Below are 286,232 nucleotides of genomic sequence, written 5' to 3'. Positions count from 1 at the left end.
GGCACATGGTTTTGGGGAAATGTAAGACTGAGAGTGTGTTGAGGTCATCTTGATGGCTGTAACCATGGCTGGTGGGAGCCAGAATGGGGCTGTAGACAGGCTGCTGGGATCAGAACTGCTGAACTGCTGAACAACAAAAATGATTAGGGGGCTGGAGCACAGGACTTATGAGGAGAGGCTGAGGGAACTGGGCTTGTTTAGTCTGCAAAAGAGAAGAATGAGGGGGGATTTGATAGTGGCCTTTAACTACCTGAAAGGGGGTTCCAGGGAGGATGGGGCTAGGCTGTTCTCGGTGGTGGCAGATGACAGAACAAGGAGCAACGGTCTCAAGTTGCAGGGCGGGAGGTCTAGGTTGGACATTAGGAAAAAGTTTTTTACTAGGAGGGTGGTGAAGCACTGGAATGGGTTACCTAGGGAGGTGGTGGAATCTCCATCCTTAGAGGTTTTTAAGCTGAGGCTTGACAAAGCCCTGGCTGGGATGGTATAGCTGAGGTTAGTCCTGCTTTGAGCAGGGGGTTGGACTAGATGACCTCCTGAGGTCCCTTCCAACTCTAATATTCTATGATTCTATAACTAGGGCTGCCTAGCACACATACCTTCAGGGTGTGGCCTGCATGGTGGTAGGGTGGTTGTGAGCAGCCCAGGCTGGGAGCTACATCAGCAAAGCATTGTGAGGCACCCAGGGTTAGAGAGCAGCCTCTCCCTGGTCTGAACTGCACCCCAGAACATGATATCCTTATACAAAATATATGACAAAAAATATGAAAAATCCTCTTAACAATCCAAAGAATGTAAATGACCTTCTAAGATAAATGACATAAATAACATATTGCTCTCAGAATCATAAAGTTAGTTGATGAGAACAACTAAAATGTCAACCTTAAATCTGAACTGCAAGACAGTATTTTTCAGCATCTAAATTACAACATATCTGATTATGTAAAATATATAATTGGCAATTCATATGCTGAAAGAGTTCATAAGTATTTTTCATGGTTCAGAGTTGAGGGACGAATATTGGCATTTGTAAAAGAAATTTTCACACATCAGTATTGTTCCTAATCAAATGTAAAAACTCTTAAGTCATTTGAAAATTTATGATAATTACGTGAATTACAGTTTCCATTTGTTTAAGGCTCATTTTTAAATGTACTGTTCTTGTCACATATTTTGTATAAGGGTTCTCATTTCTCATTGTGCTTAGTCTAGTTTTAGACTGCAAGTTATTCAGCCATAGGGCTATTCCTGTTACACATTCTGTGTGGTGCATAGCACAGTTTTGGATGAGACACAAATCAATTATTTTTATTTACTGTAGCCACATTAAATTTAATTTAGAAGTTTTTGGGGGGAGGGGACGATTAATGATAAGATCATTGTTTACCATAGCATACACTGTAATAATATAACTAGTAATTGTAAATTTTACCTAAGTACAATGTGGGAAGTTAGTGTTACTCAAAAAACTGAAATTTCTCAGTTACTGATTTTTTTGTATATTTAAACTGGCAGCTTCAATACTGCAGTAATAGGGTTTGGCATTTAATCTTGTTTATTGTTTTAAAGAAATTAAAATCAACCGAAGTTATGCTGAGGCACTATCGGATTCTGTAGCTCTGTTTTGTACAACTTCATAGCATTTAATTATATATAGCCAGAGTGCTCCAGCTCAGCCTTACACCCCAAACTCATCATCTGATCATAACATTTTAGTTATCAACTCCATTCAGACTAGTCAAATACATATCTGCATTCAGGACCTCTGTGGGAAAGGGAAAGTGTCTTTATTTGTTTCTGTGAATCATTATTCATTATTGTTCTGCAGTAGAACCTAGAGTGCCCAGTCAAGGATCAAAACTCCACTGTGTTGGGTGCTGTAATCATGAAATAAAAGCCAGTCCCTGGACCAAGACCAAAACACAATAGATGGACAAAATAAACAAAGAGTTTTTCATTACAAAACAGTACTCAGACTTGTCCTTTAATCAGTCATTAACAACTGGCAGCTTTTTGTACACATCATGGCAAATATGAGTCTTAAAGGGGGATTTGAAGGAAGATAAGGTGGTGGCTGTATGGTAAAGCACCGATCATGCTCTCAGGTGCTCAGAAACAGCAAATAAAATACTTTACTTTTTTTTTTTTTTTTTTTAGTAAAGCTACATGGATCAGAATGGATCAAAAATATTTGTTGGACGCTTTGTGAACTACAACCACTTCTCTTGACTCATAGACTTTAAGGTCAGAAAGGACCATCGTGATCATTTAGTCTGACCACCTGCACATTGCAGGCCACAGAACCTCACCCAACCAATCCTGATATAGACCCTAACCCCTGGCTGAATTACTGAAATCCTCAAATCATGGTATAAAAACATCAAGTTACAGAGAATTCACCTCCCTCCCCTTCATAAACTTATTAAGTTTACACAAATGCAAGAATGCATTACACGAATGCAAGAAGCCTGGGAAACAAGCAGGAGGAATTGTAAGTCCTGGCACAGTCAAGGAACTATGATGTAACTGGAATAACCGAGACTTGGTGGGGTAACTCACACAACTGGTGCATTGTCATGGATGGGTATAAATTGCTCAGGAAGGACAGGCAGGGGAGAAAAGGTGGAGGAGTTGCACTGTATGTAAGAGAGCACTATGATTGCTCAGAGCTCCAGTATGAAACTGGAGAAAAGTCTGTTGAGGGTCTCTGGGTTAAGTGTAGAGGCGAGAGCAACAAGGGTGATGTCATGGTGGGCGTCTGTTATAGACCACCAGACCAGGAGAATGAGGTAGACAAGGCTTTCTTCAGACAACTAATGAAAGTTTCCAGATCATAGGACCTGGTTCTCATGGGGGGACTTCAATCACCCTGACATCTATACAGCAGAGCACAAACAATCCAGGAAGTTTTTGGAGAGTGTTGTGGACAACTTCCATGGGGCTGGATGCAATGCATCCGAGGGTGCTTGGGGAGTTGGCTAATGTGATTGCAGAGCCATTGGCCAGTATCTTTGAAAGCTCATGGCAATTGGGGGAGATCCCAGATGATTGGAAAAAGGCAAATATAGTGCCCATCTTCAAAAAAAGGGAAGGAGGATCCAAGAAACTGCAGACTGGTCAGCCTCACCTCAGTCCCTGAAAAATCATGGAGTAGGTTTTCAAGAAATCCATTTGGAGACACTTGGAAGAGAGGAAGGTGATCAGGAACAGTCAGCATGCATTCACCAAGGGCAAGTCATGTCGAACCAACATGAGTGCCTTCTATGATGAGATGACTGGCTCTGTGGATGTGGAAAAAGTAGTGGACATGATATACCTTGACTTTAGCAAAGCTTTTGATACAGTCTCCCACAGTATTCTTATCAGTAAGTTACAGAAGTATGGGTTGGATGACTGGACTATATAAGATGGATAGAAAGCTGGCTAGATCATCGGGCTCAACAGGTAGTGAGCAACGGCTCGATGTGTAGTTGGCAGCTGGTAACAATCGGAGTGCCCCAGGAGTTGGTGCTGGGGCTGGTTTTGTTCAATATCTTCATTAATGATCTGGAAGGATGGGGTGGATTGCACCCTCAGCAAGTTTGCACATGCCACTAAGATGGAGGGAGTGGAAGGCACGCTGGAGGGTAGGGCTGGGATACAGAATGACCTAGACAAATTAGAGGATTGGGCCAAAAGAAATCTGATGAGGTTCAACAAGGTCAAGTGCAGAGTCCTGCACTTAGGACGGAAGAATCCCATGCACTGCTACAGATTGGAGATCGACTGGCTGGTCACTTCTGCAGAAAAGGACCTGGTGGTTATGGTGGACAAGAAGCTGGACATGAGTCAACAGTGTGCTCTTATTGTTAGGAAGGCTAACAGCATATTTGGCTGCATTAGTAGGAGCATTGCCAGCAGATCGAGGGAAGTGATTGTTCCCCTCTGTTTGGCACTGGTGAGGCTGCATTTGGAGTACTCTGTCTGGTTTTGCGCCCCCCATTACAGAAGGGATGTGGACAAATTGGACAGAGTCCAGAGGAGGACAACAAAAATGAGTAGGGGGCTGGAGCACATGACTTATGAGGAGAGGCTGAGGGAACTAGGCTTATTTAATCTGCAGAAGAGAAGAATGAGGGGGGATTTGATAGCAGTAACTACCTGAAAGGGGGTTCCAGGGAGGATGGAGCTAGACTGCTCTCAGTGGTGGCAGATGACAGAACTAGGAGCAATGGTCTCAAGTTGCAGTGTGGGAGGTCTAGGTTGGATATTATGAAAAACTATTTCACTAGGAGGATGGCTAAGCACTGGAATGGGTTACTTAGAGAGATGGGGGCATCTCCATCCTTAGAGGTTTTTAAGGCCTGACTTGACAAAGCCCTGGCTGGGATGATTTAGTTGGGGTTGGTTCTGCTTTGAGCAGGGGGTTGGACTAGGTGACCTCCTGAGATCACTTCCAACCCTAATCTTCTATGATTCTATTCAGATCTTCTTGTATTATATTCTGGTCCTCATTCACATTCACTATGCTTTTCAACTTCATGTCATTCGCAAATTTTATTAGCACTCTCACTTTTTGTGCCAATCTCAGTAATAAAAACGTTAAAGAAGATTGGTCCAAAACTGATCCCTGAGGAACTCCACTAGTAACCTCCCTCCAGCCTGACAGTTCACCTTTCAATATGACCTTTTGTTGTCTCCCCTTTAACCACCTTTCTATTATCCACTTTAACCACCTTTCTTCTTTATCCACCTTTCTGTTATCATATTAATCCCCATTTTCTCCAATTTAACTAATAATTTCTTATATGGAACTGTATCAAATGCCTTATTGAAATCCAGGTAGATTAGATCTACTGCATTTCCTTTGTCTATTTTGGGGCAGTTCTCTGGCCTATGTTATACAGGAAGTCAAATCAGATGATCACAACAGTCCCTTCTGGCCCTGGAATCTATGAATTTGAAGCTGCACAGGTCAAGCCCTTGCTCCACTGCCTCCTCTTCCCTCCCAGAACCCTTGCCTACCTTGAGATCCCTGCTCTGGGATCGGAGAAGGTCTTGAATGTATCCTTTGGGATCTTTGGAGAAACTCAGCATGAAATCGCGTTGTATCTTTAGCTGGTTTATAGATTCAATTGTCTCATGAATCTGAAAAGTAGAAGAAATAATATGGATGTTCTTGTATTTATGTGTCCCCAAGCCACAGAGAGTCTGAGTTTATCCCCATCAGCCCATCTGTAATGCATTTGAAACACAGAACTGTCATTTTGACAACTTACAATTACTAAGGATCATAAGACATCTTTCCCCAGAATAAGCATGTTAACTCTGATGTCTTGGCCATGGTCTATTTCCTGAGTTCTCCTGTACTTCAACTAGAGACAGCATTCTTCTTCACATCCAGCCCTAAACTGTTGGATAGTGTGAGGCAATGGCTGTCAACTTTTTCAAACTACAGTACCCCTTTCAGGGATCTGATTTCTCTTGAGTGACCCAAGTTTCACTTCACTTAAAATCTACTTACTTACAAAATTAGACGCAAAAATATAAAAGTGTCACAGCACACTATTAGTGAAAAATTGCTTAATTGCTCATTCTTACCATATATTATAAAATGAATCATTTGGAATATAAATATTGTTCTTACATTTCAGTGTATACAGCAGTATAAACAAGCCATTGTCTGTATGAAATTTTAGTTTGTACCGACTTCGCTAGTGCTTTTTACGTGGATTGTTGTAAAACTAGGCAAATATCTAGATGAGCTGATGTACCCCTTGAAAGACTTCTTCATCCCCCCAAGGGTACATGTACCCCTGGCTGAGAACCACTGGTGTGAAGTTTGCAGTTGTAGTAGAACGTGAGCACCTGAGGCCTAGTATAACAGGGCTAGATGCAAGATCTGAGGCCTGAACCAAAGTCTGGCTTTAGGAAACAGCAACTGCTTGCCTGCTTACACGGTCATTGACTGATACAGGAACTTGGCAGAAACACAGCATTGTTAATGCATGGGCATTCCTAAGGAGCAGTAACAGGATCACAGTATTGTTAAAGCACTAGTAATCCTAATTCCTGGTGATTGAAGACACACAATCCTGGGAGACCGTACTAATGCTCCCTGAACGGAAATACAGTATAGGGAGGCAGTACAGTGGTACACAAACACAATCATGAGAGACAGTACAGAGACTCCCTGACCTTAAGATAAAAGAGATAGGATGATGGATGAAAATGTTGTGCTTGATTTGTGCTTGATTATAGAACAATTGCCGACATCAGAGATGCAGTGTGAAACTTGTTTGTATCAGGGTATATGAAAGGGATCCCAGCAGAAGCATCTTTGTCCAGCCGAGGTGATAACAGAAAGTCCTGCTGTTAACTGAACCGGTCCATTGGGCCGAGCATACATGGCCTAGTGTACCTGTAGCTCCTATGGGGCACTAGCACTGTGCTTCGCTTGCAATAAACCTGGCCAAGTGCCTTCGCCGCTTATCCGAGTCTGTGGTAATTTATGGGTCATGTTTAACGAGGTCTGTCGATTCAGCTAGCTGCAGAAGCTGAAATGGCATCCAGAGGGGAACTCACACCAGCACACATGCCCTAAACTGACTGACAACAGCACCGTCAAAGAACTAACTCATTACACCGGAGGATACAGTGATCCCTTAGTACAGTTAGCCAGTTTGCCACGTCTGTAAGATATTTTGCGATCTTTCTGAATGAATGGTGCTATATAAATATGTAATTAGAATTGGCTCTATTAAAACAAAGCAACAAATATAAGCACTGATGCAGGAAAACACTAAAGCAAATGTTAAATTTGAAGCATGACTTTGAGTGGCACTGACTTCAATGAATCTTAAGAATATGCACAAATGCTTTCCTGGAACAGGTCCGTGGAAAGCAAAAAATTACATAAGCATATATACTGGCCAATCCCTGCCTGCTGTGCTTCTATGAGCATGCCTACTGAAGTCAACAAGACTAATATAAGAAGAGCAGAATAGTGGAATAAGGCGCATTGGGAAGTTTATAAAGAACTCATCATGACTGACAAACTTGATGGTTTGTCTTATCCAATTACAAAATTAGTAAAGGAAGAGAAGACAGTAGCTGTGATACAGCTACATTTCAGGAAGCATGATATATTTATTTGAAGTGGTCTTGGCTGGCCATAGGAAAGTGGCTGAAGGAACATAAATAATAGATAATAAAGGCATTGACTGCTGCTTTCCCTACTCTGGGCTGCCAAATCACTGCCCTCCTCATTTCAATCTCTTCTAAAAATCCACTTCTTCCATGATGCTCACCACTTGCAAGTCAGGAACACTTGCTCTCTTATTTCTTCAGCTTTCCTATTTTTATATGTAAAAAACTAACAGACTCAGCAGACTGTAAATACAAAGCTAAGCTGAAAGATTGTGTGATCATGTCGCTGCAAACCTCATCCTTCCTTACCACTTTCACTTCTTTTTCTTCCTGATATCACAAAAGTAGACTGCAAGTATTTTGGGGTAGGAACAGTGCCTTGCGTGAGTTCACCAGCTCTGCTGTAATTAAGGTTGAGTGTAAAGTGCCGTAAAGTACACAAACTGATACAGGGCACGTCTACACTAAAAACTGAAGTCAACTTATGTTAGGTTGACTTGCAGACACCACAGTAATTACTGCGGTGGTTCATGTCAAAACTGACATTCTTTTGGTGGTGCACAGCCTCACCAGAAGCGCTACCACCTAGTTCCCTTAGCCTGGGTTGGGGGCAGTGTGCAGTGCTGAGACCCTAGACTCTCAACTCCCCGCCAGGAGCCCGGGTGCTGCCCTGAGGCTCCTGGCTTCCCACTCATCACCGGGAGCACGGGTCCGCCCCCTCTCCCCCCAGCTCTTAGCATGGTGTGGGGAGCCAGGAGCCTCAGTGCAGCTGGGCTCCCAGTGGGAAGCAGGGAGACCATGGGGCAGTCGGGCTTTGAGTGGGGAGCCCAGCAGGCACAACCCAACTCAGATTGAGCAGCCTGGGCAGCAACCCGGCAGGGAGTAGGGGTCCCGGGGGAAGCAAGGCTCTAGCTGGAGCCGCCCCCATGCACCCAGCTTTCTTGTCCATTTCACTGCTCTAACAGGGAGCCATGAAATTGACAAAAATGACAGCCATCAATGGATGTAAGTAACCTACAGTGTACACAGGGACGCTGCGTTTTGCTAACTTCATAGACATAAGCCCTACATCTTTTATGGCGGTAGAATTATTATGTCGGTGTAGCATGGCACTTAAATTGGTGGGAGCAAAACTAGTGTGTACACTGACATGAATAGGCAGTGGTGTACAGAGGGTCTGCAGCACCTGGGGGCCAAGCCTAAATTTGCATCCGCCCCAAGCCTCATGCCCCCCCCCCCATGCAGGGGAGGGGGAGTCTGTACCTGCGGGGGGGGGGCAGGGAGGGAGGGGCGCAGGGAGGTAGGGGGGCGCAAATGCAGTCTTGGCTCTGCCACCCTCCCCTCCCTGCACTTATCCGGCACGTGGCGTTTGCCTCTCCCGCTGCAGCCTTGCAGCCCGGTGCCAGCTCAGATGGCGCAACCTCATCCCCTGGCCTGGGGGTGGGCGGCAGGCTGGCCCTTCAGAATGCATGGGGCGCAGGAGCGGAGGCAGGAGCAGCTGCCCCTTAGCCTCCTGCACCCTCCGCCCGTTGTGAAGGGCCAGCCTAGTGCCCTGCACTTACCCGCCGCTCCAGCCCCTCAGCCCAGTGCTGGCTTGTATGGGGCAGTGTCACCCCCCAGCCTGAGTGGGAGGGCACCACGTTGGCCCTTCACAATGGGCAGGGGCCACAGGAGGCTGAGGGGCAGTTGCTCCTGTGCCCTCCCAACCCAGGCTGAGGGAACTAGGCTTGGTTAGCCTGCAGAAAAGAGGAGTGCGGGAGGATTTGATAGCGGCCTTCAACTACCTGAAGGAGGTTCCAAGGAGGATGGAGCTAGGCTGTTCTCAGTGATGGCAGACGACAGAACTAGGAGCAATGGTCTCAAGTTGCAGTGCGGGAGGTGTAGGTTGGAAATTAGGAAAACTTTTTCACTATGAGGGGGTGAAGCACTGGAATGGCTTACCTAGTGAGGTGGTGGAATCTCCATCTTTGGAGGTTTTTAAGTCCTGGCTTGACAAAGCCCTGGCTGGGATGATTTAGTTGGGGTTGGTCCTGCTTTGAGCAGGAGGTTGGGCTAGATACCTCCTGAGGTCCCTTCCAACCCTAATATTCTATGTTTCTATGTTTATACAGTGCTCGGAGTCTGGGTAATAACGAAGAATTGGCAATTTTCACTGATGAAAAGAAATTTAAGATAATTGGCATTACTGAAACCTGATGGGCTGTTTCCTATGATCAGTGTGTTGAAATCATTGGTTATAAGCTGTTTAGGAAGGATAGAGTGGGTAAAGAGATGAGGGGATAGCACAGGGCTTGACAAATTTGCTTTGTAGCTAGGAGCCAGCCCAAAAAGTAAGGAGCCAGACAACATGGGATCAGCAGCAGGGCGCCCTGGCCAGAGCGCAGCAGCCACTCTCCCCTCCCGGCCCCGCCACATGAACGCAGTGGCGCCCTGGCCGGAGCGTGACAGCCACTGTCCCCTTCCGGCCCCACCCCTCTCCCACAATGTGGGCCCAGCAGCGGGACGCCCTGGCTAGAGTGAGGCAGCCACACCGCTCCTGCCACAGCCCTGCCGCCACATGGACGCAGTGGCACCCTGGCCGGAGCATGGCAGCCGGTCCCCCCGGGACCCAGTCTTTCACTGAGAGAAATACTAGGCGCCAGAATTAAATTCCTAGGCACCATGGCGTCCTGGCGCCCGGGAATTGTCGAGCCCAGGGATACACTATACACTAAAAACTCCATCACCTGGTTTAGTTATTGAGAACTCAGAAAAAACATAACATTTCATAACTGTTGTTCTTTGACATGTGTTGCATGTGTCCATTACATTATCGGATGCATGCATCTCATGCACCAGTGCCAGAGAGTTTTCCCTAGCGGTATCCATAGAGGCAGCCCTGCCTAGCTCCTTGTGGAGTGAATGAGGGTACAAAAGGTGGAGACACTTCATTGTAGGTACTGGAACTAGGAGTTCTGGGTGTGCTGCCACATTCCCTGGTTTGAAGTGGTTTCCATCATATACAGGGTTTACAGTTAGTTCAATGGCTCTCAGCATCCCCCATACATAGTGTTCTAGCACCCCTGCACCTCCTCTTTTCTTCAGTTCTGTCAGAGTAGAACCTGATGGCGGACTCTGATGCATCAGGGAAGGAGAATGTGCTGTATAATGGACATGTGAAATATATCTCAAAGAACAACAGTTACAAGCAGATAAGTAATCATCTTTCCTCCTCCTCCTCCAGTCCTTGCATGTATCCATTACACTGTAGGTGTCACCCAAGCTGTTACCCCAAGATGTAGGGCTCTAAGTCGCTTCATAATTTCATTTAAATCACCAGATCCGTATAACTTGCACGCAAGGGTTTTAAAAGAGTTGGCAGAGGAGGATGCTGGATCATTAATGTTAACTTTCAGTTAGTCTTGGAACGCTGAGGAAGTTCCAGAAGACTGGAAGAAAGCTAATGTTGTGCCAATATTTAAAGAGGGTATACAGAATGACCCAGGTGATTATAGGCCTGTTGGTCTGACATCAATCCCAGGCAAGAAAATGGAGTAGCCGATAAAGGACTAGATTAATAAAGAAATAAAGAAGGGTAATATAATTAATGACAATCACTCTGGGTCTATGGAAAACACATCTTGTCAAACTAACTTGATTTTTTTTAATTGAAATTACAAGTTTGGTGATAAAGGTATAAGTGTTGATGTAATATATTTAGATTTATGTAAGGCATTTTACTTGGTATTGCATGACACTTTGATTAAATAACTAAAGCAATATAAAATTAACATAGCACATGTTAACTGGATTAAAAGCTGACTAACTGATAGGTCTCAAAATGTAACTGTAAATGGAGAATGAACTTAAAACTGATATGTTACTAGTGTGGTTCGGCAGGAATCAGTCCTTAGCCCTCTGCTATTTAACATTTTTATTTATGACCTGGAAGAAAACATAAAATCTATCGCTGATAAAGTTTGCAGGTGACACAAAAATTGGGGAAATGATAAATAATGCAGAGGACAGGTCACTGATAGAGAGTAATCTGGATTGCTTGGTAAATTGGGCACATGCAAACAATATGCGCTTTAATATAGAAATGTAAACTTATACATTTAGGAACAAAGAATGTAGGCCATATTTACAGGATGGGAGACTCTATCCAAGGAAGCAGTGACTCTGAAAAAGATTTGGGAGGTCATGTGGATAATCAGCTGAACGTAAGCTCCCAGTGTGAAGTTGTGGCCGACAGTGTAAATGCTATCCTTGGATACATAAATAGGGATATCACGAGTAGGAGTAGAGAGGCTATTTTAGCTTTGTATTTAACACTGGTGCAACCACTGCTGGAATACTGTGTTCAGTTCTGGTGCCCACAATTCAAGAAGAAGATTGATAAATTGGAGAGTGTTGAGAGAAGCACCACAGGAATGATTAAGTGATTAGAAAACTTGATTTACAGTGACAGACTCAAGAAGCTCAATCTATTTAGCTTAGCAAACAGAAAGTTAAGGGGTGAGTTGATTACAGTTTGTAAGTATCCACATGGGGAACAAATATTTAATAATAGGCTCTTCATTCTAACAGAGAAAGTTATAATATGATTCAATGGCTAGAAGTTGAAGCTAGACAAATTCAGACTGGAAATAAGGTATACATTTTTAACAGTGTAAGTAGTTAACCATTGGAACAACTTGTGAAGAGTCATGGTGGCTTCTCCATCATGGACAATTTTTAAATCAAGATTGGATGTTTTGCTGAAAGATCTGCTCTAGGAATTATTTTGGGGAAGTTCTATGGCCTGCGCTAGGCAGGAGGTCAGACCAGATTATCATAATGGTCCTTGCTGGCCTTGCAATCTATGAATTTATGAATCTATGAAAGAGAAACTGCAGGACCACCTTGCCTAGAGTTGTATACCTTGAAGTGGCAGACAGAGCATGATGTTGGGTGAAAATATGGATCGAGGGTCACCTTGCCATTCTTCAGCTATCTACAATCAGGACATGCGTCAGAAACTCAGGAATTTTAGTAATGCCACTTTGGTCTCAGGTCCCATGAAGGGAAAAATCCCAAATGTAACCTTCACGTGGTAGAAGGTGATAAAACTCTCTGAGTGGCAAATACGCCTCTGGGGACTAAATATTCGCTAATATAAGCGATCAACCTGAAAAAATGCCAATGGTTAACTGGATGGAGGCACATTTAGGGTAGGATGGTTTTTGCCCCGAGATTAGAAAATGGATCTCAAATTTGGGTGGATTGGGCTTGGAAGCTTTGGATGGCAGCTGATCTAGGAGACAGTAACAGATGCCAGAGTCAGTAGAGGGCAGTTAGAAGCAGCTGAGGCCAATTAAGGCCCAGCCAGGTGCCTGATAAAAGCCCTCTGCTCCAGGGAAACAGTACACAAGCTGGAGGAGTAGGTGTGCTGTGCTGTGCTAGGAGGAGCTGAGGAGCAGACAGGAGTACAGTGGAAGAGCGGAAGAGTTCCAAGAGAGGTACTGAGCCTGGTTTGGGCAGCAAGGAAACAGGGCCAAGAGGCCAGGAGGACTGAGGGGGGAAAAGTAGCCCAGGGGAAAAAGACTGCAGCTGCAAATACAGTGCCAGCAGCTCATAGCTGCTACTCATAGGGCTCCTGGGCTGGGACCCGGAGAAGCGGGCAGGCCCAGGTCCCTACCCGCCTCCCGGGGGGAGACGGGGTGATGGGCGATTCCCTGGCCCACTACGAGAGGTGAAGCGCGAGACCCACTAGAGGGAAGCCGGCCGACTGCCACAGTACCTTTATGGCAAGACAATAGCAGGTAGTAAAAGGCTCTTTAGTCTAGTGGAGAAAGCAGAACAAGAACAAATGGCTGGAAGTAAAGGCCAAACATAATCAAATTAGAAATAAGGCACACATTTTTCATAAGGAAGGTGATTAACTATTGGAACAAACCAACAAGGGAAGTGGTGGCTTCTCTATCTCTTGATGTCTTTAAATCAAGATTGGATGCCTTTCTAGAATATATTCTTCAGTCAAACACACATTATTAGGCTCAATATAGAGCTAACTAGGTGAAATTCTATGGCCCATATTAAGTAGGAGGACAGACTAGATAATCTAATGGTTCCTTCGGGCCTTAAAAATGTATGAACATCACACTCCCATAACACATTTCCTGTGATAACATACCCAGCTCATACTGCACTCCCATAGAGTGTAGTGTGTGACTCCATATTCCACATACTGCATTCATATATACCATACTCCATGATACTTTAAATCCTTTCTTGTGCCAGTACCTTGTTGTCCAGTGCTGTGATCTCCTGCTGGTTGGCCGTTGAGAGGAGAAAGCTACTCATTTGTCCTTTCAAGGGATCTTCAACTTCCACATCTATGTCATAACAAGCCGTCTTCTTCTGGTCATTGGGGTCAACACTATGGAGAAGACAACAACAGAACCTTGAATTCTAAGTTGTTTTTAGCAGAATCTGCTGAGACTTCTTCCAGACCTAAATACAAAGGAATTGGCATAACAGAGCTTCTTCTGTAGCACTCACAGATGCTACAGTCCCAACATCTCCCAACATAGGAGGCACTGTAGGGAGCAGGTCAGGATTGGAGCTTCCAGGTACTCCAGTTTCTTCCCAGGAGTGCTGGCTTTGGGGAAAGCTCAGTATTCCAGCAGGATGTGTTGTAGGGGATGATGCAAAGTACCTTTTCAGAGAGAACAGATGGTCCAGTGTTTAGGGTGCTAGCCTAGGACTAGCGAGACCCAGATTCAACTCCCTGCTCCACTACTCACATCTTCTTTGACTTTGGCAAAACATTTAGTTTTTCTGTACCTCAGCTTCCCATCTGTAACATGGGGATAACAACACTTCCTCAGGGGGTGAGGGGGGATGAGGATAATACATTAGAAGTTCATGAGGCACCCAGATATTAGAATAATGGGAGCTATGGAAGCATCATAGATAAAAATAATCTATCATGGTCTTGACTTGACAGGAAATGGAGGACTGGCTGGCCACACCTGTGGGGCAAAGAGGGAAATGGCTCACGTTCCCCTTGTGGTGGGAGACCCAGGCAGTGCTGGGCTGGCTGGCACACTTACCTGATGATGTGGTTTATAACTATGGGGTCTGGAGGCAGCAGCAGGTTAGTGAGTCTCTGAGGAATTTCGGAAAACTTTAGCCGTGGACAGTCAAAGATCTAAACAACGTGAAAGATTTGTTAATATCCCTGGCAACAAGGAAGGTGCGAAATCAAGGGCTCAACTGTCAAGTAACAGTGAAAGCTTATCTCTGACTCTGCCCCTTTGTGCACTCTTTGAAGTTCATGAGGAAAGCAGTATTAATATAAAGTCACTTTCCAGTCTGGACAGGCTGGATGCTGACGGAGTGGGCAGCATCCCCGCTTTAGTCTAGGATGGTGGTTCCCAACCTGTGGCCCGGGGACCAAAAGTGGCCTGCAAGGGCTTTCAGAGTGGCCTGCCACTCCCCTCCCACTGGCTGCAGAAAGAAGCTGCTGCCTAAGGACCCAGGCAGAGCACATTTCCACCGGGCTAAAAGACCAGTGCAGGCTCCTTGCTGCAGCCAAGGGGATGGGAGATCAGCATCCCTTCCCCCGGCTGTAGCAGGGAGCACGGCAAAGCGTTCCGCCTAGGTCCATAGGCGCTGGGTCCCTGCTGGAGCCAGAGGGAGGGGAGATCAGCACTCCTCTCCCCCAGCTCCAGCAGAGAGCAAAGCACTCTGCCTGGGTCCCTAAGTGCTGGGGTCCCTGCTGGAGCCAAAGGAAGAGGAACACTGCTCTTCCATCTCCCTGGCTGCAGAAGGAAGCCACTGCCTAGGAACACAAGTGGAGTGCACGGGGCTACAGGACATGGGTGGTTTCCCTGCTGCAGCCAGGGAGATGGGAGATCAGCGAGGAGGTAGCCTCCTTGCTGAACTCCTTCCGTCTTGCTGTAGTGAGGGGGGGTGCTACTGGCAGAGAGTGGCAACCCTTCAGGGTTGTAAAAATGATATCTCTGGCCTTCAAGCCAAAAAGGTTGGGAACCACTGGTCTATGAGCTGGAGGGAACAGCTCATTATAATGTTAGAAGGTTAAGGTGATCACAGTCTATAATTACCTACATATGGAACAAATATTTGATAATGGGCTGATTGATCAAGCAGACATAGGTGTAACAGGATTCAATGGCTGGAATTTGAAACTAGACAAATTCAGACTGGAAATGAAGTGTACATTTTTAAGGTCAGGCTTAATTAATTACTGGAACAATTTACCAAAGGTTGTGGTAGATTCTCCATCACTGGCAATTTTTAAATCAAGATTAGATGTTTTTCTAAAAGACATGCTATAGTTAAAAAATAGAGTTATTAACCTTCCAGAACTGTTGTTCTTGGAGATGTGTTGCTCATGTCCATTCCAAGTAGGTGTGTGCACACTGCATGCACAGTCGCCGGAAGGTTTTTCTCCTACTGGTATCCATAAGGTCAGCTCTGGAGCCTCCTGGAGTTGCGCCTTCATGGCATTGTATATAGGGCCCTGAAGACCCCTTGCCTCTTCAGTTCCTTCTTGCTGGCTGGCTCCAACAGAAGGGTAGGCGTGTGGGTCTTGGAACGGACATGAGCAACACATCTCCAAGAACAACAGTTACGGAAAGTTAGTAACTGTTTTTTTCCTGTTTCGAATCTCGCTCAAGTTGATTCCAAGTAGGTGACTCCCAAGCAGATCCATAGGAGGAGGGGTCGGAATTTAATTGACCTGTGGATTGCAGTACCACTCTACCAAATGCAGTCTCATCTCTGGAGTGTTGCATAATAGCATAATGTGCTACACATATATGAATAGATGACTACATCACGGCTCTACAAACGTCTTGGATCAGGATTTGAGCGAGAAATGCTGCTGAGGATGCCTGTGACCTTGTGGAGTGAGCTGTTAGTACTGGGCTAAGTCCCCTTGCCAAGTCATAACATATCCAGATACAAGATGTGATCCATGAAGAGATTCTTTGTGATGATACTGGAAGGCCTTTCATCGTGTTCACTATTGCTATGAAGAGCTGTCGTTTTTCTAAAGGATTTAGTCCTCTTGATACAAAAAGCCAAAGCTTGTTTAACATCCAGAGAATGCAGTCTCTGCTCTCAACTGTTGGAGTGTGGCTTTGGGTAGAAAACCGGAAGGAATATATCCTGGTTTTTGTGGAATTATGACATTGTCTTCAGAAGGAAAGTTGGGTGAGGGCGCAGCTGATCATTCTCCTTGTAGAAAACCATATAAGGAAGCTTAGACATGAGGGCCCTGAGTTCTAATACTCTCCTGGCCAAAGTTATGACCAGTAGAAAAAGCTATCTTCCAGGATAGACAGAAAAGTAAGCATGTCATTACAGGTTTGAATGGAGGGCCCATCAGTCTTAACAGTATGAGGTTGAAGTCCCATTGTGGAATCAGCTGATGAGTCTAAGGGTATACTCTGTCTAGACCTTTAAGAAAACGCCCTACCATGGGGTTGGTGAAGACTGAACAGCCTGCAACCCAGGGATGAAATGCCAAGATTGTGGCCAGCTGGACCTTGATGGATGACATCGATAGCCCTTACTGCTTGAGATGTAACTGATAGTCTAAGATAAAAGGTATTGAGGATAGTATGGGTGGAGTACCCTTCTGCATGGATCAGATGGAGAATCTCTTCCACTTAGCTATGTAAGTAGCCCTGGTGGAAGGTTTTCTGCTGGCAAGAAGGATCTCTTTAACTGGTTTTGAGCTCTCTAGCTCCAGATGATTCAGCCATGGAGCTTCCATGCTCTGAGGTGGAGAGACTTGAGACTGGGGTGACAAAGGCGGTTGTGGTCCTGAGTGATCAGGTCCAGAACCAGAGGCAGACTGATGAGAGTTTCCACTGAGAGGTTGAGGAGCGTTGTTTACCAGTGTTGGCATGGCCAGGCTGGGGCTACCAGAATTACAGAGGACCTTCATCCTGACCTTCAGCAGAATATCATGAATGGACAGGATAGACGGAAATGTGTAGAACAGATGGCTTGTCCATGAGATGAGGAATGCGTCCACGACTGATCCCAGACTATGATTCTGGTTGGAGCAGAACTGCATGCACTTCCTGTTGTGTTCCTCTTCTGAGAGCCAGGAAAGAAGGACGCCTCCAGGTGTATCAAGTGATCTATGCAAAAGTCCCACAGTCTGAGGGCTTCCTGGAACAGGAGAGATGAGCATGCTCCACCCTGTCTGTTTATATAGAACATCGCTATTGTATTGTCAGTCATGACTGACACATATTTGCCTTTCAGGTGGGCTTGGAAGGTCTGACAAGCCATGCGTACCACCCTCAGTTCTCTTACATTGATGTGAAGTGAAAGCTCTGCTTGGGAGCAGAGGCCCGGGTCCTGAGCCCCCCTAGATGAGCTTTCCAGCCCACTGCTGAGGCATTGGTGACCAGGGACAGTGAGGGGTAGGATGTGAAGAAGAGGACTCCTGCACAGACCGACTGTGGCTTGAGCCAGCATTTCGGCAGAAAAGGACCTGGGGGTACAGTGGACAAGAAGGGAGTTGGACTAGATGACCTTCTGAGGTCCCATCCAGCACTAATCTTCTATGATTTCATTCCTGCATGCTTGGCCCTTATTGCCAAGAAGGCTAACGGCATATTGGGCTGCATTAGTAGGAGCATTGCCAGAAGATCGAGGGAAGTAATTATTCCCCTCTATTCGGCACTGGGGAGGCCTCATTTGGAGTACTGTCTCCAGTTTTGGGCCCCCCTGAAAAGATGTGGACAAATTGCAAAGAATCCAGAGGAGGGCAACAAAAATAATTAGGGGGATGGAGTACATGACTTAGGAGGAGAAGCTGAGGGAACTAGGCTTGTTTAGTCTGCAGAAGAGAAGAATAAGGGGAGATTTGATAGCAGCCTTTAACTACCTGAAAGGGGGTTCCAGGGAAGATGGAGCTAGGCTGTTCTTGATGGTGGTAGATGGCAAAAATAGGAGCATGGTCTCAAGTTGCAGTGGGAGAGGTCTAGGTTGAATATTAGGAAAAAACCTTTTTCACTAGGAGGGTGGTGAAACACTGGAATGGGCTACCTATGGAGGTAGAGGCATCTCCATCCTTAGAAGTTTTTAAGGTGTGGCTTGACAAAGCCCTGGCTGGGATGGTTTAGTTGAGGTTGGTCCTGCTTTGAGCAGGAGTTGTACTAGATGACCTTCCTAGGTCCTGTCCAACACTAATCTTCTATGATTCCATTCCTGCATGCTTGAGCGCTATTTTTATACTACTCCCTAATCATCTGACCGAAGATTTCTCAAAGGCTTGTCTCTTTCACTAAACAGAATTTGTACCAATAAAAGATATCACCTCACCCATTTTGTCCCTAAAACCAACCATTCAGAATTAGATTATATTGTGTGACTGGTATAAAATGGTAATTAGAAAACTTTGATTCATAAGTCAGAGCTGTGCAAAGCAATTCTTACAGAATACAGAAAAGCAAAACAAATTCCTTCCAGCACTGTTATGTAGGAGGAAGAACTATGTGGATATGTGACTCTGGGGGTATGTCTGCACTGCAAAATAAAGGTACGTATTTAATTTGGGTTAAAATAGCAACGAAGACACAGCAGCTTGGCTTTTAACTTGGATTAGCAACTCCAGTTCAACTCTAGGCTCCCCTATAGGTTTTAACTCAAGCTGCTAATCTGAGTTGCCATATTCTTCACTGCTATTTTAACCTAGATTAGCTCACCTGAGTTAAGAACACTTTTTTTTTTTTTTGGCAGAACATCAACACCATGTGTCATAGTGTTCACAACTATCAGCTGAATGTTGGTGACAACAACACAGCTCTCAAGAACTCAGTCCAGGCCACTTAAAAACAAAGTTACAGGGGCCCAGACACAGTATCATAACCTGACCAAGTTCTCCCTCCTGGAAAGGCCACAACTGGGGTAGGAGTGTTGAGCTACAGGAAGTAATGCCTAACAGCTCCAGCATGTGTGAAGAGTATTTGTCCCATTGGTGGTAGTGTCTGCTGACAGCCCCACGGAACTGAAGAAATTTAGAGAATTATAAAAGGAAACTTTTATTCAGTACCTCCTGCCCATCCAAGAAACAGCCAGATGCTACTCCCAAGCATTGCAGAGATCTGCTACTAATAGGGAGTTACCTGCTGGAAGTATTTGTCACAGTTGATGTATTCCTTATCATGGGAGTCTTGCAGTTTGTTTGTTTTGATGTACTGCCAGAGAGCCTGGATAATTGCTGATCGGGTCTGTGTGTGTATTCCCAGCAAACGGGCCAGTCGTGGGTCCAGTTTAAACTGTGGAGGCTGCAACAGACAGAGAGAGAAACAGACAGACAGAAAGATGCATAGGGTTAAGGTGAGTTTTGTTTTTAACTTTTTAGTGAATTTGTTCCTTATAAATGTGCCAGACTCAAGAAATCAAGGCAGCAAAAGTGCAAGCTGCCCATGATGTGTGCCTCAATCCTGCCCTGGAAGAACAATATTTAAGGGTGAAAGGAAAGTTCAGTCCCTATGGAACTCTTGGCCTAACTGTTGAGCCTACCAACAAGTGGACCAACCAGTACCAATTTTGATCATGGTTTTTGTAATGTGAGGACAAGAAACTGGACTAAGAACCGCCAATATTTATTCATATAAGCAGGCCACTAAACAGCCATTAGAGGGTAACAACTTTTCATCACTATTGATCTAGCCCAGATTTAAAACAGTGAATTATGATCTAGAAAGTCCCATTAGCAGTTATATAAGATATGCAGTCTCTCAGCTAAAATTAGTTATAAAAGAGATGGGCAAATAACTGATTTTTTAGTTCAGCTAGCAAACCAAAAAAAGAACAGAATATTTGGCTCATTTTCAAAAATGTTCAGAATTTGTCAGCAAATTGGAAGTGTGTGCCTGTCAACCCCTTATAACATTTAGTCCAGTGTTAGGGCACTTGCACAGGATCTGGGAGACCCATGTTTGGATCTCCACTCTGCATGAGGAACTTGAATTCAGCTCTCCCCGCCTTCCAGGTGAGCATCCTAACAACTAGGCTAGAGACTATTCTGTTCTCAATCATGCCTGCTGAAGCTGATCCACGTTGTATAAATACTTAAATATTCTTTAGAGCAGAGACTTGAACTCAAGTCTTCTCCTCCCAGGTGAGTGCTCCAGCAAACAGGCTACAGGCTATCTGGCTCTCAGCTGCTGCAGTTGATGCTGTTCCACTTTGTATATATACTTAAATATTCATTGGGCCAAAAGGAGAGAGAGAGAAGGACTCTATGACTCGGTAATTAATGCACTTACCTGAGAGGTAGGAGATGTGGATTCAAATTCCTCCTCTGAATCAGGCAGAGAGAAATCTGAATATGCAAAGTGGAACAGCTTCAGCAGGAAAGACTGAGAGCAGCCCTATCCCATAATAGCCTATAGTCTGGTGCTTAGGATGCTTACCTAGAAGTGGGGAGAGCTGAGTTGAAGGACTGACACACTAAAATGACACTAAGCTGGGGGGAGTGGTAGATATGCTGGAAGGTAGGGATAGGATACAGTGTGACCTAGACAAATTGAAGGATTGGGCGAAAAGAAATCTACCTGAAGGGGGAATTCCAAAGAGGATGAAGCTAGCTGTTCTCAGTGGCGGCAGATGACAGAACAAGGAGCAATGGTCTCAAGCTGCAGTGGGGGAGGTCTAGATTGGATATTAGGAAAAACATTTTTACTAGGAGGGTGGTGAAACACTGGAATGTCTTACCTAGGGAGGTTGTGAAATCTCCATTCTTACAGGTTTTAAGGCCTGGCTTGATAAAGTCCTGGCTGGGATGATATAGCTGAGGTTAGTCCTGCTTTGAGCAGGGGGTTGGACTAGATACCTGCTGAGGTCCTTTCCAACTCTAATATTCTATGATTCTATGATGGAGATGCCTCTGTGTGCAGGGCACTGTGCACAAAGGAAGGCATAGCCTCAGGCCCAAAGAGCATGCAACCTAGTGTAAGATAAAATACAAGTCTATGTTCATGTGATAGAAGGACTAAGTCTGGACTCCTGATTCCCAGTTCTGCTGCTCTAACCACTAGACAACAGTACCCCTAGAGCTGGGACTATAACCTAGAAGTACTGATTGCTAGGCTGTATATTCTAAGCGTAAGATTCTATTCCCTCCATACCAGCAGACAGCAAGAAACAGTGAGAGCAGCAGCAGCAGCAAATGTGAGGCCAGTTTTTCATCACGAGAAACGTAAGTCAACCTATATTAGATCAATTTACAGCCACAGCAGTAATTACTGTGGTAGTTCATGTCCTCACTACCCTTCTTGAGTCAGTGGTGTGCGTCCTCACCAGGAGTGCTTCCACTGAGGTAGGAGGGGCAGTGTGGGGAACTGAGAGCCTGGTCTCTCAGCTCCGCTGGCAGATCCCTGCCGGAAGTCCGGCTGCCCCACAGGCTCACAGGCTCCTGCCCCCTGCCTTCTGCTCCCCATTCCCTGCTGGGAGCTGGAGGAAGCCACGCAGAGCTTCACGCCCCCAGGGAGCAGGGTCCTGCTGCCCCAGCTTCTCGGTGCCACCCTTGCCCTTCCCCACCAGGCAGCCTTGTCAATTTCACAACTCACCAAGCCCTGAAATTGACAAAGCTGCCCTGCTCCCAGCAGGGAGCTAGTAGGGCTGCCCCAGCTTCTCGCCCTGGCTCCCAGGTGGGAGGGGGGAAGCCACCTGGGTTTCTCGCCCCAGCTCCCATCCGGGAGCGGGGGGTCCAACTACCCAACTCTCCAGGGGAGCTGGGGGCAGCTAGACTGTAGCTGCCAAGCTGTCTTCTCAATTTCAGGGGTCCTGCTGTGAAATTGACAAGACAGCCACCAGTCAATGTAAAGGAGGCAGTGTCTACACAGAGACTGTGTCACCCTAACTACACTGACATAAACCTTATGCCTCTTGTGCAGGTGGAGTTAGTATGTCGGTGTAGTAGGGCACTTACATCTGCTGGAGGACAGCTATAGTGTAGACACTGACATAATTAGGTCAATGTAAACTGCCTTATATTGACTTGTGTAGTGTAGACCACCCTTTACAGACTGTGATCAAGTCACTATTTAACCTTTTCTTTGATAAGCTAAATGGATTGAGTGCCTTGAATCTTTCACTTTAAGGCATGTTTTCTAACCCTTTAACCATTCTCGTGGCTCTTCTCTGAACCCTCTCCAAATTTCCAACATCTTCCTTGAATTGTGGACACCAGCACACCACTGCCAAATACAGAAGTAAAATAACCTTTTTTCCCTTACTCAATATTCCTCTGTTTATACACCCAAAGATCACATTATCTTTTGGCCACAGCCTTGCACTAGGAGCTCATATTCTTCTAATCATCCACTATGACCCCTAAGTTTTTTTCAGAGTCACTGCTTCACAGAATGGAGTTCCACATCCTATAAGTGAGGCTTAAAGTCTTTGTTCCTAGATGTAGGACTTTACATATGGACATATTGAAATGCATTTTGTTTGCTTGCACCTGGCTTATCAAAGAATCCAGATTGCTCTGTATCAGTGACCTTCACCCTTCAGTATTTGGCACAATCTTTGTATCATCTGCAAACATTATCAATGATGATTTTGTTTTCTTCCAGGACATTGATAAAAATATTAAATAGCATAAGCCCCCCCAAAAAAATCCTTGCAGTACTCCACTAGTAACACATAAGCTCAATGATTCTATGTTTACAATTACATTTTGAGAGCTGTCAGTCACCCAATTTTAATCCAATTAATGTGTGCCATTTTGATTTTGTATCAATTTTTTTAAATCAAAATGTCATGCAGTACCAATTCAAATGCTCTAAAGAGATCTAAAAATATTACATTGACACTATTATCTTTTAACAACCAAAATTGAAATCTCATTAAAAAAATTACGTTAGTTTGACAAGATCAATTTTCCAGAAACCCATGTTGTTGACTAGGATTAATTATATTACTCTCTTTTAATTATTTATTGAGTTCTATATCAGCCATTCCTTTATTTTGTCCGGGACTTATCCTTATAAAAACTGGCACAACATTAGCTTCCTTCCAGTCCTCTGGAATTTCCCCAGTGTTCCAAAACTTTTTGAAAATCAACATTAATGATCTATAGAGTTCCTAATCAAGCGCCTTTTAAATTTCTGGATGCAAGTTATCCAAACCTACTGATTTGAAAGTGTCTAATTTTATTAATTGCTGTTCAACATCCTCCTGAATGGAAAGTATTTCATAATCATTATATGATACGAATACATCAACTCTCTTTTTCCCCACACACAGAACAGAAATATTTATTGAACACTTTTGCCTTTTCTGCATTATTATTTCCAATCCTACCATTTCCATCTAGTAATGGACCCAAACAATTGTTAGGATTCCTTTCCCTCCTAATATATTTTTTTTAAATTCCTTATTTTCCTCAACTCTGTTGTCCATAGCTTTCTTTTGTCCTTTACTTCCCTTATCAATTTTCTACAATTTCTATTTATATTCACTGCTATCAACTTTTCCTTTTTCTGTTTATTTTTTCCTCTCTCTCTCTCTCTTCCCCCACGCCCGCCTCCCTCCCTCCCTCCAATTTTATAGTTGCTTTCACTACCCATCTAAGCCAGGTTGTTTTTTTTAATCAGAATTGCTTTCTTTCTTGATTTTGGGATAGTGGTTTTTGGCAATCTAACAAAATGTTCTTAAACGATTCCCAGTTATCTTTCATATTTTCCTGCTTAAGTTCTTTCTCCCAGTTGATCTGGCTCATGATTGTTTTCAGCTTTGTGAAATTGGCCCTTTTAAAGCACCAGGTATATATATATTACTAGTTTGGACTTTATTCTACTAGCACATAACAAATGTAATGAAGCCATGATTACTTGTACTTAAGAATATGTTTACACTACAGTTGTTACAACAGAACAGCTATGGCACTGCATCTGTGCCACTGTAACATAGATGATTCCCACCTCAAAAGTAGGGATGTGATGGCTCTTGGGGTACCCAGGACTGTGAGTCACTTTGCTAACCCCTGCCTCCAGCGAGAGTCTTTCTTGTCATAGCTGGGTGTCAACTCCCTGACACAACCTGCCCTTCAGCCACTCAAGCACTCTCCTCTGGGATTACACCTTGCAGGTTAACAAGAGGTGCCCCCCAATTGCTTTGAATCATTCCCTATGATACCCAGCCCCTGACACAGACTACTCACAGAATTTCCAGAACCTCTGCACATAAAGGTACAGCATGCCCGTTTACCAATTTTACCTTAAACCACAGCTCCTGTAAACCACTGTAAAAGTGCTTGTAAGCACTTATAATATAACAAAAGAAGGTTTATTTAAGAAAGAATAAAGATGTAACTAGAAACAAGAGTGAGTGGTGGAAAAACAAGGTTACTCACCAGTAACTGTTGTTCTTTGAGATGTGTTGCTCATGTCCATTCCAATATAGGTGAGTGCACGCCACCATGCACGGGTTCCCGGAACTTTTTTCCCCTTAGCAGACCCCGTAGGGTCGGCTCTGGTGCCCCCTGGAGTCCCGCGCACATGCCGCGGTATATGAAGCACCGCCAACCCTACAGCCCCTCTGTCCCTTCTTTCTGCCAACTCCGACAGTGGGGACCGGAGGGTGGGTGTGGAATGGACATGAGCAACATGTCTTGAAGAACAACAGTTACTGGTAAGTAACTTTGTTTTCTACTTCGAGAGATTGCTCATGTCCATTCCAATATAGGTGATTAAAAAGCAATACCTTGGAGGTGGGTAGGAGTTACCGGTGAGCTGCCCTCAGCACGGCTCTGCTGAAACCCGCATCTTCTCTCACCTGCTGAACAATGGCGTAGTGGGACGTGAAGGTGTGTACTGATGACCAGGTGGCGGCTCTGCAGATGTCCTGCAGAGGCACTCTCTTCAGGAAGGCCGCCAAGGAGGCCTGAGCCCTGGTTGAGTGCGCTGTGATGACACCTGGAAGTGGCACATTCGCCTGCTCATAGCAGTACTTGATGCAGGAAGTGATCCACGCGGAGATGTGCTGGGTGGAGACATGTGAGCCTTTCATCCGGTCCGCCACTGCAACGAAGAGCTGCGTCAATTTCCGGAACGGCTTTGTCCTCTCGATGTAGTAGGCCAGGGCTCGTCTCATGTCCAGCGAGCGCCATCTCCACTCCTCCTTCAAACCGTGTGGTTTGGGAAAAAACATGGGGAGAAAAATATCTTGGTTATAATGAAATTGGGAAACCACCTTGGGCAGGAAGGCTGGATGTGGCCTCAACTGTACCTTATCCTTAAAGAATACAGTATAAGGGGGCTCCGAGGCCAAAGTCCTAATCTCGGAGACCCTCCTAGCCAAGGTAATGGCTATCAGAAAGGCTACCATCCATGAAAGGATGAGCAGAGGGCATGTAGCCATGGGTTCAAAGGGGGGCCCTGTGCGTCTCGAGAGGACCAGGTTGAGATCCCAGGGAGGCACCGGGTCACGGACCTGCAGGTACAGCCTCTCCACCCCCTTGAGGAACCTGACCGACATGGGGTGGGACAACAGGGATCTCCCCTCTAGCGGCTGATGGAAGGCTGAGATGGCCGCCAGGTGGACCCTCAGGGAGGCCAGCGCCAGACCCTGGAGCTTTAGCTGGAGCAGGTACTCCAGGATCGCCTGAATAGGAGAGAGGCTTGGCAGAATGCCCCGGGACTCTGCCCAGCAGGTAAACCGCTTCCACTTAGCTCGATACATGACCTGTGTTGAAGGTTCTCTGCTGCCCAATAGAATTTGTTGGACCTGTGCCGAGCAGGCTCTTTCTCCCTCTGTCAGCCACAGAGCCTACAGGCCGTGAGGTGTAGGGAGTCCAGGTCCGGGTGCAGCAGGTGGCCATGGTCCTGGGAGAGCAGGTCGTGCCGTCTCGGGAGCTCCACGGGTGGGGCAATCGACAGGTCCATCAGCATACTGAACCAATGCTGTCTAGGCCATGCCGGGGCAATGAGTATCACGTCCACCCTGTCCCTCTTGATTTTCAAGAGAACTTTGGGCAGGAGCGGAATGGGTGGGAACGCGTACATGAGGGTCCTCGTCCATTCGATGAGGAACGCATCGGATATCAAGCCCGGCTCGCGACCCCAGAGTGAGCAGAACCTTGGACACTTCTTGTTCCAGGATGACGCAAACAAGTCCAGTTGGGGAACACCCCACTTGTGGAAGATCAAAGTCACGACCTCCGGGTGCAACGACCAATCGTGGCAGGATAGAAATGACCTGCTGAGGTGGTCCGCCTCATCATTCCTCACCCCCGGAAGATGAGAGGCAGATAAGTGAAAGTTGTGCCTCACTGCAAAGTCCCACAGACGGATGGCTTCCTGGCAGAGGGCCGAGGAGCACGCCTCCCCGCTGTTTATATAAAGCATGGCTGCAGTGTTGTCCGTAAGCACCTGCACCACCCTGCCCATAAGGAATTTGAGGAATACCTTGCACGCTAGTTGGATGGCCCTGAGCTCTTTCACATTGCCTCTCCTCCCTCATCCAGAGCCCCTGAGTGCCTAGGCTGGCGCTGATGTAGGCTCCCCACCACACATCCGAGGCATCGGAGATCAGGGTGACCGACGGGGCCAGATCTCTGAAAGGGACACCTCTCATCCCTGCCCTGGGAGTCCGCCACCAATTTAGGGAGGCCAGGACTGACAGCGGAACCGTGACCACCCTGTTCAAGGGGTGTCTGCTTGATTTGGTTAAACTGTTGCAAAAGGCTATGTGGACTCTCTCTCTCTCTCATTTGGTTTCAAACCAACTGTATTTTGGTTTAGCTTCTGCCAATTAGGAACAGATTTAAACTAAACCAGAATAAGCTGCTCCCAAAACACAAATAAGAACATCCACAGAGTTATCAGCACCACTAAACAAGAACCTCTTATTCAAGCAGCCTCTGCATGTTCCTACTCTTGATGTAGCAGCTTGAACAGATGCAATGGTCATATGTAAATGTATTCATGTAGAAGCAAAGAATGGAGACCATATTTACATGATAAGGGATTCTATGCTGGAAAGCAGTATCTCTGAAAAAGACTGGGGAGGAGTCATAGTGGATAATCAGCTGAACATGAGCTCCCAATGCAGCACTATGGCCAAAAGGGCTAACCTGATCCTTAGATGCAGAAACAGGGGTATTTCGAGTAGGAGTAGAGAAGTTATTTTACCTCTGTATTTGGAACCATTGCTGGAATAGTGTGTCCAGTTCTGGTGTCCACAATTCAAGAAGAATGCTGATAAACTGATGAGGGTTCAAAGAACCATGATAATTATTAAAGGATTAGAAAACATGCTGAATGGTGACAGATTGAAGGAGCTCCATCTGTTAAACTTAACACAGAGAAGGTTAAGGGATAACTTGATCATAGTCTGTAAGTACCTACATGGAGAACAAATATTTGATGGTAGGCTCTTCAGTCTAGCAAACAAAATTATAATACAATCCAACGGCTGGAAGTTGAGGCTAGACAAATTCAGACTGAAAATAAGGCATACATTTTTAACAGTGAGGGTAATTACCCACTGGAACAATTTACCAAGAATTCTGTGGATTCCGCATCACTGACAATTTTTAAATCAAGATTGGATGTTTTTATAAAAGATAGGCTACAGTTCAAATAGGAATTAATTCAAATAAGTCCTATGGCCTGTTTTATACAGGAGATCAGAACAGATGATCACAGTGGTCCCTCCTGGCCTTGTAATCTATGAATCTAAGAATATATATAGCCCTGGACATTGTACATTCACGACATTTACCTCCTCCACCAATCCAAAAAACAGAGTTTTGTTTGCAAAAGATGCCCTTCATAAAAATTCCATCACTCAGAATCACAGAAATGACAGCTGGAAATGATTTCTTGGTGTGTGTGACAGGGTGCCTCCCTTGTGATGTACTGTATCCTGATGTTTGTGTTCTATTTGAGCAACAATCATGCCAAGTGCAATGCACTGACCTGGTAATCCAACATGAGGAGAAGTGTGCACCGCACACTCACATCACCAGGCCTCTTCACCTGGAAGCCATCAGTCTCCTGGGTAGTGGGAGTTCTGTGCCACTGCCAGAGGAGAAACAAAACAAGAAGAGGTCAGCCTGCCTCTGGCTGACGTGGGATGTTGTGTTCCATGAAAAAATTATCATTAGTTCAACAGTAAGATTCTGAAATCACACCCTCCAAAGTTAGAAAATTCCAACTCTTCCCCTTGCACATTTGCCTTAAAATACAGTCTCTCTCTATATCAGTGTATGTTATTTGTTGGATAACACAATATATATTGCAAACTGGAACTTTTTCTACAACCTGTGACAAAGCTCTTTCTCTACCTCGGTGGGTCTAGTGCTTCCTTCTAGCGCTAGGTCAGATAACTGCTTCACCCCTTAGTGTTCTTCCACCCTCTAGTGGTGGGTGATGGTAATACAGCCTCCCTAAGATGTCTGCTCCCTACTGGCTCCCAGTCCTGTCTCTGGTTCTGGTAGGCCCTTGCCACTTCACTGGTGCTCTTGCCCCTCCAGTGAATGGCCAGTGGGGTGGGGAGTGGCCCAGTCCCACCCTCAACTCCGGGCCCCAACCCAGGGACCCTACAAGTAGCAGCTTTGCGCTGTGGCTTCAGGAAAGCGGCTAGCTTCCCTGGGTTACTTCCCTGTGCCCCCTGACTTAATGTCCATACCCTGCTCAGACAGGGGCCCTTCCTGGCCCTCCTTGCCAGGAGAGGCTCTTGATCTCTGACAGCCCCACTGGGCGTGGGAGTGCCGAACCAAATGTCCAGTTCTATCTTCCCCTTCTGGAAGGGTCTTTTTCCTCAGGCCTCCAAGGCCTGGGAAAGGTCCTTTGCCCTCTTTGGGCAGGGTTTTTTCCCTCCCCCAGTCTATGTACCTGCAGAGTTCTCCCTTGCCAGTGTTCTGCTCCTTCTCTGACATCCTTCTGCCTTCTGACAGTGTCTTGCCTGCTCACACACTCTGGTAGCTCACCTCATTCCCACAACTCCAGTCACACCTCTTCTCTGGAGGGGAGGTTTTTAACAGGTCCTAGGTGGGGCCTTGATTGGCTTCAGGTGTGTTAATTAACCTGGAGTAATCCCTGCTCAGCTATCAAGGGAAAAGGGACTTGCTGAGCCTGGGGCTGATATATTGGCCTTCTGGCACTAACTCTAACCCTGCTGAGGTTCTGGCTGCACTTCTCCCCACACCTGTTCATTTATGCACATCCCATCCGTGGCCCCACGAAGTCACGGGACCTCCTCGTCAACCTCCTCCTAGCCCTGGCCAAACTGGCCATCTACAAGACCAGGGAGAGGAGGTTGGCCGGGGGGGGGAGGGGTGCTCTGCGACTGTGGGGCCTACTCCATTCCCTTGTGTGTTCACGCATCCGGGCAGAGTTCCTCTGGGCAGCGTCTGCTAGTTCCCTTGACGCCTTCCGGGAGCAGTGGGCACTGTCCGGGGTTCTCTGCTCGGTGTCCCCTTCCGGTTCACTTCATTTAAACCTGTGACCCCCATGCCCCTTCCTGTTTTTCCATTTGTTGTCCCAAGCATTCAGTTGCGTTCTGGGTCCAGTGGCTCCTCCCCTTAGGCTGGGGGAGGGGCCTTAGGCAGTGGGCGAGCGTCCAGTTTGCAAATAGTAGCACTCTCTGATAGTCATCTAGTCTGACCCTGTCACAGACCTCACATATCTATTACACAGTTACATTTGTCACTACATGTATGTTTCATTAACAGAGTTTATTTTCAATCGAAATGAAGATAAGTAATAGTCTGATCAGCAAATGAGCTGGTTCTACCTGGGGAGCCAATGTGCAGACACTAAGAAACTCTGGGCTTGCCTTGTGGTATTCTGCAGCAGAGTATTGCTCACCGGGGTGGCCCAGCTCTATTCACAGAGGACTAGCAGACACTCAGCTCAGTGAAACTATGCATATAACCATAAGACCAATCAACCAGGCCTGGCTGCCGGGCTTGTTCAACACTGCCCCTCCTGACATCAGGTGATAAATTACCTTGTGGAATCTAGTCCATAAGGTAAAGATATGCTACATCTACCCCCGTTGAAAATATATTTAATCCACCAAGCCACAGTCTCAGTTCAATTTCCCTAAGAAACCTCAATATCTCCAAGTGGCATACTAGATGGCAAGAACAAGCTTCAAATATAGCCAATGCCTATCTCGTGACAGATCCAATAGTATAGCTACTGGTTTTGACCTTCTGTGCCATCTTGGGCAGAGCTCAATCATTTCAGATGTGAAGTACTCAGATGTGCTGCTAATGACTCTAAATAGGGCCTTTCTGACTCCCCTTTTGTCGCTGTGGCCAAGTAAAAGACATATAGGCCATACATATACTTGTAGACTGCACCCAGCAGCCCGGACTTCCTAATTCCTTCATGGACTTGCATAATGAATGTCATTCCCTCAGCTACTGAATGGTCATGACACTTATAGATTAATTAACAGGCCTGATTTGATCGTCTATGTAGATGCAATTGCAATCTATAAAACAGTTTATATATTCATAACACCAAACACCATAACACGGCCACAAAAATGCTACACAAAATTTTTCACATATATATATATTCTAGGAAGGACTTCACACAGTGCTGAATTTAAAAACAAAACATGACACTTACAATAAAATCATTTTGAAATTGATACTTATTCACAGCTTTTTAAGTACTTATCTTCATTAGCTAGTAGATCATGTAAATTCCTTGATCCAGAACGCACAGGAAAGCTGAAAGACCCACACCAACTGGCTCCTTATAAGCCAGAATCAGCCTCAGCACCAGCAAAATTCCAACACCAAAGTCTTCTTTCTCAAAGCCAATGTGGCTTTGTTGCCTATGATGCCTGAATGAAGATTATTTGAGCACTACAGCTATAAACCATTATGTATGGTAAATCTCTTTCATAGCCCTAAGAAAGAACATATGCCATCCCCCTTACTCATTGTACCCAGTCTGGTAATCTCTCTGAGAAGCCACTTGTGAGGCCACTAACATCCCAGCAGAAAGAGTCAATGAAAGCAAACATTGGAGGAGGGAGAAAGAGCATACATCGTTGTTGAGTTGCAGTAGAAGCAGGATTGTGTGTCAGGCCTGCATGAACCTCCTACCTCCACCAGATGATTGTCAGGTCCATAAAGATCTTTGTCCAACTCAATGACCAAACTTTTAAAGAAGGAGGAAAACTTCCGCTTCTGTTTACTGAGCTGTAAAACCAGAAAACAGAAATGTCAAAGAACACATCCCAGCCTATGCTTCCTGCTAACTTTGTGTGGCCACCTCCTCTGGAACATGAATTCCCAGATTGAATTGGATCCAAGGTCCAGCTAGTCCAGTCTCCTGTCTCTGACAGTGGCCAGTATCAGTTGCTTCAGAGGAAGGTGCAAGAAACCCGATAGTGGTCAATTGTGGAATAATCTGCATATCGGGGAAGATTCCCCCTAACCCTATCAGAAAACTTTGTCTTGTACCCTGGAGCAGGACAGTTTATTCTATCTATTGTAATGATGGATATTCCTTTTTTAGAATACTAAAAAGCACAAGGCCTCAATTATATCCTGTGGCAGTGAGTTCCACAGGTTAATCATGCACAGTGCAAAAAATATTTCCTTTTGTCAGATTTAAATGTTGCCTTTCTATTTCTTTGGTGGTCACCATGACCAAGTCTCACCCAGTCCCTCCCAGAAATATACCATGGTCTGACAGTTGCCGTGCAGCATCTGCTGCTTATTACATTAATCGCGATTGTTTCACCATTACCTTTTCCTCTGCACATTTGCTTGTGTTTCCCACTTGTTGCCTCTCATCACATACTTAGATTATAAGCTCTTTGGGGACAGGAACACCCCTGTATTCACAACCTACACACTATTGTAATAATCTTTGTACAAAATGTGCCTTGTAAGGTATCATTTGAAAACTATTAACATGCTGGTAATATTATGGTGAAATGTATTTAGCAACATTATAAAAGTTATGAAATCCCCCTGAATGATGATAGCAAATGTTCAAAACTACACAGCCTTGACTATGCAAAAGTTGTTAAACAAGTCTAGTCTAAAGAGAGCGATGTGTGTTTATCTCAATTTACATATAAGTAGTAAACAGGGTTCTCAAGACAGCAAAGGGGGGGAAATGGCAGGAAGATGAGGTAAATCTGCATTTCAGCAAACCCAGGTGAGAAGAAAGATCATGAAGCCTCCTTCACCACCAGACTCCATGTCATCTTCTTTACAGTTTGAATAAACTTTGCTTGGAGGGGTAATCTTCAAAAGGATCCAATTCAAAGAGTGACTAGACTATAAAAGTGAGGGGCAAAAACACCTCTCAAACCATCTCTCTCCCACCTCAGAAGAAAAAGCGAACCAGCCCTTTGACTTTGGAGGGAGATCCTGACTTGAGAAATCGTTCAGTCATGTTGCTGGGAACATGTGGTAAGGATTTTACCTTGAAGTAAGTCTATCTTGTTGAGTTTTAGTTACTAGAAAGCATTTTATCTTTATTTCTCTTGAAAACAATTTCTGACTTTAATACCTGATATTTGAATTCACTCAAAATCCTATCTTGTTTTAATAAACTTGTTTTATTTTTTAATCTAAATCAATCCAGTGCTGTGTTTAAACTGAACTGTTTGGTAACCCTAATTAAAGTAGCAAACTGTTGAATATTGATCTTTCATAGGGACAACAGACCTTTAATATTTGGACTGTCCAGGAGAGGGCTGGACAGTGCGGAACACATGTTGTGGGAAAATTCAGGACTGGGAGTGTGTCGGGGTCAGCCCGCAAGTAGTAACCAAGGTTGGTGGAAGCCAGAGTGTGTCTGGAGTGTTGCTGACAGGCTGCTGGGGTCAGAGCTGTTGGACCAGCGCTGCCGTTATACACAGACACTCAGTGTGTGACTTGCATGCTTAAAGGCTGTTTGTGAGCAGACCAAATAGGCTGGAAGCTACAACAGCAAAGCACCGAGAGGCACCCATGATTGCACGGCAGGCAGTGACAAAATCCAGCACCAGTTTGGACTGCACCCCAGAATGTAACAGATTGTCTTTGCTATATATGTGTTCTGTATTTAACAGAAGGGGCCCCAATTCCTGACTGGAACATTTAGGAACTACTGCAATAAAAAAATAATAATCCCCCTCTTCCAACCTGGCGCTGACATATGCCCTCTGACACTTCCTATGAACACAAATCACCCTACATCCTTTTCTTGCCCCACTAGCCTACACCTCACAATGCAGCCCGTACTGCTCATGTGTCACCATCTGGCAACACTGCCTGCCCCAGACATAACCTATCCCACAAAGTATGGCCCAAATCTAGCCTACATCTACAAACGGAATGAATTTCCCCCAATGCAGACCTTTCCCCCATCTTCCCCCTTCTATATTTGGGTCTCTCCCTTTCTTTCCTTCTGTCACTATCATGCCCCTCCCCTCCCTTTTCACCCACATGACACAGAATTATGTCGGCACTGCTGCTTCTGCTGGACATAATGCTTCCTCAGCAGCAGTGGTCCTTTCACGCCTACGTGGAGATATCCTTTCTAACACTGGCATTCTCTGTGACAGTCCAGCATCCTACAGAACACAACAGGAACTTCCAGCCCCTTCTCAACTCTAGTGAAGAGAGCAATGCAGCCAAGTCATACATCATCCAGGAGCTTTCCCTCCACTCGCAGCTCCCAGGATGCAATGCTGCCATCAGAGTCATCAGCGTCAGATTTCGCAGGGTTAAAGGTGTTGGAGATGTAAAGCCTCAGTTTCCGTTTTTGCTGTTAAACAAAACAGAGATAAGAAAATTACACACCCAGCGCACACTCAGGGCCTGGGCAGCCCTGGCATACAGATGTATCTAAGTATTTATATGGGCCACATCACTGAAGCATCTGAGTGCTCAGTGGAGTTGCATCAGCTTACTTCAGGTCTGCATTTATCCCTGGGTATGTAACAAAACTTACAGAAATGTTGCATCTCAAAATTCTACTCAGCAACAATCTAGCAGTGAAGAGAAGCAGACAATGGGCCAGACACCAAGGAAGAAAGAAGGGTACTGTGCACACCCCACAGCCCTGGAAGCTAAGCCCTGCTTTTTTGCAGACCTTTTGAAAAGTATTTCTTGTAAAAAGATCAAATAATACTGATGCTTTAAATTTTAAAACAATCACATTCTTTCCTTCTCAATTCCAGCCAGAGCATTGATGAGGACATTGATGAGCCACAACTGCAAAGCTCTTGCCATATGAATGTCTTTCATGGATGACTCAATCCCGATTTTTATACTTGCACACATTCTTGTAGTATCTGAGCTTGCAAAACCAGATGCACTAGCCAGTTCCACCCCATTCACCACATTTCCCTATCCTGCAGAATTTTACCTGTAACGTTGACCCACACACAGCTCTACCGCCACCCCAGTTACCCCCTAAACCACATGCAATCCAGGGCACCCCAGTAACTATCTACCCCCGCACAATCCTCCACTCCCAGCACAGCTATCCCCCCATCTCTCCACTGCTCTAATCACTCATAATATTCCCCTAGCATCCAGTGTTGTAGGATTCACACCTCTGAGTACACAAGCTGCTTCATTAAACTGTCAGGCCTTATAATGGTGAAAGAGACAAGCTTTCGAGCTACACAGAGCTGAAGAAGAAGGTATGTGGGGCTTGGGCTACAGGGCTATGAAACAGTGTAGAGATTCAGGCTCAGGTTGGAGCCCAGGTTCTGGGTCCCTTCCCTCTCATTTGGCCCCAGAACCTGGGCTCCATCCCAAATCCCAACATCTACACTGCAACTGTATAGCCCTGAAAACCCAAGCCCCACAAGCCCAAGTCAACTGACACAGGCCGGCCACAAGTGTTTTATTGCAGAGTAGACATACCCAAAGGCTGATACTTTGGGCCAGGACAGTCTAGTTGCATGCATTTGTGAGCATATGGTCATTGCCACATAAATAATAACTAATAATAAATGGTGGATTCAAAGGTACCTTGGGAAACCAGCAGAATGTGTAACTCACATCTGCAAGCTGTTCTTCAAATCTGGTGTTCATATAGAGAACACTGCAAATCAGTCAGTCTCAGACAGACCATCACCTCAATAAGGCATTGATCAGAACTCTCCCAACTCCAGTGCAACAAGAAAGACCCATGAATTTGATTAATCTATGCAGACTCATGGACCGTATCAAATTCCAAAACATGCTAAAGGACTGCACCACTCCACCAACAGGACAAGAAGCTAAGGATCTGAGGAATCGTTACCCTCATACTTGAACCTTGATCATCACCATGATGCCTCTCCTGCCCCAAAGGTCCTTCCTCCCTCATTGGCCACACAGATCTTGTTTTTCTGATATGCTGTGCTGAGTGGAGACAGAGGGACAAAAACTCAAGCACTGACAGCACAAAACAAAGGCTGGAAGAGACTGGTTGAAAGACAAAGAGTTCCTCCAAGCTCACAATAAGGCTGTATTACAGGCCAAAATAATCTTCCTATAAGCCTCCACTGAAGCTGTCAAATACCACTCAGGGAACCATGCAAAGTGGTAAACTGTTTCATTTAACCATGATGTCTGCAGCCCACAGCAGAACCCAGCATTGTGAAGAACTATCCTTCTACTTCACTGAAATGATCATGCACATTCAGGAAAGCCTCTTGGGCTTGCTATGATCTGATCCCTCTCTACCAGCCAACCAACAGTCATCTATAGTCCCAGAGTCACAAAACGTACTGGTTGAATCTGACTTCTGCTCTTCCTGGCTAATGCAGGAGAGTCATGAGCAAGTAGTTCCACTCTGACCAAAACAATCAGTGCCTGTTCAGGAAGAAATCTTCCCACCCTCCTTCAAACATACAACAGTCCGACCACCAATGGTTCTAGCCAACTATTCCTGAGCAAACTCAAAGAGAAGCTAACCAGAGGCTGACTAGAACTCATCTAATCAAAGCCAGCAACCTAGACATGACATACTCAGGATTCAGGCCAGGATATGGACAGAAACAGAATTAGTACCACTGATGGATGATCTGGTGCTATCAACAGACAGCCATCCTCTTTCTACTGGATCTCTCTGCAGCTTTCAACACTGTCAGATACTGCCTCAAAGAGATGGCAGGGGTCCAGGAGAATGCACTAAAACGATCTGAGTCATTCCTGATGGATACATTCAGAGGGCAATTATGGAAAACTGCAACGTGACTCCCAATTTATGAAGGCCCACTGGGACCACTTCTATCTCTGATCCTATTCAACATCTGTATGCAGCCAAAAGAAGACCTGGTGAGATGAAGTTAACTCAAATGCTGTAATATGCAGATGAGATACAGCTCTACTTATCCTTCACCCCATACAACCTACACCTTCAAAACCAAGATGGTCTAGTGCTTGGATAAGATCAGCTCTCAAATGAAGAACAGCTCGTTGAATCTAAACCCAAGCAAGACAAAGGTAATGCTGGTTATTAGTGTCCCAGGGTCTCAGCAAATTGAGCGGAGCCACCTCCATTGGCCCAGTGGGGGGCTGGTAAAATCTGTCCTCTTGAGCCAACAATTGTGGTTGGAGTTCTCAGAGGCCCTGGCAGGGCAGAGCAAACACTTAGTCTATAGCCCTTAAGCCTCTTGGGTAGGGCAGATAATGGCAGTGGAGGGCTCTGACCTTCAGGGCAGGGCAGAGCAAACTGCCAAGCCTGTAGCTGCTAGGGCAGGGCAGAGGAAATCATCAGTATACAGCCTACCGAGCCTCCTGGCTCTGGCAAACAATAGCAATGGAAGGCTCTCACCCTTGGGGCAGGGCAGAGCAGAGCAAACTGTCTGTGGCCCCTGGGGCAGGGCAAAGCAGATTCTTGGTCTAAAACAGGGATTCGCAAAGATTTTGTGTTGGGACCACCTTTGAAAATATTTCAGGCTGAGACAACAACCTCCCCACCCCCAACCATGCCATTCCACCCTTACCAGCTGACAGCTCACGATCCCCTTCATAATAACCTCGCAGCCCTGAGGGTCCACAACCCCATTTGAGAACCCCTGGTCTAAAGCATTCCGAGCCTCCTGGCTGGGGCAAACAATAGCAGTTGGGGGGCTCTGACCCTCTGGGCAGGGCAGGGCAGGGCAGGGCAGGGCAAACAAACCGTCTGTGGCCCTTGGGGCAGGGCAGAGCACATGTTCAGTCTATAGCACTGGTTCTCAAACTGGGGGTCCAATGCCCAGATGCGGGGGTTGTGAGCTGCCTGGACCCCAGCCAGGCACTGGGTTGTCAGCAGCCCCAACTCAAGCTGGGCACAGGGCTGTGAGCTGCCCCAGCCGGTGCAGTGCCAAAAACTGTGACCGCCACAGTTTGTGACCAGTGTCAGTTTCTGCAGCTGCAACCTGGCGAGCCATCCCATCCAGTTCAAAGCTGTGAGCAGCTCCAACCCCTGCCATCCATGGGGCTGTGAATGGCCAGGTACTCAGCCAGGTGCAGGGCTGTGAATGAGCGCTGAGCTGGCTAGGCATGGAGTTGTCATCTCCAGTCCCACCCCCAGGGGAGCTGTGAGATCTGACCCTGACCAGGATCGGATTTGTGAGCCCCAACTCCCACCATGCATAAAGCCCAAACCCCTCCAGCCCAGCTCTATCCCCAACTCTATTCCACCTCCAGCTCTGCTCTGCCTTCAAAGAAAGGGCACCATATAGAAGTTTGCCCAGGGCGCCATTTTTCCTATGGCCAGTCCTGAGACTGAGACAAAATGACATTAGAAGGCTTGATTTGACGAAGTACTTTATTATTTAGCCAGCAGAGACACAGGCGCATACTTTCTCCTGAAAATAATGACCACCTCTACTGTTAAAACCGCTAAAAACTGAAAGTATATGGAGTCTTACATAAAACACGGTTTTACCAGCATCGTTACCTCTAGTACTGAAAAACCACAATGCACCATTTGCTGCAAAGTTTTATCTGCTGAATCGATGAAACCATGGAAACTGCAGCAACATCTTGAAACTAGACATCCTGAGCATAAAAATCAAAACGTAGATTTTTTCAAATGCAAAGAAGCAACAAAGAAAGCCAGGCTTGATGCAGATGGAAGTTTCCGACAGCAAATGTCCTCAACTGTGGAGGCCTCTTATGCTGTGTCGCTACAAATCGCCCATATCAAAACACCACATGTGATAGGTGAGGAGCTTATTCTGCCAGCGTGCAAAGATATTGTATCACTTACGCTTGGCAATGATATTGCCAAAAAGCTTAATGTACTTTCCATGTCAAATGATACTGTGAAACGCAGAATATGTGAGATGTCTGAAGATATCAAAAAACAAGTTGTTTTAAAATTAAACATTCTACTTTCAGTATGTTCAGCCTGCAACCTGATGACTAGTGATGTTACTAACTGCGCACAATTGATAGTGTTCGTACAGTATGTTAATGCCGGGAATGTTAAGGATGATTTCTTATTCTGTGAACAACTCGAAACAACCACAACAGCTAGGGCCATTTTCAATAAGGTGAATGCCTTTTTTGAAAGCAGTGGCATAGAGTGGAAAAATCTTTGAGGTATCTATACCAATGGTGCTCCAGCCATGATGGGTGTACGGTCTGGCTTTCAGCAGAAGGTAAAGTGCGTGTCATTTAATGTGATTGTCACTCATTGTGGAATCCATCATCAAGTCCTAGCTGCAAAGACATTGCCAATGTGCCTTAATGCAGTGATGGATGTTGTTATACAAGCAGTGAATTAATTAAAGTATATGCTCTGAATAATCATCTCTTTCAAGAGCTCTGCAACGAAATGGGTGGTGAATACGAAGTTCTGCTTTGCCACACTTGGGTCCGATGGCTTTCTAGGGGACGTGCATAAAAGCATGTTTTTATACTTCATGAAGAGATGGTGGAGTTTTTCCTGCAAAAGGAGAAACAAGAGCTGAACAAAAAGTTCAGTGACAAGAAATGGCTTGTCTACTTGGCATACCTAGCTGATATCTTTGATAGCCTTAATGACCTCAATCTGTCGCTTCAGAGAAAACCTTCAACATTAATAGACCTGACTAATAAAATCAGAGCCTTCCAGATGAAGTTGGATCTGTGGTGCAGGAAGTTGGATACAGACAGATACGGTATGTTTCCAACACTTTCCTCATTCGGCGACGAGGAGGAAGTTGACATTGATAGTGCTCTCAAGTCAGCTATCAGTGAACATCTGAAAGCCCTTCACGGAGAGTTCCCGCACTACTTCCCAGCACTACATTCCTTTGTGAAGAACCCTTTTAGTGTGATGGCAGAGCAATCACCTATTGAGGATATTCATGCAGAGGAACAGTTTATTGACATGATCAATGATGATGAAATGAAAGCAAAATTCACACAGCTGCCTCCAAAGCAGTTCTGGTGCTGTTGCAAGTGAATGCTCACTGATGTCTGAAATGGCCCTGAGAGTCCTTCTGCCATTTCCCACTACCTATAAATGCGAGGGTGGATTCTCCAGACTTCTCACAATAAAGAAGAAATCTAGAAACCAACTTGATGTGAAGGATGACATTAGATGCGTCCTTTCAAAAACACCAAGAATAAAACTGCTTGTGTCAAACAAACAGCATCATCCATCTCACTGACTTTTGGCTGCTTCTGGTGATTAATTACTGTCAAATGTTAAAATAAAATTCTATTTTAAAAAATAACTTTTCCACTTTTAACAATAATTTGATAAAAATGTGTTTTAGTCTAGTCTTAATTTAAAAGTGGTGAGAAAAAGTAAATTCATTTTAAGATACAGGGTTTAAATTTAGTATTTAACATAGTGTTAAATATAAATGATGTGTTTTTAATTTCTAAGGGGGGTCGCACCAAGATACTTATTGTGTGAAAGGGGTCACCAATACAAAAAGTTTGAGAACTACTGGTCTACAGTGTCCCAAGCCTACTGGCTCTGGCAAACAATAGCAGTTAGGAGCTCTGACCTTCTGTGCAGGGCAGAGCAAACAATCATAGAATCATAGGACTGAAAGGGACCTCAAGAGGTCATCTAATCCTGTCCCCTGCACTTACAGCAGGACTAAGTATTATCTAGATCATCCCTGACAGGTGTTTGTCTAACCTGCTCTTAAAAAATCTCCAATAATGGGAGATTCCACAACCTCCCTAGGCAACTTATTCCAGTGCTTAACTACACCAGTTAGGAAGTTTTTCCTAATGTTCAACCTAAACAGCCCTTGCTGCAATTTAAGACCATTGCTTTTTGTCCCATCCTCAGAGGTTAAAGAGAACAATTTTTCTTCCTTCTCCTTGTAACAACATTCTATGTACTTGAAAACTTACATTCCTGCTCAGTCTTCTCTTCTCCAGACTACACAAACCCACTTTTTTCAATCTTCCCTCGTAAGTCATGTTTTCTAGACACCTTTAATCATTTTTGTTGCTCTTCTCTGGACTTTCTCCCATTTGTCTACATCTTTCCTGAAATGTGGTTCCCAGAAATGGACACATAACTCCAGCTGAGGGACAGCATGCAGTAGAGTGGAAGAATTACTTCTCGTGTCTTGCTTACAACACTTCTGTTAATACACTCCAGAATGATGTTTGCTTCTTTTGCAATAGTGTGTCACTGTTGACTCATATTTAGCTTGTGATCCACTATGACCCCCACATCCCTTTCCACGGTATTCCTTCCTAAGCAGTCATTTCCCATTTTGTATGTGTGCAGCTGATTTTTCCTTCCTAAGTGGAGTTCTTTGCATTTGTCCGTACTGAATTTCATCCCATTTACTTCAGACCACTTCTCCAGTTTGTCCAGATAATTTTGAATTTTAATCCTATCCTCCAAAGCACTTGCAACCTCTCCCAGCTTGGTATTATCTGCAAACTTTACAAGTGTACTCTCTATGCCATTATCTAACTTACTGATGAAGATATTGAACAGAATCAGACCCAGAACTGATCCCTATGGGACTCCACTCAATATGCCCCTCCAGCTTGACTAGGAACCACTGATAACTGTTCTCTGAGTATGGTTTTCCAACCAGTTATGCACCCACCTTATAGTAGCTCCATCTAGGTTGTATTTCCCTAGTTTATTTACGAGAAGGTCGCGAGACAGTATCAAAAGCCTTACTAAAGTCAAGATATACCACATCTGTGGTATATTTTCATATTCATATTCCATCAATGGTCCATTTCAATATGTGGCCCCTGAGGCGGAGCAGAGCAAATGCTCAGTCTGTAGAGTTCTAAGCCTCCTGGCTGGAGCAAACAATGGCAGTTGAGGGGCTCCGACCTTCTGGGTGAGGCAGGGCAAATGAATAGAGTGTGCCCTTGGAACAAGGCAGATCAAATGCTCAATCTATAGCTGGGGCCCCCGGTAGCCATGCCCAGTGACAAGTGTGGGGGGTGTAGGTGGGGGTAGGGGAACCCAGACCCACCTTACTCCACCAGGTTCCAACCCAGGGCCCCTGAAGCCAGTAAATTCTCTATTAGGGGTTCAATCATCAGCTTCTAACAGTCCTTAGGTTACTTCCTATCATAAGGCCCATCCCGGGCACCTCTTCAGCTAGCAACAACTCAGCATCCCAGTGAGTCTCCTCAGTCTGCTGGTCGTCTGCAGAATAGTTCGAGTCCACGGTCCCAACAGCCTGGAGAGTTGAAGGTTCCTCTGCAGGAGCCTGCAATACATGTCATTCCTCCTCCTCAGCCAGCCCTGAATGAACTGGGCTGCTTCCTTTTATCTGTATCTTTCACCTGGAGCATGAACAGCAGGGAAGAGGTGGAGTGGTCTCCTGAGCCAACAGTGATTGGGTCAGGCCCCACCGCCCAGTGTGGGGTTGGTACACCCCATCATACGCCTTTCCCCTCAAGTCAGGACCTGATAGCAGTCCTCTCTTGTCTTCCTCCCCCACCACTCAGGAAAAGAAGTTAACATTCATGTAGTCCTGGCCCGGGTGGTGAAGTACCTTGAACTCATAGAGCTGGAGGGAGAGGTACCATCTCTTAATCCTGGCATTAGTGTCCTTCATGGAGTGGATCCATCAAAGGGATACATGAGTTGGAATGGATTCCCCAACATAAGATAATAAGGTAGGGCTTCAACGGCCCATTTCACTGCCAGTGCCTCTTTTTCTATTGTCGAATACCTCGTATCATGGTGAAATTGCTTCCTACACTTAGGTAGTGTATTGGGTGTTCTTCCCCATCCTGTTCCTGGGGAAATCAACCTCTGAGGAGTTGGTCTGAAGTATAAACCACTTCAAAAAGTCTAGGTGGAATAGGACTGGTTCTCGACTTAACTAGTCCTTCAGGGTCTGGAAAGCGTCTTTGCAGTCCCTGGACCATTGTATACTGCTGGGCTGGGAGTTTTTTTGGTCAGGTCTGTAAGGGGTGCTGCTAAGGTGGCAAACTCTGGCACAAAGAGTCAGTAGTAACTGGCCAGCCTGAAAAACTGTCTCACCTGCCACTTGGTCAAGGGGATCAGACAGTCTCTCAGGGCTTGGGTCTTATCCATGAATGGCCATAACCAACCCTGTCCCACCTTGTATCCCAGATACCTCCTTCTGTTCTACTTGGAGGGTTTTGCAGTTAGCCTGGCTTCCCTGAGGGCTTGCACCACCATGGTGAGGTGCCTTAAATGATCCTCCCAACTGGCGTTGTATATCACTGTGTAGTCAGTATAAACTACTGGGAAGTCATTGGAAAGTTGCCACAGCCCGTGTAGTCTGAACAGCATAGCTGTAAACTGGAAAAAGCTGAACGGTATGGCAAAGGCAGTCTTCTCTCAGGAGGTTGGGGTCAGGGGAATTTTCTGGTACCTTTTTGTTAGATCCAGTGTAGCTATAAACTTGGCATTCCCTAATCACTTGAGCAGCTCATCTACCTGGGGCATAGGTAAGCACTGAATCATTAGATCGCACTGAATTTCCAGAAGTGTATTTATAACCTCATGGATCCATCAGGTTTTGAGGACAATGGGGCTTCTCCACCCACTGTGAGATTCTTTACAGGCCTCTAAGGCCAATGTTGCCTCAAGCTGTTCCCAGATAACTTCCCACATCTTGCTGGGCAGCAGTCAGTAATGATCTTGCACCTTCTGCCCTGGGCTGGTGGCTAGGCGGTGAGTCATATTCATCTGTCTGGGGTGAGGCAATAGTATGGCTGAGAAGGACTGGATCAGTACTCACAACTGCTGCTGTTCCTCTTCACTGAGCTCCCAGCCACTGGATACCATCTTTGACTCAGAGGGATTCGACACTATCAGCCCCAAGTCTGGTTCGATGGATTAGGGGCAATCAACAAGACCTTCTGGGCCTTCCAGGCCTTTAAAAGGTTGATGTTGTACACTCGAGTGCGTCATTGTCGCCCAGGTAACCTAACTTCATAGTCCACTGGCCCGATCCTTCAGATCACTTCAACTGGTCCCTGCCACTTGGCCAACAGCTTGGACTCAGATGAGGGGAGCAACAGTAGTACCTGTTTGCTGGGATCCAAGGTACAGAGATGGGTCCCCTGGTTATATCTTTGGTCCTGGGTCTGCTGGATTTTATCAAGTTCTTGAAGGCAAATCCTCCGGGACTCTTGAGGCACTCATGCAGTTATAATATATTCGGAACTGACCCCATGACCCGATACCCCTGCTCCTTCCAGATTTTTTGAAGGAGATCCAGGATCCATCTGGGTTGCCTCCTGTATAACAGTTCAAATGGAGAGAACCCCACGGGTGCTTGGGGAACCTTCCGCAACATGGGTAGCAGTTTGTCCCAGTGACACAGATCATCATCGACAAACTTACGGAGTGTAATGGTTCGAACTCACCACTGGACTAGTGCCTCCTGCTGGTCATCTGGGGATTAGCTTAAGGCCAGTGCCTACATTCACGGTCTGTGCATCGTCACTTTTTCTCTGCAGTTCACCTGTGGCCCTTCTCTCAGCTGTCAGGAACCATAGCATCCTCTTCGTGGGTTGGCTCTCTGGCCATGTCACTGTCTGTGTTCCCCGCTTCCAGGGGAGGTTTGGCTCCTCGGTAGTCCAGTCACATTCCCAGTGGTGACTGCAGTAACTTGTCCTGCCACTTCCTCAGTGGTGAGGGGGGGAGGGGAGGGAAACCCAGGCCTGCTCACTACTCCAGGTCCGAGTCCAGGGACGCTGTGGATCACAGCCTCTTGCTGCACCCCAAATACCTCTCCCAACTGCTGTCTCTCTGGGCCATTTCCCCACGGCCCTAGCACCTTCTTCGCCTGTCCTCAGGACCTGCAACTACCCACTCTCAGCAGCCAGCCAGGAGCTGCTCTTGCTCCTCCAGTCCCTGCCAGCAGTAGCTCTGTCCACAGAGCTGCAGGTCTCTCAGCCTGCAAGAGACACAGCCTATCCTCCTTGAGTTCCAGGCAGTGACATCAGTGCTCTGCTCTGCCCTGCAGCTCCTTCTATATGGGTGTGACAGGTTCTCATGGCAAACAACCTGGGACTGGGGTACAGCTGTACTCCCTTAACTCTCCGGCCTGGGCTGTCCCTCACAATGCTTTGCTAGTGACAAGCAGCAAACCCTTCCAGGTGCTGTTATCACTTAGCCCAACAGCATGTGAAGCCCTACACCCAAGTAGACTGTATAACTGCTCCCAGGGCCCCTTACGAATCTGAGAGAGAAAGGTACCAGACAGTTCACCCCAGCTCCTTTCCTTGCACCCCGAAGTTGCACCGTCCTACCCTGGTCAGAAGCCTGATAAGTATAAATTTATTACCTAGCCACCCCTCTCGCAATTTGGAGAGAACACACACCAACTTTTGTTAACTGAACTGATATTCTCAAAACATTTCAGCCGAAACACACTGTTTTCGTTAAAATATAAAACAGATTTATTAACTACAGAAAGATGGATTTTAAGTGTGTATAAATGGTAGGGATAAGAGATCAGAGATAGGTACTAAAGAAAATAAAGATAAACACACAATCTAAATCTTAAACCTGATAACATGACACAGGCTCTAAATTAAGCAGTTTTTCTCACCCCCACGGGATGTTACAGTTCTCAGACACAAGCTCCTTCCTGAAGCTTGGGGACCAGTCCCCTGTTGAAGTCTTTTTCTCTCAGCGCTTTTTTTGTTTCCAGTATAGATGGGGGAGGAGAAAGGCCAAGGCATGCAGCCCCTGTCCGTTATTTTATATCTTTTGACTATGAGCCTAGTAGACATAGTCCAGGCATGTCCAGGTGGGCTCTGCTGGGTCACAAGGTTGTTCAACACATCCCCACCCCACCCCTGGTGTCATCCTGTGCAAGTGAATCATACAGTTAAGCAATCTCCATTGTATGGTCTTGTGCAACTGCCATTGTATTGTAAATCCTTTGTATACCATTACAGATTCCCTCCTGGATAGTAGTCTGTTAACATGCTCCTGGGTGGAGGTCATTGCCCTTGTAGAAGAGACTCTTAAATTTACAGTTTATTTCTTTTAACAACTATACAGAATCTCATAACTTGATACACTCTAACAATACATGTATTTTGACAGCACAATGGGTTTTAGCAGATTATAACCATTTATTAGCTATCTTACATGGCATGTTTAACATGAATTATTACAATCAGACAGGAATGATGAATATGGGGTTTACAGGGTGCTGCTTCTGAGTACAGTATGTCACAAAGAGCCTGCTGGGCCCTGATGGGCTGGGAGGAAAAGCCCCTCTCCTATCAGCTGCTTCCCACGTAGCCTCCCGAGGGCTCTTTTAACCCCTTCAGTGCCAGTGTGAGGGTAAATACCCCATCACATGGAGCATTGATTTCAGGGTCTCATTAAACCTCTCTACTGGGCCATCAGTTTGGCGGTGGTAGATAGATGTCTTTAGGCCGTGACTGTTCAACAGCCTGAACAATTCTACCATTAATTAGAATTAAAATTCCTCCCCTTTCCCTGGTCCATTAGTATCTCATTTAGTACCCTGACCCAGGCAAATGTTTTCAGAAGTTCCATCGATATGGCAGTCAGGGTCGTGGAACACAACAGGACAGCCTCAGGGCACTGAGTCGTGTGGTCTACCACTAGCAGTGTGTGGTGGAACCTTGACCCACTTTTCTCTAAGGATCCTACCAGGTCCATATCAATCCTTTAATGCACTCCCACCATTAGGAGGGAGATTAAGGGTACCTTGGGTATTCCTTTAGGGCCAGTGCATTGGCATTCCAGACAGGAGACACAAAAATCACTGACTCCATTATGAATGCCAGCCCAGAAAAACCTAAGAGTCATGTGCTGTAAAGTCTTCTCCTGCCCCAGTTGTCCAGTCCAGGGCACCAAGTGAACTAGACCCAACAGACCCCATTGCAACTTCCGGGGTACCAGCAGCTATTGAACTACCTCTTGGGTAGGGTGACCAGATGTCCTGATTTTATAGGGACAATTTATAGGGATTTTATAGTTCAGATTTTATGTCTTGAATTTATAGGTATATTTGGGGCTTTTTCTTATATAAGCGCCTATTGCCCTCCACCTCCATCCCCATTTTTCATATTGTTATTTGGTCACCCAACTCTTGGTTTTGTGGCTCCTTGGTCACCTGGTATAGGCAATTGTGGACCTCAAAGTGGGGCCCTTGAGGAACCCATTAGTTGGCACTCTCCTTCTCCTCAGCATTGGTCACTTGTTCCCATGCACAATTCAATGTTGGGTCTTCTCTCTGCTCCCTCATGAAATCTCTGTTGACCATCAGCCACTCGTGTCCAGTTTCCTCCGATGCTGCCTTCTCTACAGAGTGTGGCCCAGAGAACCTTCAACTGGTCAGGTGGCTCTCACTTCGGACCTTCATCCTCCATTTGCCTTGGGAGCCCCTTCAATCATGGTCTCAGGTTCATTTCCATTGGCACTCGGCTTCCCCACTCCCGCATAACTTCCCCGAACCACCGCCAGTCACATCCCAGGACCATGGGGTATTCCAGCATGTTGGCCAGGCCGACCTAGCACATTTCCTCATGACAGCTAACCATCAGCTTTGTCCTGATGGCGGGGTATGGACGTACATCTCCATGGATACACAGAAGAATATAGGGGCCTCTATCCCGGACTTCACTAGATTGGCCTGTACGAGTATCTGGCTGCACCCCAAGTCAACCAGACCTGTTACTGGGGTGCCATTGACCTGCATAATGATCAGAAGTTTGGGCAGGCTTATCTTCTGGGCCCGCAAGCTTTCCACCAGGCTTGGCAGTAATTACAATCCATAAAAGGGGAAATCGCATCTCAAGTGCCCCTCCTGGCCACACTTGTAACATCTGTCTCTCATTGTCTCTGTTGCGGAGACTCCTGTTTAACACAGACCACAGAACTTCCCCAAAATAATTCCTTGTGCAGATATTTTTAGGTGCAGTACTGGTCACCCTATTTCAGGAAGTGTATTTGAAAATAAGGTGAAATGCAGAGATAGGTGATGAGAATGATTAGGTGCAGAGACTGAAAACACTGGGCTTGTTTCTTTAGACAGGAGAAGAATAAGAAAAGATATAGTGATATAAAACATAAGAACAGATATACTGGATAAGACCAGTGGTCCACCTAGCCCTGTTTCCTATCGTCTGATAGAGGACACTGCCTGAGGCTTCAGAGAGAATGCACATAACAGGGCAATTTCGAGTGATCAATCACCTGTTGTTCAGTCCCACCTTCTGCCAGTTGGAGGTTTAGGGATGCCCAGAGCATGGGGTTGCATTCCTGGCCATCTTGGCTAATAGCTGTTGATGGACCTATCCTCCAGGAACTCACCTAACTCCTTTGAACCCAGTTATATTTTTGGCCTTCACGATATTCCATATCAATGAGTTTCACATGTTGACTGTGAATTGTGCTCTTTTTGTTTGTTTTAAACCTGCTGTTTATTAATTCTGTCTGGTGACCCCTAGTTCCTGTGTTAGGTGAGGGGTAAATAACATTCCCTATTCACTTACCCCATACCATTTGAGATTTTATAGACCTTTGTCATATCCACCCGTCGTCTCTTTTCTAAGATGAACAGTTACAGTCTTTTTAATCTCTCCTGATATGGAAGCTGTTCCATACCCCAATCATGTTTGTTGCCCTTCAGAGCACCTTTTTCAATTTTAATATATCTTTTTTGAGAGGAGACGACCAGAACTGCACACAGTATTCAAGTATGGATTTATATAGTGGCATTCTGATATTTTCTGTCTTATTATATATCCTTTTCCTAATATTCTGTTAGGTTTTTTGACTGCGATTGCACATTCAATGGATGTTTTCAGGGAAATATGCATGACGACTCCAAGAACTCTTTCCTGAGTGATAACAGCTAATTTAGACCCCCATCATTCTGTATGTATAGTTGAGATTATTTGCATTACTTGGCATTTACTAACAATAAATTTCATCTGCCATTTTGGTCACTCAGTTTAGTGAAATCAAGTTGTAATTCTTCGCAGTCGGCTTTGAACTTAACTATCTTGAGTAATTTTGTATCATCTGCAAATTCTGCCACCTCACTGTTTACCCCTTTTTCCAGATAATTTGCTAAGCCTTGGGGGACCCTGCTATTTACCTCTTTCTATTGTGAAAACTGATATATCCCTATCCTTTGTTTCTTATCTTTTAACCAGTTTCTGACCTAGGTGAGGACCTTCCCTCTTATTCCATGACAGCTTATTTTGCTTAAAAGTCAATAGTGAGGGACCTGTCAAAGGCTTTCTGAAGGTCCAAGTACACTATATCCATTCAATATACATTTCTCCAAATGCTTGTTGGCACCCTCAAAGAATTCTAACAGATCGGTAATCCATGATTTCCTTTTACAAAAGTTGTGCTGACTTTTCCCCAACATATTGTGTTCATCTATATGTCTGGTAATTCTAATCGTTACTACAGTTTCAACAGTTTGCCTGGTACTGAAGTTGGGCTGACTGGCCTGCAATTAGCAAAGTCGCCTCTGGAGCCTTTTTTTAAAAAAATCAGCATTACATTAGCTACCCTCTAGTCCTCTGGTACAGAGGCTGATTTAAACAATAGGTTACATACCATAGTTACTAATTCTGCAATTTCATATTTGAGTACCTTCAGAACACTTGGCTGAATACCATCTGGTCCCGGTGATTTATTACTCTTTAATTTATCGATTTGTTCCAAAACCTCCTCAACTGAAACTTCAATCTGGGACAGTTCATCAGATTTGTCACCTAAAATGAATGGCTCAGTTGTGGGGATCTCCCTCCTATCCTCTGCAGTCAAGACCAATGCAGAAAATTCATTTGGTTTCTGTGCAACAGCCTTATCTTCCTTCAGTGTTTGTTTAACACCTCAATTGTCCAGTGGATCCACTGACTGTTCGGCAGGCTTCCTGATTCTGACGTACTTTAAAAAAATTGTTAGTTAGTTAGTTTCTCTTCAAATTCTTTCTTGGCCTGCCTTATTATACTTTTACATTTGACTTGCCAGCGGTTAATCTCCATTCTGTTTTCCTCAGTAGGATTTGACATCCACTTTTTAAAGGATGTCTTTTTGCCTCTAATTGCCTCTTTTACTCTCTTGTTTAGCCTCGGTGTCATTTTTGGTCCTCTTATTGGTGTTCTTTTTTTGAAATATAGATTTACTTTGAGCCTCAAATATGGTGTTTTAAAAGTAGTCTGCATGCAGTTTGCAGGCATTTCAAACATGTGACTGTTCTTTTTAATTTATATTTAACTAGCTTCCTCATTTTTGTGTAGTTCCCTTTTTGAAGTTAAATGCTACCGAGGTGGGTTTCTTTGGTATTTTTCCTCTTACAAAGATATTCAATTTAATTATATTATAGTCACTATTACCAAATGGTTCAGCTATATTCATCTTTTGAACCAAATCCTATGCTCCGATTAGGACTAAATCAGGAATTCCCTCTCTTATTGTGGGTTGCAGGACAAGTTGCTCAAAGAAGCAGTCATTTATGGTATCAAGAAATGTTATCTCTGCATTCCTTCCTGAGGTGACATACACCCAGTTAACATAAGGATAGCTGAAGTCACCCCTTATTATTGATTTTCTGTCTTTATAGGCTCTATAATGTTCCTTTGAATTTCACAATCACTATCACCATCCAAGTCACATGGTGGGTAATATATTCCTACTGCTATAGCCCAGGGGTGGCCAACCAGTCAGAGACGAAGAGCCGCAAAGAGCCACAATTACCTTTTCAGTTTCCCCTCGTCTCTTACCCTCCCACAAAAATTCCTGCTGATCCGTCAATTTCGGCACAGTTTGTCAAGTTCACTTGTCAGTTTACCCTCCTCTCTTGCCCTCAGGGGAAAAGCTTGTCAATTTCAAAGAGGGAAGAGCAGCAAAGAGCTGCATGCAAAGAGCTGCAGCCGCATTTGTATGACCAAAGAGCCGCATGCGGCTCGCGAGCTGCAGGTTGGCGACCCCTGCTATAGCCTTATTGTTCAAGCATGGAATTTCTATCCATATAGATTCTATGGTACGATGATTCATTTAAGATTTTTACTTGGAAACATGCTTTCTTTCACACATAGTGCCACTCCCTACAGGCATGATCTACTCTGTCATTCCTATATATTTTGTTCATTCCTATATATTTTGTACCCTGGTATTATCATGTCCTACTGATTATCCTCATTCCATCAAGTTTCTGCAATTCCTAATATATCAATATCCTCATTTAATGCCAGGCACTCTATTTCACCCATCTTAATATTTAGATTTCTGGCACGATAAAAATATATAATATAATTAATAGTCTACAGAATGGTCTACAAAGACTGTTGACCATATTTACACAATAGAGGACTATCCCAGGAAGAAGTGACTCTGAAAAAGATTTGGGAGTCATGGTGGATAATCGGCTGAACATGAGCTCCCAGTGCAATGCTGTGGCCAAAAGGGCAAATGTGATCCTTGGATGCATAACCAAGAGAATCTCAAGAAGGAGCAGAGAGGTTATTTTACCTCTATTTGGCACTGGTGCAACTGCTGCTGGTATACTGCGTTTAATTCTAGTGTCCACAATTCAAGAAGGAGATTGATAAATTGGAGAGAGTTCAAAGAATAATCACAAGAATGATTAAAGAAATAGAAAACATGCCTTATAGTGATTGACTCAAGAAGCTCCATTGGTTTAGCTTAACAAAGAGTAGGTTAAGGGGTCTTAATTACAGCCTATAAGTAACTACACAGGGAACAAATATTTAATAATTGGCTCTTCAAGCTAGAAGAGAAAGGTCTAATACAAACCAATGGCTGGAAGTTGAAGAAAGACAAATTCAGACTGGAAAAAAGGCATACATTTTAACATTGAGTGGTTAACATTAACCACTGGAATTAATCACTGGAACTATTTACCCAAGCCATGGTGGATTCTCCATCACTGACAATTTAAAAATTTAAAAAGATACATCACTTTTCTAAAAGATCTGCTCTAGAAATTATTTTGAGGAAGTTCTATAGCCTGTATTATACACGAGGTCAGATTAGATGATCACAATGGTCCCTTCTGTTTCTGGAAACTATGACTATAGAAGGTAGAAAGGGAGACCAGAGGCTCCCAGTCTCATAATACAAGAATAAGTAATATTCAATGAACTAAAGACAGCAAATTCAAAAGTGACAGAAAGAAATATTTTTTCAAGTATATTATACAATCTATTGACTTAAAGATTTCAAGTAATAGAAAGTCAACTACATCCCTAGGTAAATTGTTCCAATGGTTAATTTCCCTCACTGTTAAAAATGTGCACATTATTTCCTGTCTGAATTTGTCTAGCTTCAACTTCCAGCCATTGGATCTTGTTATGCATATGTTACTGAGGCCAGGAGTTTAGCCAGATACAAAAAGGGAGAAGACCCTCATATGAATACAGAGAATAGCTAGAGTTATACCCAAAATATTAATATGAATACAAGGAAAACTATAAATATTTTTTTTTTAAATAAGCAAGAGTTTTGGAATGAATATTAACCCTTCTGTTTCAGACCATAAGCCAACTCCGGCTTTTGAAAGTTAGGAAGAAACTACAAGGGTTTCTTGCACCTTCCTAATATACATATAGTATCAGCCACTGTCAGTGACTCAAAACTGGACTAGATGGACCATGGATCTGATCCAGTCCGGTAATTCCTAATAATTACTCAGCAAGTGGCTGAGTGCTTGCATCCCCTCCCCCCGACTCCCAAACCCAAGGCCTCGCCCCTGCTATTTCAGCTACCCCCATAGCTGCCATTTGTTTCAGCACTACAGCTGTACACAAAAGGCCAAAGCATTTTTTAAATGGAGTAAGTGTATCTTCTCCAGTCTCCACTCACTCAAAAATGGTTGAACCATTTTCCCTCAAACTTCTTCAAAATAATTCATCTTCAGACAGAGTCAAGGTTTGAAAAATGTCAGCCTAAGGCGAATATTTCACAGTTCTGAGTGACTTGGAGCAGGCATTTAGGATGGAAATGCTCGGGCATCCTTCACTATAGCTGTCACCAGTGCTCCAGCAATAATAAAAATAAATAAATAAGAACACTCCAAACCAGGCAAAAATTGCCTGATCTCAGTTTGTTTTGACAGATTTTGAATTTCATGACTGCTGCATTTGAGCAATCATTCATGAGTCTGGAGGTAAATTAGCAACAATGTCTGTTTGATTATTCTTTTGAAATGGAATCTAACTGCAACTTCCTGAGCAAATAGGAATTAAGAGAATGTTTGCTGAAACCTCAGAGTTCTACTTTATAATCACTTTCCCATTCCAGATCCTATAAAGTTCTGCTAGAAAGCTTACAGCCTACACTCATGTATTGCTCAGTTCCATGGTTGAGAAATTTGCCACAAAATCCACTTTTTGCATATTTATGAAAGATAACCTATACTTTCAATTTCTTTTAAATGGGGTCATATCCTTGTGTAAAATAACATAGCTTCGTTAATGTCAATGAAGCTATGCTACTTTACACTGACAATTTAGCGCACTATGTGCAAAGAACCTTAAAAACTTACTGTCCATAAACCTGTAAACCAATACAATGTTGCCTTCCTAAATCTGCAAAGAGCCCAAAACAACAACACTGAGAAGTGTTAAACTGTCATCACTGGGCTTCACATTAACTGTCAACAAAGCTAAATATTTCCTTGATGATCTGAGGAAAGGTGGGCTGTTGCTAAGCTGGTAGACTGAGTTTCAGGAGAATTGGATTCAATTCTTGGCTTTGCCACAGATTTCTTGCGTGACTCTGCGTAAGAGTATGTCTTGGCTATGGCATAGCTGTAGTACAGATGCTTCTTACATTGATGGAAGGGTTTTTTCCATCTACATAGGTAATTCACCTCTCTGAGCAATGTAGCTAGGTTGACCTAAGATTTAGGGTTAGACCAGGCCTTAGTCATTTAATCTCTCTGTGTCTCATTTCCCAATTGGAAAAACAGTATTTCCTTTCACCCACCTTTTGTCTGCCTCGTGTATTTAAATTGTATAAAAAAATGGATCACTACTATAACACAGATAAGAATAATGGCTTTACATCATGACAGACATACAGATGCAAGAATCTTCACACTAAGCGATTTGGAATCTGAATGGGGTATGGGCAAACAGCATCTGCAATGGCCAAAATAAATATTCTACGGAGCAGCAAGCAAACAAAGCATTGCAGAATTGTATAATGAACAGAGTGACCTGGCAAACATAGCAAAAAGTAATGCATAACACAAGAGCGGTGCCTGAGGATTTGGAAAAGATCTGGTCTTATCTTTGGGTCTGATCCTGCAAACAATTTTATACATGCTTAACCTTACTCACATGAGAAGTCCAATGTGGGACTAAGTATGTGTTTAAGTTTTTGCAAGATCAGGGCCTTAATGATTATTTATTTTCTGACTAACATTTCTCATTATTTTATTTCCTATTTTCTCCAGTCTTAAACTGAACTCTAACAGTATATTTAATGGGTATCTAGTGTAGCACCTCTACTGTCTTATCTCCTTTTCCTCTTTTTTCCTTAAAAACCTTGAAGAATAATATTTGTAAACGAAAGAGAGGATTATTTCCTATAATAAAGACTATTGGAGATGGCTGAGATCTCCTGAACTGAGTCTTTCAGTCTGTCCTCCTCCAAGGCAGAGTGTTTCCCTGACATATATTCTTAAGTGCCTTGGCCAGCCTACTTTAAAATGTCTCTATCAATGGAGCTTCCACTAGTTCTCCAGTGAGATGGCTCCACAGTTCAGTACATCACATTAAGGATGCTTTTCCTGATTCAGCCAATAGAATCATTTCCCATGTCATACCTTCATCGGTCTCTTCAGGGCTTCCTGAATGTCCACCCGCTTCCTCATAATGGTCTGGTCCAGTTTGCGCTCAAAGGCTAACAGGTCCATGTATGCCTGGGACTCAGGAACCAACTCCCGGATCTGAGGAGGAAGCAGGGAATATCCAAACACTGGAAACAAGGAATTCATCATATTCCAGCAGCAGTAATACATATATTTGTCCAGCCCTTAGAGAAAGGGTTTGCTTAACAGAAGTGATTGTCTCTAGGCAATACAAAGCCTTTTAGATTTGTCTTAAAATTTGTCTTTAAATTTAGAAACCAAGGGTCTCTCTAAACTAGAAGAAAGGCATTTAAAAAAAACTGTTACCTTACATTTTTTAAATCCTAGTGTACACAGGGCGAGTTGTACATTAATATGTTAGCTGGCTGAGCTGAACCCTGGGCTGCCCCACAGGCTTCAATATGACCAGCTAACAAGTGTTAACATACAACTTGTCTTGCCTACACTAGGGGTAGCTATACAGCTAACACATTTTTTTAAAAACATCTCTTTTTCTAGTCTAGAAAAGCTCTAAAAGGAACTGGCAAAAAGTGGGGCAGGAAGAGAGGGGGACAGAAAAGAGAGGAGCTGGGGGAGAGGGACACAGAAAAAGACAAAGAGAAAAGCAAGAAGGGGGTTTGAACAATGAGTTGGAGGCTTGGCAGGGATCCTCCCCTTAGGCTGCACAGCCAAGGGCTCGATTTCACATGTCCTTCAGTTTGATCTGTGTAGCAGTCCCCCACGTCCTGCCTGCTCATGGCCCCCATTCCATGCTGCTGCACAGGGGACTCCATGGAGCTGATGGAGTATGCAATACCCCATGCTCAGACTTCTCCACTTGACAAGAACCTGGTTCCACAAACACATGATTTGCCTCCTTGGATATGACTACACTGGGAAAATGCATCAGCAGAAAACGTGTAAGCTAATATGCTGTTAAACATTACTTAACACATGGTGTAGACAAGGATGAGCTGTGTTTTAAAATGTGTGCACTGGACCTAATGGTTAACCATGACCAGCTAAATATGTTTTTAAACTTGATTGGCCCTTTCTGTACTAGATGTTAAGTCATGTTTAACATCACATTAGTTAGCACATTTTCTAATATGATGATGTATTTTCCCAGTGTAGAAATACTCTTAGAGCTTGGAGATTGGTTACAAGCTACCCACTTCTGGCAAAACCCCATTTGTGGCTAATTCCAGCTAGCGTTTTAAGACTTGTCTAAATCTGGAGTTGTTCCTGATTAACTGTGCCTGACCACTTCGGTTAAGCCAAATAGGAACACGGCACTCTTATTCTTGAATAAATGTGTCCAGACATGGAGTTAATTAGGAACAATTATTCAGTAACAACTCCTTGTTTAGACGAGGCCAAAGAGGAAATGGGTTACAAACAATTCCTAGCCTAGTCTCTCCTAAAGTCTGCTTGTCCATTTCTAATAAACTCACTCCAGCTCTCACCTAAGCAACTAAAATATTTCTGTACTACAGCAGTAAAGACAACTTGGCAAATATTGCTGCTTGTTATTGTTAATAAACTGAGTCTACAATTTGGATTTAGTACATTGCACAAATAGATGGGAAAGAGACAGAATGGGCCTAGAGGGCTTTACAACCAGGCCAACTTCCGCAGGCACGTGTACAGATACTGCCCTTTCTGACAGGTGTTTCTGCATACAGCATATCTGGTACAAACAGGTTCACTTCACAGGAAGTAGCGCCTGCCTTTGCCTGGGTAAGGACTCCCATCAGTTGCAGTTACAGAAATACCATAGCAAAGACTGGACTAGGCCACCCTGCCCAAATCTTCATTTCTGCCATTCCTCTAGTTCCAGGCTAGCTCACCATTCAAGGTCTTGCAAGGCAGGAGAACTTTCGTTAATTCAGCCATGCAAGTTATACATTCCACAAACCCTGGCATCCCCTCACCCATCCCATGCCCACGGTTTGTTTGGAGCTGAGCCCTGAGTCCCCCAACTCATTCCCCTGCACTGTATATGATATGGGGCTGAGCTCAGGGACTTGTTAATAAGGTTATTATGTTGGACTTTGTTATAAGGTAACAATGTTGGACTTTGCAGGATTTTACCTTGTCTACACACCTGTTCACAATTCTGTACAAGGGGAGCAGATAGTAACCACTGTCTTTAGGTTGCCTAACGCTTTCCACTATAAATGATTCTTGCAAACTTTTTCTGAGACGCTCAAACACTTCCATTATTTGAAGGAGCAAGGCCTGGAGCCAGAAAAGTACCTTGTCTTTGTCCCATGAGATACCATTAATGTTTAGCTTTGATATAAGCTACTTAAAATGGCTGTTTTTCTTCTCTCACATTCTTCAGGAAAATGTTGGCAGCACCTAAATAATAGCTGAACATGAACGTTCTGAAGAGCCAAACCCACTTGACCACAGCAGCAGCACACATTGCACTGGGTACACCCAGAGCAGTTACAGCAACTCGTATTAGGGAGAGAGCTGGAATCCTGGGCCAGGCTCCCCACACTGAACACAAACCCCTGGACATGGCCCCAGTGTCACACCCCTCACTCTACTGGCACTACAGGGAGCAGAAGCACTCCCAGATCCTGGAGGGGTAGGGAAGAAATAAAAAAAAAAACAGGTTGGCTCCACCAAGAACCATATTCCAGACACAGCACATGGACCCAGCAGTCCATCTCCTACTTTTGGGGGGACCATACACAGCAGAAGCTCCTCACCTCTCAGAAACAGAAGGAGAGAGAGAGCTGGGCTGGCTGAGTTCCCCCAGACCATCTCCCAACAACTCCCGCTGACCTTCGGGTGCAGCTCACAATTCCCCAATTTTATGCTTTTCTAGCAAGGGCTGGAAGGTGTGGGATGTTTGGATTGCAATTAGGAACAAGGGTGCATGGACTCTTTCTCTTTGTTTTGTGGATGAGAATTAGTTCAGGAAAGACAGGTCACTTTACACTGGAATCAGTTGCCTACATGTTAACATTTCCTCTAGTACCTAAAGTTCTACATAAATCAAAATAAATTGAATAAATGTCTGATATGGGAGACAGTCCATGGGAGCTTCTAATTCACCCCACTACTTGGTCTCTGCAATGGGGGGAGGTGTTGATACAGAAGCCTGACTTCATACCATATGGGCTTAAATCAAGACTGGATGTTTTTCTAAAATATATGTTCTAGTTCAAAGAGGAATTATTTTGTGGAACTTCTATGGCCTATGTTATGCAGGAGGCCAGATTAGATGATCACAGTGGTTCCTTCTGGCTTTAAAATCTATGACTTTAAGATTGGGACTGACCCTCTATTTCAGCCCTTCAATATTATATCCAATATCAGAGAAGGACTAGGGCCTGGGACATCCTGAGTCAATCCTCCACCTCTGAGTCTGATAGTGCAGGCACTGCGTGGTACCTCTGGCACTGTGTCTACCATGAGGATTGAACCCTAGTGTTCCAATCCATCTACCCATATGATGAAGCTGTAGCGCAATATGGCCAAAAAGAAAAAAATTGCAAATGTGATTCTGGGCTGCAGAAACCTCATGTTCCAGGACAAGAAGGGGACAGTTCCTCTCTATATGTCCCTGATGCAACTTCACCTGGACTACTGTTTTTATTCTGGGCACCTTATTGCCAAACACATATTCACAAAGTGGAGGGAGTTTGGTGAAGAATAGGAAAAAATATTTTATGTGCCTGGAGTGCTGGAGTTATTGGATGAGATTCAAGGAGCTAACTGTATATTTTGGCTAGGATTACTTAAGTCAGAGAGTTGTAAGAGTTGTAACAGTAAGATTTTTTAAAAAACAGGTGTTGGAAGGAATCTAAACCCTGCTGCTTCAGGGCATAAGCCAACCTCTAACTAGTGAGGGTTAGGAGAAAACTCTCTCTGGAGGCAAGTTATCCAACAGCTTCATACTGCAGGGTTTCTTGTACGTTCATCTGAAGCAATTGGTGCTGACCCTATCAGACACCAAATGCTGGACTAGAATGGACCATTCATCTGAACCAGTATAACAACATCTCCTCTGCTAAGATAAGAGTAATACTGAATAGAATAACTGCATGAACAGAATTCCATGTAGCAGCAGCTTTATACAGCTCTGTGAAAGAATTCTCTCTCAGATATTCTATACAAGCCCTGTTAGACCTGCTGTACCCATCTAAGCTATTTCTATAATGCCTCTTATCTTGGTATGCATGGTAGAATATGTTCTAAGACCGTCAGCCACTGAAACACCCACTAGATCATAACAAGTCTGAATACAAAGTAATCCATTTTAACAATCTGAGTGGAAGCTTTTTCTTTCCTGGGTTTATTACGATAAGGGAGACTTATAAATTTTATTCTCTCTAGATGGTAACTGAGAACCCTTTTGACATCTAGTTTATGTTATATGTAGAACATTTAGCTTCTCCGGTAAAATATAGGGTTTTGAAAAAGAATTCAGAGAAGTTAATAGATTTTAATGGAAGTCTTGAGCAGGAATTTAGGATGTGGATGCAATACCATGCTCACCCTTTAAAACATTGTATAAGGAGTATCTGTCATCAGGATTTGTAATTCAGTCTCTGCCATATGCTTTACAGGGAGGTGGACCAGGAGTATGCTCAAGGATCTCCAAAAACTCATTCCATAAGTTTTGTGGGCATACAACTGGAACTCAAAGATGATGGAAGCTTCCAAAGAGATGAAAATACATGCGAGATTTCTTCAAAAACCTTTATACCACTGGGTATGCAAAAACTGAAGATCTTGGAATAGAAGATGATGAACTGATATAACACAGCTGTCAGATTAACTTTACCAGTACAGTACCATGAAATCTCCTCTTAAAACTCTCCTTTGCTAGTATGACTACAAAACTGCTTGACAACTGTTAGGCAGCTGTGCTGCTGAGACCACAGCCTACCAAGCTGATCAATTTGGCCTTCCTGGGATTCCATAGATGTTGAATACTGAGTTGGTTGTAGTTTGCTCCTCAACCCATGTCTGAAGTATGTGCCACAGTAACTTTCAGTGGGGAGGGAACAGTGAGGAGCACCACTTTGCACCCATTTTGTCAGATTACCCACTACTAGACAGCTTTGTATCTCAATGATAAACTACTGAATAGAAGTTGGAGCTTGTAGAAGTGTTACCCAAGGTCTAGCAAAGGGAATGACCTGGGTACACAATCCCATGAACTTTAGAAATTTGAAGTAATATCTCATGGTTGGATGAGACAAAGCTCTAACCAGATTGATTTTGAATTTCTTGAAATCCGTCTGCATTTGCAGATTGAGCCAAGAATAGCCTTTAGGAAAGACACAGTCTGAATGGGGTAAAAATAAACTTGTTCCAGCAGATCATAGGACTCCACAACTAGAACACAGAGCAAATTTACTGAACATCAAGTCACACATTCTGAGCACTGAACCCTTATGAACTAATGATTAAGAAATGGTTACACATATATTCCTGGCTGCTACAGCTGGCATTTGGGGAAGACTCCTGAACATAAGAACGGCCATACTGGATCAAACCACTAGCCCCTCTAGCCCAGTATCCTGTCTTTCAACAGTGGCCAGTGCCAGATGTTTCAGAGGGGATGAACAGAACAGGTCAATTTAGCTTCTGGCAGTTGGAGGTTTAGGGACACCTGGAGCATGGGATTGAGTCCCTGACCACGTTGGCTACTAGCCATTGATGAACTTATTCTCCATGAACTTATCTAATTCTTTTCTGAACCCAGTTATATTGTTGGCCTTCACAGGATTCCTTGTCAATGAATTCTATAGACTGACTTCGTATTGTGTGAAGAAGTGCTTCCTTATGTCTATTTTAAATCTCCTGCCTATTAATTTCATTGGGTGACCCCCCCCCTGGTTTTTGTGTTATGTGAAAGGGTAAATAACACTTCCTTATTCATTTCTCCACACCATTCATGATTTTATAGACCTCTATAATATCTCCCTGTAGTTGTCTCTTTTCCAAGCTGAACAGTCCCAGTCTTTTTAATCTCTCCTTGTATGGAAGCTGTTTCATGCCCCTAATCATTTTTGTTGCACTTCTCTGTACTTTTTCCATTCCTAATAGATCTTTTTTGAGATGAGGTGACCAGAACTACATGCAGGATTCAAGGCACGGACATACCCTGTATTTATATAGTGTCATTATGATATTTCATGTCTTAGCTATGGTTCCTAACATGGTTAGCTTTTTTGACTGCTGCTGCACATTGAGTGGATGTTTTCAGAGAATTATCCACGATGCCAAGATCTCTTCCTTGAGTGGTAAAAGCTAATTAAAACCATATCATTTTGTATGTATCGTTGGGATTATGTTTTTTAATGTGTATTACCTGGCACTTAGCAGCACTGAATTTCATCTGCCATTTTGTTGCCCCATTTTGTGAGATCCCTTTTTAACTTTTTGCAGTAAGCTTTGCACTTAGCTATCTTGAGTAATTTTGTATTGTCTGCAAACTTACAGCAATTCTGGGCCCCAGGGTAGAACAGTCAATAGCCTAGAAAGGGAGGGCTGAGGTTTACAACCATGGGAGGTGGGTGAAGTTTCCCCTTGGGGAGGCTAGCTCCCCGCCCCGCCTCTTCCAACCACACTCCCGCCCCACTCTGTCCTAGGCCCTGCCTCTGCTCCATCACAGGCCCCGACCCCTCCCGCACTTGGCCCGTTCACTGCCACTCCACCTCCCCACCACTCTCAGTCCCCCTCCTCTCTTACACACCCTCCTTCCTCCAGATGGCAAGCAACAGTGGGGGGGCTGAGTAGGGAGAGGGGAAGGAGAGACACAGCGGCGGAAAGGCCGAGCAGGGAAGTGTATGTGTGGAAGAGAGGAGGGGAGCCAAAATGGGGGGAGGGATGTGGCAGCAAACAGGCCAAATGGAGGAGAAGCAGGGTCACAGGTGGAAAAGGTGGGACTGGAAGCTGGCTTCTCCAAGGAAAAGCTTCACCCACCACCCATAGTCTACCCATTTAAAATTGCCAGGCTCCTGGTCAACTGCTCCCTTTGCCCCACCCCAGCAGCGGGTCTGCCACTTGATCACTCTTATCCACATGTTTGATGACATCTTCAAAGAATTCTAATAGATTGGTGAGGCATGATTTCCCTTTACAAAAGCTGTGTTGACACTTCCCCAACAAATCATGTTCTTCTATGTGTCTGATCATTCTGTTCTTTACTATAGCTTCAACCAATTTGCCTGGTACTGAAGTTAGGCTTACTGGCATGTAATTGGCAGGATTGTCTCTGGAGCCTTTTTTAAAAACAACATCACATTAGCTATCTACCAGTCATCTGGCACAGAGTCTGATTTAAGCAATAGGTTACATACCACAGATAGTAGTTCTACTGTTTTAGATCTGAGTTCCATCAGAACTCCTGAGTGAATTCCACGTGGTCCTTGTAACTGTTACTGTTTAATTTATCTCTATTGACATCTGAACCTTGGACAATTCCTGAGATTTGTCACCTAAGAGGTGTGGAAATCTCCCTCAAATCCTCTGCAGTGAAGATCGATGCAAAGAAATAATGTAGTTTCTCTGTAATGGCCTTATCTTCCTTGAGTGCTCCTTTAACACCTTGATCATCCAGTGGCCCCATGGATTGTTTGGCAGGTCTCCTGATTCTGATGTACTTTAAAATTTTTTTGCTGTTTTTGAGGCTCCTGGTAGTTGCTCTTCAAATTCTTTTTTGCCCTGCCTAATTATACTTTTATACTTGACTTGCCAGAATGTATGCTCCTTTCTATTTTTCTCAGTAGGATCTGGACTTTCACTCTTTAAAGGATGACTTTTTGCCTCCGACTGCCTCTTTTACTCTCTTGTTTAGCCATCGTGGCATTTTTTTGGTCCTCTTATTGTTTTGGGTTTTTTTTTTTAATTTGGGGTATATACTTAATTTGAGCCTCTATTATGGTGTTTTAAAATAGCTTCCATGCTGCTGGCAGGCATTTCACTCTTCACTGTTCCTTTTAATTTGCATTGAACTAGCTTCCTCATTTTTGTGTAGTTCCCCTTTTTGAAGTTAAATGCTACTGTGTTGAGTTTCTTTGGAATTTCCCTCCCCCCCACAAGGATGTTACATTTAATTAATTTAATTACATTATTGTCGGTATTATAGAGCGGTTCAGCTGAAGATATAAGAAGGACAAATGAAAGAACTCAGTTGTGAAAATTATCTGTATACACATAATCAGAACTGCTTCTTGTGCATCAGACAGATATGAGGAATGATGGACCCTTTAAGTCAAGACAGCTGGACATGTCCTGTGGCAACAAACAGGAATTATAGAGGCTATCTAGATCTTTATTCCACACCCATCGCCATGCTAGCTGAAGTAAAGGTCACTATACAGAATGTGAATCTTGGGATGTATTTGTTCAGTTTTCTTAAATCCTGTATGGAATGCAAGACACCTTTACTTTTTGGAAGTAGGAACTATTGGGAATAAAACTCTTTTCCAAGGTATTACTGAGGCACCACTTAAATTCTTCTAATTTAGAGAAGGGAGACCACTTCATCTCTCAGTACTCTCTTATGAGGGAGATTTGGGCTATGTCTACACTGACGGCGGCAAAGTCGCCACCATCAGATCAATTTATCTGGATCGACTGAGCGGTCAGTGAATACCCACTCAGTCGATCCAGAAGTCGACATTATTAATCCACCCCCGGAAGCATTCCCGTTGGCGCAGTGCAGTGAAGACGGCGCGCAGAAGAGAAGCACAGCAGTCGACGGGAGTTATGCAAGTTCTTTGTGTACTTTGTGTAACTCCCGTTAACTGCCGCCGAATCACGGAGGTAAGTGTAGACCAAGCCTTGGAAAGTAGCATAGAGTATAATTGGATGGTGTGTCTTTTCTGTGTGACTAAAGTAACTCCCCTTCATACCAGAAAATAAGATAAAAGATGGTCTTGATATGTGGCCTGGGATACGGAAGTTAAAAGGTTTGCCACTAATACCACTATAAGTCTCAAGCATCTTGTAAAAACAAACTATTGCTTCAGTGTTGAAGCAGTAGCACCACAATTAGGGGGCGGAAGGACCCGGCCTCTATTTCTGATATTTTCTTCAACTCTTTGAGAAAAATTTCTCTGACGTGATCTCTGGAAGCATCATTACTGAGGTTCTGTATTATTTTGACCTGACTTCCTTCAATAACACTCTGAAGATGATCTCTGCTGGTTGAGAGAAACCCAAAAACTTTGAGCTTTTTCAAAGTATTATCAATTTTGTAACTGGAAAAATTCAATCCTTCAACTGGAAGATTTTTTACATTAGCCTGGACATTAAGTAGCAGACTGGAGCCAGATATTCTCTCTCAAAGTGAGCACAACCAGTTGTGAATATGAAGTCATATCCACCATTCAGAGTGAGTGGTTTAACTCTTGCTTATTCTCAAATAGCCTTGGCTTCCTTCATGAACAGCTCTGGAAGGTGTTCAAGCAAAGTTGCTACCATGTTCAAGGGGCAGAACCCAGGCAAGACACCAGATAACTAATTATCTTTATCTGAATGGTAGTCGAAGAGTATGTCTTGCAGCCAAGGATTTCCCTCTTCCTAATATCTTGTCTGGAGTACCTATTTTGAAGCTCTACAAGGCTCTTTCTGACTGCAGATACCACAATACTTCTGGAATTGTGATGGTACTTGGTAAATCTTAGCAACATCTACACACCTTAACCCTGGAGCGAGTTTTGAAGCTGTCATTCTCAAGAGCCTCTGTAATTCTGCAGATCAGGACCGAGGCTCCCAGACTACTGCACTTGGCAGCACAGAATTGGGAGGAGGTGAGCAGCCCTCAGTGCTGAAATAACAGGTTCAAGACTATTTAGAAAGGCTGGACATACACAAGTCCATAGGGCCGGGTGTAATGCATCTGAGGGTGCTGAGGGAGTTGGCTGATGTGATTGCAGAGCCATATCTTTGAAAACTCATGGCAACTGGGGGAGGTCCCAGATTATTGGAAAAAGGCCAATATAGTGCCCATCTTCAAAAAAGGGAAGAAGGAGGAACTGGGGAATTACAGACCGGTCAGCCTCACTTCAGTCCCCAGAAAAATCATGGAGCCTGTCCTTAAGGAATCCATTTTGAGGCACTTGGAAGAGAGGAAGGTGATCAGGAATAGACAGCATGGATTCACCCAGGGCAAATCATGCCTGACCAATCTGATTGCCTTTATAATGAGATGACTGGCTCTGTGGATGTAGGGAAAGTGGTGGACGTGATATATCTTGACTTTAGCAAAGCTTTCGAGATGGTCTCCCACAGTATTTTTATCAGCAAGTTAAAGTAGTTTGGGTTGGATGAATGCACTATAAGGATAAAAAGCTGGCTAAATCATCGGGCTCAACGGGTAGTGATCAATGGCTCGATGTCTAGTTGGCAGACGGTAACAAGCGGAGTGCCCCGGGGTCAGTGCTGGGGCTGGTTTTGTTCAATATCTTCATTAATGAACTGGACGATGGGGTGGACTGCACCCTCAGCAAGTCTGCAGATGACATTAAGCTGTGGGGAGAGGTAGATACCCTGGAGGGTAGAGATAGGCTGCAGAGTGACCTAGACAAATTGGAGGATTGGGCCAAAAGAAATCTGATGAGATTTAACAAGGACAAGTGCAGAGTTCTGCATTTAGGATGGAAGAATCCCATGAACTGCTACAGATTGGGGACCGACTGGCTAAGCAGCAGTTCTGCAGAAAAGGATCTGGGGATGACAGTGGACGAAAAGCTAGATATGAGTCAACAGTGTGCCCTTACTGCCAAGAAGGCTAATGGCATATTGGACTGCATTATAAGAGCATTGCTCGGAGGAGATCAAGGGAAGTAATTATACCCCTCTGTTCGGCACTGGTGAGGCCACATTTGGAGTACTGTGTCCAGTTTTGGGCCCCCCACTACAGAAAGGATGTGAACAAATTGGAGAGTCCAGAGGAGGGCAACAAAAATGATTAGGGGGCTGGAGCACAATGACTTAGGAGGAGAGGCTGAGGGAAGTAGGCTTGTTTAGTCTGCAGAAGAGAAGAATGAGGGGGGATTTGATAGCAGCCTTTAACTACCTGAAAGGGGGTTCTAGGGAGGATGGGGCTAGGCTGTTTCAAGGTGATAGTAGATGACAGAATTAGGAGCAATGGTCTCAAGTTGCAGTGGGGGATGTCTAGGTTGGATATTAGGAAAAGCTTTTTCACTAGGAGAGTGGTGAAGCACTGGAATGGGTTATCTAGGGAGGTGGTGGAATCTCCATCCTTAGAGGTTTTTAAGGCCCAACTTGACAAAGCCCTGGCTGGGATGATTTAGTTGGGGTTGGTCCTGTTTTGAGCAGTGGGTGAGGTCCCTTCCAACCCTAATCTTCTATGATTCTAGAAGATCCTAAAATGGTCAAGAAGCAGAGATGCTGTGGATGCCACCATGTCATCATCTTTATTTGACCCATTAGATTCCTATGAATCCAGTGATTCTTCATTTGAAGATGGCAAAGATGAAGACTATGAAGGCTTCTTCTCAGAGGGCACATGGGTTGGTATTACAGAGGAGAGGCCCAAGAGGCTGATGCATCTTAGGTGTCTTCTTTCTTTGTGGCTCTGTGATGGTAAGGTCAGCATGACCATGGTGTACAAGCAGCTGAAGCACAGTGAGGTATTCAGCCATCCAGTGGGGCTGGAGAAAACTGCTGCCTGAAAGCCAGATGCTCATGGATTGTTCCAGATCAGAGACCCCCTCAGAGTGAGCCTCAAACTGCAGCTGATATCATGGTGCAGATGCTATGCTAATGTGAACTATGTAAGTACCTAGACATATACCTGGTGGCAGTGGGGTCGACACTGGGAGATCACCAATCTGGGAGTTTGTATCCTAGCTTAACTTCCTTGGTGCAGAAGGCTCAGGAGGAATACATAAATAAATATATAAAAGCCTGTTTAGCACAGCAGAGAAAGGAAAGGAAAAATGGAGGAAAGTTAGATTTTCCCTGGCAAGAGACCTGACTCACCTAATGCTTCCACAAGATCTGGTGCTGTAGCACATCCAGCAGGCTCACCACAGGCTCCAGAACCACATCCATTCAGTCTAAAGGATTTAGTGCCGAATAAAACTTCCTGGCCATCAAAATTCCTCATATCTAGGGAGGCTCTTGGCATCAACTCACTACAAGATTTGTGATGCCAGTCTACCTCAGAGTGAGAGAAAAGAAAGTAATTGAAATCATGGATCCCTTCCCCTCTGCTTCTCCAGAGATGCCTGAGGACTTGAACTCAATGGGTCAGCTGACCTCAAACTTCTGAAAGTAATTCAGAACCAAACAAATATTGGTTCCATCCTTTGATTTCCTTTTGGGCTTCTGCACTGTGGACATTGAGGATCCACCGGACAGAGATTCAGCCTGTCCTCAGAATAAGACCAGATGATTTTTAATATCTCTTCAAAAAGGAATAAACAAAGCCAAGATTCCCAATTCTAACAAGCCTGAGCACAAAGTTGGTGCACACCTGTGGGCAAATGAACCTGTCTTAGACATTTCAGACAGTGCACATATTGCTCAAAAGGCCAACATTTTTGCATTACAAGAGGCACAGCACTTGAAGTCCGACTTTTAGCAGCCATTGAACTAATTGAAACCAGCAGTCCTGAATGGCAAACTGTAACCTTGAGCATAATGAACAATATCTCAATACTCAATGCTACATTAAAGTGATCAAATGGAATGGAAAGGTAGTTGGGTTTGATGCTCCTTAGATATCCTTTATTCATATATTCTAATAAGCAAGGGAGTAGGCATGTGTCCCTAATGAACACTAGTTCAAAGATGGCTCTGTGATTGACACATCCCAGAAGTGTCCCATATAGAGAGTCTCATAACATGGTAAATGCAATTCACGATGGGCACTTATGATCACTGACCAATACCATTCAGACAAGCCTTGACCCTGTGAAAGACAATTTAATATTGCATGCAGTAGTTATGCAAGTGTTCACCACTCAGGTCAGAGTAACCAACCAGCCATGAGTAGTTCGTCCTAACTTGGGCATATCTATCCTGCTTATGATTACCTGCTTAACTAAATAAAAGCAGGCTCTAGATCATAAGTCTATAAAGCAGGACTACAGGAAGAGTACTAGGTTGTCAATCATCAGTAGTGCTTGACCGAAGGACTAATGAGGTTGATCCTGCAGCTTCTTTTCAATGAAGCACATTTCTTCACTGACAGCATAGCACCAATGAACCAAGCCATCTCTGTGGTACATATCCATGATTCATCTGGGAGTCCAGGGCTGTTATCAACCACAGAATTAGCAGAATAATACTTGTTTAAGTGAAAGTCAGCTCCAAGGAAAGTTGCAATTTTTTCTCCCCTCTTTGAATTATTTCTCAGTACACTTGTCTTTGAGAGGCAATGTGCTCAGTACAGGGAGTCAAGATTCCTTGCCTGACCTGGGCACTGATGCACTGTGAGGCCTCTGCCTCACATGCCTGACTCATTTTGGAGAGAAACAGGGTTTGAGAATGTCAGCACCAGCTGTAGACCATGCAGTAAGTAAAGGGTCAGGGAAATGTGCTAAAGCAGTAGGAGCAACACAGTTCATTGAGCCACCACAAAACCAACAACAGAAGTGAGAAACAGTTGTGACACTAGCAACCATGGGACTACATTGAAATCCAACAGAAGTGATAAATCTGGCACGATATGAGTAAGTGCCATAGCTGCAACACTTCCAGAGGCTGAACAGAGATCAGTTTTTCACACCCACTGGACAAGGGAATAGAAATGAGATGCAACTGCTTGCTAATGAACACTGATTAAGAATGGCCATATTGGGTCAGACCAGTGATCCATCTAGCCCAGTATCCTGTCTTCTGACAGTGGCCAATGCTAACTGCTTCAGAGGGAATGAACAGAAGAGGTAATCATCAAGTGATCCTTCCTGTCACCTTTTCCCAGCTTCTGGCAAACAGACAGAGACTAGGGACACTTCAGAGCATAGTTTTGCATCTCTGCCCATTCGGGCTAATAGCCATTGGACCTATCATCCATGAACTTATCTTGTTCTTTTTTGAACCCTGTTATACTCTTGACCTCTCAACATCCTCTAGCAAAGAGTTTCACCGGTTGACTATGTGTTGTGTGAAGAAATACTTCCTTTTGTTAATTTTAAAACTGTTGCCTATTAATTTCATTTGGGGACCCTTAGTTATTGTGTTATGAGAAGGAGTAAATAACACTTCTTTATTTACTTTCACCACAGCAGTCATGGTTTTATAGATTTCTATCATATCCCCCCTTAGTAGTCTCTTTCCCAAGCTGCAAAGACCCAATCTTATTTATCTCTCCTCATATGGAGGCTGTTCCATACCCCTCATCATTTTTGTTGCCCTTTCCTGTACATTTTCTAATTCCAATATATCTTTTTTGAGATGGAGCAACTAGATCTGCATGCAGTATTCAAGATGTGGGTGCACCATGGATTTATAAAGAGGCAATATGATATTTTCTGTCTTATTATGTATCCCTTTCCTAACGATTCCCAACATTCTGTTAGCTTTTTTCACTGCCATTGCACATTGAGTGGATGTTTTCAGATAACTATCCACAGTGATTCCAAGATCTCTTTCTAGAGTGGTAACAGCTTTTTAGACCCCATCGTTTGATTATCGACATACTTGTCTGAACTCATCTGGCCTTATTCAATGGCTCCTCTGGCTTACTGGGCTCAAATGTTTGATCAGACTGGTGGCTTTAGCATAGCTAGTAAGTAAAATAAGTCTCTTGTGCTGCCACTATTGTTCCCACATAACTGCATTTAATTAATTGTTATTATTTATTATTATTACTGACATAACATTTATAATGCAGTACTGCCTAGAAACTAGGTGGGGTTTCTAGAAACATATAATAAATGACAGTCCCTGCCCCAAACAGTTTATAATCTAAAAGACAAGGCTTAATAAGATAAACAAATGATAAGTGAGTTGGGGGAATGGGGGTAACAAATATGATAGGATGAGCACAATTCTTAGCCAATCAAAAGCAGTGATCACAGCTTACCCCCCCCCCCCAATCCAGCCATTATCAGGTTACAGTTGCTACAGACATTACAGGAGAGGTGAGTTTTGGTGGTGTAGTTGAAGGAGATGGTAGTTAAAGTCATGCTTATGGACAAGCTCACACAAAAAGATGTACAGAGAGAAAAAGAGAGGGCCAGGATAGAGCCCTAAAGGAACCCCATCAAAAGAGGGAGAGATGAGGAGGAGGAACTACTCAACAAGACACTGAAGGAGTGATCCGAAAGACAGGAGGAGAACCATGAAAGAATAGTCATGAAAGCCAACGGATTACAGGATTTTGTGAAGAAGAGCATCGACTGTAGTGTCAAAGTAGCTGATTGGTCAAGAAGGACGAGTATGAAATTTGATCAGGAGGAAGTCAGAGACCTTAGCGAGATCAATACATATCTGTACTGTGAGGAGAGGAACTAGAAGGAAGTGGGAGATGAGGGCAGGATGAGAAAAGTCAAGAGATGGGAGGGGATGGGGGTTACTGTGGCAGGTGGAGGGGTTAGAGGAGGATAGCAGGAAAATAATCTCAAAGTGTGTGACATGCAAGAGGGGGAAGAAGAGAGCGTGATGGGGATGGGAGAGGTCACATCAGGATTCACAGATTCAGAAGGGCCTATAGGAACCATTATGATCATCTTGCCTGATCTCCTGCATAACACAGGCCTGATAATTTCATCCAGTGATTCCTTCATCCAGCCCATCACTTCCCGCTGAGCTAGAGTGCATCTGTTAGAAAGAGATGCCCAGGTCTGATTTACAGACTCCAAATAACTAAGGATCCACCTTTCCTTAGCTCAGTTGCTCCAATGGCAGGTCTCTTCACTGATAAAAAAAATGTGTATCTTATTTCTAGTCTGAATCTGTCTAGCTTCAGCTTCCAACCAGTGGTTCTCATTTTGTGTTTGTCCGTTGGATCAGAGAGCACTCTACTATCAGAAATCTTCTCCTCATAGAAGTATCTTTAGACTGTGATCAAATCAATTCAATTCTGCATGGGCAAGGAAAAGAAGTGCTTTAAGAGGATTGAGAGTATGACAGTCCATCAGTGTGGAGAAGGAGAGTTTGACTAGGAAGACAGAAGACTGGAAGGAGAAGAGAACAATTTTGTAGCAGAGAAAGTCAGCATGATCCATAGGACTTTCATCAGAGAAACTCTGCAATATGGCAGCAGGAGCAATGGAAGTAGATGCTGAGGGAGAGCCAGGTACAGGGGTTGCCAGGACAAACCCTGTGGTGTATGAGTGAGGCAAAAAAGTCGGGTGGTGGCAAGTGCAGATTGGAGGAAATCAAGGATTGGAGTCAGGAGAGCAGAGGAAAGGAGAAAAGTCATTGACACTGATGGATTGGAAGTCTCAGAAGAAGTACGTAGTGGATTGAGGGGAAGGAGGAGATGTTGATATTGAAAGAGATGAGCCAGTGGTTGTAGAGAGCTAACTCTGTGATAAAGAAATCAGAGAGTTGCGCTTGGTGAAGAGCAAGTCAAGTGAGCGGCGGTTATGGTGAGCAAGTCAAGGTATGTCAATGAGAGGAGACAGGTGTCTCTGGGTTGTCAATATAGATTATGAAGTCAACATGGATGGAGGTGGGAAACTGTGATGACAGGAAAATAGAAAGACAGGAATGAGAGTCAGAGAAGAAAGTAGATGACAGAGGGGGGGAGGACAGAAGAGTCAGGTGAGTGCTGCTCAGGAGAGAAGGAGTGAAAGACTGGAGGCAAAGGAAGGGAACATGACACCCCATCAAGTTCCTTTTGGGACAATTCAGGGCAGGAAGTTTGAGAGAAGTAAAAGAGAGAGAGGCTACAGAGGCTGTTGTCAGATGGTGGATCCAGGTCTTGAGAGCCATGAGACAAAAGGGAACAGAGGATGAAGAGGTCATGGATGGCTGTTATCTTTTTTGAGATGGAACTGGGATTCAGAGAGAACAGGAAAAGGCAAGGAGGACATGAGAGCAGGTGGGAATGGTTATAAGGTTTAGAATCATAGAATATTAGAGTTGGAAGGGACCTCAGGAGGTCATCTAGTCCAACCCCCTGCTCAAAGCAGGACTAACCTCAGCTATATCATCCCAACCAGGGCTTTGTCAAGCCTCAGCTTAAAAACCTCTAAGGATGGAGATTCCACCACCTCCCTAGGTAACCTATTCCAGTGCTTCACCACCCTCCTAGTAAAAAACTTTTTCCTAATGTCCAACCTAGACATTTGAAAGGGAAAGACCATGAGGTGGAGGTGATGTGGGGGAGAGGGTCGGGATAGAGGAAGGAACAGATCTGAAGTTAATGTTGCTGAATATGACCCACTAATCTCTCAGCTTTCTAATGTTGCAATACATCTGCCTGTGTGTCACACCAGGCTGGGCTGGCTGTGTGCAATTAAATATATGCAAAATCAAGAACAGCTCAGGCAGCTAACAATGGTAGCAGCTGTGCTGGCTCTCGGCAAAGAGAAGCACCAAGCTCCAGCACTGACTGGCTGCAGTGCAGGCTTAATCAGAGCATCTGTGTGTCCAGGTGGGTGTGATCTGTTTTCCCTTTCTCCGGTCTCTCTGCCAAAGCCACTGTTGCAATCAGCAGCCTACACTGAGGAAACCACTCATTCTCAGTACTTCTCCCCGCTCCTTATTTTTAAGGGTGAGTACAATTTATTTTGAGATTTCCCTCAACCTCCAGGAAGCACTAGCTGCTAGTGACTAGCAGAAAGGCAGCAAAATGGCGAAGGAATAACTGAAAAGTATTTGTCACATACTATAGGTCACACAGTTGGTGGGGCAGTCCATATCCAGCCACTGATTGGCTAGAAAGTTCTCATGAGATTTGGAAGCATGAACTGTGCATGCTTCCAATAGCCACAGCTGGAGATTTTCCATTTGATGGAAGAGATTGCATTTATGCTATTCACCAACCCCAGGAGGGAGAGAGAAGGGAAGAGGAGAGAGGAAGTCTAGGAAAAATGAAATTACACAGTTAGCCTGAGATTACACCCCATTGGTGCTATCACCAGTTCAGATGCACTGGTGGAAGCCATTTGTAGATGAAACAGGCAGCTTCTGGTGCTTTTATCACACAGTGATAAAAACAGTGAAAACCATACTTTGTCTACACTAAAGCTCCCTTTGGTGCTACCACGAGTGCAGCTTTTTGGCAAAATTTCCTACTGTAGAAAAGGCCTTAAACATCACTGAATTACCAGTAATTTAATAAACAAAGATACAAATCTTTTGTTGCCAGTGGAGTGAGTTCCATCTGGTTCATCTGTAGGAGCTATGTGCTTTTGTTTTGACAGGAGGAAATGCTGCCTTTAACAAACATGGGAATAACTTCTATTCTCACCACACAAGGCAGAAGGGTCGCCCTCAAAGATCTCTGTATTTGGCACTGGACGATTGCTTCTGGAATACTGTGTCTAGTTCTGCGGTCGACAGTACCAGAAGGATGTTCATAAATTGGAGTGGGTTCGGAGAAAAGCCATTAGAATGATTAAAGGATTGGAAAACATGCCTTATAGTGAAAGTCTCAAGGAGTTCAATCTGTTTAGTTTACCAAAAAGAAGGTGAAGGGGTGACTTGATCACAATCTACAAGTACCTTCATGGGAAACAGACATCTGATAATAGAAGGTTCTTCAGTTTAGCAGACAAAAGTACACCAAGAGCCAATGGCTGGAAATTGAAACTACACAAATTCAGACTATAAATAAAAAACAAGTGTTTAACAGTGAGGGTAATTAACCACTGGAACAATTTACTAAGTGTGTGGTGGATTCTCTCTCACTGGACGTTATTTAATCAAGGTTGGATTTTTTTTTTCTAAAAGATATGCTGTAATTCAAATGGGAATTAATTCAGGAAAATCCTATGGCCAGGACTAAATGATCACAGTGGACCCTTCCGTCTTTATAATCTATTAATCTAAAATGGGTGTGGCCCACAGGGGACCAGTGTGCGAAAAAGACATAAAACTGAAAGAATATTGAGTTTGAATTTCCCTTCTGGGACAGGACAAGTCCCCTGCGGAGCAGAGATATGGCTCTAAAATGAAAAATTTGGAGCATGTGAGTATCATGAAGGTCCTGGGTTTAATTGCCGCCCAATTCCTAAAGCAGCAACACCTGCAAACCGCATAAATTCTAAGGACTAGCATATTAGGCCTGGGCTCTTTCAGAGAGGGAGGCTGCAGAGAAAGAGTTCAAAGTTGTGGAATGGGACACCTGGGTCTCATAGGGGCCAAGAGAGGATTAAAGTGTTGGAATGGTTGGGACCATGTATTTAGGGGGGAAAAGGAAAGGCTTGGAAGTTGGAAGGAGCTAGGAACAAATGCTAGCAAAGGGAAGAGAGGCTTATTGAGGAGCTGTGGGAGGGTTTTGAGTGCCATCAAAGGAGCACTGGCATCTGGCATGAGGAGTGGCAGCAGAAGGGAGACTGGTATCAAGTGATTGATACTATGTTGTTTGTCGTGAAAGCTATAGTTTGTCTTTCGGGGCCAGATGGTTGTTTGGGGAAGCATAATCAAGGAGGAAGACTCTGGCCTGAGGTGATATGAAGGTTTTGCTCCAAAGGAAGGTGGGGGCAATTCAGGTCAGGGCACTTGTAATGGGGTTTGCATGATAGCTTAGAAGTAAAAGGATGACAGCAGAGAGGAGGCGTTCAGGGGCTTGCGAAAGGAAGTTGGCAAGTTAAGCAGTGGGAAGGAAGTCAGTCATATCAGGTGCATGTAGAGGGCCACACAAAGACAGCTAAACTAATTCTCAGGGACACAAGAGTTAATTTTCTGGACAATGCAACCCGTTTAGCCCTGTTGTAGACATTGATTAATCCAGTTTACTCCCAAGAGAACAAGGTTGAAAATCAGGAGCTGAATGAACTGGGCCACTGTAATGTAAGAAGCCCATCTCCTGCAGGCAGGTGTTGAACTCTGAACCAGCTTTTGACTACATGCAGAAACATTGATTTAAAACCCCTTAAAAATCCAGAGGGCACAAGTGCCTAATTGTGTCCCTTGCAGCCCACCCCCATGGCCCTCCCTGCATGCAGTCGTGTCAGCACGGCTAACCCTTCACATGAGGACACAGGCCGAGCTCTGCTCCACACTTCCAGCCCCAGCACTGGCCTCACTCTCTACACTTTTGCCCAGCAGGCTACTTACTTCTTAATGAGATATCTTTAAACAAAAAGTGAAAGTATTTGTTAAAATCCACCTGATTAAACAAAGGTACTGAGCTGACTGTGAAGTGAATAGGAAATGAAAGTGACTCACCCTCTGAGGGAGAATTTTGTCAGCCATCTTCCTCCTCTTGGCACTGTACATTTTTTAAAGAAAAAAAACACGTTACCATGGTGACAGATCTAGGAGTAACGAGGCCACCTGCTAAATTATCCTGACATCTCCACATGCTGGTGGCACAGCTGTGGATGTATCCACAAAAGGGTCTCACCCATACCCAGTACCTAGGACCCCCTCTGTCAGCCACTTCAAAAGGTGGGGGTAGCTAAGAAAAAAATCAGGGCTATCTGTCACGCAGCTTGGAAAAATGTCTTCAAGTTCTGTGATCAGAGGGTCTTCTATGGTATAGGGCAGCAGTGTGTGTGTGTGTGAGAGAGACACCTATGAATACATTATGAATGTGAGTCCATGTAAGAGCATTTATGTAGGATTGTGGGTAGCCATATGTACGTATGTACATACATTTGTGTGTATATACATATGTGGATACTTGCTGGTGCGTGTGTCTGTTAACTCATTGTTCAAACAGATATGCTCATGTGCGTCCATGCATGTCCGTGTGTGTGTGGTATGTACACATGTGATTTACACAAGCATGTGTGTATATGTACAACGGTGGGTGTGTGTGTATAAATATGTGCACGAACATATATTATGCACAGATGTGTACACACACACACACACACACACACACACTCGCGTATGCACACCTGTATGCACAGAAGGCACGGTGATGTCATAGGAATCAGGCAAAGGCAGTGTCCCTGAATTTTGACTTTAAAACGCACACTGCTGGTGCCCATTAAGCTATTTTCTTGCAGTCTCAGAAGTTCAGAGAGGAGAAACTTGGCCCCCCTCTGCTCAGGGGAGTGACACTTCCACCCCTGGAGCAGGCGATGAATCAGTTCATCTCTGGGAGGCAAATGGGGAAGAAGGAAATCGCCCTCCCCTGCCAAGCCCTGGGCGGCTCCTGCCCCCCCCCCCCCCCGTTCCCATTTCTCCTAAGAGGCTTCCTTAGTTTCTATTTCCCCAGCACCAACATTTTCACCCGTATCCAGAGGCGGTACACACCCTTCCTACACTCACTAGCCATGTGTCATCTTCCTCCTGAGTGGGGCCTGGGATATAAACTGACCCAACCTCCACTTCCTTATGCCCCGCTCTGGATTTGGCACCCATCTGCTGGCCACATGGGCAAGACACCCTCTTGGGACAGTGGCCCCTTTAGGAAGTGGGGAATGTTGGCATGGACACATTCCATGGCAGTTGATGTGAGAGATGAGGGAAGGGTTGGTGACTCAGGCTTGATCTGGGAGACAAGGTGGGGGGCAAAGGAGGAACTAGTGCCTCTGGCCTGGCCAAGGAGGGAGGAGCTAGTGACTCTGACTCAACCTAGGGAGCAGCTGGAGAAGGAAAAACATCCCAGAAATGACAATTAAGGAGGCGATGCCACAATAATTGCAAGAGAGAAACAGTCACTGAGTGAGCAAAAGCCTAAAGGAAATGGAAATGTAGGGGGCAGCCTTTGAGGCTGCTGCAAGTGCACAACTGGCATCCGTTCCCCCAGAGCCTCATAGAGAACAGGAGATTTATCCCCTCTGCCTACACCAGTCCTCCCATGACAAGGATATTTACCCCCGCACCCCGAGCCTGCCAAAGATGGGAGGGGAGTTAGCACTGGAAAAGCAGAGGAACTTCTGAGAAGGGGACAAGAAAGGGGAAGAAAACTAGGGTAAAGAATACAATAAACTCCATCGAGAGAAGATATGATAGGGAAAACACAGAGAGCATTTTGGTGCCTCCTGCAAGGCTTCAGGTGAGCAGGGCTCTCTCACTACAACAGAAATTATCACAGGGTTTCAAACTGGAAGAAAAGTTGAGGATCAGAGGGTGTTTCCTTCTGCAGTTGGGGCAGCAAACAGACTAATTCCCATATGATGATCCTTGGGAACTGACTAGTGTCTAAGGTTTATCTGGGTCATCAATAGGGGCACATAACAGGAAATTCACCCTCCGTATTGGAAGGGTAGAATCTGGTTTGCATAGTTCATGCCAGATCTCCTGGAGGATGCTATGGAATGAACTCTAGCTAACACTGGACAGGGCCATCTTGACACCCAAGTAAATGCATGCTGAGTCCACAGGCATTCCTATTCCACTTACTTTTAATCCACTAACACCCTTGCTGCTGGGGCCCTTCTTGGGTGCACCCCAGATGTGTGGACATTCCCAGTGCACATTCCTAAAGCTCACTAGCTGCTCCAGTGCATATACCCCAGACTCACAGGACCTGCTAGTACTCTGGACCTAGAGAAGCAGATATTACATGCAACCAGATGTACTGACACCACTAATGCACTGCCTGAGCCTGCAAGTACCCATAATGTTTGACTACAGATGTGCAGATGCTGCGAGTGTGCCACAAGCATTTATCAGCCATAAATCCAATCTGAAGGAATTGGCTCACATTTTGCACATTCAGAATCTGATCAGTTCTAATCATTTCTGCTTTTTAAATAGCAATTATAACTATTATTTAATTGCCAAAAGTGCACTGGGCATTGTACGAAATTAAAGATGGGCAAATTCTGCCAGAAAAGTACATACACCTCGGAAATCCCCCCCCCCCCCCCCCCGTAGTTAGTTACTTTCTGTAAAATTTCATTAGTGAATTTCACTCATGTATGTTTGTCGACAGTGAAAATCTCATGAATACTTGTGCAAATCTATTTTGCACTATGCTCATGGTACAAGTATTCACATGACCAAGTTGAAATCTCTCATTTGCTTGCTCCTGTTTATATAAAATTCAGTTAACTAATCAGGGAGCAGAAACATTATGCAACATGGGTGACCAGTCATACACCAACCCCAAGTCAAAATGAGTAGTTAGCATACGCTCTATAAACTGAATACAACTAGACCCCAAAGCCTGAAACATGCACCAAACATTCTATTAACTTCAAACAACAAGAAAATTAATAAAAATCCAGGTCTGTTCAGAGACAATTCACGAACAGATGAAAAACAATTTATTCAGTACATTTGCATTGTCACAGTCCCTGCTCCAAGCAATGTATAATCTATAAAATCTGCTGATTTGTTGCCTACATGTTTAAGATTGTCACACAGTTGAAAAGGAAGCTAATTCTTCTTCCCCAATTACCCTCCCATTCTTCCCTTTTAGTGCACTCACCTCCGGGTTCGGGTCTGAGTTGCTTGCTGTTGCACCTGCTGTTGCACCTGCTGTTGCTGTACCTGCTGAGGTGCTGTACGCTTTCGTGTTGGTTCCATCACTGTTTGGGGCATTCCAGGGCGCACTGAGGGGCTTCCAACATATGGTGAGCCTGGGGGACCCATTGGAGCCCCCTGATGGGGCATTCGAGCACCTGATGGCATCCCAGGGCGCTAGAGAGGAAGCAAATCAGAAATAAATGCGTTTGGTCACAGTTATTGCAGCAGCAAAGGTGTTGGAATGAAAGTAGAGTAGAGACCAGCAATTTTCCAAGCTTTGGCCATTCTGATAAGCACCAGTTCAACAGGACAAAGTGATGAAGTCTGGCCTGGCACTTTCTGGTCATTAGAGAGAGGAACCTGATAAGACAATAGGCTAGAGCGGAGGGGATAGTAAGGAAAAAGATTGGGGTCAGCAAGACGTTGAGTGGTGAGGTGTGTGATGGTGACAGAACCAGGCCACATTACTGCAGCATTATTTTTTGGGCTGACCATATAGGTCATATAGAAGCAACATGCTGTGGTCTACGTGATAATCAAGACTGATGATGAGACCATATAACACCAGCGACCCTCACTTTACCCTGACTACAGGGCTGCAGTGATCAACAGGGATACAATAACTGGCAGTAAAGGTGAAATATTAAAGGGCTGGAGGCAAGGAGTTCTCTATCAAAAGCCTTCCACTTCAGGATATACTATCACCATGGACCAGAATGAGCCTATAAAGTGAGAGGATGTGGCTACAGGAAAGAGTCATCTCTTTGATCAGGCCTCCTCTAATAACAGAGAAACATGAGGACTTGATAACATTCCCTTAGGAATGCTAAAATTCCCTGACATCTCCATGGACTTCAGTGGCTTTGGATCGGACCGTGAGATCAGTGCTGTACAAAACAGAGAATAAAGTTAGTCCTAGCCCTAAAGATCTTACAGTCCTCCAGGAAAACCATTAAGATTATTGGAACTGGAAAAGGTACAGAAAAGGGCAACAAAAATTATTCGGGGTATGGAACAGCTTCCATATGAGGAGAGATTAATAAGACTGGGACTTTTCAACTTGGAAAAGAGACAATTAAGGGGGTATATGACAGAAGTCTATAAAATCATGACTGGTGTGGAAAAAGTGAATAAGGAAGTGTTATTTACTCTTTTACGTAACATAAGAACTTGGGGGCACCAAATGAAATTAATAGGCAGCAGGTTTAAAATGAACAAAAGGAAATATTTCTTCACACAATACACGGTCAACCTGTGGAACTTAGAATCATAGAATCATAGAATATTAGAGTTGGAAGGGACCTCAGGAGGTCATCTAGTCCAACCCCTGCTCAAAGCAGGGCTAACCTCAGCTATATCATCCCAACCAGGGCTTTGTCAAGCCGCAGCTTAAAAACCTCTAAGGACGGAGATTCCACCACCTCCCTAGGTAACCCATTCCAGTGCTTCACCACCCGCCTAGTAAAAAACTTTTTCCTAATGTCCAACCTAGACCTTCCCCACTGCAACTTGAGACCGTTGCTCCTTGTTCTGTCATCTGCCACCACCGAGAACAGCCTAGCCCCATCCTTCCTGGAACCCCCTTTCAGGTAGTTAAAGGCTGCTATCAAATCCCCCCTCACTCTTCTCTTTTGCAGACTAAACAAGCCCAGTTCCCTCAGCCTCTCCTCATAAGTCCTGTGCTCCAGCCCCCTAATCACTTTGGTTGCCCTCCGCTGCACTCACTCTAACTTGTCCACTTCCTTTTTGTAGTGGGGGGCCCAAAACTGGACACAATATTCTAAATGCGGCCTCACCAATGCCGAATAGAGGGGAATAATCACTTCCCGTGACCTGCTGGCAATGCCCCTCCTAATGCAGCCCAATATGCCATCAGCCTTCTTGACAACCAGGGCACACTGCTGACTCATATCCAGCTTTTTATCCACTGTAACCCCCAGGTCCTTTTCTGCAGAGCTGCTGCCCAGCTCATTGGTCCCCAGTCTATAGCTGTGCATGGGACTCTTCCTTCCTAAGTGGAGGACTCTGCATTTGTCCTTGTTGAACCTCATTAGATTTCTTTTGGTCCAATCCTCCAGTTTGTTTAGGTCACTCTGTATCCTATCCCTACCCTCCAGGGTATCTACCACTCCCCCCAGCTTAGTGTCGTCCGCAAACTTGCCGCAAACTTGCCGCAAACTTCTTTGCCAGAGGATGTTGTGAAGGACAAGACTATAACAGAGTTAAAAAAAGAACTAGATAAGTTCATGGAGGATCGGACAGGTTGGTCAGGGATGCAAAACCACGCTCTGAAGTTTGCCAGAAGCTGGAAATGGCTGACAGGATGGATCACTTGATGATTCCCTGATCTGTTCATTTCCTCTGAAGCAGCTGGCATTGGCCAGTCGGAAGACAGGCTACTGGGCTCAATGGGCCATTGTTCAGAGCAGTATGACCATTCTTATGTTCTTAAGATGAATCTCATTTTAAAACCACAATTTAAAACAGGAGAGCTCAGCTCAAGTCTTGGACACATCCAACTGTTACCTTTATTTCTTATGATAGATAAAGCACCTGCTCCTGCTGCAGGTAGTGGGCAAGTGTATAAAATAACAGTCCAGGTGAACAACAGCAAAGCCAGCAGTTTAGTCCACACCTCCAGACTAACCAGCCAGCATACTATACCAACCTCCCCACCAACACCAAACCTCACCAGGCTCCCTGCTCCTCATAAGCCTTAGAAAATAGCTGTTCCTTAGATTTCAAGGGGCTGGCTGCATTAGAGAGATGGCAGAATGGTAGAGTGAAGGTAGGGGTGGACAGTAACAGAAAATTATAGGAGGGCTTAGAGGCAGGGGCACAGATAACCTTTGCTTGCACTGTTAATGGGAGGGGGACAGAGGAGAGAGCAGCTCAGAAGGCAGAGGGGGCATGGCTAGTACGTGCAAATAGGGCTGGTGTGGGAACTGATTGTGAGAGCTGCAACTGGGTAAAGGAAATGGAAGAGGCAGTAAACTAGAAAAAAAAAAGTGATCTTTGTATAGAGCTGAGAATTTCTTCAGCTGTCCCAGCTTGTACCACTGGCAGAGCCACAAACACAGTTATGACAACCCCTTGGAAACTATGGCTCTCTCTTCCATTAAACACCCCACCCCCCAAACCCAGCAGTCAGCAAAAGCAAATGGCTATAAATACTTCACACTAAATCTTTTATTTAGAGTCTCCTGTTGCCTATCAATCAACAAACTGTGGCTGCCTTCCAGCAAGGAGAAACTGGACTGTGGGCCCTGCTGTTGCCTGTCAATCACCTCATGACAGCTGACTGCCATTCAGAAGAGACCGGACTATGAGCTCTGCTGCCCCGTGCCCAGCTCCCTCTACATATACATAGTCATTTTTCTTGTTCTTTTCAAAACTTCTCATTTTTCGAACTCTACATTATTGAAGAGCCAGGGTTGAGTGCTGTATTCCAGGTGGAGTCCCGCTGGAGCCCTATAGAGAGGGACAATGCCTCCCTGCTCCAGGGGGACTCCACCTAGAATGCAGCACTCAGCCCTGGGTTTTTCAATAATGTAGAGTTTGAAAAATGAGAAGTTTTGAAAAGAACAACACAAATGACCAAATGTACAGAGAGAATGACTTACAAAGAAAGTGTAAAGGAGTAAAATACAGCTTGGCTGGGCAAGAGCATCCAAGGTGGTGGCAGGTCATGATGGCAACCTACTAATAGCTGAAGGATGTGAACACCCACAAGGGAGAAGACGTTGGTAGGGTGATATGTGGTGGTATAACTAGGATTAACATAGCGAAATTAAGAAAGGGTAAATATAGACTGTGTATTAGGGAACACTGCCTTTTGGTAAGATGTACCTGTCAGTGCAAGAGTCTCCCAAGGAAGTGGTGAAAGCCCAACTGATAGCAACATTTAATATTGGACTGGAACAAGTATAGGGAAAAGGGCTGTAAATAATCCTTTATAGCCTCTCCTCTACTTAGAATCATAGAATCGTAGAGTTGGAAGTGACCTCAGGAGGTCATCTAGTCCAACCCCCTGCTCAAAGCAGGACTAACCTCAGTTAAATAATCCCAGCAAGGGTTTTGTCAAGCCACAGCTTAAAAACCTCTAAAACTTCCAGGACAACTATAGATGAAACCTAAGAGACATTGCCTTCTCTAATGCCTATGATAGAGTTACCAAGTAGAAATTTCAGTATTTCAATTCCCACTGCTTAGTATATCTCACTTCGCTGATTTCCAGCAAGCATTCTAATACTTCAGTTCCCTGCACTTATCCCATGCCCTATAATCAGAGACCACGTATTCCAGGATTCCACAGCTGTGGCATTTGCTGCAGACTCCACCCATAGCTGCATATTGTGCAGCACAATCTAAAATCTTTCATGCACAAAACATTGTTTCTAGGATTGTAAGTCATTATCTAGACGATAGGTTTTTTGAGGCAGTGATCATCTTTTTGTGATATGTGTGTACAGAGCCTAACACAATGGGATCCCAAATCTTTGATGGGAGCCTCTAGGTAATACAACCATTCAAATAAACAAATAAATAAATAAATACCTCATATAGTTACAAAGAAAACCAGTACCACACAATGGTAATCAGTTAATATACTGTCTGTCTGCCGACTCAAGAAGACATCAGATGTAAGTGCTCCATGCACCTCACTCTGGCTTAACTACAAAATGAATGATGTCAGTTTAAATTGCAATGTTATTAAACTACTGCATTGCTGAGGATTATGATCAAACTACACACATAGCTCATGTCCCCATAATTGGAGGACCCAGTGCCAACTCTACTTATCAATTTCATTCATACAATTTAAGGCCAGAAAGGACCAACAGATCATCTAGTCTGACCTCCTGTTTGTCACAGGCCATTAAATTTCATCCATTGGATCATGTTATACCTCTCTCTCATAGAATGAAGATCCCATTATCAAATATTTGTTTCCCACATATGACTGCCCTATCCTCCTCATTATTTACCACTCTGCCAATCTTTATGTCAGCCACAAATTTTATCCGCAGTGATTTTATAATTATTTCCGTATCATTGATGAAAATGTTGAATAGCTTTATGTTCAGTACTGATCCCTGCAGAACCCTACTAGAAATACCCCTGTTTGAAGATGATTCCTTATTGATGATTATTTTTTGAGATCTATCGGTTAGCTAGGTCTTAATCTAGTTAATGTGTGCTTTATTGATTTTGTATAATGCTAATTTTTTAATCAGAAAGTCTTAAGGTACTAAGACAAACATCTTACAAAAGTGTATGTCATCCGCATAGTTAACTTTATTAAACAACTTTATAATCTCATCACAAAATGAAACTGGATTTTTTACAAGACTTATTTTCCATAAAATCATGTTGACTGGCATTAATCTTGTTCTTTACTGATAGAATCACATATTTGTTTTCCCATTATTTTCCCACTGATCCTGCCTGCCCTTTTTAAATATTGGCAGAACACTGGAACTCTTTCAGCCTTCTGGAATTTTCTCAGTATTCCAAGATTTATTAAGAACTAACATCAATAGGCCAGAAGTCTCCTCAGCCAGCTCTTTTACAATTCTTGAGTGCAAGTTTGATTATTTAACAATGTTTATTCCTAGCAGATGTTGTCTAATATCCTCCTCAGTTACTGATGGACTGGAAAGTACTTCATTTTCCTCAGATGACAGAAGTACATCATTCTGTTTCTTTCCAGGTGCAGAATATTTTTTTTTAACAATTCTGCCTTTTCTGCATCATTATTTACAAATTTATCCTCTCCATCTAGTAATGGGTGTATACAGTTGCTTGGATTTCTTTTGTCCCTAATACACTTTAAAAACTCCTTATTGTCCCTAACCCTGCCAGCCCTCACTTTCATCCAGTTTCTATACTTCATAATTTCTGATGTTTGCTATCTATTTCTTTTTTATTCCTAATTACTGCCTTCAATTTACCACTGAGCCAGAATGGGCTTTTAGCCAAAGTTGTTCTCTTTCTTGTGGAAACATGGTGTTCTGGCCATCTACTTACCTCTTCTTATAGAGCTCCCAATTTTCATTCACGCTTTTCTGTCTAAATTTTTTCTCCCAATCAGTTTTGCTCATCATTTTTCTCAATTTGCCTAGCACATATTCCAGGTTTCTGTTTTTCTAATAACCCAGCATAGAAATTGCCATAAAGAACCAAGCAGTGATCCATCTATTCCAATACCCTGTCTCTGAGAATGGCCGAGACCTGATGTTTCAGGGAAGGTGCAAGAAACCCTGCATTAGAGATATGGACTAACTTGTCCAAAAGGGAAGTTTCTTCGTAGCATCAGGGAGTCTGAGATTAGCTTATGTCCTGAAGCAGAATGTATATCCCTTGTTTAAAAAAAAAAAAAAAAAAAAAGTACCCTATTGAATATAATTTTATATTCTCATTACCCTTGTAACTGTCTCATCCTTTTTAACCCTATTATGCTCTTGGGCTCAATGACATATTGTGGCAGTGAGTTCCATAGTCTGGTTACATGCTGGGAAAAATTTACTTTTATCAGTTTTGAAAATGTTGCTTTTTAATTTTGTTGAATGTGCCCTTGTATTTATATTATGAGAAAAGGTAAGAAGCATGCCTGATTTACCTTCTCTATACTATGTGTTATCATGCAGGGCACTAGACTAGATGACCTACTGAGGTTCCTTCCAGTCCTACATTTCTATGATTTTGTATCACTGTCTTATCCCCTCCATTTCATTTCCTGAATAAACTGAACAGTTCTCGTGAGGGAATCCGCAGGAGCGGTGCTCTGGGACTATTCAGGGTGAAACCAGGCAGGACTCTAGTGGGGGTGACTCTTCCCCCAGGTCCCCTCATACCAGTGCAGCCGCCTCCTGAATCCAGATTCAGAGCGTTCAGCACCCCTATTCTGCCACAAATCGCCATGGAGGGGACACCTGGGGAGCTCTTACATGCCCCAAAGGGGCCATGCATCCCAACTTAGAGTTAGAAGCGATTCACAGCCAGCATGGAAATCAGAAGGGTTTATTAGTCCTCTGGAACAAAGTGTAGAATATGCTTTGTTAGCACAGGAATCAGAAATGTACAGTAACGACTATCTGGGAAAGTTCCAGAGCCCCATTCTCGGGTTCTCCTCCCTGGGATCCCCCACAGGGAACCTGACCCCTGCTAGTTGCCCAGCACCAGACACACCCTCCTGCCCCTCCTCCTTCTTTGTTCCTTTCCTAGGCAAAGCAGGTCACCTGGTCTTTTGTTCATCAAGATCTCAGGCTGGCCCCCTTTCAGGGGATGAGCTCTGGCCATTGTCTGTGTGCAGGCAGCTAGAGTCAGCCACAACTGCCCTCTAGAGGTCACTACAAAGATCACACACCCTTAACCCAACAGCTAAATACTTGAATAATACATAGGGGAAACTGAGGCACACACAGTATTCATTAAGAACATTCCCATTTTGTCACAACCTCATCTTTTTGTTCTCTGTTCACAGGGACATTCTTTCAGGCCTCTAATAATTATCACCAATCTCTGAGCCTCCTCTTTTTCTGCTCTAACTGTTTTGTACCTAAGGTGACCAAAACCAAACACCATATTACAGGTGAGAATATGCCACCGATTTAGATTAGAATATTTTCCATATTTTTCTCCATCCCATGTCTTACACATGCTATTATTTTGCTTTCTTTCTTGGCTGCTACTGCATATTGGGCAGGCCACTCATGTCCAGGCCAATTTCATGAATGGTTACATCAGTTAATTTAGAACCCAACAATGTATGAGGAGTTTTGTGGCAAAATTTGCAGATTAAAAATCAGAGCTCACCTCCTTTTCCAGATAAGTATATTAAACACCACCACTCCTTGTATGGATCCTTCTGGCACCACACTCCATTGTTAGCCTTTACCCAGGAGAAAAACTGACCACTTATCCCCTTATCATGTATTCATTTATTTATTTATATTGTGGCAGTGCCTAGAGACTCCGGTCTGCATTGTGCTAGCTACTGTACAAATGAATGAAACAAAGAGTACTTGCCGTAGAACACTCAAAGTCTAATTTTATGACCAGATTTAACAGGTTGATAAAAGGACAAATGTGGTGGGGAGGTTGTGCAGAAAGAATAGCAAATATGGCAGGCAACCAGCTTGGCTTAACAGAGAAATCTTCGGTGAGCTTAAACAAAAAAGGAAGCTTACATTGTAGAATCTTGGACTAGGGAGGAGTATAAAAATATTGCTTGAGCATGCAGGAGTGAAATCAGGAAGGCCAAAGCACAACTGGAGTTGCAGCTAGCAAGAGACGTGAAGGGTAACAAGAAGGGTTTCTACAGGTATGTTAGCAACAAGAAGGTGGTCAGGGAAAGTGTGGGCCCCTTACTGAATGGGGGAGAAAACCTAGTAAACAGATGATGTGGAAAAAGCTGAAGTATTCAATGCTTTTTTTGCCTCTCTCTTCATAGACAAGGTCAGCTCCCAGACTACAGCACAGAATGGGGAGGCAGTGAGCAGCCCACAGCGGTGAAAGAACAGGGTCAGGACTATTTAGGAAAGCTGGACATGCACAAGGCCATGGGGCCAGACGCAGTGCATTCGAGGGTGCGGAGGGAGTTGGCTGATGGGATTGCAGAACCACTGGCCATTATCTTTGAAAACTCATGATGATCCGGGGAGGTCCTAGACGATAGGAAAAAGGCAAATATAGTGCCCATTTTTTAAAAAGGGAAGAAGGAGGATTCAGAGAACTACAGACCAGTCAGCCTCACCTCAGTCCCCAGAAAAATTATGCAGCAGGTCCTCAAGGAATCCATTTTGAAGCGCTTGGAGGAGAAGAAAGTGATCAGGAACAGTCAGCATGGATTCACCAAGGGCAAATCATGCCTGACCAACCTGATTGCCTTTTATGATGAGATGACTGGCTCTGTGGATGTGAGGAAAGTGGTGGACGTGATATACCTTGACTTTAGCAAAGCTTTTGATAGTCTCCCACAGTATTCTTGCCAGCAAGTTAAAGAAGTATGGGTTGGATGAGTGGACTATAAGGTGGATAGAAAGCTGGCTAGATCATCGGGCTCAACAGGTAGTGAGCAACGGCTTGATGTCTAGTTGGCAGACGGTATCAAGCAGAGTGCCCAAAGGGTCAGTCCTGGGAATGGTTTTGTTCAATATCTTCTTTAATGATCTGGATGATGGGGTGGATTGTACCCTCAGCAAGTTTGCAGATGACACTAAGCTGGGGGAGTGGTAGGTACGCTGGAGGGTAGGGATAAGATACAGAGTGACCTAGACAAATTCAGAGGATTGAGCCAAAAGAAATCTGATGAGGTAAAACAAAAACAAGTGCAGGGTCCTGCACTTAGGATGGAAGAAATCCATGCACTACTACAGACTGGGGACCAACTGGCTAAGCAGCAGTTCTGCAGAGAAGGACTTGGGGGTTACAATGGACAAAAAGCTGGAGATGAGTCAGCAGTGTGCCCCTGTTGCCAAGAAGGCTAATGGCATATTGGGCTGCATTAGTGGGAGCATTGCCAGCAGATTGAGGGAAGTAATTATTCCCCTGTATTCAGCACTGGTGAAAGGGAAAGGGAGCACAGGGAGAACGGTTATTAGCAGCTCAGTTTGGGCCAAACTGAGCTTAAACTGATGGATGGACATCTTACAAAGAGATGTCGGAAAGATAGGCTGAGAGGCAGTATTGGATAGAGGGAGACAGCTTATCAATTGAAAGGTAAATCAACGCAAAGATGGTAATTAAGCCAAGCTTATGCATAAGAACACCTAGAAATAATGTGTAGAGAGAGAAAAGGAGAGGGACAAGATGAAGCCTTGGGAGATGCCCACGGAGAAGAGAAGAGGAAGACTCACCAAATAAGACACTGAAGAAGATATGGGGGCGAGAGAACCATAAGAGGACAGAAGCCAGAAAGGTTTGTGAAGGACCCAATTTAAGGAAGCAGAGTGTGGTCATCAATGTCAAAGACCACCAAGAAATCAAGGAAGATGAAGATGGAGTACAAACCTTGAGATTTGGCTAAGAGGAAGTAATTAGTGAAAATAATTTGGATGGAGCAGACAGGGTAGAAATCAGATTGGAAGGGGGTCAAGAACAGAGATGAAGGTGGAGAATAAAGCCCAAGGCAAAATGTGTGAAAGACAGGAACAAAGCTTTCTCATCTAAGGGGATGTGACCATGGAGCATATTTTCAGACCAAATCAGATGACTCAAGAATCTGACAGTCTTCAGGACACAATGCAAAACCTAACTCTTCCAAAAAGCCTTTCTACCATAGCAAGAATGACACTTTGAATATTGACACTCCAACATACTCTAATGTCCCCCCCCCCCCCCAACTAACAAAGCAACCAACCAAAATAAACAATAAAATCACCCCAGAAAGAGCTTTTACCCCAGACAGGAGACCTACAGACCTCAACAAATCCATTTGGGGCTTTCTTATTGCCATTGATTTTACATGGATGGGACTCTCAGAGTATGGTGACGATCGATCACTCAGAAAAACAGACAGATCAAGGCAACAGTTGCAAACGGCACCTTCAATTATGTGTGTAGAGGAAGGGAGAGGGGACAGTGGTTGATGAGGCAGGTAGGGTCAAGGATTACTTTGTATGATAGGGAAGACTAAGCTGTGCTTATGTTGCAAAGGGAAGGAGCCTGGGGAAAGTGAGAGATTGAGGAGAAGGGCAAGGGAGGAGGTGAGAGCGGGGGTAAGGGAGATAAGCAAGCAGGAAGCACTGGGGTCACTGGGGCAAGTGTACAGGTTAGAGCAGAAGAACAGGCAAAAAGCCCCAACTTCATTGACGGGGAGGGGATAAAGGGGCGAAGGGAGCTGAGGAGGTCCTGTCAGATCTTGAAACCAGGGTAAAGCTGCACTAATGCAAGTCATGGTGCACCAACGAAACAGTGTCTACACCAGGGGTTTGCACAAGTATAGCTACACAGTCTGAGACTGAAATCCCAGAGCAACAAGGAAATAATTTCCTTATATCCTTCTTTGATAAACTACATCAAAGGCTCTTTGAAAGTCCTAATAAACAATTGAAATCAGCTCCCTGGTAACCACCATTTTGTCAACATCCTCAAAAATTTCAAACATTGAAGTGACCTGAGTCTCCTTTAAAGAAGCCAGTTTTTCTCCATCACTCCACGTCCATCTAGGTGCTTTACAATAACCATTTCAGTCAAACGGGTATCCCTAATCCTCTGACTGCCAGAAGCTGGGACTGGATGACAGTTTGCCCTGTTCTGTTCATTCCTGTTGACGCTTCTGGCACCAGCCACTATCAGAGACAGAATACTGGGCTAGATAAACAGTTAGTCTGGCCCAGTATGGCTCTTCTTATGTTCTTTATCTTCCTGATACCGTAGAAAGGTTAATTAGTCTGCAATTACAAAAAGAAACCTTAGAAACTTTTTAAAAGACACTCCCCATGTCTGTCCACCTGCCTGCCTTCCACCAGACAACCCCTGCATGCTCATTCACCTCCATATGCCCCCACCTTGCCAGGCCGCCTTACAAGCCTGCCGCCCACTACCAGGTCACACCCAGGAGCCCACCCACAAATCCATCTGCTGCCAGGTCAGCCCTGAGTGACACACTGTCAGACCACCCTCAGGCTGCCCTCAGCCATCTGCTTCCAGGCCACACCCCCCCATGATTTCCGGCCTGCTGCTAGGCTGCTCTCACCTGCCAGGCCATCCCTGCATGTCCACCCATCCCATGTATTCCTTCCCATCCACCACCAGGCCACACCTGCATGCCTGCTACACTGCCCCCACATGCCTGCACATCTGCCACCCACCCGTCCCTGCCCATATACCCAGCCACTACCCCCCACCGCTAGGCCACACCTGCATGTCCACCCACACGAGTGGCCAGGCCACCCCACAGGCCAGCCCTAGTTATCAGGTGTATACTCACAAGATAGTCATTAACTAGTTCTGTAGGACACGAATACAATGGTCATTAACACAGTTCCCAAACAAACAGCATGCTACTTAAATGACCCTAGCATGGCAGATCTCCTTGTATCTGATGTTTGTAAGTCAAATGATACTCTAAGCATCTTGGATTGTATGTCCTGAATTATGGGACACTTAGGGAATCTGAAAAGTGAGCGCTTCAGATTCCTATGATCTTGATACAGGAGCCCTCAGCTGGTATCTTGAAAATGTCATAGCAGATCTCAAAAGAGAAAGTACACCTGATCATTAAAATCCATTCAGCCTTTGTACTCCTAGAACTTCCAAGTAATCTGATGTTTGCTAAATTTAAAGTCTCTTTAAGAAATTCCAACGTCATAAACTGTGATTGTTCTCAACCATTGGTTGGAGCGTCTAAGGAACACGCTCTCCAAAGACGGTGGGACAAGGGCTTGCAATTCCCCATAAATGGGGAGCTCATGAATGTCAGGAGGTCTCCAGACACTGTAGTAATCTTATAGAGGTGTAAGGATTCCTTCAGTCACAGCACCCAGAACAATGAGTGCCTATGGACTGCTGGGGACCTGCAGAGCTAATCTCTTACAGCCCCTGAGAGCCACCTGTTAGGAAGCCAGAATACACAGGAGAGCCAAGTCTCAAGACAAGTACCAGGGGCAGCACCATTCACGGCTTCTGGGCTTCCATCAGCGTTTAAAAAACAAACCAAGGAACAAAGTTTGACAGCAGAACCGAGCGTCCTCGGAGCCCCTTTGGGTCAGATCCAGCCCAGACCCTGCCCCGTGACCAGGTTCAAAAGCAAACCCTGCCCCACTGCTGGAGAGTCAGGACACACTCCCCGGACACGCGGCTGGACCCGCAGGGCAGTGACCCGGCCAGTGCACCGTCCGGGGGCTCGGCGGAGCCAGCCCTGCCGCGGTGCAGCCCTGCCGCGGGGCCAGGCGGGCGGCGCTGCTCGGCAGCCCCCCGCAGACACTGGAGGGGCTGCCCGTGCTCAGCCCCAGCCCAGAGCCTCGCTCGCTCGCTCACTAACTTTCCCGACTCACCACCCCATGGACCAGAAACTCAAAAAGTTTGCTTTTCGTGGCTTTGCGCGCCCCTCCTGTAACTTCCTCTGCAGCCATCGGCTCGGGCTCGGCTCGGCTCGGCTCGGCTCTCGCTCTCTCACTCTCTCTTCCTCTTTCTTTCCCTTTTCTGCCTTTTTCTCCAACTCTCCCCTCTGAGTCCTGCTGGGCTCTCACACTTCTAATAGAGCTGAGTAGGGAGGGGGCCCCTTCAGGGCTTTCCTGACGGCCCACTCACGCTAATCCTCAGCTGCTGCATTCCTCAACTGATAAGCCAGAAATAGTTTGTGCTGCCGGGTTCTGTGTGTTTACTCTGCAGGGACAGAAAATCCAGCTTTTAAAACCTCTCTGTCCAAACAACAGAGATAAGCAGGAGGCAAATTGAAAACACGTCTGAGCTTTTTAGTAGCAGTGCTGCAACCTCTCGCCTCAGCATGAGGGGATGGCAGATTCTGAGCAATAGGATGGGAGGGAGGCAGACACGACTTAGGCAATGACATGAAACTCAGTGCCTTCACAGAGAGATTTTTTTCCAGTTAGAAAATGCACCAAGCAAGCAGTGAGAAACAATGACTTTCCCCTGCTCCCACTACTCCTCCAGCACTGCATTTCCAGGCCTTTCCCCCAGAGACCTGGCAACGCAGCACACACAAACATTCACTGGCAGCATTTCCAGCAAATGAGACTGAGAACTCAGCCCTTTGGACAAGAAAGAGAAATAGCAGGAGAGAGAGAGAGCTGGGAAAAAGAGAGTGACAGTGTATCTGTGTGTGTGTGAGAGAGAGAGAGAGAGAGAGAGCTGGGAGGGGAGAAAGTGTGAGAACAGAAAGAGGACACAGAGAAGGGGAGTTTGTGAAAAAAGGAGTTAGTGTAGCATAGAACTAGCTACGGGAACATGCTGCTTGATTTGCTACTCCCCTGCTACAATACCCCCCTAACCTTGCCAGGTTATATAGGACAGTGACAGACACCTCAGAGGTGATTGACAGACACAGACAATAACACAGTGGGGGCCACTAGGAAATATCTAGCCAGGTGTAACAAAAAGCCTAAAGTACACAATAAAGCATGTCTTTCCTAGGAAATAAAATCTGCATCTCTATAGTGAACATGGAGTACACCTGCCACACCCAGTTCAGGGAGAGAGAAAGAAGAGATGGGTAAAGAGACACTGACTATGGATGTTACATACCTATGCAGTGTTGTTGTAGCCATATCAGTCCCAGAATATTAGAGTGACAAGGTGGGTGAGGTAATATGGATTTTATAGCCCACTTCATACTGCAGATGACCTAAGACTTCACCCAGCAAATGAGTTCGATACTGGCAATGCAGTAACTGTAGACAAACATAGCAGCCATTCCGTGCTCAGCAGGGATAGCTCTTCCATAATGGCAGAATGGGCAGTGGTGGCCTGGGGCAGCAATCTGCTGCTTACTGACAGCTTCTTCTGTATCTGAAGCTTGCGAGGGGTTGACATTTCGCTGTTTGCCTACCACAGCAATACAGCAGATGTTGCCAGGCTACAAGAGGGGTTTATCGTATTCTTCTCTTGAGATTCTTGTCTAGAAGCTAGGAATTGTCTGGTCAGACTATGAGCATGGAAATTACCTGATCTCAAATAAATCACTGCCTACATCATTGTACTGAGAACCAAACTCACAGAGAAAATACTGATTAAGCTAGAACTGGAGCAGCAAGTCATGGGCATCTCTGAAGCTATGTATCAATGCCTCAAATCACCCAGCCCCTCACATACAGGGGAAACAGGACCTTCTTAACCCTTCAGCGTGGCTCTTACACAAGCCCTAGTGTCCAGGGAATCCCTACAGGAATCCCAGAAATGTTAGGAAGGTGGAAGCTTCTGTCAACTTGCTCTCTCAGAATGAACCTGCCTAGCAGACCAGCATGTCCTCGTCCAGCAGATCACCCATTCCTGAGATTTTGTCTGTGGCTTGGACAAAACAGACCTGTGATCTGGTTCCAGACTACTGTGTGTCCCCTCCATGTTTGGTGAGGCAGCATCTGGCTTGTATCTCTGCAGTCTCATCTCCCTTTCAGGTTTCAAAAGCATAATGACATGCATCCATCCTTTCTAGCCCTTTGTCCTGCTCTTAGCATAGCAAACAAGGCCAAGTCTTCATCAGAAAACACACCCATTCCTGCTTGCTGCCATATTTGGGGAAAACACCAGTTTACGTGGTAATAGGGTTATTGAAACCTCTCTCTAGAAAGGTGTCCAGGTTTCTAATGTGGATCCCAATCAGTGCCCATTTTATTAGTCACTGTACCAATAATTAACACAGAGACAGTCTCCAAATCCAGACCAGATGCCTTCCTGGAAGGTACTTTAGCCAAACATAAGTGCTTGGGGCTCAATCAGGAGGTCAGACTAGATGATCTAATAGGACCTTTGGGCCTTAAACTCTATGAATCTATGAACAGTTCCTGCCTCAGAGAGTTCACAATATAAAATAGACATAAAAATCTCCTCATTCATTCCACTCTTCTGTATGATTCGACTCTTCTAACATAGTCTCCCCCTTATATAATCACATATACAGACACACTGATAAATAGATTGTTTACACAGACACACACAAACACACATGCAGGTTCACTGGTTCAACACACACACAGAGAATATTAAAACTGCTGTCACTCAGCCTCACAGTGAGACAAGAGGCTGCAAAGTCACTGCTCTCCAGAATCAGCCTCGCTGATGTAAGAAAAGACATTTAGCAGGTAGCTCATCTATTTCAGGTGTTTATAGCGCACCCACACGTTTATGGATACACCTTCACCCCAATTCCAAAGAAAGCAGAGACACGTCCAGATCTATTTATCATAAATCACCCCCTCCCCCCCGCCATCCCTACTCAGCCCCCCTCACTGTAGTGTGTGAGAAATGAATGTGTGGAAGGAGTGGCTTGTGGTATAGGACTACGCCTTGCCTCAGCCTGGATGTGGCTGCTGCAGCAGTCAAAACAGGAATCCCCCTTAATGTCCCCCCATCTCTCCTTCAGTCACTGAAGCACCAACAGCACCAAATGGCAACAGCTCTTCTCCCAGTGCAGGCAGGGAGAGCAGAGAGCAGGAGCTGGTGGTCCCAAGGCTAGGCACAAAGCAGCCTGGGCCCCTGACCTGTGCTGAGCCTGGAGCCGGGCTGTGCTGTGTACATTCCTTCCCAGCAGGACGCTGCCTGTGAGCACAGGGCTCCCTGGAGCAGAGGAGAGGCAGCAGAGAAGTGAGCATGCTCAGTGAGCAGCTCTCTCTGTGAAGGTCAGCCCATGGCCTAGCTGCAGGACTCCAAAGGCAGCAGCTGGAGGGAGGGAAGGAGGGAGAGGAAGATGGACTGGGAAGGTTAACTCCTTCGGTCCCAGGAAAACATGGCTTGTGCACCTATTCTCATTGGACACACACACACACACAACACCCCGAGAATCTCCTGAGCCCCAGTTCCCACAGAGTGGGACCTGAAGGAGGCGGTGGAGGGTCTCAGTGCTCAGGAACAAGGAAACCTTTAAGATAGAGCCTGGAGTGTTCTCCATGGAGGGCACTGAGAGAGACAGAGAGAAACCTGCAGTATTCTGGGGGGGAGGACCTCCCAGCCTTATCTATGGAAGGGGGGGTAGGGAGACCCCCCCCAGCATTCTGTAAGGTGAGGAGGGGGAAGCCCCTACTCCCTAGTGTTCTCTGTGGGATACAGGAACAGATCTGTCTTGCTGGTGGGACACACTGAGACCAAACCAACCTTGCACCACCTTGTTTTACTGTTAGTTTTACAAATTGCTTTTTGGCTCCATATGAAAGCTTTTTAATAGTTTGAAGAGCAGTAACAGAGACATCTCATTCCTTCCCTATCCTCCTTTTCCAGGCTCAGTCTTTCCTAGAGTAAGACGTCCCCAGACCTGGGCCTCTCATCTAAAATATAGTATATTTAGAACGGAACTTGACAAATCCACTCGCGAAGTGTCTGAGCAACACTCACTACAGAATTTAAGCTTTCATAAAAAACAAAACAAAAGTTAGCCCTTATGGTCAGGGCCGTATTATCCATTAGGCACAATAGGCACAGTGCCTAGGCCTACGAAACTTTCAGAGCCTACGAAAAAAAATTTTATATATAATTTTTTATTTAAAAAACTATTTATTAATAGCTTAAAATCAAATTAGTTATTTCAGTCGGGAGGCCTACGAAGGCAAGTGTGCCTAGGGCCTACGAAGGTCTTAAAATGGCCCTGCTTATGGTTGGGAAACAACTTTCTTGCATTGACCACAATGCAATACTGTCCATCTGAGTCTGCACACAGGAACACAGGACAGGCAGAATCAGATCACACTGGGGCACATTTAGTTCAATATTCTATTTCCACCCATAGCCAGTCTCAGAAGCTTCAAAGGAAGTTATCCATTATGGGTTTTGGTTTTTTGCAGTTATGGAATAATCTCCCAAGTTAAAACTTTTTCTTAATCCCATTTGTGGTTGGTTTATGTATTATGCCCTGAAGCAGAAGGGATTATATCTCTATATACATTTTTACCCTATCTAATTTAACTGTGGATATTCTCATTCATTTTAGGAATCACCAAAGAAAAGATAAGTTAAAAGAAAGTCAAATATTCAAAAGTTAGGGAATACCATAAGAAGGACTATACTGGGTCAGACCAATGATCCATCTAGCCCCGTATCCTGTTTTCCAACAGTGGTGAATGGCAGGTGCTTTTGGGGGAATGAACAGATAAGCAATTATTGAGTGATCCATCCCCTGTCATCCACTTCCAGCTTCTGGCACTCAGAAGTTAGAGTCAAGGGGTCACAGCATGGGGTTGCATCCCCGATCATGTTGGCTATTAGCCACTGACGGACCTATTGTCCATGAATATATCTAATTCTTTTTTGAACTCCATTAGAGTTTTGGCCTTCACAACATCCCCTGGAAACAAGTTCCACAGGTTGACTGTGCATTGTGTGAAGAAATACTATTAAACCTGCTGCCTATTAATTTCATTGGGTGACCCCTGGTTCTTGTGTTATGTAAAAGAGCAAATAACACTTCCTTGTTAGTCTTTAAAGTGCTACAGGACTCTCATTGTTTTTGCTGTATACAGACTAACACGGCTACCCCTCTGGAACTTCCTTATTAACTTTCTCCATACCATTCAAGATTTTATAGACCTCTATCATAACCCTCCCCCCTTAGTTGTCCCTTTTCCAAGCTGAAAAGTCCCAGTCTTTTAAATCTTTCCTCATATGGAAACTGTTCCATACCCCTAATCATTTTTGTTGCCCTTCTCTGTACCTTTTCCAATTCTAATACATTTTTTTTGAGATGCGGTGACCAGAATTCCATGCAGTATTCAAGTTGTGGATATTCCAGGGATTTATATAGTGGTATATATATTTTTTCTATCTTCTTATCTATCCCTTTCCTAATGGTTGCTAACATTGTTAGCTTTTTTGACTGCCACTGCACATTAAGCAGATGTTTTCAAAAGAACTAACCACAATGACTCCAAGCTCGCTTTCTTGCTAATTCAGATTCCATCATTTTGTATGTATAACTGGGATTGTGTTTTCCAATGTACATTAGTTTGCATTTATCAACATTGAATTTCATCTGCCATTTTATTGCCGGTCACTCAGTTTAATGAGATCCCTTTATAACTCTTCACAATCTGCTTTGGACTTAACTATCTTGAATAATTTTCTCTGTCTGCATATTTTGCCCCTTCACTGTTTACCCCTTTTTCCAGATCATTTATGAATATGTTGAACAGTACTGGTCCCAGTACAGTTCCCCAGGGGACACCACTATATATCTCTCTCCATTCTGAAAACTGACCATTTATTGATTATCACCTTTGGTTACACCAGGACAAGGCAGCTATCCCAGAATGGGGGATAGGCTGCTGGGTCCAGGGTCACATACTTCATTGTATCTTCTAGCGCCCCCCGCCCCCTTACCTCCCCCTGTAATATAGTGATTGCAGCCAGGTCCCCCTGTAATATCCCCTTCCTCTTCTCGCTCTGTTCATTATTTCACATAGTTTCAACTACCATCTGTACACCAATAAATCATAGAATTACCTCTTTGCACTTGCTCTGTCTCCCTCCTTCCGGTCCTGCACAATGCCCCCATCTCTCTGATGTCTCTTTTTGAGTGTCTCACCATCAGATTAAGTTTAATGTGGCACAAAATGAACTCTGGTCTGTCCTCCTAACCCTCCTCACTATTCCAAATCTCCATTGACAATACCACCATTCTCCCTGTCACTCAGGCCCATAACCTGTAAGTCAGCTTTGACTCTGGCTCTCCCTTGCCCAAACATGCAGGCTACATCCTAATCTTGCCCCTCCTTCCTTCATAACTCCATTTCTCTATTCCCACACTGGACATTCTCATCATCTCCTGTCTTGGCACTTCTTCCTCTCCAACCTCTCTTATACTCACATCATTTCCCAGCAGAGTCAGGCACTCTGACTGTGTCACCTCCCCCACTACCTTTGGATTCATCCACCGCACCAAGTTCAAGCTTCTTGTCTTTCACAGCTCTGCTCATCTCATCTTCCCTCTGTTCTGCCAGCCTTGTCCCTTTCTCCTCCAAATAGCTCTTCGCTTTTTTCCACATTGCCCCTTATTTTTGGAATGCCTCTCCCTCTGCTGATCTGCAAGGCCACTACTCTGGCCACCTTCAAATCTCTGATCAACCTTCTTTTACCACAGGGAATTAGCAAAGTAATTATGACTAGGTAGAACTGGGTAGTTGATACTTTACAATAAACTCTCCCTTCATGATGTGTGCCTTCTTAGACTTCAAGCTCTTCAGGGTAGAGACTTTTTCTCCTTGAACCAAGCAGATTTGGGGTACTGCTGTGAAATACAGACAGTCGCAATACATATTTTCAGTTCCTGTGACCCTCATACAGACACATAACCTCAACCTAACCAAGATTAAAATATTTTACTAAATATACTTGCACTATAAACATGGTTATTACTACCTAAAAATCAAAGGTAATAGTTAAAGTCAGAGCAGCAGAAGTATTCAATAAATATATCTGGTCTGTATTTGGGAAAAAACAGATGTTATAGTCATATCATATGGTGATGATACACTTTCCATTCCAATAGTATCTCAGGAGGATGTTAAACAGCAACTATTAAAATTAGAGATTTTAAAAATCAGCAGGTCCAAATAACTTGCAACCAGGAGTTTCAAAAGAGCTGGCTGAGGAGCTTGTTGCACCATTAATGTTGATTTTCAATAAATCTTGGAACACTGGAGAAGTTCTAGAAGACTGGAAGAAAGCTAATGTTGTGCCAATATTTTTAAAGGGTAAACAGGATGACCCAGGTAATTATAGGTCTGTCACTCGGACATTGATCTCGGGCAACATAATGGAGTGGCTAATATGGCACTCAATCAATACAAAACTAAAGGAGGGTAATATAATCAGTGCCAATCAACATGGATTCATGGGAAAATAGATCCTGTCAAACTAACCTGATATCTTTTTTAATTAGATTACAAGTTTGATAAAGACAAGTGTGTTTCTAGTGAAGTCCTGCATGGATTGATTCTTGGTCCTATGCTTTTTAAGATTTTTATCAATGACCTGAAAGAAAACAAAATCACCACTGATAAAAGTGTGCAGATGACACAAAAATTGGGGGAGTGGTAAATAACGAAGAGGATAGGTCACTGATACAGAGCGATCTGGATCACTTGCTAAGCTGGGTATAAGCAAGCAATATGCATTTTAATACAGCTAAACACAAATATATACGTCTAGGAACAAAGAATGTAGGCCAAACTTACAAGATCATAGAATCACAGGGTTGGAAGGGACCACAAGGATCATCTTGTCTACCCCCCAAGATGCAGGATTTGTTGTGTCTAAAACATCCAAGACAGATGGCTATCCAGCCTCCTGACAACCTCCAGTGAAAGAGCTTCCACAACCTCCCTCAGCAGTCTGTTCCATTGTCCTACTGTTCTTACAGTTAGGAAGTTTTTCCTGAGATTTAATCTAAATCTGCTGTGCTGTTGTTTGAACCCATTGCCTCATGTCCTGCCCTCTGTGGTGAGACAGAACAACTTTTCTCCATCTTTTTTATGTCAGCCTTTCAAGTATTTGAAGACAGCTATCATATTCCCCCTTAATCGCCTCTTTTCCAAATTAAACATATCCAGTTTCTTCTGCCTTTGGTCATATGGCTTGCATTCCATCCCTCTGATCATCTTTGACACATGCCTCTGGATCCTCTCCAGTTTCTCTATATCCTTTCTATACATTGGTGACCAAAACTGGACACACTACTCCAGCTGAGGCCTAACCAGCACTGAGTTCAGTAGTGCTATCATCTCCCGTGACTTGCATGCAATGTCTCTGTTAATGCAACCTAAAATTGCATTTGTTTTTTTGCAACAGCATCATGCTGCTGACTCATGTTGAGGCTGTGATCCACCACAACTCCCAGATCCTTCTCAGCAATGCTGCTGCCAAGCCAGATATCTCCCATTCTGTAATTGTGCATTTAGTTTTTCTTCTCTAAGTGTAGCACCTTTGTAGCATATTTGTCTTTGTTGAACTTCACTTTGTTATTTATAGCCCAGTTCTCCAATGTATCCAGATTCCTCTGAATTTTAGCTCTACCCTCCAAAGTGTTGGCACACCCGCCAAGTTTGTGTCAACAGCCAGCGTACATCCAGGAAATGCAATCTCTGATCCTCATTGATGGCATGAGACTTAGGAAAAAAAACACAGGTAGGTGTACAGTCTGATTCAGGTGGAAGTCTGAGATTACCCTGGGGATGAATTTACAGTGCAGTCTCAATGAGTCATGTAATATATGCCATCCTGTGCCAGCAATGCCCCTCTGCCATGTACATTGGCCAAACCAGACTGTCACTATGCAAAAGAATAAATGGACACAAATCAGACATAAAAAATAATAACATCCATAAACCAGTCAGAGAGCACTTCAGTCTCCCAGGGCACTCTGTCACTGACTTGAAAGTTGCCATACTTCTACAAAAAAACTTCAAAAACAGACTTCAAAGAGAAACTGCAGAGCTAGAAATCATCTGCAACTTGACACAATCAAACTGGGTCTAAATAGGGACTTGGAATGGTTATCTCATTACAAGAAGTAATTGTCACTGTTCATACATTCTCACCTCCTAATCAATGATTGTGAATAGGCCCCATCTACTCTAACTGAATGGACTTTGCTTATATCTACCTTCCCCATTGTTGTTCCTTACCCTTGAATACGTATATATATGCCTCCTATCTGATTTCTGTTCCTTACATCTGACAAAGCAGGTTACAGCCCACGAAAGCTTATGCCTGCAGAAATTAAATTTGTTAGTCTTTAAAGTGCTACAGGACTCTCGTTTTTGCTGTATACAGACTAACACAGCTACCCCTCTGAAACTTTTCTCAATGAACCTTATCCTTCTGGAATACGTATGTATGGTGGATTGGCCCCAAGTTCACCTACCCTTCTAGCCAAAGTGATGGCAACCAAAAGGACCTTCATAGACAAATGGAAAAGTGAGCATGTTACTAGTAGTTCAAATGGTAGTTTATTTAGCACAGAAGGACCACGTTGAGATCCTATGTTGGAACAGGTCTGGCTATGGGGGGGAAGGATCAGAGCAACCATTTCAGAAATTACATGGTCATTGGATATGTGACAAAGGAGTAGTCGTCAATAGGAGGGTAGCAGGTGCTGATCATTACCAAATGAACCTTAGGGAGCTAAGGGAAAGACCTGAAGTTTTCAAAGCGAGTAGATAGTCTTAAATAGTGGGAATGTCTGCTTACTCTGCGGACATTTGGTGACACTAAGTCTGCACAGAGAATCTTTTTCACTTAGTAACACCGTCTGGTGGATTTTTTCCTGCTATTGTTAAGGATGGATTTAACAGCTGCTGGACGTTTCTCCAATAAGTTCAATGCCCATCCAAATACTAGGCTGTCAGGTGAAGTGACTGCCTGATCTTTCCGTTATGCTGCATGATGTGGTCTGGAAATGATTCGATGTTAATCAATGGACAGGATGACAGTCAGAGAAGAGAGCAATCAGAATTGTCTTGGCCATCTGGGAGCAATGAAGATGATCACTGCTTTGTCCTGATGGATCTTCCTGAGAACTCAAGGTAAGAGTGGGAGTGGGTGGGGAGAGCCAATCCAGAACCGTCAAACCTGTGAGGCGAAACTTGCCATAGTCTGTGTCTACAGCAGGTCCTGGGAATTGGAGGGCAGGTTGGCTACAGCTGCTGCTGGCTAGCGGCCTGCAGCTGTTAACTGTTTGGTAACTTTACTGGCCTGGGTTCTAGACCCATGGGGCCTTACATGAAGGCAGATTGAAAATGACAAGTTTTATAAGGACTTGTACACAAATGCTAGAAGTCTAATTACTAAGATGGGTGAACGTGCATGCCTGCTATTAAATGAGAATATTGTTGTAATAGGTATCACAGAAAATTGATGGAATGATGATAATCAATGGGCTGCAATAACACCATGGTACAAAATATATAGGAATGACAGAATAGGTTGTGCTAGTGGGGGGTGGCACCATATGGGAAAGAAAGCATAGGGTCAAATAAAGAAAAAAATCTTAAATGAATCAAACTGTACCATAGAATCTCTATAGACAGTAATTCCATGCTTAAATAATAAGAAGATACCAGTGGGGATATACTACCAACCACCTCACCAGGATGGTGACGATGATTGTGAAATACTCTGGGAGATTAGAAAGGCTATAAACATAGAAAACTCAGTAATAATGGGGGATTTCAACTATCCCCATATTGACCGGGTACATGTCACTTCAGGAGAGGATGCAGACAAAGTTTCTTGACACCATAAATGACTGCTTCTTGGAGCAGCTAGTCCTGGAACCCACAAAAGGAGAGGTAATTCCTGATCTAGTCCTAAGTGGAAAACAGGATGTGATCCAGGAGGTGAATATAACTGAACTGCTTCGTAACAGAGACCATAATATAACATCCTTATTGGGGAGAACATCCTTATTGGGGGTTTGTCTGTTTGAGTGATTGATTGGATCCAGGTGGGGCTAATTGCGGGGGCGGGGCTTTGAGGGGTAAGAGCAGGGGGGGGCAACTGCCCCAGCCTTATAAAAGGCAGCCAGCTGCGAACAGAGGGGCGGCTAACAGAAGGAGAAGGAGGGAGTTTGCCTGGGAGTTCGCCTGCGGAGAGAGCCCACTGCAGGTTTTCGCCTTTCAGGCATTGCTGAGGAGGCTCTCGGAGCAGAGATATGGAGATGGAGCGATCTGTTGTTGTCACCTGCACTGGGTGTGCTATGTTTGTCTTCCTCCCCCAGGATAGAGATGACTTCATCTGTACCAAGTGCAGGCTGGTTGCCTTATTGGAAGAGAAGGTTAAAGGACTAGAGGCCCAAATGTCAACCCTGCGGTGCATTACAGAAAACAATGTCTTTCTCCATCAGGCACAGGCAGAGGGTAAGCAAGATTCAGAGAAGGCCGGGCAGGCGAAAATGAAGAACGGGGAAGGAAATTGGCAGCATGTGACCTCCCGAAGAAAGAGAACCCATGTGCCCACCATGCAGATAGAAGTAAGGAATCGTTTTCATCCTCTCTGCACAAGTACTACGGCGGAGAATGATTTGGAGGACCCTTCAGAGGGAATGGATCAGAAGGAGACCCATTTGATCAGAAGGCAAGGGATGCATTCTCCTAGGGATGGGGGTTCCACGACCACCATTCCCAAGAGAAAGAGAAGGGTGATGGTGGTCGGGGACTCCTCCTAAGGGGGACGGAGTCATCCATCTGCCGTCCGGACCGGGAAACTAGAGAAGTGTGCTGCTTGCCTGGAGCTAGGATTCGGGATGTGACGGAGAGACTGCCAAAACTTATCAAGTCCTCAGACCGCTACCCCTTCCTGCTTCTCCACGTGGGCACCAATGACACTGCCAAGAATGATCTTGAGCGGATCACTGCAGACTATGTGGCTCTGGGAAAAGAGATAAAGGAGTTTGAAGCGCAAGTGGTGTTCTCATCCATCCTCCCTGTTCAGGGAAAAGGCCCAGGTAGGGACCATCGCATTGTGGAAGTAAATGCGTGGTTACGCAGGTGGTGTCGAAGAGAGGGCTTTGGATTCTTCGATCATGGGATGTTGTTTCAGGAAGAAGGACTACTAGGAAGAGACGGGATTCATCTAACGAAGACAGGGAAGAGTATCTTCGCAGACAGGCTAGCTAACCTAGTGAGGAGGGCTTTAAACTAGTTTTGACGGGGGACGGGGACCTAAGCCCGAAGGTTAGTGGGGAAGAGGGACACCGCAAGGAAGCAGAAGGAGGAGGGGGCAGCAGGGGAGGCCTCCCGATTCATACTGTGAAAGTAGGCCAGTCGGCTACTTATCTCAAGTGCCTGTACACAAATGCAAGAAGCCTGGGAAACAAGCAAGAGGAACTGGAAGTCCTGGCACAGTCAAGAAACTACGACATGATTGGAATAACTGAGACTTGGTGGAATAACTCTCACGATTGGAGCGCTGTCATGGATGGGTATAAACTGTTCAGGAAGGACAGGCAGGGGCGAAAGGGGGAGGAGTTGCACTGTATGTAAGAGAGCACTATGACTGCTCTGAGCTCCAGTATGAAACTGGAGATAAGTCAGTTGAATGTCTCTGGGTTAAGCTTAGAAGCAAGAACAATAAGCGTGATGTCGTGGTGGGTGTCTGTTACAGACCACCAGACCAGGAGGATGAGGTAGATGAGGCTTTCTTTACTCAACTGGGGAAAGTTTCCAGTTCACAGGGCCTGATTCTCATGGGAGACTTCAATCACCCTGACATCTGCTGGAAGAGCAATACAGCAGAGCACAAACAATCCAGGAAGTTTTTGGAGAGTGTCGCTGACAATTTCCTGGTGCAAGTGCTGGAGCGACCAACTAGGGGCCGTGCTTCTCTTGACCTGCTGCTCACAAACAGGGAAGATTTGGTAGGGGAAGTAGAAGTGGGTGGCAACCTAGGCAGCAGTGACCATGAGATGGTCGAGTTCAGGATCCTGATGAAAGGAAGAAAGGGGAACAGCAGGATACGGACCATGGACTTCAGAAAAGCGGACTTTGATTCCCTCAGGGAACTGATGGGCAGGATTCCCTGGGAGGCTAATATGAGGGGGAAAGGAACCCAAGAGAGCTGGCTGTATTTTAAAGAAACCTTATTGAGGGCACAAGAGCAAACCATCCCGATGTGCAGAAAGAATAGCAAATATGGTAGGCGTCCAGCTTGGCTTAACAAAGATGTCCTTGGCGAACTTAAACGCAAAAAAGAAGCTTACAAGAAGTGGAAGCTTGGTCAGATGACTAGGGAGGATTATATAAACACTGCTCGAACGTGCAGGAATAAAATGAGGAAGGCCAAAGCACAATTGGAGTTGCAGCTAGCAAGGGACGTGAAGGGGAACAAAAAGGGTTTCTACAGGCATGTTGCCAACAAGAGGAAGATTCGGGAAAGTGTAGGCCCCTTAAAGAAAGAGGGAGGCGACCTAGTGACGGAGGATGTGGAGAAAGCTGAGGTACTCAATGCCTTTTTTGCCTCTGTCTTCACAGACAAGATCAGCTCCCAGACTGCTGTACTGGGTGGCACAGAATGGGAAGGAGGCAAACATCCCGCAGTGCTGAAGGAACAGGTTCAAGACTATTTAGAAAGATTGGACATTCACAAGTCCATGGGGCCGGATGCAATGCACCCGAGGGTGCTGAGGGAGTTGGCTGAGGTGATTTCAGAGCCATTGGCTATTATCTTTGAAAGCTCGTGGCAACAGGGGGAGGTCCCTGACGACTGGAAAAAAGCAAATATAGTGCCCATCTTCAAAAAAGGGAGGAAAGAGGATCCGGGGAACTACAGACCGGTCAGCCTCACCTCAATCCCTGGAAAGATCATGGAGCAGGTCCTTAAGGAATCCATTTTAAGGCACTTGGAAGAGAGGAAGGTGATCAGGAACAGTCAACACGGATTCACCAAGGGAAAGTCGTGCCTGACCAACCTGATTGCTTTCTATGATGAGGTGACTGGTTCTGTGGATGTGGGGAAGGCGGTGGATGTGATATACCTTGACTTTAGCAAAGCTTTTGATACGGTTTCTCACAGTATTCTTATCAGCAAGTTAAAGAAGTATGGGTTGGATGAATGGACTATAAAATGGATAGTGAACTGGCTAGAGCATAGGGCTCAACGAGTAGTGATCAATGGCTCCATGTCTAGCTGGCAACCGGTCACAAGCGGAGTTCCCCAGGGGTCGGTCCTGGGGCCGGTTTTGTTCAACATCTTTATTAATGATCTGGAGGATGGGGTAGATTGCACCCTCAGCAAGTTTGCAGACGACACTAAGCTGGGGGGAGTGGTAGATACCCTGCAAGGTAGGGATAGGATACAGAGTGACCTAAACAAACTGGAGGATTGGGCCAAAAGAAATCTAATGAGGTTCAACAAAGAAAAGTGCAGAGTCCTCCACTTAGGAAGAAAGAATCCCATGCACAGCTATAGACTGGGGACCGACGAGCTGGGCAGCAGCTCTGCAGAAAAGGACCTGGGGGTAACAGTGGATAAAAAGCTGGATATGAGTCAGCAGTGTGCCCTGGTTGTCAAGAAGGCCAATGGCATATTGGGCTGCATTAGGAGGGGCATTGCTAGCAGGTCACGGGAAGTGATTATTCCCCTCTATTCGGCATTGGTGAGGCCGCATTTAGAATATTGTGTCCAGTTTTGGGCCCCCCAATACAAAAAGGATGTGGACAAGTTGGAGAGAGTCCAGCGGAGGGCAACAAAAATGATTAGGGGGCTGGAGCACAGGACTTATGAGGAGAGGCTGAGGGAACTGGGCTTGTTTAGTCTGCAAAAGAGAAGAGTGAGGGGGGATTTGATAGCGGCCTTTAACTACCTGAAAGGGGGTTCTAGGGAGGATGGGGCTAGGCTGTTCTCGGTGGTGGCAGATGACAGAACAAGGAGCAACGGTCTCAAGTTGCAGGGAGGGAGGTCTAGGTTGGACATTAGGAAAAAGTTTTTTACTAGGAGGGTGGTGAAGCACTGGAATGGGTTACCTAGGGAGGTGGTGGAATCTCCATCCTTAGAGGTTTTTAAGCTGCGGCTTGACAAAGCCCTGGTTGGGATGATATAGCAGAGGTTAGTCCTGCTTTGAGCAGGGGGTTGGACTAGATGACCTCCTGAGGTCCCTTCCAACTCTAATATTCTATGATTCTATGATTCTAAGAAGCCCACCACAGTAGCATTTAACTTCAGAAAGGGGAACTACACAAAAATGATGAAGCTAGTTAAATGGAAATTAAAAAGGTATGGTCACAAAATGAAATGCCTGCAAGCTACATGGAAACTTCAAAAACACCATAATAAGAGGCTCGGGGCTATTTCACTGCTGTGTAGATATACCCTTAGAGGCTTGAGAAACCTATACAGCACTGAAACAGGCCCACAGCACAGCCCCATGAGTCCAAGTTGGCTGACACAGGCCAGTTCCGGGTTTTGCTTTGCTGTGTAGACATACTCTTACAGGCTGGTAAGTCTAACTTCAGGACCAGGCAAACTGGTTGAAAGTGTAGTAAAGAACACAATTATTAGACACATAGATGAACATGATTTGTTGGGGAAGAATCAACATGGCTTTTGTAAAGGAAAATCATGCTTCACTAGTCTATTACAGTTCTTTGGGGGGGGGGGGTCAAACAAACATGTGAACATGAGTGATCTAGTATATATACTGTACTTTGACTTTCAGAAAGCCTTTGACAAAATCCTTCACCAAAGGCTCTTAAGCAAAATAAGCAGTCATGGGATGAGAGATCAGTAATTGGTTAAAAGACAGGAAACAAAGGGTAGGAATAAATGGTCAGTTTTCCCAGTGGAGAGAGGTAAATAGTGGGACACCCCCCCCCCCCCCAAGAATCTGTTCTGGGACCAGTACTGTTCACCATATTCATAAATGATCCGGAAAAAGAAGTAAACAGTGGAGTGGCAAAATGTGCAGATGATACAAAATTACCCAAGATAGTTAAGTCCAAAGCAGACTGCAAAGAATTACAAAGGACTCTCACAAAACTGGGTGACTGGACAACAAAATGGCAGATGAAATTTTGTGTCAATATATGCAAAATAATGCACATTAGAAAACATACTTCCAACTAAACATACAAAATGATGGGATCTAATTTAGCTGTTACTACTCAAGAAAGGGATCTTGGAGTCATTGCGGAATGTTCTCTGAACACATCTGCTCAGTGTACAGCAGCAGTCAAAAAAGCTAAACACTGTTAGGAACCATTAGGAAAAAGATAGATAATAAGACAGTAACTATCATAATGCCATTATATAAATCCATGGTACACCCATACCTTGAATGTTGTGTGCAGTTCTGATCACCCCATCTCAAAAAAGATGTATTACAATTGGAAAAGGTGCAGAGAAGGGCAACAAAAATGACTAAGGGAATGAAATAGCTTTTGTATCAGGAGAGATTAAAAAGACTGGGACTATTCAGCTTGGAAAAGGGATGACTGAGAGGAGCTAGGATAGAAGTCTATAAAATCATGACTGGTGTGGATAAAGTGAATAAGGAAGTGTTATTCACTCCTCTACATAACACAAGAACCCAATAAAATTAATAGGCAGCAGGTTTAAAACAAACAAAAGGAAATACTTCTTCACACGGTGTACAGTCAATCTGTGGATCTCTTTGCCGGGGATGTTGTGAAGGCTAAAATTATAACAGGGTTCAAAACAGAACTAGATAAATTTATGGAAGATAGGTCCATCAATGGCTATTAGCCAGGATGGTCAGGGACACAATCTCAGGCTCTGGGTGTCCCTAGCCTCTGATTGCCAGAAGCTGGGAGTGGACAACAGGGGATGGATCACTCAATGATTGCCTGTTCTGTTCATTCCCTTTGAAGTACCTGGCATTGGTCACTATTAGGCTAGATGGATCTTTGATCTGACCCAGTATGGCCATTCTCATAGACTTTAAGGTCAGAAGGAACCATCATGATCGTCTAATCTGACCTCCTGCATATTGCAGGCCACATTAACTCACTCACCCACTCCTATAATAGACCTCTAACCTCTGGCTGAGTTACTGAAATCCTCAAATCATGATTTAAAGACTTCAAGTTACAGAGAATCCACCACTGACACTAGTTTAAATCTGTAAGTGATTTACATACGTGCCCCATGCTGCAGAAGAAGGCAAAAAAAACCCCAGGGTCTCTGCCGATGTGACCCAGGGGAAAATTCCTTCCCAACTACAAATATGGCAATCAGTTAGACCCTGTATATGTGGGCAAGACCAGCAGGCAGACACCTGGGAAAGAATTATCTGTAGTAACTCAGAGCTCTCCCCATCTAGTGTCCCATCCCCACCCACTGGAGATATTTGCTGCTAGCAGTCGCAGGTCGGTTATATGCCATTGTAGACAGTCTCATGATACCATCCCCTCCATAAATTTATTAAGCTCAGTCTTGAAGCCAGTTTTGCCCCCCCCTGCACCACTTGGTCCAGAACTTCACTCCTCTGATGATTCAAAGCCTTTGTATAATTTCAAGCCTAAACTTGTTGATGGCCAGTTTATATCCATTTGTTCTTGTGTCCACATTGATGCTAAACTTAATTCCTCTCCCTCCCTGGTATTTATCCCTCTGATGTATTTATAGACAGCAATCATATCTCTCCTCAGCCTTCTTTTAGTTAGGCTAAACAAGCCAAGCTCTTTTAGTCTCCTCTCGTAAGGCAAGCTTTCCATTCATTGGCTCATCCTAATAACCCTTCGCTCCACCTGTTCCAGTTTGAATTCATATTTCTTAAACACGGGACACCAGAATTGCACACAGTCTTCCAGATGAGGTCTCACCAGTGCCTTGTATAATGGGACTAACACTCCTCGTCTCTATTGGAAATACCTTGCTTCATGCATCCTAGGACTGCATTAGCTTTTTTCACAGCCGTATCACATTGACGGCTCAGTCATCCTGTGATCAACCAATACACCCACATCTTTCTCCTCCTCTGTTACTTCCAACTGATATATCCCCAGCTTATAGCAAAAAATTCTTGCTGTTAGTCCCTAAATGTATAACTTTGCACTTTGCACAATTAAATTTCAAACCATTTCTATTACTCCAGTTTATAAGGTCATCCAGATCTTCTTGTATGATATTCTGGTCCTTCTCTGTACTGGCAATACCTCCCAACTTTCTGTCATCTGCAATTTTATTAGCACACTCCCACTTTTTGTGCCAAGATCAATAATAAAAATGTTAAATAAGATTGGTCACAAGAACGATCTCTGAGAAACTTCACTAGAAACCTTCCTGCAGCCTGACAGTTCATCTTATGTTCAGTCAAGAATAGGAAAAGTTGATTCTTCTCTGAAGTGACACATTATATTGGTGAGTAATCTCTTTGTTCTTGTTAACACCAATGCATTTGGTATTAACTGCACAGAGTAAGGAAGAGTAGTGTATACAAACTCGCAAAGGTTAATGTGTTGGTAACCTGTAGGTTCTTATTATTATAAGTAGCAAGTACTTAGTAATATGCTATATTATTTATGCTCCTGATACACTTTTTGGGTTTTCCCTTATAAAGTTCTAAAAATTTAAAATTATCCCATTAGTATTGATTTGCCTTTGCCTATCCTCACAGTTAGCATGGTCTAACTTAGCCAGGTCACTCCGGAACAAAAGCGCATCATGACTGGACCCCATGTTTTCACACAGTTTTGCAAACAGACATGCATGAAGAGGCTGAGTCTTGATGTAGTTCCCAATAGATGAGACCTGATGCAAGACCTCACCTAGCTCTTGACTCAAAGCTTTATATAACAGTTGCTTTCTGTGAATCGTGCAGTGAGTCTACACAGCAGACAGAGCAACTTTTTTTACCAAGACGCACAGACCTGCCCTGTGGCCTGGCATAGACAGAGCTCTATCTGTTCAAAAGCCCACCATGCAATCACACGGGATATTTTTGTCTTCCATGTAGCACATCGAACATTCCTTGTACCATCTCATGTCCAGGAAGAGGGAGACAGAACAGAATGTCTTTGAGAACTGCACACTCTCATACATATTGCACAAAAGCCAAGAAATGTTCATCACGACCCTACGTGCTCACATTAACTTGAAGAGCCAAAGCATCTGTGTTTTTCAGAAGCGCCAACAGTGCGTTTTCCTGATCTGCTGCTATTGCCTCAATCCTTCACTTCACTGTGTTGTTGGAGATTGTTATAGCTTTGAGTTTCTATGCCTCTGTTTCCACACACATTACCTTCAACATATTGTTGCAGCAGGCAAAATCAAAAGTCTCTGCAATTGGTGTGAGACTTCTTGGCCTGTGCGATGCAGTAACTTACCTCAAATGATGCCTTTTGAGCTTGGTCAGAGACGGAAATGGCTCTCTTGAATTGCACTTGTTGAAGCAAAAATTCTTCTTTCAGGCACTGGAAAAATTACCTTGTTTTTCTGTGGGTTCCCTGTGAAGGGTTTCCAAGTGTCATTTAAGTTTACGAGGCTTCGTACTTTCACTAGATAACACTGTGATAGTATGCATTTTGGTCTTTCTTCATTTTTGACAAAAACCTGGTGAAGCCATACTGAAGAAAAACATCATCATACTGCGAATGCATTTCCTGCACTCTTGCTTTTCATTCATAACTACATTACTAGACTCACTGCTGGTGGTTGCACCGGATGCTCTGCATAAAAATGAGTCCATTGTGCCTCTTCTACCACAAATTAGAATGAGAAATTCACTGTCAAGCAAATGAAACCAGAAGTTAGGAAGGTCATGTGTGGTGATTCCAGGGCAGCACAGAATCAGTAGCTTACACTGATTCTTCATTGAGTGCCAACAGGGTGCTCAGGATGGCATAGAAGAAGATATGGGCCCCCACAAGCCACTGCAGATTCCCATCTCAGAAAATGCTAGCACAGGCTCCTACCAGCTCAAGCAGAGAGGATGCTTTCTTGACAAGACTGCCGCCCCAGATGATAAGGATCTTCTGGGTTCAAGTCTCAGCTGGATCCTTGCACAGCTGGATGGTGTGTATAGTGCAAAAGGCAAAATTGCCTTCACCTAGACATGCAAAGGCTGCCATTTTGTAGAGCCAAAAGGCTGTCTGCTCGCAGTGTGAATAGAATGTCCACTGTGGAGGATGCTGTTTTATGGATCAAAATGGCATCTTCCTCAGCAGTGTTTGTGGAACAGATCCAGATACATTTGGAGGTGGACAAAATCATCCCACAGGGCAAACCTAGCCCATTGGACCAGTGACCCCAGCCATTGATGGTGTGACCTGAGACCCACAGTTTTGAATCAGTTCTGATAAGATGAGAGATTCTGGATCCAGAAGGATGGTGATATTCTCCAAAGTGCAGTATTTGCCACCAGGAAGAGTCTTCTCCCTGTGAACCTTTGGTTTCAGCTGGTGCCAGTGGAAATAGCATATGGGATGGTCATCTGCCCTTTGTCAGTCCAGGCTCATGCCTCTCTTTACTCAGTACTGATGGTCCCATTGCCACATATGATACCAAAGGGGAGGCGCTTTTAGTCTTTTCAGCCTGTACCATGACATCGATGGGTTTTCAAGCTTCTGAGAGTCACCCAACCTCAAGGGTACTGGTGAATCAGCCCTCCTCTTAGAAGTGGCTCAAGAGGGGGATTTTTCTGTAGGCTTTAGAGAGGGTTTCTTGCCTTAGCAGCGAGCCTGAGATGAGGAGCCTTTGGATCTACCCTTGCCTGCATCTGTGCCTGATGTGATAATGCTAGGGAATGCTCTCCTTAATGTCTCAATCCTACGGTACGATGGGGGGGGGGAGAGAGTCTCCCCAGCCCAGATCCAACAGGGGCCTCACAGCCTGTTCCATGAAGTGTTTTTTAAGTCTGAACTCCTAGGAGAGGCAGTTCTTGAAGCCCAGAATCCTGGGCATAATTGGAATCCCATACCAGGAAAGTGGGAAGGGGCTCCCAAGGCATGTCCCTGAAATCTAACTATTTAATAAACTAACTTTACAAAACTCATTAAGAAATTTTATATACAATATTTACAGTTTATAATATTTACAGGTTTGATATAGGTGGATCAGCACCAGGGACACAGGAGGGTACCATCTTGGACTATCTGGCAGTAAAAAGGAATTGGAGAGGCAGTCAGTCCACACCACCCATTATATTTTCAGATCAGAGCACATGGAGGGAAAGAGCACAGACACAGACCAAAGGACATTGCCAGCAAGAATGTTCTGGTCTCAGAAGGATGGAGTGCATGCGTACCCCACAGAGAAATATAGAGAGGGACCAGCGTTCAAAGAAGAAGCAGGGCTTCTGAACAAGTTTTTTTTTGGGGGGGGGGGGGGAGAGGGGCAGGAAGACTAATCAGCTGAACAGGAGCTCACAATGCAAAGCTGTGACCAAAAAAGCAAATGCAATCCTTGGATGCATAAACAGATATCTCAAGTAGGAATAGAGAGGTTATTTTACCTGTGTATTTGACATTGATGTGAATGCTGCTGGAATATTATGTCCAGTTCTGGTGTCCACAATTCAAGAAGGATGTTGATCAATTGGGGAGGGTTCAGAGAAAAGCCAAGAGAATGATTAAAGGATTAGAAAACATGCCTTATAGTGATAAACTAAATAGATTGAGTTCCTTGAGTCTAACACAGAGAAGGTTAAAAGGTGACTTGATCACAGTCTTTAAGCACCTACATGGGGAACAAATATTTGATAATGGGCTCTAGCATGGAAAGGTCTAACATGATCCATTGAGACTAGAAATAGGGCATATGCTTTTAACACTGAACATAATTAACTAACAGAACCATTTACCAAGTGTTGTGGTGGATTCTCCATCATTGGCATTTTTAAAATCAAGACTGGATTTTTTTTAAAGATATAGTCTAGTTCAAAAGGAATTATTTGGGGGATGTTCTCTGGCCTGTGTTATACAGAATGTCAGACTAAGTGATCACAATGGTCCCTTCTGCTTTGGAATCTATGAAATCTTATATGTTTGAGTGTGATTCAGAGGAACTGGACATGTGCATTGTGAGAAATGAAAAGCAGTCTGCTGTGGAGGAAGAGTCCATGTTTGTGTAGGTGACAAGGCATGTGAGCTGAGCTTGCTGTGGATGTTAATGTAGCCTTCACCAAGGGGTTCAATTCTCTCTAGTAACTACATGGATATGAAACACTCGTGAAACAAACAGCTCTAAGTTTTTGTGTGGGAGTCTCCTTTTTATTCTAATAAGAGGAAACTGGTGCTGAAAGAAAAGGTATAAGGAATACTGGGAAGCCAGAGATGACAGCAAGGGTTGGGGGCAAGAAATAATGTTGGCAGTGATAGTCTTGCTCGAGACAGGTGCAGTAGAGGATCAACAATATAGATCCTGAGTGAGAAGATTTATGGAGTTTATAGGGTAGAATGGTGCTTGGGTTTGGGAGGGCAAGAAGTGATATGGGGCTATGGGGTGTAGAAGAGTTAGCAGTGCCACAGAGATGGCATGGGAGATGAGTGAATTGAGCTGTGGGGGACAAGCAAGAATGAGAGGGGCATGGGAGCAAGGAGATCCCGATGGGGTGCAGGACAAAGTCAGAGAAAAGTAGCACGTCTCTGCCTTCTTCACCTGATGGACTTGCAATGGCTTGGAGCAAACTTGCCTCCTCCGTGAGGCACGGGTCCATCAGGCAGAGATGGCAGGACATTTCAGCGGTCTCCGGTAGCCCTTCCCAGTCACTAGAGCCCGGTAGCCCCAGAAGGCCCTTGAGGCTCTAGTTCGTGGAGGGCTTGTGCTGCACAGCCGCGGGGCCTGGGTCAGGCTCAGACCACAGCCTCAGGAAAGGCACATCCTTCTCGGGCAGCAGCTTCCCCCTAACTGAGCTGCTAGGCCGACCTTTTCTACGTCCCCTTTCTGTCTTGGCCCCACCCCTCTGCTCCTGGGGTCTGTGGCTGCAGTGTCCCGATCCGCCCAGCAGGGGTGTTGCAGCCTTTCCTTGGGCCCAGGCTCCGAGGAAGGCCACAGCGCCTTGCTACACTTATACTTAAATCTATGCCTTTTCGATTAATAAACTTGCTTTACTTTTACTATAAACCAATACAGTGCTGTGACCGAAGTAAAAGTTTGTCAAACTCCCGTTAAATTAATGAGCTGCTGTTTTCTGTCTCTTTAAAGGAGCAGAAAACTTAACTTCTTTGAGTGTTCCAGTAGAGGGAAGACAGTTTGAGGGGAAATTTGAGGCTGAGGGCGGGAGGGTTGAGGACCCTTGCAAGGAGTAACCAAAGCTGGTGGAAGCCAGGGTGAGGCTACTGTGCTGTGAGAATGCTACTGGTGTCAGGGCTCTGAATCAAAGCTGCACAGTCCAGAAGCACCCCAGGATTACAGGGCAAATGGTGACAGCCCCCTACTGGTCTGAATTAAACCCCAAATCATCACAACAGCAAAGAGCAGGATCAACCCTAGGCATTTGGCTGCCCAGGGCAGAAAACATTTCTGGCCCCCAGAACAGGCCCAGGCCCTGGCAAAGAGCAGGTGAGGGAACACAGCATTATCCCTGTCTCCCCCAGTGGGTCCATATTACATCATGCTGCGATGTGAACAGAACTGGCAAATTTACTTTCTGATTATTTGTGAAAAAAATCACACGCAAATGCAGTGGTCCCAAAAGATGGAAGAAAAAAATATATATATATAGTGATACCAAATGCCAGCTGGATCCAGTCCACCCTGGATCTACTGCTTACCTTGGAACCCAGAGTATGTCTATGCTGCACAACCCCAGTGACTGCCATCTGGGTTAGGCTAGCATCTATATGAGCATCAACACAGCCAAGTCTGAGCTCGCCCTCATGGTTTATGCACTCGCCCATGTGTGTCTGGGGGCATATCCCATGGTTCTTTATGCTGAAACACTCTAGAATTCTTTCCTAGTCAACTCTGTCAATTGCAGGAGAACTTTTCTGTCCTTCAGGGTGACTTGTACTAAGGGTATTGAAGGACTATGAGCACTCATTAGCTTGCACCCTCACTATGAACTGGGCAAGTTCCAGCCTGAGTTAAAGAGAAGCCTAGGTTCTAAGCCACAACCTCAGCCAGGTCAAGTAGTGTGCCCTTAAAGCTCCTCCAAACCCATGTCAGAAGTTTCTCTGTGTGGATGGTATGGGGATTAAGGCTAAAACCTGGGTAAGCCCATGTTACCGGTATAGTGTAGACATATCCTGAGAATGGAAAAACAAGGAAATTTGGAGCAGGTGATCATGACCTATTTGAACTCAGCATAGCAAGGAACAGGGGATTCACAGAATGCAGTGGATTTCAGACAAGTCAATTTTGTTTAATTAAAAAAAAATCTAAGGCCTTACCCTGGTCTCTCTGAAATCAATGGGAGTCTCAAATCCATGGGAACAGGATCAGATCCCTAGTGAGAAAAGTCTGATTGGAAGAAGTATTAACATGCATCAGTATGGAAGAAGTGAGAAACAGTCATAGGAAGCACTAGTGAGGAAGCAATAGAAGACTGGAGAAAAGCACATCTCCAAATAAAAAGAGGAGAGAAATCTTGGCAATAACTGTCTGATAAATCCACCTCCTATGTCCTATCCCTTGTAAAATGGAATAAATATTAAGGAGGAAAAAAATCACAACAGATCTAGAACATAATGGAATTGTGAGCAATAAGCAATATTGGGGATCAGAAAGAACAAGTTTTATCAGACAATCTTTAATGCCTTTTTTTAAAATGCTTTATTTTGCAGTATAAGTACAACAATTACAAAGAGGATGAAAGAAAATAAATGGCAAAAAGACAAGTTCAAACAATGAATGTATACGGCTGTAAGAAAATTGTGAATTTTTCATTCAAATTTGTCCCAGTTTGTTAGTTGTGATTTTCCTGTAGTCAGTTCAAAGTACCACAAACAAACAACAAAATGGATTCACAGCATTTGTTCGAAAACAGAAATGAAAAACACAAAAAAAATAGGCAAATAGATTCTAGAGCATTTGTGTAATTCAAGAAAGTTCCTGTTTATTGCTGTTTGGCAAGCCTTCATTTGAAATGAACCATTTTAGACACATTGAGGACCTTCAGGACAGAGTTTGGGGGCGGGGGAGGGGGAAGAGCATGCAGCACTTAAACTCTCGTTTTGTAAATGACTAGATGTTGAGATGGCATCAGAGTCCTGTACACTCCAAAAGGAGTTGGATATCCTCCTCCAATCCCCAGGATGGGGTGGGAGGGGGGACGAGCCCCAGCTCAGAGACAACTGGAGGCTCTGTGGGGGACCAGCACTGCTTGGGCTTTCCTGTCTCAGTCCCATGCCCCGAGGGAGGCACAACTCCCAGTCCTCACTCAGCTCGATTCACCAAGGCCTCCCCAGGCTTGTCCCCCAACATGGCTGGGCAGCCACAGAAGGTGAAATCTTCAAGGTCACATAGGAGCCAATGCTGCTCGGCAGGTCCAGTCTACACCACCTGGCAGAGGAAGAACTGCACCTGGGTGAAGTGTGAGCCCAGCATCAGCAGGATCAAGGGCAGGCAGCAGTGGTCAGCATAGAGCCAGGACCACAAATGGGATAAGCTGCCTGGGGGAGCCTGCCCCTGACCACACAAGTCCCCAGTCCTGGCGACCTCTTTGTCCAACTGCACCACTGTCCCCACCATGTGCACCAGGTTGCAATGCCACTCACTCAAATTTGGCCCAGCCAGGGCAGCGGACCAAATCTGAGTGACTGGTGTTGCAAAAATGTTGCAGTGTGTGTTGAAAGTCAAGGTTTGTACAACAAAACCATGGCCCGTCATTTTCTCACAATTTTAACACTCATTAATTACACCAAACAAGGTCTGGAACAAACATCAATGACACTTTGGAAATTAGTGGCCATTGGGATGGCCATTAGTGACCCATGTAATTTAAATACATTTTAGTCAAACATTTGGTATAGTGCCTCATAAATTCTGAACATGAATCAATTATGGGATGTAATGCTATCAGGTGAAGTGAAAACTAACTGAAGGTCTGTAATCAAATGGCAATGTATGAAGTTGGGGGTAAGTGTATGTTAGGGTCTGTGGGGATGGATTTTACACCAGCCTTATTTGCCATCTTCTTTAATGATCTGAAAGAGGGGAATAAATGGCACATTAATTAAATCCTCAAATCATACTAATTTGGGGAGGGTCACATAGCTAGTGAGGACATAGAAATAAGCCAAAGGGGCCTGAACAGATAAACACAGGATTGAGGTTGTAAAACACACAGGTACTCAATGGGAAGTACAAACCTGGGGAGCAAGAATACTGAAAGAGATCAGAGGAGGAAGTGGACAGTGAACTGGCCAGGAGACTTCAATGTGCTGTGTCTGCAGGAGAGGCCAATGACTGCAGGAGAGGTTTTGGACTGTATACACAAATATAGCACGTCAGGGGGGCTGGGAGGCAACAGTACAAATGCACCCAGAATAACAGATCTAAATCAGTGGGGACACAAATGATGGCATAAGTTACATTATGGGTGCATAAGGATCAATGTGTGTAAGGGGAAAAAATAGTATAGGTTGCATCATCTGAGAGGGTTAGTGGGGAATGTAGCAGAAAAGCCCAGACGGTGTAGGTAGGGAGAGAGAGTGTGTGAGGGTGGGAGGGGAATGTGTTGCATCTTACACCCTGCTACGAGTGACATTTTTACTATTTTTATTTACTACTGATATTGCAGTAGTGCCTAAAGACCTCAGCCATGGATCAGCTGCTCACTGTATTAGGCACTGTACAGATACATAGCACAAAGATGATCCTTTTCTGTAGAGCTTACAGTCTGAGAGCTTGTTTATACTGCAAATAAAAAAGGAGAGGGGTGTCCTTTACTTCGTTTAGCTGACCCAATTTATCTATTTCAGGTTAAAACAGCAGCGAAAACACAGCAACTCGGTTTTAACTTCAGTTAGCAGCATGAGTTCAACTCCAGGCTGCTTTACAGGCTCTAACTCATGCTGCTAATCCAAATTAAAAGTAGAGTTTCTGTATCTTCATTAGTATTTTAACTTGAGCTAGCTAACCCAAATAAAAAGCACACTTTTCTGGCAGTGTAAACACACCCTAAAACAAGAGACAACAGGTGTATAAACAGATGGGTGGAGTACAAGGCAACAATGGACAACATCAATCAGCATGACGGGCAGCTGCCTAATCACACTTGTAATAAGGGTATTGGACACCCACTGAATGCCAAATCACAGCAATTTACACAATTTTACCCCTTACACCTGTTTTCTGACCTGCTTACATCCAATGTGTAACTTGAAACCAAAGGAACAATATCCTCATGAGTAGGGCCTTACCAATTTCACAGCTGCAAAAAACACATTATAGACCGTGAAATTGGCCCTTCCCTGTGAAATGTGATGTCCCCCGTGCTACTGGTTCCAGTCGGGCTGGGGCACTCCCAGCAGCATGGGGGGAGATCAGACTCACCTCCCTGCTACCTTCAGAGCTGGGCAGCACAGAAGTGAAGGTGGCAATCCTGCCACCCCCCCAAAACCCCATTTTAGGTCAGGACCCTACAGTTACAACACTCTGAAATTTCAGATGAAAACATCTGAAATTGACACATTTGCAAATCCTATGGCTGTAAAATTGACTGGAATGGACCGCAAATTTGGTAGGTAACAAATGCAGTCAGCATGCTTAATTCCTCAAAGAGGTTCCTCAGTTTCCACATGCCACACCCAAATTGGCTCCATGCTATGAGAATATTAATGCTAGTTATAAATAAGTTATTAATAAGGCATGAGAGTCTCCTCCAGAGTTATATAAAGGAAATCTCACCAACACTAAGGGCTTGACTAAGCTTTAGAGGTGCTGGTGTGGGATTTCTTCTCTCCCTACATCTGTAGGAATAGTGTATTCAAGGGGGCAAGTCATCTGCAGTGAAAGGCAGTGCCACTATCCTCCTCCAGGGATTCTACTAAGGGAGAGCAGATTTAGTCAGTACTTCTCAGGAGCCTTGCTGGCTGCCTAGTGCTGGGTAGATTCACACCCTAGCTTGTCCCAGTCTAGTTGTTCACGTGGACAAGCCCACTGTGTTAATGAAGGTTTTTGCCATTTAATTTCCTAGGTTTTTGAGCAGACAGAGAAATGTTGTTAGTAGGGGTTAGTCATTTAGGCAGTTGTAATTATCATGTAGCTGGACAGTTCAGATGCTTCTGTGGCCAGGTAATGATAATTCTACCTCTCTCTTACGTAGCACTTTCCATTAGTAGATCTCAAGGAGGAAAACATCATTATCCCCTTTATATAGATGAGGAAACTGAGGCACCGAGAGGTGAAAATTACTTGGCGAAAGTCTTCTCACAGGCCAGTAGCAGAGCCAGGAATAGAGCCCAGTTCCCCCAAGTACCAATCCACTGTTCTCTCCATTAGCCCAGATGGTGGCTAACCCCTCCCCCAACAATTTGTTATAGTAAAATGGAGATAATGGTCATGCTTTGAAATGTCTGGAATGTGTAACTCCTAACAAGGACAGTGAGAAAAATCTCAGACATGGCCTATGTTCCAAGAATTTGACAGTTTATTACATGATTGTTACAGGAATTGTAAATATGTGAGAGAAGACTGGTGTATCTCTCTCCTCTTTCCCCACAACTCCCTGCAACACACAGCCCCCACCACCACCATTTTGAGCTCATCCTCTCCTACCCATCCCATCAAACCATTCACATTTTAGAAGCTGCTGTGTAAAAAAAAAAGTTGGTAGAATCTGTGACCTTTATGAAATGCTGTTTTCTTTGGTGAGCAGCTGTATCTTGGGAAATTCTTGCTCAAATGACCCCAAATTTGAATCACTAACTCTACCCTGGGCCTGTCTGAGGCACATCAATTTTCAAGACAATCCAGAGGTACTTGCAGATTTTAAAGTACTTAGAAGAATTGTCCTTTAAACAGAAAAATTTTCTCTCAACTGTAGCAGAGCTTGTGCTCCACTAGAATATTGTATAAAATTAATCACCAGCAACTGCTTTGCTATATCCCAAACCCCAGCACAGGACTGAAAAGGGGCTTTTTAAGGATAGACGAAGGATGGACACACGAGGCTCTACACATCCATCTGCATCATAGAAGGCTCAGAGCGGGGTGAACTTGCCCATTCAACTGAATGAGAACACCCATGAAGCTACAGACAGCCTGAAACAATACATGCAACCTGCTCCATTCATGTCAGTGGATGTTCCCAATCCCCCTCCAAGTGCTGGGGGGCCTCTAATATGCATCAGGTATGTCCATTCTCAACTCCTCACCCCAGTGTGTGTCAGCAGTGTGTTCTTGGTGCATGCTCCCCATATGCCTGTTCTCAACTTCACACTCAGAAAGGCCAATTTATTCAGTCCTCAAGTGGGGAATGTTTTACATTTCCTGTGGACTGTTTGATGTTTAAGGAGCTATGTGAAGGAGACCACAGGTGTGGGGCACTGGAGGGTGCTCAGGATGCAGCAAGCAGCCACCATGCTACACACTGCCATAATCAGGGTCTGAAGGATCCTGTCCAAGAGGGATAATGTAGCTGAAAAGCTCAGCGGTTGGGATTTTCTTGGTTTCTTGGAGTGGGGAAAGGGGAGACACTTACCCAAAGTTCCAAGTTGGAGCATGGAGGAATGGCAGCTACTGCAAAAGTTCCAGACCCAGTTTCTGCAAGCATCTGAGGCATTCAGGAGGTGCTGTGCCCCCCTCACATCAAAGGGGAATTGAGGGAACAGAGACTAGCTGCATTGTGGAGCCTGACAAAAGTGGAGACTTGTTTTTCTTCCAGGACTATTTTAAGAACTTGGGGGAAATTTGGAGAATGCTTTGTGATTTATACAAGCTTATATGGAATGTTTTGCATAAAATCTTTCACAGAATGTGTCTGTGGAAAATATTTTGGTGCTGGGGATGTCTCAGCTAGCCAAGGAAGTGTTTGGAAGGTTAAAGGGGTGGGGGAAGGACCTGCCTGTGAGAGAAGGGGGGGTTGTTTTGGTTCTTGCTTTTCTTTTGAAAAAGGGAGGAAGTATGTAACTGGGCAGCTGGCCTACCACATTAAATTGGGCTTAGCGCTCCTGTTCCAGTCCAGGTGCCCCCATTTGGCCAATTAAGAGGCCTGGTAGAGATCCAGGGACGCAGAGCATAGTGAGGCTATGTCTACAGCGGGGGTTTTCAAACTGGGGGTCATGACCACACAATGGGTCACGAGGTTATTATGTGAGGAGTCGTGAGCTGTCAGTTCCAGCGCCTGGCAGTAAGGGCGGCATGGCATGGCATGGCATGGCATGGGGGGGTGTCACCACAGCATAAAATATTTTCAAAGGGGGTCCCAGCAAGAAAGAGTTTGAGAACTCTTTGTCTACACAGCACTGTAAGCCTAGGGTTAGTGGGACTCGAGTCAACTGACCTGTGTCAGGGAAGCCTGGGCTTGAGTGTCGCCACTGCATTTTAACCCTAGGTTAAGAATTTTCTGACCCATTGTCGAACCTAGGGGTCTGGCATCCATATTGCAGTGCACAGACCTAAGTCAAAGTAACTATATCCCAGGATGCCTAGTGCCCTGCTCCCGAGGGTTGACACTCTAGCCCAGAGGTAATCAATTACTTTTTGTCAATGCCCAGACTTCAGAGAAAATAACTTAAAAAATAACAGTAATGATAAGTAAAAGATTTTGGGATTCATTCAAAAGTATGTGGCAGTCTGGATTTGGCCCATGGTCCGCCTACTGACTACACCTGTTCTAACTATAGGGAAAACTAGAGACTGCACTTAGGGAAAACTCTATGGGTGGGACGCATGGGCCCTAAGGAGTACATGAGTACATAAACCACATAATTAGCTCCTTTGGTGGCTGTCTCAGTAGAAAACCTGCAGTTTGAGACGGCTTTATTTCTGAACTAATATCTAGAGCCCTGCACAGATACAAGATTTGTATCCACATCTGAGCCGCAGCTATAATGCAGATATCTGTGGATTTGCATCTACATCTAATCTAACCCTAACATCTAATCTAAGAATTGGGCTCTCCAGCTTTAGGCTAGAGGTCACACTGACAGGAAAATGCCCATGTGCACCTGTTCTGAGGATAATTAGGACATCAAGCTCCAGGGTTGTCAACCTATTCAAATAATACTTTGCCATTCTTATTTCTAAAAAGGGATGTTCAATGAAGGTGTGGGCTTGTTTGTTTATTTGTGTCTGTTCGGTGTGAGGTTTGACATAAAATGAAGATAGCAGAGGACACACGCACACCAACCTGGTTGGTGCTGCCTGAGGAGCAACAAAGTGCATTCCCAGGTTTGGGGTGCAGTGTGCTCCAGCATCCGCTGGGCACCCCTGCTCCTGCTGCACCCCAGGAGGTTGCAGGAAAGTTTTGTGGCTGGCCCACACTCACTGCCCTGACAGTACACACAGCCTGGATGCCCCTGCACACACAGCCCTAGTGAGGGCAGGGGGAGTCCGAGGGCAAGGGCCAGAGATTGGAGCAGGACCAAGCACCTGCCCTGCAGTGAGGGGGAGCAGCAGAGCTCCCAGCTCAGCCCGGACCAGGAAGGGATGATCACCAACATCCTTCCAGCCAGGAGCCACCTCCTGCCTTGCAACTTTGCTCCCTGCTCCAGCCAAGCTGCGCAGCAGTGAGAGCCGGAGCTGCCACCACTGCTGTGAGAGGATCAGGAAGGGGGAGCGTCCTCCGCCCCAAAGTAATTGAGCCTGCCTGCAGCACTACTACTCTGTCACCAGGAACTGTAGGATGGGTCCCAGGAGTTTTCCATATGCGACTCAAGCTGGGGCCACGTGTACACAGGAAACCAATAAGGCTCGGACCCTAGGTCCTGGCTTAAAATGGGCTTGGATCCTCCTGCCCTGCAGGGTCATGGAACCCTGAGTCCGAGCCCTAGGTTAGCACAATTGCATTGCGGACGCAAGGCGGATTTGGCCTAAGCCCAGGCTCAGACCCAGGCTTAAATTGCTGTGTAGACATACCTGAATCAATCAACAGATGGGGGAGCCAGAAGGTGACTCCTGGGAGAGGCTGAAGGTTAGAGAACAGAAAGGCGGGGTTTCTGGCTGGCATTCCTGAGCCAGGGATAAAGGCAGGAGAAGCAGTAACAAAGGGAGATGGCTGGTGGCTCTATGCCAGAGAGCTGGAGCCAAGAGCCAGAGAGGGCTGAAGGCAGGGTGGAAAACAGAGGAGCTTACCCACTCAATGGCCAAGAGAATAAGGATTTGCACTGGGGTGATATTTTATGCTTTGGGAATTCTACACTATGTTCTGTTAATAAACTATGTTGATGGATTAGAGGATAAGCTTCCACGACATTACTAGGAACTCAGAGGAAACTGAGAAAAGGGGCTACTTGCAGGGCTGCCACAGGGGGTGTCTGGGAGGAGGCCACTCATTTACAGGGGCTCAGATCCCCACACACATGCAAAGGTAGGAGACTGGCTCAAAGTCATTCCAGATCCTGGAACACACAGGAAGAAGAATGGGAGGTTCACAAGTGCCCCCTGCCCCTGTTCTCCCCTAGTTGCCCTGCCTTTCACCTCTATGTCCCCTTTCCCAGTGCCCCTCCCCTCTCATTGTCCTAACCCTTCCCCCTCACCTGAGCTCACAACCCACCCTACTGACCATGCCTATTTATCTCCCTTCCCTGCCACCAAGCATTTGCACATCAAATTAATAAGCCTGACAGACAGATTTTAGCAATATGTCTGTAGACTTTTCCAGATTTCTCCCCAAGGTGGACTCTCACTGACACTGGCTGGATGGGTCAGGTTCAAGGACTACTATTCAACCCCTTGAACTATCCAGCTTCAGTGACACTGCCAAGGCAAAGACTGTACCCACCATACCAGGCGTGCTGTTGGAACAAACAATTCTCAATGGTAGGAGCCCCCTAGGACGCAGTAAAGTCTGAACAAGACTGGAGGGGAAAATGGCAACATATTACACATACAATGAAATATAGTAGCCAAAGTGTGATTTGGGGCTGCAAGTAACTGAGCAGGCAGGGCCTGTCTCTGAGTGCATCTTTTCTCCCCATGTTCTCCAGTCACGAAGGATGCCTGGCTCTTTCACAATTTCTCCATGGAGGTATCATCACCCCAATTCCAGGATGCTTCACCACTACCATTTCCACTTCCCCTTAGGAGTTTCTTCTTTCACAACACCACAAGCAGCATGTTTATAAAAAAAGTTCTCTTTAAATATAACTCAGTTTAACTACCAAGCTTCTCCCCCATGATGACATCACTGTTACCCTCAATCTTTCCTTTTCCCCATGGCTTCTGCATTATTTGTTAACCCAATCACATCTCAAACTAGGGCCCATGATTTTATTGGAACTGCATATTTGCAGGCCTGGGCCCTCACTTTATATACTGATCTATTTGCTCTATCTAGTTACTTCCATATCTCCCAGATCAGAATGTCCAAATGCCTTGTACATTTTGGGGGAGCAGAAGAGACTGACATATGAGGAGAGGTTAAAAGCCCTTTGGACATTTACAATGAAATAAAACCCTAGGAGAATACTCTGTAGGGAATAATTACATCCGGGCTGAGTTCTGGTGTCAAATAGACTAGATGTAACCTAATGGGGCTTTTCTAATCTCTACAGTCAAATGTCTATACCACAAGGCACCTTCCTTCTGACCCTAAAATGACTGATGTGCCTCAAAAGCTTCTCAGTCCCCAAAACAAGAAGCAGAGACCCACTCAAGGCCCATACTGATGTGTCGTAGGAGTCACTCAGCTGCTGGCATACCAGGACACAACCTGTCCTCAATGTATCAGGCCCAGGATCTTTCCTTGTGCCATGTGCACACATATTGTTGAATTCTAAGGTAACCTACCCACTCAGGAAAAAGACTAGAGCATCATCATGGACAGCTCAATGAAACCTTGGCTTAATGCGCAGCGGTGGACATGAAAGCAAACAAAATGTCAGGATGCACAAGGAATGGAATGAAGAATGATACTCAAAACTAATGCCATTATATAAACCAATGGCATGCCCTCACCTGGAACACTGTGTGCAGTCTGGTCACCCCATCTCTAAAAATATTCAACAAAGTTAGGGCATTCAGAGATGAGTTAAAAATAGGATTAGAAGTTGGAGATACTTCTGTAAGAGGAGAGAGTGAAAAAATCAGGATTGTTTACCTTCTAAAGAAGAAAAATAAGAGAAGGATAGAGGAATACAAGATAAGGAAAGGGATCAAGAACGAAAAATCAAGCATTTCTATTTACTCTCTCGTAACAAAGGAACAAGGGGATAGCCAATGAAATTAAAAAGGCAGCCTAGCCTACTCAGAAGTGATAAAAGGACTTTAACAAACAATACAGTCAACCACCTGCTCTCTGAACTCCCCAACCACCACAACCTCCTCCTCTAGTCAGTACAAAGTGCTGCTGTTAAAATCTCCTTCCTTATCCTTTGTTTGATTGCACCATGTCCTTTTTCAATCCCTCCACCAGCTCCCCTTCCTCCACATCAGAATAGAAAAACCATGCTCTGATCTCCCAGATCTACTCACTTCTCTCTAGGTCTAGTTTTGTTCACTGAGAGCTGCAAGTCTGGGAAACGTATTCCCCCTTTGCTTTTCTATTGCATTATCAAGCTCTCTCATTAGCTGGGATGTAGTGTGTGCACAGACACATTTCTCCCTTCAAACAGATAAAAGGACTCCACTGAACTACAAATTCCCTGCTTACCTCTCTTCCCCATTTTTCGGATTTGTTCAGCATACTCTTTTGGCAGAGTTAGTAGAAGAAGCCAGCTCTCTGAAGCCTTTCTGACTCTCACTGCCTTCATTACAGAAGTACAAGGCCCTGGGAGATGGAACCTCAGGTATGTCTACACAACAGTACTCCGGTGTGAGATTGCTGCATGTGTAGACACCCCCATGCCATCTGTAATCTAGCTAGCTCGGGTACCAAATGCAGTGAATCTGCAGCAGCATAGGCTAGCCACCGAGTACAAGGCCATCAGGAAAGCTGGGTATGAATCAGGCAGCTAGCCCATCCTGCCACAGCTTCACTGCTACTGGTAGCTAGCTCCGTCAAAGCTAGCTCGGGTACATCTACATAGGCAGCAGTTGCACTTTGATTTCAGTACAGACTCTCAGTGACTGAAGCAGGAGGAAATGGAGGGCAACACAAATATTTCTTACAGATAAAGCCAGGGACAGCACCACAATTCCCAGTTCCCTGTCACCTGCAGGGTCTGAGCACCTGAGGGTATATCTACACTGCAATTAAACATCCATGGTTAGCCTGTGTCAGCTGATTCAGGCTCTGGGGCTGTTTAACTGCAGTGTAAATGTTTGGGCTCAGAGGGAGGGTCCCAGACCGAGCCCAAACGTCTGTGCCACAATTAAATAGCCCCATAGCCTGAGCCAGCTAACACAAGCCAGCCGCAGGTGTTTAATTGCAGCATAGACATATCCAGAGTGTACAGAGAGTCTCTGAGTCTAGACTCAGGCAAGTCAAACAAAGAGCTTGGGTTGTCAGCTTCCACACAGCGGCTTCCTGTCGGAGTGCTTCACAATGTATTTCCATGGAAACAGACTCATGCCTTTCCCGTTGCCAAGGAGATGCAGTCATTGCTTTCTGAGACTGGGGAACATTGTCCTGAGAACATTTCAGGGTATTGAGGACCTTAGAGTGCCTAAATCCTGGAAGGGATTTATACTGACAGATCAACGCCCCCTAACTACACAGGCAGGAGACCCACATCCCCATTCCTGTTCTTCAGCTCCAATTTTGGGCACTTTAGAAAACGTGCCAGATTATTTTCTACTGCTATTTTTGGTATCTAAATTTAAAGAGAGAATCTCAATTTAAAAAACATCTGTCTGAAAATCTTTCCTGCGACTGTCCTGGTAATGCCTTCCATTCTCTCTCCCACTAACTGAAATTGCAGAAAAACTAATTCACTCTTCTCCATGTGTTTCTCTTGGCTTTAGCCTCCACTTTGTATAGCACTGGTTGGTTGGCCAGGTACCCCCTGCCCACTCCCAGTCACCCGAGAGTAAGTCACTCTCTTGTGCAATAATAGAGGGGAAAATATTTTTAAATAGGATTGTAAAGCCACAAAAAATGGTAGGGGGGTGCACATATTTCCCAATAAACAAGTCGTCTTCCTTCATGCTGCTTCTCCTGTCACAGCTCATCTGTGAACCAAGGAGACCTCTGGGGATGGGAAGAGAGCAGGCACATTGGTGTCTGAGGATCAGTGGCCAGGGCCCAAGCATAATTTTTTCAGGCCCTGTACAAACTTGTAACACGGGCCCCCTCCCACACACACATACCACAATCCCTCATCCCATACGTACAATCTCATGAGCCATGAAAAAAGTTTGAATTCTGAAATTACTGTTACATGTGCTACGTTTCTGAAAAATTCCCCCCTTTGCTATTTTTGTTTAACATAACACCCAGCCTAAGAGTCATACAAGTTTGCTGACTATTTTGTAACTTTTTGGTCATTATAAAGGTATTATATCCTGTCAATGTCTTGATTTTTTTATTTTAATGGGCCAATGTGACTGCAAACATTTTATAATTAGGCCAATTAACTTTAAAGCTTTATTTTTCTGGCCTTTTTCATTGCAAAATCATGAATTAACCCTCCAAAACTATATTCTCAAGGGTTACAAGAAAGTTACCATTGTGTGGGTCACCTATCAGATTATTATCTCCTTGGAATGCTAAACCTCAACAAAGCAAGAAATAAGGCAACATCCAACAATCTTTCCAATTTCTTTCCATCTTGTAGCTCTTGTTAATATTTGTTTCTGAATCTCACTGTCCACTCCATGTCCACCTGACAGCCACTGCTGTAATTGCTTCCACTGGCAGTAGCAAGTTTTATGTTCTATGCTCTTTTCATGTTCAGGATGCTTAGTATATAGTTTACACCATTTTTTCACAATTGGTGAATACCCTTCATTTTTTGCCAGCATACTGCGTTGTTTAAGCCTCCCTTCAAGAAACAGCCTACATAGAAAACAATACAGTGCTTGGTTGGTAGCTCTCCAAACAAGCCAGTCTCTTAGTATCTTTTCTCTCTTGTTGGAAGTCTTACATTTGAGAAAAAATTCAGGAAAATTATGCCCATCAGCCTCTTTTGGCATTGACTTTGCTGGCTTCCGCATTTCTTCAGAGGTCAGGACACCAGACAGAACAATTTTTTGACGGATAGAATCTGTTATGTTTTCAGGCCACAAGCCTGGATCTTTGAAAAAAACCAAGAATCATAGTGTAGCACTACTCTCTCCTGCTTCTTGTAAACCTTCTGAATGTGGTGGTGCTAATGGTGATACTACCTGACTATCTTCAAGCATTAGATTGGTGTCCTTTAGCTTCTTTTAGTTCCCTTTCTTTTACCTCCTTACGTTTCTGGCTGCCTGATTTGTATTTATAGCCACCACCAGACATGGCAGTATGGCGTGTGTGTGAGAGACTAAGGCCATGTCTATACTGATGGCGGCAAATTCGCCACCGCCAGATCGATCTTTCCAGATCAATTGAGCGGTCAGTGTAGACCCGTTCAATCAATCAGGAAGTCGACTGAGTAAAACCACCCCATCAAGTAGCGCAGTGCTGCGTCCAGCACAGTGTAGACAGCGCGCAGAAGGGAAGCACAGCAGTCAATGTGAGTTACGCAAGCTACTCTGCGTAGTTTGCGTAACTCCCATCGATTGCCATCAAATCGCCAGGTGAGTGTGGACCAGGACTGAGTGAATTAGACACTCACTCACCTCCCTCCTGCCTAGGCACAAGGAACTCCAGGACTGGTAGTTCTTGATCTTGATATGATAGACCATGTCACAGAGAGAAGCACAAATCTCTCTGTCTCTCAGTCTCAAACTACAAGTCCTAGTTTAACTGCACAAGCACACACACTCTATTCTAGAGAAGGGCCTGGGCTAGGCCAGTAGGCCCAGCAACTCACTGTTCAGAATGATGCTTGAGACTGCTCTAACACTGCTTCTGATTGGCTCCAGTAAATCTCACAGGATCTGGAGGATAGATACAGGGAAACAAGTTTCTACAAATATCCTCAGGCATGATCTACAATTTAGCCTCAAATTTGTTCCTCATGCTAATGGGGGTTGCAGCCTGGGCCGGGCCCCCAGGGCCTCCAGGCCCCAGTAAAGTGTACCCTATTTTCCCCCCTGTGGGAGCCCTGTCAGTGGCTGTGGTTAGTGAGCAATCTTAGTAGCTCACTAGATCACTTATTTCATGGCCTGTTTGGGGGACTGAGTAGGGATTACCAGCATATTTTGGTATCTGGCCAGTCCATGAACTCCCAGGTATGCTGCGTATCTGTAAATGAGGGTTTTCATAGATTTTAAAACCAGAAGGGACTGTTATGCATGATGTCAGATTAGATAATCATAACACAGGTGAAACGTCGTTCCCCAGTAGTTTCTGCATTGACCTCATAACATCTGTTTAAGATAGATCATTTAGAAAGACATCATACTTGGTATAAAGACTTCAAACCCACCATATCCTTAAGTAAACTGGACTATTAATTACCATTCCTGTTAAAAATGTGCACCTTATTTCTAATCTGAATTTGTCTAGCTTCAGCTTTCACCCATTGGAGCCCATTCTGCCCTTTTCTCCTGGATTAAAGGCCATCTACTATCAAAATCTTCCCATACAGCTACTTATAGAATGTGACCAATTCATCCCTCAACTGTCTCTTTGTGAAATTAAATAGATTGATCTTTTTTAATCTCCCACTATTAAGGCAGGTATTCTAGACCTTAAGTCATCCTTGTAGCTCTTTTCTGAACCCATTCCAATTTTTCAACATCCTTTTTGAAGTTTGGACACCAGAACTGGATGCACTATTCCGTAATGGTCTCACTAATACCGTATACAGAGGTATTATAACCCACCTACTCCTGTCTGGTATTCTTTTGCTTATACATCCAAGAATTGCATTTGCCCTTTTAGCGACAGCATGGCACTGGGAGCTCATGTTAGTTGGTTATCTACTATGACACCTGAGTTCTTTTCAGCATCGCTGCATTCGAGGATACAGTGCCCCATCCTGTGTGATGTTCATTCTTTGTTTCTAAATGTATAATGTTGTAGATTGCTGTTTATTAAAACTCATGGTGTTCAAATGATCCCATTTTACCAAGCAATCCAGATTGGTCTGCATAACTGACTTATCACCATTTATTTACCACTCCACCAATTTTTGTGTTGTCCTCTGCATATTTTATTGGCAGTGATTTTATATTTTCTTCCAGATCTTTATTGATTTCTTCCAGATGTTATATTTTCTTCTGATCCCAGTATGAAGAAAGAGGGCATCAGTCCAAAATAGGGAATGTTTCTTGTGTTCCCTATATCCACACCCAGTTTGAAATTCAGTCCAGAATGTGAATGGCAGTGCGTCAAGGTCAAGAGACAACCTGTGGGAAAAAGAAGGTAGATGGGAAATGTCATGCTTTTGCATCAGTAAAAGGGGACTGGATTTGACAACCCTTCCAGTCCCATGTTCCTATCAAAGGTGGTATTAGCGTGGATGTTGAAGATACTTACAACAGTAAGTCCTGGACCACCATGTCACACCGCATCCTTGTAATTTCCTCCTGAGGGTTGGTATTGAAGGTCTCACAGGGCTCTGGAGGTCGTAGGATTAGCAGGATAAACATCTGGGATTTTCGGTGATTTACAAAGGACTTCCTCAAGATGCATCCAGGCAAGACTGAAGTGATGCTGGTTCTAAAGGGGAAATGCTTCAAAGAACTGGCCAAAATGACTCCACCTTTAACTGAAGGCATACAGCCCCCAATCATCAAAATGGTGTGAAGCTTCATGGTCATATTTGATTTCATGGATTCCAAGGACAAAAGAGACCCATGTGGTCATCTAGTCTGACCTCCTGTATAACACAGGCCATAGAACTCCCCCAAAATAATTCCCAGAGCAGATCTTTTAGAAAGATATCCAATTTTTATTTAAAAATTGCTAATGATGTAGAATCCATCATGACCCTTGGTAAATTATTCCAATGGTTAATTAACCTCACTGTTAAAAAAAAATTACACCTTATCTCCAGTCTGAATTTGTGTAGTTTCAACTTCCAGCCACTGGATCTCATTATATTTTTCACATTACTTAGATTAAAGAGCCCATTATCAAATATTTGTTCCCTATACAGGTACTTACAGACTGTAATCAAGCCACTTCTTAACCTTCTCTTTGTTAGACTCAAGGAGCTCAGTCTATTTAGCTTATCATTGTAAGGCATGTTCTCTAATCCCTTAATCAGACTCATGGCTTTTCTCTGAACCCTCTCCAATTCATCAACATCATTCTTGATTTGTGGCCCCCTGAACTGGACACAGGATTCCAGCCGCAGTCACACCAATGCCAAATACACACAGGTAAAATAACCTCTCTACTCCAACTCAAGATATCCCTGTTTATACACCCAAGGATTGCACTGGCCACAGTGTTGCACTGGTAGCTCATGTTCAACTGATTATCCACCACTACCCTAAATCTTTTTCAAAGTCGCTGCTTCCCAGGATAAGAGTCTTCCATCCTGTAAGTATGACCTATATTTTTAAATCCTGGATGTATACATATACATTTAGCCATACTAAAACACATATTGTTTGCTTGCACCCAGCTTACCAAGGAATCCAGATTGCTCTGTATCAGTGACCTCTCCTCTTCATTATTTACCACTCCTCCAATTTGTGTGTCATCTGCAAACTTTATCAGTGATGATTGTATGTCTTTTTCCTGGTCCTTGATAAAAATGTTAAATAGCATTGAGTCAAGAACTGATCCCTGGGAACCCCACTAGAAACACATCCATTTGATGATGAATCTCCATTTACAATTACATTTTGAGACCTCTCACTTAGCCAGCTTTAAATCGATTTAATGTGTGCCATGTTAATTCTATATCAGCCTAGTTTTTTAATCAAAATGTCATGTAGTACCAAGTCAAACGCCTTACAGAAGTCTAAGTATATCACATCAACATTATCTTTATCAACTATCTAATCATAATTGTTTTCTGCTTTGTGAAACTGGCCTTTTTAAAGCACCACGTATATATATATATCACTGGTCTGGACTTTATTTTGCTTGCACATTATAAATGTGATTAAGTCATGATCACTTGTACCTAAATTATCGTTATTTTTTAGTTCTGTGATCAGTTCCTCTTTATCTATTAAGACGAAGCCTAGTACAGAACTCCCTCATGTTGAATGCAACACTTTTTGAATTAGGAAATTATAATTTATAATATTTAGAAATTGCAAGGATATTTTAGTACTGGCAGCATGACACCTCAAGCATATGTCACTCAAATTGAAGTCCCTCATGATCATTCAGCTTATTTTCTATACATTATAGATAGGATGGCTGGTTCCTTGTGCACCTGTTTCCTAGAGTGATTTGGTGCTCTGTAGTAAACACCAACTAATACTCCCATCACGTGCTTTATCTGTTAGGACATTGATCCATGGGCTTTCAAGATCATTTTCTTCTAAGTTATCAGTGACATGGAACCATATAATGCCATTTTTGACAAAGTGCCACTCCCTCTCCCCTTTTGCCCACTCAGTCATTCCTAAATAGGTTATAACCACTGATTTTAACATTCAACCATGAGAATCATCCCACACGGTTTCAGTAATACCCACTAGATCAAATTTTATGCTCATAAACAAGCAATTCCAAATCCTCGTTTGTTACCCAGGCTCCCAGCCTTGATGTATCGGCAACTCAAGAATTTCTTCTCTCCATGTCCTTTATTTCCTTGATTAATTTTGTTCTCACAATCTCAAGTTTGTACTGAGTGCTCATAGCTTCCCTCCCCTTTTGTTATTAGTTTAACGCTCTCCTGACAACTCTAGCCAGCCTATCCCCAAAAGGATTGGTCCCCCTTCTACAGACATGGAGGCCATCCAAACAATACAATCCCCTCCTCTCATAGGATGTGGACCAATGTTCCACAAAACCAAAACCTTCCATCCTACACCACTTCAGACCCTTGTAAAGTATACATAAAGTTTAGATAAATTAAGTCACTGTGTTACTGTACCAAACACCACATATGTTCTTATGTTCTTAACAAATAACACAAAGATAGTCTTCCAATCCAGACTGGATGCCATTCCGGAACATATGGTTTAGCAAAACAACAAGTTATGCTTTAGTCACACACAAGCTATTTGGTCAATACAGAGGTAACAGGGTGAAATGTTCTGACCTGTGCTATACAGGGCGTCAGACTAGGTGATCCAATGGTCCCTTCTGGCCTTACACTCTGTGTATCTATGAATAATCATTTATTGCAAGATTTCTTATGCCTTCCTCTTCAGCTGATGATGGCCACTGTCAGTACACGAAGTTGTCCCTAGGGTCTGATTTGGACCTGTCCCTATGTACTTCTAAAGGGAAAAACAAACAAAAAACCCTTAAACACTTCCAGCTCTTCATTTTCTACCATAAAAAACAGAAGAAGAGGGAGCAGCCTTTTTTATTTTTTAAATTATCTATGATCCCTTTTAAGAGTCATTCCTCATTGAACTACCTAACATTCCCAAATTCAACTCCACTTCTCCACCATGACATAACCTTGAAACTAAAGAATTTTACTCAATTTCCATACATCATGTATGCTGCCAGGGGAACACTGACCAATTGTTTTATTGTTTAAGAGAACCCAACATGTACAAAATATGTTTTTTAAAACTCTTGTAAAATTTCACCAAATCAAGTCCAATTTTCATCAGATCACCAAAGGCACACTGTAATCTAAGGACTGTATCCCAGCCAATTGCATGTTTATACCATTTTCCACTTGAGGTACTAGAGCTGTGCAAACAACAACAAAACACACACAAAAATGCATTTCTATAATTGCAAATTTGTATTTTCTTCTCCACTCTCTTAGTTCTTGAAAACAGTGGAACTAAAAATATTTCACTCCCACAGAATGTGCCAAATTTCCAAGCAAAGAGTAAAAGATTGACAAAGTTAAAAGCATGTGAAAATAATCCATTTATAAATAGACATACCTTTGCAACCTCAACTATAGGCTTAACTTTTTTTAAAAATGTGAGATTTATACACAAATGAATAAGAGAACATCTATCCATGGCCCTTGACACTTATCCCTGGCAAAGGTGGGGACAAATGTTGTAATAATAGGACGGACTGATAGAGTGAGACTAAATTATGAAAGGCTTTGAAGGTAAGGACAGGAAGTTTGTGTCTGATACATTGGAGGAGCCAATGGAAGGACTAAAAAGAAGGGTGACAGAGTGCCAGGCCAGGAGATGAACTTCGCAGCAGTATTCTAAATAGATTTGTAGGGAAGCAAGGTTGATAGTTGTCAAGGCCAGAGAGGAGGTCACAAGCCATGTCTACGATACCACTTATCCCAGAAAAAAAATTATATCACTCACGGTGTAAAAAAAACACCCAGAGTGATATACGTTTTGCTGGCATAAGTGGCAGTGTGCACAGCGTTATGTCGGCAGGAGAGCATCTCCCGCTGACATAGCTACCACCACTCGTGGAGCTGATTTTATTATGTTAATGGGAGAACTCTCTCCCGTCAGCATAGAACAGCAACAAAGGCAATTTTATAGTGGCACAACTGCATCAGTACAGCTGTGCAGCTGTAAGCTCGCTAGTGTAAACATGGCCACAGTACTTAAGTCATGAAATGACTTTCCTCTGCCACCACGCTGACCACATCACCCACTTTCTTCAATTCCTCCATTAGTTTTGTCACTGCACACTAACTGCCTCACACTTCTTATCCAGCAAACATCCTTGATCTCCCCCTTGAAACCCAAGGGACACTTATCCACTACATAAGGTGCCAATGCTGCCAGCAGACACTAAATCCCAGAACACCCACCACATTACTCATTGTGAGATGAGAACATCTAGTAGTCACTATATATGGCATGAATACATTCTGGAGAGCACAATACAAATACTTATTAGGATGAGCTACAAAGACATGTATGTCTATTTTAGTTATTTACATTTGTCTAAAAGTAATTAACTAAGCAGGATTATGGCACTTGTACACAAATTAAATATTTACAAAGATAGAGTTATCCATAATAAAAGACTTACAGATCCTCCCCATTTCAAAATATGAACCCTTCCAGAAAACTCTAGGAAAAGAGTTGAGTCTTACAGCCTGTCTTGAATGTTACAACTAAGGCCCTATTTCATTCGCGATAATGCGGAAATTGCAGATCTCACAATATTAGGCTTCCACCACAATTTTTAGTTTAATTAGCTTATTTTGCACAATCTGCAATTTTGTATACATTTTGAGTATGCAATTAGGACTGCACTAACATTCAATGCCTATAAAATGTAAGAGGCTAAAGGACTGTACTTGATTTCTACAGCAGTTGTGTTAAGACTTTTAGTCTTCTGAATTTTATATTGTACCAGTCACTTTTTAAAAAAAAATAATGTAATATAGTTGCAGCAAAATGTCTGATTTATCAAAAAAATTAGCAGGCATAACATAATACTTGAGTGTTTATATCGTTCCAGAAAATTTTTCTTAAACAAATAGATCTACTCAGGCTTTTCCAAATTACTGCTATTAATAAAGGTCCATTATTACTTTTCCACAATTTTCTGTCTTGTTTGCAATTCAACCACAAATATTTGAAGACCATCCCATGATTCAAGTAGGACCTTAGTTATTACAGTCCAAGCTTTGTTGGACAGGGGTTGGGATGCTAGCAAGTTCCAGGGTCAGAGGGCACCTTAAGAAAAATACCCTCCCCTCCAGTTTCCTTCGGTTTAAAGCATGGGGCTATTTACCTTGAGGTCTCCCCCTGAACACCACTGTAGTAACCTCGCACTGGGAGAGAGGCAGGGCCCAAACCTTTTAGAGCTTTGTAGGTCAAAACCAACACTTTAAATTCCACACCAAAACTCCTCTGACTCTCAAACACCAATGCAACATGCTCTCTGTATGAAACACAAGTTTAGCAGGCAAACTCATTCAGCAGTAACTTCAGTTTCCAGATGACTTTAAGGTGTAAGCCAATGTAGAGCACACTGCAGTGATCTAGTATAGAGGTGACAAAGACAGGGACAACTTTAATGAGGTCTCAGAATTGGAAAGCAAAGGTTGCATCCTCACCAAGCGTAGATGGGAAAAAGCAATTTGGCCACAGCTGCTCCTGGGACATCCAGTGGCTGCCTAAGACCTAACACGGTCCCAAACAGGCAAACAAGAGTGAGAAATGGCAGATGCACTCCCTTGACTAAGCAGTCTGATATAATCACTACCATTTTTTGAAGCTGCTTCCCCCAACCTTCCAGCATTACCTCATTCTTAACCAGGTTGAGCCTCTGCCAGCCAGCTTTCATCCATGCCCTAGTCTTAGCAAGATATTGAGCAAGAGTCCATCACAAGAAGTCTACAAGTAAAGACTTTAAGCCTTTCTAAAAGGCATGCTTCTTGGGCTGGATGCAGGAATTCACTATGGCATTCTCTGACCTGTCTCATGCAGTAGGTCAGACTAGATGATCATAATGGTCCCTTCTGGCTTTAAAAATCTATGAAGTAGTTTGGTTGCACCAATTGGACTGGACAAGATGATGACTGAAAACTTAATACCTCAAGATTTAATAACCAGAAGTGGAATTTAGACAAATTCAGACTAGAAATAAGGCACAAATTTTTACCAGTGAGGGTAATTAACCATTGAAACAACTTACCTGAGCCACAATAAATTCTCCATCACTTGGGATCTATAAAGCAAGACTGGGCGTCTCTCTCTTTACAGCATGCTCTAGCTCAGCCAGAAGTGATGAACTTGATGCAGGAATCACTGCATGAGATTTTCTGTCCATGTTGTGCAAAAGGCCAGACTGACTGATCATAATGGACTCTTCTGGTCTTGAAATCTATCAAATTGTTATCGTCACTAGGGGCTATGGTAACGTTGGCTGTGTTTTTCCACCACTCTCTTCTCACCAATAAACACTGAAGTGAACTTTGCAAGTCTAAACAGGAAAAAGGCCACTGATCCAACCATGGAAAAGAGAAAACCAGTTACAGAAACTAAAGAAGTGACAGGGCAGCATCTGGAAATGCTCCAGTGGAAGTGACAAGAGGCAGAGGAATTGATACTAATGACTAAAGAATTGAACTGGAGATCCCAGTATGTTGGTGTAAATGTAGAGTTGACCAATGGGTACCCCTAGAGGCTGGGGAGGGAGGAAGAGCAGGCAGCAGAGAAATTTACTGTGTGACGTTACATGAAATGAGAACTCGAAAAATGTTGATTCAGGCATGGTGCAAGGATGAGCATGATAGATATGCCAGTCAGTGACAGCCTGGCAAGCGCCAATCACCCTTAGTGAATGAAGGAGGAGTTACTGTGAATGAACGTCTTAAGCTTCTTTTCTTCCCTTCCCCCTCACAAAAGCACTCCTTTGCTCTGTCACCTACTGCCTCTCCCGCCCCAAGCCATTCTCTCTGCCTTGCCTATGTCAGTTCCCCCTCTGCCAGCCATGATGGGAATCAACAACTCCATTCCAGCTATCTACCCCCGTATACTTGGATCTTAACAAATCAGAGCCCCAGCCAAAGTCTCCAGGACAGAAGGGGCAGCTCAATCTAGGACTCACTCCAGGCAATAGTCCTGATACGCCCAAGATCCCCAACCCCAGACACTCTCCCTACCTCCCATGCAAACCATAGACATCCTCCATCCCGCCAGGAACAATCCACTTTTTAAAGGCTTTAAACCTACCTGTACCAGACTAGGTGAATGATGAAGGCCTTGAGTCACATGTGGTTGGACCAATGGGAAATAAGGAGCTTATCCAACTGTGCAGTGGGAGGCGGTTAGTTGGTTATTATGTCATGATGAATTAGCAGGGAAGGTTCTGATCCAACTGAAGCAGGAACTGCTCTCACTCAGCAAACCCAGGACACACTTGAATCCAGCCCTGCAAGTACAAGGTAGGCAGTGAGTGGGAGGGTGAGATGAACACAACACATCAGTGTGAACTTGCTGGGTCAGCACTGACCCAAAGCGTTCCTTTGCAAGCTGTGAGAAGAAAAAGACAGAAAGGGTATTGGCCCCAGAGGTTTAAGAAAGAGTGGAGAGTGTTAGCCTGGAACCGAAGTATCAGTAATCTTCCTGATGCTGGACACATCTGGACTCTGGCTATTTGGGGAAAGTGAGTTAGTTCCACAGCTGTAACAGTTTCAGCTTGCCTGTGTATTAAAATAGGCTACAAAGACTGACAGCAAATGATGATATTTTAGCAGACATTGTTACCTCAGCTGTTCCAGGACAGGGAAGGTGCAGAACTAGCTCTGCTAAGGCAGGTGAGGAAATGTAAATACAGATGTATAGGGACAGAGGTTAAGATCCAAAGATCCTGGGGTGGGTAGGTAGGCTGGAATGGAGCTGTTGATCCAGCTGCTTCCAGGGCAAATGGGCAGCATGAATGGGTGCAGATTCATCTCTGCCGAGGCAAGTCCCGAATAGATCCTGCTATTCCTGGGGAAGGCAGAAGCAGATCCAGCTCTGTCTGTGGAAAAGAGGGTGTCAATACAGCTGCTCCTAGGGAAGAGTGTGAAGATCCAGCTATGCCTGTGGAAATGGGTGGTGCATCACTCTAACTTTTGAAGCCAGGTAGTAAGGGGAAGCTGTATTACAGCAAGTGAAGAGAGGAAAATACAGCTGTGCCCACAGGAATATACAGCGAGGGTAGTTTAATACCCAGCTGTGCCAAGGCCAGCAGGGAGCTGCAGATCCAGATGTTCCAAGAGTAGATGGGCCGGGAGGGGAGGATGCTAATGGAGCAGTGCTAAGTCAGATGAGCAGAGCAGTGGTATTCAGCCTGCTCTGTCATGGCAAAGGGCAGACGAGCAGGGTAGGATCCAGATCCAGCAATGCCAAAACAAGGCAAGGGCAAACAGGCAGAAATGAAGATGGGCAGGACCAAGGAAGGTGGACAGGTGGAAAATGAACCATGCAAGACCAAGGTATGTACCACGCCATGTGCAGTACCATTCTGGAATAAGTGAGTAGCAGTTTCAGGTCAGAGGTACAAGGTGCCAAAGCTGCTACTGGGCAGAGCCAGAGCCAAGCAGGGGAAAGTGGACAGGGGATATGGGACAGTGTGGACAGTTGGGCTTGTTAACAGTGGCCAGCAGGAGGGCAGGAAATAATGAGGAGGAGCTAGGCAGTGCCACATAGTGGACAGTGGCATGAGCTAAGGCAGGACTATGCAAGGCCAGGTGAACAGTGCCAAGGTAGAAGGCTGCGTCCAGGGCTTGTAAGGTGGAGGCACTTGGTGACAAACTGGAGACTGAAGGACAGTGCCAGGCAAGGAGGGGTGCCAGGGCAGAAAGAACAGGAAGCTGTGCTGAGAGTACGTTTCCGAAGGCAGGAGGAAGTGCAAGGCTGAAGGCACCTCCCAGGGTAGGGGGCAGTGCCAGGCTGGGAGCAATGCTAAGGATCTCTTACAGGGCAGCGAGGCAGTGCTAGGGATCTCCCACAGCACAGGTCCAGGGCTGGACTGAGGGTAGTGCTAAGGGATCTCTCCCAGGAGAGGGCAGCAGTGCCCAGCTGAAGGCCATGCTCAGGGGAGGGTCTGTCTCCTCAGGCCAGAGAGCAGTGCTGGTCTGAGGGCAATGCGGAGGGAGGGGAGAAGGATCTCTCTCTCTCTCAGGATGGGTGGGAGCAGTGGTAATGCCAGGCTGGGCAGAGGCAAAGCCAGCCCCCAGGGTGTCATGGGGCAGGGAGCAGTGCCATGGAGGAGCGGACAGAGCTCAGAAGCAGCAGCATTGCTCTAGCCATGGGGCTCTCCCGGAGGTACTGCTGGGTTGCTGGATCTCTCCTAAAGCAAGAGGAGCAGGGACTGGGACTGGTCTCTCTCGGCAAAGGGGGCAGTTCAGTGGGGGGAGGGGTCACTCTCTCCCAGCAGGGGCAGCTGGTATGGCCAGGAGGAGCCAGGGCCCGGCTGTAGGGAGCAGCTGATCTCACCTGAGGAAAGCAGGACCCAGTGCCCAGGGCGGAGCGGCTGGGTCTCCCCCGGCAGGGCACTGCCTGAGGCGGAGCTGTGGGGCGGGGGAGGGGACAGTGCCTGGGGCGGGGGAGGCTGAGTCTCCCCCCGGCAGGAAAGTGGGCAGTGCATGGGGCGGAGTGGGGCGCCAGGGGAGGAGGCAGTGCCCGGGAAGGGTGGGTCTCCCCCGGTGGGGGGCAGGGATTGGGGGGAGCAGTCCCTGGGGCCAGGGGGTTGCTTCTCCCCCGCATGGGCCAGGGAAGGGGGCAGTGCCGGGGTGGGGGCCGGGGAGGGGGCAGTGCCCAGGTTTGGGGGGTCGGGGGAGGGGGCAGTGGCTGCCCGGGGTATGGGGGGGCCGGGGAGGGGGCAGTGGCTGCCCGGGGTATGGGGGGGCCGGGGGAGGGGGCAGTGGCTGCCCGGGGTATGGGGGGGCCGGGGGAGGGGGCAGTGGCTGCCCGGGGTATGGGGGGGCCGGGGGAGGGGGCAATGGCTGCCCGGGGTATGGGGGGGGAGGGGGCAGTGCCCAGGGTTGGGGGGCCGGGGAGGGGGCAGTGGCTGCCCAGGGGGGGGGCCGGGGAGGGGCAGTGGCTGCCCAGGTTTGGGGGCCGGGGAGGGGGCAGTGGCTGCCCAGGTTTGGGGGCCGGGGAGGGGGCAGTGTCCGGGGGCCGGGGAGGGGGCAGTGGCTGCCCAGGGGGGGGCCGGGGAGGGGGCAGTGTCCGGGCAGGGCTGCCCGGGGTATGGGGGGGCCGGGGAGGGGGCAGTGCCCAGGTTTGGGGGGCCGGGGAGGGGGCAGTGCCCGGGGCCCGGTAGGTCTCCCGCGGCGAGGCCGAGCCAGGCGGGGTCTCTCCGGGAGGGGGCAGCGGGACCCCGGGGCGGCGCTCACCAGCCCGGCACGTCCATGCTCCTCCGCGCCGAATCCCGACGCTCCCGCTCCCTCAGCCGGGGCCGCGGCTCCCACTCCGGGGTGCGGGGCGCCTGCGCGGCGCTGCGGAGAGCGGGCGGGCGGGCGGCGCCGGCAGGGAGCGTCTGCAAAGTGCGGCCGTGAGGGACCAGGGCAAAGACCCGGCCCTGCCGGGCAGCGAGCGCGGGAAAGGGAAAACTCCCGCCCTGGGCGGGCACGGCGAGTACCGCTCCCCCTCCCTCCCTCCGGTACCCCCTGTGTCCCCCCCGCCGGGGACCGGGCAGCGACACCCTCCCCCGGTATCCCTTGTGTCCCCTCCCGCCAGGGACTGGTATGGACACCCCTCCCCCCGGTACCCCTTGTGTCCCCCCCGCCGGGGACCGGGCAGCGACACCCTCCCCCGCTACCCCTTGTGTCCCCTCCCGCCAGGGACTGGTATGGACACCCCTCCCCCGGTATCCCTTGTGTCCCCTCCCGCCAGGGACTGGTATGGACACCCCTCCCCCCGGTACCCCTTGTGTCCCCTCCCGCCAGGGACTTGTCCCCCCGTCCCCTCCCCTCACGCCGGGGACTGGTATGGACACCCCTCCCCCCGGTATCCCCCCCTCCCGCCAGGGACTGGTACCCCTCCCCCCGGTGTGTCCCCTCCCGCCGGGGACCGGGCAGCGACACCCCTCCCCCGCTACCCCTTGTGTCCCCTCCCGCCAGGGACTGGTATGGACACCCCTCCCCCCGGTACCCCTTGTGTCCCCTCCCGCCGGGGACCGGGCAGCGACACCCCTCCTATTAGGGAATCCTGCAGGAACGGTGCTCTGGAAGCACTCAGGCTGAAGCCAGACAGGACTCCAGTGCAGTGGGTCTCCTAGGGTGACCAGATAGCAAATGTGAAAAATCGGGACAGGAGTGGGGGTAATAGGCGCCTGTATAAGACAAAGCCCCAAATAGCGGGACTGTCCCTATAAAATCCGGACCGTTGGTCACCCTACTGTTTCCTCTCAGGGCTCCTCACACCAGTGCAGCTGCTTCCTGAATCTGGTCTTGGAGGGTTCAGCACCCGTTTCTCCCTGAGTCCTGTGGATGGGACGCCTGGGGAGCACTTACACACCCCAAAGGGGCCATGCACCCCACCTTGCAGTCAAAAGCGATTCACAGCCAGTGAGGAAGTTAGAAGGGTGTATTAGTCCTCCAGAACACAGTGTAGAACAAAATTTTGTTAGCACGGGAATCAGAAAGTTACAGCAAAGAAGGGAAATTCCAGAGCCCCATTCTTGGGCTCTGCTCCCTGGGATCCCCCGGGACTGGACTGACTGACTCTTGGTCTTGTTCCAGCCTGCCCTGGCCCCAACACGCTGCCGCCCCTCCCCTTGCCTTTGTCTGTTTTCCTAGGGCAAGGAGGTCACGTGACCCCTCTCCACATCTGGCAAGGGGATGGGTTCCGGCCATTGTCTGTGCACAGGTAGCTAAAGGCAGCCACACCTGCCTTCTAGTGCTCACTGCACAGGTCACACACCCTTATCATCTAAATACTTGAATAATACATAGAGGAAACTGAGGCGCGCACAGTCTTCATTGAGAATATTCCCACTTCATCAGGGGGCCCAGCTGTGAGCCCACACCCAGCTGACAACTTAGATTGTCAGCACCAGGGCAGGGGGCAGCTGTAAGTGTCCCACAATGCCCCACTTCTGTCAGTGGAAGCGTTCCTGGTGAGGACGTGCACCTCTGACAGAAGGAGCAAGTGTGGACTTGAACCACCTTTTTCATTACTGCATTGACTGTATGTCGACTTACGTCGACTTAATTTTATAGTTCAGACAAGCCCTAAGCCTCTGGGCTCCAGCACACCGTTTCACATTGTGAGCTCTGCCTAGCAAGTCCAATTGAGGTTGACTCCTCTTCAGAGACTTTTACACTCTTCAAGGATCAATGCACCAGACAGCCTTTCCCACCAGAGCAGGGTTTATTAGTCCTCTGGAAGGCAGCAATGGGAAATCCTTAGGGTAGCACAGATAAGAAAAGATTAAGACAAGAGTCCATCCTACTGAAGCCAGCATTCCACACAGCTGCTATGGACTCTTTTTGTTGTCTCCTTCCTCCTGTCTGTGTCAGTCTCAGGTGAGTGTAAGTGGGGGAATGGTCCTGCTATTGTGGGGAACTTTCCTGGCTTACACACTCTCCGGGTGGACTTGGTTAGCAAAAGGATCTGAGTCCTTGCTCCCACCCCCTTTACCCAGAGGCCTGCCCGACCTTGAAAACTCCCCTTCCACTCTCCTGTGTGCAGGGTCCTCGTAACCTCGCCAATGCTGGGCCCAGGATTCCTGGGAGGCTTGACCACTAATCGTCTTATGGTCACTTAGGGCAGGGGCTAGAGTGTCCCCACTCCAGGGTACTCTCTCTGCACTGGGTGCTCCCTGACCCACTGATCATTGCATATGGTTCAAAGCAAATACAATTTATTGAACAACAATCAATTCAAAAAAAAAAAAAGAAGAGAAAAGTTAAACACCTACCACCACCCCCTGGGCATGGGGGCACCACACACAGTGTCTCGGGGGTATTCACAACCTGTTTCTCACACATCGCAGGCCTCTTTCCCAGGCTCTGGCTGCGCTTCAGGGATGACTCTGCATGGGCTGCAGGGTCAGACACTTGCCCGGGCAGTGGCCACATGCTCCCAGGCTCTAAGTGGCAGGGCCCTTATCCCCAGCATCGCGCCCCCCCCAATAGGGGTCACGATCCCCTTCCAAATCTGGCCTGCAAGGCCTCTTGGCTGGTGATGTCTCCCTGCACTGAGTCCTCTGCCCAGGGTCCCCCTCGCTCTCCCAAGCTGCTCACTGCAGACAGCCCCAGCTCCTGCTTCAGCTCCACTCTGCTTCAGCCTGGCTCTGCTCAGCTCAGCTCCCTGGGCTGCTCCTCAGGCCTCTCTGGTTCTGCTGCTGTGACCCTGCTCAACTCAGATCCTTGGGCTTTTTCTCTGGCCTCCCAGCAGCTGGCTACTATGTCTCAGGGTGGTGCTTTGTTCTCAACTTGGCCCTGTTCTCTTCAGGGAGCTCCAGCTCACACTGAGGATGGGACCCCCCATTTGCCTGTCCGCCCTGTCAATCAGGCTGACCTGGAGCTCTGGGCCCCTCCCCACTGGGTCTAGGGCTGTCCATCTCAGGGTCCCATTTCTCATCGACCCTTCCTCTGTCCTTTTGTACTGAGAGATGGTGCGCTAAGAAGACCTACTAAGTTTCAATAAGGGGCCAACAGTTCCCATACATAAGAGTCAACAAAAGGATTCCACAGCCAGGAACAACAGAGATTAGCGGACTGTGAAAGGGAGTGAGCTGATCACAGGAAGCAACAAAAACATAAGGAAGAGCAGAGAAAGCACCAGGTGGAATAGAGGACATGAAAAGTACCATCAGCATGAATTGATGAACTGCATAGAAGCAGAAGAGCAAAAAGTCACATAGAGGGATAAGTAGGGAAAGACCATGGGAAGCCAATTCTGCAGGGAGGCTCGATACCAAATTGTTGCTGCAGTTTAAAGAGGAAGGGATATTGGTGCCTTTAAGAACATTTGCGACTTAAGTGAGGTTGTTCCTGTAGACCAGCTCTGTTGTTTCACTTCCTTACAGGGTGTGACAAAGTGGGAATGTTCTTAATGTTTTCTCAGACTACTGTGTGTGCCTCAGTTTCGCCATGTATTATTCAAATATCCAGGTGGAGGGCTATGGGTGTGCGATCGTTTCAGAGACCACTAGAGGGCAGGTGTGACTGATTCTAGCTGCCTGCCAACAGATAATGGCTGGAACCCATCCCCTGCAAGAAGCCAACCAGAGGTGTTGGAGAGAAGGGGTGTTGCGGAGGAGGGGGGAGGAGAACGAAGGCAAAGGGAGAGACAGAGGCACGTCTGAGGCTGGTGAGCTAGAAGCGAGTCAGTCCCCCTTTAGGAAGTAGATCTCAAGGGCAGGCCCTGGTCCCCCTTAGGATGGACTTTGCTGTAACTTCCTGATTTTTATGCTAACAAGTTCTGTTCTATGCTGTGTTCCTGCAGACTAATAAAACCTACTGTTTCCAAGATGGCTGAGAATCACTTCTGACTGCAAGGTGGAGTGCATGGCCCTTGGGGGCATGTAAGGCTTCCCAAGGAACTCATTGTGGGGAGCTCATGGCAGAACAGGGGTGCTGAACCCTCCAAAGTCAGACCTGGGAGGTGCTGAAGCCCTGGTGTGAGTGAGCCCTGAAGGACGACCCACTTCACTAGTGTCCTGACTGGCTTCATCAGAGTGGTTCCAGAGCACCGTGCCTGTAACTCCATGACACAGGGTCCCAATGCGATAAGAGGAGTATAGCCTGCTGGACAGAGTTGATACAGGAGACTATGAACAGTTAAAAAGACTCAACTGCTAAGTTTGAAGTGACACCTGAGACTTATCTGAAAAGGTTTCAGGGTGTGTAAAAGAACAAGGATGTGATGTATGTGGAAGCCATCATCCCAATGGGAGAATATCTCCACAAATGAGATAACAGTGCACTGGAAGGTTTAGATGACCTGGTCGGGTTAAAGAAATTCTGAGAGAATGTCCCCATAAGGGACTGGCCTAAGCATAGGATCTGGAAAAGGAACCAGTGTAGATGCCCCAAAAGTGGGATTCAGGGAAACTCAAAGAGGAGGGAGCAGCCAACCCAGTAGACGCTTGCTGAGGGATCTCAGGATATGTCTACACAGCCTATGGCAGCGAGCCTCCCATCCTGGGTCAAGAGACTTGGGTTTACACGTAACACCTGAGAAAACATTGTGGCTCTGAAGTCTAGAGAAGGGGATAGGCTTCAGAGTCCAAGCTCTAGACCATGCCACAACTTCAAAGTGCTGTCTAAACTCTGTTGACCCAAGCCGGCTCACTGCTGCTGACTTTAGCTATACTGCAAAGATCTGAGGTGTAGCATCTGTAGGAAAACAGAGCATAAGCAGGTGTACTATCAGAGGCTTGAGAATGTTTGTCTGGGACCAAGGGCTTCACCTATCCTCTGTCCAGCCAAGAAGACAGCCTGTAGCTCAATCTCATTAAGTGAATTATGGGACTGAAAGTGGTATACAGCCCGCTCACTGCAGCATGGGACACACTGCCAGATGAGCTCCCACTCCAGCATTCTGCAGCTGTCTTGTTGTACTCTTATGGGCTCAGACTCTTCTGATCCCCAGTGGAAGGTAATAATTAACGGGGGAAAGATTGTAAAGCCAGAAGGTACCATTGTGATCATCTTGTCTGACCTCCTGTATAACACAAGCCATAAAACTTGCCCAAAATAATTTCTAGAGCAGATCTTCTGGAAAAACATCCAATCTTGAGTTAAAAATTGTCAGTGATGGTGACACCACTATGACTCTTGGTAAATTGTTCCAGTGGTTAGTTACTCCCAAGGTTAAAAATTAACACCTTATTTCCAGTCTAAATTTATCTAGCTTCAACTTCCAGCCATTGAATCATATTATTCCTTTCTCAGGCCTATAATTGTCTGGGTCATCCTGTTTAAAAATTGGCATGTTACCTCTCTTCCAGTCTTCTGAAACTTGCTCAGTACTCCAAGACATATTGAAAATCAACATTAACAGAGCCAGCTCTTCTAAAACTCTTAGATGTAAATTATCTGGAAGTAGTTGATGTTTAACAATCTCCAGAGATACTACAGGAATGGAAAAAGTGTTATTACCATATGATGAGACTGTGTCATCTGTTTTTCACCAAATACAGAACAGAAATATTTATTGAACACTTCTGCCTTTTCTGCATTATTATTAATAATGCTACCATTTCCATCTAATATCATAGAAGATTAGGGTTGGAAGGGACCTCAGGAGGTCATCTAGTCCAATGCCCTGCTCAAAGCAGGACCAACCCCAATTAAATCATCCCAGCCAGGCCTTTGTCAAGCCACACCTTAAACACCTCTAAGGATGGAGATTCCACCACCTCCCTAGGTAACCCATTCCAGTGCTTCACCACATTCCTAGTGAAAAAGTTTTTCCTAATATCCAAACTAGACCTCCCCCACTGCACCTTCAGACCATTGCTCCTAGTTCTGCCATCTACTACCATGGAAAACAGCCTAGTTCCTTTCTCCCTTTTCTCTAAAGTCTTCAATAATCTGTGTAGTTCCATGTGATGCCAAGTCATTGATACTGATGTGTATCATCAGAAGTGGAGATCTGCTAGACCACTTCCGAATCCCATCCAGTCTTGCAGTTACATCTTGTGTTTTTGCTGCAAGGAGACAGCATACCCTCTTGCTGCCCTCATGTCCTTTGCTGAATTCTCTGTTCACATGGAATCACCTGTGACAACTGCCTGTCTTCTAAGGATGGTTGAAAAACCTCTTTTGGTGGCTACTTGATTCATACCGTAAGGACATCTATCAGATGTTCCCCGTATCTTTCTCTTCCATTGTTCCAGATACAGGTTCCATGGTAATTACCTGACTGAGTAGATGATAGCAATTCAAGATTTCTACCCTGGCTGAATGCCTCCTGGTTCCCTTTCCTCACAGATCATCAGTCTGCTTTTTCAGCTTCTACTTTCTTGCCCTGTATCACCAATCCTTCTCCCCTGTGGGAACAGCTTTCAAATCTGGTTGTCCAAGAAGTTTTAATTTTCTTGGATGCTACACAGTGTGGAAACCTGGGCTTCCAGACCATCTCTTTTCTCCTCCAATATGGCCATTTAATTTAAATCCAGCCTGCATTTAACGAATGAGAAATTCCTTCTGTCTTCCAGCGGAAAGGAGAAAACAGCACATCCAAGGGAGGTCTCAGCAGCTGTTCCCTCATCACCCATGTCTGCTCTCTTGTGCACAGCCATACCTACAGCAGAAGGAACCACAATCCCTCCTGTAGACTTACCTGTTAGCCTCTTCTCAATGGTTGATCTAGCAACTAATTTATATACTAAATTAAATGTCAAAAAACTTTGTTAACTCAGAGTTAAAGTTCTCTGGTGATTGCATGTGTCCGTCTAGAATATTGAATTCAGCAAACTTGTGAGCACCTGGATATAAAGAGTTAAGATACACACCCATGCAATCTTAAGCTTGCTCCAATGGAGCAAAGTGTAGCTAGTGGGAATTATCTGCATGCACTCCATCTGCATTAAATGTGTTACGTGTAGTTGTATTAAACAGTGGAGGAATTAGCTGCATCAGTCTGGCAGAGCTGTGCTTGAGAAATGAGGCAATCTGGGGGCTGTGGCCCTCTGGGGATGTATTTGAGTCCTTTGATCCTTGTATTTGATCTAAGGAAAGAGGTGTATGTATGTCCTGAGAGATCCACTATCCCTCTTTTCACCAGAGCATTGTGTAGGTTGTGTCACTAGCAGGGCATAGGGGCCTTCTTGCCATAGGGATAGTCAACAATTAGGTGAGAGATGAGTGCAGTGTGGGAGTTTAAGACATGGAAAATAAAAGTACAGCATCAGATGGCACTATGTGCCTAAGGGGAAGGGGCTGCAAAATTTAGCAGATGCATTGTTTTCTGTGGATTAGGCTCAGCCTAACACAAAACAACGTGACCCCAAAATGGCAAAACCAGGCAGAAAAATACAGTAGCTGGGTAACAGAAGCTAGCACGTGCATAATGTACAGGTTATCTAAAATCCAAAGGAGTGATATGCTACACCCGAATTGGCTAAAGATTCAGTAATCTGTAATGTAGAAAAGTACAAACGACCTAACTGAACATGGGCGCAAACTGGATAAACACTAGAGCAGAAACTGAAGAACGGGACTAAAGGACCAGGCCAAGGGATCAGAGAAGGCTACAACTATCATGGAAGGTGGAAGAACTTCCTTGTGCCCCAGAATGTGGCAACTTGTTGGGCCCATTTACCAGTTCTGTCTGGTCTGTTATTGTTTTTCTGGCAAGAATGTATACCCCCTTACCTCTGGAAAAGGCCCAGGGGTTCCTCCCAAATGGAGAAGGGGCAGAGAGCAGGAGCAGCAGCCAGACATTAAATGCCCAAAGGAGTTACTGTAGCCTCACTAAGGTCTCCTCTTGGGATACCCACCTGTACATCTGAAAAACTGCCCAACCATATGAAGCTTCAGAGGCCTGAGAAGACAGCACAGTACGTCCACAGTAACAGGCACAGTATAAGAATCTAGATAGAACAGAAGAGAAGCAGCAGAAAGAAGCTAATTCATCTCCTTATGCAGCCTGAATTGGGCTGCTGGGAGTGAGGGAGGCAATGCAGCCATTCTGAAGGACTAAATCGCCGTAAAATTTATATTCTATCCCCTTGTCTATGTACCTTTGACCAGGCTCCCACTGTCCCTAAGTCCACGTGCTCTAGCTGCCTGAACTTTTCTATGCACACTTTCCTGGGACCATGTCCCCTTCCATGTATGTTCACCATCTAAGTCCAGCTGCTGACAAACACACGTGAATGGGACCAGGCAAGTGTTTGTTCACCCTCACTGGGTCTGTGACTTCTGCAAGGTGTTTGACTTAGTTGGATGAAGTAATATCGTTTATTGGACCAATTTCTGCTGGTGAGAGACACAAGCTTTCGAGCTACACAAAGCTCTTCTTCACCTGAAGAGTGAGGGCAGCTGGCAATTCTTTTTCCTCTCTGGGCTCTAAAGTGAGCATTCTGCACTGGGCTAGGGAAGCTGCATCTTAACAGAGTGGAAGAACAGGAATCCCAAGAGAAGAACACAATACAGCACTAAAAAGCCAGGGTTCAAGAGGTGTTTGTGTGATTGCAGTAGTGAACATATGAGAGAATCCAAATGTGTTAAAGAGAATGGGGACAGTGCATACATTAATATGTAGTTAAGGCATTCTTGTTCTGGTTCAGGTCTCTTATTTACTCCCCCTGTACAGTGCTTTGGGTGAGTTGTATGTGGCTCAGAGCAGATTGGCCATAATCTTACAGTTCCCTTTCCCTCAAACCCACAACCCACTCTGTGGGAGTGTCACTGTATTAGCTGGATAGTTGCGAATGAGAAGAGACTTGTGATAATTTGTGAGGAACCAAGTTAATTTGCATGAGAAGAAACTTTAATCACTCTTCCTATGATACCAAATCTTCCAATTACCCTGCCCACCCTTTGGCCTCACATACCCATCTTCCCCAGGGCAGGACTGGGGCTGCGAAGGAGACTGGAAGGTGCCAAGTGTTAAGGTGCTGGGGAACCTCTGGTGGCTTCTGGTTCTTCAGGTGCTATTGGCCTGTTCCTGCTCAAAGAGGGCCATGGCCAGGTGTGAGCGGGAGGAGAGCCCCTCCAGGTTACTGAGCACACAGCGGTGATACAGTTCCTCACTCAGCCGGGGATTGCAGCTCCTCAGCACATATTTCTGCACCAGTCCTGGCTCCACAGCTCGGAACAGGTGCAGGCCAGAATAGCGAAGGAAGACGTCAAATACTTCCATGCTCTCCAGCACCTCATCCCGATCCAAAATGTCAGCCGCCAGCTTGGTGCGTGCTGCCATGTAGTCAGAGTTGTAGAAACAAGCCTCAGCAAAGGCATGACGGTCAAAGTGCCCATCCCTAAGGAAGTCAGTGCTGGAGGAGGAGGCCTGCTCACCATGGTACATCAGCACTGGGTTGAACTCCTGGAAGTGCATTGGAAAGAAGACCTGCCAGTTGCTGATGGTGTTCATGCGGCAGCGATTCAGGAACTCCATGTTAACCTCTGTCCAAACACTGGTCAAGAAGAAGAGGGTGTCTACAGGGTGCTTCTTTGACACTATGTCCATGAGCTTTACCTGGGATGCCACCTCAGTTTTGACGCTGATCCAGGGAATTTTCACCTCTGCATAGCGTTTTTCTAGCTCCCCCACCATGGCTTTGACCCCAGCAAAGACATCCAGCTGGCTGACCCGCTGGGCATCATAAGGCTGGTAGATGAAGAGCAGGGTTAGCAGGGCATTGTCATGTGTGTCCAGTGTGTTCATGGCAAACATGTCCAGGAAGTTGCTCACAAAGTCCAGGTCCTGCACTGTCAGGGGCAGCACCAGCTGCACACATGTGGCCTCAGTGACATAGGGCATGGGGATGATCTCCACCTTGCTGAGGGGCCGCACTAGGCTCACCCGCTTGGCCAGAACATGGCTGTGGCCCTTCTGGGTCACAGCCTCCAGCAAGAGGTCCAGCATGTACTCCATGCCTCGTGTGGGGTCAAAGCGCCGGTAGCCATTCAACAATTGCTGCTTGTAGAAACGAAGCTGGGGTTGGTAGCGGTTGTTGAGCTGCTCGAGCGCTGCCTCAATGATGTCACTAACATCAGCTTTGCTAGCTCCAGACAGTTCACACTTGGGGGAGCCATCAGGGCAGGAGAAGAGGTGCTGCTCTGTGAAGTAGTCCCAGCTGATCACCTCAAAGCGGGATTTGGGGACAAAGGGTGCATTGATGCCTATGGGCCACGTCAGCCCCCCCTCGCCTGCTGGTGTCAGTGACGTCAGGTTCCTGATCTGCATCTGTGAAGAAAGTAGACTCCTATTTACAGAATCACAGATGTAGGGTTGCAAAGGACCTTACGAGGTCACCTAGTGCAGTCCTCCATGCTGAGGCAGGACCAAATATACCCTAGAGCACCCCTGACATGTTTGTCCAAACTGTTCTTAAAAACCTCCAATGACAAGGATTCTGCAAGCCTCCGTGGAAGCCTGTTCCAGAGTTTAGCTACCCGTAGAGTCAGAAATCTTTTCTAATATCTATCCTAGATCTCCCTTGCTGCAGATGAAGCCCATTACTTCTTGTCTTACCTTCAGTGGACATGGAGAACAATTGATCCCCGTCCTCTTTATAACAGCCCTTCACAGATTTAAAGACTTATCAGGTTTCCTCCCTACCGAGTCTTCTTTTCTCAAGAGTAAACATGCCCAGTTTAACCTTTTCTCAGGTTTTCTAAACCTTTTATACTTTGTATTGCTCTTCTCTGCATTCTCTCCAATTTGTCCATATCTTTCCTAAAGCGTGGTACTCAAAACATTGACACAATACTCCAGCTGAGGCCTCACCAGTGCCAAGCAGAGTGGGACAAATACCTCCCTTGTGTTACACGACATTCCTGTTACTACACCCCCGAAGAGTAGCCTTTTCACAACTATATCACAGTAGGCGCATATTGAATTTATAATACACAATAACCCCCAGATACTTTTAAGCAATACTACATCTAGTTAGTTATTCCCCATTTTGTAGTCTTCCTTCTGGTTTTTCTATCTCAAACCCTACCATGATGTTACCCCGTTTTATTTTCCTTTTATCTTCACCCAGACACTTTCAACTTATCAGCCTCTCACCTCCTAGTGGACTCAGAACAAATGTTGCATTATACATCAAGAATACATACACTTCCTCCCTTTTCTCCCACCTGTCCTTCCTGAACAAGCACTAGCCTTCTATACAAATATTCCAGTCATGATTTTTATCCCACCAAGTCTCTGATACCAATTAAGTCATAACTTAGCTTGTGTACTATTACATCCAGTTGTTCCCCATTCTCCTTGCTTTTGTGTATAGACATCCATAATGTTGAGCAAATTCCTCCACTGTTTTCCTTCTTGTTGCTCCTAAGACCATATTGTAATTTTCCATCACCCCTCAACTTTTAGCCCTCTATTAAAGTCACCCTTTAAAACAAAAAACAAAAAAACCCCACCTACCTGCAGGTTTAGAATAACAGAATCATAGATTAGGGTTGGAAGGGACTTCAGGAGGTCATCTAGTCCAACAAAGCAGGACCAACCCCAACTAAATAGGGCCAGATGCAATGCACCCAAGGAATCCATTTTAAGGCACTTGGAAGAGAGGAAGGTGATCAGGAACAGTCAACACGGATTCACCAAGGGAAAGTCATGCCTCACCAACCTGATTGCTTTCTATGATGAGGTGACTGGCTCTGTGGATGTAGGGAAGGCGGTGGATGTGATATACCTTGACTTTAGCAAAGTTTTTGATACGGTCTCTCACAGTATTCTTATCAGCAAGTTAAAGAAGTATGAGTTGGATGAATGGACTATAAAATGGATAGAGAACTGGCTACAGCATAGGGCTTAACGAGTAGTGATCAACGGCTCCAGGTCTAGCTGGCAGCCAGTCACAAGCAGAGTGCCTTAGGGGTCAGTCCTGGGACCGGTTTTGTTCAACATCTTCATTAATGATCTGGAGGATGGGGTACATTACACCCTCAGCAAGTTTGCAGATGATACTAAGCTAGGGGGAAGGTAGGGATAGGATATAGAGTGACCTAGACAAACTGGAGGATTATAGAATCATAGAATATTAGAGTTGGAAGGGACCTCAGGAGGTATCTAGTCCAACCCCCTGCTCAAAGCAGGACTAACCTCAGCTATATCATCCCAGCCAGGGCTTTGTCAAGCCTCAGCTTAAAAACCTCTGAAGATGGAGATTCCACCACCTCCCTAGGTAACCCATTCCAGTGCTTCACCACCCTCCTAGTGAAAAACTAATCCCGATCTGCTGGCAATGCTCCTACTAATGCAGCCCAATACGCTATTAGCCTTCTTGGCAACCAGGGCACACTGCTGACTCATATCCAGCTTCTTATCCACTGTAACCCCCAGGTCCTTTTCTGCAGAACTGCTGCCTAGCTCATCGGTCCCCAGTCTGTTGCTGTGTATGGGATTCTTCCTTCCTAAGTGGAGGACTCTGCACTTTTCTTTGTTGAACCTCATTAGATTTCTTTTGGGCCAACCCCAAAGGGGTAAATGGACTGATCCCTCCTTCCCACCTAGAGCTTCCTGACTCCTTGGTGGTGCAGGACGTTAATGATTCTGATACCACACCCTCCTCATGCAGGGGCTTTTTCTATGGAGGAGCCTGCCACTGAAGGGCTGTTAGAAATTCTCCCCTGCTGGAATCCACTAGGGTCTGTTCCCTCATAGACCTTGAAAAAAAGAGATCCTGTTTGACCTCACACTCCATCTCTGCCTCACAGGCTCCCTGCCAGTGTTCCCACACTCTGATACCTGGAGTTGCTGGATCTCCTGATAAACTCTGTCCAGCTGGATCCTGCTGAAATGCTTGTGCAGCCGGTACATGAGGGTCGCCTCAGAAACAGGGTGCACAGTGAGCGCCGCCTGGAAGTCCTCACCCTCCTCCTTCTCTAGGTCTGCGTTTTTGGCCAGTTCATAGGACCGGTAATGCTGGCCCTGAAATGGACGAGACCCAGGAAGACTAGTTAGGAACCCTGGGATTCACAGTGGGCCCTCCCTCCCCCACTCTGAAAGGGGTGAGAGCCAGAGAGACAAACACTTGGGCATTGGGGGTGGGTTTCACCCTCCTCCCCTCACTTCATATATCAGAGGGGAATCCAGTCTTCTTGTTCTTTATTTCTGTCCCCGGCTGCTCCTGCACCTCCTTGAAAAGTTGTGAAATTGCCATTTCTAAGGAGGATGTGAATGAAATGCAATTAAATCTGTTCTCTCAAATTACTGCCTACCTCCACCTCCCAAGTGCTCTAGGTGATGACTAGGCCCTTGCCGCATGCTGCTATCCCCACACCTCCTTTCTTCCCAATACTTCACAGCACAGGTGTGGGGGCACTCACCCCTTTGCCCTATGACATAGGCTTGTGAGGGTGTGGAGTCTATCGGGCTGAGGCTGTGTCCTAGCCCCTGGAGGGACAGTACCTGGTGCTGGGAGACACAACTGATGCCCAGGAAGTCGATGATGCAGCGTCCCAGCCATTCATCCGGGCGCACGCTGAGAATCTCATTACGGCAGCTGTCCAGGTGCTGATGCAGCTTGAGCAGCAGGCTCCGGGAAAGCAAGTAGCCAAAGCCTCCATGGCAGTAGCGGGCCTGTTCATCCCCACCAATGAACTCCTCAGCCCGGCCCAGGTAGACATCCTGGTTAATGCTAAGGTGCGTCACCAGGGCCTTGATCTGCTCGGCCTGGGCATAGGTGTCATCCTGCATGACGTAGAACCAGTCATAGTCACCCACAAAGTGCTGGTGGATGTAACGCATGGTCTCATACATCAGCCAGACAGGGCGTTCATCCCCATGTGACACCAGCACCATACCATGTGGCACCTTAGCACTGCGCAACCCTGTGAAGTACAGCAGGTGTGGGAAGTGATGGGCCACTGTCTTGTTCACTGCCACAGCCAGTGTGTTCACAGTTGCCTTGGAGGTTAGCACAGCCACAAAGAGCCGTTCATGGAAGCCCAGCTCTGTCTGGATATAGCGAGTCCTGTAGGGAAAAGACATGGTTACAACACAAGCAGCTGGGAGAAGGGAAAGAAACTGATCTATCCCTATACTCACATCAGAGGCAGAGGGGCATCCATATCCACAATTGATGCAGAGAAATCTGATTCCTTTCAAAGCTCTGTCTTAGGGTGCAGCTGTGTGGATACATTACTAATGAGCTCACATTTTTAAGGCATCTTCCTACTTCATGGAAACCAAAGCCAGTTAGCATCCTAATACTTGTATCCAACTATACAAAAAGATGGCATCACCCACGAAAGAAAGACTGCCCCCTCTGGGCTGGGATGTAGCAGTGGTTTAACAGCCACACAGCAATGCTGAACAAGTTTAGGGCAAGAAGTGAAGCTAACTGCTGTATTTAATAGAAATTGTAAGGGGAGGCGGGGGGAAGAGGAGAGTTCAAGGGGGCAAAACGTAAATATATGAGATGCAGGAATCAAGATGTGATCCCCAGGGCAACAGTGCCACAGAATCTTTAACAACCATAAATGATCAGAATCTTGCTTTTATATCATACTTGAAAGATAGCACTCCGGCAGCACTGACAGAGGTGAAACTGATCCCAATGGATCTACCCACCCAGAGTACAGCACCACTTAGTGCCACATGATAGCATTGGGAGCAGCACTAAGGGGGGACTGCACTCCCTACCGAGCCCCACCCCGCCCCCCGCTCCCTGCAGCCGTTGTCTCCTATCCAAGTACTAGGAATACAGAAATTGCCAGACTGGATCTGACCAGAGGTCCATCTGGTCCATTCTCTTGTCTCTGATGGTGACCAGCACCACGTGTTTCAGAGGAAGCTGAAAGAAGCCTCCTAACCCCTAGTAGTTAGATTGAACTCTGAAGCAGCAGGTTAAATACTTCTAAAATGTATGTCAGCGCTGCAATAAAGTTTGGCCTCACTGCCATCCTGTGGCACTGAGTGAAAAGTATTTCCTTTGATCGGTTTTGAATTTCCCACCTTTTAGTTTAATTGAATGTCCCCTTTTTCTTGTGTTTTGAGACAGGGAGAACAGAAGTTGCTGATCTCTCTTTAGACCCCCTATTATTTTATATACTTTAATCTTGTCATGTCATTTAATCATAATTATTGGTCTCCTTTCAGAGGTAACAGTCCCAGTCTTTTTAGTCACTTCATAAAAGAAGATTTTTTCCAGTCACCTAATCATTCTTGTCTTCCTTCGCTGAACCCCCTCTATTCTATTCTTTGTGCTGTACACAGTACCCAGATGACGCCACATCACTGACTTATATAAATGCATTCATTTTTTGTTTATTATTCTCCATTCCATTCCTGATGTAACCGAACATCGTTTGCTTTTTTCGGCTGCTGCTGCTGCAGACTGAGAAAAGATATCCATGTAGCTGTCTCCAGTAATGCTAGGTCCCTTTCCTGAGTTGGTTTTGAACTGTGCAAGGTATGAGTAGGTTAACTTTTTTCCTCCAAAGTGCACTGCTTTGCAGTGAGCAACGTTGCATTTAATTTGCCATTATGTTGCCCATTCATCAAGCTTGCTAAGGTCTCTCTGAAGTTCCTCATGGTCTGCTCTGGACTTGACTAATCAAAATAACTGTCATCTGCAAACCGCTCACTCCTGTGGTGGGATGTCTATCCAACACTGTAATGAAAGGAGTTCAGACTGGAGCTAGGAAGCTCAATTAAAATGCCTGGCCATACCAGCTGGGTGGGCCAGGCACAGTGACTGGGAGAGGAACTGGGGTTAGCATAAACAGAGAAACCTGTGGCAGAAGGGGGTGACAGTTGAATATAGTATGAGGAGCTTAATGAGAGTCTCGGGGAAATGGGGTACTCTACTACATTTTTTAAGGATATGTAGCAGAGAGTGTAGTGGCATGGATGTAAGAGGAATATAGTAGGTGATGGTTATACTCCGTAGATGAGTCTGCTTTGCCATAAAGCATAAGAAAACGAAGACGAAGGGGGCTGCAGAGAGAGAGGTAGGAACTCTATAGGTGCTCTCTGGATTGGAGAATGGAAAGAGTTCTTGGAGACATTCAATTTACGACCAAGAGAGAAATAAAAGATCAAACCAAAGGAGGATAGAAGGGGGTTTAAATGTATACTTCTATTCTATACTTTACATTTATTGGGTGATTCCAGGAGGGAATGCAGTGAATCCTAACTCTGCAAGAAGGATGAACTCAGAAAGGCTGTGGGACAGGCCTCCTTGCAGGCTTAGTAGAAAGAAGTCCAAAAAGTTTGAGGGATTGAACCTTGACTTGCTTGCCTGAAACCCATTGTGGAGGGCAGACCTGGGTACCTCTACAATCACTGGTGAGGGGTGGCATGAAGCACCTAAGAAGGGATTAGATGACTGGAAATCTTGAGGAAAGAGCATATGAACCACTGGGATCATGATCAAATGTGACACTGGATGGAGGGATTGGACATTTTATTGGTTGGACTTTTTGCTACCCTGAAAGGTGTGGCACTAAATTGTGACCTGGCCAGAGAGGCCACCAATCAGGGAAGTGCCTGCTATGTCATACTCATTGTTGAAGAGGCACACCTGCAGTGAGTGCACTCTTCTACAAACTCTTCTTCCCAGATCATTAACAAACAATATTGATCCTAGAATGCAATCTTGAGGTCCTGGCTATTAACTTTATGTCATGATGAATATTGACTACTTATTCCTTCTCCTTGTGTTCTTTCTCTTAGCCAGTGTTTGATCCATGACAATACTTTGCCTCTCACTCCTTGACTACTTAATTTCTTTAGTAGCCTTTTGTGAGCCATCTTATCCAAGCCCTTTTGAAAATTCAACTAAATTGTCAACTGCTTCTCCTTTATCCGCTCTTTTGCCACATTCAAAAGAATTCTAATAAATTAGTGGGACACAATTTTCCTTTGTAGAAACTGTGCTGGTTATACCCTGTCACATCATGATCTTCCAGCTATTTTATTATGCTATATTTTAGTTTCAACAAACTAACCCAGCCTGACCCTGTTTAGCCTGTAAGAGCTGATGGGACCCCCAATGTTAGCCATAGGCAATCACCTTCACCACACAATGACTTGCTTAAAAGGAGTGTTTCTTACCTGAGCACTTTCTTGTAAGGCTTGTTGGGGTCTCGGTAGTAGGGAACAATCCTGGGTTTGAAGTCTTCATCATTCTGGCCTGGCCTTCCTCCAGCAGCAGAGTCCTGCTGCATTTTCCCTATAAACAGCCCATTATTTATCCCTGCGTCCATGCAAGTATCCTCCGCATCACTCTGGATCCAAGAGACACGCAGCAGGCTTAGACTGCATCCCAAGGAGAGGCCCAGGATGAGTGGCAGTGCAGGCCGCAGGAAGGCAAGGAGAGTAGCCAGACGCATGGCAGAGCTATCATGAAACAATATGCAGGATCTTCGACAAGGTAGTATCTAGAATCACAAAAAGTCTGGACAAAGGGAGATCTAGAAATGCACCAGAACCTGACAGATCTAGAAAACAGTGATCCAAACGCATGAAAGGATTTCCCACTTAAAGGCAGTAGTAGGCCACCGATCTAGCCCAGTCCTGAGTGTGTAACAGTGTCATAAACAAACCACAAAGTTCAGAGAATTTGGCAATATGCTCATGCTGGAAAGGGTATTAAATGAGCTCCAGGTAGTGTCCATGTCTGGGGACATGGCAAACCATTCCCAGCTCCTTGACAAGTGAGGCAGACAGGGCTCCAGCCCTGAGATCTGTGAATCCAGCCAGCTCCAGACTTCAAGATACAAACACTTTTCACATGGGATGGAATCAGAAAGTTTCCTAAATTTCCAACTACAGGCACCTTAGGAGCAGAGGGAGAAAGAAATCAGCATTCAGGTCCCCTGGAATAACAGTTGGAAACATGAAACACTGACCCTTTTCAGCTAGTGGACCGTGTCTCAGTGGTGACTCAGGTTAACACCCTGCATGACAGCCTGTCCCACCTGCTCATTTCTTAGTGCCCTACTGATGCACGTCTGACGGTCCCATCCAGGCTACCTAGAAAGATGGAAACTGAACAACCAGAACTGCAGGATCAACTCTGTCTCAGTGACAACTATGCAGAGACTCAAATGAAGGTTAGGATACCCTAAACGCCAGAGCTGGAATTAAGTCCTCTTTGTCCCCTGCTAGAAGAGAGTTCAGAGGCTCCACTGCTGAGACAGGGTGAGTGGCCTGTGCTTCTTGTAGTGGGAAAGGATGAGGACCTTGGCAGAGGTAGTGGAGGGAAATAGGCTAGAAGGGCTTTTCCCTTTAAGATACATGCTCCAGTGCAGTCCCAGGCTGGGGAGACTGGCTGAGTCAGGATACTGGGCTTTTTACCCCTAAGGCCTTTGTTCTATTGCAACTTATTGGACATGTGTGCTCAACCTAACAAGCATCAGCATTACAGGACTTAGCTGGCAGCTCCATTGAGACACGATGGAATAGGGCACAGAGAAAGAGCTCTCCTCTTCTCCCCAGAGATCTCCCAAGGCCAGGCTGAATGCCACTGGCAAGACACCGTGTGAGAAGGAAGCTTGTCCTGCTGATGCCTGGGCTGCCCAGCACCGACCCTCTGTGCACTGGAAATGGTCCCCGCTCTGCCCTGAAGGAGGGTGGCTGGCCGAGCCCTGGTCTCACCGACACGGGGATCAGCTGTTCCAGACTGAGGGGCTTGGGAAGACTCCGTCCAGCCCCCAGCTAGCTCCCAGTCTGCCTAGGAGTTGCCCTGCAGGGCCTGCAGTGGCTGCCAGGTACCTGTCAGATCCGCCCTGGCGGAATCGCCTCCCACTGGCCCTGCGCCGGGCCCGGCCAGGAGGCTGGGGCACGCTGCAACAGGCTGGCGGCTGGCTCAGGCCTAGGGCCGCAGGCTGGCATCTGCTCTGGTGCGGCCAGGGCTCCGGGGGCTGCCAGCTCAGACTCCGCCTCATGCCAGGCTACCGCTGCCAGCCCCTCTCTCCCTGTCTCCGCTCCCCCTTCCGCTTCCGCTTCCCCTCTCTATGGTCCACCTCCTGCCTCTCTAGACGCTGAATCCTGGCCGCCGGACCGCTCCTAGCCACTCTATGGTTCAGCGCGCACGCGCAGATCTCTTGCCTCAAGGCCACACCTCCCCGCTGCCTAGTCACGCCGCCATCTTTTCTAGCAACGTCCGCTTGAGCCTCGCGCCCTGTGTCCCTGCCGGCTCGTGCTGATGCTGCTGCTGCTGACTCTGAGCTTGCTCCCAGGGCCGGGACCCGGAGCGCGCCCTCGCTGCCGGCGCCCTGTGCCCCCGCCGGGGCAGGGCCATGGTGAAAGACAGCCCCCTAGACAGGCTGGGCCAGGTTCCGAGTCGGGGCGGACATGTCTCTGCAGAAGGGGAGCTGCTCCCGTTGGAGCACGGCGGAGATCAGGGCAATGAACCGTCCAGCTCCAAGGCAAAGACCTCTTAGCTCCGGGGCTCAGCTGAACACTTCCCCGACCCCGTCACTGCTGCCTCCTGCAATGGCATCTTGCTCTGCACCGCCTGGTACTAGCCATGTTGGCCAGCTTCTACATGAGATGGACCACTGGGCTGCTTCAGCCTGGCAATTTTATGTTCCAGGCAGTAATTCCTAGTATTCAGAGGTGGGGCCAGCTATTGAGAGTAACTGGGGCTGCAGGTCAATGGAGCCCTGTGTGCCCCCATGAAGTCTCACAAAAGATAAGGGAGTGTTTTATGGGAATGCAATCCTGATACACGCACACTCAGCAGGAAAATACCCAATCTGTATTTGCCAGCCCTTATCATTTCCTCCTGACCAGGAATATACCCAGCCCCATATCTCCCTTCTCTCCCCAGGGAAGACACCAGCTCCATCTTCTCAACTCCAGCTTTTTACTGTAAGCTCTTTAGGGCACGAACTCTTTTTGTTTTGTGGTCGTACAGCTGCAGCACCTGGTACTGTGGGGTCCGGGTCCGTGACTAGGGCTGGTAGGCACTAGGCTAGTACAAATAAGAATAATAAAGCAAAGAAGAAAAATACAGACATGGCCCTGACCCAAAAGGTGTCAAACTGCTTCCTCATCTGATCCCATCCTGGGCACCTGGTACCCCCCACCCTGTCAGGGCCGTATTATCCATTAGGCACAGTGCCTAGAGCCTACGAAACTTTCAGGGCCTATGAAAATTTTTTTATATATAATTTTTTATTTTTATTTAAAAAACTATCTATTAATAGCTTAAAGTCAAATTAGTTATTTTAGTCAGGGCCTGCAAAGGCAAGTGTGCCTAGGCCTACGAAGGTCTTAAAACGGCCCTGCACCCTGTGTCCCCATTCTGAGTTCATGTTTCCGGCACCGACTGGCATGTGTGAGAAACATTGCGGGGAGATGGGGAGGGCAATGACAAATGACCAGGCCTTCCATTGAGAAGCCACGGCTAGCGGACTTCATTTCCCAAGGGACCCTGGGGCTCGGCGCGTTGCATGCTGGGAGTTGGAGGCCCGTCTCGTCTAGTCTCTTATGGAGACCTTTGGACTTGACTCCATTTCCCAGAGTGTCCCGAGGCCCGGCGTGAAGTGACGTATCACATAGTGATTGGTTGTAGGGCCGGAGGGGGCGGAGCGTGCGCACGAGGTAGCAGCTTCTGTTGCGACAGAAGGAAAAGCACGGAGGAGCCGGCCGGGCAGCTGGGGTGAGGCCGGGCGCGGGGCCGGTGAGGGGCGCGGGGCCGGGTGTGACGGGCCGCGCCGGGCGGGAGCTGGGGAAGTGATTGGGCCTTGCCGGCATCCGGCCGCTCCCTCCCTGGCGCTTCCGTGCGAGGTGAGGCCCGGCCCGGCCCGGCCCCCGCTGGCGGCCCCGGCCCCCCGCCTGTCGGAAGTGGGGCGGGGGGACAGCGGGCGGCCTTGCACCTGGCGGCCTGGAGCCGCCCGGCCGCTGTTCGACGCTACCAGGGACAAGGGCGACTCTGAACGTTGGCGCCAGCGGCCCTCACCGTGGTGCCGCCGCGCAGCAGCTGCGCTCTGGGCCTGGAGCGCAGCACGCGGCCTGCGGGCCACGGCCTGTTCTTGGCCTTGGCAGCAGCTGGGGAGCCAAGCGGCCCCTTCAGTGTGAGGGGCCCTGGTGCTAAGTGACGTTGTTGGCTCCTGGCCCTCTCAGAGGCCGCTGCTCATCTCGGAGGAGTTGATGGATCTTTTTGAATGGGCGAGGTCCATGCTCTGGGCCCTACATGCTGGGAGGGAACGGGATCTAGGCTGAGGTACAGCTGGTGAAAATGTGTCCATGCTAATGGAAGCCCAGAAAGGGGTCTCGGTCCTGGGGTCTGTGGCAGGCCCTGGCTTCTCTCTGATGGGTTTCCTCATTCTTTTCCTGTAGGTTGCACCGCATTTTGCAGCTGTTCTAGAGCAGTGGTCTGTAATCATGCCCTCTGACCTGGCCAAGAAGAAAGCAGCCAAGAAGAAAGAGGCAGCCAAAGCTCGTCAACGGCCAAAGAAAACCCCTGAGGAGAATGGTGATGATGAGATTGAGCAACAGGAGATGAAGAATGAGGAGGCCAATGGGACAGAAGAGTCAGGTGAGAAAGGAGCTTCTTTATTGGACTCTTTCCCTTCCCTGGGTAACTAGGCTAGTCAGTTCTCTCCCAGCTCAGCATCATCTGTGCCTTTCTGTCTTGCAGCTTGGGCTCCTGCCAGCTGACTGTTTTAAGGAGCCCTCCACTTCTGCCGAGGTCAAACTTGGGCATCTGAGGGGCACAGGATACTTGGCAGAATTTTCACCATGTTGTATCTTGTTATGGAGCTAGCTTGGCTGCCTGTATGTGCACTCATATCTCAGGGGTGTCTAAGACAAAAAAGACTGATAGATAGCAAAGATGCTGAACTGGATTAGGCTAGAAAATAACCCCAGAGTATTAGACACTGATCAGTGAAAATATCTAAGATCCTTGGCTCATGCTGGACCCTGATAATACACTCTCCAAAACCACTACCTATCTTTAACTGGTAAGAAGGCTCCCTCCATTTCTCTTGGATAGTAATCCAGGTGCAGTAATTTGTCACCCACAGGTAGGGCTACAGCAATTCTTCCTGCCTGAGTATAAACTAAGACCTTGCAGAGTAGCAACAGATGATGCTGATGTGGCAGCAAGCCACAGAAACAGACATATTGCAGACCTCAATGGCACATTGGTGCTTTGACTTGCACTGGTTCTCTGCCATTCTGGTGCTTGGGGTTTCTTATTTTCAGTCTTTTGGCATAGGCCTGAACTGTGTTTGACTGTCTCTTTCTGACACACTAAGACTAGCAGAGTCTGGATAGCTTGATGGGAGAGACCCTTCCAATAGGGGAACCTTGGCCTGCTATCCTCTCAGAGAGGAAACATGGAAGATACCTATCTTTGCACTAGTGCATTTTCACAGCCGACATGGAGCAGGAGGAAACAGGCTTCTTTTAGAGGGAGTATGCCAGCAGTGCTGTAACCAGAGCGTGGCGAGCAGGGCAGCCACAGGGCACAAAGCTGCAGGATCAGAAAAATGACCAAAAAAATGGTAGAGAGTGCAAATGTGCTTACTCGCCCCAGGTGCTAAAATGCCTAGTTATGTCTCTGTGTGCTAGGCAGTTATGGTCACCAGAGGGCCAGAATCCCCAGGAGCAAGACTGTACCTTAAAGGATCCTGCTTTTCTGGGACCATCCCATGTCTGTGTAGCAGGCAGAGAGATGCTGGGGAAATAAATCTGTTAGAGGCAGCATGGTCCAGTGGTCAGGGCACTGGACTGGGAGTTCAGAGACTTGGGTTCTATTACTAGCTCTGCCACTGACCTGCTGTGTGATCTTGGGCAAGTCACTCCCTCTCCAGGTTCTTTCCCCTTCAACCCTTTGTCTGTCTGGTTGACCAAGCAAAGTGAGCCCTAATGCTCAATGGCATTTCTGTCTGTCTGTAATGCGGTAACTTTTGACGACCACATCCAATCAATTCCAAAACTTCAGGAAATGTTCTAGGCATCAGTGGGAAGAACCCTATTGATTTTACTGACAGTTGGAAAAGGGGAACATCAGAAAAACCTGATTTCCACACAGTGCCCATATGGTGCTGCAGGCAGAGGAACACTGACACATCAGAGGTAACTCAACCAGTCATCACCCTCTCTCACCAGTTCATTTGCATACTTCAATCCCATTGGGTGAACTGAATCAGCAAATGAAACTGCAGGTCAGGACAGAACCATTTTAATGGACTTGGGAGTTGCAGGGGTTCAGTCCAGGAATAGCTGGCGCTGCTTCAGATCAGGAGTTGTATTGGCTGAGTAGGGGTGAGCCTGGAGATTTGCACTGTGGTTCCACAGTCAATCTTGCTTGAGCCAGGCAATCTGCCTTTGCCCAGTCAAAACTGTTCTAGTTCATCTAAACCGTGCCTGTTTGGTGTTCTATTCCTCTGCCTGCTGCACCAAATGGGCATTGTCATAGGGAAGTTGTTTATATAAAGCTGATCAGTCACAGAAGAGAAGAAAAGGAATGGTTTAGATGGCTTTTAACAATAAAATTTAGGTTTAGTGGCAGCATTCTGCAAAATTGCTAGAGGCTTGAGAATAGAGGCTGGTTTTCTGCTCCTTCTACCTGCCATTTTGGGCATATAAGGGACTAAGTTTGTGTTCCTCTAGCATATTTAAACTAAGATCTTTTCTGTATGTTTGTGCGAGGTCTAGCACCTTTTGGCTTACTAATAACTGGTTACTTGAGAAATGTTAACTGGTTCCTTTTGCCAGGGTTGATGCCCCATTATGGGATTGCGGGCTGCACCTAAATTGTGTAAAAGGGGTCAGATTGCAACTGCCCTTCTCTCTTATACAGAAGTATTTCCAGGGAGACCACAGGTTATGGGGTGCAGTGCAGCTTGGCAACTAGGATCAGGATGCTGAGCCCTTGCAGCCTTCGTAGGCTGTGCACTTGCCACTCAGGAGGCTGTACTCATTCCAGCTCTCCCTGCTCTGAGAGGCTGGAGCATTGGGAAGTCCCAAAGGGTGCTATGTGTTCAGCATAGCAGTGTCCCCGGAGGAAGAGTTGGGCTGCCCAATTCAAGTTTCCATGAGGATGTGGGCAGGAGAAGATTTGGTAATGAGGGTAAGTAAAGGGTAGGAGCAATGAAGGAGGAAGGAAAACTCTGCTTGGAGACTGAGGATGAGGGAGGGATGCATATAGGCAGTGTTGCCTCTTCAGCACTGGCAGCAACTCTCTCTAACGTGGTCCTTTTCCAAAGAACATTTATCATCGTCTTCGTTCCAGTGCAGCTGTCCTGTGGCTGAGCTCCTGTTTAAACTCCCCTTATGCCAGCCCTTACCCTGAGAAGCCAGCAGGGGGTGCTGTATGCCATTTCCTTCTGGCCTCCAGGGAGCAGTGATCTCACTTGGGGATGGCAGTAGGCTGGCCCTCCATAAACTAACTTTATAACTTCAGAGGCCCAGTCTTTCTTATGGGACGAATGGAAGGCCTCACTAGCCATGGTGACTCTGCCTGCTTAGCTGAGCAAGTGGTTGTAAGATCCTGAGCAGGCTCACATGCGGGGGGAGGGGCAGACTCCCACATCATTGTGGGTGTTAGGAGGGACGAAGGGCTGCCATGTCTTTTAACCTGTCTCCGCACACAGAGATAGATGCTCTGACAAAGGAGTTGGAGGACTTTGAGCTGAAGAAAGCAGCTGCCCGCGCTGTCACTGGGGTGCTGGCCTCCCACCCCAACAGCACCGATGTGCACATCATTAACCTCTCGCTGACCTTCCACGGCCAGGAGCTGCTGAGCGACACCAAACTCGAGCTGAACTCAGGGCGTCGCTATGGGCTTATCGGGCTCAATGGAATAGGTGAGATTTGGGGGGGGGTGTACATGGAAAAATCGTAGAGCGCGTTCTCAAGGAATCCATTCTGAGGCACTTGGAAGAAAATAAGGTGATCAGGAACAGTCAGCATGGATTCACCAAGGGCCAACCTGATTGCCTTCTATGATGTGATGACTGGCTCTGTGGATGTGGGGAAAGGAGTGGATGTGATATACCTTGACTTTAGCAAAGTTTTTAGATATGATCTCCCACAGTATTTGTATCAGCAAGTTTGCAGATGACACTAAGCTGGAGGGAGTGGTAGATACCCTGAAGGGCAGGGATAGGATACAGAGTGACCTAGACACATTGGAGGATTGGGCCAAAAGAAATCTGATGAGGTTCAGCAAGGACAAGGGCAGAGTCTTGCAGTTAGGATGGAAGAATCCCGTGCACAGCTACAGACTGGGGACCGACGGGCTAGGCAGCAATTCTGCAGAAAAGGACCTGGGGGTTACAGTGGACAAGAAGCTGGATGTGAGTCAGCAGTGTGCCCTTATTGCCAAACAGGCTAACGGCATGTTGGGCTGAATTAGTAAGAGCATTGCCAGCAGATTGAGGGAAGTGATTAGTCCCCTCATTTGGTACTGGTGAGGCCACATTTGGAGTATTGTGTCCAGTTTTGGGGCCCCCACTACAGAAAGCATGTGGACAAATTAGAGAGAGTCCAGCAGAGGGCAACAAAAATGATTAGGGGTCTGGAGCACAAGGCTTATGAGGAGAGACTGAGGAAACTGGGCTTGTTTAGTCTGCAGAAGAGAAGAATGAGGGGGGATTTGATAACCGCCTTAACTACCTGAAAGGGGGTTCCAGGGAGGTTGGAGCTAGGCTGTTCTCAATGGTAGAAGATAACAGAACTAGAAGCAATGGTCTCAAGTGCAGTGGGGGAGGTCTAGGTTGAATATTAGGAAAAGGTTTTCCACTAGGAGGGTGGTGAAGCACTGGAATGGGTTACCTAGGGAGGTGGTGGAACCTCCATCCTTCGAGGTTTTTAAGGTGTGGCTTGACAAAGCCCTGGCTGCGATGATTTATTTGGGGTTGGTCCTGCTGTGAGCAGGGGGTTGGACTAAATACCTCCTGAGGTCCCTTCCAACCCTAGTCTTCTATGATTCTATGATATGACTATGTGAGGAGAGTGTCTCAGTGCTGTTTTGGGGAAATGATGCTCCTGTGGGATACTGAACTGGTGGGGAGCTGCAGGATGCAAAACATCAGTGATGCTACGGAGAGGGGCTGCCTTGGCAGGAAAAAGTAGACTGAGACTCCGCTGGGCAGTGCAGCAGATACTAGGGCAGCTGCCCTCATCCCAGAGAGATTCAGGGGGAGTAGAATGGAAGGAAGGAAGTGGGATGGATTTCCATTGCAGCTTTGGCTTGTCTCTTTAGCAGCATCAGTGTCACAGTGCAGGGAAGTGATGGTGACCATGTTTCTTTTCTTGAAATCCTGTCGTCTCTTGGCTTCTGTGACTCTTTCCTCTCCTGGTTCTATGCCTACCTCCCTAATGGAGGATTCTCCTCCTTTGCCCTCCAGTGTTCTCTGGAGTTTCCACAGGGCTTTGTCCTTGGTCCCTTCTCTTCTCTCTCTCCACCTGATCTCTGGGTAATCTCATCTACAAACACAAATTCAGTTACTATCTCTATGTGAGTTCTGTGGCACTTTAAAGACTAACAAATTTAATATTTGTAGACATAAGCTTTCGAGAGATTTCAGCTCTCTAGATTTCAGCTGAAATCTCTCGAAAGCTTATGTCTACAAATATTAAATTTGTTAGTCTTTAAAGTGCTACAAAACTCTCGTTGTTTTTGCTGTATACAGACTAACACGGCTACCCCTCTGGAACTATCTCTATGTGGATGATTCAGTTCTCTGCTCCAGATCTGACTCCTTCTGTCCAAGCTAAAAACTCAGTCTGTCTCTCTGACATCTCCTTGTGGCTGTCTAGCCAACAGTTCTAGCTTAACATGGCTGAAACAGATCTGCTAATCACCTTCCCTGCTATCATGGGCGGCATGTGCACTCCATCTTCCAGGAGATTAGCCCCTGCCCCACCCTCCTCTACCTCAGGCTCCTCCTACCACCGGAGGCTGCGCCCCCACTCACCCACCTGCACAGCCCCCCCAGCCTTGGCCGGGCACTGGAGCAAAGCAGCCCCGAAGCGGAGCTGCCCCCTTTTCCCGCCCCCCTCCCCACATCGAGCCCTGGCTGGATCAGAGCAGCCCCCCCAAGCCCAAGCCACGGCTCATGTGTTCAACAGCACGGTGGCCTTTGATATCTGCCGCCCATATCTGCTATCTTCTTTCCTGATCATTGTGGATACCACCACTACCCTGCCTGTCATTGTTGCCCATAATCTGGGAGTCATCTTAAACTCTGTCCTCTCTCTAAGTCTCCATGTCCAGGCTGTATTTAAATCTGTCTGATTCTTTCACATAACATTTAAGATATCATCTTTCCTATCTATCCACCCAGTTACAATTCTCATCCAAGTTCTCACCATCTCACTCCTTGATTACTGCAACATCCACCTCTGTTCTTGACAAATGCAATCTTGCCCCACTCATACCCATTCAGGATATTGCTGCAAAGATCGTTTTCCTAGCCTGTCACTCCTGACCACATCAGACCTCTTTGAATCTCTCCACTGGCTCTCCTTTCTTTATCACATCAAGCATAAGCTGCTTGTCTTCACTTTCAAGGCTCTTCACAGTCAGTCCCTGCCCTACCTATCATTTCTCATTCACTGTTGAGCTGTTTGTAGCTTGCCTCTGATCAGTCAATGTTGCCAGCCTCCAGTGCCCACTTGTTAAATTTTCAGACATCTTTGTGCTTTCTCCCGCGCTGTCCCATGATGCCTACATCAAACTTGACAGTTAGGCTGCTACTGTGCAGAGACCGTGGCTTCTCATGCTGACCAATGCTGTCTTACTGTTTACTTGTGCTCTCTGTTCCTGTCTCTTGTTTCTTGTCTTACACTTACATTGTAAGCCCCTTGGGGCAGGGACTGTCTTTGTTTTGTTTGTACAACGCCTATCACAGTAGGGTCCTAATTTATGAGTAGGGCTCCTAGGTACCATGATAATTCAAATAGGAATAACTGCACTCGCTTCCAATGCCAGACAATAACAGAAGGGTGTTTGTCTGCTTGCCTTCCTGCACTAGGAAAATCCATGCTCCTGTCCGCTATTGGGAAGCGGGAGGTACCGATCCCAGAACACATTGACATCTATCACCTGACCCGGGAGATGCCCCCTAGCGAGAAGACACCACTGCAGTGTGTGATGGAGGTGGATACGGAGAGGGCCATGCTGGAGCGGGAGGCGGAGCGGCTGGCTCACGAGGATGGTAAAGCTCTAGGGGGTTCATGTAGGTGGGGAATCCCCTTTGGGGAAGGGCCTCTTGCTCAGGCTCTTCACTGAAGCTTTCACAAGGCATAATGCCTGATCCTGCTGACCAACTGTAGCTGGAAACTTCTGGCGACCACTGCTCCTTCTCTAGCCACACAATGGTTCCTTTAGTTTAAAACAGAGTGGAGATTGCTCCCCTGCAGCTTGTTATAGGGTCTCTGCTTTGGGAGGGGGTTTATATGAACCATGGGGCAGAGAGGTAGGCCCTAAGCAATTGCAGGCAGAGATGATGAGGGAAACGTGGCGAGTGGGGCACTTGTGGGGGACACTGGCTTGTGGGGCACTGGTGCGGGTGCTGACTGGCAGAGTCCTGTCTTGCAGCGGAGTGTGAGAAGCTGATGGAGCTGTATGAGCGTCTGGAGGAGCTGGATGCTGATAAGGCGGAAGTACGGGCCTCACGGATCCTGTATGGCTTGGGCTTCACTCCAGCCATGCAAAGGAAGAAGCTGAAAGATTTTAGTGGTGGCTGGCGAATGAGGGTGGCTCTCGCCAGGTGAGTGCTATGCTAAGTGCTCCCTCCCTGGAGATTCCCCTCTTCTGTTCCAGATTGCCACAGTGGAGGCACAGAGATCTCTGGGGAGGCGGGGGGAGTTGCTTTCTGGACATCCATCCACCAAGCTGGACTTGGGGAAACCTCCATTCGCTACATCTCTCCTGTCATCTACAGAGCCCTCTTCATTCGGCCATTCATGCTGCTGCTGGACGAGCCCACAAACCACCTGGACCTGGATGCCTGTGTTTGGCTGGAAGAGGAGCTGAAAACGTAAGCATGGCTGGTGGTGTGCTTTGGGGCCTGTGCACCCTTGCAGGGGCATCTCAGCACAGCGCGCTCCCTGGAGCAGTCACTCACTGGCAGCTGTTCTGTTCGGTGCCACCTGTGGACATGTCTGTTTGCCTTATGGTCACACTGAGGCCCCATTGTACTGGGTGCTGCACGGACAGTAGGAGGCCCATGTCCCAAAGGACTCTCGCTGGGAGGCATTTCTGAATTAGTTTCCCATGGAGCAGACAAGGCACTCCAAAAAGTGTCAGGGGCCTCTTTCCTGTCCATTCTGCCCAATCAGGATGAGGGATCATCCTCTACTTCCTGTGATTGGGCCCAGCAGCTTTCCCTAAAGCTCTTGTGGTATCTCGTTTTCTGTAGTGGGAGCAAATCCAGAGTGTTTCTTAGTGCACTGAGCCCCTCCTGGTTACTGGCAGGGCTGCCAGCCTAGGAATGTCATCCCTGTCTGGCCTCTAATAGCCCTGTGTAATGCTGCAGGTTCAAACGGATCCTTGTGCTGATCTCCCACTCCCAGGACTTCCTGAATGGCATCTGCACCAATATCATCCATATGCACAACCGTAAGCTGAAGTACTACACGGTGAGTGAGTGGGGCCAGGGTGTGACGAGCTCTACTGGGCTGTGGGAGGAGGAGACTCATTAAAGAAACTAGAGGAGAAGACCCTTTTTCAGGCCACTTACTCCAGTCCAGACCCACCCATGGCTCCAGTCCAGGAATGTGCAGTCTAGGGAGCATCTGCTTGAAAGAAGCCTGTGTGGCTTGCTTTTGTTATGTGCAGGGAGAGCCTGGCCTTTGGGAATTGTCTCATGTTTTGTGGCCTCTCCCTCCAGGGGAATTATGATCAGTATGTGAAGACCCGTGTAGAGCTGGAAGAAAATCAAATGAAGCGTTTCCATTGGGAGCAGGATCAGATCGCCCACATGAAGGTACCTATGTAGCTGGACTGCAGTTCTCATTCTTCCCCCACATGCACAACACCATAGTGGCTGCTGCCGCCAGGCTAATCGCTTGTCTCATTACAGAATTACATTGCACGATTCGGGCATGGCAGTGCTAAGCTGGCTAGACAGGCCCAAAGCAAAGAGAAGACCCTTCAGAAAATGATGGCCTCCGGGCTAACGGAGAGGGTGGTGAATGATAAGGTAGGATGCGGAAGTGGGCCTGCACTGCACTGGGCAGCACAGAATGGGGAGGAGGTGAACATCCCTCGGTGCTGAAGGAACAGGTTCAGGACTACTAAGAAAGATTGGACATGCACAAGGCCATGGGGCCGGATGCCATGCATCCAAGAGTGCTGGGGGAGTTGGCTGATGTGATTTCAGAGCCACTGGCTGTTATCTTTGAAAGCTCGTGGCAATTGGGGGAGGTTCCTGATGATTGGAAAAAGGCAAATATAGTGCCCATCTTCAAAAAAGAAGATCCAGGGAACTACAGACCGGTCAGCCTCACCTCAATCCCTGGAAAAATCATGGAGCAAGTCCTTAAGGAATCCATTTTAAGGCACTTGGAAGAGAGGAAGATGATCAGGAACAGTCAACATAGATTCACCAAGGGCAAGTCATGCCTGACCAAGCTGATTGCCTTCTATGATGAGGTGACTGGCTCTGTGGATGTGGGGAAAGCGGTGGATGTGATATACCTTGACTTTAGCAAAGCTTTTGATACTGTCTCTCACAGTATTCTTATCAGCAAGTTAAAGAAGTATGGGTTGGATGAATGGACTATAAAATAGATAGAAAGCTGGCTAGATCATTGAGCTCAACAGGTAGTGATCAATGGCTCCATGACTAGCTGGCAGACGGTCACAAGCGGAGTGCCCCAGAGGTTGGTGCTGGGGCCGGTTTTGTTCAACATCTTCATTAATGATCTGGAGGATGGGGTACATTGCACCCTCAGCAAGTTTGCAAATGGCACTAAGCTAGGGGGTGGTACGTACCCTGGAAGGTAGGGATAGGATATAGGGTGACCTTGGAAGATTGGGCCAAAAGAAATCTGATGACGTTCAACAAGGACAAATGCAGAGTCCTCCACTTAAGATGGAAGAATCCCATGCATAACTACAGACTGAGGACCGATGGGCTAGACAGCAGTTCTGCAGAAAAGGACCTGGGGGTTACAGTGGATAAGAAGCTGGGTATGAGCCAGCAGTGTGCCCTTGTTGCCATGAAGGCTAATAGCATATTGGGCTGCATTAGTAGGAGCATTGCCAGCAGATCGCGGGAAGTGATTATTCCCCTCTATTCGGCATTGGTGAGGCTGCATTTGGAGTATTGTGTCCAGTTTTGGGCCTCCCACTACAAAAAAGATGTGGACAAGTTGGAGAGAGTCCAGCGGATGGCAACAAAAATGATTAGGGGTCTGGAGCACAAGGCTTATGAGGAGAGACTGAGGGAACTGGGCTTGTTTAGTCTGCAAAAGAGAAGAATGAGGGGGGATTTGATAGCAGCCTTTAACTACCTGAAAGGGGGTTCCAGGGAGGATGGAGCTAGGCTGTTCTCAATGGTAGTAGATGACAGAACTAAGAGGAACGATCTCAAGTTGCAGGGCGGGAGGTCTAGGTTGGATATTAGGAAAAAGTTTTTCACTAGGAGGGTGGTGAAGCACTGGAATGGGTTACCTAGGGTAGTGGTGCAATCTCCATCTTCAGAGGTTTTTAAGCTGTGGCTTGACAAAGCCATGGCTGGAATGGTTTAGCTGAGGTTAGCCCTGCTTTGAGCAGGGGTTGGACTAGATGACCTCCTGAGGTCCCTTCCAACGCTAATATTCCTTGATTCTATGCGGGAGACACAGACTATAAATATGGTTGGAGAAGTAGAATGAGCTGTAGCTGGGTGGTATGATCAGTGCTGGAAGCAGGAGTTGGGTGAGGAGAGGGAGGGCAGTAAATGGACACCAGCTCTAACAGAAGACTGCAGAGGAGAATACACAGGAGGCTATGTCCACAGAGGCTTCTTGTTCCAACAGGATGGGATGGTTTGACAAACCTCTTTCCTGCTCCAGGGTGCTGAGCAGAGAAACGAAGGGATCCAAAGCAAAGCAAGGGATGCTGAATAGGATGTGGGGGGGAACAGCCCCTCCCTTCAGTTGAAGGATTAAAATGGGGTGTGGACATGAACACACCTACCTGACAAAGGAAGCAGCCGGGGGAGGGAATAGCCAGCAATGGGCTGAATGTCACAGCAAACCTCCTGCTAATGAGTTGCACAGGGGCCTTGTAAAGCCACTTGCTGCTCTCTGGGCTCCTGGGATGTAGGGAGCTTCTCCTCCATAGTTGGAAGGGAAGTCATGTTGGAACTGCAGGGCTCCCCTGATGCCCTGGGCAGAGCAGGCACTGAACATGTGGATGTGTTTTGTTCCCAGACTCTGTCATTTTATTTTCCACCATGCGGGAAAATCCCCCCTCCTGTCATCATGGTGCAGAATGTCAGCTTCAAGTACACGAAGGATGGGGTGAGTATTCCCCGCCCCCAGGTGCGCTCAATGCTGTGCTTGGCTAGGTTGCATGAAGATTCCACCCATCCCTTGTTTGGGCCTTGGGGCCACTGGGCCAACTTCCCCATTAAGCCGTAGCATGGGGAGGGGCACAGCTCTTGCAGGTGCTTCAGGGTGTGATGCCTCTCACTGTCTCCTGTGTGGATTACAGCCATGGATCTACAATAACCTGGAGTTTGGGATTGACCTGGACACACGTGTGGCACTTGTGGGACCCAATGGTGCTGGGAAGTCAACACTGTTGAAACTGCTCACAGGCGAGGTATGTTTCCTGCATCACTGTCTCCAGTCTGTCTTCACTGTCTCCCAATTCTGTGTCCACCCCTATAGCCTGGTGTCACTTACAGGCATGGGCAGCACCCAAAGCACTTGCTTGTACAGAGCATCTGTTGTATTAATGCAGGTGGAATATATGGAAAGAGTCAAAGGTGTTAATATGACCCAGTCTGTTCAAAGTTGAACTGTTTCAAACAAGGTTCCGTGTTTGGTATACATACATCTCAGCCGCCTTAGTACCATGGTAAAAACACCACTACAGTTTTTTAACCTTTTTATCTTTAATTTTAACATTTCTTGTTCCCTTTTCCTGGCTGTCTCCCATCTGCTGGGGAGGAGCAGGATACCCTGTGGGCCTTTGTGGGAACAGTGGCTGGGCTGCTATTCCACTGTGAAATGCTTTTGTCTTCTCTTCCAGCTGCTGCCCACAGATGGGATGATTCGCAAACACTCGCATGTGAAAATCGGCAGATACCACCAGGTATTTTTTGCAGGGGCAGTGAGGAATGTCACATGCTGCTGGGGGGTGACTTCCCTGGGAACAGAGGGGTCTCATCTCTCCATTCTTCTCCCCAGACTCCTCCCCCAAACCTGGCCTAAGTGTGTCTAGCTCCTGCTTGCTGGGTCGTAGGCTGTGCCTGCAGGTGAAGAGACACTTCATTCCAAGCCCTGTGCTGGGGAGGAGCCACTGCTCAGTGAAAGGGCTCAGGACTTCCCTCTAGCTAATGTCTCCTCCTTCTGGGATGGCTACTGAGCAGCCATAGTGGCAACCCCTGCTTCCACTGCAGGATGTGACAGTGCTGCTCTGTCTGTTTTGTCTCTGACCCCTGGGAGTGGAGACAGCGATTCTGTGCCTGGTACAATGCAAAGCATGCTGTTCTCCACCAGAACTCTGTTTGGTATGGAGGCTGCTTCCTTGTACAATGTGAGTCTCTAACCACAGTGAGGTGTTATCAGGTATGGGTTGCTGTGATCTGGGGGCGGAGATGTATCTGAAGCTCTGCCTTCCCCTCCCTAGCTGGTACCCACCAAGGTGAAGAAGTAGTGTGGTTGGGAGAGGTTGCAGGCTACAAGCTCACTCCCAGCAGGTGACAAGGATCTGGCCTGAAGTTGCTCTTTTCTCTGCCTAGCACTTGCAAGAGCAGCTGGAGTTGGACCTCTCACCCCTAGAGTACATGATGAAGTGTTACCCAGAGATCAAGGAGAAGGAGGAGATGAGGAAGATCATTGGCAGATATGGACTGACAGGGAAGCAGCAGGTAGGTGTGGGCTGCAGTGGGCATCTACTCCATGGGGCCTGCTCTTGGTGGGTGATATTAGGGATGCAGAGCCACCATCATCCTTTTGGTCATCTTCCAGCTACTTGGAGTTACTGTGCAGTGTCCTATGCTGGGAATGTAGGTCCAAACCCTCTGCTATTTAGGGGCTTGTGGCTCCAGCACTAGTGTCTGGCACCTCCTCAGTATTAAAAAGGCCATTTCCAATCTCCTTTCTAGTTAATTTATTGGTTACTTTATAGGGGCTGCGAAGGGAGTGTGTGTGGCAAGGGAGCAGAGTCTTGTGCTTGGCTTCAAACATGGTGAGATGGTCACCAACTCCCCTCAAAGTTCTGCCTCCTAGGTTTATTAGACACCAGATAGTGTTGAGTCACATCTGTTCCGGTTTAGTCTCCCCCTCAGCAAGTCTGTCTTTGGTTCAGTTAATCTCTTTAGTAAAGTGAGGTGAGCTTCTCTGAAGCATCTGGTGCTGGCTGCTGTTGGAGCCAGGAGACTGGATAAGACTGACTTCAGGTCTGATCCAGTGTGGCCATCCCAGTGTTCCTTGCAGTGGCTGGTGCTTGGGCCATGCCATTGGGATTGATTAGCCAGCTAACTGTGTGGAATGGCTATGCTGGCGGTGGTGGCAGGAAAGAGGAGTTTTGCTTTGCTTCCTTTGCTGTAGTAGCATAGGTCTGCTGGGATTCTTAGTGCCGCTGCCGTCTTAGTCTTTTGCCCATGGTGAGCCATAGTGACTTTCTCAGCAATGTGGGGAATTAGAATGACTTAGCCATCAATTCCTTGAGATGCTATTGTTCCACTTGCACATTGGTCTTATGGCCACGAAGCTAGCTGTTCTAGCCCATCCTGAAAGCTATATGGGCTCAGCGGTTTTTGTGGGTGACACAGCTTTGCTTGCTCCCTTGATAGGAATGGTAAGGGTGTGACCAAACTGGGAGCATGGAACAGTCATTACATCCCACTGTCAACTCCTAGGTTGACAACCAGGTGCCACCTGTCTCCTGCTCAGTGAGTGTGGGCATAGCAATGGCCTGTGAGAAATCTGTGGATTCTGTGTGAGGCAGGAGAGAGAATGCTAATGTGACATTGTATGTAGATTTTGAGGTCCCCCAAGAACAACGTGTCTGGGGGATTCCAGAAGCATGATGGAAAACAGTTCATAGGATTTTTTGTTTGTTTTGCCTTTTTTAAGGCCTGAAGTGACTGTTAGATTGTCCAGTCTGACCTTATAACACCAGCCATAGAATGTTTACCCAGCTGTACCTCTACTGAGTCCAATAACTTGCAAGGCTAAAGCATCTTCCAGAATCATAGAACCATAGGGTTAGAAGGGACTGAAAGGGTCATCTAGTCTAACCCTCTGCCAAGATGCAGAAAGGCATCAGATATTGATTTGAAGACTTCAAGAGTTGGAGCATCCACTACTTCCCTTGGGAGTTTGTTCCAATGGTTAATCACTGTGAAAAAATTTGGACCTTATTTCTAATTTGAATTTGTTTGGCTTCAGCTTTCAGCCATTGGTTTTTGTTCTGCCTTTCTCCACTAGAATAAAGAGCTCTTTAGTACACAGTATTTTCTCCTGTGAAGGCACTATTACACTGAAATCAAGTCACCACTCAGTCATCTTTTTGATAAACTAAACAGATTGAGCTCCTTAAGTCTCTCATTGAAAGGCATTTTCTCCAGCCCTCAAATCATTTGTGTCCCTTTTCTCCACCCTCTCCAATTTTTCAAAATCCTTTGGAAAAATATGGACACCACAACTGTATGTGGTATTCCAGTATTGGTATCTCAAATACATTATGCAAAGGTAAAATCACCTTCCTACACCCACTGTGATCTCTGCATGTACGGACAGCATTGACTCTTTTTTGCTTCAGCATCATATTGGGAACGCCATAGAATCATGGAAATGAAGGTCTGGAAGGAACCTCAAAAAGTCATTGAGTCCAGCCCCCTGTGCTAAGGCAGGACATTGTTAAAGCTACTTCCCTTACCACCAAAGACTTGCTTCTGTCATCTCACCTGTGAGACGTGTGAGGGACGATAGTATATACCCACGAACAAAGAATGGAGGCCATATTTACAGGATGGGAGACTCTGTCCTGAGAAGCTGTGATTCTGAAAAAGATTTGGGGTTTATGGTGGATAATCAACAGAACATGAGCTCTCCATGTGACACTGGCCCAAAGTGCTAATGCAGTCCTGGGATGCATGAACAAGGGTAGCTCGGGTAGGAGGAGAGAAGTTATCTTACTTCTGTATTTGGTACTGATGCGTCTGTTGCTGGAACACTGTCCAGTTCTGGTGTCCACAATTCAAGAAGTTGACAAATTGTAGAGGGTTCAGAGAAGAGCCGTGAGAGTGATGAAAGAATTAGAAAATATGCCTGATAGACTGAGCTCTTTGAGTCTATCACTATTTAGTTTAACAAAGAGAAGGCTAAGGGGTGACTTAGAATCATAGAATCATAGAATATTAGAGTTGGAAGGGACCTCAGGAGGTCATCTAGTCCAACCCCCTGCTCAAAGCAGGACTAACCTCTGCTATATCATCCCAACCAGGGCTTTGTCAAGCCGCAGCTTAAAAACCTCTAAGGATGGAGATTCCACCACCTCCCTAGGTAACCCATTCCAGTGCTTCACCACCCTCCTAGTAAAAAACTTTTTCCTAATGTCCAACCTAGACCTCCCTCCCTGCAACTTGAGACCGTTGCTCCTTGTTCTGTCATCTGCCACCACCGAGAACAGCCTAGCCCCATCCTCCCTAGAACCCCCTTTCAGGTAGTTAAAGGCCGCTATCAAATCCCCCCTCACTCTTCTCTTTTGCAGACTAAACAAGCCCAGTTCCCTCAGCCTCTCCTCATAAGTCCTGTGCTCCAGCCCCCTAATCATTTTGGTTGCCCTCCGCTGGACTCTCTCCAACTTGTCCACATCCTTTTTGTATTGGGGGGCCCAAAACTGGACACAATATTCTAAATGCGGCCTCACCAATGCCGAATAGAGTGGAATAATCACTTCCCGTGACCTGCTAGCAATGCCCCTCCTAATGCAGCCCAATATGCCATTGGCCTTCTTGACAACCAGGGCACACTGCTGACTCATATCCAGCTTTTTATCCACTGTTACCCCCAGGTCCTTTTCTGCAGAGCTGCTGCCCAGCTCGTCGGTCCCCAGTCTATAGCTGTGCATGGGATTCTTTCTTCCTAAGTGGAGGACTCTGCACTTTTCTTTGTTGAACCTCATTAGATTTCTTTTGGCCCAATCCTCCAGTTTGTTTAGCTGAGGGTGCAATCTACCCCATCCTCCAGATCATTAATAAAGATGTTGAACAAAACCGGCCCCAGGACCGACCCCTGGGGAACTCCGCTTGTGACCGGTTGCCAGCTAGACATGGAGCCATTGATCACTACTCGTTGAGCCCTATGCTCTAGCCAGTTCACTATCCATTTTATAGTCCATTCATCCAACCCATACTTCTTTAACTTGCTGATAAGAATACTGTGAGAAACCGTATCAAAAGCTTTGCTAAAGTCAAGGTATATCACATCCACCGCCTTCCCCACATCCACAGAACCAGTCACCTCATCATAGAAAGCAATCAGGTTGGTCAGGCATGACTTTCCCTTGGTGAATCCGTGTTGACTGTTCCTGATCACCTTCCTCTCTTCCAAGTGCCTTAAAATGGATTCCTTAAGGACCTGCTCCATGATCTTTCCAGGGATTGAGGTGAGGCTGACCGGTCTGTAGTTCCCCGGATCCTCTTTCCTCCCTTTTTTGAAGATGGGCACTATATTAGCTTTTTTCCAGTCGTCAGGGACCTCCCCCTGTTGCCACGAGCTTTCAAAGATAATAGCCAATGGCTCTGAAATCACCTCAGCCAACTCCCTCAGCACCCTCGGGTGCATTGCATCCGGCCCCATGGACTTATGAATGTCCAATCCTTCTAAATAGTCTTGAACCTGTTCCTTCAGCACTGCGGGATGTTTGCCTCCTTCCCATTCTGTGCCACCCAGTACAGCAGTCTGGGAGCTGATCTTGTCTGTGAAGACAGAGGCAAAAAAGGCATTGAGTACCTCCGCTTTCTCCACATCCTCCGTCACTAGGTCGCCTCCCTCTTTCTTTAAGGGGCCTACACTTTCCCGAATCTTCCTCTTGTTGGCAATATGCCTGTAGAAACCCTTTTTGTTCCCCTTCACGTCCCTTGCTAGCTGCAACTCCAATTGTGCTTTGGCCTTCCTCATTTCATTCCTGCATGTTCGAGCAGTGTTTTTATAATCCTCCCTAGTCATCTGACCAAGCTTCCACTTCTTGTAAGCTTCTTTTTTGCGTTTAAGTTCGCCAAGGACATCTTTGTTAAGCCAAGCTGGACGCCTACCATATTTGCTATTCTTTCTGCACATCGGGATGGTTTGCTCTTGTGCCCTCAATAAGGTTTCTTTAAAATACAGCCAGCTCCCTTGGGTTCCTTTCCCCCTCATATTAGCCTCCCAGGGAATCCTGCCCATCAGTTCCCTGAGGGAATCAAAGTCCGCTTTTCTGAAGTCCATGGTCCGTATCCTTGATGGGGAACAAATATTTAATAGGTTCTTCAGTTTAGCGGAGAAAGATATAACATGATCCTTTGGCTGAAAGATGAATCTAGAAAAATTCAGACAGAAAACAAAGTGTAAATTTTTGACAGTGAGCGTAATTAACTACTGGAACAATTCACAAAAGATTCTCTATCACTGACAATTTTTAAATCAAGATTGGATGTTTTTCTAAAAGATCTGCTCTAGGAATTATTTTGGGGAAGTCCTATGGCCTGTGTTATACAGGAGGTTATACTAGATCAGTTTCTCAGCCTTTTTGATACAAGGGGCCGGCTTGCTAACTTCCTAAACTGTCAGGGATATCTTGGGGACTGGCAGCAGTCCACGGACCAGTCATTGAGAGACATTGGACTAGATGATGGTCCTTTCTGACCTTCGAATCTATGAATTTCTGGCTTGTTTGTCCAACTTGATCTTACAGACCTCCGAAAATGAAGATTTCTCAACCTATTCCAGAGTTGAACTACCCTTATAGTTAGAAAGTTTTTCCTAATATCTAATCGAAATCTCTTTTGCTGCAGATTAAACCCATTACTACCTCTTCTACCTTCAGTAGATGTGGAGAACAATTGATCATAGTCCTCTTTATAATAGCCCTTAAAAGTCTTCAAATATGTTATCAGGTCCCTCTCTGTCTTCTTTTCTCAAGACTAAACATGCCCAGTTTTTTTAACCTTGCCTTATAGATTAGGTTTTCTAACCCTTATCATATTTGTTGCTCTCCTCTGGACTCTCTCCAGGTTGTCCACATTTTTCCTTAAATGTGGCACCCAGAATTGGACATGGTGCTCCAACTGGCCTCACCAGTGCAGGGTAGAGCGGGACAATTACTTCCTGTATCTCACATTCATCCGATATCTGTGGTTAATACACCACAGAATTACAGAATTACTCTTTCACAACCGCACCACATTGCTGATTTGCATTCCATTTGTGATCCACTATAATCCCCATATCCTTTTCAGCAGTATAGCCACCTAAATAGTTTTTCCCCATGTTGTGAATTTTGATTTTTTTTCCTTCCTAAGTATAGAAATTTGCACTTGTCTTTATTGAATTTCATCTTGTTGAATTCAGACCAATTCTCCAATTTGTCAAGACCCTTTCGAATTCTAATCCTGACTTGCACAGTGCTTGCAACCCCTCCCAACATGGTGTCATCTGCAGATTTTTATAAGCATCATCTCCTTTCTGCTATACTAGTCATCATTAAATAAAACATTGCTTAGTACTGGACCCTGGACTGACACCAATATGCCCTTCTAGTTTCACAGCAAACCATTGAAAACTACTTTTTGAGTATGGTCTTTCAATCAGTTGTGCGCCCTCCTTATAGCAAATTTATTTAGACCATATTTTCTTAGTTTACTTATGAGAATTTCAAGTGGGATTGTGTCAGAAGCCTTATTAAAATCAAGATATATCACATCTGCTACTTCCCTACTATTCACTAGGCCGGTAATCCTGCCAAAGAAGGAAATTAAAATCATAGATGATTAGGGTTGGAAAGGTCATGTAGTCAAAGCAGCACCAATCCCAACTAAATCATCCCAGCCAGAGCTTTGTCAAGCAGGATCTTAAAAACCTCTAAGGATGGAGATTCCACCAGCTTCCTAGGTAACCCATTCCAGTGCTTCACCACCCTCCTAGTGAAAAACATTTTCCTAATATCCAACCTAGACCTTCCCCACTAGAACTTGAGACCATTGCTCCTTGTTCTGCCATCTGCCACCACTGAGAACAGCCTAGCTCCATCCTCCCTGGAACCCCCCTTCAGATAGTTGAAAGCTGCTATCAAATTCCCCCTCACACTTCTCTTTTATGGACTAAACAAGCCTAGTTCCCTCAGCCTCATAAATCATATGTTCCAGCGCTCTAATCATATGTTCCAGCGCTCTTATTGCCCTCTGCTGGACTTTCTCCAATTTGTCCACATCCTTCCTGTAGTGGGAGGCCCAAAACTGGACACCGTACTCCAAATGTGGCCTCATCAATGCCAAATATAGGGGAATAATCACTTCCTTCGATCTGCTGGCAATGCTTCTATTAATGTAACCCAACATGCCGTTAGGCTTCCTGGCAATAAGGACACACTGTTGACTCATCTCCAGCTTCTTGTCCACTGTAACCCCCAGGTCCTTTTCTGCAGAACTGCTGCCTAGTCAGTTGGTTCCCAGTCTGTAACAGTGCATGGGATTCTTCCGTCCTAAGTGCAGGACTCTGCACTTGTCCTTGTTGAACCTCATCTGATTTCTTTTGCCCCAATCCTCCAATTTGTCTAGGTCACTCTGTATCCTATTCCTACCCTCTAGCCTATATACCACTCCCCCCAGCTTAGTGTCATCTGCAAACCTGCTGAGGGTGCAATCCACTCCATCCTCCAGATCATTAATGAAGACGTTGAACAAAACTGGCACGAGGACTGACCCCGGGGCATTTTGCTTGTTACTGGCTGCCAACTAGACGTTGAGCTGTTAATCACTACCCATTGACCCCAATGATCTAGCCAGCTTTCTATCCACCTTATAGTCCATTCATCCAACCCATACTACTTTGACTTGCTGATGAGAATACTTTGGGAGACTGCATCAAAAGCTTTGCTAAAGTCAAGATATATCACGTATACTGCTATCTCCACATCCACAGAGTCAGTTATCTCCTCATAGAAGGCAATCAGATTGCTCAGGCATGACTTGCCCTTGGTGAATCCATGATGATTCTTCCTGATCACCTTCCTCTCTTCCAAAGGCCTCAAAATGGATTCCTTGAGGTCCTGCTCCATGATTTTTCTGGGGATTGAGATGAGGCTGACCAGTCTGTAGTTCCCTGGATCCTCCTTTTTCTTTTTTATTTTTGAAGATGGGCACTATATTTGCCTTTTTCCAATCGTCTAGGACCTCCTCCAATCACCACAGTTCTCAAACATAATGGCCAATGGCTCTGCAATCACATCGGCCAGCTCCCTCAGCCTCTTCCGATGCATTGCATCCAGCCTCATGGACTTGTGCATGTCCAGATTTTCTAAGTAGTCTTGAACCTGAACCACTGATGGCTAATCACCTCCTTGCCATACTGTGCTATCCAGTGCAGCAGTTTGGGAGCTAACCAAATGAGACTGGTTTGGCATGATTGTTCTTGACAAATCCACGCTGGCTATTCCTTGTCGCTATTTATCCTCTAGGCACTTACAAATTGATTGTTGAAGTTCTATAATTCCTGGGTTCCCCTTTGTTCCCCTCTTTAAAGATAGGTACTATGTTTGCCCTTCTCTGGTCCTATGGGGCTGCATCCATCCTCCATGAGTTCTCGAAGGCTATTGCTACCAGTTCCAAGGTTGCTTCAACTAGTTCCTTAAGTACCCTGGAATGAATTTCATCTTGCCATGCCAGCATGAGTACATATAACTTACCTAATATTCTGTAACCTGTTCTTTTGTTACGTTGGCTTGTGTTCCTTTCCCCTTGTTATTAATACTAATTGTGTTGAGTATCTGGTCACTGTTAACGTTTTTAGTGGAGACTAAAGCAAAATAGGCATTAAGCGCCTCAGCCTCCTTGATGTGGTCTGTTGTTAACTCTACTTCCCTACTTAGGTAGAGGAGTTACCCTTTCCTTTGTCTTTTTTTCCCCCTAACGTATTTTAAAAAGCGGTCGTCTTACTGTCTTTTATGTCTTTTGCTAGGTGTAACTCATTTCCTTCCTTAGCCTTTCTGATTTTGTCCTTACATGCCTGTGCTAGTTTTTTGTACTTCTCTTTAGCAATTTATCCAAGTTTAAACTTTTTTGTAGGATTCCTTTTTAATCATTCATGTTATTAAAGATCTCCTGATGGAGCCATATTAGCCTCTTTCTAATCTTCCTATCTTTCCTTCACATTCGGGTTATATAGAGTTGTGCCTCTTAATATTGTCTCCTTGGGAAAGTGCCAGGTTGCCTCAGCTCCTTTTTCTCTTAGATTTTCTTCCCATGCAACTTACTTGCCAGTTCTGAGTTTAAAGTCTACTTTTCTAAGTTCGTTGTCTTATTCTGCTGCTGTTGCACCTTCCTTTTCTTCGATCATGAAATCTACCATTTTAATGATCACTCTCAGCCAAATTGCATTCCACCTTCAGATTTGCTACCTGTTAGTCAGATCAAGTCTAAAAAGGCTGTCCCTCTGGTTACTTCCTCCGTTCTCTAAAACAAAAAGTTTTCCCCATTACATTTCATGAACTTATTGGACGTGGTGTGTTTTTGCAATATTACTTTTCCAACAGGTACCTGGGTAAATTTCCCCCATAACTACCGGGTATTGTCTTGGAAATTTCTATTGTTTGTTCCACCTCCTCTTCCTGATTTGGTAGTGTATAGTAGACCCCTACAGTGATGTCATTCCTATTTTGCTCCCCTTTTATCTTTACTCAGAGACTTTCAACTGGTCTGCTTCTTGCCTGCTTTTGGATCTCAGAACACGTGTGTATATTCTTGATGTAGAATGCAACACTACCTCCCTTTTTCCCCTGCTTGTCCTTCCAAAACAAGCTTTACCTCTCTCTAACAATATTCCAGTCATTAGACTTATCCCATCAAGTCTCTGTGATGCTAGTTATGTCATCATTTAGGTTGCGTACAAAAACTTCCAGTTTTTTCCATGTATTCCCCATACTCCTTGCATTCGTGTATAGACATCCAACATGTTGAGCTGATTTCCTTCTTATTGCTCCTCTGACCCTACTATAACTTTTCATGTTCTCTCCCCCCACGATCTAGCCCTCTGCTAAGGCAGCCTTTTTTATGCTAACCTTGGGCTATTGTCACCTTCCCTCTTTGAACCTTGTTTAAAGCCCTCCTCACCAAGTTGGCAAATCTGTGTGTGAAGATGCTCATCGTGTTGAGTTGTTTGTCTGCTATGACCCCTAAATCCTTTTCAGAGGGATTGCTTTCCAGGATATAGTCTGCATTCTGTAGCACTGGCCTGCATTCCTTGTTCCTATATGAATAACTTCACATTTGACTGTATTAAAATTCATTTTATTTGAATGGACTCAGCTTATGAAGCACTCCAAATTGCTGTATGTATCTGCCCTGTCCACATTATTACTGATCACTCTGCCAATCTGTGTCATCCACAAATTTGATCAGCAGTGATCAGCCTAGTACTGATCACTTCAGAACCCCACTAGAAACCTCCGTATTTGATAATTCGCCATTGATGATTACTTTTTGAGATCTGTTAGACAGTTCTTAATCCATTTAACGTGTGCCTTATTGATATTGTGTAGTGCTACTTTTGATCAATGCCATGGTACTAAGTCAAAGGCCTTACAAAAATCATGAATGTCACTTCTACACAATTACTTTTGTCAGCCAAATTTGTAATCTCATTAAAAAAAAAAAGAAAAGTTCTTATTGAACAAATCCATTTTCCATTAAAACGTTGAAGGTATTATTTTCCCATCTTTCAGTTCTTTACTGATTTTTTTGAATCCTCTCATCTTTTCCGGTTCCCCAGTATTTAAAGACTTATGAAAAACTAACATCAGTGGACCAAAGATCATCTCACTCAGTCAGCTATTTTAGAACTCTCTGAAGTAATTTATCTGGGTATAAAATGTTTAAAAACATTTATCCCTAGGAGAGACTTCTTAACATCCTCAGTTACTAATGGACTAAAAAGTAGTTCATTTATATGATGAGTACATCATCCTGCTTCTTTCCAAATATGGAGCAGAAATATTTATTGAACACTGCTGCCTCTTCCTTATTAACAATTTTATCCTCTTCATCTAGTAATAGTTCTGTGTCATTGGTAGGGTTTCTCTCATTGCTGATATAGTTAGTTAGAAAAAGATTTTTCCTTATTGTTCTCAATCCTGCCAGCCATAAGCTTTTTTTCTTGGGGTGTTGAGCTTCCCTTTTAGAATCATAGAATGATAGTATTGGAAGGGACCTCAGGAGGTCACACCTAGTCCAACCCCCTGCTCAAAGCAGGACTAACCTCAGCTAAATAATCCCAGCCAGGGCTTTGTCAAGCCGCAGCTTAAAAACCTCTAAAGATGGAGATTCCACCATCTCTCCAGGTAACCCATTCCAGTGCTTCACCACCCTCCTAGTGAAAAACTTTTTCCTAATGTCCAACCTAGACCTCCCCCACTGCAACTTGAGACCGTTGCTCCTTGTTCTGTCATCTGCCACCACTGAGAACAGCCTAGCTCCATCCTCCCTGGAACCCCCTTTCAGGTAGTTAAAGGCTGCTATCAAATCTCCTCTCATTCTTCTCTTCTGCAGACTAAACAAGCCTAGTTCCCTCAGCCTCTCCTCATAAGTCTTGTGCTCCAGCCCCCTAATCATTTTGGTTGCCCTACGCTGGAGACTCTCCAATTTGTCCACATCCTTTTTGTAGTGGGGGGCCCAAAATTGGACACAATACTCCAAATGCGGCCTCACGAATGCTGAATAGAGGGGAATAATCACTTCCCGCGATCTGCTGGCAATGCGCCTACTAATGCAGCCCAATATGCTATTAGCCTTCTTGGCAGCCGGGGCACGCTGCTGACTCATGTCTAGCTTCTTATCCACTGTAACCCCCAGGTCCTTTTCTGCAGAACTGCTGCCTAGCTCATCGGTCCTCAGTCTATAGCTGTGCATGGGATTCTTCCATCCAAAGTGCAGGACTCTGCACTTTTCTTTGTTGAACGTCATCAGATTTCTTTTGGCTCAATCCTCCAGTTTGTTTAGGTCCTACTGTATCCTATCCCTACCTTCCAGCGTATCTACCACTCCCCCTAGCTTAGTGTCATCTGCAAACTTGCTGAGGGTGCAATCTACCCCATCCTCCAGATCATTAATGAAGATGTTGAACAAAACTGGCCCCAGCACCGACCCTGGGGCACTCCGCTTGTGACCATCTGCCAGCTAGACATGGAGCCATTGATCACTATTCATTGAGCCCTATGCTCTAGCCAGTTCTCTATCCATTTTATAGTCCATTCATCCAACCCATACTTCTTTAACTTGCTGATAAGAATACTGTGAGAGACAGTATCAAAAGCTTTGCTAAAGTCAAGGTATATCACATCCACCGCTTTCCCTACATCCACAGAGCCAGTCACCTCATCATAGAAAGCAGTCAGGTTGGTCAGACATGACTTTCCCTTGGTGAATCCATGTTGACTGTTCCTGATCACCTTCCTCTCTTCCAAGTGCCTTAAAATGGATTCCTTAAGGACCTGTTCCATGATTTTTCCAGGGATTGAGGTGAGGCTGACCGGTCTGTGGTTCCCTGGATCCTCTTTCCTCCCTTTTTTGAAGATGGGCACTATATTTGCTTTTTTCCAGTCATCATGGATCTCCCTGAATTGCCATGAGCTTTCAAAGATAATAGCCAATGGCTCTGAAATCACACCAGCCAACTCCCTCAGCACCCTCGGGTGCATTGCATCTGGCCCCATGGACTTGTGTATGTCCAATCTTTCTAAATAGTCTTGGACCTGTTCCTTCAGCACTGCGGGATGTTCACCTCCTTCCCATACTGTGTCACCCAGTGCAGCTGTCTGGGAGCTGACCTTGTCTGTGAAGACAGAGGCAAAAAAGGCATTGAGTACCTCCGCTTTCTCCACATCCTCTGTCACTAGATCGCCCCTTACAGAATGGGGGAGGCACACACTTTCCCTAATCTTCCTCTTGTTGGTAACATACCTGTAGAAACCCTTTTTGTTCCCCTTCACGTCCCTTGCTAGCTGCAACTCCAATTGTGCTTTGGCCTTCCTGATTTCATTCCTGCATGTTCGAGCAGCATTTTTATTCTCCTCCCTAGTCATCTGACCAAGCTTCCACTTCTTGTAATCTTCTTTTTTGTGTTTAAGTTCGCCAAAGACTTTTGTTAAGCCAAGCTGGACGCCTACCATATTTGCTCTTCTTTCTGCATATCGGGATGGTTTGTTCCTGCCCCCTCAATAAGGTTTCTTTAAAATACAGCCAGCTCTTTTGGGTTCCTTTCCCCCTCATATTAGTCTCCCAGGGGATCCTGCCCATCAGCTCCCTGAGGGAGTCAAAGTCCACTTTTCTGAAGTCCATGGTCTGTATTCTGCTGTTCTCCTTTCTTCCTTTTGTCAGGATCCTGAACTCGACAATCTCATGGTCACTGCTGCCTAGGTTGCCACCCACTTCTGCTTCCCTACCAAATCTTCCCTGTTTGTGAGCAGCAGGTCAAGAGAAGCACGGCCCCTAGTTGGTTGCTTCAGCACTTGCACCAGGAAGCTGTCTGCAACACTCTCCAAAAACTTCCTGGATTGTTTGTGCTCTGCTGTATTGCTCTTCCAGCAGATGTCAGGATGATTGAAGTCCCCCATGAGAATCAGGTCCTGTGAACTGGAAACTTTCCCTAGTTGACTGAAGAAAGCCTCATCTACCTCGTCCTCCTGGTCTGGTGGGTGTCTGTTATAGACCACCACGACATCACTCTTATTGTTCTTGCTTCTAAGGTTAACCCAGAGACTCTCAACTGGCTTATCTCCAGTTTCATACTGGAGCTCAGAGCAATCATAGAGCTCTTATATACAGTGCAACTCCTCTACCCTTTCGCCCCTGCCTGTCCTTCCTGAACAGTTTATACCCATCCATGACAGTGCTCCAGTTGTGTGAGTTACTCCACCAAGTCTCAGTTATTCCAGTCATGTCATAGTTTCTTGACTGCCAGGACTTCCAATTCCTCCTGCTTGTTTCCCAGGCTTCTTGCATTCAATATATCAAAGTCTTTGTCTGCATGGATGCTATGTAGCACTGATGCTTGCACTTCTAAACCACAGATTATCTTCCCCTGAATGGCCAACAATTTACACGTCATATACGAGAAATCTCTTCCGTCTTTAGCAGGAACGAAAACATGGCGCACGTACCACAGGTCACCATGACTATTAGATTGTTGGCCGTACCCAGTAGCTGGTGTAGCACAGTACCTAAACAGAAAGAAACGGGCCCATTAGTTCACAGGGTCTCTGTCTGAAGGCCAGTCCTAGGATCCTTCTCTCCTTCACCTCGCAGTCCATGTGGACTAGGTTTTTGTGATGAAGCCTCTTTAGTATCAGTGGCTGGAAGGGAACAGAACTGTTACATTGCACCTTCCACTCCCCCTTATTTTTGGATTATTGGATCTTTCCCATTCATATACTAACCCAGCCTGACCACACTTGGTCCTTGATCTGACCCTTGGGTCACAATACAAAGAGGTATGAGCTTGTCTTGAGTTGCATCCACTCTCTGGAATGGAACTGTATTTTGTATTTATTTAGATGGAATATATAGGCTCAAACCAGGTTTGGAGTGTGGCATATGGAGACCTTAGCCTGCTTAATATGATGGAAGACACCATTAAGAATCCCTTAAAATTTTTTATTAAAGATACAGAAAAGAAAGAAGCAGTTAAAAGTATTTCAAATGTTTAAGTGTTAAGTAAGGCTTTCATTTTAACAGTGTCCCTTGTTCTCTTTCCCTTTAGCTGAAGAAAGGGTTTTTAGAATGAAAAATGCATGCATACAACCCTACCTGACTGTCTCTGAAATAGTATTATTAATACTATTAATAGCATAGGGCTCAACAAGTAGTGATCAATGGCTCCAGTCTAGCTGGCAACTGGTCACAAGCGGAGTGCCCCAAGGGTCGGTCCTGGGGCCGGTTTTGTTCAACATTTTCATTAATGATCTGGAGGATGGGGTAGATTGCACCCTCAGCAAGTTTGCGAATGACACTAAGCTGGGGGGAGTGGTAGATACCCTGGAAGGTAGAAATAGGATACAGAGTGACCTAAACAAACTGGAGGATTGGGCCAAAAGACATCTAATGAGGTTCAACAAAGAAAAGTGCAGAGTCCTCCACTTAGAAAGGAAGAATCCCATGCACAGCTATAGACTGAGGACTGACGAGCTAGAAAGCAGTTCTGCAGAAAAGGACCTGGGGGTAACAGTGGATAAGAAGCTGGATACGAATCAGCAGTGTGCCCTGGTTGTCAAGAAGGCTAATAGCATATTGGGCTGCATTAGGAGGAGCATTGCCAGCAGATCGCGGGAAGTGATTATTCCCCTCTATTCGGTATTGGTAAGGCCGCATTTAGAGTATTGTGTCCAATTTTGGGCCCCCCACTACAAAAAGGATGTAGACAAGTTGGAGAGAGTACAGCGTAGGGCAACAAAAATGATGAGCGGGCTGGAGCGCAGGACTTATGAGGAGAGGCTAAGGAAACTGGGCTTGTTTAGTCTGCAAAAGAGAAGAATGAGGGGGGATTTGATAGCAGCCTTTAACTACCTGAAAGGGGGTTCCAGGGAGGATGGGGCTAGGCTGTTCTCGGTGGTGGCAGATGACAGAACAAGGAGCAATGGTCTCAAGTTGCAGTGGGGGAGGTCTAGGTTGGACATTAGGAAAAAGTTTTTCACTAGGAGGGTGGTGAAGCACTGGAATGGGTTACCTAGGGAGGTGGTGGAATCTCCATCTTTAGAGGTTTTTAAGCTGAGGCTTGACAAAGCCCTGGCTGGGATGATATAGCTGAGGTTAGTCCAGCTTTGAGCACGGGGTTGGACTAGATGACCTCTGAGGTCCCTTCCAACTCTAATGTTCTATGATTCAATGATTATAGATGGTGACTGTCCTTTTGGGGAAAAGAGAATGTTAGCTGAAATGTGCTGTTACTGTTTCCTAGAGGAGAAAACAGAACAGCAAAGAGAAAATGCAGCTTCTGTTTCTGATGTTGATTCTCACTTGCAATCTCACTGCTGGAAAAACACAGGCACAGCACATTGTCTTATCAGCCATTTCAAGATATGGCAAATTTGTACCACTATTAGGCTGTTCAGGTCATTGCATTTAGCTGTCTTTTTGATTGCAGTGTTGGAAAGTATGCAGCCTTGGCCAGCTAAGCCAGACTCTTGAGAGATAAGAAAGAGAAGATGTTAGGTGGAGAGGAAAAGGACAAACTGCGGGTTAGAGGGTGTTGACAAAGTTTCACATCCTAGGTGACTGGAATTGAGCCAGAGCCTATGGGATTGACAATGTCATCTGGATTTCTTTCTCCACTAAGAAAATTTCTTGGTATCAGGATGACAAAGGTCCATTGATGTTACAGTAGATCACAGGAGACAGTGGGCAGTCAGCAATTATCATGGTAGTCCATCTGTCATCTGTAAAATTTCCTCCCATAGTCTTCGTTTAAAGACCAAAACGGGAGTGATGGGTGAAATTGCCCGCTCTCTTGTTATTTTGTCCACCAATTAGACCTAATTTACAACATACAAATGTTGGCTAATTGATTTCCAATACCACCCTTCTGTTGCTTACTTGGTATGATATTAATATAGTCCTTGAATCATATCAGTAGGCCTTTTTCTTGGACTAATTGAGTCATAAGAACATCTGACCCAGTATGGCCATTCTTATGTTCTTTTATTGATTTCTATCAATTTCCCCTGCCTTCCTTTTTTTATTAAGTATTATTACTGCCTTCATTTCCCCTCTAAGCCAGAGTTGGGTTTTAAACTAGTTTGGCTGCCTTCCTTAATTGTGGCTTTTGGGGCATCTAGTAAGGTGTTCTTAAATGGTTTTCAATTATCATTCACATTTTTTTTTATTTAAATTCCTCCTCCCAAGTGATTTGGCTCTTAATTGTTTTTAGCTTTGTGGAATTAACTTTCCGTGTTTGCCACTCTGTGAGAAACATCCAATGTCTCTGAAACTGAGGGCAGAATTTAGGGCTCTGGGTAGGATGTGGGAACACTGCTACCCCCTGGTGTTCTGAATCCAAAATTGTGGTCACTAGTATTTATTTTCCCAAGTGGTTTCAGGACATAAATCAATGGGGACACAGCTCCTCCATCTGATAAATGATTGGTACACACAAGAGTGCTTTCACCCCAAAATCCTTATTTTTATTGAGTCTAAAGCACACATCTAAAATATTAATCTAGAACAGTGGTTCTTAAACTTATTTGACTGGTCCCCCCTTCTGTGTCTGTAGTTGTTTATGCTCCTCCCCTCCTCCTCCCCAGCCCCAGTACATGTACCAACTGCCCAGCTCTGAAGGCCGAGCAGAGAGCAGCACAAAAATAAGGGTGGCAGTGTGAAAAGTGATGTCCATCAATATCACTTTTCACAACAGACTTAGCTCCCCATTGCCACCTTATTTCTGCGCTGTTGCCCCCACCCAGGGCTGACGGCCAGAGCTCCGCCGCCTCCGTGAGGGCTTGGGGTGTCCTGGGGGGAAATGAGAGCTCAAGCCTGGGTGGTGGGACTCCAGCTGTCCCCTTTATCTCTACCCCCCAGGTGTGCACGGCCTTTCTGTACAAGACCAGCCACCTGGGGCTGAGAGCTAGAGCTCTTAAAAAAGCACACAGCTCAAACCTTGCTTGACACGGTCCCACATCTCCCTTGGGAGGCCTGCCGCATAGTTTTGAGAACTGCTGGTCTAGAGCAGTGGTCTCAACTTTTCCAGACTACTGTACCCTTTTCAGGAGTCTGATTTGTCTTGCGCACCCCCAAGTTTCACTTCACTTAAAAACTGCTTGCTTACAAAATCAGACACAAAAATACAAAAGTGTCACAGCACACTATTACTGAAAAATAGATTACTTTCTCATTTTTATCATAATTATAAAATCAATTGGAATATAAATATTGTACTTATATTTCAGTGTATAGTATATAGAGCAGTATAAACAAGTCGTGTGAAATTTTAATTCTTACTGACTTTGCTAGTGCTTTTTATGTAGCCTGTTGTAAAACTAGGCAAGTATCTAGATGAGTTAATGTATGTCCTGGAAGTCCTCTGTGTACCCCCAGAGGTACGCGTACCCCTGGTTTATACTTGGGGTGCTCTAGACCAGTGGTTCTAGTCATCCAAAGTCTGAGATGGTGTTGAGTGGTCAGCAGCAGGTTTCTGGTGGCCAGCCTAGGGAGTGGGGTGTCAACCTCATAGCTCGTGGAAAACCTTTCCAAACTTCTCCAAATTGCATACGCTAACTAATCCGTTTATAGGTTACTCAAAACAAAGCACATAACCCCCTAGTAGGCTATTCTGAGTTAACAATTTTCTTGGCATCAGCAAAATAACTAATAATTCTACTATCAGCAAAAAAACTCATAATCATAGACACCCAGGTTCAAGGTCAGTTCCCTCCCATTCTCATGAATCTGTCACTTTATCTATCCTTATTAGCAATACTGCAGCTGTGCAGCTGTTTTGTCTGCATAGGCAAAGGCCAAATTATTCCTCCCTATGTGGTGTTCTCACTTCCAGTTAATGGTGGCTGAGCAGACAAACTGGTTGCAGTTATGTCAAGTCCAGTTCTCTCGTAACACTACCCCTAGTGTGACCTCAGTTAATTCTGTACCCGTTGGGACTTCCAGTGTGAGTAGCATCTTTGACTACTCCCTGTTTCTACTTCAGAAATCTGCAGGTACCTCTGGCGCAGTGGTGGGGGAAGGGTTAGTCAAGGTAGGAGCCTACTGCAGCTGCCCTTCTGTGATGCAGAAGTGCTGCCCGTGGAGAATTTAAGTTCTAGCATGCAGTATTCTGTCCCAACCCTCATGGGAGGACCAGTCCCTGGGAACTGGTGCACTTTGTGCCTTTGCAGAGCTGTAAGCTGTGTCTTTGTTTGGCAGGTGAGCCCTATCCGGAACCTCTCTGATGGGCAGAAGTGCCGTGTATGTTTCGCATGGCTGGCCTGGCAGAATCCCCACATGCTCTTCCTGGATGAACCCACCAACCACTTGGATATAGAAACAATAGATGCTTTGGCAGATGCCATCAATGAGTTTGAGGGAGGAATGATGCTTGTCAGCCATGACTTCAGGCTCATCCAGCAGGTAAAGAGGGGGATGGTAGTCAGATTCGTCAAGTGCTTTTCTTAGTTAGTAAATTGGGCGTAGGGATCTGTCTCTACCAGACCCACTCTAGCTCAGCCAGATGTGATGGGCTGGGTGCAAGAATTCCTGGATGAGATTCTGTGGTCTGTTATGCAGGAGGCCAGACTAGGTGACCATAATGGTCTCTTCTGGCCTCAATCTATGAATCAGGAGAGATCATTAGGATCACCTAAGTCGCCTATGAATGCCTTAGCTGAGTTAGTGAACCTTGCCTGCTTTGCCTGGACAAAAGGGGAAAAGGGAGCCTGGGGCCCGATGTGGGGAGAGAAGGGAAGGGAAAGGAATTCCTTCCTAGTGCCCTTCTGAGCAGAGCTGCACTAACGCTACCTTCCTATGTTTTCAGGTTGCCCAGGAGATCTGGGTCTGCGAAAAGCAGACAATCACAAAGTGGCAGGGTGACATCCTCGCTTACAAGGAACATCTCAAGTCAAAACTAGTGGATGAGGAACCCCAGCTCACCAAAAAGACCCACAACGTGTGAGTGCTGCAGAGGTCGGTCAGGTGCTCTCCCTAGAGACTGACACAGTGACCAACCTGACCTGCCCCTCTGCTGACTAGAATCGGACTCTGCTGCTATCTGTGTCTCTGTTCTAGCACTGCTGCAATATCGCTTCTCCTCAATCTTCCCTGTATCTCCACCTCTGGACAACCTTGCCTTCTAATCTGACTGCACTCAGGCAACTTTATCCACATCTGGACGGTGTCCCGTCCTGAAACCTTGTGCTCCCAAGAGGCTGAAGTCATGGCGATGGCAGCAGGAAATCCTGAATTGCAGTGACACAGAAGTGGAGACCCAGCAGCCCATCTTCTCACCTTTCACCCCCAATTTTCTGCTTCAGTTTAGAAACGTCACTTTGAACTCCTCAGGCCTTGATTTTGTGTTTAATGATTATTTAACAGTGTAATTACTAGATCTGCCTGAAAATCCATCAGTCAATAAAGAGGGAAGAACAGTGTCCTGCTTTCTTTCCTCATGCTGTGAGCTGCATTGGGCGTGAGAGCATGGAACCACTGTCACTGAATAGGAGATCACTCTCCGCTGGTGCTGAGCTTCTTGGGTTTTAGTGCATGACACAGGGCCCAGCTGCACCCTGTCCTGGGCCTGGGGGAAATGCTGGAGTCTTTCCTGATGGCATTATTACCCACATGAGCCTCCTCACCTCACTGCACTTACTTGTATGTGCAGACTCCTATCCTGCACTAACGGGGGTAACTGTGAGTATCTGAGCTACAAAGGCACGGAGGTGAGTCGATACAATAGTAACATCAGAGGCAGCATTTGTTTTAGGAGTGCAATAAATAAATGTTAAATAAAAACTATCTACAAGTCTGTACTTTTCCAGGACACTTCCCTGCCTTTATTTTCTTGTATTAACTGAGTATGACATAATGCATCTCTTTCAGCAAATCAAGATAGTGTTTCTTGGGCTGGGCAGTTCTTCCTCACTAGTTGGCTGAAAGGAAGCCAAAATCCTGTCTCATTTTCTAGCAGCTTTCTGGAAAGGAACCAGTGCTTGTATCTCTTCAGTCCAGGCACAGAGGCTGTGCCTATTTCCATAATAGGGTAATAATCCATTTTGCATACACTTTGCACCGAGTGAAAGAAACTTGTTAAAAGCAAAGAAGTTAAAATCTTTACTCTGCAAAGGCTACTTCTGCAGTAAACATTGCAAGAGACAGATAACCTGTAACCTAAACAGCAAGTAGGAAGGCAAGAAGTGTGTAATCTTGTTCACAGAAGTATCAGTGTTGATATTTGACTTAATCAGAATGTTATATGGGACTAAAACATAGTACTACACAAAATCAATATGGCACACCCTAAATAAACTAAATTGGTTAACAGATTTCAAAGTAGTTGGATGGTTCCCTATTTACAAAGAGGCTATTTCTAGTATTGTCATGGGTTGAGTTATTCTCAACCAATGCTATTCAATGTAGACTCTTTGAAGATTAGGGGTGGAAGGGACCTCAGGAGGTCATCTATTCTATACCTCACCCTGCTGCTCAAACCAGGCCCACCCCCAATTAAATCATGCTAGCCAGGGCTTTGTCAAGCCACACCTTAAAAACCTCTCAACATGGAGATTACACCACTCCTCCAGTGAAAACGTTTTTCCTAATATCAACCTGGTCCTCCCCTTCTGCAACTTGAGCCCATTGCTCCTTGTCCCACCGCCATCCTCTTTAGAACTCCCTGCAGGTAGTTGAGGGCTGCTATCAAATCCCCCCCACACACACACTCTTCTGCAGACTAAACAAGCCCAGTTCCCTCAGCCTCTCAAGTCTTGTGCTCCAGCCACCTAATCATTTTCATTACCTTCCACTGCGCACACTCCAATTTGTCCCCATACTTTTTGTAGTGGGGGGCCCAAAACTGGACACAATATTCTAGATGTGGCCTCACCAGTGCCAAATGAGTGGAGTAATCCATTCCCTCGATCTGCTGGTAATGCTCCTTCTAATGCAGCCCAATATGCCATTAGCTTTCTTGGCAACAAGGGCATACTGTTGATTCATCCAGCTTCTTGTCCACTGTAACACCCAGGTCCTTTTTTGCAGTACTGCTGCCTAGCTAGTTGGTCCCCAGTCTGTAGCTGTGCATGGGATTCCTCTGTCCTAAGTGCAGGGCTCTGGACTTGTCCTTGTTGAAATATCTTTATCAATGATCTAGAAGAAATTATAAAATCGCTACTGGCAAGACTTGCAGATGACAAAGATTTGTGAAGTGATAAATAATGTTGGGGGGACAGGCTAGTTCAATAGAATTACCTGAATTACACAAAACAGTTTTTCTGAACAGTTTTTCTGTACAGTCAAATGCCAGGTCATGCATCTAGCAACAAAGAATGTAGGTCACATGTAACTGGATCGGTGACTGTATCCTGGAAAGAAATGACTCTTGAAAGGAGTTAAGAGGTCATGGAGAAACATGAGCTCCTAATATGAAGTTGTAGCTATTCAGTTCTGGTGTCAATATTTTAAAAATGTGAATGGGAAAGTTCAGAAAAGAGGTACAAAAATGACTTAAGGTCTGGAAAAAATCTTATTGTGAGAGATTTAAGAAGCTTATGCAAGAGAAGATTAAGAGGTGACTCAGTCCTGGTCTACATGTACCTGAAGAGGGGGAGAGATTTCTGATAGCAGATGTCTCTAGGATCAAGCAGACAAAGGCAGAATGAGATCCAGTGGTTGGAAGCTGAAGCAAAACACATTTATCAGTGAGGGTAACTAACTATTAAAACAATTTATCTAGGGGTTGTTGTGGATTCTCTGTTACATGGAGTCTCTCTAACAGACTTGCTGTACCTCAACCAGATGTTATGGGCTGGATGCAGGAATCCCTGGGTGAGATTCTCTTTCCTGGGCTAAGCAGGAGCCCAGACTGGATGGTCAGAATGGTCCCTTGTGTCCTTTTTCTAGGAATTAAATCAGTCTGACTAAATGACGGTTCAAGGATTGATCAAGATGAACACACATCTTCAGAATGCTGGCAGCAGGGCCTGGGAAGCTAGGGGAGCAGTTGAAGTGGGGGAGAGGAAGAGAATGCTTTTTGTTAATGAAAACAACATACAAATCTGACCAAATTATTCAGAAGAGCAGACTTGGTCCCAGCTGGATTATGAATGGCCATGCTGAAAGGGTGAGCAACTAATCACAGCTCACTTGTGACTAAATGTCATAGCTTAGAGGAGTTCAAGGACTGTGTGCATGAGCTGTCCCTGTCCAGCTAGGAACAAACGCCACACGGCAGCAAAGGGATGATTTGGACAGTTGAACAAAAACCACAGACTAGAGCGCACACGGCTCCTCTTGGGGCTCCAGAGAGCCCCTTTGTGGCAGGCATTAATGCTCACTTTGGCCAAGAGCAAGGGGCCAGTCAGCGCCAGGCGCACAGCTCTTACCCCACAGCACAGCAGCGCCAGACGTGTCCATCTTAACCGTATTGAGAGGTCAGTAAATTGATAGGCATAGATTAAAAGGTCAGAAGGGACCACTGTGATCATCTAGTGTGGCCACCTGCATAATACAGACCTTAGGAAGGGACCTCAAGAGGTCTTTTACTCCAGCCTCCTATACATACCTAGGCTGAGCATGCCTGGCTTCCCTGCATTCATTTCTGTTTGAACTAGAGCAGATCTCAGGAAAGCACCCATTTTTTTATTTAAATCTTTCCAAGTGATGCAGAATCCACCACAACCCTTGGTAAATTGTTCCAATTGTTAATAGGCCTCACTGTTAAAAAACTGCACCTTATTTCTAGTATGAATTTGTTTAGCTTTGACTTCTGGCCATTGGATCTTGTTATACCTTTATTTGCTAGATTGAAGAGTCCTTTGTCAAATTTTCATCTGGTCTCCATGTATCTACTTACAGATTTTGATCAAGTCACTCCTTAAATTTCTCTTGGTTTAACTAAATAGGTTGAGATCCATGGGTGGAATCCACAAAGGCAATGCAACATTGAGCGTCACAGTGCCTAGGAAATCACAGGAACAACACTGCGGGCCCAATGCCTATATGATGAATGGGAAAAGATGGGAGCCTAAACATTCAATCCACAAAGGCCAGAATGGGAGGTGGGGGAGATGCCAATGAGGTGGGTGTGCCTTAAGTTCCTCCCCTCTCAGAGGCACCTGTGTCCAGGCTGCAAAAGGGGTCTCCCACCTCTGAAAAGTGCATGAACTATTGAGCTATGGGATATTCTGATGTGGGGCTCCCTCAGTGACTTCCTTTGAAGCTGTTCCACTGTGGATTAAATCATTAAAGAGTGACTGGTGCAGGGAGACTGGATTAGGAGTCTCCCACTTCCTGCGGGGTGGAGGGTGCCCTAACCACTGGACTATAGAGTCATTCACTTCCTGGCCTAACTACTATGAAATATTTCTCCTCAGTAGAACAACACCACCACCACCTCTTCCTTCTCCTGGATCCAGCAGCCAGCCTCTGAACATGCTTACCAGATTGGGCCCTGCATGTGACTTTAGGCAGCCAAATGGTTGTCTTCTCTGGTGCATGAATCGCTCTGGGGCTTAGGTGGGAGACAGGCATCTGGACATCTAGAGGGGAAACCCAGAGGTAGAAACATAAGTGTCAAAGGAACTTTTACCCTGAATATTTAGGGTCCTTAAATTTACTCAGTGCCTAAGTCTGGAGTTTAAGTGCCTAACTGTGGGGGGAGGGGGGAGGATCTGGGCCCTTGAGTCTATCACTATAAGGCAGGTTTTCCAATCCTTTAATCATTCTCTTGGCTCTTCTCTGAACCCTCTGCAATTTATCAACATCCTTGAATTGTGGACACCAGAACTGGACACGGCACTGCAACAGTGGTTGCACCAGAGCCAAATACCGGGGTAGTACAACCTTGCTACTGTTACTCAATATTCCCACTGATACCTTCAAGGATTACATTGGCTCTTTTGTCCACAGTCCTGGACAGGGGCTTACAGTCAGCTGATTAGTCATTGGAAAACACGGTCTTTTTCTGCTTCCCAGAAGAGAGTCTGCCATTCTGTAAATACGGTTGTCATTATTTGTTCCTAGACGGATAAGTACATTTGGCCATTGTTTGCTTGTGCTCAGCTTATCAAGTGGTCCAGATTGCTTTTAGTGTCCTGTCCTCTTCATTATTTACCTCTTCCTCAATGTTTGTGTCAGCTGCAAATTTACCGGTAAATCAGGAATGGGTTTGTTTTCTTCCAGGTCACTGACAAAAATGTTAAATCGTTAGGGCTAAGAACTGATCCCTGCAGGATCCCACTAGAAACACACCTGCTGGATGATGATTCCCTGTTTAGTTACATGTTGAGATCTGTCACTTGGCCAGTTTTCAATCCATTGAATAGGTGCCATGTTCGGTGTGTATAATTCTATTTTTTTAAAGCAGAATGTCATGTCGGACCAAGTGACGTGCCGCACAGCCGTCTTTTACATAAATACGATCCCCTTCATCAATCATACTGCAGGGGAAGCTGTGTCACATCTGAGCCACATGTGGCCTCTAGCCAAGCAGAGATCCTGATGCTGACCAACCCCTAATCTCAGTGTGGCCCCTCCACCAGACTGGACACAGGGCCCGATGCCGATTAGACTACTCTGAACCCTAGGGACAGTCTCTGACTGGCCAACCTCTCTCACCCCCAGCAGGGATGGGCTCTGGCACTGCGTGACCGCCTGCTCACTGCTACAGCCAGGGGCTCGTGCGCTGTGCATTGATACTGACTTCTTCAGTCAGCTGCAGATGGGAACCCAGACGTGGGGCTGGCAGAAGTGGCACCTTCTCCGCACATTCATCAGTGTTTGTTTGGATTGTCCTGGCTCACAGAGTGAGCCTTTCATAGGCACTCCCCCGGTGGTGCCAATGCTTGTGTTTCCATCGGGACATGCCCTCTGAGCCATCTCCTGGGGGATGGGCCTGGGATAAAATTCAATTCAGTGAGATGTTATTGGCAAGACAATCTATACAAGGACTGCCAAAGTGTAAGAAAGAGCCAGACAGCCCCTCCCCCTGCTCTGGGTCAGAGGTGGGTGCGACTCACCCAGGAAGGGGTCAGACACAGTGTGTGGAGTGTAATCCCATGTCCACTGTCATCGCCTTCTGTTTCTGGCCTGCTGGCACCAGCTTCATAGCATGGGGCTCTGCTTCTCTCCAGCTCCTAGGGGCAGCATGGCTTTCATTCATCATCCTTCAGGAGTGGGCTGTTATGGTTCTCGCTCATCTCTTGCTCTCCTAGGTGGGCCATTGGGTAGAAAGCATCTCAGTCTCTCCGCCATCACACTGGCTGCACAGTCTCACCTCTCTGGGCTAAGATTCTGCTTTGTGCCTCCTGATTTCTACCGTTAGTTTCTGGTCACTGAATCATTCCCAGGAGAGCTCCAGAGACGCAGCCCTGGTGTGTCAGCCCTGCACATCACCCTGGTGGTGAAAAGATTCATGCTGGCACCAAAGACCAGAAGTGTCCATGGAGGCACTACTGCCACAGAGTTCACCCCAGTCTTTGCCATGTGTCCCCTTTGTGAGAGTGGGACATGACTCCCGAGAGGAGCCTGGGCTGGGGATGGGGGTCACACGGCTTGCAGCGGTCACCTCATTGCAATTGTGCAGCCAGAGGGCCAATGTTTCCTTCCTGCTGCTAAGCATCCAGTGGCAGCAATGCTTTTTGCTTGGCCCAGGGGGGATGGGAGTGCCCTTCACACACGCATACTTTGGCACCAGCCGGTTCCAGCACTTCTTGGGGGAAGATGGTTGGTCCCTCTGTTATGATTAGCAAACTTCCCACGGAGCAGGGGTGGATCCAGGAGACAACTCTCTGATACCCAGTGCAGACCCTGCCTGAGTGTATTGGGGACCAACCCCCAACTTTGGCCCTATGCAGATGGAACCTGGGTCTCTGTGAAGGACTCTGGGCTCTGCCTTTGTTAGACTTTGGTGGTTTGGCAGGCCATTAAAATGTTATTGAACCACACTAGTTTCCCCCCAGTTCCTTTCTGAGCGGGTGGGGTTCTCACCCAGGGAAGAATGGCTGGCTGGCTCCACACCTGGGAGCGCCTCGTCTCCTTAGTAGTCTCAGCTGTGGCAGGTGAGGCCCTCACTATATAACCATGCCTAGGTGCAGTAGTGACTGGGATTTGTCTGTAGTGTGGTTGGTGCTGTCTGGAGTGGTACCAAGAATGAGTGCTGAAGCTGGGCCAAAGCGAGGCCGAGCCCCTACCTCTGCCTCTGGGGACAAGAAATCTAAGCGGAAGGTGAAGAGACGGGAAACCTACTCAGTCTATATCTACAAAGTACTGAAACAGGTGAGTGACCAGCTTCTTAGCTCATCTGGCTACTCTCAGCACTCACTCAATTCTAGTCATTATCTTGTCCCCTCTGCAGGTGGGAGGGGAGTCCCAGAGGGAGACTGGGGCTGGGTGGGGGGCATTGAATGTGTGTATTTGCTTCTGAGTGTTGTCTGCCTGACTCTAGCCTCCTCCTTCATGATCTCTTGGTGATGTGAACTTGCTGAGGGGTGGCAGTGGAGAGGGGCATAGGCACTGCAAGACCCTATTGGGTGTCCCATCCTAGTCTTTCCTTGGGACTAGGACTGTTGTTGCTAGCAGCCACTTCCCCAGGATTTTATCCCTCGCACTGGTGCTCTGACCTGCATGTATGCTGATTCCTGGTCTGGATCTCTCCCTTCTAGGCTCAGTCTTGGTCTCCCCTCCTGTTGCATCCCACCTATCACTCTATTGTGACCAATGCCTGGTGTCTTCACCCAACCTCCACTAACTTCTGGGCTTAGTTACCTTCTGTCAATGCCGCTGGTCCTACAGCAGTTCAGGAGCTCTGAACTCCATGGGCCATGGATGAGTCTTGTCGTCCCAGAGCCCTAGAGATGAGGGCTGGCCCTCCCCTACTTTGGGATGTGGCAAGGGCTAGTGCTAGGGCTTGTGGGCAACCTAGAGCAATTGTCTACACAGAAGCTGGAGGGAGCTGGCATCTGCTATGGCCGTGCTGGACTCCCTCAGCCAAGGGCTGCTTGATGGCTCTGTGCCATAGCGCTGCAGCTTGTGGCAGAGTGGATGGGGGAAGGAGGTGGTAGCTGAGGCTCCCTCCCCAATATCTGCTGGGGTTGAGCAGCCTAGCCCAGGTATGCTGAAACCTGGGTGCTGAGTGCTTTATTGCTCTAAGCCTGCTGAAGGAGGGCAGGGGTGTGTGTGTGTGTGTGTGTGTGTGTGTGTGAGAGATGCTGGCGGGGGGGCTGCCTCACCCCCTGGCTTGAAGTGGTGCCCATCATAGATGGGGTTTACAGTTTGGTTCAGTGGCTCTCAGCACCCCCACCGTACACATTGTTCCACACACCCCTGTCTGTTCCCAAGAAGGAGGAGCTCTGGGACACTCCCTCTGCAGCACCCAGCATGACAGGGCCTGATCCCTGACCGAGGCCTCTGGCTATTCCTGTCCTAGCTGAAGAAGGAAAAATGGGCTGTGACTGGCCACTGCCAAGCCTGAGGCCGGGCTGGAGTAGGCAATGGTGCTAGGACAAACCCAGCTGAACGTGGGCTGCCCTGGAAGCAGGGCTGGTGCCCGCCTTAGGTTCCCAGGCCCTTATTTCTTCTCCCTACCGCTGTGTCCAGGCCAGAAAGGCCCCGTCTGCCTGCTGCGTGCCACGCGGTCAGGCCTTTCCTGCAGCTCCCCTGGGGTGGAGGAAGGCCCAGAGGCAGGGCCGGGGCGCCAGCTACGGCCCGTCTCACGCTCTTCCCTTGCCTGGCAGGTTCACCCCGACACCGGCATCTCCTCCAAGGCCATGAGCATCATGAACTCCTTTGTGAACGACGTCTTCGAGCGCATCGCCACGGAGGCCTCCCGCCTGGCGCAGTACAACAAGCGCTCCACCATCACCAGCCGCGAGGTGCAGACGGCCGTGCGCCTGCTGCTGCCCGGGGAGCTGGCCAAGCACGCCGTGTCCGAGGGCACCAAGGCCGTCACCAAGTACACCAGCAGCAAGTGAGGGGCAGGGGGTGGGGGGCTGCCGAGCCCCTGCCTCTGTCCACGTCCCCTGAATAAAGCCTGCGGTCCCTCAGCAGAGGCAGTGTCCGTCTGTCTGTGTGTCGGTGTGTGTGTGGGGTGGGGGGGCCAGGCCAGGCAGGGCACCGGGGGGGGGGGGGGGGGTGTCACGGGACGAATCAGGTTTAACCCCCCCCCTGCCCCCCCCCCCCGGACACTGGGGCAGCGGCGCTGCCGAGGAGGGGCTGCGGGGCGAAGCAGGACAAGGCTTCCCCGGGGCGGGGGCTGGATCCGCAGCCCTGCGGGGAGCTTCCCCCGGGACCCCGGCTGTGCGGGGGGGGAGGGCGCGGGTCTGGGGGGGGCCGGGCTGTGCGGGGGGAGGGGACGCGGGTCTGGGTCCCGGGGCCGGGCGGGCAGCGAGCGTTGCACGGTCTCCATGGGAACGGGCCGGGCGGGGGCGGGGTTTGTTCTGCGGGTGACGGGACAATGCCCCACGCGAGAGGGAGCCGGGGGCGGGGCAGCTCCGGGCGCGAGCGGGAAGGCGCGTGGGCGCCATGTCTAGCAGGTGGGGCCCGGCCCAGGAGGGGGCGGGGGAAACCCTGCCCTTTATCCGGGGGGGCACCGGGCGCGGGGGGGGCACGATGGGGTGCAGGCAAGGGGCGGGGCACGGGGTCTTGTGGGGCAGGTGTATGGGCGGGGGGATCGGTGCAGGCACTGGGACAATGTGGGGGGGCTGGGAGGGGCACAGGGTATTGTGGGGCAGGTGTATGGGTGGGGGGATCGGTGCAGGTTGAGGGGTGCGGGCAGTGGGGCAATGCAGGGGGCACAGGGTATTGTGGGGCAGGTGTATGGGTGGGGGGATCGGTGCAGGTTGAGGGGCGGGCAGTGGGGCACTGCAGGGGGCACAGGGTATTGTGGGGCAGGTGTATGGGTGGGGGGATCGGTGCAGGTTGAGGGGTGCGGGCAGTGGGGCACTGCAGGGGGCACAGGGTATTGTGGGGCAGGTGTATGGGTGGGGGGATCGGTGCAGGTTGAGGGGTGCGGGCAGTGGGGCAATGCAGGGGGCACAGGGTATTGTGGGGCAGGTGTATGGGTGGGGGGATCGGTGCAGGTTGAGGGGTGCGGGCAGTGGGGCAATGCAGGGGGCACAGGGTATTGTGGGGCAGGTGTATGGGTGGGGGATCAGTGCAGGTTGAGGGGTGCGGGCAGTGGGGCACTGCAGGGGGCACAGGGTATTGTGGGGCAGGTGTATGGGTGGGGGGATCGGTGCAGGTTGAGGGGTGCGGGCAGTGGGGCAATGCAGGGGGCACAGGGTATTGTGGGGCAGGTGTATGGGTGGGGGGATCGGTGCAGGTTGAGGGGTGCGGGCAGTGGGGCACTGCAGGGGGCACAGGGTATTGTGGGGCAGGTGTATGGGTGGGGGGATCGGTGCAGGTTGAGGGGTGCGGGCAGTGGGGCACTGCAGGGGGCACAGGGTATTGTGGGGCAGGTGTATGGGTGGGGGGATCGGTGCAGGTTGAGGGGTGCGGGCAGTGGGGCACTGCAGGGGGCACAGGGTATTGTGGGGCAGGTGTATGGGTGGGGGGATGGGTGCAGGTGAAGGGTGCAGGCCCTGGGCTGATTCAGGGTGGGGGTGGGGAAGGCACCAGAAGACAGTCTGACTGCCACGTCCAGGGTTGAATGCCTGACTCGGGGGTTGAGGTGGGGGGAGGCGGGTGGGCTGAGCTGGGTTGCTGTTTAAGGCGAGGGGAGGGGACTGGTGATGCCCGTCCATACAGCGAGGTGAACCTGTGAGTTACGCTCAGGCTGTTTTCGGTACTAGCCCATAGACCTATAGGCCCGCTGTCAGGGAAGTGGCTGCCAGAGAATCATTGCTGAGGTGGGGGCAGGATAAAGGGGAAGTTAGGCCCCAGCGTCGTGGGCTGCGGCCAAATCCCCAGCTCCTGTGCACTGAGGAGGTGTTGCTCTCTCTAGCACCTATACAAAGATGTGGCTGGAGTCTCAGGCTGCCCTGCAGGAGCTGCTGGCCCAGGAGCTGCCATCTCAGCCCCTGCGGCCGGAGAAGGACCGAAGGCTGTTCTTCCACATACTGGCCACCCTCTTCCTGCGCTACCTGCAGATCGTGCGCTGCCTGGAGACCTGCTATGACCAAATGGTGCATCCGCAGAAGCGCCGGGTGCTGCGGCACGTGCTGGATGGGGTGATGGGCCGTCTGCTGGAGCTGAAGAACGAGATGGTGGAGATGGAGCTCTCTGAGTATCACTACATGGATGATGTGCTGCAGGACCTCAAGCTCACCCCAGTGAGAGGGGCCTGGGGCAAAGGAGGGGGTGCTGTCCTCATGAGAGAGTGGGGCTGAGGAGCGGTGTCCTTGGTTTGAGATCTGCAGTGCAATTTCTTGGCCTGGCGAGGGGGTGTGCTGTGTCATGGGGCGGTGTCAAGGTGTGCTCGCCTAGGGTGGGTTCACAGTGTTGCTGGGGTGCACAGTACTGGCACAGGGTGGGGGAGGGGCAGTATCATTGAGGTGCACTGGTGGGGTGGGGTGGGTTGGGTGCACTGAACGGGCACAGGGTGGGGGCGGGGCAGTGTCATTGCAAGGCGACGCTGGTGTGGGGAGAAACAGAGTTGGTTGGGTGCACTGGGCTGGAGCGAAGAGGGGCGGCATCATGGGATGGGGGAGGGCTAGCGGTGGTTGGGTGCACTGTACTGGCGCTATGTGGTGGCCCACCGTTGTTGTGGGGCTGCAGTGTTGTTGGGTGTATTGTGCTGGGTGGGGTCATCATGGCAGCATGTTCGCTTCCCCACAGCAGAGGAAGCATTGTAGGGCAGTTGTTGACCCCAGTGCACAGGGTCTGATGGGGGAGGCTGCTCCTGGCAGTGGAGGCTCATGCTGACGTGGTGAGGTGGATCAAGAGAAGATGTTTCAGCTGCTAATATCCCAATCTTGGGAGTCTCGATAATATGCAAGAGGAAATGGAAACTCTCATTGATAAGAAAAATTTGTTATAATTGATGTGACCGCTCAGGGGTGAGCTGCATGTGTGATCTCTCCGCTGCTGCCCTGTGAACACTTTTCAGGAGACAGGGCTCGCTCTGCGATTCCCGCACAGGGGAAATCCAGGGGTGATGTCACTTTAGACTGGGTCACCAGGTTACCATATTCCCAGTTTCCACCTCCCTGTTGTGGGTACAGGGTGAATGATGTCCTAGACCTCCTCTGGACTCTCTCTTGAGTGCACCCCTTGGGTGACAGGTTCTGCTCCCTCCCCCCCTCTCTCCAGATGGCCCGTGCAGTTCTACCTCTCAGACTGGATCCTGGCCCCCCTTGTTTCCAACCATTTTGTCATGGCAGGCCCAGCTGTAATTGGCACGTGCAAGACAGTCCTGTCAGGGTGCCTGTGGCCTGCTGCTGAGCTTCTTCCAAACAACTGCATTGTCCATTCACCCAAAGACATGCAGCAAGCCGAGGAAAGGGTAAATCACCCAAGGTCCACGTGACCTGGAGTGCAGGGTTCTTGGAGCAGTCCAGAGCGTTGCTCCAGCACCTGAACTCCAGGATGGCATGGTGCTCTGGCACTTCGCCTGGCAAGTGGGGTCATAGCACCACTCAGTTATGGTCCATCTGCCCCTCTGTCATAAGTCCAATCTGAGTGGTATTGTAAGCAGGCCTGGGCGGGTACAATGCTGCTCAGGTTTGGCCCAGCTGAGCCTGTCTGACATTTGGGGAGGGGTTGGGTGAGCCACATTTGAGTGAGTGGCATTGCAACCAGGCATATTGGATTCCACCGCCACTCAGGTGTGTCCTGGCTCTTCTGCCATCATGATGCAGGAAAGGCTACCTGGGTGGAGCCTGGGTGGCACTGCAGTCCTGCATGCCAGGTCGTGATGCCACTTTTCTTTTCCATGTGGCTCACAGCATGTGGCTATGCATGGGTGATGGGAGCAAGTGGAACTGCTGGGCAGCCAGAATCACCCTGGCTTGTGAGCAGAGTACTCCACCATGGGGGTGGGCAATGAGTGGCCAGGAAGATCCTGGGCTGGAGGGTGAGGGGCTGGGGTGGGGGCGTGCTGTGAGGCAAGTGGGGGTGTTTTGGCATGGTGGGGTTGGGGGCTGTGGCTAGTGGGGCTGAGGTGTTGGGGACTTGATGAGCAAGGTATGTCAGGCCTGTTGAGATGGGGGGGGGGGCGGTGGAGGGTTGCTGGAGTATGTGTGGCGTGAGGGGCATTCACGGGTCTGGGGGCGGGGTGGGCTTGGGTATGTGTGAGATGGGGTGCTTTGCTGAGCAGCCCCTGGTCATAAGTGGCAGTGGGGAGGTCTAGGTTGGACATTAGGAATAACTTTTTCCCTAGGAGGGTAGTGAAGCACTTGAATGGGTTACCTAGGGTATCGTTTCTCAACCTGTGGTACACGTACCCCTGGGGGTGCGTCAGACACAGGCAGGGGGTATATGGTGAAAAACCCAGTGAAGGGAGGCAAGCGGCAGCCACCGACTTCTGGGGAAGCCAGGTGGCAGCCGCCTGCTTCTTGCCCGGTCCCAGCTGGGAGGCAGGCGGCAGCTGCCCCAGTCCTGGGAAGCTGGGCGGCAGCTGCCGGCCTTTTGGGATGCCGGCTGGTAGCCACTGGCTTGGGCAGCAGCCCCTGGCTTTTTGGGAATCCGGGCGGCAGCTGCCCGCACCTGAGCTGGGTTCTCAGCTGGGTGGCTGCCACCCGCGCCCCAGCTCTGAGCCGAGAGACAGCCTCCCAGGCCTTGGCTTGAAGATGTGCAGCAGCTGCCTGCCGCCTGCCCCCATCTCCGAATCCCAGCCTGTGCAGAAGCCTCCTCCGCCCAAACTTGGAGCAGGTGGCGGTTGCTCACCTCCCGGGCTGGCAGCCAGGCAGCAGTCACCTGCAACTTGCCCAGGTGGCAGCTCCTCTCCCCGGCTCAAAGCCCGGTACCCAGAAAGCCAGGCGGAGAGCCCTGTGGCTAGCCAAGTCCTCCAGCTGTGCTCTACCTGCAGGCTTACTTGTCAGTTTCGTTGCTCTGGTTGTGCAGTGAAATTGAGAACTATGACAGCCCCAGATTTTACCAGTATAAAAATGTTGAGAGGCCCAGTGTGATTTGCCCCAGGCCCTCACCCCCCTAGGGACGGCCACGGGGAGCGCTGCTATCCACTCTGGTGGGCTGCTAGTGCCTGCTCAGACCTCACAAGTTCCCGCCTGTGGGAGGAGAACACCACATGACCCCGCCACCAGGCCATAGTGACTGGCTGGCATTGACCTTTGCTCTTATATGGAGGAAGGAGGGGAGAAACAGCAGGGGGTTTTGTAATCTGCCACAGCCACACAGCTCTGCAGAACTCAGACCTCTCCTGCTGGATGAGAAATAGTCGTCCAGCGGTAAAGGGGAAAAGATTGTATTTCTCAGAGTGGAAAACTGCGTGTTGGGGTACTTATTAAAATGTTCAGATGTTAGGGGGTACTTAAAAGGTTGAGAAACACTGATCTAGGGAGATGGTGGCATCTCCATCCTTAGAGGTTTTTAAGGCCTGGTTTGGCAAATCCCTGGCTGGGATGATTTAGTTGGGGTTAGTCCTGCTGTGAGCAGGGGGTTGGACTAGATGACCTCCTGAGGTCCCTTCCAACCCTAGTCTTCTATGATTCCACGCTGTGCAGGATTAGCAGCAGCTGGAGCAGTGCAGTGGTTTGTTCTGAGATCCAATAGGGCCTATCATTCTTGAAAAATCTGGTGACCCTGCATTTCTGTGGTGCTAGATGTGCTGTTTGGGTGGGACAGAGCATGGGCAAATATCTGAATATATGAAATATTGAAACAGAGCAACGTAGAGCAGCTCAATGACTCGCTCATTGTAGGTTAGCCACAAACCCTAATTGCTGTAAATCATAGAAGTGTCAGACTGGAAGGGGCTCTGAGCGGTCTTTTTAGTCCAGACCCTGCACTCAAGGCAGGACTAAGTATTATCTAGACCATCCCTGGCAGGCGTCTGTCCAGCCTGCTCTTAAAAATTGCCAATGTTGGAGATTCCACAATATCCCTGGGCAATTTATTCCGGTGCGAACTACCCTGACAGTCAGGAAGTTTTTCCTCATTGCTGCAGTTTAAGCCCATTGCTTCTTATCCTGTCCTCAGAGTTAAGGAGAACAACTTTTCTCCCTCCTCCTTGTAAGAACCGTATGTACTTGAAAACTGTTATCATGACCCCTGTGATGTTCCCCTAGTGCAATCTGGACTAGTGAATTGCTGTGTTACCCCAGTCCTCCACTCCTGGAGCCTGTCTTGCTGTGCTTTGATGTGTGAACTCCCGCTCCTAGGCAGCTCTCACACAGCCACCAGCAAGCAAGTTGCCCCCCCAACTCAGTGAGTGCATCTAGCCAGCCACTCAAGGGATTATGTAATGGTATGACCCCAGGCATTACTCAGTCCCAGATGCAACCCTAGGAATTTCCGGTTTACAGAGTTCAATGCTGCCAACTGGACACTGCAAGCTCATATGTTTGTCAATTTAACAAAGAAATTGATATGCACCAGCCTTGTCCCTTTAAATGGAGTCTCTAACACACCTTAAATCAAATGCATTGGTTCAGGTAAGATAAACAAATTTATTAAACTTCAGAAGGGTTTTAAGTGATAATAAGTCAGAGGAAAGCAAGTCAGGTTGAGTCAAAATAAACAAAAGCCAAACGCATTCTAAACTAAGCTTAACGCTTTCAGCTTCCTTCCAAACTCAGATGATTCTCACCACAGTCTGGCTGGATTCCCTTCCAGCCAAGCTCTCCCGCTGGGTCAGTGCTTCAGTTGCTTGGTGGTGTTTGTAGATGGGGGTGGAAAAAAGAGAGAGAGTAGCAAAATGTTTCCCTTTTAAAATGTTCCTTTTCCCCTCTGGGACTTTGCACCCCCCCCCTTTCCCCCTTCAGGGTCAGGTAATGAACAGTGTTGGGGCAGAGAGGACCATACATGGAGTCACTGAGATCCTTTGTTGATGATTAGGCCAGTCTTTTGTTCCTGGAATGTGGAGCTGGGTTTGCTCTATACCAGCCTTAATGAGGTGCGAACTGCCCCTCTGCGCAGAGAATCTTGCTTGGATATGTTTTGAGCCATGAGTCACATTTTTGGGGTTATCACATAACGAGGCCTCATAACTCTACACGACATTGCAACAAACATATTACTATAAGGATAGTGTTCCGTACATCAAGAGCATTCCAGAAACATCTTACATGATGTACTTTGCATTTAACCATACACAATTACACTATAAGGGTGATCATAGGGGGTGCAGTGTTTCATAGTCCCCCCCTCAGTCATCTTTTCTCCAGACTAAACAAACCCAGTTTTTCCAATCTTCCTTCACAGGTCATGTTCTTTAGACCTTTGATCTTTTTTGCTTTTCGCTGGACTTCCTCCAATTTGTCCACCATAAGTGGTTCTCAGTTGTGGGCCATGGGCCATTTGTGGGCCAATCAGCACACAGCTGTGGCCTACGTGACATCCTCAGGGCCATACAGGTTGTATATAGAGAGTGTGGATGTGGCCTACATAACAGAGAGCTGCATATGCGGCCCACAATGATAAATAGGTTGAGAACCAGTGGTCCACATCTTTCCTGAAATTGGTGCCCAGAACTGGATGCAATTCTTCAGTTGAGAGGCCTAATCAGCACAGAGTAGAGCGGCAGAATTCTTGTCTTCCTTACAACGCTCCTGCTAATACATTCCCAAATGATCTTTGCAACAAAAATGATTAGGGGGCTGGAGCATAGGACTTATGAGGAGAGGCTGAGGGAACTGGGCTTCTTTAGTCTGCAAAAGAGAAGAATGAGGGGGGATTTGATAGCGGCCTTTAACTACCTGAAAGGGGGTTCCAGGGAGGATAGGGCTAGGCTGTTCTCGGTGGTGGCAGATGACAGAACAAGGAGCAACGGTCTCAAGTTGCAGGGCGGGAGGTCTAGGTTGGACATTAGGAAAAAGTTTTTTACTAGGAGGGTGGTGAAGCACTGGAATGGGTTACCTAGGGAGGTGGTGGAATCTCCATCTTTAGAGGTTTTTAAGCTGCGGCTTGACAAAGCCCTGGTTGGGATGATATAGCTGAGGTTAGTCCTGCTTTGAGCTTGGGGTTGGACTAGATGACCTCCTGAGGTCCCTTCTAACTCTAATATTCTATGATTCTATGAATGCTGTTGTAAAAAAAGCGCTGACTCATATTTAGCTTGTGATCCACTATGAGCCCCAGATCCCTTTCTGCAGAATCCTTTCTAGGCAGTCATTTCCCATTTTGCACGTGTGCATCTGATTGTTCCTTCCTAGGTGGAGTACTTTGCATTTGCCCTTATTGAACTTCATCCTATTTCCTTCAGACCATTTTTCCAGTTCATTCTGAATTTTAATCCTATCCTCCAAAGCACTTGCAACCATGCCCAGGTTGGTATCATCAGCAAACTTTAAGTGTATTCTATATGCCATTATCTAAATCATTGATGAAGATGTTGAACAGAACCATAGTTGCTGCTGTGTTTTTATCTCAAAGATTTCAAAATTATCTAGACTGTAATGCTGGCATCTCTTCTTGCCAGGTGTTAACATAATGAGAGATCCATTGTTATCTTTTCTTCTTTTGGGAAAGATTAGAAAACAGATACTTTTGTTTTTTGTGATTAACTTGACGGTAAATAAAACGAGAAGTCATCATTTAATTAGCAAACCGGAGCAGCTTATGGGAGTTTTGTGAGGGAGCTCTCCAGGTGAAGGAGGAGCGACTACATGACCCTGGGGGTGAATGTGTTCTCATTAGTTAGTGTGTGTTTGTGGTGTACTTGCTGCTTGACTGAAATATAAAGTGTGCTCTGTTTTGGGGACCAGGTGCTGAGCCTAGAAGCCTACAAGGCAAGGCTGAGAGCTTCTTAACAGGGCTTTGATCCCCGAGCCCGTTAGCACCCATCAACTTTTAACCAGGGGGCAGGGGCTACTCAGGGAAAACAGAGGTTTAAAAAGCCTGCTCCAAAGTGACCAGAGGAGCTAGCGAACAGGGGACTTTTGCCAAGGAGCTTAGAGGGGAAGTGTGGGGTGGCTAGTTCCACTTCATTATCATTCTTTAAACTAAGGCAATAACCATCCCCTGATAAAACCAAAACAATAAAGGAAAGAGCTGCAGGAGTAAGAAGAGAATGCCGACCGAAGTCCAGCAGCAAAGTGGGGCTGTCCAGTTTATTGTGCTGAATGCAGCATGTATGATTACCTGCCTTATGGACAGGTGGCCTATGTGTGCATTCGGTGCATGGAGCTCCTGGCCGTCAGAGATCACATACGGGCTTCAGATACCAGGGTGGCTGAACTGGAGGAGGTAGAGGAGACAGAGGTACATAAATGAGAGTTTCCAGGACACAGAACGGTCCTACCCCCGGTCTGACAACCTCTGTACTGTTGAGGATGATGAAAGCAAAGAGAACATAAAACTGCAGCAAAGGAAAATGATCCCATAGTTAGGACCTTCCTCCCAGATGATGTCACGATATTCTCTTGCACTGGGGATTCCTCTCCGAGGGAGGGAACTCCAGTTATTAGGAAGAGACAAGTATTAGCAATGGGAGATTTCACCATTAGAAACATAGATGACTGGGTTTGTGATGAGCGGGACAACTGCATAGTGACGTGCCTGCCAGGTGTGAAGGCTGAGGATCTCTTGAGACATCTAGGCAGATTTGTGTAGTGCTGGGGAGGAGCCGGTGATCGTGGTACATGTAGGTACCAGTGACATAGGGAAGGATAGGAGAGAGGTCCTGGAGGCTAAATTTAGGCTGCTAGGTAAGAGATTGAAGTCCAGGACCTCCATGGTAACGTTCTCAGAAATGCTTCCAGTTCCATGTGCAGGACCAGTTAGACGGGTAGAACTGCAGGGTCTCAATGCGTGGCTGAGACAATGGTGCAGGGAGGAGGGGTTTAGATTTATTAGGAACTGGGGAGGCCTTCTGGGAAAGGGAGAGCCTGTGCAAGAAGGATGAGCTCCACCTACACCAGAATGGAACCAGATTGCTGGCACATAACATTAAAAAGGCCGTAGAGCAGTTTTTAAACTAAGGGCTGGGTGAAAGCTGACTGGTGTGGAGGAGCACGTGATTCAGATGGTGACGTCCCTTAGGGGAGGATCTATTAATGGTGATTCTCGATATCCTAGTAAGGAGGAGAAGATGAAAGATAAAATATTGGTAGGATCTAATGAGAAACAGTCAAATTAAAGAGTCCCATTCAATTATATCACGTAATGGCAGACAGCTAACACGTGACAATTTCTTACAGTGCTTATGTAGAAATGCTAGAAGTCTAAATATTAAGATGGGTGAACTTGAGTGCCCTGTATTAAATGAGGACATTGATATAACAGGCATCACAGAAAGTTGGTAGAATGACGATAATGACTGGGATGCAGTAATACCATGGTACACAATATATCAGAAAGACAGAACAGGTCATACACATGGGAGAGTGGCACTATATGTGAAAACAAGCACAGAGTCAACTGAAATAAAAATCTTAAATGAACTAAACTGTACCATAGAATCTCTATGGCTAGTAACTCCATGCTTGAATAATAAGAATATAGCAGTAAGGACATACTACCTACCATCGGACCAGGATAGCGATAGTGACTGTGAAATGCTCGGGGAGATTAGAGAGGCTATAAAAATAAAACTCAGTAATAGGGGATTTCAACTATTCCCATATTCACTGGATACATGTCACTGCAGGACGGCCTGCAGAGAGGAAGTGTGAACACCTTAAATGACAGCTTCTTGGAGAGCTAATCCTGGAACCCACAAGAGGAGAGGCAATTCTTGATTGAATCCTAAGTGGAGCACAGGATCTGGTCCAAGAGGTGATTATAGCTGAACTGCTTGGTAATAGTGACCATGACGTAATCAAATATAACATCCCTGGGGGGAGGAAAACACCAAAGCAGCCCACCATGGTAGCATTTAATTTCAGAAAGGGGAACTACACTAACTAACTTCCTCATTTTTAACATAAACTAAAAACTACAGTGCCAAAAGTGAAATCCCTACTAGCTGCATAGAAACTTTTTAAAGACACCATAATTGAGACTCAATTTAAATGTTTACCCCAAATTAAAAAACATGGTGAGAGGACCAAAAAAGTGCCACTGTGGCTAAACAACAAAGTCAAAGAAGCAGTTCCAGGCAAAAAGGCACCTTTAAAAAGTGGCAGTTAAATCCTATTGAGGAAAATAGAAAGGAGCATCAACTCTGGCAAGTGACGTGTAAACACAGAATTAGGAAGGCCAAAAAAGAATTTGAAGAACAGCTAGCCACAGACTCAAAGTAACAGCAAAAAAACTTTAAAAAGTACATCAGAAGCAGGAAACCTGTTTAACAACCAGTGGGGCCACTGGACCATCGAGCTGCTGAGGGACACTCAGAGAAGATAAGGCTGTTGCTGAGAAACTAAATGAATTATTTGCATCGGTCTTCACGGCTGAGGATCTGAGGGAGATTCCCAAACCTGAGCCATCCTTTTTAGGTGACAAATCTGAGGAACTGTCCCAGATTGAGGTGTCCTTAGAGGACGTTTTGGAACAAATTGATAAATTAAACAGTAATAAGTCACCAGGACCAGATGGTTCCACCCAAGAGTTCTGAAGGAACTCAAATGTGAAATTGCAGAACTACTAACTGGTATGTAACCTATCATTTAAATCTGCTTCTGTACCAGATGACTGGAAGATAACTAATGTGATGCTAATTTTTTTTTTTAAAAAGGCTCCAGAGGTGATCCCAGCAGTTTCAGGCCAGTAAGCCTAGCTTCAGTACCAGGCAAATTGGTTGAGACTATAGTAAAGAAAAGAATTATCAGATACATAGAATAACATGATTTGTTGGAAGAGTCAACATGATTTTTTTAAAAGGAAATCATGTCTCACCATCTATTAGGATTCTTTGAGGAGGGTCAACAAGCATATGGACAACGGTGATGGTGTACAGAAAGTCTTCGACAAGGTCCCTCATGAAAGGCTTTTAAGCAAAGTAGGCAGTCATGGGATAAGAGAGAAAGTCACCTCCTGGATCAATAATTGGTTAAAAGATAGAATCATAGAAGATTAGGGTTGAAAGGGACTTCAGGAGGTATTTAGTTCAACCCCCTGCTCAACGCAGGACCATCCGCAACCAAATCATCCCAGCCAGGGCTTTGTCAAGCTGGGCCTTAAAAACCGCTAAGGATGGAGCTTCCACCACTTCCCTAAGTAACCCATTCCAGTGCTTCACCACCCTCCGAGTGAAAAACTTTTTCCTAATATCCACCCTAGACCTCCCCCACTGCAACTTGAGACCATTGCCCTTAGTTCTGTCCCCTGCTACCACTGAGACACATCCATTCAATGTGCAACGAAAATCAAGAAAGCTAGGAGCGGTGTCCAACCTTTTTGCATGATGGGTCACATTGCAATTTTTTTCTCAGTTGGGGCTGGTGAGCAAATTCGGATGGGGGGAGGAGGAGCTGCTGCTGCGCCAAGCTGGCCAGCACGGGGCTGGAAGGGAGGGGCTGCTCCTCTGCTCCAGCTGGCTTGGGGGTGGGAGGGGCTCTTGCTGCACCTGGCTCACGTGGAGTTTGGGGACAGGGCTGTGCCGGCTTTGGTAGGCTGGACCTTGGCTGCGGCCCGGCGGTTGGACTACCCAGAGCTAACAGAATGTTCAGCATCATTTGGAAAGAGAGAGAGCGTGTCATAAAATTGCCTCTGTATAAATCCATGGTATTGTTAAGATTCGTTTATGCTGATTGCCAGATCTATCGCCGGGGATTGACTGGAAACAGACCCCTGACAGAGCGTGAAACGCAAGTGAGGTTTATTGGGGGAACACTCCAATATACCCACGAACATTATTATTATTGAGAATAAACAATGAGGAAATAAACCTCAGGTCCCTTTCCACGAACACAGCCCTCGGTTTACCACAGTCCGCAGTGATAGTTACAGTTGTTCTTCGCTCCCTCCCTTGGGAGTCTTGGTCACGACTCCCAAGAGGTTGGACAAGCCGTTCCCATGTCACCATCTGCTTCTCGGCCTGGTCTTGAAGCCACGGTGCCACCCCCCCCCGCTGCCATTCAGATGGGCAGCCCCGTGCTGTGGCACTCGCTGCCTTATATCACCTTGGTCTGTTTGCTTCCACCCAATCAGCGGCCAGGGTTTTTCCCGCCTTGCCGGGGTGTGCACACGGCTCTCCTGCCTGTGCACACGTTACTAATTGGTGCACTCGGCACTAGTCCATCAGACTTCCCGCCTTTTCTTGCTATCACGAGGCAGATCTTGGCTCTTGGCACTTTGCCAGCGTCAGCCCAAAATGGGGTTCCAAATAACTCGACCAAGGAGGGCACCTTAAAACATTTAAGAACATTCTTCCTAACAGTACGCCCACACCTTGAACACTGCGTGCAGGTCTGGTCACCCCCTCTCAAAAAAGCTATACTGGAATTGGAGAAGGGCAACACAAATGATGAGGGGTATGGTACAGCTTCCATGTGAGGAGAGATTAATATGCCTGGGACTTTTCATCTTGAAAAAGAGATGACTGGGGGGATGTGATAGAGGTCTTTAAAATCATGACTGGTGTGAAGAAGGTAAATAAGGAAGTGTTATTTACTCTTTCTCAAAACTCAAGAATTAGGGGTCACCAAATGAAATTAATAGGCAGCAGGTTTAAAACAAACTAAAGGAAGCATTTCTTCACACAATGCACAGTTAACCTGTGGAACTCTTTGCCAGAGGATGTTATGAAGGCCAAGATTATAACAGGGTTCAAAAGAGCTAGACAAATTCATGGAGGATAGGTTCATCAATGGCTATTAGCCAAGATGGACAGAGATGCAAAACCATGCTCTGACGTGTCCCTAGCCTCCATTTGCCAGAAGCTGGGAAGGGGCAACAGGGGACGGATCACTTGATGATTATCTGTCCCGTTCATTCCCTCTGAAGCACCTGGCATTGGCCATTGTTGGAAGACAGTCTACAGGGCTGGAGGGGCCATTGTTCTTACCCAGCATGGCCGTTCTTATGTTCTTAATTATAATGTATGGAGAAGTTGATATTATCCATGCCACACGTCATCTTTCCATTTATGCTTTGTATGCACCTCGCTACTTCGTTTAAAGTTTGGCATATGAAGGCTGAGTTAGGCACAGTTTATTTCTTACTAATGTGCTAAGTCTCATAATTGCTGTTGTGTAGATTTTCAGTTAGATAAAATTATCTGGTAAAATGTTAGTTAGGTTTTGGATGTGACTGTTTTATCACACACAAGATAGTCTCCAAAATCTGTTTTACGCATGACAGAATGACCAGCTTGAGCTCCTATCTGCAGCCCTCCTGCATTATAAAATGTAGCACTACATCACTGGTCTTACCTACACCTTTCTGAAAGGTCAGGTGAACCCAGCTGCTGCAGACACATCCCTCAAAGCCCTTGCCATTGCAGGGTCTGCCAAGATCTCCTCCTGCAATTTCTCGCTCTCTGTCATTTCCACAGCAGCTCTCTATGAGCTGCTGGTACCTGCTCACCCTGTGTACTTTGAGAGATCCAGTATCTCTCATTTCAACACTGTGTTATGTCAGTAGTGGGGCATAGGGATCTTCTTGCCATGCAGGTTGTCAGCCGTTCAGTGGGAGATGAGTGTGGTCTATGGGTTTAATGAAAGCTAAGTGAAAAAATATGGTGTTAGATGGCACTGTGTGTGTAAGGGTGAGGGATTGTAAAAGAGTCTGAAGGGAGCTGTAAAATTGAGCAGACGCGGTGTTCTTTCTGGAGTAGGCTTTGTTTGAATGTAGGGAAGGTGTAGGTAGCTCCTGTTCAGTATTGTGCAAAGGCAGAGTGTGAGCACATGTTGGGGCATCACAGAAATGTCAGAGTTAAGGTTGTGTGGGCATGTACTTGAATTCTGAATTTCCTGGTTTTCAGATGTTGGAGTTTTGCTGAACTTGATGTTCTGGAAGGACATGAGATGACTGGGAACTTTAACTCTGCATTAACAACTGTTTTGTTTTGGGTTTTTTTGGGTCAGTTTATTTCTTAGTTTTCTTTAACAGAGAGAAACGTTGTTAAGAGTTAGTGGTTGTTTAGACCATTGTAGTTATCATGTAGGTTTACTGTTGACACTGCTGTGGGCAGGTGATGGTAACACTTGCCTTTTACATAGCACTTTTCATCAGTAGATCTCAAAAAACTTTACTAAGGTGGAAAGCATCATTATCTCCATTGTACAGATTGGGAAACTGAAGCACAGGGATGAAGTGACTTGGCCAAGATCATCTCGCAGATCAGTGGCAAAGATGGGAATAGGATCCAGGTTTTCTGAGCCTAGACCAGGGTTCTCTCCACCAGGCCACATGATTGCTATGTGATTCCTAAGAGCACCCTGAATGCGTTGTTATAGTAGAATAGGGATAATGGTCATGCTGTGAAATGTCTGGAGTATGTCATGGCTAACAGGGCAGTGAGAGATATCTCAGACTGGATCTGTGTACCAAAATCTCAACAGTTTTATTATGTTGTGCTTATGGTCACTTTAAGCACCTGAGAGAAGACTGATGTGTGCGTCTCTTTCTCCACCCCCCACTTCTTTACCATCCCCTATAACATATACCTCCCCCACCCAATTTCTAGCTTACTCTCCCCTTCCCATCCCAATAAGCCATTAGCTCTTTAGAAGCCATGTGTACAGGAAAAAAAGTTGGTAGAATCTGTGAACTTTAAGCAAAGTTGTGTGTTTGTTTTTGGAGGGGGAAACTGTATCTCAGGAACTGCATTCTCAAAGGACCTTAAATTTGACCCACTAACCTTACCCACGTTCCCATGAAGCACACCAGATTTCAAGGCAATCAAGTAACTGTGGTATTAAAGCACTTAGACTAGTTGACTTTTAATAGAAAGGAGTTCTTAACCTTAACTGTAACAGAACAGGCAGTCCGCTATAACCAAAAAAGATTTAGAGGTGATTTGATTACACAAGGGCTCTTTAAGGCAGAGCAAGAACCAATGGCTGGAAGCAGAAGCCAGACAAATTATGATTAAAAAACAGAACAATACAAAATTAACATGACACACATTAAATGGATTAAAAACTGGCTAACTGGCAGGTCTCAAAATGTGATTGTAAATGGAGAGCTATCATTGAGCGAGTGTTTTTAATGGGACCGTGCATTGGATTGGTTCTTGGCCCTGTACTATTTAAGTTTTGTCAAGGACCTGGAAGAAAACATAAAATCATCACTGACTATAGTGAGGAGTTGCAGCTGGGAGATCAGAGTCTCTGGGATGTCCCTGGAGGACAAAGGTGAGAAGGGAATGTGTTTGGCCCACAAGGAGTGGGTGAATTGGATGAGCAGTGCTGGGTTTGTGCGTCATTTGTGGCCTGTTTTAAAAGTAGATGAAAGCCAAGGCAGGGCAGGGATCTAGGTGAGAATAAAGGTTCTAGTAAAAGCTTCCCCATTTCCTGGTGTTTGATAAGTAACTGAAGCGTGTTTGCATGGATTTTTGTGTCCTAACAAAGTTTAAGGTAGGAGTTTCCTTAGCTTTACAGCATACCCAGCATAGCACTGAGATGGGAATAGACTGAGGCTGTCATCTCCGGGGGGTATTTGTTATAGAATGTCTCCTAGTAACTTCTGGCTCCTGTGAAGAATTCGTTCTTGACTCCTCCACTTGCTGAGAGGAAGGGCGTCTCATTGCCCTACCAGGAGTCAGGAGCAGGTGGCTAGGATGGCAAGGCCCCTGGAAGGAATGCTGTCATGTGGCTAGAATACCAGCCACAGGGGTTCTGGCAGAAAGCAGCGCCTCAAGCTGGGGAGGGGAAGGTGTCTGCAGACCTGCAGGGGCTGGCTTTACAACTGTTCTGATTTATCATCTATGTTAATGAGCTGGGAAGCGGGTGGGCAACAGAGTGAGAGGAGCCAACAATAACCCTGACAATCACCCTGACATCTGCTGGAAGAGCAATACAGCAGAGCACAAACAATCCAGGAAGTTTTTGGAGAGTGTCGCAGACAATTTCCTGGTGCAAATGCTGGAGCAACCAACTAGGGGCCATGCTTCTCTTGACCTGCTGCTCACAAACAGGGAAGATTTGGTTGGGGAAGTAGAAGTGGGTGGCAACCTAGGCAGCAGTGACCATGAGATGGTTGAGTTCAGGATCCTGAGAAAAGGAAGAAAGGAGAACAGCAGGATACAGACCATGGACTTCAGAAAAGCGGACTTTGACTCCCTCAGGGAACTGATGGGCAGGATTCCCTGGGAGGCTAATATGAGGGGGAAAGGAACCCAAGAGAGCTGGCTGTATTTTAAAGAGACCTTATTGAGGGCAGAGGAACAAACCATCCCGATGTGCAGAAAGAATAGCAAATATGGTAGGCATCCAGCTTGGCTTAACAAAGATGTCCTTGGCGAACTTAAACGCAAAAAAGAAGCTTACAAGAAGTGGAAGCTTGGTCAGATGACTAGGGAGGATTATAAAAACACTGCTCGAACGTGCAGGAATGAAATCAGGAAGGCCAAAGCACAACTAGAGTTGCAGCTAGCAAGGGACGTGAGGGGGAACAAGAAGGGTTTCTACAGGCATGTTGCCAACAAGAGGAAGATTCGGGAAAGTGTGGGCCCCTTACAGAATGAGGGAGGCGACCTAGTGACGGAGGATGTGGAGAAAGCTGAGATATTCAATGCCTTTTTTGCCTCTGTCTTCACAGACAAGATCAGCTCCCAGACTGCTGTACTGGGTGGCACAGAATGGGAAGGAGGTGAACATCCCACAGTGCTGAAGGAACGGGTCCAAGACTATTTAGAAGGATTAGACATACACAAGTCCATGGGGCCGGATGCAATGCACCCAAGGGTGCTGAGGGAGTTGGCTGAGGTGATTTCAGAGCCATTGGCTATTATCTTTGAAAGCTCATGGCAACAGGGGGAGGTCCCTGAGGACTGGAAAAAAGCAAATATAGTGCCCATCTTCAAAAAAGGGAGGAAAGAGGATCCAGGGAACTACAGACCAGTCAGCCTCACCTCAATCCCTGGAAAAATCATGGAGCAAGTCCTTAAGGAATCCATTTTAAGGCACTTGGAAGAGAGGAAGGTGATCAGGAACAGTCAACACGGATTCACCAAGGGAAAGTCATGCCTCACCAACCTGATTGCTTTCTATGATGAGGTGACTGGCTCTGTGGATGTAGGGAAGGCGGTGGATGTGATATACCTTGACTTTAGCAAAGCTTTTGATACTCTCTCTCACAGTATTCTTATCAGCAAGTTAAAGAAGTATGGGTTGGATGAATGGACTATAAAATGGATAGAGAACTGGCTAGAGCATAGAGCTCAACAAGTAGTGATCAATGGCTCCATGTGTAGCTGGCAACCGGTCACAAGCGGAGTTCGCCAGGGGTCAGTCCTGGGGCCAGTTTTGTTCAACATCTTTATTAATGATCTGGAGGATGGGGTAGATTGCACCCTCAGCAAGTTTGCGGATGACACTAAGCTGGGGGGAGTGGTAGATACCCTGGAAGGTAGGGATAGGATACAGAGTGACCTAAACAAACTGGAGGATTGGGCCAAAAGAAATCTAATGAGGTTCAACAAAGAAAAGTGCAGAGTCCTCCACTTAGGAAGGAAGAATCCCATGCACAGCTATAGACTGAGGACCGACGAGCTAGGCAGCAGTTCTGCAGAAAAGGACCTGGGGGTAACAGTGGATAAAAAGCTGGATATGAGTCAGCAGTGTACCCTGGTTGCCAAGAAGGCTAATAGCATATTGGGCTGCATTAGGAGGGGCATTGCCAGTAGGTCACGGGAAGTGATTATTCCCCTCTATTCGGCATTGGTGAGGCCGCATTTAGAATATTGTGTCCAGTGTTGGGCCCCCCACTACAAAAAGGATGTGGAGAAGTTGGAGAGAGTCCAGCGGAGGGCAACAAAAATGATTAGGGGGCTGGAGCACAGGACTTATGAGGAGAGGCTGAGGGAACTGGGCTTGTTTAGTCTGCAGAAGAGAAGAATGAGGGGGGATTTGATAGCGGCCTTTAACTACCTGAAAGGGGGTTCCAGGGAGGATGGAGCTAGGCTGTTCTCGGTGGTGGCAGATGACAGAACAAGGAGCAACGGTCTCAAGTTGCAGTGGGGGAGGTCTAGGTTGGACATTAGGAAAAAGTTTTTCACTAGGAGGGTGGTGAAGCACTGGAATGGGTTACCTAGGGAGGTGGTGGAATCTCCATCCTTAGAGGTTTTTAAGCTGCGGCTTGACAAAGCCCTGGCTGGGATGATATAGCTGAGGTTAGTCCTGCTTTGAGCAGGGGGTTGGACTAGATGACCTCCTGAGGTCCCTTTCAACTCTAATATTCTATGATTCTATGATCAGCAAGACTCAGCTGGGGCAGTGCAATGAATATATCTGGGGCAGCTACTCTCACCCTAAATGGGGCAGGGGCAGGACTGGGAGACAGAAGCTGTGGGAAGGGGGGTGGGGGCTCTCTGTCCCAGTGCAGGGAGAGGCTGCCCTTCCCTATTGGCCTGATCCAGGCCAGGGAGCAGGGCTGTGGGGGAGAAGGGATGGACAAGGCAGGACGTGACAGGGTTTTACCATCTTGAACTTGTGATTGTGCCTTGCGGTGTTCCATCCGGTTTGCAGTATCATCAACTGCAAGAGATCAAAAACCATGAGACTGGCCAAAAAACATCATGAGATCTAATAAAAAATAAAAACCGTTGGTCTGTATTTTGCTGTGTGAACTGCCGCTGCCCGTACCAGTGTGTGAGGGTGACAATCAGTGGTGCCCACTCGCCCAAATGTTTTGGGTCAGGTGATTTTTGGCCTCTGCTGCAGGAGCACTCTGCTCCAGGGGCACTCACCCCCTTTTGCCCTTGCCAGCGTAGGTGCTGCAGGGGAGGGGGAGGAGTGTGGGTGTAGCCTGTCCCTGTTGCTCAGAGGACAGGAGGGGTGAGCAGAGTAGCACTGAGCTGTTGGGCTCTTTGCTCTCGGGAGGGGAGAGTCTCCGCTGGCTTCCGGCAGAGCTGAGCTTTACGAGGAGGCTGGAGCTGCTTGCATCATAGCAAGACAAGCTCCAGCATGCGCTTGAAATCCCATTACTCATAGTGTTGCTGCCAAGGTGGCAATACTGGGTTTGAGAAGGCAGAGTCAGCTAGAGGGAGCTACTGAGCGGGGGCTGGGCCCCAAGGGCTGGGGCTGATGGCACTAATGGGGTAGGCTCCTGTTCTCTCTCCTCAGGCTGACATGGAGGTGCCCATCCCCAAGTATTTTGTGAACCAGAGAGCCAAGGCCCTGAAGGAACGCCAGCAGGTGCTGTGTGAGATCCTGGCCCGGATGGAGCCCAGCACGCTCCACAGGGTGAGTGTACTTCCTGGTGCTGGTAGCCAGGCCGCCTGGAGCAGGGCCGATGGCCCCCGCGGCTGCGCCTTTCTCTGAACAGGGGACTCCCACCAGCCACCTTAAGTATAGGGCTGCCCGGTTAAGGGCTGTATAGGCCCCATGGGATGTGCAGGCTGGGAGGGTGTGTAGAACTGTGCCAGGCCCCATAGTGGGGAGGGATTGCAGGGGGTTGCAAGACTAGACCGAGCTCCACAGGTGTTGAGACAGGAGCGGATGGGCTTGTGCCAGGGCCCAGGGTGAGGGGCTGCACCCAGATGGGCATGGGTCAGGAGAGAGGGGTGGGGCTTTATCAGAGCCCATGGGGGTAGTCAGGGCAGGAAGAAGGCAGGGATGATACCAGGGCCTGCGGGGGGTGAGGGGGAGGTTGTTCTAGGGCCTGTGGGGGGAGATGCAGGAGTGGGGGCAGGATGTATCAGAGCCCGTGGGAGAGCGCAGGGCAGGAAGGAGGTGTGGGTATGTACCAGGCCCATGGGGGTGTGCTGCAGAGGAGAGGGGCTGGGTCTGTAACAGGTTGTGAGGAAGTAGTAGGGCTGATGGGGGGCAGGGCAGGAAGGGGCTGTACCAGGGCCTGTGAGGGATATGGGGCCATACCAGGGTCCATGGCGGAGGCAGGGCAGGAAGGGGCTGTACCAGGGCCTGTGTGGGATATGGGGCCAGTTAATGATGCTTCCCCATGTCTGAGGTGTCTGCATCTGGCCCTGGGATTGGTCTGACGGCAGTTGTGGGCACTGCTGTGGAGAGTGCAGCCGGCCTCCTTGGCTGTGGAGCTGGGCTGGCCAGGGGGTGTGTGGGCACTGCTCTTCTTGAAGCCCCTGGCTGGGGCTGCTGTTGGATGGATGGGGAGTCCAGGTCTCCATCCCTCCTTCTGCTCTTCTCCCTCAGCCATCCCGGCCTGCCATGCTGCGGGACGAGGCCGTGCAGCTAGTGCAGCTGGCAGAGCGGATGCGCCAGGGCCGCCTGCGTGCCAAGTTCATGCGGGAGATCCGGCGGGATGAGGAGCGTGAGAGGCGGGCCCGGGAGAGTGGGGCCAAGGAGCTGGACCGTGAGCAGGCTGCCATCTGCATCCAGAAGGTAAGGGGGCCATGTCCGCCCAGAGCATAGGAGCCGAGGGCCTGGGATAATACTCAGCAATCAGGTGGCCGCTGGGTGCCTGGGATGCCAGAGGTCAGATCTGAGCTGTGGTCCGTCCTGCCTTGTGACTCCATTTCTCCCTTCCTGGCCTGCCCAACCCTCCCCGGCATGCGCTTTCATTCAGGGCTGAGCACGCGCCCGCTAGGGTCTTTCATGGCTGCAGCTCAGCCTATGCCCTGGAGGTGGCACTGTTGCACTGCCTGATGATACACGCTGGAGGTTGCGGGTCGGGTTCAGAGCACTGCGTTGTGAGCTGCCCAGTTTGGGCAGTCTCCTTGGTCCCATGCATGGTTGGAGCCCCACCCCTGGCTCTCCCAGCAGCCATAGGTTGCCCCCGGGCCTTGTCTGACGACTCTCTTCGGGCTACTTGCAGGGAGCCTGGATCAGATGAGGGTGCAGCTGCCCCCCAAGGCACAGCCCATGGATGTGCCCTGCTCAGGCATGCAGCCTGTGCTGAGCTGTGCGGTCGGGCTGTACGGCACTCTAGGGCCAGTGGTGCCCTGCTCAGCCCGTTGAGTGTGGGTTTCACCCTGCAGTGCTGGGGGCGAGGGGGTTGGTGTTCTGGGGGAAGCTCTGCTAGGTCTCTGTGTTTGAGTTCTCGTGCCCATTGTTCCAGGGGGTCAGGAGGCACAAGCAGCCAGTTCAGGCTGTGTGGGGAGTTTCCTACTGCTCTCAGCTCCAGTGGGACCATCACACACTATGGGGGGACAGGGCTGAGAGCAGGGATAGGCATGGCATCAGAGACGCTACTCCTTCCTCTCCTCCCCCACTCACTGCTCAGAGGTGTGGCTCTCCCCCACTGCCCGCCACTCTGTGCCCATAGCATCCGCTGCTGCCTATGCTTGCTGCACAAAGCTGTAGTTATGGGACAGCTGCCCAGAGTCATTGAGCAACCCTACAGCCTCGGGGCTGAGCAGAGCCTTCTCCCTCCAGGCTGTGCAGACAGTAAGAAACAGTAGGACCGATCGGGGGCAGGGGCCTGCTGGGCTGGGCTGCCTTATCTCATGTAGCAAGACAGGATCCTGGCAGTAGGGGTGTGGGAATTTCTCATCATATTTTTTTGAAAATGGTGTGTGACTCAGTTTACCCACCCACTTAAGTTTGAATTGACACTTGAGGCTTATAGGAAAAGATTTCAGAGTGTGCAAAAGAACAAGGGTGTGACATGTAATGTTGGAATCCTGCTGGAAGAATATCTTCACCAATGGGATAAAGAGGCGGGGGTCATTATGCTAGAAGCTTTGAATAACTTGGTGGGGCTGGAACAATTCTGCCTAGGGATTTGTGCACAAGCTGAAAATATGGCTATGGACTGGAAACCAAAGGATCTGAGTGGCACAGGCTGTTTGGCAGATGAATGTATGGATAGTAGGTCCACATCCAAGAAAAAAACTAAAGGTGACTGACCCAAGTTGGGGTCCTATAAGAGGAAGAGGTCTCTGGAGTGGTATTCAGCTAAACCCAAACCAGGGGGACAACTGATGCAGGTAGACACTTACCAGCGGATCCTGCAGACCTGAGGTGTAATGTCTGGGGACACACAGGCCATAGGAGGGGAAGCTGTCTGAGGCTCAGTTCCATGGGGTTTAGTCAGGTTCCACAAAGCTTCATAGAATCCTAGAAGATTATGGTTGGAAGAGACCTCAAGAGGTCATCTAGTCCAACCCCTGCTCAAACCAGGACCAATCATCTCAGCCAGGGCTTTGTCAAGCTGGGCCTTAAAAATCTCCAAGGATGGAGATTCCACCACCTCCAGTGCTTCACCACCCTCCTAGTGAAAAAGTTTTTCCTAATATCCAACCTAGACCTCCCCCACTGCAACTTGAGACCATTGCTCCTTGTTCTGTCATCTGCCGCCACTGAGAACAGCCTGGCTCCATCCTCCCTGGAACCCCCTTTCAGGTAGTTAAAGGCTGCTATCAAATCCCCCCTCGCTCTTCTCTTCTGCGGACTAAAGAAGCCCAGTTCCCTCAGCCTCTCCTCAGAAGTCATGTGCTCCAGCCCCCTAATGGTTGTTGCCCTCCGCTGGACTCTCTCCAATTTGTCCACATCCTTCCTGTAGTGGGGGGCCCAAAACTGGACACGATACTCAAAATGTGGCCTCAACAATGCCGAATAGAGGGGAATAATCATTTCCCTCGATCAGCTGACAATGCTCCTACTAACGCAGCCCAATATGCCATTAGCCTTCTCAGCAACAAGGGCACACTGTTGACTCATGTCCAGCTTCTTATCCACTGTAACCCCCAGGTCCTTTTCTGCAGAACTGCTGCCTAGCCAGTTGATCCCGAGTCTGTAGCAGTTCATGGGATTCTTCCGTCCTAAGTGCAGGACTCTGCATTATTCCTTGTCGAACCTTATCAGATTTCTTTTGGTCCAATCCTCTAGTTTTGTCTAGGTCACTCTGTATCCCTGCCCTCCAGCATATCTACCAATCCCCCCAGCTTAGTGTCATCTGCATGCTTGCTGAGGGTGCAATCCACTCCCTCCTCCAGATCATTAATGAAGATGTTGAACAAAACTGGCTCCAGGACCGACCCCTGGGGCACTTCGCTTGTTACCAGCTGCCAACTAGATATCGAGCCATTGATCACTACCCATTGATCCTGATGATTTAGTCAGCTTTCTATCCACCTTATAGTCCATTCATCCAACCCATACTTCTGTAACTTGCTGGCAAGAATACTGTGGGAGACCGTATCGAAAACTTTGCTTAAGTCCAGGTATAACATGTCCACTGCTTTCCCCACATCCACAGAGACACTTACTTAGTGACAAACCCTGTGTGAGCTTCTGGGCTCAGCCCTCAGGTCTTGGGGGATCAAATGTCCAGGGTGTCCTGAGGACAAATGAAGGGGGCCACTCAGTATGTCCACCTGTAGAGGTGGATGGAAAGAAAGCCTGGGGGGTTGTGGGACACGTGCTGCGGTAACACTAGCCCGGCACAGGTCAGTTAATACCCTACGAGTATCTAGCCCTGGGGAGGGTGTTTTAACCAGGGGCCTGTAACAAAGATATACCTGAAATAGGGAACTAGGAGGAACACAAAAGTTCAGGTACGTGATGGGAAATGATCTGGATGATGGGCTAGATGGCACTCACAGCACTTTGGTCCTTACCAGGAACCAGAGCCAGTGAGTTCCACCCAGTCCTGATCTGGAGTCACAGACTACCAATCATGGGGCTAGTAAGCCACTGCCTCTTGCTTGGGAAATGCACGCTTGCGACCAGAGCTCCATGGAGCTGGGGCTGAGACTCCGTCCTGTGGGGAACCTGAACCATATCCAAGTGGTGCTGTAAGTCTGATCCCAGCCTGCGAGGACAGACTGGTCACACTCCCTACCCCAGCAGCCTGATTTCAAACAGAACTGCAGAATGATCCCTCCTTAGAAAAGTTGCAAGCTCCAGCTAGACCCAGCTCTGCAACTCTCCTAAGGAGACTGCAGAGAAAGGTTTCTGTGGTAAAAGAGATGCCTGTACAGGGACTGAGTCCCCCTGGGGAGACTGAATATTGGAGCATCATGTCGGCCGGCGGCGGTCCCTCGAGTCGAGGATGGCGTCCGTCAGGCTTGGTGGGTCTTCAGATGACTGAGGAACCCAATTCTGGATGCACACTTTCTTCGGCAGTGGGGGGATGTTGTTGCACAAGGGAGTGTGATTCGCAGCCCCGCATGGGTCTCCTTCTCCTTCCTCCACCACTGCCATTCTACCTCGGCGTTGAGTTGTTGGGCCTTGAAGTGGCACATGCCTTGATGGACCAGGTGGAGCCATGCAGCTTGCTCCTCCCAGTCGTTGGTGTTGATGCTTCCGTGCTTGAGGGCAACCTTGAGCGTGTCTTTGTACTGTTTCCTTTGGCTGCCCTTTGAGCATTGGCCAGCAGAGAGCTGGGAGAAGAGAACCTGGCGAGGGAGGCAGTTCTTGGGCATCTGAACACAGTGGCCCATCCATCGGAGTTGATTTCTCAAGAGCAAGGCTTCAATGCTGGAGGATGCAGCTTCACGGAGGATGCTCGTGCTGGTCCAGCGGTCCTCCCATTTGATCCCCAGGATTCGATGCAAACACGGCTGGTGGAAGCTCTCAAGGATCTTAATATGGCGTTGGTAGACAGTCCAGGTTTCACTGCAGTAGAGGAGGGTGGTGAGCATGATAACCTTATAAACCAGGACCTTCGTTGACTTCTGAAGGTCTCTGTTTTCAAAGACACATTATTGCAGCTTGAAGACGGTGGCACTGGCACAGTTGACCCGGTGCTGGACATCTTTATCAATGGTAGCCCGTTGGGAGAGATGACTGCCAAGATACGGGAAGTGCTCCATGTATTCCAAAATCTCCCTGTCTACATGGATGGCACGAGGGATGTTCAGCAGGCCTGGGAGACATTGGTGGAGGACCTACATCTTGGCAACGTTCAAGGACAGGACCAGTCTCTTATGCGAAGCATTGAAGAGATCTAGCATTGCTTGCATGTCTTGTGCAGAGTGAGCCATCACATAGCAGTCATCTGCAAACTGAAGGTCATGGATGTTCTTGGTGATGAGCTTTGTTTTTGCCTGGAAGCGACCAAGATTGAAGAGCTTCCCATCCAGTCAATACTGGATACTGACGCCGGGTGGTAGAGCGTCTTGGATGAGGTGGCTGATGACAGTCAGGTAGATGGCGAACAAGGTGGGGGTGGTCACGCAACCTTGTTTGACCCAGGTCAGGATACGGAAGGCATCAGTTTCAGATTTTCACTCAGGACGGTGGCAGTTATATCGTCGTGCAGGAGTCTCAGCATGGTGACAAACTGAGGCAGTTGTTGGCCCCCCAGAAGTATCACTTTAGAATTTTTTCCCATGGGACTTTACCTACCAATTCTCTGAGTTAAAGTCTGGGTTTTGTTTTTTTGGGGGGAAGGTCATTGTCCTTAGTCTGCTGTTCTCATTCTTTCTGTTCTTCAGAATAATGAAATCTACCATTTCATGATCACTTTCACTCAAATTGCCTTCCACCTTCAGATTCTCAACCAGTTCCTTCCTAATCGTCAGAATCGAGTCTAAAATGGCTCTTTGCTTGGTTACTTCATCCACTTTCTGAAACGAAAAGTTGTCCCCAGTACATTCTGAGAACTTATTGGAAATTCTGCATTGCACATTTTACTGTTTTACTTTTCCAACAGGTAGTTTTAGTCCCCTATTATTATCAGGTCTTTTGTTTTGGATATTTCTGTTATTTGTTCTAGAAATGCCTCATTCACCTCCTCTTCCAGATTTGGTATTCTACAGTAGACCCCTACTGTGACATTGCCCCACCCTGTTTTTTTTCCCCCTTTTATCTCACCCAGAGAGTTTCAGCTGGTTTGCCTCTCACCTCCTTCTGGACCTTCAGAACAAGTGTGTATATTCTTGATATGTAATGCAACATCTCCTCCCGTTTTCCCCTGCCTGTCCTTCCAGAACAAGCTATACCACTCTGTACCAATATTCCACTCATGAGATTTTTCTCCCCAAATCTCTGTGATGTCAATTAAATCATAATTTAGCTTGTGTACGAACACTCGCAGTTCTTCCTGTTTGTTCCCCATACTCCTTGCATTTGCATATAAACATCTAAAATATTGAGCGGCTTCCCCCACTGGGGAACAATTTCCCTCTTGTTGCTCCTATGATGCTATTGTAACTTTCCATAACCCCCACCAACGTCTAGCCAATGGTTAAGGTTGCCTTTTTCTATGCTTACCTATAAGATTTTGTCACCTGCCCCCTTTTAAACTAGTTCAGAGTCCTTCTCACTAGATTGGTTAAGAAGAGCATGGAAAAAGACAGAGAAATCCAGAGGCAACTCCTGGATACAATCCTGAGCCTGATTGCCTTCCTGCAAAACATGCTCCCACTAGGTCAGCAGGCCCTGCTGTCCCATAATTTGGGACCCAGTCATGTTCTTGAGCCCCTGGATAATGCTGGCGACTGGGACCAGCAGCAACTCCTAACCTCTGTACCCCTGCAACTTGTTTCCCAGTGACTCCTATTTATCTCTCAGATCCAACCTCCGGACACCAAGAATACTTGCACCTGGGAGTCCAGCTGTATTGAGCCTTGGAATGCCTCTGAACATTTTGAGCTGATGCATTCAACCCATAACCCATGCTGTGATGATCTAGTTTGACCTCCTGCATAACACAGAACTTCCCCAGAATAATCCCTAGAGCAGATCATTTAGAAAAACATACATTTTAAAATCAAGATTGGATCTATGATGGAGAATCCACTATGACCCTTGGTAAATTGTTCCAATGGTTAATCATCCTCACTGTCAAAAATGTGCACCTAATTTCTAGTCTGCATTGGTCTAGCTTCAACTTTCAGCCATTGGATCGTGTTAGACCTTTCTGTGCTAGATTGCAGAGCCCGTGACTAAGTATTTGTTCCCCATGTAGATACGTACAGACTGTAGTTAAGTCATCCTTTAACTTTGTTACGCTAAATAGATTGAGCTCTGTGAGTCTGTCAGTAGAGATAGCACACTATTCATTCCACTAGTATCAGCATATGATGAGATTATCTGTTTTGTCCCCAAATATGGAACAGAAATATTTATTGAACACTTCTGTCTTTTCTGCATTATCAATAACTGTACCATTTCCACCTAGTAATGGATCAATACTATTGTCAGGGTTCTCTTTGTTTCCTAATATATTTTAAAAAACATCCTCTTGGGTGTCCTGAACTCTTCCAGCCATAGATTTCACCTTGTATAAAACTGATAAGGGAAGCAAAGGGACACAATTCCTATCAACTTTCCCTCTCTTCCATGTGTTAGATTTTAGTTTTTTACAGTTACCTTCACTTCCCTTCTAAATCAGGTTGGGTTTTTTTACCAGCACAGCTTTCTTCCTCGATTGTGGCTTTTTGGGCATCTAGTAAAGTGTTTATACATGATTCCCAATCATGATTCACATTTTTCTGATAAAATTGTTCCTTACAGCTGACTTAGCTCATAATTGTTTTCAGCTTTGTGAAATTGGCCCTATTAAAGCACCAACAAGATCGATTACTGATCTTGGCTTTATTCTGCTGGCACATTACAAATGTGATCAAGTCGTGATCACTGGTAACTAAGTTATCATATTTTTAGTTCTGTGATCAGTTCCTCTTTATCTGTTAGGACGAGGTTTAATAAAGAATTCCCTCATGTTGACTACAACACTTTTTGAGTTAGGAAATTGTCATCTATAATGGTTAGAAGTTCCAAGGATAGTTTAGTACTGTCAGCATGAGACCACCAGCATACATCACTCAAATTGAAGTCCCCTGTGATAATGCTGCTTTCCCCCCCACACACATGTTATAAATAGGTGTGTAAGGAACTGTTCAACATGTTTCCTCGTGTGATTTGGTGGTCTAATACCCCATCCTATGCTTTATTTTAGGACATTGATCCATACACTTTGTCTCTCTCTCTCTACTCAGAAAGAGGTAATGCTATTTATGACACAACTCATTCCTTCTCCCCTTTTACCCACTCGATCCTTCCTAAATAGGTTATAACCATCGATATTTTTTTAACATTGCAATTGTGCGAATCATCCCACCAGGTTTCAATAATACCAAGTAGATCAAATTTATGCTCACAGATGAGCAATTTCAGTTCCTCTTGTTTGTTATCCAGGCTCCTAGTATTGGTGTATCGGCAATTCAATAATTTCTTCTCTTCATGTCCTTTGTCTCCTTAATTAATTTTATTCTCAACATCTCGATTTTGTGCTGAGTGCTCAGATCTTCCCTCTTTTTACCCTCTCCTTTTGCTATTAGTTTAACCTGCTGGATATTGAGAGATCTCTTCCAAAGTTCCATGTTGTAGACCTGGTATTGATCCGAAACTTCTAGCTGTGTGGAATTCTTCCAAGTCCTCCTCTCTCTGGTGGCCACAGCCTGCTCATCCTCTTCTGTCTCCAGCCATGTAGAATGCTGCTGTGACTGCCTGCCTCTGGTGGTTATGAACCACCAGGTCTCTTCTCTGACTTTCTCTCTCTCTCCAGTTCCTTGGTGGCCAACTCCATTTTCCCTTGAACCTGGGGTACTGGTGTTTCCTGAACCTGGTTGTATAGGAACTCCTCAGTGTCTCTGAGTCTCAATAGCATCTCAACTAGCCCTGCCAATCCAAGACTCTTTTCTGCCAGTGCAGCCACCAATTTGCACTTCATGCACATGAAATCCTTTCTGTCTTCAGGCAGGAAAAAAACCATGGTCCATCTGTTGCGAGTCACCACCACTGTTCCGTCGCTGGCCATGTTGACATCATGCGTAGTGCTGCACCTTGAAGGAAAGCCTCTCCGAAACTCCCGTTTGCCGTCTCTGTTTGTGGCTCTCGAGCTTGCATAATAAGTGACTTTTTATACCAAGACTTCCCAAGTCGTCTTAGCTCAGCTCAGAGGCAAGAGTAAGAGGCAAGGGATATACCAGCCTGTAATTCTCCGCTACCTCCCATTATGTTGTATTCGGAAGGTTATTGTTGCACTATGAGTTGGTTTGCACAGTTGCAGTAATTAAAGGTTTGTGTATGGTGGGTTATTTAAGAAGCTTCCAAATACAAAGACATTATTTTCTCATTGCTTTTATTGAAACTTTATTGGTTTTGTTTCATAATAAAGCCATTTACAATGCATCCATTATGGGTCATCATTGTGTTTAACACAGAGAATCCTCTAAACAAAGCTGAAATAATAGGTTTTACAAAAGCACACATGGAACTCTAAACTTCAGCCATCCCCACACAATACCTCAGTGCCCTCACTGTCTGCATCCCCACCCACCCCCCGGCTAGCGTTCAGGTATGGAACTCAAAATATGAACAATAGGCATCCCTGACAGCATTTCCACAGGTGCTTGTGTTCTCTCTGTGATGGCTTGCTGGCTGCTTGAACCTCGAAGCAAGTCTCTGCACCTCAGCCTTCCACCCATCAGCAAGGCTTTCCTCCTTGTTCTCGCAGATATTGTGCAAAACACTTCCAGCCTATTCCATTAACAGCCTGATCTGCCTTTCAAACGGCCAAATGCACATTTGAGTACCATTCTGCAACCACTCAGGCAACAGTTACATTATTCCTTTCTTCTGTTCAAATGGCTTGTGTATGACTTCCTTAGTCAGGGCATTCGGAGATCAGCTGGGTCTCCCGGAATAATGAGCTCCACCTCCACACCATTAATGTCCATCGTGCTCCTGGGAACAAATGGTCCTTTCTAATGTACTAGTACTGTGATCCAAAAGATCCTAGCATCGTGGACCCTCCTGCATTTATGTCTGTAACGCTGCCATGGTGGTCCACCAGGCCTCAGAACACAATGGAGAAATAACTGCTTCTGTTTTTAAATTCTCTGCCCTGGTGGTGGTGGGAATGAGTCACATGGGTGGTTCTTTGAGTACTTGCTCATGTCCATTCTGAATTAGGTGTGTGCGCGCCACATGCACCGGTGCCAAAAATTTTCCCCCCAGTGGTATCCTTAGGGCCGGCTCTAGTGCCCTCTGTAGTGGTGCGGGTGTGTGCTCATACATAGGGTGCCGCCAGCCCCCTCTCTCTCAATTCCTTCTTACCGCTTATGACGGTGCTGGAACACGCTCTCTCGCTCCACGAGCTTCAGTATCCTCTAGTGGTTGTTTCTTTATATAATTGTTGTTTCAGAACTTGTTAGTGATAGTTTGATAGTTTATTAGTTAGTAGTTTACCCAGGGGCAGGGCATGACCTGGGGTTTAAACCCTGTGCTTCTTGCAAGAAGCCTCTGCCGTTGAGCGACCCGCACCAGAGTTTTCTGAAGTGCCTGGGGGAAGCTCACCTTTGGGAGAAGTGCAAAATCTGCAGGAATTTTCGCCCCAGTACCAAGAAGGACCGGGACATTAGGCTCAAGGCCCTTCTCATGGAATCAGCATCAGGCCGGTGTTGGACTCGTCACCCAGTACGAGGGCGTTGACTAGAAGTGCTCCTTCTGTATCGTTGCCCGCTCAGCGCTGATCGACATCGCCGGTGCCGAAGAAGTGGAAGGTGTATGCCCAGAAAGCCCCGAAGTTGGCTAAGAAGGACTCGGCACCACAGGAAAAGCCGAGTCGGTACCAAGAGCGTCTCCGCCTGTAAGAGCGTCGAGCCCGACTCCGGCCCCACTGCCAACTCCGGGGAATGATCATGGAGCAGGTCCTTAAGGAATCCATTTTAAGGCACTTGGAAGAGAGGAAGGTGATCAGGAACAGTCAACACGGATTCACCAAGGGAAAGTCATGCCTGACCAACCTGATTGCTTTCTATGATGAGGTGACTGGCTCTGTGGATGTGGGGAAGACGGTGGATGTGATATACCTTGACTTTAGCAAAGCTTTTGATACGGTTTCTCACAGTATTCTTATCAGCAAGTTAAAGAAGTATGGGTTGGATGAATGGACTATAAAATGGATAGAGAACTGGCTAGAGCATAGGGCTCAACGAGTAGTGATCAGTGGCTCCATGTCTAGCTGGCAACCGGTCACAAGCGGAGTTCCCCAGGGGTCAGTCCTGGGGCCGGTTTTGTTCAACATCTTTATTAATGATCTGGAGGATGGGGTAGATTGCACCCTCAGCAAGTTTGCAGATGACACTAAGCTGGGGGGAGTGGTAGATACCCTGGAAGGTAGGGATAGGATACAGAGTGACCTAAACAAACTGGAGGATTGGGCCAAAAGAAATCTAATGAGGTTCAACAAAGAAAAGTGCAGAGTCCTCCACTTAGGAAGAAAGAATCCCATGCACAGCTATAGACTGGGGACCGACGAGCTGGGCAGCAGCTCTGCAGAAAAGGACCTGGGGGTAACAGTGGATAAAAAGCTGGATATGAGTCAGCAGTGTGCCCTGGTTGGCAAGAAGGCCAATGGCATATTGGGCTGCATTAGGAGGGGCATTGCCAGCAGGTCACGGGAAGTGATTATTCCCCTCTATTCGGCATTGGTGAGGCCGCATTTAGAATATTGTGTCCAGTTTTGGGCCCCCCAATACAAAAAGGATGTGGAGAAGTTGGAGAGAGTCCAGCGGAGGGCAACAAAAATGATTAGGGGGCTGGAGCACAGGACTTATGAGGAGAGGCTGAGGGAACTGGGCTTGTTTAGTCTGCAAAAGAGAAGAGTGAGGGGGGATTTGATAGCGGCCTTTAACTACCTGAAAGGAGGTTCTAGGGAGGATGGGGCTAGGCTGTTCTCGGTGGTGGCAGATGACAGAACAAGGAGCAACGGTCTCAAGTTGCAGGGAGGGAGGTCTAGGTTGGACATTAGGAAAAAGTTTTTTACTAGGAGGGTGGTGAAGCACTGGAATGGGTTACCTAGGGAGGTGGTGGAATCTCCATCCTTAGAGGTTTTAAGCTGCGGCTTGACAAAGCCCTGGTTGGGATGATATAGCAGAGGTTAGTCCTGCTTTGAGCAGGGGTTGGACTAGATGACCTCCTGAGGTCCCTTCCAACTCTAATATTCTATGATTCTATGATTCTATGATTCTATGAATGGCAGGGGCCTGCACCATCTATTGGTCCCTTCTACCTCTGAAGCATTCCAGGCGATGAAGGACCTGTTAGCTCTACCGGTACTGCCTACGCCGCAGGAGGATAGGGCGGGTCACTGAGGTTCGGATACCCAGCCTGGAGGACTAGCGAAAGGGAACCCGCCATGGGTTACACTGCAGCCTCTCCCATCCATGCCGGGCTCGCAACGGTCACCCGAGTCCTGGCGCTGCTCCCCGGCACCACGCCGTTGTAGGTCGGGGTCAAGCCCACGGTCCCCCAGTGCCAGACACTGGTCACCAGAGCACCAGTACAAGCCTGAAGTACACCGGTGTCAGTCCTCGGAATACCGGTACTCCCTGAGCCCCTGGCGCCGCGGAGAGTCTCAGGAGCTCAGATGCCGCAAAAGCCCATATAAGAAGCCTATGAATAAAACGCGGCATAGAAATGAGCACAGCTCAGGTTCCCGGCACTGCTCCTCATCACCAGAACCAAGGCATGCAAGAGGCGGTGCAAAGAAGCATGTGGCATCGGTGATGCCCCCATGATTGCCGGCATCTAGCTCCTCAGACTTGGGAGAGGAGGTGATCATCCCCCTGAAAGTGCACACAATGCAAACTAAAAGTGGAGCAGGCTTTCTGTGTGCATACTGTTAGTACAACTTGTGTACAGAGAGTTACCTGACATGCATCAAACTCTTCAGATTGAATCCCCTGTGTAGTCACACCCTGAAATTGGTTTACGGAATCTCTAGAAAGTGGGCCATAAGGTTCCACAGAAATGGATTCTGATGCAAGCTTTGGTTTACCATTCTAACTGGGTCTCTCAAACACTGTATTGCAGCAATAAACGCTACCTTGTTTAGGAAAGACTTGCACTATGTCACTGCCAATATTTACAGGCTGCATTGCTCCTGCAAAAGTCTCTAAAAAGGAATGTGAACTCAGTCAGACTTGCTGTTGAGAGGATATGGAGAGAACCAGGACCTCTGAAGCCAAAAAGTCCAGTCTCAGCGTTGTGGGAGGCTCCAGGGCTCAACCTCATAAAAAGCTATGCCTTGGGGCTGGGTTACAATAGGGGTAGTCACAGAGTGTCTCTTAAAGGCTGAGGTATAGCACACCCCAGTAAATCCATGATGGGGTGTCTCAGAGCTGCACCCACAGACCAAGTCCCTTCCAGGACAAGGGTCTTGTGCATGGAGGTGCCTTGCCCCTTGGATCCTGGCTGGGGTTGGCAGCATGGTGACCTGTGGGGATAGCTCTTGTCCTTGTTCTCACATTTCTGTGTTCCTTCTCCCCATAGGTCTGGAAAGGCTGCTTGCAACGCAGATTCACCAAGCTGGAGAGACAGAGGGAGATGGCCTTCATCGGGATGGTGAGTCCCTCCCTAGCCTTCAATGCGTGTCTCCTACCCACCCCAGTCTTAGCATGTGGCCCTAGCTGCATTGCCCATGTGGCCCTTGCCCCTCCCCCAACTCAACACATTCCCCAGCCCTTTGCCCAGATGCCTTGACACATGCCCCTGGCTGCATTGTCCATGTGTCCCACCCTCCTGCCCACCAAACCCAGCCTCAACATGTGCTCTCCCCCACTTGGCCACATTGCCCATGAGTATTTTCTCCCCAGAATCCCCAGCCTCAATATAAACCCCCATTCCTCATATTCATTAGGTTAGCTATGTATTGTACCTCAAACAATACACATTACTCAGGCCCAGGGTGCAGCTGACTCTAGGTGGGAGCAGGTTTGGTTCTAGAGATATCTCTGAGGTCGATGCCATGTCTCTGGATATGTTGAGGAGTGGGGGCATACACGGTGCTGCAGCAGCTGCTCCTGGGTTATAGATTCCTAGATTCCAAGGCCATTGTGGGACTGTTGTGCTCCTCTGGTCTGACCTCCTGTATTGCACAGGCCAGAGAACTGCCCCAAAATCATACCTTGCGCAGAGCCTTCAGGAAAACCTCCAATCATGATTTAAAAATTGTCAGTGATGGAGAAGCCACCACGACCCTTGAGAAATTGTTCCAGTTTGACAGTTCTTCACTGTCAAAAATTGATGCTTTATTTCCAGTCTGACTTTGTCTAACTTCAACTTCCAGGCTTTGGGGTCCCACTGCACACTCCCTCTCTGTCTCGCTGTGGGAATGCTGAGGGACGGGGGTTGGGAGAGTCCGTGGCCGGTCTGCATGCATGCGTGTGTGTCCGGGGAGTCACTGCCAGGTCTCACGTGCTCTCTCTGGGTATGTTGCTGGTGGGGATAGTCAGGGCTGCCTGGAGTACGGTCCCACGCTGTGTCCCTCTCGCTGTGCTGGGGCCCATGTAGGTGGTGCTGCCAGGGCCACTGCTCTGTGCGTTATTAGAAACCGTTCCACACGGCGCAGGCAGGAGCAGTAAGGCACTTGCAGGGAAATGAGCTGGTGATTGATGGCACCGGCACAGAGAGAGAGAGCCATTAGGGTGAAATATGAACCCCCTAATGAAGTGCAGCCGCAGCTCCACTGCCTGAGGTGAGAGAGACGGAGTGACTCCCACGGACTCCGATTGCTCAGCCACCTGGGTCAGGCAGTGGGTGCTGACCTACAATCCTTGCTCCACAGCCAGGCGGCTGCCCCAAACACTAGGGACCTTTGAGCTCTCCGACCTCCTGCATCCTGGTATGTCTGCAAGGTTGGCAGCTTCGTTACAGACCGTCCAATGTCATCCCAGGCCGAACAGACACTGCCCTATTGTCTGCAAGGATCTGGGGTCCCTCTCTCCCCACCCCATCGTGTTGGCACTGGGATGGACCCAACAGTCTGAGAGAGGTTGTGGGATCTCTTCTACCCTCCCGCCTCCCCCCACAGTGCATCTCCATCAGGACCGGGACAGACCCCAGTGTCCGAGGGGTTGTGGGATCTCTTCTTCTCTCTCGTGTGGCACCGAGATGCACCCTAGTGTCTAAGTGGATATGGGAAACCCGTTCGCCCCACCCAGGCCATCAATACTAGGCTGGACCAGAGTGTTTGCAGGGATATGGGACCCATAGAGTCCTTCTTTGTCTTCGTGCTTCCCCAGACAGATGTGCCCATGAATAGTGCATATCCTCCTTGCCCCTGTTCTGCCCCTCTCCGCACGTAATGCCCTCTTGGAGGCTGGGGAGTAGCCTCATGGCATCAGGAATCTAGTGCCCCCCCATTCCCACGCAGTAGTGTTACTTTCAAGACCCCCACTACACAACCTAGCAATTGTCCAGTGCCTCTATTTTCTCCAGACCAACCTCAGAAAGACTCCCTGAGATGGTGCCGGCACCAGCCTGCCCTTTCTCCACTGCTGCTGGTTTACATTGTGTAACACCAGCAGGCCACATTCTGGTCTGTGTCTCCTGACAGGCACAGCTCCGGAGGAGGTGGAGCAAAGGTAGTTTTCTGCCACCTTTATACTGCCCAGACCCTGCACTGTCGTGAGAGCAGCCCCCAGGTCTGCTCTGCATTATGGTGGCCTCCCCTGGATGCCTAGGGACATCTCTGAAGAGCAGAAGGCCTATAGCACTGAGCACTTCCACCACGTCTCTCCCTGGCATGTCCCCTCCTAAGGGGCCTGCAAGAGTGGGGACAGAATAAAGCCATTCTTTCTCTGGCTTAGGTCAAATGAGACTTTCCACAACGACAGCATGTTATACACTGCCAGCGTGGCATATGGAGGTCAGAGCAGGGGCCTGGATCTGTCCCAGTGACTTCAGTTGGATTACTCCTGCTCTGCATGAGTGTAAATGAGAAAAAAGCCAGGCGCAATAGCCTGATTTAAATGATTTACTTTTAAATATAGCGGTTCCCTAAATCCACTGATCCTCTTGTCTGGCCTTCTGCACAGCACGAGCCAAAGCATCTCACACATTAATGCCTGCTGTGATGGGCATTATTCACCAAAGGCACCTTTGTGTGGGTCTGAAGGAAGTTTGTTCCACTCCATGCGAAACAAGAAGCATCTAAAACCACATGGCAAAAATTATTTCTCTCTACCTCAGTGATGAACCAACAACTATTTATGGGGGGCATTTTTGTGGTGCTGCAGGCGCTATTGTCACTGGTGGCGGAGGGATAGAAATTGAGAAGAAGCCATGAGTTTACATAGCGCTTGCTGCACCAAGCATCATACCCCAGGGCAGGAAGGGAGACCCTGACCTGGTGGCTGTAGCCATCCCTGAGACACAGGAGTCTGGCTTCTGAGGACAGCACTTGTCTAGTTTGCCCTGCCAACAATGTGTCATTGTATTGAATTAATTGAGCTCTGCTCAGAACAGTCAAAGTATTTTGCTCCCACACCCTCTGTTCCCCCTTCTTAGCCCCACGTGCATGCTAGGCCCAGGCACTGTGTGCCGCTGCCCTCCCAGCCCCCTTTTCTGTGCTGAGCTGTGCACGGCACATAAGATTCAGCCCTGGGGAAGGGGGCAAAGGTGGCCTTACGCCCCCACCTTGACATTCTACCAGTGCTAGGGTCAGTGTGGCCCAGGTGTCAGTTGAAACTTCCACAAGCTGTCTTCCACCACGCCCAGGATGGCCATAGTGCTCTGTGCTGGGGAAGGGTTCCCCATAAGAACGGCCATATTGGCTCAGATCAGTGGTCTGTCTAGCCCACTGTCCTGTCTTCCGACAGTGGGCAGTGCTTAGTGCTTCCGAGGGAATGAACGGAACAGGGCAGTTATTGAGTGATCCAGCCCCTGTCGTCCAGTTGCGGCAGCTGGCAGTGAACGGCTTAGGGACACCCAGAGCATGGGGTTGCATCCCTGACTATCCGGCTAAGAGCCAGGTCGTGGCTAATAGCCATTCATGCCCTGAGTTTATCTAATTCTTTTTTGAATCCAGTTATACTTTTGGCCTTCACACCATCCCCTGGCAACAAGTTCAATAGGTTGACTGTGCATTGTGTGAAGAAGTACTGCCTTGTGTTTGTTTTCAAACTCCTGCCTATTAATTTCATTGGGTGACCCCTGATTCTTGAGTTTTATGAAGGGGTCATACATTTCCTTATTCACCAGGTATGATTTTATAGACCTCTATCATATCCCTCGTTAGTCATCTGTTTTCTAACAGTCCCAGTCTTTTTAATCTATTCTAATCTTAGTTGTGGGAAGCTGTTCCATACTCCTAATAATTTTTGCTGCCCTTCTCTGTACCTTTTCCAATTCTAAAATATCTTTTTTGAGATGGGGCAATGAGAGCTGCACACAGTATTCGAGGTGTGGGCGTACCATGGATTTATATAGTGGCATTATGATAATTTCTGTTTTATCTATCTATTTCCTAACGTTTTCTAACAGTCTGTTAGCTTTTTAGACAGCTGCTGCACATTGAGTGGATGTTTTTGAAGAACTATCCACAATGACCCCAAGGTCTCTTTCTTGAGTGGTAACGGCTAATTTAGACCTGTCATTTTGTATGTATAGTTGGGATTATGTTTTCCAATGTGCATTACTTTGCATTTATCAGCATTGAATTTCATCTACCATTTTGTTGCCCAGTCACTCAGTTTTGTGCGATCTCTTTGAAACTCTTCTCAATCAGCTTTGGACTTACCTATTTTGAGTAATATTGTATCATCTGCAAACTTTGCCACCTCACTGTTCACCCCCTTTTCCAGGTAATTTATGAATATATGGAACAGCAATGGTCCCGGTACAGATCCCTGGGGGATGCTGCTATTTATCTCTCTCCATTCTGAAAACTGACCATTTATTCGTATCCTTTGTTTGCTATGTTATAATCTGTTACTGAGCTATGAGAAGACCCATGACTGCTTACTTTCCTTAAGAGCCTTTGGTGAGGGACCTTGTCAAAGGCTTTCTGAAAGTCCAAGCACACTATATCCTCTGTATCACCCTTGTCCACATGTTTGTTGACCCTCCTCAAAACATTCTAGTAGATTGTTGAGGCATGATTTCCCTTTACAAAAGCCGTGCTGACTCTTCCCCAACAAATTGTGTTCATCTATGTGACTGATAATTCTGTTCATTATTGTTTCAACCAATTTGCTTGGTACTGAAGTTAGGCTTACCAGCCTGTAAGTGCCAGGATCACCTCTGGAGCCTTTTTAAAAACTGGTGTCACATTAGCTATCCTCCAGTCATTTGGTGCAGAAGCTGATTTAAGTGATAAGTTACGTACCACAGTCAGTAGTCCCACAATTCCTTATCTGAGTTCCTTCAAAACTCTTGGGTCAGCACCATCTGGCCCTGGTGACTTACTACTGTATAATTTAGTGGTTTGTTCCAAAACTTCTTCTACGCACACCTAAGTCTGGGACAGTTCCTCGGCTTTGTCACCTAAAAGGAATGGCTCAGTTGTGGGAATCTCCCTCACATCCTCTGCAGTGAAGACTGATGCAAAGAATTCATTTAGCTTCTCCGAAATGGCCTTGTCTTCCTGGAGTGCTCCTTCAGCGCCTTGATCACCCACTGATTGTTTGGCAGGCTTCCTGCTTCTGATGTACTTGGATTTTCTTTTTTTTCTGTTTTTGTGTCTTTTGCTAGCTGCTCTTCAAATTATTTTTTGGCCTGCCTAATTATACTTTTACACTTGACTTGCCAGAGTTTATGCTCCTTTCTCCTTTCTTCACTGGGATTTGATTTCGAGTTTGTAAAGGATGCCTTTTTGCCTCTCATCCCAGGGTGTTGGTGGCCCTGGTTGATGTTGCTGCAGCATATAGAACAAGAGCAGAGTAGAAAGGCCTGGGCCCCAGGTAGTCTGGCTCTCCTCCTTCAGCCCTTCCTCCAGGCTCCCTTCCCACAGCCTCCCTGGCCTCAGCGCTGTCCCTGTCCCTGGCCTTCCCAGGGGTGACAGCACCCACACAGGAAGTACAGACACAGTGGTACTCTTGGGTCACAGGCTCACGCTGTCTCTGGTGACATCCACAGTCAGCTCTCCGGTGCTTGGCACCGCTCTGTGTGCCTGAAAACAGGAGGAGTGGAGCCTCTGGGCAGGAGCTGGTGGGAGAGCAGGAGGGGGTGATGGTGAGGGAGTGGGATCTTGGACGAGGGCAGGTGTGGGGCTTAGGAAAAGGCTTTATCCCAGCTAGGGCTCAGGCCTTGATGTATGAATTTAGATGGACAAAAGGGGCTCCAAGAGTTAAATGTGTTAACACAACCCAGTCGCTGTTCAGCATCAAACAGTGTTAAACAAGGTTCACAATTGGGCATACAGACAACTCAGCCTGCTTAGTACCATGGCAAACACACACTTAAAAACCCTTTTAACCCTGTATTAAAGATACAGCAGCAGCAGAAGGAAATTCAGTGAAAGTATGAAATGTAAGATTTCCATTTTAACACTAGCCCTTTCCCATTAGCTGGAGATAATTTATATAAGAAAACCGCTCTGTCTGACAGTCTCTTAGATGCTGTTAAAGATGGTAACTCCTGTCCTTCCAGGGCAAAAGAGGAGATAGTGGAAATGGGCTGGAGCAATTGCTGTTATTGTTAAGGTCCAAGCCTGTTTCCTAGAGGGCAAAACAAGACAAATACACACAAAAGGGGAGAGGAAAGAACAGTAAAGAGAGAAAATGCAGCGTCTGTGTCTTGTGTTGAGTCTCACCTGTAACCTCGCTGCTGGAAAAACACAGGCCCAGCACTTGGTGTGATCAGCCAGTCTGAAATGGGACAAACTTGTACCAGGAACAGGTTGTTTATGGTATTCGTTTTAGCTGCCTCTTTCTGGTCACAGGCTCACGGCAGTGTTGCAAAATATAGAATCTTGGTCAGCTAAGCCAGACGCTTGTGAGACAGAAGGAATTCAGCAAGAGCTAGGAAAGAGGAAACAAGGGGAAGGAAAAGGAGAAAAGTCTCCCCTCTCAGGGGGTGGTTGGAATTTAGCCAAAGCCGGTGGAGGTGGCGTTGTTTTCTGGGTCCATTTCTCTGGCTCAGTCTGGTCAGAACGTCTCTCAGGATCAGGTGTCATGCTGAATCCCAGGGCCTCAGGAGCAGCAGGGATAGCAGCCAGGTTGCGCCTTCCTCTTCTGTCATCTTCCAGCGGGCCAGCATTACGGTAGCCAGCTCTCTTCCCCAAAGCTGTTCTCGCTGCTGTAAGGATCCAGAGGGGAGAGGTGGTGGAATAGCCCATCCTCTCGTTAGTTTGTCCACCAATTAGGCATAAATTCCGATACACCCATTTTGGTGCATTGATTTCCAGTCTCACGCTGTTCTTGTTTACCAGGCATTATCTTAACACAGTCTTTGAATTACACCAGGAGGCCTTTTTGTCTGGACTAATTCAGGTTCTCTGCCTCTTTCTTTTCCATCAGCATTTGCTGTTCTACATTATTGGGACATTTTATGAACTTTCACTCACTTTTCACTGCTGAGCTCTCACTTTGGCTGCATTTGTAGGCCCAGTTATTGCGACAGGCCTCATTTTGATGGGCACAGTACACACCTCCCACCCAGAAATGTCAGATCCTTTCCTGAGCCTGGCTAATTCCTGGCTGCCAGGACGATGGGTTCCTCACATCCCAGCTACTGGATAGTGATTCCTGTTGCCTGTGTGAAATCTGCAGCCCTGCACCATGCCCCTTGCTCTTGGAGGACCCAGCCTGCCTCCTCTGCCCCATCAGGGTAACTTTGGTTAAGGCTGCCTAATTCAGAGGTTGCCGTCTTGCTCCTGGTAGCTGGTGCGTCCCATGGTATCAGCGCTCTGCCTTGGCTCCAGCTGCTCAATCCTGGTTGGTAATGAGGCAGCCTGGCTCTTCCTCACATTCCTCGCTCTCAGTTATTCCTGTAGCTAACATGGACACCTGGTGCAGGGCTGGCAGGGGAAGGGTGGGGTGGAGAGGGTCAGGCTGCAGCATGGGGGCTGCATGCAGGATGGGATAGCGAGGGGCTAGACTGCAGGGTTCAGAGCCTAGGCTGGGGTGTGGGTGGCAGGGGAGATGGCTACGGGGGGAGGTCAGGGGTGACCGTGTGGCTTGGAGGCAGGAAGGCAGGAGTTTGCTCTGCTAGGTCTGCTTCCTTGAGAGTTTTCCTGCCTAGGTTTGTGGTGTTTGCGGCCGAAGCAGAGAGCTCCTGGGTTTGCCGAGTGGCCGTGGGGTGGGGTGGGGTGGGGTGGAGTGGGGTCAGGCCTGCGGGAGAGCAGCCCCTGTGAGGAATGGCTGGTGTGGGTCGCTTGCCCATTAGCGAGTGTTTAGTTCAGCGTTTTAAATAATTGTGTCCTCAGAATGATATTTAAAATCCATTTGGGAGGCAATGAGGCAGGAAAGTGCCTGTGCATTGTGATGACATCGCGCGGGAAGCACCAACATGCATATTACAAACTCATCACAGGGTAATTTACACACGCACCGCTCGTCTTCTCACACAATTTCTCCCCGATGCTGCTAATGTCCCTTCCCGATCGCAGGCTCTCCCGGCTCGACACTGAGCGGCATTTATTACCCGGCAGGCCAGCACCCAGTGCTGCCGTCGGCACCGAGGGAGCAGAGACCAGTGACCAGGGGCAGGGAAATGAGGGGGCAAGGACAGAGCAGGGTTAGGGGCCCACTGCTATGGCAGGAAAGGGAGGCTGTGGAATATGTACAGCGGATGCTAATGGCTCTGACATCCCCATTCACCAGTGCCCCCATCCTGACCCCCCCCCCCCAGTCTATTCAGGGCTCTGCCATGCACCTGAGGTGCTGCCTCTCTAGTGCTGCCCATGTTCCAGTGCCACCCTCCCCCTGCTGCTCCCTCTCCAGCCAAACAGGGCTGTGCCCATGCTCCCATGCTTCAACCACCCGGTTGCCCCCCACCCTCCCCGGCTGACCAGATGTCCCAGTTTTACCAGGACAGTCCCAATATTTGGGGCTTTTCCGTATATATTATTATTACCCCCACTCCCTGTCCCGATTTTTCACACTTGCTGTCTGGGCACTACCCCAGCCAGTCAGTATAGAGCTGCACCTGTGTCCCAGGGACCCGTCCCGCTTGTGCTTCCCCTCCACCTCGGTCAGTGCAGGGGTTTTTCACGTTCCAGCTCTCCATCCTTCTGCTCCTCCCCTGCAGGCCTCAGACCCCAAGGCCTTGGGCCTCTCGGCAGCCATGCTGCGGGCCCAGCTCGGGGAGGAGTTCCGGCGCCTGCGGCAGGCTGACTATGAAGCCGAGTACCAACAGGCCCTGGTGAACATCCGGGAAGGGCTCTACGAGATGGAGGGACCTGACATGCAGGAGGAGATGAAGGAGCAGCTCCGGCAGTGGTTCATAGAGTGCCAGTGAGTGTGCACTGCTCCATGGGCCTTTCCATCTTCCCACCCCTCTCCTGGGCTCCCTGCTGCCCCACAGTTCCCACGCTGCTCCCCCCACTCCTCCTATGCCACCCAGGTGCTCTGCAGCTCACCCCCTGTACCACTGTCTCCTTCCATCCAAACTGCAGCATTGACCAGGCTTATTGCCTCCCCCAGTCCAAGCACATTACCCGCCTGTTGTCTCTCTCCTCCTCCACTCCCTCACTGTCCAGCTAGGGCATGATCCCCTGTGTCCACCTTGCAAGGGCCTGCATCTACAGAACCAGCCAGGAGCTCTTCCAGCGTAGCGGTGTGCACCTGGGACACTCTGAGTCATGGCTGAGCTCTGACATTCATGTGTCCCTTTCGCAGCGACCTGACCGGCCGCTTCCCTGAATTCCCTGATGAGGAGATTGGAGGCTCCAGCATCCTCTTTGCAGAAAAGACTCCTGAGCAGGTATCAGGGCAGGACCAGGCTGGGGGGCTGAGGCTACTGAGCCTAGAGCAGGAGAGTGGGACCTTGCTTCTGTAGGAGGCACCAGCTCAAATTCAGCCCAGGGTGTGGGGAAAGGAATATGGGTTGCTGGCTCTGAGCCAGAGAGTGGCTGGCTTCGGTGGACAGGGAAAGGGATATGGGGCCCTTCTCCTCGGAAAGGGGCCAGTTCTGATCCAGCCCCAGGTCAGAAAGAATTCTCAGCTATTCTCACCGCCACGCTTCCTGACTCTGGTCTCGGCCAGAAGCAGTTGCCTGCCCCCTGGAGAGTCGGAGTTCCGCCCCTCACCTCCCAATACATCCTGTGTGGCCTGGGGACTCTGATAACGAGGGGTGGGGTCAAGTTGGCTGGGATTCGTGCAGGTCAGAGCTGAGCTGGACTTGCTGGAAGCTGAGGGACAGAGGAAGAAAGACAAGAAAAAGGATAAAGAGAAGCCCAAGGAAGGGAAGCAGAAGAAAGGCAAGGACAAGAAACAGGTGAGAGGCTGGCTGGCCGTGGGGCCAGGGAGAGCCCCGCAGCAGGGGTAGAGTAGCTCTGTGTGCGGCACACAGTGGGGGCACATGGAGGGGAGAGGTGGGGCAGGGTGACAGAGGCACATGGAGGTTGGTTCTGGGGCAGGGCTAGGCACGGCTCTTTCTTTGTGTCTCTGCACTCCCCTGCCAAGGGCTCCCCTCATGGTGTGGTTCCGGATTTGAGTAACTTGCTGGGTTTGGGTCTTTTTCTCCAGGAAGAAGACGAAGGTTTGAAACTGGCTCAGTCCAAATTCCTGCCGGTGATCAGCGAGGGCTTCGCACAGTATCAGAGTGAGGGGAGCCTGAGCCCAGGGCAGCGGGGGGACCTGAGCACCTCTCTGGGCTGTACAGCCTCAGGAGCCAGGGGGCAGGACTAACAGAGAGACCTGGCCTGAGAGGGTGACCCAGCCCTGGCCCTGCTGCCTGTCCTGGCAGTGCAGTTGTGACTGTGCTGGCCTGGGATGAGAACATCTGGCCTGGCAGGGTCACTGGATTCTAGGCACATTTGCCTGAGTCTTGCTGTGTTACAATGAGATGATTCATCCTGTGAAGTGCCCCCTGTGTTCACCCCCCCAGAGCCTCCATCCTGTGGGCAGGGGAGGCATATACCTGCCCTGCCCAGGTGCACTGATCTTGATCTGAGCCAGGCTTTTTTAAGAGGGTCAGAGAGGGGTTTGTAAGGTAGTGGCTAGGCTCTGTTCATGGGGTCGCTGCTGCATGGCATTAAAATGCAGAGACCTGGGCATTAAACCCTTTCTTAATAGTATTTGTCCATGTAAGTGGCTGCTATAGATGCCCCAGGGTTGGTGCATGAGTGTGAAACTGCGGGGGTGGGGTGGCAGGCTGGTGAGTGGGATGAGGGAAGTTGCCCTGAGGTATTCTCCCTATTAAAATATGGTCCACCCGTTGTGAAAAGGTGGAGATTCCCAGGAAAGCCACCAGTGCCTCCAGGAGGAGGGGGAGGGAAAGCAGCGTCTAACCTGCACCCCTTCCCTGCAGCCATCTGGGGGAAGCGGGATGAGGCCGATAACTTGGAGCAGCGCTATGAGCCAGAGCTGATCAAAGCCCAGGAGAGGAAGGAGGTGGAGAAGGAGCTCCGCCTGCAAGTGAGGGGCAGAGACGTCTGTGTCATGGGGACACAAGGGAGGTGGCCCTGCTGAGTAGTCGCTTCCCCAGAGACCACGTCCTGCCTGTGGGGTCGCTCTGAGTCCCCTTGATCTTGGTTTTGGGAGATGGAAGCTGGGGCTCCTGGGTTCCCCTGGTCCAGGGCTGCTGGGAGGTGAGTGGGGCTCTCAGGTCCTCCTGGTGCAGGCTGGGGCACTGGCTCACGGTGTGAGGTGGGTTTTTTTAACTCATTGTCTGCACCTGGACTGAAGCCACAGACTGCTGTCACCCAATGGGGCTGCCAGGCCCCTCTAGCCTTTACAGAATGATAGACTCATAGGATGGAGATTCCACCACCTCCCTAGGTAACCCGTTCCAGTGCTTCACCACCCTCCTAGTGAAAAACGTTTTCCTAATGTCCAACCTAGACCTCCCCCACTGCAACTTGAGACCATTGCTCCTTGTTCTGTCACCTGCCACCACCGAGAACAGCCTAGCTCCATCCTCCCTGGAGCCCCCTTTCAGGTAGTTAAAGGCTGCTATCAAATCCCCCTCATTCTTTTCTTCTGTAGGCTAAACAAGCCTAGTTCCCTCAGCCTCTCCTCATAAGTCTTGTGCTCCAGCCCCCTGATCATTTTCCCTGCCCTCTGCTGGACTCTCTCCAATTTGGCCACATCCTTCCTGTAGTGGGGGGCCCAGAACTGGACACACTACTCCACATGTGACCTCACCAGTGCCAAATGGAGGGGAATAATCAGTACTTTCGATCTGCTGGCAATGCTCCTACTAATGCAGCCCAATATGCCGTTAGCCTTCCTGGCAACCAGGGCACACTGCTGACTCATCTCCAGCTTCTTGTAACCCCCAGGTCCTTTTCTGTAGAACTGCTGCCTACCCAGTCAGTCCCCAGTCTGTAGCCGTGTATGGGATTCTTCCATCCTAAATGCAGGACTCTGCACTTGTCCTTGTTGAACCTCATCAGATTTCTCAGATTTTTTCAGAATTTTTTTCAAACTTTTTCAGATTTTGGCCCAATCCTCTAATTTGTTTAGGTCACTCTGTGTCCTATCCCTACCTTCCAGGGTATCTACCACTCCCCCTATCTTAGTGTCATCTGCAAACTTGCTGAGGGTGCAATCTACCCCAGGGGTGTCAAACTCGCTGGTGGTGACGGGCCAAATTCACAGAACCTGTACTTCAAAGAGGCCATGCAATGCCTTCCGCCGAAATTTGGCCCATCTTCCCCTTTTCGGTGGCGTGCCATCAGCCCTTTTCGGTGGCTGACTACTTAAACTGCCTGAATGCGGGCCGGATCAAAAAGGTTCGCGGGTCAGATGCGACACCCCTCATCTACCCCATCCTCCAGATCAACGGTCTCAACTTGCAGTGGGGGAGGTCTAGGTTAGATATTAGGAAAAACTTTTTCACTAGGAGGATGGTGAAGCACTGGAATGGGTTACCTAGGGAGGTGGTGGAATCTCCATCCTTCGAGGTTTTTAAAGTGTGGCTTGACAGAGCTCTGGCTGGATGGTTTAGTTGGGGTTGGTCCTGCTTTGAGCAGGGGGTTGGACTAGATACCTCCTGAGGTCCCTTCCAACCCTAATCTATGATTCTAAGGGTGTCAGCTGTTCTCTGTGTATCCAAAGCAGAAGAGACTGAGGAGTAGGTGGTGGGGAGCCTGGGGTGAGGGAATGTGTGGGGCAGAAGCTGTTCACTGGAGAGTTCCTGGCTTTGTGGGGAGTCCCCAGTTGCTGGCTTGAGGCTCTCTTCCCCCAGGTGGATGAGCTGATGCGTGAGGAATTGCAGAGACTGAAACTGGCTGTGGATCGAGAGGAGGGGAAACCTCGCAAGGCAAAGAAGAGCAGCAAGGTCAAAGACTTCTCCCGCATCTCAGTGCCTCATGAAGGGTGTGCTCTCCTTGGGGTGCAGTGGGTAGGGGGACAGCCCGGGGGCCTACACCAGCGATTAATGATCTGGAGGATGGGGAAGATTGCACTCTCAGCAAGTTTGCAGATGACACTAATCTGGGGGGAGTGGCAGATACCCTGGAAGATAGGGATAGGATACAAAGTGACATAGACAAATTGGAGGATTGGGCCAAAAGAAATCTGATGAGGTTCAACAAGGACAAGTGCAGAGTCCTGCAGTTAGGAAGGAAGAATCCCATGCACTGCTACAGACTGGGGACCTAGGGGCTAGGCAGCAGTTCTGCAGAAAAGGACCTGGGGGTAACAGTGGTTAAGAAGCTGGATATGAGTCAGCAGTGTGCCCTGGTTGTCAAGAAGGCTAATAGCATATTGGGCTGCATTAGGAGGAGCATTGCCAGCAGGTCGTGGGAAGTGATTATTCCCCCCTATTCGGCATTGGTGAGGCCGCATTTGGAGTATTGTGTCCAGTTTTGGGCCCCCCACTACAACAAGGATGTGGAGAAGTTGGAGAGAGTCCAGCGGAGGGCAACAAAAATGATGAGGGGGCTGGAGTACAGGACTTATGAGGAGAGGCTAAGGAAACTGGGCTTGTTTAGTCTGCAGAAGAGAAGAATGAGGGGAGATTTGATAGCGGCCTTTAACTACCTGAAAGGGGGTTCCAGGGAGGATGGAGCTAGGCTGTTCTCAGTGGCGGCAGATGACAGAACAAGGAGCAATGGTCTCAAGTTGCAGTTGGGGAGGGCTAGGTTGGACATTAGGAAAATGTTTTTCCCTAGGAGGGTGGTGAAGCACTGGAATGGGTTACCTAGGGAGGTGGTGGAATCTCCATCTTTAGAGGTTTTTAAGCTGCGTCTTGGCAAAGCCTGGCTGGGATGATATAGCTGAGGTTAGTCCTGCTCTGAGCAGGGGATTAGACTAGATACCTGCTGAGGTCCCTTCCAACTCTGTGATTCCATGATTGGGGAAGGAGTGATATTATTGGGCACACAGATGTGGGGGGCTCTCACACGAGGTGGGGGGGCTGACACTGGGGACATGGGGATGGGGAGGGGGCCCCCACTGAAGGGGGGCCTAGATGTTAAGGTTTGTTGTTCTTTTCCAAGCAGAAGAAGGGGAAGAAAGGTGGGAAAAAGAAGGAGAAAGATTTAACCCCAGACAGGTATCACCCTTCCCCTCTCCTAGATTCCAGTGCCCTGGACACACACCCAGCTTCTGTTCTCCACAGCTCCCCTTTCTCTTAGGCAGCTTTCCACCAACTTCCTTGTCCCTCAGTGAATGCTCCCCTTACACCTTTCCCCACATGCCCAGAGCTGCTCCCACAGCCCATTACCCTCTCTCCTTTAGTGAGCTCCCTCCAGCTCACCTTCCGCTGCCCTGTATTCCCTGCCATGATCCTCTTCCCCCTAATGTGCCCGGCTAGGTCCCTACTAGCCTGCCCTTGCAGAATAATCCTGCTCTGGGGTCAATTGGACAGGCCCTGATGGGGCTTCCCCAGAACTTCTCCCGCTGCCCCTTGCTCTGGAGCGGGGGTGTGCTGATCCAGCCTTCCCCCCCAGTCTGTGGTGGGGGGCTGGACAGCAGCCATGTGTATGGAGTTCGGGCAAGGTTGGGTGCTGGGAGTGGGCTCCCCTAATAGCCGCTCCCCCTCCAGAACCCTGGACTCTCTCTATGAGGAGCTGGTGCTGCAGGGAATCCTCAAACAGGCCCAGCACGTCCAGCTGGCTGACTACATGGGTGAGTGCTTGCTCACCTGGGGGGTGTGATGCTAGGATGGGCCCTGTGGGGGGTGGAACTGCTCTCTGCCCCAGTGGTTGTATGTTGGGGGATGGAGGCTGGCTCCCCACACTGGGGGTCGGTGGGTAAAAAGGGGACAGGAGCTGCTTGCTGCATTGGCGGAGGGTGGGGGAAGGGAAGGGGGAATGTGGGGTGTCTTGCCAACCTAGCACCCTGCTGTTAGTGAGATGATGTGGGGGGGGGAGGTCTGGCCCAACCTATGGCTCTGGCTCACAGCCACGGTCGGGGTGGGGGACTGTCTCTTCCCCTCCTCCCTGCCGCTCACACCTACCTTCCCGCAGCAGGTGATTTCTGTTATCTGGGCACCACCATGCGCGTGGCGGGGATTGAGCCTGTACCGTCGGTGACAGACATCCGGCAGAACATCGCCCTGTATGCCATCCTGCGCCTGGGTGAGGGATCAGCTGCCCCCATCCCTGTGTGCCTAGGGGGGTCTGGTGAGGTGGGGCAGGTGGGTAATGGAGGGACCCTGCTCTGTGCCAGACATCAGGCTGCCTGCTGCCAAGGGTGCAAAGTGCCCCTGGGGGAGCAGCATCCTTGCAGTATGCCTTGGCCAGAACCATGGCCTGGCATTCACGTGAGGGGGGTGGGTTGGTCATGGCCTGGGGTTCCCAGGGAGGGGCCAGGCATGGACCAGCTTTTCTGTGGGCGAGGGGCGGGGGCTGGGCATGGCCTTACTTACCGGGGGGTGACTCCATGGGGTGCTCTGATGCTGTGTTGGGGTCGAGTAGAAACCTTCCCCCAACACCTCCCCCCCATTGTCACCCAGGGTCTCCCACTCTGCATGAGCTGGCCCCGCAGGTAAAGTCTCTGCTTCTGGCTGGCCCTGCTGGAACGGGGAAGAAGATGCTGGTCCACGCTGTGTGCACTGAGACAGGTGCCAACCTCTTCGATCTGTCCCCAGACAACCTCGTGGGCAGGTACCCAGGGAAGACTGGCCTCGCCATGATGATGCACATGGTGTTCAAGGTACCAGCTCCGAGTGGGCAGGAAATGGGGCCATTCCCTCCTGAGCTGGTAGAACTGAGGTCCCAGTGGAGGGACAGGGGCAGGTTTTCACCTGGGCCTCGCACAGCAAGGCCGGTATGGTGCTGGGGGGTGCGGGGCATTCTCTGGGGTTAGCAGGTCGGGACAAGCCCTCCCCTGCCCTGTGGCTTGGGGGCTCTGGCTCAGTCTCCTCTCTGGGGTGTTGTAGGTGGCGAGGTTGATGCAGCCGTCAGTGATCTGGGTTGGGAACGCAGAGAAGACGTTTTACAAGAAGGTCCCGAAAGAGGAGAAGGAGGTGAGAGTTGGAGATGGAGGCTACTGGGGTGGAGGACGGGGTCACCCGGGAGTGGGGAGGTGTCTTAGATCCTAGCTAGCACCCCCTCCTGGCCACACACTAGGACTGCTAGGAGGGGAGTCCAAGCCTCCGGTTCCAAGAGTGTTTTAAGCCCCTGGAGCTTGAACGGTGTCCAACCACTGCCCCAATCCTTGGGTGTCTAGGCACACGCTCAGCGGGGCACACTATCCAACCATCTAGCCCTGCAAGGCGCAGTGTTGACCCTTCGGACTCCCCTACTCAAACACACCCTTTCCCAGAACTCCTCCCCCCAGGTGTGAAGCTTCTGGTTACACGTTAGCTCTCTCAAGGGCATGCAGCAACTGTGAAGCAGTGAAGGCAGTCAGACATTTTGCACAGAGTGTAACATGTTAATACTCTTTTACTTAATCATGTAAAGCACAGGAGAGTACAGATCGTACAAAACAATAAACACTACACACATGTCCCTGCCTCAGTTTCCTCACCACTCCAGGGCATTCTTGGAATGGGTGTTAGCATCCTATAGGTTGTCCAGAGTCTTTGGGACCATCTGGGCTCAGGAAAGTGGACAAGGGCCCCCTTCCCTATAAGGCTGCTACATGGTGGGTGACCTTGGTCTCTCTTGCTTCTTCTTCTCTGGCCCATTCTGTTCATGTGGTCTTGCTATTTAAACCCTTGGGCATCCTTCGTTCTGTCTTCTGGGTAAGTTTCTACTGCTCCTGCCTTGCCCTCTCCCTTCTGAAAAGTCAGCAAAAGTGGTTTGCGAAGGATTTCGCTTCCCCTTGTTCCCAGGTGTTTGCACCTGAGTCAGGTTGTTGAATCTAAGCACCCCACGGTATCTTTCTGGTATGTCCCTGCTATGGGACCTGTCAGCAGTGCTGGAGCCACAGCCATGTGGGCACGCATGAGACAGCAGGTTTTCATAATACAACTCGCAGGATTAACCAGAATTCATGAATTGTGCAGACGTTGCCTCAGTTCATCCCAGAGAGGGCAGGGGGACTTGAGAACGTGCACCTGGGGTGGCAGTACCTAAGCTGTGCCTGGCCCCTCTCACTCTGGCCTTCTGCCCCCCCTGCCGCCAGCAGACTCGATCTGACCCCTGTAGCTCTGCCCTTTGCTGCCTCGCAGGCTGACCCCAAGCGACTGAAGAGGGATTTACCTAAAGCCCTGAAGATGCTGAAGCCAGAGGACCGGGTGCTGCTGATAGGCACGTCGGATAAGCCCTACGCGGCTGATGTGAAGACACTGTGCAAAGCTTATGAGAGGATCCTCCTCATCCCTCGCCCCGACTACGCATCCCGCTACGGTGAGGGAGGCAGCCTGGCCCAAGCAGAGTTGGCTGTGGATGTCAGCAAACTGGGGCAGGTGGCCAGCTGGTTCCTTCCCTTTTTGCCAGTGCTTTGGGGTGCAGAGGCAGCCCCAAAACATCCTTAGATTCTAGAATCCCCTCCTGTAGGACATCCATGGTCCTGATGTCTATGGAGAGCGAGTGGCTGGCCCCATGGGCTGCCAGGTTCTGTGCAGTCAGAGCTGGGTGTTGATGCTATAGAGAGTTGTTACCAGGCAGCCTAACTTCAGTGACTGGAAAGATACTGGAACAAGATATTAAACAATCAGTTGTAAACACCTAGAGGATAACAGGGTTATAAGGAAAAGCCAGCATGGATTTGCAAGAAGATATCTTGCCATACCAACATAATTTTCTTTTTCAACAGGTTTCCTGGCCTAGGGGGTAGGCGGGAAGCAGTAGACGTGATATATTTTGATTTTAGTGAAGATATATCTTGATTTTGACATAGTCCCACAGGACATTCTCCTAAGCAAATTAGGGAAATGTGTCAGTAAGGAGGGTGCACAACTGGTTGAAAGTCAGTAATCGGAGTAGTCATTAATGGTTGCTGTCAAACTGGGAGGACGTGTTTAGTGGGGTCCCACATGGAGTCGTTCCTGGGCCCCGCACTATTTAATGTTTTCGTTAATGACTTGGATAATGGCGAGGAGAGAATACTTATAAAATTTGCTGATGGCAACAAGCTGGGGGAGGGGTTGCAAGCACTTTGGAGGACACGGTTAGAATTCAAATCAACCTTCACAAATTAGAGCATTGGTTTGAAATCAACAAGATGAAATTCAGTTAAGACAAGTGCAAAGTTCTGTATAGGGAGGGAAAATCAAACACACAACTGCCCCAGGCAGCAGTAGGGAGTGGCAAGCAGTGAACCATTTGCTAGCCGGGGGAAAGAGCTGAACCCAGCGCAGGGGGGGAGTGACCCAGACACGGGGCATCATGTTCAAGTCCAGGGCCCTTTAGGGGACTCCCTGGAGGAAAGGACCCAGAATGAAGGGGGAGATTGCTGGATTCACTTTTTATTTCTTTGCTTCTTTACTCCATCAGTGGGGATGGGGAGGCGAGGAGATATCACCCTGGCAAACACTGGGGGCAAAGGGAGGCAGGAGCGACATGGGATCAGTCTGAGATCTCTCATTTTAACTGGAGGAGGGAGAGATGCCTAGCTTCCCCAAGCCCCCAAAGTTGTCTGGGGATGTCACGGTGTGGCTTCCTGTTCTGCCCCCACCCCTGAATTGCAGCCCCTGGGTGTAACCCCAGAGTGTGGGGGAGAGGCTGTGTGACTTGTCCCATCCTGGGGAAGGTACCAGCACTGTACCCCGAGCAGCAGCAACCCCATTTTACACCCATTTAAAACCCATGCCACCCCCAACCCACCCTGTTCTGCATCAGACTGGCAGGCTGGGACCAGCCCCACAGCTGGCTGCACAGATGCTCTCGCCCCACATGGTGCTTGCCTTCCTCCATGGTGGGCCTGGGGGGAGTTTGGTGTGTCTTTCCCCCAGGCTAAATTGCCTGGGCCTGCAGCCCTCCCTCCCTCTGGCTGGGTCACCCCAGTTCCTCCACCCTGTGCCCTGACTCTTTCTCCTCCCCGCCCCCTATCGTCTGGGCTCCCCCCACCTCCAGCATAGGCTGATCTCTCCCAGAGCTCACCCACAATTGTCCCCTTTTGCCCTGTGCAGTCACCTGGCAGCGCCTGATCAAGAAGCATGGCGGCTCCATCACCGGTACCTTGAACGTCAGCGCCCTGGCCAAAGTCTCGGATGGCTACAGCCAGGGGCACCTGGCGCGGGCCGTGCAGATGGTGCTGACGGAGCGGCGCATCCTGCAGCTCCCCAAGAAGCCGCTGGGTGCAAGCGAGTTCCTGCAGCTGCTGGCCAAGGACGACCCCATTTACAGCGAGGAGGAGAAGACGCTTCAGGTGCTTGGCCGAGCCCCTCAGTTCCCAGCCCCCCATGCTACTGTCACCACTGGGGGCAGACACAGGGGGTCTCTCCCCTCAGCCCCTGCCACAGCCTGGTCCCTGTCCCCCATATTACTGTCACCCCACACGGCAGACACGGGAGCCCCCTCCCCCAGCCCCTGCCACAGCCTGGTCTCTGCCCCCCATGTTACTGTCACCCCTCATGGCAGATCTAGGGGACCTCTCCCCTCAGCCCCGACCACAGTCTAAGCCATGTCCCCTATGTTACTGTCAGTCCTTGGGGCAGACGCAGGGGGACCCTTTCCCCCAGCTCCCACCTCAGCCTGGTCCCTGCCCCCATGTTCCTGTCACCACCAAGGGCAGAAACAAAGGGCTGCTACGCCCAGCTCCCACCTCAGCCTGGTCCCTGCCTCCCATGTTACTGTCACCCCTCACGGCCTACCACCTACCTACCACAACCTGGTCCCTGCCCCCATGTTCCTGTCACCACCAGGGGCACACACCGCCCCCCCAGCTTGTTCCCTGCCCCCCATGTTGCTGTCACCCCTCAGGGCGGCCCATCCCATCTGCTCCCCCATGCTGACCTCCCCCACTCATTTGCTCCCTCTTGGCAGGACTGGTACATGAAGACGCCTCTGGGTAAGAAGCGGCTCAAGGCAGTGCAGGAGAGAGCAGAAGGGAAGGAGGCAAAGGGGAAGGACAAGAAAGGAAAGAAAGGGAAGAAATAGCGCTGGATGAGGAGCCTGCATCTTCCCCCACCTGGGCTTGTGCCCTGGGGCCTGTGGGGCAGGACAGCCTCATAAATCCAATGTATTCTTCGTCCTGCCCATCTGTGCAACAAGAAGAGTGTGCGTGCCTGGGAGTGAGCCTGGAGTGCACATGTGAGACGAACCTGGGGGGCGGTGCTTGAGCTTGGGGGTGCGATGTCTATGCATGTGGGGTGAGCCTGGGTGGGTGTGTATATAGGAGCACATCTGCATGTGTACCCCGGAGGGAGGAGGTTGTGCACGCATACAGGATGAGCAAGAGGGGGTGCATGTGGGGTGAGCCAGAGCCAGGCTGCATCCTCCCAACCACGCCTTGAATGGCAATGGGGAGTGCATTGGTGATCTGCCCAGCCCTGGAGTGGCTGGGGGAGCCCTGCTGAGATCCAGGTCTAGGTCACTGCCCTCATGCAGCCCTGAGAGGGAAAAGCCTCCTGCCCCTGAGCCAGGCAGTTCTGCGCTGGACACACAGAGGCCTCCACTCCAGCGAATGGGGGACAGCCTCTCCCTCCAGGGCTCTGGGCAGAGACTCTGCGGGACCCTGTGCTCAGCTCCAGGCAGCTCTGGGTCCCCTGTCCCTCTGGAGATGTGGGGATGGAAACACACAGGCCCCTGTGCTCTGCTTTTCCCCATGCACCCCGCCCTACCCTCAGACCTTGCACTCAGCTCAGGATCTCTCAGTCCTGAGACAGAAGGAGCTCCAGGAGCTGTGTAGCTGCCCGAGGGCGGCATGATGCGTGGGGACAGGCTGCAGAGCCCCGAGAAGGGAGAGGAGCTTAGTGTAGTACCAGAGATCTGACTGGACAATGGGCTGTGACTGAGCAAAGGGGAAGAACACCAGGGCACTGCTGCTTACTGGACGGTGTCACTGGGAGGCGGTGGGAGCCACATTGCTCCAGCCATTTAAACTGGATGAAGCTCTGGGTAGCTCTGTATTTGCAGGAGGTAGGGGTGGGCGGTATAGTGGGTCAGGGCCGTCTTCTGTCCAGATTCCTGCTGTGGCAACATACATGCTTGGGTTTGCATCACATTCTCTGCAGGGCAGGGACTCACCTCGAGGTCACTGCCAGCACGTAACAGAGTGAATAGTGGGGAAGCAGCAAGGCAGAGACCAGATCTTCTTGGCTGCCTGGGAGCTCCCCGTGGGGTTGTGCCTCTCTCCACTCTGCATTTCCACTGGCCAGTTGCAGTTGTTGAGAACTTCCCTAGGCAAACCTGGGATTTTCCCGCCATGAGGGGCCCAGACGTGGATTTTTTTTCATTATTATTATTATTTATTATTTTAAAGTTTGGGCAAAATCAGTTCATCCTATTTAGAGTTAAGTGGGGGCATGGAAGATACGTCTGCTGCTGCTCCAGTCAGAGACGGGCTCAGGCTCTCTCGATGTCTGGCTGTAGAAGCTCTGACTCAGCTGGTTTGTAGAACTCATGGAACCTTTAAAGACCATCCAGCTTTGAGAGAATCAGGTCAGTATGTGCCAGGTTCATACTTGCCTAGCAGCGCTTTCCTGTTTGACTTCTGAAAGACAAGGGGGTGAGGTCATATCTTTGATTGGACCCCCTTCTGTTGGTGAGAGAGACCAGCTTTCAAGCTTACACAGAGCGCTTCAGCGCTGGGCAGGTCTGCACTTAAAACGCTGCATCAGCACAGCTGTGCCACTGTGAAGACGCTACATGCCTACATGAGAGCGTCTCCCGTCGGGGTGGTTAGTCCACCTCCCCACGAGGCGGTAGCTATGTCATAGAATCATAGAATCATAGAATATTAGAGTTGGAAGGGACCTCAGGAGGTCATCTAGTCCAACCCCCTGCTCAAAGCAGGACTAACCTCTGCTATATCATCCCAACCAGGGCTTTGTCAAGCCGCAGCTTAAAAACCTCTAAGGATGGAGATTCCACCACCTCCCTAGGTAACCCATTCCAGTGCTTCACCACCCTCCTAGTAAAAAACTTTTTCCTAATGTCCAACCTAGACCTCCCTCCCTGCAACTTGAGACCGTTGCTCCTTGTTCTGTCATCTGCCACCACCGAGAACAGCCTAGCCCCATCCTCCCTAGAACCCCCTTTCAGGTAGTTAAAGGCCGCTATCAAATCCCCCCTCACTCTTCTCTTTTGCAGACTAAACAAGCCCAGTTCCCTCAGCCTCTCCTCATAAGTCCTGTGCTCCAGCCCCCTAATATGTCAATGGCAGAAGCTCTCCTGTCGAGTTAGCGCTGTCTACACCGGGGATTAGGTTGGTAAAACTACACTGCTCCGAGGTGTGCATTTTTCACACCCCTGTGAGATGTAGTTACACCGCTACAGATCTCTGGTGTAGACCTGGCCTCAGAGTGTGACAGCGAAATACAAGCTGAACAGAGTGTTTAGCGTAAGTAGTTAACACACATTTCAAGGGACTCCCCAAGGTGAAATGAGCATGTTTCTAAGTGCTGAAGAAGAGCTCTGAGTAGCTCGAAAGCTGGTCTGTCTCACCAGCAGAAGTTGGTCCAATGAAAGATCTGACTTCATCCACCTTGTCTCTCTGATATCCTGGGACCAGCACAGCTACACCTACACATCATGCAGCCCTTTGCTGAACGTGACTGCTCAAACTACTGCTATGGGTCTGTTTGGCTTCAAACGTGGGTTGCTTTACTGAGCTCACTGAGACTCAAAAATCAAGAGTAGTTTGGAGAAAAGAGGGCTCCAGGTCTGTAATTTGATGCAGAAGCTTTTCGGTGATTCCCAGGGGCTGCTGTTCCCGTCTCACAATGGCTGGAGCAGCCTGAACAGTTTATTCAGTGTGTGGCATCCCAGCTAACGATGGCCATGAGCCCAGGAGGGCCTGACTCAGCCCCGCTGGGTGTGGGAGCTGGCTGGCAGCTGAGCAGAGGCCCAGCCTAGCTCCTAGATGCTGACGGTTGCCGAGGCCAGCTCTCACACCCACCTTTTTACTTCAGAACAAACCAAGGAGAAATAAATGCAAAAAAATAACGTTCCTGCCCAATGAGACTGCAGAGCCAGGCCAGCCACACGGCCCAGCTGGGGACCCTTCCGCGGGAGAATGTCTGTGACTGTGGGAGCGTTGGCAGCTGCGCCCGGATGCCTGTGTCTCTCACCCTGAGCCAGGTCACTTTCTCTGAGGGGGCTGGTGTGATCCTAACCAAGCAGAAAAGCCCTTTAAAGCCCTGGTGGTTTCCATAGGAACCTCTCCCTTCTGAAGCAGCCGGGGAGAACTGGTTTCCTCCAGAGTAGGCCCCTTTCCTAGGGGTTTGGATACCACACAGAGAGGGGCTGTCCCTTTCCTGCCTTGGGGCAGAGGCCTCTGTGCACAGTCCCCACATTCCCTGGGCCTTTCCTGCCACATTCCACTGCCCCCCATCTGACCTGCTCCCTGCCAACCTCTCTTCCCACGCCTTCCCAGCCCCACCGCCCGGGGCCAGGGCCTCTGCCCCAGGTGCATTAACCACACTGTCCCAACTAAGTCTTGCCCTGGTGTTTCCTGCCCAGGGGAGCCTCTCCCTGGGCTCCTGCAGGACCCTCACTACTCTGATACTCAGGTGGTAAAGGAGAGCAGGTTAACCCTGCCTTTGTGCTCCCCCCCCCAGTTTGCTGCTCCCTCATTACACCACCTCTGCAGTGAGATCTGGGCCAGGACCTGCGTCTGCTCAAAGCACATTTCTAGGTGCTGTGTGCATGACTCCTCCGTCCCTGCACCCACTGCCCAGGGACAGAGGGAAAGCCAGGGAGAGCGAGCTGTCAGTTGCCTCACCCCTGCCCCCCCTGCCATAGTGACACCAGCTGCAGCAGCTGAGGATAAACACTCAGGCAGTGGGTGCTGCCAGGAGCGCTATTTATAAAGGCTGAGTCAGGCCTGTGCCTGAGCCCAACCAGCCAGTCCTGAGCAGCCCACCAAGGACACACCACTAAGCCAGGAGCTCTGGGGCAGAAGCAGCAGCCAATTGTCACTTTATAAAGCCAAGGCTTACCCTGTGCGTCTCCCCATGACGGGCTACAGCTGCTCGTCCAGTTCTTCCGCACTGCAGCTGGACGAGGAGCTGCTGGGCAGGTGGAAGCATACCAGGCCTATGGGTTCCTGCCGCCACCAAGGCCTGCCTGCCCCAAACCCTGGGGGCCGGGGATTCCGGAGCAGCCGCCTGGAGCCAATTGAGTGCCGGGATGTGCTGGTGCAGAATGCACTCTTCACTGGGGACCTGGAGGCGGTGCAGAAGCATTTCACTGAGAGCGCTGCCATCAACCTCATCATTGAGTCCAAGGGTGACGAGCTGCGGTGGACCAGCCGGAAATTTGGTGAGAGCCAGCTCCTAGGGGACAGACTGCTTGGCAGGTGGAGGCTGTTGTGGGGAGAGGGAGTGCTGGAGGGCTGTTAAATGGGTGGAATTACTGGGGAGGGTGACAGGTGCAGAGGAAGTGCTGGGGGTGGAGGGTGTCCAAGGGAAGAGAGTCCCGGAGGGATGTGTCGGGGACAGAGGGAGTGCCAGATGGTAATAGGGGGGGAAGGAGGGAGCTCTGGGGTGGTAACATAAAGTTCCTTGTTTGGTTTGATATCCAGCCCGGGTCACCCACCCCATCCCAGTCTCTCAGGCTACGTCTACACTACAAGCTGGGAGTGTGACTCCCCTGCTTGTGCACACATGCTCACACTAGCTCTCAAAGAGCTAGCGTGAGTGTAAATAGCAGTGTGGCCACAGTAGCACTGGTGGCAGCTGTGCCAAGAGCATACCCGCTGGTTTCAGGTGGGTTAGTTTCTCTGTGGCTCAGCCGTGCCTCTGCTGCCACGACTACTACTACACTGCTCTTGAGACGCGAGCTTGATGGATGATGGCCAGTATTTCCAGTGCTGTTGTCCTGGGAGTGGATTTCGTGCGAGGGTATCACAGGATCCGGGGGTGTTAATAGAACATACTTGTTCCTGGGCAATATTCAGATACCCCCGCTTGGATGTAGGTAGGAGGAAATGTGGATCTTGGTGAGCAACTCTTGAGGCCTCATAGATGCCTCTGCCTCTGCCATGCAAGGTGCCAGAAAGGAAGTCCTGTGCTATGCCCCAGCCTTCAAACAGTCTCCTAGATGGAACCCCTTCAGTGGGCCAGGGCCCACCCTTTCCCAAAGGGCAGATCATGTGTTCCCAAGGACTTCCAGCAAGCCTTGTTTCTTTCCAGTGAGTCCAGTGGAGATCAGATGCCAGAGAGACAGAGGCGTTCCCTTCGTAGGGAGCAATGCAATCAGGCAGTGTCTGTGTGAGGCAAGACAGGCTTTTTAAAACAAGAGAGCATTTATTAGTCACCTGGCATACAGCATCAGGAGGTCTTTAGGTTAGACCGGGACCAGGAGGTTAAGACAGAGGCCATATTGATGGAAGCCAGGGTTTCACCATTCTCTGATTCTCTGAGGTCCATCTCCTCTCTGTCCCTGTGTTTTTAGGGCTTGTCTGGATGAAGAGTTAGTGTGCAGCAAGTGAGGGTGTAAACCTACAATGCTGTAGCGTGCCGCACACTAACAGTCTATGTGGACCTTGCTGCCACACACCAGAAGTTTCTAGTACACTTTGCTCTTCCTCTCTGTGAAACGTGTCCTTGGACAATATTTAGATAGCCCTGCCAGATGTGGGTGGGAGGACATGTCGACCCAGGGAGGCTAGTGTTCTGTAGCTTTGCATCCCAACGTGCTTTGCACTAACTGCTTGTCTGGACAAGCCTTGGTTTCTGTCCTTGCATGTTCTCAGCGGCAGCCTGTCCTTAAAACCAGTCTGTTCATACCTTGTGCTCCTGACACAGCCATGCTGTGTTCACATGGCCTCAGCTTCCTAGAGTTAGGTGTTAATGTCTGGTCACCGATGCTTCCATTGTCTCGTTAGTGGCTTCCATTCAGCCATGTTGCTTCCAGCCTAGACAAATCTAGTGGCTTAATGTCCCAGAAAACTAGCCCTCACCTCCTTTGTCCCAGGGAGAAAATTAACTTTTCTGCCTGCTGGCTAGCAACATCTCATACAGGGGTTCTCAAACGTCTTTTGCTGGGACCCCCTTTGAAAACATTTGAGGCTGTGACGCATTCCCCCCCTTCTCCCCCGCAAAGATTGATGACCTCCCCATGCCATGTCACCCTTACCAGCATGCGCCGGGGCTGACAACTCGTGATCCCCCATAATAACCTCACGACCCCTTGAGGGGGTCACAGTCCCCAGTTTGAGAGCCCCTGATCTAGTGGATAGATACAGGGTCATACATATTGGTCATAAACATATTACACAACCCCTGGTTCACCACATCAGGTTATCAGGCAGGAATGCCCCAAAAGGACAAAGGACTGCTGCAGTGAACCTGAAGGAGTGTTTAACGCTACACATTTCCAGGCAGTGTTGCTGTTTAGCAAAACTCTGTTTCAAGCTGGGGGGAATTCTGGGTAAGAGCAATTAATGTGACTGACCAGGACGTGCAGCTAGTGAAAAACCAGACCATGGGGCCAATGTCGTTGGTGTCTCAAGTCTCTCATGGGGCAGAGGTCAAGAGCTGTGATGTGGTCCAGTCAGTAAAAGAGCTAGGGGCTGACTTGAAAGAAGCAGCCAAGGAAGGCAATGAAAGGAAGCAAAGAACAACTGCTCTTACGGTGTGATAGTGTGTTCTCCTGCACTAATGAAGGGCCTGCTAGTCGTGAGTGGACGCAGCATCAGACTGTGCTTACACTGAGAGTGTTCCTGTGAGGCAGCCCCCACGTCAGATTCCCCTGACATATCAGGGAGCAGTGACTTGGCCACTCACATGTTCCTGGAATGCCAGCCAGGAATAGCATGGGCCCACCCCGTCAATGTGACAGTGTGTCTAAGGTCACATTGCATGGGGGACCATAGAATCACAGAAGATCAGGGTTGGAAGGGACCTCAGGAGGTATATAGTCCAACCCCCTGCTCAAAGCAGGACCAACCCCGACTAAATCATCCCAGCCAGGGCTTTGTCAAGCCAGGCCTTAAAAACCTCTCAGGATGGAGATTCCACCACCTCCCCAGGTAACCCATTCCAGTGCTTCACCACCCTCATAGGGAAAAAGTTTTTCCTAATATCCAACCTAGACTCCCCAACTGCAACTTGAGACCATTGCTCTTTGTTTTGTCATCTGCCACCACTGAGGACAGCCTAGCCCCATCCTCCCTGGAACCCCCTTTCAGGTAGTTAAAGGCAGCTATCAAATTCCCCCTCACTCTTCTCTTCTGCAGACTTAAATAAGCCCAGTTCCCTCAGCCTTTCCTCATAAGACATGGGCCCCAGCCCCCTAATCATTTTTGTTGCCCCCTCTGGTCTCTCTCCAATTTGTCCACATCCTTTCTGTAGTGGGGGCCCAAAACTGGACACAATACTCCAAATGTGGCCTCATGTGTCGAATAGAGGGGAATAATCACTTCCAAGGGCTCCTACTAATGCAGCTGAATATGTCATTAGCCTTCTTGGCAACCAGGGCACACTGTTACCTCATCTCCAGCTTCTTCTCCACTGTAACCTCCAGGTCCTTTTCTGCAGAACTGCTGCCTAGCCCATTGGTCCCCAGTCTGGGGGAGAGTGCCATTTTTAAGAGCTCGGGGCGGAGGGTTTGAGCAGCATCCCCCATCCAATACCAGACAACACCAGGTCTGGTTTTGTGCCAGTACTGGATTAGAGACACACCTCTCAAAAAGAGGACCACCCAGTTTAATATTGGATGAGTGGTGTCCTAGGTAGCAGTGAAACAGAAGCTGAGAGAATGCTGGAGGATGGCCCAACTGAGCAATCCACATCACCTTGGCCATCCCACTGGAATTGTGGAAAAGCCCATCTGAGACTTGAGGAGATGCATTGGCTGCAGGAGACTTAATTCACTGACAAGTCAAGATAGTGACCCACTTCCCAACAAGACAGACACTCTGGATAAAATGTGAGGAGGAAAATATTGTAGTATCCATGGGGCCGGATGCAATGCACCCGAGGGTGCTGAGGGAGTTGGCTGAGGTGATTTCAGAGCCATTGGCTATTATCTTTGAAAGCTCGTGGCAACAGGGGGAGGTCCCTGACGACTGGAAAAAAGCAAATATAGTGCCCATCTTCAAAAAAGGGAGGAAAGAGGATCCAGGGAACTACAGACCGGTCAGCCTCACCTCAATCCCTGGAAAAATCATGGAGCAGGTCCTTAAGGAATCCATTTTAAGGCACTTGGAAGAGAGGAAGGTGATCAGGAACAGTCAACACGGATTTACCAAGGGCAAGTCATGCCTGACCAACCTGATTGCTTTCTATGATGAGGTGACTGGCTCTGTGGATGTAGGGAAGGCGGTGGACGTGATATACCTTGACTTTAGCAAAGCTTTTGATACTGTCTCTCATAGTATTCTTATCAGCAAGTTAAAGAAGTATGGGTTGGATGAATGGACTATAAAATGGATAGAGAACTGGCTAGAGCATAGGGCTCAACGAGTAGTGATCAATGGCTCCATGTCTAGCTGGCAACCGGTCACAAGCGGAGTTCCCCAGGGGTCAGTCCTGGGGCCGGTTTTGTTCAACATCTTTATTAATGATCTGGAGGATGGGGTAGATTGCACCCTCAGCAAGTTTGCGGACGACACTAAGCTGGGGGGAGTGGTAGATACCCTGCAAGGTAGGGATAGGATACAGAGTGACCTAAACAAACTGGAGGATTGGGCCAAAAGAAATCTAATGAGGTTCAACAAAGATAAGTGCAGAGTCCTCCACTTAGGAAGGAAGAATCCCATGCACAGCTATAGACTGGGGACCGACGAACTGGGCAGCAGCTCTGCAGAAAGGGACCTGGGGGTAACGGTGGATAAAAAGCTGGATATGAGTCAGCAGTGTGCCCTGGTTGCCAAGAAGGCTAATGGCATATTGGGCTGCATTAGGAGGGGCATTGCCAGCAGGTCACGGGAAGTGATTATTCCCCTCTATTCGGCATTGGTGAGGCCGCATTTAGAATATTGTGTCCAGTTTTGGGTCCCCCACTACAAAAAGGATGTGGACAAGTTGGAGAGAGTGCAGCGGAGGGCAACCAAAATGATTAGGGGGCTGGAGCACAGGACTTATGAGGAGAGGCTAAGGAAACTGGGCTTGTTTAGTCTGCAAAAGAGAAGAATGAGGGGGATTTGATAGCGGCCTTTAACTACCTGAAAGGGGGTTCCAGGGAGGATGGGGCTAGGCTGTTCTCGGTGGTGGCAGATGACAGAACAAGGAGCAACGGTCTCAAGTTGCAGGGCGGGAGGTCTAGGTTGGACATTAGGAAAAAGTTTTTTACTAGGAGGGTGGTGAAGCACTGGAATGGGTTACCTAGGGAGGTGGTGGAATCTCCATCCTTAGAGGTTTTTAAGCTGAGGCTTGACAAAGCCCTGGTTGGGATGATATAGCTGAGGTTAGTCCTGCTTTGAGCAGGGGGTTGGACTAGATGACCTCCTGAGGTCCCTTCCAACTCTAATATTCTATGATTCTATGATTATATGATTTGGTATCTGGCTACCATCAGATTAAAGTGCCAACTGAGGTTCCAGAAAAAAACTGCCTTTGTGACACCTCATGGACTTTCAATTTTGCAGCATGTGTTTCGGACTCACATATCCAAGGGACATTTCAGAAGTAAATGAACTAACCCAAGTTTGGAGAAATGAAGGCATCCTCATGTACTTCATTTGTTTCCATAAAATGTGGGAGGAACATCTGGTAGGAGTGGAAAGGATTTTAAAACTTTTTAAGGAATCAGGATTTAAACTAGCAGGATACAAATGTCCGCCTTGAAAGAGTTGCATCACCTCCCTAGGACGTAATCAGTGAGGATAGGTTGGAAACTGAAAGTTGTAAAGGTCTGGAAGGTTACCACAGACCTGAGGAGGTGCAGCGGTTTGTAGGCCTCTGCAGATTCTACAGGAAGTCTGTACACATTTTTGGGGAGCAGGCAGCGCCATTAGACCAGCTAACTAAGAGGGACTTTGTCTGGATAGGTAAACACCAAAAAAAGCTTTTGAGTAACATCCATATAGGGTAACCTGGGATGCCTCAGAGATTGCTGTCAGACTGAGCTTGGCAGGCACAGACCAGTGGCTTTTGGAGGCTGCAAATTAAATGAGAGGGAAACCAAGTATTCAGCTACAGAACTGGAGTATCTGGCAATTGTTTGGCCCTCCAGGTCTATCATCCCTATTGACTAGTTACAGAATTCACAGTGTGTACAGATTACAGTGCCCTGCGGTGGCTCCTGATGAAGAACAACATAGAAGGACTCCTGTGGAGATGGATTCACAAACTTTCCAAATATACATTGACAGTGTGTCATAAACCTGGAAAGCAAAATGTGGTTGTGGATGATCTCAGCTAGGTGAGGGCAGTGAGAATAGACTCAGTCTGGTCTTGTGATGACATCTGGCAACAGTCTCAGGACCTTGAGTTATCTCAGTGTGCTAACAGATCTACTGAAGGAGACCAAGACTGAGGAGGTTCAACACAATTCAGGAACGATTATCCATTGATCCAGCTTTCTTGTGCATGATGGCAACAGGATTGTCTTGACAGCAAGCTTACAGAGAATAGTGTCTTCATAATAACAAAAGAGCAGGCCAGCAGTGGGTCTGAAAAGATTCTGAGCTGGATATCTGATGGGTTTTCTTTTTGGCTGGGCACAGCTGCAGATGATAAGAACTGGGTACCTTCCTCTTTCTCCTGTCAAGAAAGGAGTGTGCCACCAAGGTGCAAGGAGAGGCAGAACTCCTTTAGGAGAAATGCCCCAATCTAATGGTGTTCACACAGATTGACTGGAAAGGCCTACTACCAGAAACACGAGCTGGGGATCAGTATTTGCTGGTGATCTACGTACGACATCTCAAAGTATTTGGCAGCACTGCCACTGAAGGATAAAAGGAAACATGTAGCGTTGCCATTCAGCCCATGAAGCTGCATCTGCAGTGATCAGTGGATCACGGTTATACCCAAGGTTTGCCAACAACTCCAGATATCCAAGGTGAAGACAAGGGATGCCCACTCAGTGAGTAAAGGGGCAGTGGAGAGAGTGAACTGCTCCATTTGTTCCATGATTAGAGTCCTCGTCAGAGAAGACCAGTGAGACTAACATATGAAGACACCTTTTTGCCTTTGCATACAGCACCACCTCACACTCAGCTATCCATGACTCCCTTTAGGAGATTATTTCTGGACTCTGCAAACCTGTGACTTGATGTTCAGGCAGCAGTGAAGTCGTATATCAGTGACCTGAGGACAGCATTCCAGAAGGTGGATGAAGAAATGATCCGGAAGCAAGCATGCTAGGCACAAGATGCCAGGAAAAAGGAGAATTATGTGCCTGAGCAGGAAGGAAAAAGAAAAGTGTGGCCACACAACTGGAAAAAGCAGCCCAGAAAAAATCCCAAACTTACTCCTTTTTGGAGGGACCTTACACTGTAATGAAGAAAATAACTGAGTTATCCCTGTTGACACCAAAAGTAAGGGCTCACTCCTTGGTGAGTGCACAGAGTTACTGAAAGAAAGGGGCAGGCAAGCTCTGAGCATACTCAATCTCAGTCCCAGAGGGATGCAGCAGAGTATTTGGAAATATCCCAACAGGTTCTTGTGCTCATGGTGGAGACTGGTTGTGGAGCAGGAAAATTGCTTGTATGTCCTCAGCAGACAGTCTGTCCACATCAGACAGGCCTCACTGACTATGTAGATTCAATCACAAGCAGAGACTCCATGACTGAACATATGACTCGAAGGGACAAAGTGCCTGGATTCCTAGTTGATTAACAAAAGGTTTATTATTGTCTGCTTTTAAATTCTTGTTCAGTGGCAGGCGGAGCTGTAATGATAAGTGCAGACAGTGCCTCCACCAATAGGTGATGCTGTGTCTTTATCTTAGTATAAACTTCTTGTCTTGTGGTGGGGTGGGGCTAGGAGGAGGTTATGACTACCAGCGTATGCTGGAGCTGTTACTTGCAGAGTCCCAATAATCCTGTGGTTTCTGTAGTGAATATTAATCAAATGAACAAGTACAAAATGGGGAATAATTGGCGAGGCAGTAGTGCTGCAGTAAAGGAGCTGGGGGTTATAATCGATCACAAATTGAATAGGACTCAGTGTGAGGCTGTTGTGAAAAAGGTGGATGTAGTAGCTGGAATGTTGCACATGGAAGACATAGGAGGTAGTTGTTCCCCTCTGCTCGGCACTGGTGAGGTCTCAGCTGGAATACTGCATACAGTTTTGGGCACCACATTTCAGCAAAGATGTGGACAAATTGGAGAGAGTCCAAAGGAGAGAAACAAGAATAATAAGAGGTTTAGGGAACCTGAGCTGTGAGGAAAAACTGAAAGAATTGGATGTTTCGTCTGGAGAAGAGACAGTGCGGGGGACCTGATAACAGTTTCAGATATGTGAAGAGGATGGTGATCAATTGTTCTCCACGTCCACCGAGGGTAGGACCAGAAGTAATGGGCTAAGTATGCAGCAAAGGAGATTTCGGTGAGATGTTAGGAAAACTGTTCTTCGCTCAAAGGATAGCTGAGCGCTGGAAGAGGTTATCTTGGAGATTGTAGACACCCCGTCACTGGAGATTTTTAAGAACAGGTTGGACAAACATCTCTCAGGGACACTCTAGATATACTTAATCCTGCCTCATCATGGGGCGATGGGCTAGATGACCCCTTGGGGTCCCTTCCAACCCTACATTTCTATGAATCCAAGATTCTGTGACTACAGAGCCCATCTCTGTTAGAAACATCAGCTAAAAGCAGTACAGCGCCTGGCCTGTTCTTGGAGAACGTGCGCTGGGGGCATGGCCTTGCATGTATGCCCTGCTAGCTGTGGGGAGTGGGCGATAAGGGGAGAGATGTAGTAGGAGTCTGGGACAGGAGTCTGCTTGTGGGGCAGCCCTGCCAGTGCCTGGGGCGGTATGAGCCTGTGTTGTGCTGTGTAGCAGCAGAGCTGGGCCAGCCTGTTAAGAACATAAGAACAGCCATATTGGGTCAGACAATGGTCCGACTAACCCAGCATCCTGTCTTCTGACAGTGGCTCATGCCAGGTGCTTCAGAAGGAATGAGCAGAAGAAGGCAATTATCAAGTGACCATCCCAGTAGCTGGCAGGCAGAGCATGAGGTTGCATCCCTGACCATCTTGGCTAATAGCCGCTGATGGACCTCAAGGCCTTTCTAATCCCCTTCCCCACCCCCATGTCCTGCCCTGCCCCCTCCCTGAGTGCTTTCTCCCCGCCCCCCTCCTCTTAGGGGGCTTCCTCTGAGCTCCTCCCCCCCCATCAGCACTTGAGTTCCAGCTCTCTCTCCATCTGGTGCAGGGTGTCAGAAAAGGGAGGCTGTCTGCATGGCTGAGGGGGACCAAAGGCCAAGCCGTCCTTTAGCTTTGGCGTTGGGTGACATCCCTGAGTCTTGGTGGCTGGGTGAGGATCCCGATTGCTGCGTGTTGCCTGGGAGATGGAAGTGCTTTGATTGGGGTGTCCTTGACCCTGACGTCTAATCCAAAGCGCAGACCCAGGGGGTGACTGGCTGTGTGTCTGAGACCAGAAATGACCTGGGCCAGTCCGTGTCCCTCCACAGGGGCTTCCCACAGAGTGCTTGAAGTGGGGATGGGGTGTTGCAGGGGGCTGCCAACCCAGCCAAAACCGAGAAGTAAAACTCGAGCGGGGCTGCTGAGGGGCACACGGTCTTACCAAAGCTGCTGCACCTCGATTGTGACAGAGCCCTTAAAGCATTGCCCCCACCCCCGCCCCCGCCTGGGCCTTTCTCTTTAAAAGCCTTTTGCTGCAGGGGAGTTTCTGTGCGGGAGGCCTTTGCTCACCTGCCCCTTGGCCCAAACACTCAGTCATGCGGTATCCCAGAATAGAACAAGCTAAGCCCCAACCCTTCCCTGCTCTGGGCCTGACAGGCTGAGCAGAGACCTGACACTTCCCAGCCCCCCTGCTGCCAGCCAGCGGGACAGGCTGAAGCCCGACCCTCACCCCTGCCCCTGGCTCCAGGCCCCATGGGATCAGCTAAGATCCGGTCTCCTTCCTCCTGGCTCTTGGGGGCAGAGTCCAGCAGGCATGGCGGAGAGTCCTCATCTCCCTGATCTAGCCCCTTGCAAAGGGGCGCCCCTCCCAAAGCCCCTCCTCACAGGCAGCCGGGAGCAAGCTAGGGGCAGGGGGGGCTGTACACAGCAGCCATCGGGAGGCAGAAGGCAGGTGGCCCCATCCAGGCCTCCTGGCCGGTGCTGCAGGCTGGGGATGTGCCTGCTGTGGCCTGGGTTACAGCTTCGTGTTCAACACCACCGACCTGGAGTGAGCAGGACCTGTCGCTGGCTGTGTGCGCCGGCCTGGCTGCGTGTGCTATGGGGTGTCAGTGGGGGGGGGGAGGTTGGGGAAGGGCAGGGCTGGTGCTGTCTGTGGTGGGAGGGCGAGAGGCTGTATTCATTTGACTGGTCCAGATGGGCCAAAGGTGTTAACGTAACCCAGGCCCTATTCGGCATTCAGCCGTGTCAGACGAGGCTCGGGCTGTGATATGCAGAGACCATTAAACATTCCTTCAACCTTTTATGGGAGATACAGGAAAAGAAGGACAAACCAGGTGCAGTGTTTGCGATGTAAAGCGTTACGTAAGGCTCTCGGGCCTCGTCAATGCAAGGCAGCTACGGCGACCTCGGGGTGCACGTGTCTACACTTAAATGGGTCTCCCAGTCCCACCGATGTACGAGCCCCCTTATGCCGACCTAGTAACACCACCTCCAAGAGTGATCTAGAGCCACAGGCCACGTACAGGGGTCAACACTGTGTGTGCAGGCTCTGTTACCTATGTCACCCCAGACTCTCTTCCCACGCACCAGTGTGGCCTCCCCTGCCCAGGGCTCACAGAGACCGGCAGCCCCCCTGCCCCTTTCTGAATGCTTGAAATCCCTTGCCCTGCGTGCCTGGCTGGGCGAGCACACCTAGCAGCAGCTCTCCCTTGCTGAGTGCGGCTGAGCGTCCCCTTCCCAAGGCACCTGCTGTGCCCTGAGCACTCCCTCCACGCTGGGAGCGTGGCCTGGGGATCCCCCTGCCTCTGCGCAAGTTCCAAGACCAGCAGGTTTTATCAGAGGACTGGGGCAGGGAGAGGCAATGACTGGTCCCCTTGGGGAGCAGGGAAAGCTGGGGTGCAGCCTTGTGGGGGAGGGGAGAGGAGGAGGATCTGTGGGAGAGGGACTAGTGGTGTCTGGAAGGTGGGGCGAGGACGGGGTGGGCACTCAGCTGTGTGTGCAGTTGTCCCCTTCACAGTCCTTCTCCTGCTGCAGGGCTGTGGTCGCTGACCTATGAGCAGGAGCTCACCACGCCGCTGCACATCACGGCGGGGCGTGGCTACTTGGACTGCCTCAGGCACCTGCTGCTCAGGGGCGCTGATGTGGACTTTGCACCTGGCGGCAAGACAGCCCTGCACGAGGCCTGTGCGGCGGCCCGAACGGAGTGCGTGCGCTTACTGCTGTCCTTCGGCGCGGAGCCCGAGGCCGTCTCTGAGGCTGGCTACAGGCCCCTGCACCTCTGCAAGAGCCCGGACTCCCTCCAGTGAGTTCCCTACAGAACCCAACCCACCTGTGCACCTGCTCACAGGACGTGTCAGCAGCCCTGCCCCAGGGCAGGAGGCAGCCCAGCACAGTGCTGACTGTGTCACAGCTCTCGGGAGAGCCCTGCTTTCGCCCCGCAGGGGCTCTGCACAGGTCACGCACTGGTAGCTGGCTGCCGGCTCCAGTCCCAAAGCCGGCGCTGTTTGCTGCTGAGCATGGGGTGGGCCCAGATGGTGTGTGTCTGCCTGCCCAGCCAGCATGCATTGCACTGGTAAATCCCAGACCCTCTCACACGGGTGGTCAGGTACGAGCAGGCCTGCCATGGCAGGGGCAGACTGAGGCACAGAGTGATGGGACGTGCCCCAGGCCACACAGCAAGTCGGGGGCAGAGCTGGGAGAGAACCCAGGAGTCCTGTTGCCAGCCCTGGGGCCTGTCTGCTGGAACCCCCTGTCGCAGTACACGGGGTCCCCGGGGTCAGGGATTTCAGGGCCTAGCCACTGGAATCATGGGAGAGCTGGGGGCACAACGGGGAGTAGGCCTAGGATGAGCGAATGGCAGGCTGCTGTGATGGTCAGGTGGGGGGTTGAGGGACTAGTTGAGGGAGGAGGTAGTGAAGGCATGGCAGGTGGGGGGGTCTGGGTCTAGCCGTGGTTGGTTGTGTGGGAGGGAATGGTAGGCAGTGAGGGGAGAGCGAGCAGGTGGATGAGGGACAGGCAGTGGATACATAGGGGGCCAGCAGGCAGGGGGTGGGGGCGGGGGTAGCAGAGAGCAGGCGGTAGGCGGATGGGACAGGGGGCAGGAGTAGTGGGGGGCTAGTGGGTAGATGTTGGGCAAGGGTGGGTGAACTCAGGACTGAGTCATCTCCTGCTGTGCAGGTGTGCCCAGCTGGTGCTGCAGCATGGCGCCAGCGTGAACAGCCGGACGGAGGAAGAGGAGGACACGGCACTGCACGTGGCAGCACGGCACGGCCTGCAGGAGCACGTCCAGCTCTTCCTGCGCCACGGAGCGTGGCTGGAGGCCAAGAATGAGGAAGGGCAGACCCCGCTGAATGCTGCCTGTGCCCAGACGCACCCCCCCGAGGAGCTGGAGCGCTACTATGGCATCTGCCAGCAGTTGGTGCAGAGCGGCGCCAACGTGGATGCTGCAGACCAGGACCAGCAGCGCCCGCTGCACCAGGCCTGCAAGAATGCCAATGCCCGTGTGGTGGAGGTGCTGCTGGCCCGTGGGGCAAGTGTCAACATCATGAGCTACAGTGGCAACACAGCCATGCATAACATCTTGCAGGTGGCAGCCTACAAGCTGGGGCACCAGCCAGAGCTCGTGGTGCGGGCCCTGCTCAACCATGGCGCCGTCCGCATCTGGCCCGGAGCCCTCATCAAGGTGTGGAGCTGGCACGGGCGGCAGCGGGCGGGTGCCGTATGGGTGGGGAACGTGATTGGGGTCCCGGCTCTGTGAGGCATTCCCTCCCTCTGCAGGCAGGCAGCCCCCTTCCCTAGCTGGGGTCTTGTTCCCTGCCAGCTCAGTAGTGAGTTCTCTCTTGCCACCCCGCAATTGGGGTCCCCTTGTCCCTCCAGGTGCCAGCATTTGAGCTCCTTTCCCTGGCTGGGCGGCTGATTGAGGGGCACAGCTGCTCTGCTGAGGTTATTGAAGTCTGAGGGGCGGGTGGCAGTGAGGGCTGCAGCTCCCCAGCCCTGCAGTTGTGAGCAGGGGGGACTAGCAGGGAAGGAGGCCTGGCTTGAGTTGTTTAGTCCTGGTGCGGTGAATCCTGCCTGTTATTCTTTGGGGGGGGAGGTTGGCCTTGGGCCCAGGCTGTGTGTGGGGGGCCAGGTGCAGGAGCAGGAGCAGGCCAGCCCTTCCCCAGAGAACTTGGGATCTTAAAGGAGGGCGATGGAGGGCAGGAACTCACCAGCTGGGCTGTGCTGCGGAGGGCCCTGCTCCTGGCTGTGAGGAGAGATCAGCTGCAGCTTGTCCCAGTGCTGGCCACATGCAGCTTCCTGTCTCTGCCCTGTCTGGGAGCTTGCAGGCTTTCCCGGTGCCTGACACGGCAGGGCCTGGGGCCCCTCCCAGCGAGGGGCTGATGCTGGCTGGAGGGGCAGCGGGGAAGCTGGCTGCCTGAGAGTGTGGCACCAGGAGCCAGACCTCTGTCCCCTCCACGCTGTGCCTGAGCTCAGCTAGAACATGCAGCTGCCTGGCAAGCAGTGTCCTAGCAGAAGCACACAATCTGATGCGCCCAGAACAGCCCATGACCCGCCTCCCTCTCTGCCACGCTGCCCAGCTGGGAGAGGGGGAGCAGGGCAGGAAGGGCGCAGCAGGGCAGGGCATGAGACAGGAGCCACGTCATGCCCAGACCTACAGAGATTAAAGTGTGTGGGGACAGGTGGTTGGGATGCACAGGGTGCTGGGTGGGGAGCGTGGTCTGGGGGGTTGCGGAGGGAGATGTATTGAGGGGGGATCCGTGTGGTTCTGTCCCTGGGGTGATATTTCCCCCTATGAGTCTCTTGCCTTCCCTGTGTGCTGCCCACCAACCTCCATTAATCTGCAGGCCACACAAGGTGCTGTCCTTTCCTTGGTGAAGTCATCCTGTCTCTCTGAAGCTGGTCTTCAGAGGTGTTCTCCTTCCCTGGGGCCATTATCCCCAGCAACTCCTGCCGCTTCCTCTGTGCAAGACCCCAGCAAGCAAAGTGTTAACTATCTGCCTTAATTCCCGAGCAGTGCAATAATTACCCAGCCTGGAGATCTGCAGATTGCTCTCCCCTTTGGGAAAATACAGGAAAATCAACAATTAACACTAATTAATCTCCTATTAACACCAGATAATGAGGATCACTTGTGCAGCTGGAATAGGCTCTGACAGCTACTGATGGCCTGGGCCATGGGGAGTGGGAGTTGGGAATCCATCCACATGCAGTCCCTTTGCTGTAGCTTGCCGCACACAGGCAAGGCCCGTCCCAAAGTGTGCAATGTGGGCACAGCCCGTCCCAGCCTGGGAAAAGACACAGGTTATGTGACTTGCCCAGGGCCACAGGGAGTCAGTAGCAGAGCAGAAAATCAAAGCCAGCTCTCTGGAGGCTTAGTGTGATGCTGGTGCATGAGACCACTCCTCTCCCCCTTCCCTGCCTCTGCCCTGCTGCAGGTGTTGCGGTACTGCTGCTCCTCCCCTCGCACCATCGAGGTGCTGATCAACAGCTATGACCGTGTGCGGGTCACTGCTGAGTGGGCAGAGGCTGTCCCAGCTGAGATCGTGCAGGTAAGAGAACCAAGGGCCTTCAGGGACCTGGGGCTCCCCCCCACAGTGCCTGTCTGGCCAGGCAGGTCCCAGAAGCACCCTCTGAGGGCATGAGGGGGCAGGGAAGGTGCTGAGCAGAAACTCTGCATTGAAAGTGGGAGAGAGAAACAGAACAGCTGTAAGGATAAGACTCTGGCCATTGTGCTAATAGAGCTTCTTGTTCAGTGTCGGTGGAAAGTATCTGCCTGTGATCTGTTGCCATTGTCACATGACATGGGATAGAGACACCGGCCAGAGGTCATGTGGAGCCACTTCCCATGCTGATCTCTCTCTCTCCTTACAGAAGCACCCAGATTTCTATGAGTCACTCTTCTCCCTGGGGCAGAGGCCCCGCTCCCTGCAGCACTTGGCCCGCTGCACACTCAGGAACTACCTGGAGGGCCGGCTGCTGCAGATCTTGCCCGAGCTGCACCTGCCATCTTTCCTGCACCAGTTCCTGCTGCTCCGCTTCGAGGACATTCTCTACTAGGGGCCTGGATTGAGCACCTCTAAATCCTTTATTGGCTTTGAATTCTTATGCCTAGCCCTGCCCTGCCCGTGACAGCCCCTCCCAAAGCAGCTGCGCCTGTGACAGCTTTGCCCTCCACGCTCACACCAACCAATGCCCGCCCTTCCATGCCCATGCCACCCCATACCCGCCATTCCCAATGTGGCCTGTGCCAGGTCTGCCCTTTGTACTGACAGCTGAGACGCCCTCTAGGCCCACACCGACCCGGCTTATCCCATGCCAGTGGGGTCTGTTGCCATAGCCTGAGCTGGGACCTGCCTCTTGTGGGGCCATTTCTCTGGCCCTGTTTTGTACTATGGAAGAGTTTTTGGAATAAATCCTGGTCTTTGTATAGCCGCGCTTGCACATGCGTCCTTCCTTGTCCCACCGGGGGCTGCCATCTGACGTGCCCCTGCTGGCGCGGTGTCTGCAGAACAAGTGGTGCCATGGCTGCAGAGAAGGGCTGAGAACTTGAGTACAAAGGGTTAATAAGCAAACTGCCCCTTAGCACCCTGTATAGGGGAGACAGGAAATGCTCCTCAGATAACGAGCAAAATGAAAGAGATGGATGGGGAGGGACTGGGGGTGCAGAAGGCATTTGGACAACGCAGACACAGTCTCTGGCTGCTGCCTCCCCCTCCATCGGTAGCTTTTCTGGTCTGTCGATAGCATTGACGTGTGGCAGAGCCAGCTTGTCGTTCACGCTGACTGGGCACGCTGGATTCTCAGCACCTCACATTCCCTGTTCTTTCCATGGCCTCAGCTCAGCTGCTGCCTAGCGTGAAGGGGCCACGTGCCACCAGCTCCTCCCATCAGGTCGGTACTGCCATCACTACCACAGATGTGACCAGGGCCTTGTGGGAAGGGCCCCAGTGATACAGTGTCTGATGGAGCCTGCTTCTCCGGGCAGCTGTAGACCCCCCAGCGGATCCACCGTCCCTGGGTGAAGCACTGCTGGCGCCAGGGACGTGAAGTCAGTTTAACTCAGGGAATAACGGGGGTGGTGTTGTGGGCGGGTTGTTTCTGCCCCACAGCGCTTCAGGTCTTTGTTACTTTGGAAATGTAGAAATTTGTGGTGTGCAGCCAGGATCCCGGCCTGCCATTCTTCTCTCTCACTGTCTGCACCAGCAGAGTATGTGGCTCCACCTTGGCTTGTGCAAGTGCGAGAGGCACGCAGCAGCGAGGCAGTCGCATCGCATGGCCATTTCCTGAGCCAAGATTAATTAGCGCAGTGGCAGCGCTGCTTGCGTTAAGTTTTGGGAGTTGCTTACCATGTAAAAGGTGAGTATTCTAAGTGCTCCAAAATCCATTTGCTAACTTGGATTGGCTTGAAATTCGTTGTACTCCATGGGGGTACCAGGCAGGATTAGAGATTCAATTTTGGGGTCATTTGAACAAGGGGTTCCTGAGATATGACCCCCCAAAATGTTTTTTTCAAAAATCAGCTGGTTCTTATAAATGTTTGCTGACTCCCGGGGCTGAAACTGACCCACTGCTCCGCCCCAACCGATTAAAACCCTCGGGATTTATCTCAGCTAGTGCATGGCACCTGCTCCCTGGGGGGGAAGCAAAACTGAAAAAGTTATTCAAGGTAAACTTTGTTGCTTCTTGTCGACGGGAGCTCATGACACTCCAAGGAGCAGAATGCCCGTGTGTAGCAGGACGAGGTCTCTCTTAACAGCCGCAGACTTTGCAGGCACCTGGCTGGCTGTAGCTGCATGGCTGAAGGTGACGTGCTAGGCTGCCCAGTCAGACTCTGGTTTTACTTCAGAACTATTGCCAGGGGAATTAGCAGTAACTAATTACAGGGAGGATGGAAAATACTACTAGGTAGTTGGAAACATGTAATCCGAACTCCTGCTCTTCATGTGTTTCTTGACCAATAAACTGAGGGTGATGGAAGGAAAGCAGATTGCTGGGTCATTCGGTCCAGGGGTCCCTGAGACACAGTTGCACTAACATGAGCTACTCAGGGCCATTCCAGATTCTTGTACCTGTTTTGGTGCAGAGCCAGGGAATTTGGAGGGGCTGGGAAGCGGAGGGTGGGGGACTCTGCCCCTTTGCTAATTTTCACCCCTTTGGGGCGAGGGGCAGCTCATCTGCAGACAACCACCCTTGTTAATGTAAGGGACAATCAGACATTCTCTTTTGAAACCCAGTTCAATGACTACAGCTTTGATGAAGTGGGTTTCCAAAAACCTAGGTTTTGGCCGAGCCCTCAGGGAATAAAAGTGGCTCATCCTCAAGAGGACCTTTGCTCTCTGGGAGCTTGGAAGTGCTGACACCTTCCCCACTCCAGCAACATATTGGGGAAGGGGGAAGAGCAGCCACGCCATCTGTGCCCTGGACCCTCACTCCCTGATCAATACCCTCCCTCTGCCACCGTTCCTCCCCAGGGCTGCTCCACCAGGCCAAGGCAGGGGGCTGAGGAACTCACCTTCCTTTCAGTGCTCCCTGGTCAGGGGAAGGAACCTAGAACTCCCCGCCTTCCCCACACTGCCCCCAGCAGTGGGGCAAGAGCTCCAAGCTCACCCTTCCTCTGGCTGCTGCTTCTAGAGGGAAAGGAGAGGTGGGGGGGGGGGAGAAAGGGAGGGGGTCAGAGCTGGGCAGTGGAGAATATGGGGGAGGCTTCAGCTCTGCCCCTAAACCTCCCACATGCAAACCCTCCATTTCTGCCCCCCATTGAAACTAGCCTACGGTGCTGAGCCTGGGCTGGGGACCTGAGAACGAGCATGTCAGTGCATGGCACAGGCAGACCCTGCTGAGACAGGCCTACTTGGGCTTTGACACTGACCCCGCAGGAAGGGGGAGAAGGTGCAAGGAGCGCACTGGAGCAGGTCGCACCTCTGAGAGCAATTGTTTCAGGCGGTATCCATCGTCATGGGGTGTCCTCATTCATCGGAGAACATCACACTGAGATGAACGGGCCACTTCACCTCTCTGAGTCTGCTCACCAGGGATACCAGCATCTAGCCCCTCACTTCAATCTGAACCAGCGAATACCTGACATCCACTCCTGATTTAAATACTCTGAGTGATGGAGAATCCACCACCTCCCCAGGTCAGTGAAATGCTCTGTCAAGAATGCGTGCCTTGGCTCTAGTTTGAACTTGTTCAGCTTCCAGCTAGTGGCTCGCATTCTGCCTTTGTCTACAAATTAAAAAGCCGCCTGCTCTCCCTCAATTCCTCCCCATTTAGGTTCTTGTGCAATGTCATCAAGTGACCTCTGAGCCAGCTCTTGGACAAATTAAATTGAGGATGTGCTTTCCTTCTCTTATGGTCAGGCAGATTTGCCGACCTTAGCCCATTCTTGTAGCTCTTTTGCTGAACCCTCTCCACTTTTTCAACACCCGTTTTAAGCACAGACACCAGAATTGGACACAGTATCTAGTAATTGTCTCACTAGCACCATCTACAGAGGCAATACCACTGCTCCTGGCTATTTCCAAAGATCATGTTTGCCCTCTTAGCTACAGCATTGCTCTGGGGACTCATGGTCAGTCGGTATCTACCATGACCACAAAATCCTTTTACCATGTCACTGAATGCAAGGACACAGTCCCCACCCTGTTAAGCGTGACCTGTCGTCTTAGTTCCTAGATGGATGACCTTGCACTGAGTTGTACCAAACCCAAGTTGTTCCAATCAATGCAGCTAAAAGCCTTCCAGATCAGTCTGTGGAACTGACCTGGCCCATTGCGAATTACCAGCCTGCCAACTTGTGTGTCATTTGCAATATTTGTCATAGTCACAGATGAATAAATTCCAAATCCAGAGGGTACAATTGTGATACTCTAGTCTGATCTCCTGTGTAACAAAATAGTCCCCCAAATAATTCCTTTTGAACTAGAACAAATCTTTTAAAAACCTGTCAAATACCACACCCGACTGGTAAATTGTTCCAGTGATATTCCCGCTAATGTTTAAAAATGTATGCCTCACTTCCAGTCTGGCGTTGTGTGCCTTCACCTGCCAGCCAGCGGAGCTTGTTATGTATTTGTTATCAAATACCTGTGCCCCAGGTAGGTACGTATGGACTGGGGTCAAGTCAAGCCATAACCTTCTCTTTGTTAAGCTAAATAACTTGCGTGCCTTGAGCCTGTCGCTATATGGCATGTTACCAGCAATGACTTCATTGATAAAGATATTGAGCAGCACTGGGCCAAGAACTGATCCCCTAGATACACCCCGGGGTGTAATAGCCATTGGCTGCTTGTGTTTCTCTGAGTCCAGATGGGTTTTGTAAAATGCAGCACCTTCACTTACAGAGATCTTGCTCTATCCTGGCCCACTATCACTACACTGAGATCTCTGGGATTGCAGCTCTGCATTAATAGTCAGCCCAGGGCAGGGACTTTTGCCCAGGCACTCCTGATCCAGCCCATCACTTCCAGCTGAGCTGGAGCAGATCTGGTGGATCAGTGTTTTTCAACCTTCTCTCATCTGTGGGCCCCTAAAAAATATTGAATGACGGTGTGGCCCCTTAGGAAATCTTAGACCTAGTCTGACTCTCCAGGGGTCCACAGAGCACAGGTTGAAACGCACTGTGAGAGAGCGGCCCAGCCTGGATTTACAGCCCCTGAAGTGGAGAATGCACGCCATCTCTCAGGAAGCTGTGCCAATAGTTCATGACCCGCACTGGGAAACACTGGAATCTTAGTTCCCAGTTTTCTGGTTTCAGCTGCTACCCACGCGATATCGGTCTCTATCTGTCTGCTAGGTCAAAGTGGCACGAGCTGCTGGGCACCCCCTGGGACAGTCCCGTACAAAGGGGTAGAGGAGGCTGACCAGCCAGTGGTTGTCTGGCAGGCAGTGCCCTTCTGCTGCTGCTGCTGTTCAGGTCATGGTCGTGCTGAGCAATGGGGCCCCACTATGCGAAAGGCTGAACAAAGACACAGGGCGTGTCCCTGTCTGGGAATGCTGGGGGAGTACAGAGATGAGATGAGACAAACAAGCAGGTGTTTGCACAGATCGAACCAGAGGATCAACATCAACCCCAGCAGGATTTACTGGCTGCCTCAGTGCGACCAGCCAGCAAACCCTGCCTGGCCCTAGGGCTGTAGAGTCTGTCCCGCAGAGCTCTGGGTGGCTGGACGTGCCCCTGACCTGCTAGGCCAGGAGAATAGACCTACCCCGAGGGACTGCTGGAGCTGACAAGGGAGCCTGTGAGCTGCTGGAGGGCAGCAGAGTCCCTGGGGCAGGAAGGCACTGATGGGAAGTGCTCATTGGTCTTCTGCTGCAGGGTGTGTGAGCTGCTGGAGGAGGGTTTGCTGGACGGCTGGAGGAAGCTTCTGTAGGACATTCGCTTCCAGACTGTGGCTGAAGGTTGCTGCCCTGTGACTGGTATTCCCCTAAGAGAGACCAGCTGAGCGAGGCACTATCTTTTACTGGGCCAGCTTCTGCTGCTGAAATAGACCAGCTTTATTCCCTAGTGAGGCCGTGGGACGCTGGGTCTGGCCCACACTTGTCTTTATCCTGATCCCTGGCTTCGGGGGCTGAGGACAATTCTGAGCGGAATCACTGCTGCAGCCGCTCCAGGAGCTGCTGGCGTCAGACTCGCGGGCTGTGATTGCCAGGGTCGCTCCCAGCGGGCCTGGCCCAGTTTGAAAGCTAGATAAGAGTCAGGCTCCCCTTGGGCCGTCTGCCGCAGCAGCTGCTCTTCCTTTCCTCGGTGGCTCAGCCCCTCAGGGCTCTGGGAGGGGCTGCCTGGCCCTGGGCCTCGTACCCCTTAGAGTGTCTGTTTAGTCCAGCACCGCCTCGGTCCTGGCCAGTCCCTGGCTGAGGGGAGATGGAACGTGCCGGTCATTGCACACCAAACTGCTGAGCGGGCTCCCTCCCGCTCCCCTGACCGAGGGGTGGACCTGGGCCAGGCCCCCCAGCTGCCTCCACAGAGGGTGGTGGAGCCCCGGGGTAAAGCAGTTGTACCCCACAGGCCTGCACGGCACCATTTGGTGTAACCAGTGGGCGGATACACAGTTCTTCTTCTTGGGTGTGTGTGCGTGTTTGTGTGTGTGTGTGGTGCGGGGGACACACGACTCTATGGCAGCTTGTCTGAGCCGGGTGGGGTGACTGTGTTAGCTGGGCCAGAGAATCATCCAGAAAACGGGTGTGGCCAGCATTCGGCACATTCATTGGCTGTTTGAAGCTACTTAGCTGATTGCCATTGTGGGCAAGGAGCTTGGCAGGACACGCCCAGTGTGAAAGTCCAGTAACAAGAACTGGAGGGGCGAGGGAGGAAATGGGGCCAAGTGGCGTTCAGTAGTGAAGCAGTGCAAGGCCCAGGGGGTTCAGGGACTCTGCCCGTTCGCTGGATTTAGCTGGCTGGTTCCCTCGCCCGCTGGAGAAGACACTTGCTAGAATTGCTGTAAAGGTGCAAGGGGGTTTGAGGACGACTGTGGAACCAGGCAGTTTCCCAGCTGTAAGGGGCTGGCTTGGCCTGCGGAGGGCGGGGAGAAAGGTAAAGCCTCCCAGCGAAGTGCAGGTAGGTGCATGTGACTAATGACACTTTGTATTGGCCGAGGGATAGTAGCACGTGCTGGACCTTGGGCAAGCCCCGCTGACAGTGTTGTCTTTTAAAAGCTGTGGCTGCAGCCGTCGTGGCTGGGTTAGTGATGCTTTGTGCGCACCTGTCCGGGCACCGGTTTAGGAGGCGTTTGTCCGCTAGCGATGTTCCGTCTCGTTTGGTCTTGGCGCTGTAATGTTCTAGTTTAGACACACACAAGTCCCGAGGCGACTGAACTCTGCCTTTGCCACAGCAGAGAGGTCGCAGAGTTGGGAAACACCACTTCCGAGCTGTGGCTCCTTTAAGAAACCAGTCCAGGACCTGGATCCAGGAGGAGGAGAGCCTAGCTGAGGGGGGTGCCAGGAAGCCCCTGCCCTGCTATAAAGCGTGTTCTTGTTTGCATTTAGCCCTGCATACTCTGCGCATTCTGTTAGCACAGGCAGGGGTCAGCTGCGGTGCAGGAAGGGGAAAGATGCTGTCCCTGCACACAGCACCACCTCGGGCCCTTGCCAGGGGCTATCTGCTGCAGCGAGACGGGGGAGGGGGAAGGCTGAGTGGCCTGTGCTAGGCGGGAGGTCAGACGAGGTGATCGCAACGGATCCTCTGGCCTTGGGATCTGTGCCTCGGTGGCATGCTCAGCCGTGGCGGGCCCTGCGGAGATAGACCCGCTCACTGGGCACTCCATTGCCACAGGTGGTGAAGGGGAGACTGCTCTTCCTGGGGTTCACACAGAGTGGGGTGCAGTGAGGGTGGGGTGAACCAAGTGGGGACCGCTCCACCCAGGGAGGTGACGTGAACACTGGCCGGAGGGGAGCAGAAGCCAGGTGGAGGGTTGCTGTGGGGCCTGTGCCCCACTAAGCTGGGCCATTCTGCAGGGACAAGGGCCCACAGCACAGAAGCAGCCATCTGCGGAGTTGCATAGTGCAGGGCCTGTCCTGGCCAGGGAACCCTGTACGCTCCTTGGCCTGGATCAGAGGTGCAGAGTCCGCTTCCTCGGCGCCTGCCACTGTCTGAGTGCCCCAGCTCCAGCAGCTGGCCCCAGTCCACTGACTGGGCCAAACAAGTCCAGGAAACGAGTCCGCGGGTTCTGTTTTATCTGTGAGGGGCTGGAGAACGGTGCAGGGTCCCTGAGGTCTGTAAGAAGAGAAAATGTCACAGAAGCTCTGAGAGAAGTGGGGGGTCTGAGTAGGAGGGGGCCAAGGGGGTTTCTAGTGGAGGGTCTCGTTGGGTGGATGGTCTGTAGGAGGGGATCCCAGAGGGATCTGAGGTGGGGCTTCGTGGGCATATGGAAGGGTCTCTGAGGCTCCTCACTGGAAGGAGGTCTCTGGGGAAGGGGGAGTCAGGGAGACCTCAGGAGAGGGTCTCTGGGGGAGGTTATCACTGGGACGGGGTCTGGAGGAGGCTTTTGGTGGGAGTACCTGTGGGGTGTCTCTGGGGGAGGAGGGGTCTAAGGGGGATTTTCTTCCTGGGAAGCAGCCTTGTGGGAGGTGGGGGTGTCTCTGGGGGAGTTCTCAGGTGGGGAGGAGTCAGGGATGGTGTCAGTGGAAGGGGGGGAGGCTCAGCTGGAGGGCTCTGGGCAATGCTGAGGAGCAGGGGGGCATCTCAATTGTTCCTGTGTCCCAGGGTGGGGCACATTCTGGGGGCACCTGTGGGCTCTTGTGTGGCAGGGGGCGGGGGGCAGGCTCCCAGGGTTTCTTGGGAGCAGCATGGCCGAAGCAATACCCAGGGGCCAGGTGCAGCTGGTTTCCTGGGCTGGGAGGTGTGTGCGCCTAGGGGATGAAGGAGTCCCTGGTGTAGCCGGGTGGGGGTGGTAATTACCATGGGGATATTTGGGGTGGTCCCTGGTGCACTGGGGTGCGCCTGGATGATGGGGGCTCCCACACACTGGGAGGTGTCTCATTCCATGGTTATGCCTTGTGTTGTTGGGTCAGTTTTGCTCAGCTGCATGGCTCCCTCCGTGCCCAGCCTGCGGCCTGTGGGTGCCCTTCCTCGCCCGCCACCCCCCACTCGGGTCCGGTCACTGGACTCCGAGGCGCCCCTGCTTGGGTTGAAGCTGTCCTGCACTGTGGGTGCTTCCCCCGGCTGCCAGCAGAGGGTGCTGCAGGACACCAATGGAGGCTGCTGTCTGCTCCAGTCCTGGACACCGCACAGCCCAGGCAGCGCGGGCTTCTCCCGGCCAGGATGAGCAGCCGGCCCCTGGGCTCCAAGCGCTCTGTGCAGGCCATGCAGTGGGGCCCACAGGTCCCTGGGCCGGACGCTGCACAGACCCAGCGGCAGTGGCCTGCAGCACCATCGTGCATTGCACGGTTCCCATGGAAATGACACACACCTCCTCATCCTGGTACAGACCAGCACCCCAGAGAGCACTCCTGGCGTGGCTTGAGGGGTCCAGCCAGTGCCTGCCGGGGGGAATCTCTCTGCTTTCCTGTCCCTAGATGTCAAAGGCTCCTGTTCTAAAGCTGCCGAACCAGGGTCTGTCCCGCCGGGCCCCTGCACGTTCCGTGGCGAAAGCTGGTGTGGGACGCTGTCCCATCTTCGTTGGCTGTGCTTTCCTGGGCTAGGGGTTACCTCCTCTGGTGTGTTCCAGGGACACCGGGGCTGCATCAATGGAGGGTGCCGAGGTCTCACTTTTGCTGGAGGCTTTGGCGTGTCTGAGGTTCTGCCAGCGGGTGTTTATTCCCATTACGGCAGCTCGGCAGCCCAGTCAGGAGCAGGCCCCGTCTGCGCAGATACAAGCAGAACGTTGGTTTCCTTCACTTGGCCTGTCCAGTAGCAGCCAGGGGACGTGGGTCTCTCTGCCATGTCCTCTCCCAGGGCTGGAGTTTCTTTGCT

At 47.9% G+C, this 286,232-nt stretch overlaps 6 protein-coding genes across 19 annotated transcripts in view; 4 read left to right on the top strand and 2 right to left on the bottom strand.

Moving 5' to 3' along the window:
* The window catches only part of SMARCD3 (SWI/SNF related, matrix associated, actin dependent regulator of chromatin, subfamily d, member 3), a 165,910-nt gene extending 24,868 nt beyond the window's left edge, over positions 1-141,042 (bottom strand). The window contains exons 1-12 of one of the 7 annotated variants that reach the window (XR_010917562.1): positions 90,861-91,114; positions 77,822-78,033; positions 74,659-74,701; positions 54,334-54,456; positions 33,768-33,890; positions 31,226-31,321; positions 28,074-28,175; positions 19,263-19,424; positions 14,202-14,299; positions 13,390-13,525; positions 5,002-5,124; positions 3,125-3,278 (exon numbers count right to left, since the gene is read on the bottom strand). Coding sequence is in view for 6 of the 7 variants with exons in the window: in XM_067535712.1 (XP_067391813.1) it covers positions 5,002-5,124; positions 13,390-13,525; positions 14,202-14,299; positions 19,263-19,424; positions 28,074-28,175; positions 31,226-31,321; positions 33,768-33,890; positions 54,334-54,456; positions 74,659-74,701; positions 77,822-78,033; positions 90,861-90,938 (1,296 nt within the window). In the remaining variant the exon portion in view is untranslated. Of the gene's footprint in view, positions 1-3,124; positions 3,279-5,001; positions 5,125-13,389; positions 13,526-14,201; positions 14,300-19,262; positions 19,425-28,073; positions 28,176-31,225; positions 31,322-33,767; positions 33,891-54,333; positions 54,457-74,658; positions 74,702-77,821; positions 78,034-89,794; positions 89,811-90,860; positions 91,115-120,565; positions 120,572-137,772; positions 137,972-140,924 lie in introns of those variants that run through there. The other 6 variants (XM_067535713.1, XM_067535714.1, XM_067535712.1 and 3 more) reach the window with 6 other exon arrangements.
* Positions 141,043-149,932: 8,890 nt separating this feature from the next.
* CHPF2 (chondroitin polymerizing factor 2) lies at positions 149,933-160,118 on the bottom strand. Of its 3 annotated transcripts, none has more exons than XM_067535684.1 (5): positions 159,895-160,118; positions 158,233-158,956; positions 154,582-155,146; positions 153,919-154,101; positions 149,933-151,401 (listed from the first exon to the last, which is right to left on the bottom strand). In XM_067535684.1, the coding sequence occupies exons 2-5, from the start codon at positions 158,508-158,510 to the stop codon at positions 150,139-150,141; spliced, it is 2,289 nt and encodes a 762-aa protein (XP_067391785.1). In that variant the 5' UTR covers positions 158,511-158,956; positions 159,895-160,118; the 3' UTR covers positions 149,933-150,138. The 3 variants fall into 3 exon arrangements, with proteins under 3 accessions (XP_067391785.1, XP_067391787.1, XP_067391786.1); XM_067535686.1 differs by having other exon boundaries at positions 158,233-158,558; XM_067535685.1 differs by lacking the exon at positions 159,895-160,118 and having other exon boundaries at positions 158,233-159,834.
* A 196-nt stretch (positions 160,119-160,314) lies between these two features.
* Positions 160,315-195,006, top strand: ABCF2 (ATP binding cassette subfamily F member 2). 3 transcript variants are annotated; one of them, XM_067535667.1, is made up of 15 exons: positions 160,316-161,788; positions 162,469-162,667; positions 165,735-165,947; positions 169,122-169,304; positions 169,688-169,859; positions 170,034-170,129; positions 170,628-170,730; positions 170,982-171,077; positions 171,174-171,293; positions 173,512-173,601; positions 173,795-173,905; positions 174,338-174,400; positions 175,050-175,178; positions 193,413-193,616; positions 194,020-195,006. In XM_067535667.1, the coding sequence occupies exons 2-15, from the start codon at positions 162,514-162,516 to the stop codon at positions 194,155-194,157; spliced, it is 1,872 nt and encodes a 623-aa protein (XP_067391768.1). In that variant the 5' UTR covers positions 160,316-161,788; positions 162,469-162,513; the 3' UTR covers positions 194,158-195,006. The 3 variants fall into 3 exon arrangements, with proteins under 3 accessions (XP_067391770.1, XP_067391768.1, XP_067391769.1); XM_067535668.1 differs by lacking the exon at positions 160,316-161,788 and adding an exon at positions 161,826-161,916; XM_067535669.1 differs by lacking the exon at positions 173,795-173,905 and having other exon boundaries at positions 160,315-161,788.
* Positions 195,007-201,309: 6,303 nt separating this feature from the next.
* H2BK1 (H2B.K variant histone 1) lies at positions 201,310-203,253 on the top strand. The gene is made up of 2 exons (XM_067535665.1): positions 201,310-201,473; positions 202,931-203,253. Exons 1-2 carry the CDS (start codon positions 201,348-201,350, stop codon positions 203,165-203,167), a joined length of 363 nt encoding a protein of 120 aa, XP_067391766.1. The 5' UTR covers positions 201,310-201,347; the 3' UTR covers positions 203,168-203,253.
* Positions 203,254-205,385: 2,132 nt separating this feature from the next.
* IQCA1L (IQ motif containing with AAA domain 1 like) lies at positions 205,386-257,651 on the top strand. 3 transcript variants are annotated; one of them, XM_067535677.1, is made up of 18 exons: positions 205,386-205,465; positions 223,424-223,543; positions 224,468-224,656; positions 237,506-237,577; positions 246,206-246,411; positions 246,796-246,880; positions 247,280-247,393; positions 247,645-247,720; positions 248,429-248,535; positions 250,310-250,402; positions 251,568-251,620; positions 252,113-252,195; positions 252,540-252,647; positions 253,025-253,224; positions 253,451-253,537; positions 254,690-254,867; positions 256,592-256,830; positions 257,448-257,651. In XM_067535677.1, the coding sequence occupies exons 1-18, from the start codon at positions 205,397-205,399 to the stop codon at positions 257,559-257,561; spliced, it is 2,193 nt and encodes a 730-aa protein (XP_067391778.1). In that variant the 5' UTR covers positions 205,386-205,396; the 3' UTR covers positions 257,562-257,651. The 3 variants fall into 3 exon arrangements, with proteins under 3 accessions (XP_067391778.1, XP_067391779.1, XP_067391780.1); XM_067535678.1 differs by having other exon boundaries at positions 252,537-252,647; positions 253,160-253,224; XM_067535679.1 differs by lacking the exons at positions 205,386-205,465; positions 223,424-223,543; positions 224,468-224,656 and having other exon boundaries at positions 237,478-237,577; positions 252,537-252,647.
* On the top strand, positions 257,586-277,252 carry ASB10 (ankyrin repeat and SOCS box containing 10). Of its 2 annotated transcripts, XM_067535683.1 has the most exons (6): positions 257,586-257,714; positions 261,595-261,887; positions 272,858-273,125; positions 274,001-274,505; positions 276,259-276,372; positions 276,695-277,252. In XM_067535683.1, the coding sequence occupies exons 2-6, from the start codon at positions 261,665-261,667 to the stop codon at positions 276,878-276,880; spliced, it is 1,296 nt and encodes a 431-aa protein (XP_067391784.1). In that variant the 5' UTR covers positions 257,586-257,714; positions 261,595-261,664; the 3' UTR covers positions 276,881-277,252. The 2 variants fall into 2 exon arrangements, with proteins under 2 accessions (XP_067391784.1, XP_067391783.1); XM_067535682.1 differs by lacking the exon at positions 257,586-257,714 and having other exon boundaries at positions 260,863-261,887.
* Positions 277,253-286,232: the final 8,980 nt, after the last annotated feature.

This window comes from Emydura macquarii, unplaced genomic scaffold (genome assembly GCF_026122565.2).
Source record: "Emydura macquarii macquarii isolate MOO-44397 ecotype Brisbane River unplaced genomic scaffold, CSIRO-AGI_Emac_v2 contig_3511, whole genome shotgun sequence".
Classification (NCBI taxonomy): domain Eukaryota; kingdom Metazoa; phylum Chordata; order Testudines; family Chelidae; genus Emydura; species Emydura macquarii.
The sequence above is the reverse complement of the archived record's forward strand: the minus strand, read 5'-3'. Positions and strand labels throughout refer to the sequence as shown.

Bases quoted from the DNA above. Each gene is read 5' to 3' on its own strand.
- ASB10 (XM_067535682.1), top strand. From the start codon at position 261,581: ATGACGGGCTACAGCTGCTCGTCCAGTTCTTCCGCACTGCAGCTGGAC. The intron at 273,126-274,000 runs GTGAGTTCCCTA...CCTGCTGTGCAG, and splicing joins AAGAGCCCGGACTCCCTCCA to GTGTGCCCAGCTGGTGCTGC. The intron at 274,506-276,258 runs GTGTGGAGCTGG...GCCCTGCTGCAG, and splicing joins GGCCCGGAGCCCTCATCAAG to GTGTTGCGGTACTGCTGCTC.
- ABCF2 (XM_067535667.1), top strand. From the start codon at position 162,514: ATGCCCTCTGACCTGGCCAAGAAGAAAGCAGCCAAGAAGAAAGAGGCA. The intron at 165,948-169,121 runs GTGAGATTTGGG...TTCCTGCACTAG, and splicing joins TATCGGGCTCAATGGAATAG to GAAAATCCATGCTCCTGTCC. The intron at 173,602-173,794 runs GTGAGTATTCCC...TGTGGATTACAG, and splicing joins TCAAGTACACGAAGGATGGG to CCATGGATCTACAATAACCT.
- CHPF2 (XM_067535684.1), bottom strand. From the start codon at position 158,510: ATGCGTCTGGCTACTCTCCTTGCCTTCCTGCGGCCTGCACTGCCACTC. The intron at 154,102-154,581 runs GTACTGTCCCTC...CGTCCATTTCAG, and splicing joins GTTGTGTCTCCCAGCACCAG to GGCCAGCATTACCGGTCCTA. The intron at 151,402-153,918 runs GTATCAGAGTGT...CTTTCTTCACAG, and splicing joins AGGAGATCCAGCAACTCCAG to ATGCAGATCAGGAACCTGAC.
- IQCA1L (XM_067535677.1), top strand. From the start codon at position 205,397: ATGGTGGAGATGGAGCTCTCTGAGTATCACTACATGGATGATGTGCTG. The intron at 254,868-256,591 runs GTGAGGGAGGCA...TGCCCTGTGCAG, and splicing joins CGACTACGCATCCCGCTACG to TCACCTGGCAGCGCCTGATC. The intron at 256,831-257,447 runs GTGCTTGGCCGA...CCCTCTTGGCAG, and splicing joins AGGAGGAGAAGACGCTTCAG to GACTGGTACATGAAGACGCC.
- H2BK1 (XM_067535665.1), top strand. From the start codon at position 201,348: ATGAGTGCTGAAGCTGGGCCAAAGCGAGGCCGAGCCCCTACCTCTGCC. The intron at 201,474-202,930 runs GTGAGTGACCAG...CTTGCCTGGCAG, and splicing joins TCTACAAAGTACTGAAACAG to GTTCACCCCGACACCGGCAT.